Genomic DNA, 286902 nt, shown 5'->3' with positions numbered 1-286902 from the left:
GAAAATGCACAAATAGCACAATGAAAGACCACACAGAGATACCTGCAGGAAGCTGTTTGTGACGTACAGATAAACAAACAAAATTCATGTCGCAGTGAAGCGACAAGCATCACAGGACAGACATACAGATGACAGGGAAAAAGTATAAATGGAGAGATAGAGAGGAGAGGGAGAGAACTTGAGAGAATGGAGAGAGCAAAGGAAACGCTGAGAGAAAGCACAGAGAGGCAGGAAGCGAGACAGCAAGAAAGGCAATACCGAAGAGGTGTGTTGAGAGCCAGTGGTGAGAGGGTGGGGGGGCAAGTCTTCAGGACCCTGCATGGAGAGACAACAACAGCAACAATGGACTGAGAGAGGAGGGAAGGGGAGGAATGAGACAGGGTACATCCAGGCAGATGGGAAAAACGGGTCAGGAGAAGTACTGAAGAAGGTGGAGAGTGAGTACAGGGATGTTAGTACAGTGCAGTAAATACAAGGGCGGGTGAGGGGAGGTTACTGGCTGAGGGATATGACAGATCATGGGGTGAACTGAGGGAGTTAAAGGGAGAGAGGAGAGGGAAAGGAGTAATTTCACACCTCATTCCTTTTGATCCTCATGAAATAACATCAAGAGGCACTTGCAAAGTGGGCTGTTAATCGTGTCCGTGAAACATTACATACTGAAGCCTTACACTGAATGTGCCATTAAATTTGTATTCTGGCGCCAAATACTTCTCTCACATGTAAAAAATTACAATATGTATGCTTTACTTGAGCTGCATTACGCCTTGTAAAATTTGAACAAAAAACATCTTTTGCACAGAAGAAAATTGGATCTTGGGGGGAATATGGTGCAATACAGGTGGTGCCTATGGAAAGGTCCGAATCATCTAAAATAATTTACTGCTAGGATGTCTCCCAAGTGCATCGAAACCACGAGGCCAGTTATGAATATCATGCTGAAATAGTCCAAGCCCAGTCACTAATGCAGTATTTTAAATTAATATTGAGCTTTAAATTTTTTTTTTTTCCCAGTCATAAACAAAGACAGCTTTGGAGTGGGTTTAGCCAAACCATTATTCTACTTTGAACATATTCACCTGACCATGACTCACATGCTTAAACTTGGCCTAAGATGCAACTTGCTGCTCATTGCAGCTAGTGTGCTGCTGGGGGCATATTTTATATTGAAAGACTGTGTACTGTACTGTAAAAGCAACTACAGGGATACAGCAGTGCTGAGAAACTGAGGAAAACTGGAAAGAACTGAATTCAAACTTGAAATTTAAAAACACGGCTACCGTTACCTATTTTAGGTGGTATTTAGCAAGGAATAAACAAGTACTGGGGGTGTGCTGTTATGCAATCCAGATTGCATATAATGGGAAAATTCCTCCAAGGGTGTAATTACTACCTATAATATTTAGTATAAACTAGGGCCTCAACTTACAAACACAACTGGGACTGGAAGTCTGTCCATAACTCCATTTGTTTATAAATCCAATGACCAAATTCTTTAATAAAAGGTTAATATAAAAACTTATTGATTTACTCATAGGGCAGGTTCTGTAAAAATTGTAGATAAAGCTATAACGAATTAAACGTTCATTGTGAGGCTGTCATTCCTTCATGCCATTTTGCTCAACTGCTCATTCATTGCAGGATTGCTGTGTTTCAGAGCATATTCATATCGTATGTTAACTTGAAACATCATCATTAACATCTGGCCATATGCTGTTTATTATGCACAAAATCACAACATAGTAAGAGACATATCTCAATTTATTCACTGTCTTACTGTTACAGCAAGTCTTACAGCATATTTTTCCTTTAAAATGTATTAAATTAAAATTGTTAAAAATATATTGCTTTCTAAAATGCCGATTTAATGCCTACTGCGGACAGATTCATCCCATAATGCGCCAACGGTCATCTTTGTGCCAACTAATCACCAAAACTTACAGATAGGACACGAGTTGTAAATAAAGTGTAAGTGACGGGAATAAAGCAGATCCCACATTCATATTTTGTCTGCCTATCGCCTAGCATTTGAATGCAGAAACGCACATTGCATTCACACCGCAACATACATTTTGGAAAAAAGAAGCTTATGTTTATATTCCCCCCCAACTCAAACATTCATATCAGTGTATTTAAATATTTGCGCATATTTAAATTAATAATTTAAAGCACAATAATAGTCAAACAAGAATGTCAAAAAGAAATTGTATCAAATCACAAAACAGAGAAAACACTGGACTGATACACAACAGAGCAACATGTTAGTGTGTGCGGCAAGAAAGAAGGCTACATTTTACAGTTTTGACAGGCAGGGGCTGTCTATATAGGGCGTGCTGTTTGCTTAGTGGTGCAGTCACTCCACACGTGTGACTGGCGCTCTGGAAAAGGTTACGGCTACATACATGTATACAGTATGTATCATATAGACATATGTATAAATATTCAAAAAAGTTCTGAACAACTGCCAGCCAGAACACAGGTTCAAGACAGAGTACATCAGCATGAAAACCATATTACTTCAGTTAATCTAACCTGATGTTCAGTCCACCATGTTTCCAGTAACCGGCTATTCTTTGCACACTTTAACGTAGATCTCTGTGTTTTATGCACCATTTCAAACCCTTGATACCCCTCGAATTAAGGTTAATTGACAGTCATGTTTATACTGCTTTGTAACAGAGTTGACCTACAAACAGAATCACCTGGATTAAAGGTTTTGCACTTGCACGTAGTAAAACTGCCATTTCTGAAGGCTTTAATGCACTGGATACCCAATACCTAACTATTACCCCGCAACAAACAAAAAAATAAAACAACTTTTTGAAACTTCAAAAATATACAGCATTTTGACTTATTTCTAAATACTCCAACTGGGAAATATTGCCACTGATTTACCATAGCAATACTCAACAGCCATTCCAAATATATGCACTTGACAAACAGGCTTTCACCCATGAATTAAAGATATTAATTAAGATGATGTTAAACTTAAAACAGGAGAAACAAAGATCAGATTAGAGGACCATTAATCCACTAATTAAAGTAATTAGTGAATAACATGCATGTGGAAATGAGTGAGATTAGTCAGGATCTCAGTGGGAGCAGGTTGTAAACATCATCAGTTACCAACACTCGGTGAAATAGGCATTTCTGCAACTGTAGAGCCATCTTAGAAGATGTTCTGCACTTCGGGCACAGTCATGTGGGACAACACTTACGTCAGGCTGCAGGCGATTGGCCCGGCGCCCATAGCTGCTCATCTTCGAGGGCTGGACCGACTGGCGGAGGGGGATGGAGTGTGGCTTGTACTCCTTATCCACCTCCTCGCTGTCATATGGTCGCGGTTTATACTGTCGCACAGATGGAGAGAAGAGATTTTACACCCTGCATATGGCATGCTGATGAAAGAAGGTGGATAGTGGACGGTCTCAAAAATCATTCAAGTAGAGAGGGTGAAAAAGGACACTGGAGCTAAAAATCAGCAGGCAAAGAAGCCCGTCCCTGCAGCTATGCTAGTACCTCTGTCCATCCGTTCTTTTTCATTAACACATTATCCACCAAATAAAAGCTGCAGGATCACAAAACCATTGAATTTTCTATAACAGCTTATGTCTGAATTTTGTAAGAAAACAAGTCAAGATATACCAAGTTTAAACTTGAACAGAAATGAATAGAGAACTAAAAATCCTAAACAGGTACTTCAAGTTTCCATACATGATTTTCTGTATTACACAGAGCAAGCAGTGACCCTTTGGGAATTACATTAACGGCACTATATGAGCATTCTGAAAGAAGAGAGAGCCCATGCAAATTTCACAACCGAGAGAACTGGGCTCAGGCTTGAACCCAGAGCTGGAAACGTAATAAAGCTACCTGCGGACTGACAGTAAAATACATTATTTGTCAACATTCGACAGGGGGGGGGAAAAAAAAAAAAAAAAAAAAAAATTTTACTGGCAGGCTGGTGCCCGACTGGAACATCTCAAATGGGTAGACGATCCTCTCATAATGGGAGCGCAGCAGAGAGCCGATGTTCTTTCCGGGGGGATAGCCAAGCTTCTGGGCCACACGGGCCCATCGCCTCTCCTTACAGACTGTCTCAAACCCGCCCTCCTCTGACACCACCTACAGCACACAGAAAGGATCAATGCACAACTGTGCTGGACGACGACTACCGGCTAGGGTACAGTACGACCTCCATTAGTCTAGCAAAAAGAGAACTTGTTGTGACAAATGTTACAACAATACAAGATCAACATGTATAACAGCTATCCTTTCACAGAACACAGTCACATTTGTTTTACCTTAACTAAATTTATCTTGAGTTATGACCTAGCTTCTGTCAACAACTGACTTCATTATCAGTTATGAAAGCTAAACAACAAATGCAAAAATATGTTTGCTTCAGCGATCTAATATTCAGTTACAAATAATCAAAAACCAAAGTAACTTCATGGTATATCATTGTGAAATTGTTTCACACCACCTACAAAATTCATAATAAAGCACAAAATACATCCTCAGCCTGGGATGTGTACAAGTTCTGTTCCAAGTGTTTTTTTCCTGCACCTGCACCTGCACAATAACCACATACAAGTCATATGGCAAACAGATGCACTGAAATCAATTACTCTGGGACTTGCAGTTTGCATGATGCAAAACAACATGTAGAAACACACAACCAGGCAAAAACGACTGTATATTTATTACTGTATTCATAATGTGTTTTCACTGGCACTTTGGAGCTGTTTGTTTACTAATTCACCAATTTCACAAATTATTTTTTAAAAGAAGAGACCGTTTCCTGTTGTGAAATTTAGTTTACTACATAACATGCAATAATTGGATTCTGGGAGTTTTTCTGTATTTCTCCAGCAAGAAAGAAAGAAAGACAGACAGACAGACAGAGTCCTGGCACAGTGAAAAAACTAATGGCTTATGCTTTTGTTTTCCCTCCTCAATGGAATCAATTCACAATTGTCATTAATGTAGACTGACATAAGTAATAAGAGAAATGCTGACCTATTTGAAAATGCCCTTGACTATATGGTCAATGTTTAAAGTACTTATGATGAGTAAATGGAGGGAACATAAAAAGGTGGACTGCACACACTAGTAGCAGGAGGCAACAGGAAACAGGAAGACAGAAATAACTGTAAAGAAATGTGTACAGAAAATACTTTAAAAATACTTCAGAATCATAAACTATTTTAAGTAAAAGCATAAAAACATGTAAAACAGTTACACGTACACAAAAAGTACATAGTGGGGCCATCTGTACATCCCACTCCTTAATATCATGAGTGTACAGGGCACGGGAACACCACTAAGCTATGTTTGTCTGAGTGAAATACAGACTATTAATCGAAAACACAGTGCCAGAATATATATATATATATTATATATATATATATATATGGTGTGCTTGTGGAAGCACACCATATAATCAAAGTTATACACCTGAAACAGTAAAACTCTTACTAGATGACAACAGGTTTTGCACAACAGGTTTTCTGTGAATGGATATTAGGATGTTGAAAGTGTAAGGACCTTGGCCAAGCTGAAGAGGTCCACAATGCGCCTCTCAATGTTGGGAATCTTGAGGGAGGAGCCTTGGATCTCCCAGAACTTGGCAATGCGGTCCAGATAGTTCAACTTCACACGCGTTTCCGCCTAAGGAAGGAAAGGGCAGACATGGATATAGTGACACAAGACTGCTGCGAAAGACAATAAACATCAGCAGAAACTACACATTCAAACGACAGCAGGACCACAGGTTACTATTGTCTCTGCAGTGGTAAAATCCATACAAACAACTCCAAGCTGAAAGTTGTGTTAAACAATAATTTGGCTTATACTTTTAATTTTAATGCCCTGAATATGTTAAAAATCAACTCTAACAAGTGAAGTTAAACCTGCAGTGGAGAAAGGGTAGACTCCAGTATGGAGGACAGAAAAAAAAAAAAAAAAAAAAACAAAATACAGGACAAGAGCGGCTCACCTCCAGCTCATTGAGCCTCTGGATTCGAGGAGTGAAACGAAAGTTGTCCACTTCTACAGCAAATGGAGGCTGCCAGTCCTATATGGATTAGAAAAAAAAGACTTCCTTAATTCCTATGGGCCAAAAATAAAAAAATAAATCTTTACCACAACAAAACAATGTTAAAACAAGTTCACATATACTAAGGAAATGAAAAAAAAAAAAAAACTGCTAAATATTTAAAGCCACATTTTCAGCTGGCTTTTAGCTTCAAAACCTAAAAAAATACAATAAAACATACATTAAAACCTCTCACTTTATCACATTTAATGGTTTCAATTAATAGTAAGTACAGTCAGCACTGCTATAACATTTTACCAATGGAATTTGTTTAAAATGTGATAAAGAGGACAACAATTTACAGAATGCAAACATTTGGAAAAACACAAGAATTTACATTTGTGCAATGCATCTTTTACATTAGTATTTTGATCTACTATACTGCAGTTAACCCTGGCTGGCCACACTAATTACAGTGTACAAAAAAGCTTCTGATGGTCTTTGGGCTGGTAGACAGAAGTTGGATGTTATAATGCACTTTTAAAGAAGCAAAAAGAATAACCTGTGAGAAACAAACATTTTCATGTACTATAGAATTCCTTTGCATCAGATGTTTTCACTTTTTTATTTCAGTTGGTAATTCCTGCTGATTACATGCCCTAACGTTTCCGTTACGCAAATTGCCATAAAGCAATTTTCCTAGGAATCGATCCAGTTTCCAATCTATTTGTTTATCGGGCTTAAAAGCATGCTAAGGTACACGTAAATAACATTGACTGACAAGTGAAACATCTTCAGCTTTTAACTTTGTAAATATTAATAAATCATAAATGTACCAACTATTTGTTAAGGAAGCAAAACCTTGTAACAATAGAATTGTTTTCTTGTTTGTGTTCAAGGCTATCCTGCTAACAAACAAGCTCTTATTACCAGAGAAAGCTGAGCACTGGCCCTTGGATTGTGTTTTTACCTGTCTCTTTCCCTCACATGCTGCAACAGGTTTCTTTTACTTTTCAACTGATTTACCATTAGCTTACCCTCCTCCAAACCTGCTGAAAATGGTTGGATGAATACAAAAATCACTTGCTCAGTGTCTTACAGTATTTACACTCACCTACTGAGTGGGCTATTATGAAATAGTGAACATGCAGTGTTTACTAGGAAGCAACTGATACACTGGTACTTACTGCTGGAGGACGAATTTTACAGATGCCAGACTTCTCAGCGATGGGCCGTATTTTGGCAATGTAGCCCAGAGGATCAGCAAACTCCTCCCAGGACGGTTCAAAAACCGGACACTCGGGCGGTGGCACAAACTCCTCCCCGTCCATTACTGGGGCACAATGGGAGACAAAAACTGTTAACTTGTTCAACATTTTTGAGCAAGGCAATTACCACCCAACACCTTTAAAAAAAATTTAATTACACCAAAAAGAAAGTAACAATCTAACCAGGAGCATCAGAAAAATAAATCTGTGACCTGCGGCAATTAATTAGGCATTAAAGAAAAGATTTTATCACATTTATCAAGTTATGTCAATTCCCATTCAACAGCATCAACTTCTGGTTTTGCTCCTCTTAGACTGGAAAACAAGAACAGTTCAGTATTTCTATAAAAACAGCCCTGTCCACCTATCATATTATTTCCTATTACGGAAGGGGGGGAAAACACCAAGTATTCCAAGCACTCCAAGCACACCTGCATTCCTTAGTCTAAACATTTCACAATACTTAGATTTACACAGAATGCATAGTCAACACAAAGTTTAAAAACTAACAGAATTCATTTAAAAAGCACACACAAAGTTGTGAGTACAATGATTGCCCCATAGAGCACAGATAGCAACACTTTCTACAGCAACGCCATAAATTTTGCTCTATATAAAGAGCACCGAACTTAAATGTGCAGCACGCAGAATCCCAGCAGTGTATTATTTTAATTTAGTCAAACACCTACATTTACATTTATTCATTTAGCAGACACTTTCCTCCAAACTTGTGACTGCCAATGAACACTATGCAGTGTTACCAGCCCACACCTTATTCACTAAAGGTGACTAACACTGCCAGATACACTACTTACGAGGGGTCACTCATCCATACATCAGTGGAACACACTCTCCCTGTGTCACGCACACACTATGGGGGACCTAAACAGCATGTCTTTGGACTGTGGGAGGAAACCCAGGTGAACATGTGGAGAACATACAAACTCCACACAGACTGAGCGAAGATCAAACCCATGTCCTCTCATACCACCCAGGTGCTGCGAGACAGTAGCGCTACTTGCCGTGTCACTGTTCCGCCCACCTATTTACAACTTCCATCCAAATGATGACCCTCAATCAAGAGATTTTGGGGTGTGGCAGCAGAAACATCAGAAGCAATGGACTGTACTTTATAATCACGTGTCTGTATTCAAATCTCTCCTTCTGTTGATGTAATGCCCTCATTGCAAGCCACTTTGGAGAAAAGTATCTGCTAAAGAATAAATGTAGATAACAGGGATTGTGCAACTGGCCATTCCAGCTCACAAAGCATCAGCAATGGGGTGGGTTATCCTTCCGAAACTGGAGTTAAAACTTATCAGTACTGGTACCGTGGTGAGGGCTGTCACCATGTAATTTACATTTATTAATTTAGCTGATGCTTTTCTCCAAAGTGACTTACAATGTCAATGCTACCTACAACTGTTTACCTTTATACAGCTTGCTCATTTTTACTGGAGCAATTTAGGGTACCTTGCTCAAGGGTACTACAGCTGGAGGTGGGATTCAAACTTGTGACCTTTTTGGTCCAAACTAAGGCAGCAGGTCTAACCACTATGTTACCAGCTTGAGCTAGGCAATTACCGGCAAACAATAAATTACTTTCCTTTTGGTAAGAATCTATGAGACAGTTTGTGGTTAATATTTCACTCCTGCTGAAGTACCATAGGTAGTACATTTATATACACCCTGCAGAATAAACGTAGAATCATTAAAGCACTGGGACCTTAACATTTCAAGTCACTTTGGACAAGAGTGCCAGCTAAACAACAACAACGTATACACTGGCTTCTGAATGACAAGCAGTAAACTGCAGGCACAAATATCAACTGCAATAACAAACGCAGGAAATGAACCCAGAGTAAATGTTTAAAGGAGCAGGTCACGTGTGACAGTGTGACATACTACATGACGTCAACATGTTCAGCGAGAGCAGGGGGCCCCTCCGCTTATTGTGCCTTATTGTTATAGTTATCAACACAAAGTGGGCCGTCGTCCTTCCGACTGACACCAGCGCTCCGAACAGCTCAGCTGTTCCGCTCCCAGGCGCGAACAAACAGCCCGTGAGAGGCGCAGTCAGAGGTTTCGGGCCTCGATGACACGGACAGAGAGAGGAGTGTGTGTCACTCCCAGGCCAGAGCGAACACACACGTCCCGCTGAGACACGGCCATCATCACCTGGCTAAAACACAGCCGGCCAGCGCCGCTAATCCCCGCAGTACCCCGGATGCACAGCTGTTAGCACACTAACTTAGCTAACGCTCTGGCCTAACTGGCCACATTCGCTTAAAAATCCAACAAACATGGCAAACTTTAAAGTTTAGTTGTTTTAGTAGTGGTTTTGCCCACGTCGACGTCTGACACCGACTGTAACGGTGTTACGTATCAACGAGGCTGCTCTTTGTTAGTCGTCAAGCGGACATACGACGACGGCGAAGCGATGCTAGCGCACCTTCCAGCCGTCCGTCCCCACAGGCAGTGAACGCAGGCCTTCCCCCGAGCGGCACGGCCACACAGACTGTCTCTCTCGCTCTCTCTCTCTGAGACACAGACACACACGTCACGTATCATGACACCGTCACTTACCTCGCGGTAATCCAAGGGCGAGTGTCCAGTGCTCTTGCCCTGACAGGAAAAATAAATTCAGAGGTGTGCGACAGCCAGTCTCTCGGATAATCCGTGTTTACGAAGGCCGGCTTGTTGGCTCGGTAATCTCTGTCCTTCGCCAGCCACCAAGGCAAGAGCGATTTTGCGTGCGATAAAAAAATGTTAAGGCCGTTCCGGGAGCGGTTTCCCGTGTGCCGCCTTACAGCACAAGCGCGGGCCGGTGTCTTACGGGGGAAGGGAGCTACAGCTCGGGGCGGCTTCTCTCTGTGGGTGGCAGCAGATCTGCGGCCTGCCCCTCTTCTTCAGCCCATCGCATCGCTCCCGAGTCCCGGCCGGCGCTGGAGACACCGCGGACGACGTACGGTACGGTACGCGCGATTTGGTGTGATGCGAACTTATTTTTGTTTAAAATCCGCTGACATATGTTTTCTTCCCTTTTGCCCCGAAGCCCCAGACAGGAGACATCCCCCTCAGAGTGAGAGCCGTCGCCTATCCGGCTGGTTACTTCCACTTCACTGTGTTTTCCCACTCACTGTCCGTCACTTCTTCGCCCCCGAGGATGTACTTTCGACCACTTGTCACACAAAAGGTCAGAATCGTGCTTCCGTACGATTCCCTTCGCTCTGCGCAGACGTCCCGGGCAGGATTCGAGCCCCCTCGGCTGAGTGAGGAAGTCAGCAGTGTGGGCAGCCAGCGCCACTGTAGCCTGGATGAGCCGCCATCTTGCTTCGCCGCTGCCTCGCTGGGGGAGCTCAGGTGGCGCGGCGGGGCGCGCGCTCACGCACCCGCTCGCTCGCGCACTCTCTCACAAAGTACTTCTTATGGCCGCTTTCGCTACGCGGCGCCGCATTTTAGTGCCTCTACGGCGGACAAAACGGCACTTGTGTTGGGCTGTAGTCGGCGTGCTTTCTCACAGTACACACTCAGCTCGAATAAGTCGTTAAGTGTGTGTGGGGGACGTCATGCCGTCGACGTGTATACACAAAACACTCGAACACGTTTCCCGGTCTTCTGAGGACGACGATGTTTTGTGGTTTTGCTTCCACCTCCTCTTTCTTTGTGTGTGTGTTTTTTTTTAAATAATATAAACATGACTGGGCTACAGTCTCAAACATCTCTGCTCTTATTAAGCAAATCACTTGGAACACTTGTTCATGCCCGAGTATGGTTTTGTAAATAGTTTATTAATCATGTTTATTAAACTGACATTTACACACGCTGATAATTTCTCCATATTATATACCAACAAAGCGAGTGTCGCATAATGTGTCCGGCGCACCGAAGCACACGCTCAGGAGGCAGCGACCCGACGAAAAGAGCCCATGGAGCGAATGGAATCCAACACGGTCCTTTTCTGGCCTTGTCTCTCCAGGCTTGTGGGACACATGACATGGACGCGGCTTTGGCTTCCTCAACATGGACGCGTACGCCTACCGCGTCCAGACTTCACGCCTTCTCTTCGGAAGCACTCTAAGGCCCATCGGATGGTAACTTTGTGAAAGGGAACCTCTCCAGAAAAACTATGTCAGCATGAAGTTAGAGGTGGCATTTACTGTAATAGATAGACGTGATGAGGAAGTTGGGTTCTTTTCTTTTTGAGACCAAAGCATTTCCGGTGTCACTGTGTCATTATTACTTTTGCTCCTGATAAGGAATTTGCTCAGCAAACGTTGCGCAAGTGGGTAAAATGGTAAGTTACGTACGTCACCCCGCACGAGGTGGATGGTAAGTGGGTGAAAAAGCGACAAACGCATCGCAGAGAACTCCTGTTTCTGCGTTCGACCAGGAACAGATAACCGAGAAGATGGAAACCGGAGAAGTACAAACATGAGGTTCCCTCGATTCCCACGTTATCGCCTGTCCTCTGTGAGAAGCACAAGAGCCATCACAGAGTTTTTTTTCATCATCAGTCCCTGGAGACTATTTACTACCCTGGGTCATCTTGAAGAAGTCAGTGCTAGTACAGCCCGTTGGGAGGAGCAGACCAGATGAAGTACAGCTGAGGAATTAGATGTCTCCATTGTCGGTCATACACTGCATCGTACCATGTCGTGATGTTGACGCCGCCATTTAGAGCCTATTGCCATCTAAATTATCGTTGTATGAAAAATTTTGTACTATACTAGTGAATGGATTTGAACAACTTTATGACTTTTCTGTTCTCACATACCTTGAATAACCTGTCTTATAAAACATTTATTTGTGATTTACATAATCAGAATTACTCCTGTGCTACAAACACCTCTACCACACACGCTGGCTAAAAGCGCTTGTCCCAAGCAGGGTTGCAGCGAACCGGAGCCTAACCCGCCAATAAAGGGCGCAAGGCCGTTGCAAAGCATCCCAAGCAGGGCTCGAACCCCAGATCCACCAGAGAGCAGGACCTGGCCAAGCCCGCTGCGCCACCGCACCCCACACCGCTACCATTTATGTGATATTTCATTCACTGTATCATAGGTGTTCAGTGTAGCGATGAATATGTAAAAATGAATAAAACCATATTGGTATGAATTGCAAAGAAGAAATAAACAGTCTTTTTTTCACTGAAAGGACATTTTTATATCAGAAGCAATAAATATTCACATTTCATGTATCTGTATTTGTTCAACTTAAACTTTATATTTATACAAATAAAATTCCTTATAATTCTTGCATTTTAAATTATTAATAACTGTTCTAACACACACCCACACACACAATATTACAAATAAAATTCATTTCTCGATTCTTCCATCCACCCCACCTGACCCAAATAAAAACAAAAAAATACTAATGTCTTCTTGTCCCCCCTATACACACACACACACACACACACACACACACACAGTACCTGTATTATAGACAGGGTGAAGTCCATTCCATAGTCAATATTTAGAAGTAGTTTTATATAATATGTACATTCAGGTCAATAGAATTCATTCAGCAAGTAGAAATATTCATGCAACAGGGATAACAAAGAATATGACACTGGCAGTCCTCGCTAGAGTCAGTGTGGTAATAGCCAATCAACACACCTCAAAAAACACTAGTGTCCTTTGTGCCTTTCCTGTCTTTTTCTACAATTTTTTCTCCGTTATTCTCTTTGTCTATCATTTTCTCTTAGGCTTTTCTGAGATTCCTCTGTGTGTTCCCTGTAGTTTTTGTTTTTGCCCTTTGACTTTGAGCCCAGTTGGCTTTTTTTTTTTTACGTCGGAACTGCCATTCAGTCCGAAAAACACCCTTCCAAACAATCCCGAATGATGAGCGCCAAGTCAACAAGCCAAGAGAGTGCAAGTTCCGAATTATGGATTTACATTCCAGTATATTTCAGTAAACTCTGTTACAGAGCTGTGCATTCCAAAGCAGCAGAAATATTTTCAGAAGAGAACTGTCTAACACTATTGCCTTGACTACCTGACCTGACTCGTTTAGAGGATTTAATGCGGTACTTAAAAAAGAAACATAATCCAAGAACGACAGATCACTTAGCAGCCAGTCAGAATTGGTGTAGGAAGGCAGTCACTGAGGATTTGGGGAAATGAAACGGAGTCAAGGCAGACTGGGATCTGGGCAAAAGTTGTAGTTAAAAAAGCCACCGACAGCATTACTGTCTCTATGCACTAAACCACAAAACCTCACCTTGCAACACTATCCATTTCTTCACTCAAGAACTGAGATCCATTCATATCAAATGGGCTTTTATGGCAGATGTTGAATGCGATGTTCCTTTAAGTGGTTCTATGACACACAAAGGATTTACACCCTGCCTCTCACAGAATCACCTGCAGCTTTAAAAAAGTAAAAAAAGTGTAATTGTGTTAAAAAAATGAACAAATATCAACAGCTGTTCCAGCTATTTATAATCGTCATATCACATTTATCAATGTAACCACGACATTTCCCTGTTTAGCTACACAGAATCATTTTCTAACCAAAAATCAAAAAATTATAAAGTTCAGGTATCATACATTTAAAGCGATGTGCTTCTTTGTTAATTTAAATGATCAAGGACAATTATTTTTCAATGTTCCATATTAAGATTCTATCAATTTCACACTGAAATACCTGCAAACAGACAACACGTATCGAAGAAATATAATTTGCTGTGTAATTCTTTGACAAAAAACGAGGTATATTGTACAAGGTCAGCTAAAATGTATGTGTCTGCTCCCTGTGCATCTGTCTACCATAATAAATCCTGTCTTTCTGTCACCTACTGTTGACAGTTAACACAGTCAGACTGCAGCCCGTCCGTCCCGTACAGACCGCAGTCCTATGGCTAGGTAGCGCTGAGGCCATGCATCAAGAAGGACTCGAGAGAAAATTAAAAAGAAGGCTTCTAGGGGTGGGCTGTACAATATGTTTAATTCATGTGAATTAAACCGTCAACAACTCTTCTAGCTGTTGCAAATTACAAACTCTGCAAAGTGCTATTTTCTATACAAAGTCTACAATTCATTGTCCTTGGAGCATGGCTTAAGATGTGGCAAAGAGAAAATGCTGGTATGGCCCACTGTTTTATTAGTTATTAGGCCATAGAGTGTGTGGGCGCACGCATCCCTTAGTCCCATTATTCACACTGACTCCAGATCTTCGGATTACGGGGCGGACCTTTCATAGCCATTCTGAGTAGTGCGTAGCCTTGTTTCGGAATGAAATCAATTTTCGCAAAGAATGCTCATGTAAAAAAGAAAAAAAAATCCAGATTTTTTAATGCGATGAACGTTGGAGAGAAATCTTTTTATGACAGGGTACTCTTAAAGGCTGCATTAAACCTCCCTACCCTTCACCTCTCAACACAGCTCATTGTCCAGCCTTTTGCGCACAATCCCAATAATGGAGGTGCAGTCATTTCTGTTATCCTCTTCTGTCCAAACTATACGCTCTGTTTGATCTCTCCGACTGCAGTCTCTTTGTATTGCACATAAGTTTAATTCTTCCAGACAGACATTACCCTACAAGATGTGCTACCTCTTTGGGACAAGTGGCCTCCACAGTACTATTCAGCGTGACATGTCTGTGTGAAGGAAAGTATCGCGTTTGTAGATTAGTCCGAAGGAGTTAAGTAAAAAATAAATAAATAAATAAATACATACATACATACATAAATCAATGAGCTAAATGTGTACATTTCAGGCTTTTAATGTGTATCTACAGTGGCTTGCAGACTTTCCATAAGGGAACCAAGCAGCCCTTTCACTTCTGTTTCTGCTCCTTCTCCGGTATGTTAAAGGTGAGGAAGAGCAAACTCGAACCAGAGGAACCTACAGCAAGAAAGATCTCCTCGTTGCAACTGAAATCTGAAAATGAGGCACTTTCTCTTTTGGGTTAATATAACAAAGCAGTCCCTTGCTTTCTCCGTTTCCCCGTCCGCGGCTTTCCTACGCCGGTGCGACACTGCAGTCCGTTCCTCTGGCACCCTCACAGTCCACGGGAGCGCCCGGGCATCGGACGACATCCACACGATACTACAGGAACACGAACGTTCCCTACAGACGTTGAACTGCATCACCCTGCTGCCTCTCTGCCCCCTTCTCTGGCCTGTAGCTCCAAGCCACAGCGCCTAAAGAGTGCACATTAGTTCCAGTGTAAACCATCCAAACTGTATATACACCTGTGAGTTATGGGAGTAGCATTACTCTCGCCTGACAATTAGTGTTTACGTGTCAGCATATGTGCCTGCGTGTGTTTACCTCTCAGTGTAAATGGGGTGGGGGGGGTGCTCAACTCCTGTCCTCTGGCACTGCAGGTTTTAGAGAGTACATTTTAATTAGTGCCTGCCTAACCCCTGAAATACTGGCTGGGAGGACGTTCAATCTACTTGGCTACTTCAATATAGCAGTTAACGGCAAAAAACCAGAACGTTCTGCGTAGCCCTTGAGGACTGAAGTCGTACACCTCGGGATTCTGAGTGTGCGAGTGTGCATTAATATATGCCCCCTTCAATGTATGTAGTGTTTATGTGTGCCTGTGAAAGTGTGTGTAGCTCTGCGTGGGCGTGCACATCGGTGTATATTCCTGCACACGTTTGCTGATGAAAGCGTATGAATATATGTTCACCTGACCGTATATGTCAAGGTATGTTCCTGTGTGAGCCTGAAAGTGCATGTGCCTACGTGTGTTTGTGCACATTCAGTCAGCGAGCGTGTGAGAGTGCATGTTCCGGCACATGTTGATGCATGTCAGCACACGTGTGCCCTGTCAGGTCCTGCTCCACGGTCTACATGTGTGGGAAGCGAAGGTGGAAGTAGCAGAGGCGGAGGAAGCTGCGCTTCTTCCGGCCACTGGTGCCCCCCTGAGACGGCTGGGCCTGCTCCCACGTGACCCTATCCCCCTCATCTGCCCTTACCAGTGTCCCTCGGGCTGTGCCCATGTGTGACCCCCCCTGGGCCCGGTGGCCCAAGCCCCACATGCCCTTCAGACCACGGTGCTGATTCGGTTGATAGGTTTGGACTTGGAACTGCCCCCTGTGCCGGTGCCTGTGGCTCCTACTCCCGGACCCCCCGGTTGCCCACCCTGCTGAGGTTGACCCGGGTGCTGGGGGGGGTGAGGGGAGTGAGGCGTAAGAGGGGTAAGGGGGGAGGAAGGGGGGGGTAAAGGGGAGTGGGGGGGGGGAGGAGGGATAGAGGAGAGTGGAGGATACTGGGGCAGATACTGGGCGGCCTGGGGCAGGTGGCGGGCAGTGATGGAAGCGGTGGATGGTTGGGGGGGCGCGGCGAAGACGAAATGAGGCTGATGCGTGGGGAGCGAATTGGGGTGCGGGGTGGGGATGTGGCCGGGGTGGGTGTGGGAGTGAGAATGGGGGTGGGAGTGTGCCAGTGTTAGGGGGAGCTTGCCAGTGGCGCCTCCCCCCCTGGCAGAGTGTGTAGGCTGAGCGTGGTACAGGGTGTACTGGGGGAGGGGGGAATGTAGGGAGTGAGGAGAAAGGGGGGGAGGGCAGTTCATCCCCATGGCCATGTTGGCATAGCGGCCCTGCAAAGCATGCTGGGAGATCTGGGGCAGCTGAGATAACTGTTGCAGCTGGGCGTGGGAGGGTGCGGGCGGTGCACGCCTGGGAAGAGAACCTCGCTGTAGGGTTTGGTGCGTGGGGGGTGGCGCAGAAGATGGCTGGCTGGGAGGGGGCACGGTCTGGACGTTGTAGCGATGGTGGTGGTGGTACGGCGGAGGCGGCTGACCAGTGCCGGTGTGGCAGTACTGGGCGTGCAGGGCCTGGATCTTGGAAGGGCCCCCTCCCTCCGACTGACATAGCGAGGAAGGGGAGAGAGGTGGGGGCCCTCCGGTGGTAGGGGGGGGCACAGGGGCGGGGTAGGGTGGCCCCGGGGGGATAATGGGTCCCGGGGCCTTGGAGCGCTTGCTGCCGAATAGGGAGCCCAGGAAGGAGCCACTGCTGGCTCCCCCAGTCCCATTCCCCATCCCTCCTTTCTCGTTGCTGCTGGAGACTCCCCCACCCGCCCCCACGCTCACTGTCCCAGCAGCGTTGTGTTGTTGCCCCGGCCCACCCCCCACCCCCACTCCGGGGCTCAGGATGGGGTGGTGAGACCGGCAATCTTCTAGGCCATAGCAGCCGGACACCACGGTGGCCATGGGCAGGCGCTGGTGAGGCCGAGGGCTGCTAATGACGGACCCCTGCGGAGCGGACCAGCCATCCGGGTTGGGCAAGAAGGGGGCGACATGGCAAGAGAGAAGAGGAAACAGTTACTACGCTGGACCCCAAGCGCTGCATATGCTCCACAATCAGCAAGAGAACTTCAGCCTGGGGACAAAGTAACAACATATTGACTGCCAACAAAAGAAATCAACTCCAGCAATTTAGCAAAAAAATAAAATAACATTTTCAAATGCAAACAGACAATAAAACACAGTCCGTGCACCGCAATTAAAGTAGTTACGTGTAAATAACTACATGACAGTTACATGCATGTATGAGCAAGGTTAATATTGGTTTATTGATTTCATGTACTCCCTGTAGGAGTGAAGAAGCTGTACAGGTGTTTCACTGCCACCGAGTGCAGCTCCTTTCAGGGACGTCCATGTTATACATAAACACTCTGTCCTCTATTGGTCTCTTTTTCCGTGCCACCTGCACTCTGTGTCAACACGGTGTACAGCACACTCCACTAACCTCGCTCCTGTCCATCCGATGTTTCTTTTATCAACTCGTTAATATTTCCGGCAATTACATTCCTTACCATAAAGCAGTGTTTATTTGCTACAGGGTAACAGGCAGCTGCAGCCCATACTGGGCTTCATAAAATACAGCAAGTAAATTTTTTTTTAAATGATGTTTTATGAATGAACGCATTGGGAGCGTAATCAGCGAATGAAGCCGGCTGTGGAAAATCGGGGTAGCCACAGACAAGGTGCGACGCACCACAATCGGAAGACACACACGTGCAGTCAGTCCTCGGGGAGACATGCGGGGATAGGTAGCAAGGCAGACGGAGGGGTATTAGTGGTAAATGCAGGCAGGTCGCTATCCACCCACACTTACTTCAATGGTACTGTCGAGGGAACCCACGCTGTTTCTGCGACCACGTTTCCCTGTACCCAACCAGGAAGAGCTGGGTTAGGGAGCCTTAGCAATGTAGTACAATATAGTACAACTGCCTTAGCAATATAGTACATTTCACTCAGCTGGGAAAGTTGTCTCTAACTGAACCAGTTCTTTTCCACTTTAATGTTATTTAAGATGCTTCCTCAGCCATTATTATTTATATTTGCATAACCGGTAAAACCTGCAGTAACACGGACTGCTTATGACTGCATCATACTGTTTGTGTACAGTATGACGCAGGGGACAGCTGGTAGTGTAGTGGTGCCTTTTTCCTGCCTTTGGACCCCAAGGCTGCAGGTTTGACGCCCATCTATGGCTGTAGTACACTTGAGTAAGGTACCCTAAATTGCTCCACTAACATTATCCAGGTGTTTCAATGGGTAAAACAACTGTAAATTCCATAACATTGGAAGTCGATTTGGAGAAGAACGTCAGCTAAATGAGTAAATGTAATGTAAATGTGTAACACTGTAGTGTCAAATAATCAAAGTGTATCGTCAGCTTTAATAAAAATTCTCAGCAGATAATTCTCAGCAAAATTCAGTCACGGTCCATTGAGAACATGCATCCTTTTCACTATTTGATTTACAAAAAAAACATTAAAAATCGTTTTTTTTTTTTTTTATTTAAAATACATGTAAATGTATTTTTGTAAAAAACTGGAAAAAAGACCCTTGACAGACAGATGATTTGCAATTATGCTCTAATTCTCTGCATTTGAAGTAGCTCAGCTCAACCGAATAACCTATTTTTGCGATAAAAGTACCAACATTAACACATTAGTAAGGTTTTTGAAAATCTTTTCAATTTTTGCACGACTTGTTCTTTTTTTTCCCTAGAACAAAAGAATATGAGCCCACCGGGCCATTGAGTGACACAACAATAACAAAGTACGCCGAGACTCAGCATTGCCTTCCCTAAAGCGCTCTGTCTAGTTAGGCACACGGCTTTAGTAACAATGTGGACATAGTCTTTTTACTATATTTCAATATGTGAAAACGTTTGATTAAACCTTTAAGAAGCAGCTCAAAATTAACAAAGGAAAATGCAGAAAAGCACAGCAAAGCTCCTGGCGACAGGCTATTAGATTGCCATTGTTGCGATGCGGATTATGACTAGGAGATTGTTTTAATAAAATGATACAAGCCAATACAGAACTTTGAAAAGAACACAACGTGCGAATTAGCTTGCCGTACGCAGTCTCACAGGTGAACCAGCTATTCTTTTGCTGTCCAAATGTGAAACAGTGCTAGGGACATGATGGCTTCTAATTCCCCACTGCGAGCTCTCACACTTAGGGCAGCACTAACAGTAACATTACATTACCCTAAATTGCTCCAGTAAAAATTACCCAGCTATACAGATGGGTAAATTGTTGCGAGTTCCCTTGGAGAAAGTGTTGGATAAATGTAAATGAACACACACCTCTATCTGGCGTGTGCAGTTCTCTCCATCGACAGCAGATGGTGACGCATCATAAGTTGCAAAACATGTCCGAGAATGAGTGCGAGTCGCGCGTTATACAAACAGCTGTGTTTGCTGAGCTGACTATCTCATCTTCTCCTCAGCGCTTCCCTTATACATCTACTTCATTCTGCCTCCAAAAAAGGCTGAGTGAGCTTCACTTCCTCGCTTTATTTCAAGGCGTGACGTCACAGGAGGAATAGACATGCCCTCTTTGACTTCTGTTTTAAGTACAGGGTAAAGGCCATAAAAGCAGATAGGTTGAGGCTACAGAAGAACATTATCAAGTTATTCATTTTGCCAAAGATTTCATTCAAAGTCACATAAACAGTCAGTTTTTATAAGTTGGAATTTTGCTGAGACAATTTCAGCCCGGTTCCAATAAATCAGCAGAATGCTTTTATTCACTGTAACCACTGATCTTGAGTTTTGCACTTCAGTTGAAGGTGTCAGAGATGTGAAATTGTATTCAAATGTTCTGAAAGAGGAAGTACATTCCAATGTGTAACATTTACTGTAAATAAGGAGGCATAAACTGGATGGTTCAGAAACTGCAATGAGAATGGAGTGAATGCAGCTAATTCACTTACTGCTACCTTTGCAAGCAAATGGTCCGCAAGCATTAAAATACTGTAATATGGAGCAATATCATGATATGAGGCTTGGATAATTTCAGAGGCTGACGTTCCAATTAGTAGTTCCTGACACAAGCTTCCTTCCTCCAGATGTGCGCTATGTCTGTGGGAGCACTGCGGGTACTCGCTCATCAGGACCTTGGCATTAGCACAAACCGACGAGAAACCCAACAATGACCGCAACCGCCTTCCTCTCCTCCCCGTGAACACAGCCAGAGGAGGAGGACGGTATTTCAAATGGGACCATCTCACATTCTACAAGAGGTGAAAGAAGTTCCCCATATTCCCTCCTATATTCTGATTTCAATATCTGAAATCTTAATACAATTACTGTGAATGTGGGTGTGCTGCTCTCAGATGCTTTCATTTTGGAAATGTCAGTTCAAGTATATGAACCTGCCTCGTACCCTTCATACCAGGAAATGTATTATTCACCTCTTCTTTCCTGCATTTACTTCAGCGATTGGAAATAAATGCATTCAGATTTTTCTAGTTCCTCTGTCCGAACACACTAGTTCGTGTGTGTGTACAAGCTGCGTTCATTTAATATGTGTACTTTGGTGGCAAACCGCATGTGTTCCATACTGTACGTACAGTTTGCAGGCTCTGTGTATGCAGTCGGTGTTCTGTGCAGCACGTCATGTGAGCGAGGTACGTGATGCGTATGCTGCATGTGTGGGACCTACCTGTCTCGGAAAGGTCCCTCAGAGATGAGCTGAGTGCGGTGCGTTTGAGGCCCTCCCCAGCCGAGTAGCTGTCATCCAAGCTGGGCCTTCCCAGGCTGCCATTCACCACATCGCTCTTCATGGTGCCACTGCCGCTTCCGCCTCCTCCCACCACGGTGCTACTCAGCAGGCTGGGACGCATCACTCCCTTCTGCTTCTCCAGCTCGGCTGCAGAGCCATGGTGCAACGGAGACAGGCAAGTGTGAAGGACAAGGAAATGTGGAAGACGTGAGATGGGAAGATAGGGAGAAATAGAGACCATTTAGAGGAGAAGGAGAAGAAAAAAAAGAAAGGGACAATTCAAAATCAGCTGGATAAGAGGGCAAGAAATAATTTTGGGAACCATGTTACACAGAAGATGCTGGAGTAATAATAATAATAATAATAATAATAATAAGAAAGTGTATATATAAGAGAGGGGATTTAGACATATGTTCTCCTGTATCCAGTAGAGCTACTTACACTCCACCCTGTACTTCTCCATCTCCTGCACTTCAGCTATGCTCTCCCTCAGGTCGCTGGTGAAACGTGTACGGTCCTGTTGGCTGGGGGCTGTGAACACAATGAGAACCTTCCTCTCCCCTCCCAGGATGGCTGACGTGAGGCGGATGCCATGGGGGTAGTCTGCAGGGTGCAGAAACACCATCATGCACGCAGTCGTGCAAGTGCACATAAAAACCTTAAGCAATGTGGGTGGGACCTTCTGGTGATGGACCTCATCAGCTGTAAAAACAAACAACTCTTGCATCTAACCTGGGAAAAGGCCAGTTTCACAAATTATCTATTAAAAAATTAAATAAAACCAAGTAAGGGGTCATTATCACGATTAATTACAAGACTAAAACTAGGATCAGGCATGTCAGATTTATTTTTGCACTTTTTGCAGAGGAGAACAAAGAGAGGAAACACAAGTTCAAAAGGTGAAGTATTGGGTGAGGTAAACTTAGAGACACATAGCTCAGTTCTTACAGGAGTTCTGGAACATGTGGACCTGCATTTCCACCAGAGGAAAGGACTGCCTGAAGCTGTACGTCACTGAGGTCTTCTTCTTCTGGAAAATCTTTGTTACCTTGTGAGGGAGAGAAAGGGCTTGAAAAGACACGCTGATCGATTGTTCGGAGATCAGCAACATATTTGCCAGATTCCGCATGTGGCCAAATGCCATCCAAAGTGTGTAAAACTGGCTTTTTAAATTAAATATACCAAAATATTTTTAAAAATGTGAAACTGTATTCAAATGTGTTGAAATTATATTCATACATGTTACATTTACTGTAATATAACAAGGCATAAATAGGACTGATCCCCTGTAATAGAAAAATTATTCAAAAAGTAAGTAAAAGAGCTGTTTTTTTTTTTTTTTTTTGGGGGGGGGGGGGGGGGGGGGGGTTGGATTAAAGCACTGGAAATACAGCGACACCTCCAGTCTGTCATTAAATCTCAAGAAAAATGTCTGCACTCCCTTATGACCCAATGAACCTGCAGAAATTGGCTGTGAACAAATTATTTGACGTTTGACTCAACCTGGCTCTGCAAATCAATATTTTTGCTCAAGATGAAATTCTAGGAGAGGGCTACACTAGAAATGGTTTTGAAAGTGGTGCTCAGATTTTGACAGGGTTCAGGTATTCTGCCAAATTTTCCCCTGTTGATCAGGCAAAAAAAACTGACCAAAAAACCTCTCCTGTTTGGTTTTATTTGATCTGATCAAACAGTCAGAACGTGAGTCAGAACAGTGCCTGAATAAGTCATTTGAGCGCATTTTGTTTTCGGAAATTCATTACGGGTTTTATGCTTTGTTTGCCTCATCCTGTGGCTTGACTCAAAATCTTTAGACCTTTTTTCTTGTCTTTTAATTGCACCTTTCAGATTCTTAAATCTGGCGCAACTGGTCCAAACTAATTAGCTCTGTTCCCTTTAGACTCAAAGATCACAGGTTTGAATCCCACCTCTAGCTGTAGTACCCTTGAGCAAAGTACTTACCCTAAATTGCTGCAGTAAAATTACCCCGCTGGATAAATGAGTAAATACGTCTAAGTAGCTTTTGTAAGTTGCTTTGGAGAAAAGAATGAGCTAAGTTAACAAATAGAAACATTTTCTCTTTATGTAATGCATAAATTTTACTTTTGCTGAGATGTACATCGCTTTGGACAAAAGCGTCTGCTAAACGAATAAATGGAAATACAAATCATAACTTTAAGTATCCTCCAACATTTCCATTTTACAGTACATACACACACCAGCTGAAGCCGCCCCTCACAGCAAACTGAAGCCTAACTCAGCAACATAGGGCGTACGGCTGGAGGGGGAGGGGACACACCCAGGATGGGACAGTCCAGCACAAGGCACCCCAAGCAGGACTTGAACCCCAGACCCAGCAGCGTGCAGGACCCAGCCAAGCTCACTGCACCATCATGTCTCCATGCTTACAGGACATAATATTTCCTTAACTCATTCCCATTCAGAGGAGTATTCATGGTCCACACAGCCAAAATATAACACACTCCATACATCTGCACTGAACATCAGTATCTGTAGTACAAATCAGGGCAGTATATTAGTAGCTACAGATATAATTGATCAGTTATTAGTAGTAACTACCAGTCAAGATACATACAAAGATCTCCCAAGAATGGGAGTTATGAATGCGGATGGGAGGTGGGATCAGGTACTGGAGTTGTGAGTCTGTGTGCAAGTCCTCTGTGTGGAAGAATGGCTTTTCAAGCTCAGTGATAGGAGCACAGCTGTAATGTTGTGTGAAGAGGCTATGCTGTGGAAGAGAGCCTTACCACCAGCAGGTCGTTGAAGAGGAAGACCTCCCTCTGGTGCACACCGCTCCTCTGGGGTCGGTTGGGGTCGGGCACTTCATACAGCTGGCAGCAGCACACAAGCCTGCGGTGAGGCAGTGACAGCACCTGCACAGCAGAACGCAGGTCAGCACAGGTCAGCATAGGGCCTTAGTCCCGAGATCTGAGACATCAAAGTTTAGATTACTGAGTTTGTGGACCTGGGGGGGGAGGGGGGGGGGACACACACCCAGGACGGGACGCCAGTCCATCACAAGGCACCCCAAGCAGGACTTGAACCCCAGACCCACCGGAGAGTAGGCCCCGGTCCAACCCACTGCACCACCGCACCCTCCCACCAGAGGTACAACCTGGGATTTTATTCACATTACTCATAGAAGTAAGAATCAGCTGGGATGTCATGTTAAAAGGCATTTACACATTTAAATCTAATAAAGTAAAAAGCAACTCCAAGTTAGAGAAAACATGACAGCATTTAATGAAAAGGCCAAAGAAAAAAGTGATAGTCTTTATTTCTGCCCAACAGTAAAAGCGGTACCTTCTTCTTGGCTTTCACTACTCTTAAAATAGATCTGTAATTCGCTTAATGCAGTACTTAAGAGAGTGGACATCTTTGGAAGTTTTTCTTTTGGTTGACTGCTTTTATAATGAGATGAAATTGTGCATAATTTATTTTGGTATAAATGGTTTGGGTGCATTGCACTACTTATGCCTAGGCAAAAAAAAAAAAGTACAACTAGGAATTGGGAAATTATTCTTAATTTATCATTTCACAATCAAGAAAAAACTAAATGAAAAATGTCAGGCTTGCAAAATATATTTTGAAGAATATGAGTTTTATGTATAAAAACATAAACGTGATGTATAGTGCTGTTTGTACTTTCGACAAACAGGTCTGTGTGAACACTAAATGCAGTGGTGCTTGAAAGTATGCGAACCCTAGAGGGATGATCATTATTCTTATATAAGATATTAAAATAAACTTATAAAAGCTAAATGTTAAATCTTGCACTAATTCTGCTTTTCCACTGCACTCATGGAATTGGCAAACATGGAATTGGTCATTACACACCTATTATGTCACATGAGAAAGACTGCTTCTCATTAAATAACCATTTTCTGGTAAAACTAAGGCACACAAGGGATTCACATACTTTCATGCAGCACTGTATGTAGGGTGAATGTCTTCAGTGTCCTTTGAAACAGAGTAAAAAGTAATACCGTGACCACGAACTTGAACTGCTATTGTTCTGCTGACACAGTGAAAAAGCCAAACAAACCAGTGGCTGACGCATTCATCTACTACTATGGAAATGTAAGATGTCTAGTAATATAAAGAAACATTTCAAACTGAAAAACTGAAATATCTGGTGTTCTTTTTTCCTCATGATTTTTATCAAGCGTTAAAATGTTTTTCAGTATCTTAAAAGAATAAAGAAGTTCTTAACACAAGACATGGCACAGTCAATGTGTCTAGGGAACCTCACCGGTTTCTTGCCCACGATCATTCTCTCCACAGCCTGCACTTGGGATACGTGGTCATCGTTCGTTCTCAGTTCCCATTTCTGAATGCGCTGGTAGATCCCAACAAGAAGGTCCCTAGGGATGTCCTGACCGTTGTCCACTCCTAAAAAGTCAAGGGATGAGAAATGGGAATGGAGTTAGACATCACAGGCCGTAAACAATGAGTAACAAAAGAAGTATTATTAAATTCACAAACACTTTACTGCAGTTGTGTAACAATTCAATGACGACTTGGATGCATCAAGAACAAATACCTCCAAATTACGTTACAAAAAATCAATTTTGACTATACGTATAGTAGTCATAATTCTGCAGTAAATCCGAATCAGAATCAGAATGAGCTTTATTGCCAAGTATGTTCACACATACAAGGAATCTGACTTGGTCAAATCGATCATAAAATGAAGAATTTGTAAAGGAGAGTAAATAATTATAAATATTATTAGTAAACATTACTCTTTTTAGGGCACCATAGATTAAATTTAACATCTTTGTGTTCATTCTATGCTTAATAAATATTCTGACTGTAACTACCCACGGTGAGTTCCAGTTTTCATGTGACATTTGTTTGCCTTTCACGAGCAAAGATTGTTTTATTTGAAATATGGGTCCTGCTCTCCGGTGGGTCTGGGGTTCGAATCCTACTTGGGGTGCCTTGTGACGGACTGGCGTCCTGTCCTGGGTGTGTCCCCTCCCCCTCTAGCCCTATGCCTTATGTTGCCGGGTTTGGCTCTGGCTCCCTGTGACCCAGTATGGGACAAGTGGTTCAGAAAGTGTGTGTGAATGTGTGTGTGTGTGTGTGTGTGTGTGTGTGTGTGTGTGGGTTTAAACCAAACTCATACCTAGATTGTGAAAATAAGCAACAATGATGAACCACTGGAAAAGAAACTGGTGGCTATGAGGAAGCTGCTGAAATATGTGCCCTAGAACAACAGCGGAGTTGAACAAAGAAGCCGTGCTTCAATAATCGTGTATGTGTCTAAACCTTGTTTGTCGTGACATGCACTTCTGCTTACCGAGTTGTACATTTCTGAAGAAAACCAGCTGTATAAGTGTTAATGCTGGAATCTTGATATAAAAAATAATAAAAACTACAGAATATATGATGTAGAGAGTATATACTGTAAATCATAATTCTGAGAAACAGCCAACGCCACACAATAATTATGTTTCCTTAATTGGAGACAGAAGGATGATATACTTGACCTCGTAAGTTCTTAATAAAATCCTCAAGTTTCATCTTCCTTTCTGGCTTCACACTGGGACTGTACATGTCTGTGTTGAGGAGGATGATGGCAAAAGCCAAGATGAAGATTGTGTCTGGGTTCTGGAACTGACGGACTAACGCTGGGTTGCACACGCAGTACCTCTGGCTGAGGTTGACATAGCAGGGTGGGATAAGAAACACAGCACAAGAGATTATAAGGTTCATATATGAGTGACACAACTTCAGATGTATTTATTTCTGTTATCTATGGACAAACCCTTCTTAAAGTTATAACAAACCCACGTCTGAAGGATTTTTAACTTACAAACATGCAGATAAAGATCCTACTGGTAAGAACACAAATGCACACACACACACGCACGCAGGATACCTGAATGCCTCCACAAGTCTCTCCACTTTCTGAGCTTCCCCTTGTACTTTGATTTGGGCCTGGAATTTCCTCAGCGCATCATCCAGGTCCATTCCTGAGAAGTCCATCTCATCCAACACACAGCTGAGACACAGAAAATCAAAGTCACTTTGAGTTAACTTCCATGTTAAAAGCACAGTTATGGAGTTTGCTGGGTTTTTTTTCCACGTTAGCACACAACTGAGTTTCTTTAAATTCAGCCAGGTCAAAACCGTAACACAAAGGTAATATGAACAAAAATTAAAAGTTCTGATAAGAAAACATCAACTTGATCAAGGTCCCAAATTTTTTCCCCTAAACTCTTTCTGCCGCTCACTCACTCCAGCACGTCCCTGTTGAACTGCTTCTGCCTGTTTCCAAGGAATTCTCCAATCATCTGCCGACTGAGGCCTTTCCTCTCCAGGATGAAGCGAGCAATGCCCACCGGAGTGTCCGACACAAAGCTCCTCTCAATCAGGTACTGGATGCCCTTCTCCGGCTTCCTGGCAACACACAAGCAAGGTGAAAGTTACAGTTAACGGCTACATGTTTATTTACGAGCAGCTTTTCAGATTATTGTACACCCGGACCTTGCTTTACAAAAGTTTGGTTACAAATTTCTGAAGACGCAAACATTTGTCTTTTTATCTATGTAGTTTTCATCAAATTTTCTTCACTAGCCTACGTTCAGAAATTTTTTTGCCGAGAGAATGCAACATACGTTTCTGCAGCCAGCCACTAGTTGGCAGTAAAACACACCTGAACAGAACAGGAATATCAGACTGGATTAATTCAGTTTTCTTTGACAGCGTTCACGGCTCGTTGTCCCGGGTTTATATGGGTGTTGGCGGTAATGAAAAGATCAAGAATACTGCACGTTTAAGAGATAAATCACTGAATAGGAGTTCCATTTTTATTTTCATTCATCTTAAATTAGTTTTAATTTTAATGTAGCTTGAAATGAGTAAAAACGTTAAAAATCTTACACTGTATTTTTTATTTATTATAGCTATATCCAACATTTTTACATAATTACTTTAAATACTTAATATAACATTGGAAACATTCAGGAAATTTATCATTTACACCAACTAGGACTCCTAAAAGAAGGGAGCTGATAAGTCTGTCCTTCAGCACCATGTAACCTGCTGTTCCTCGTTTCCATAAGCAGTTAACTAAGCAGTTTCTGTTTTATCTTCTCTCCGATCCCCTCTCACACACTCTCCTAGCTCTCACTTGTTGAAGAGGTTGAGGCCAATGCGATACTGTCTTCTCTGCACCACGTCGTTGTTGAAGGCTGGGGAGTCCCAGCTATGGCGGCTCTCCCTCTGGTAGGTCTGCTTGCCCAAGGGGGGCAGTGGCTCTCGCAAGCTGTCTCGTGACGAAGAGCCGGAGCTGCAGTTGATAGTCTCGTTGGAGTTGGTGGTGGAGTTGAGCGAGTCATTGTCCCCGTCTGAGCAGCAGGGCTGTTCCAAGCTGCCAGTGGGCATAGGGGCAGAGGAAGATGAAGAGAGGGGTGTGGTGGGGGGCTGTTGGGGTGATGAAGATGAGGAGGGTGTGTCAGGATACTGGTGGTGGTGATGTGGGTGGTGGTGGTGGTGGTGATGGTGGTGGTGGATGTGGGGAACCTGGGAAGGCAGGGAGGAGGGGTGCGGCCGGCCAGGGGTGCGGGTCTGGCCCTGAGCTGCAGAAGCGGAACGGGCGTTCGGGTTGTGTTTGAGGGTGCCCTGGGGCGACCCGCCACCGGGCTCTTGCTCGTAGATGAGCTGTCGGCTGAGTGACCCCCTGTCAGAGCGGTCACTCATATCCACAGAACTGTCGCTAGGGGGCTCAATGGTGAGTAGGGGCAGGTGCGCCCCACGCAGTCTGTAATCCCGGCACTCTGTACAGGGTGTGCTGCGGCGGCTGGTGCTGCTGCCACCCCCCTCTGTATCTCGGCTGTCCTCACGGCCCCCTACGCCACCACCCATGCCCCAGTACTCGGTGTCGGTGCTGCTGGGGGCTCTGTCCAGCGAGAGTGGTGAGGAAGGCAGTCCATCATCCATGTAGAGGGTAACATCGCTGTAGGAGGTTGCTGTGCTGTCCTCATGCATGCTCAGGCCTCCTCCCCCACCTCGCTCTCGATCGCCCATTCCTCTCCGGGATGAGGGGTTGCTGCTGTTGCTCCACACGCACTCCACAAAATCATCCCCCTCGACTCCTCCCATGCCTTCTCCTTCTCTGCTGCCCTCCTGCGAGTCATCTCGCCCTGGACGACAAGTCAGGGCATCGTCAATGGAATCTGCCAGGGACTTCACCTGAAAAGCACACGGTTGGAGGGAAAAAAAAAAAAAAAACATTAAGTATGTGACATTTGCTACACACAGTATTGAAAGCCACATTACTACATAATGACACGAATGGAACTGCCTGAGCTGACCAGCGTTCTCTCCTTTCACCCACCAACAGTTCTTTCACCTGTTTGGAGAAGTTGTCCTCGAGGTGGGTGTACTGCCCCGTTCGGTCTCCCTGCAGACGGGGAGGAGAACCCGTGTCTCTCTCCGGCCTGCCGGCAGAAGAGAGAGGCTGCGCCTGGGGCTGTCGCTCATCAAAAGAGTACTGCATCCTCATGTTGGACAGGATGATGCGGCGCGTCATGCGGCTCTCGGAGGCAGAGCTGCGCAGGCGCTCAAAGTTCTTGTTCATACGGTACTGACGGAAAGCCGTCTGGATGGTCCGTGCCGCCCGGCGACTCAGGAAATATCCCCCATACTTTCTCTCCAACATCTCCACCTGAAGCGAGGTGGGGGGGGAGGCAAGAGGGGTTACTTACATTTAAATTACATATAACACGTGCGTGTAATATTATGAGGCATCGTCGTCAAGTTGCAGCCACAGCAAACTGTCATTAATGGGGCGGTTTTTTTATGTTATTGCATAACGGCTCAACGCACATCATGTCCAGTATCTAATGATCTACTTATTTGGGGTTTACCACTTGAAAACGGCTCCACGGAGATGTTGTTAACTGTTTCGCCTACATAACACGCACATTGTAACTTCCTTACTGTGACAAAAACTGCGAACTTTGAGAGGATCATGAGCGAAATGAGTAACGGTACAATAATAATAAGGGAAATCTAGTGATTATGTTCCTTATTCTCAGCAGATTTAACAAAACGCTCACATGGCATACTAACGAGGCACAGCTCTTCTGGTAACTGTAGTACTGCACTCGTCTTGCCGTGCTGCATGTCGCACCTCTCACCTCCAGGCCCTGTGCCGGTTCTGCAATGCTAGCCGGGGCATGAAGAGATTTTCTACAGCTGTAAGCAGCTAAAGACCCAGTGACTTGCATCAACGCACCTTCTTGTCTTGGAGATCGGTGGAGAGCTCATAGCTGTCAGAGAGGGCTTTGCACCTCTTGTTCTCCTCCTCCTCCTGCTTACGCAGCGCCAGGCTGGCGGGCTGGTGGCGCGTACGCTGCGCCCAGGCCAGGCTCACTGGGCTCGGAGGAGCGACGGGAGGCCCCCGGGAAACACCGCCGTCGCTGCAGCGCTCGGAGCCGCGCAGATAAGGGGTCTGGCTGCACGCGCTGTCCGAGAAGCTTCCCGAATCGGTGCGCTGCGGTTCCGCCTCCACGCTGAGCGTGCAGAAGGATGCAGAAAGAGAGAGAAAGGGAGAAGGAAGGGGGTTCGATTTGTTTCAAGAGACAACTCTGAACAGGCTTAACTGGGTTCAAGCAAACACCATGCAAGACGGCACGAAAACAAATAAGCGATGAGCGATGAGTTCGTGCGGGCAACCAGGGAGGAGCGGAATCTGCCTTTGCTGATGTCTCCCGTTTTATCTTTTGCTCACAGATCAGGCCTTCATGTAAACTTTACTATAGGTGCAGAAGCATGTGATTGCGTGTGCATGTATGCGCAGCGTAGAAGCGTCACCCGCTGCACCTTAAGCCAGATTCTGCCAATGAGCGGGCAAGCAGAAAATGTGCTTGGATGCGTTTCTTGAGCGGAACACGGAGACCGGCGAAACAGCGAAGAACGAGTAACCAGGGAAGAGAAAGACCGCTCTCGTGTTTTCGATATCGCGCTTGCCGAGCTCACGTTTTCGCCCAAATGTCACAGGTAGAATTTTGCACTTTATCTATTTATTGTGCCGTATGTTTTTCGTGAAGAAATTCAGCTCAAGTTCCTCGCCTGGTTACAGCTGCTGCGTTTGCGCTCAAAGGACCTGGGTTGGATACCTGCCTCCTGCAATAGTACCCCTGGGGAATGTACTTACCTCGAATTTGTTCCACTTAAAGTTACACCGCTGTACAAATGGGTGAATCATTGTAAGTAGCTTAACGCCGTAAGCGGCTTTGGAAAGAAACATCAGCCGAACGAACAAAATGTTGTTGATGGTACAGCAGCACGGCACCCAGCCGGGTGCGAACCAGAGACGTTCGGGTTTCAAATCCCGGTTTCCAGCCTGTTGTCCCTCAGCGTTCAACCCGTGCATCCGCTCAGTGCGAACTCACATGTAAAGGCTTGCTCTGCAGGGGAGCCCGCGCCTCCTGTGGAGCCACATGCCGCGGCGTGATGGGCGCTCACTCGCCCTGCCGCCTGCGCCGCAGACCCGCCGAGAGCCGCGCACGGAACGGGTCGCTGCCGGGGTGCGATTTGCACCGCGGAGCAGCGCACCGTCACTGCCCCTCTGCTCCCAAGTCGGTAGTTTCTATTACCCAGAGGATGATCTGCAACAGCATTCTTATGCTGCTTAGGAACTTGGAAAAAGTTAAAAACGTCTGTCTTGAAAATGTCAATATTTCACCGAAACCATTCAGGCCGAGGACAGTTGTCAAGGACACGAGAGCCGGAAGCCTGTTTGATATTTACACCGGTAACCTCCTGTTGAGAAGTCCAGTCTCTTAAGCACGATATCCAGATCAAGGCGTCGTCCTGCCAGACTCCCTGCCGCCCTTATTGGTTCGGAAAACGCAGCACGGACTCGTTTGGAGCGGATCCTTTCAGGCTACGGCTTGCCGTTCTCACCTGAATCACATGCCATTTACAACCTGGCACGAGTCAAAGTCCCAGATGGTGACAGACACCCAGGCGAGGAGAATTCCCATCTGTCGGTGGTGCGATTACCGTGCCGTAAAGTGTGGCAACCGCATTTACACAGTCTTGTCTTCCGCTCTGTCTCCCGGCACCGATGATCTACAGTCCTGGCACCGAGCACAACTCTGCCTCTTTATTTCTTCCTCTCACCGATACGCTGCGGAACAAATCTATTCAGAGCACGCAGCCAGTCACCATAAACAAAGCGATGACTGCGACTCTAGTTCGGACTGGAAAGACCGGGTTATACAGTAACTAACACGCCACGAACAGACTTTATCAGACTTTGAGACGCTCGCACGCTCCTGCATGCTGACTAAACAGCTGTCGCAGCAGAAGCTGAAATAAGCTGACACCCTTTTAAAAATCCTCTTCAAGCGCAGCTTACGATGAGCAAGAGAAACACATACTTGGGCTGAGAAACACATGCACCGACAGCCACGCGCAGACGGAGAAACGAAGCCCTTTGCAAGGAACAAAAGGCCTCTCTCTCAACCTCTTCATTAGGGGCGACGGCTCGGCAAGGTGAGGGGCTCTCCCAGGTAATCCAACGGGTCCTCCGGCAGACCGAGCTTGACCGCGCGTAGGGAAAGTCGACAAGTCGCAGTCGTCACGCGCTCAACTCACAATCAACACCCCGTCTCTCCGCCACTCCCTTCTTCTCCCCGCCCCCTGCTCCTTTGCTCTCTCTCCTGGGTCAGTAGCTGCGGAAACAGGAGCTGAGGCAGGAGCAGGATCACGTGCGTCGCTTTCTAAGCAGAAGACACGCCTTGGGCCAGCACCATGCACCTAACCAAACAGTCAAGGACCTGTAGACACACACGCATTTTCTGAACCGCTTGTCCCGTACGGGGTCGCGGGGAACCGGAGCCTACCCGGCAACTCAGGGCGTAAGGCCGGAGGGGGAAGGGGACACACCCAGGACGGGACGCTAGTCCGTCGCAAGGCACCCCAAGCGGGACTCGAACCCCAGACCCACCGGAGAACAGGACCCGGTCCAACCCACTGTGCCACCGCACCCCCTCTGCTCAAGGACCTGTAGTCAACGCTAAAAACGACATAGTTTTAGAAGCAGAACTGGAGATTCCCTGAGTAAGTAACTATATAAATTAATAGGGATCCCACTTGATGTAAAATCTCTGCCACGCCTTCACTAAATTATCTTTCACATCAATACAGCGTTGTACAGATGCCCTCACCGTAGAGCTACTGCACTCACACGTGCAGCGTAATGAAACCGCAGCAGTCAGAAAGAAAACGAAGCAAAACTTGGAATTATACGCGCGCGCAAGAGCAACGAGTAGCGGGCATTTGATTTTCTTTTCATTTAAAGCCAGTTCTCCGGCAGTCTCAAAACATCGTTGCGTATCGATTCCAGTTCTCCCTCTGCCCTTCCTCTCCCGCCCTCTGTTTTGCTGCCTAGTTTCCTGCGTTTGTGTAGAAGCAAGAGAGAATGGGGAGGAAGGAAGACAATGGAGCAGAGACGTGGAGGCAAACACGCCGGGGGGGGGGGGGGGGGGGGGGGGTTGTTACAGGCGATCCTGTTTAAAGCACTGACAACCGAAGCAAAAGGGCATTAAGCACCTTCACACTTTGACACTCTGAGATCAGCTGATGACAGCGAGAAAATGCCCTCGTTCTTGCTGGGAATCCAAGTCGGTAACGTTCCCTGAAACAACTCACGCTTGATATCGCATTTATTATTCTGTCGGCTGCTCTGTAAAACTGTGCGTTTATTAACAGAAGCTGTAATTTGCAGCGAGTGGTTTTCCTATCCGGCCACAAGGACAAATGATAAATGGGTACTCGGTGTATTTAATATTTCAGGGTGACTGACTGCACTTTATTACAATTATAGGAAACCGGAGTTTATTATAATTACAAAAAAAACCCCCAGAGTGTAAGACAAACGTGGGCCGAAACCACATCTGTTAACTACATCTGCTGGAAACACAAGTGTTCTCCTCACCATTTTAAGGTGATCTCCTTCTTTACAGGCATTGGGGTGATATCTTCTTTTTTTCTGTTGATCTTGTTCATTGAGAAGAATTGCCTTGCCTGGAGAGGCATGCGCATAGCTCTCAAACCACACGGGATGTTACGATCCCGTTGACTCGTCTAGCCGACACTTTTCTCCAAAGCGACTCACAACGTTACGATATTTACAGTCATTTACCATTTGTACAGCTGGGTCATGTCACTGGAGGAACTGAGGGCAGGTACCTTGCTCAAGGGTGCTCCAGCCAGAGGAAGGAATCCAATCTTAATATCTTTACCAAATCACAGTACATCCAGAACCATACAACCAGCTTAATAATTACCCTAAGATCCTAAAACGGTTGATGTTGAAATAAGAGACAGGTACTTACTGACAAAACTAATAGGCACAGCTGCTCAGTGACCAAACCCCAAGCACGTAGATATTTGTGGCTACAGAGAAACTTCTGACTGCGAATTCACAAAATGTCACATACAGTGGATTCTGGGCCTAGCACTCTTTTGCAATAATAACAGAGTATCCACAACTTGTTCCACATGTATTTATTTATCAGACACTTTTCTCCAAAGCGACTGCCAACGAACTCTATGTAGTGTTACTAGCCGACACACCTTATTCACCGTGGTGACTTACACTGCTAGATACACTACTTACACTGGGTCACTCATCCATACATCAGTGGAACACACACACTCTCTCTCTCTCTCTGTCATTCACACACTGTGGGGAACCTGAACAGCATGTCTTTGGAGGTGGGAGGAAACCAGAGCACCCAGCAGACTTACACTGCTTACACTGGGTCGCTCATCCATACATCAGTGGAACACACTCTCTCTGTCACTCACACACTATGGGGGACGGGAACAGCACGTCTTTGGGAGGAAACCAGAGACCCCAGAAGAAACCAACACAGGCACAGGGAGAACATGCAGGCTTTGTACAAACTGAGCAGGAATCAAACCCACATCCTCTTACACCACACAGGCGCTGTGAGACAGCAGCGCTACTCGCTGTGCCACCGCACCACTGCACGAGCAGTCATAATATCGAGATGAAGGCCTGCAGCATTTCTGTGTGTAACAATTTGGATTAGATCTCCCGGGAAACTATTTACCCTGATGTGCTGTATTGATGCTGAGGATTGCAAACAATGTGAGTACGAGTGCTTAACCGATGACACCGGTATTTAGACACCAAGGGCTGACACGACGATATCTGCTCATTGTTTCTCTGAATGAAAAGAAAACAATAGAGTAAGAAAATTAAGAGCCCTTGAAGACTCCTGCACAGTCACAGCTGAGCACCATAGTGAGTGTCCTTTTCAATTAACGCATTTCTTCAATGAATACATATGACATCACGCACTTCTGATCGATGCTTTGACTGAGCCATCAATTTGGCGCCTGGTGGTTCTGCGTACGAACTCCTTCCAGCCTTTCACCAAAGTGTGAAGAAAGCGAAGAAAAGGCAGAGCCACGATTCTTAATGTACGCAACGCAGGGAAATGAATCCGTTCGCGACTCTTCCGTGGAGACATGCGATGCCATGTTTGAAGAGGAAGAAGGTACATCACTATTGTTCTCAAGGACACTTCCTGCAAAACACACCAGTCCATAAACAAAGAGGGTGAAACGAGGCCAAGTTCGAGAGGCAGGGCCTAATGAAAGAGGCTCGCTGAGGAGATAGTGGGATGAATTAAAATTCACAGCTGGCATCTCTGAAAGCATGTGGTCGCAGCAGGATCGCAGCTAAAGGAAGGATCATGATGGTGGTTTAAAACTTTTCGAGGGAAATGGTGTATTGTTAACCGCACAGCTTGAGTGCATCAATTTTGAGGGTGTCAAGTTCTTTCTTTAGCAAAACAGAAGCAGCGGTTGTGCGGGCTGAAACTGCACGTTTAAGGAAACCGAAGGATGCAAGAGAAAAACGCTCAGAGAAATATCTGACTGTAGGCATAAACCTAGAAATCTTGAGCAGGTTTATAATGATAAATAAGGAAAAAAAACTAGGAGCGATAAACAATTACAGAGAGCCTTTAAATAAATTAATGCTCCTCACACGTGTTAATGTCATATTAGGTATGAAAATCCACTTTAAATATAGCACACCTTGATGACAAAACCCTTTAAGGACATTTTTGAAGCAAATAAAACTTAACCACTGTTACATGGAATCTCTCTACAATATTGTCAAATAGCCTTAGACATGGAAATACGAGAAAAATGATGCGTGAAAACAGGCTATTATTAGTACAGCACATTGGTTTCAACTTTGATATAGAACTTTCATATTCAGATTTCACTGCAGGTAATACATTGTGTATGAAAGGCTGCTTGCTTTGTCCATTAGTGTTATGAGATGACATCAACTGGTGTGTGATTGCACGCCTGATCTGCCCTCAGAAACTGCTCTTCTAGGGAGCGATCCCTTTCCTACCTTGGACTTCCGTGTGCAACGGTCCACACGAGTCACCCCACCGAGCGCTGCCATCGATCGCAGCAGAATGTGGCCTATAATTCACCACGAAAGTGGAGAAAGGCTGCACAGTGTGTGGCAATCCTTGCTGGAAGTGGCACTTCTCACTATGAGACCACCTGAGAAGACTGCTGCGACTGCCTGTGGTGCCTTGCCAAAGAGCTTGCTGGTCTTCGGTTGTTGTGACCCAACCACACACAGCCATGAAGCACATCAAGTTTATGTTTCTTCACTTAGCAGGTGTTTTCTCCCAAAGCGACTTCCAGTGAACTCTATGTAGTGTTACCAGCCCACACCTTATTCACCCAAGGTGACTTACACTGCTTGATACACTGCTTACACTGAGTCACTCATCCATACATCAGTGAAACACACTCTCTCTGTCACTCACACATTGTGGGTGACTGTAGAGTCACCAGTACACCTTAAGAGCATGCCTTTGGACTGTGGGAGGAAACCAGAGCACCCGGAGGAACCCACACAGACTTAGGGAGAACATGTGAACTCCACACAGACTAAGCGGGCAATCAAACCCATGTTCTCTCACACCACCCAGGCGCCGTGAGACAGCAGCACTCCTCACTGTGCCGCTGTGCCTCCTGTACATCTTGTCAAGAAGAGCAGCGGATGATACTGTGGTTAAGGACACACTGGTACGTTGAAGGTCACCAGTTCATGTCCTAGGAGGGGCTTTGCCGTAAGTCTTTTCGGAAAAGAATGATGCACCGAAGAATGCATCAAAATATGAAGAGTACAACAGTGGACGCTGCTGGATGGTGGCGGTACAGCACATTTCCAGCTGGATGAAACAGCTAAATGTACTGTACAGGTTGGCAGCACCACTGAACAGTGTGATCCCCACTTCTCAAATGTAATATAGTGATGGACCCACTATAAATCCCACTATAAATCTGCAAACACACTCAGCCAGAGAGCTGACTATGGACAGCGAAGAAATGAACAGTGAGAAATGTTTTCCACGGTACATCTCCTGCATCTGAGAAAATGGTTTATGCACATGAATTACAGCAGTGTAATTGCCATCTAAACAAAAGACTCATATCTGTTATTGGCTTTTCTGTGTAAACATCTTTAATAGTAGACTTGTAACATTTACAGAGGCTGTACTAAAGCTGAAAAGCATCTAGAGGACAGTAACCATATGATTTATTGACTACTTTATATCTGAATATACATTATTATGAAAATTAATCGATTGCTTGAAATACAGTTATTCATTTAGTAGTTGCTTTTCTCCAAAGCAACTTACAGCGTTAAGGTACTTACAATTACACACTTGGGTAATTTTATTGGAGAAAGCGAGGGCAAGTACCTTGTTAAAGGTATTGTTACAGCTGGAGATGGGATTTGAACCTTGGCTCCAAAGGCAGCAGCTCCAACCAGTACCGTGCCGCTACGGTCTTACACCGCACAAGGTACTGCAGTCAATGTCTGTGAATATCTCTGAATGCATGTCACATGTTTAAGATGCTTTTTGGTGAGGTGCAGATGAAAAAGTTGCGCACGACTCGGGCTCATGCCAGGAGGCTCGCTATCCTGAGGGGTGCTGACCGACGACTCCCCACGTGGATCACTTTCTGAAGACCCCGTCTGGACACTTGGACTTTGCTGTTCTTGATCTCACGTCATTCATTCTGCGCTCTGCCAGTTGTTTTAGCCTCAGCTACGATGCTGTAATTGTCACTTGGTGTTGGTCTCAGATATGAGCCCTCTCATTCGGGCGGGAAAGGTTTTTTTCTGTATCCCGAAACACAGAAACTCACTACTATGTGCTCAACTTCATTCTAAAACAAACTGTGCTCTTTTACAACCCACAGCAAACAGCCCTGAGTGTTCAGTCCCCTCAAACCCTTTCTAAGAGGCAGAGATGGTCCGCGTGATGTGTGTTGCGTGAATTATGGATACACACACACACACACCGACATGTTGTATTGATATGGGGTAACTATGCTGTGATCACCACTAACATAGTCATTAACAGCGAGATGAGATGACAAGTGAGATGTGTGGACTTAGTGCTCACAGATCCTGCACTTTAATGAATGTTGAACTTGAGAATTAATCGAAGAGCAGCAACGCAGTCAAAAACGAGATCGGTCGATGCATCATTTTTTTTTTCCCCCACCCAGGAAGACGTTTAAAAGAGAGCGAAATAAATGTTGCTCAGCCTCGGTTTCATTACTTAACAACCCCTAATGAGATGTTGCGAAGGAAGATGACAAACGCTGCCACGTTTTGAGTGTAAAACAACAAGGACAACAACAAGATTTCTGAGCATTTCAGCTGAATGCATGATTTGATTCGAGCCTTGAGAGATCATGAAGCCTTGAAGGCATAAGTGAGAAAGAGTGCATCACTCACCGGTACGGGAGCTTGTTGCGGAGAAGCGCCGTTCCTTCCGACGCGCAACTGACGCACCACATTAGGACAAGGACGAAGGACACAGTACGCGTACGGGACGTTCACATGGCACCCCTACGATCGGCGTGTGTGAATGAGGGCGCTTAGCAGTGGTGTCTCCGTCTGCGCGGGGAGGGGCGGGAAGGCTGGTTACCCCCATGCCGTGGGGTCCGAGGAGCGCCGCTCATCGTTTCACACCCCGCTCTGCTTCTCCAGCGGGCGTCCCGTTACTATTCCGTTCCTATTAGACCGTCCCGTTATAATAATGCCCGTTATTAGACTGTCCCATTATAATAAAGTCCCATTACTGTCCCATCATCACAAGGCCCTCCCCTGCTTATTTAACGTTCTAAAAACTTGCCATGTACTATTCGACATTGAGTAAATTTACCTGGATGGCTGCAACCGCCAGCTTGAACTTCTTGAGCTTGAACTTTCTGAACCGCTTGTCCCATACGGGGGCGCAGGGAGCCGGAGCCTAACCCAGCAACTCAGGGTGTAAGGCTGGAGGGGGAGGGGACGCACCCAGGACGGGACGCCAGTCCATCGCAAGGCACCCCAAGTGGGACTCGAACCCCAGACCTACTGGAGAGCAGGACCCGGTCCAACCCACTGCACCACCGCGCCCCCAACTTGAAATCACGCTTATCTATAAAAATAAACAATTCGAAACGAGTCTTAAAGAACTTTTGAAAAACTAGTCGAGACGAATTAGTCATACTTTACGAAAGTTAAACGAATAGGTGGCAGATTGATTGAAGGCAGGCGATGCGATGGGAATTGAACCAGCACTGTACTGTAACTGTGTACAAGTACAGTAAGTGTGTGCGGCGAAGCGCTGTCAGGCCACGGGGGACGAGCGCGCAGCAGGTCACTGCCGGTGGTCGCAGGCTGTCCTTCACTGTCACATTCACCGACAGATGTGTCCCCCCCTGCTCTGCCCTATATTCTCACATGTCATCCGACCATGGCAGGGAAACTGCCCCCTCTCGCGCCTCTCGTGCGATGGACCGTGACGCCGGGGCAGGGAAGCGCTGTCGCGCGGAGCACAGCAGAGCAAAGCAGAGCAGAGAATGCCTCCAAGACAACATTTTATAATTGATTATGTTGCATATGAGCTATCCTCTTGATGGCGCCTCTTTCCCAACAGCCATCATCATCTGTCCCCCCTTTTCCAGCCCTTCCTTCCTTCACTCCCAGACTTGGCGAGTTCCCACTTCCATCATCATATCTCTTTCACACATGGCAACTCTTTCCACCTCCCAATCCCCGTCTTTCACTAGTAACAAATCCAGCAGCTCCAGTGTCAGGGGAATGTCAACGTTCACTTTCGAGAAGGTCTTTTAACTAAGCAAGATAAAAGGTGCATGAGCTGTTTGGAATAATCACCTGACCTTCAACAACATTCGGGGAGGCGCTGGAAAACGTGGTATTACTTCGTCATGTCTTCTCCCTTAGACATCTGCCTGATGTTTTGTGTCGCCGCACTGAGACGGACACCACGTTTAGGTGCACTTTTACTCGCGTGGTACACGGCCTCAGGGGCTGATACCCCCCGATTTGCTCGTTGCTCGAGGCACGGTCACACACACTCCTTCTTGCACTGCATGTTTAAAACAATTTTACAGCCATGAGGCAAATACATCTTGTGTCATTTAATGTTTTCATGTTTCTTTATGAATCCAAAGTCAATGTTTGTCATTTATAGTTTTTCAAGGGCTTCCACCCTCACTAAACAATATAAAGACACCTTTGCTCCTTGCACTCCTCTGCGGCACGTGACAGTTAGAGATGCTCCTCTCCGAAAGCGCAAAGGTAACCATAAACGTCCGGACACACGAGAGCCGTACGGACTCCAGTCGCATAGTCCAGCCCATAGCACCCGGTGCACGCTGGGCCAAGGAACCTGCGCAGCGACAGCATCCGCAAGAGCGGAGAACGGGGAAGAGGTCCAAAGAAAACTGGGCTGAGGGAGCAGAGCCAATGCAGCTCATGAATAATGGAAACGTTGTCCTTTTTTTCCTTTCCGTGTTTGTTCAGACCTTTTTCACTAATCTATTATTTATTCTTCAACCACTGTTCCCCACTTCTTAGTTAGCTCCTCCATTTCTGTGTCTAGTTTTCCCCAGCTACACCAGGAACTTCTCTCCCCCCCCCCCCCCCCCCCCCGTAGTATTACTTCTGCCCCATCACTCTTTTCCTCTCCTCCTTTTCTTCTTCACTCAGGTAATTCATTTTGCTTCCAGTCTTTTCCACTCTTTCCATCTGCCATTCTCAAACTGAACTCTAAATGGTGCGAGAGACTGAAATAGAGAGATGCGGAAAGGAGGAGGGGACCGGGGGTTGCTTAGCAATGGTTGCCGAGAGACCGGTGTGGGTGGGGAGGCAGTTGCTGGAATCATGAGCTAGGTTGCCATGGCAACATAGGTTTTACATTGTCTCTGTGGATAGAGAGCAATGGCAGCACAAACACAGTGGGGTACAGCACAACACACACCCACCTCTTCACATTGTATTGTGCCGCTACTATTGCCCTTTAAGACACATAGTATGTATACCGTACTTGACATAACGTAGCGCACTGTATAATTCAGTTGTCACAACACAAAAGCTACCACAACATGCTGATGTTTTGCACTTTTTTTTACATTCCTGATCTGCACTGCTGTTAAGCTGTAACTTTTCATGCCGTCTTTCAGACAGGATCAGTAAAAAATATTTTAATGTCAATATAATGACTTGGAGCATATATACAAATTTTAATATCAGACTATTTAAGGAGGGACCTGGCACTGAGATCCAGTGGAAATAATTAATAGAGTAGTGAGGTTCCAAAGCTATTTCGCATCTTAAGACGCAACACTGAACTATACATTTCATAGTTATGATCTGATGTTACGATATGATGTTTGCTGTTCTCTCACCTTTGCCAAGTGAGGACTTAGAGATTTCACATTTTTGTTTCCTCCCTATGCTGTTAAAAGAACCTACAGGATTGCAAGTTGTGTTTGTAAACACAAAATTATCTTAAAAGGAAAAATTAATATTTCATATACTCTAGTCTACAAAAAGCACATTGTCAAAAAGCATTTTGTACACATTCAGCCCTTGTACAACAAACAACCGCTGCTAACAACTTATTACAATAAGTAATAACCTTTGTTCGGGACAAAAGACACATTATTCCATAAAACAGAATTTTTGCTAGATTAAGCTTTTATTTTACTTCCACCGTTCTGCTCTACATAGCATGTGAATCCCATGTTTCTTAGATTATAAAACCATGTAATGTACTATACTTACTATATACACCACCCAGTTGCACTGATAATGTCAACCAAATACAGATTCAGTACTATTATTATTATTATTTTTGATAAAGCATTTATCTGAAGCGTTTCTTCCAAGCAACATGCAGTGTTAAGCAACTTACAGTGATTTTCCCATTTATGGAGCAGGGTAATTTTTACTAGCTCGTGGGTGAGTACGGTGGTCAGTGGTACGGCAGCAGGAGCAGTGATGAAAAATCTGTTGACATCACTACACAGTCCCTCTAACAGTAAAGTGTCTGTATGCAATGCAGAGTGAAAGACATAGGCTGTGGTGTTGAGAGCTTTACTTCTTTATATCATACACATCCTTGAGCCAGATTACCACAACATCTTCATCCAGACAGCACAACGCATCACTCCGTATGCTTCGTGGATCGGATGTGGGTATTAATAAGGGGTTATTAACAAGCAGTTAAGATAATGATTAAATGAATGAAATCATTCAGACAAGTTAAAAGTAATCATTTTTAATATTGCTTATACCTCAGTGTTATCATTGTAATGCATAAAATTACATAATATTTTGATATTTTAATTAATTTTAGGTGTCACAGAGGAACACTTTCTCCAAAAGAAATGATGTCAGTTAAGCCCCTTGCATTGGAAATTTTATGGAATAAATTAATCTCGTTAGATGAGGAATGGGTGTATTTCATAAAATGTTCGCGTTGCAGTAGAGGATCCGGCAATGTAAGGGTTTAAAGACACTTCCCTCACAGAGTGAAACTGCATTTGCTGGTGCAATTTGTCTCTAGACTTACTAGAGAAAAACTTCTGAATTCAATGCTGCAATTCTCTGGCCAAAAATACAGCTCCATAACCTCAATACCACCTGCTGCTATACTAGATGATGCAGCTTCCTACCAATTACTGTGCTGCGTGACAAAAATAGCCCCCCTCCCAAAAGACATCCGTACATTTTCAAAAGGTAATAATTTCCAAAGCTTTGCCAGACTTCTAAGCCTATTTAGTGTTGCTGTGACCAGATAGCTGCGAAAAATTCCTTAACAAACTGCTTTACATAAACTAATGTTTCTGTGGAGTCTCTGGATTTCGTGTTTTCGTTTGCTTTCGTTAAACTGATGACGTGTGTATATTTTGTGCCAAAAGGGGTGGGCCTCAACCACACTGTGAATGGTTAGTGCTTAATGACATCAGTGATAAAATATAGTTTTCCAAGCTCATGTCATCATTTCTTTAGCCTCAATCTTTCCCCTATCACTTCTACCAGAGGCAAGGTGGACCAAAGCAAGTCAGATGACTATATAACTACAGGCAACATAAGCCACATTTGTTCGTATACACTTACAGTATATATGCTCCCATGGGTGCTGTAGTGATTATACAGAGTCAAAAAAATTAATTAAAATTATTAAAACAAATTATCTAGTTTTCCAAGAACTGGTCTTTGAACATCTAAGTTCAATTTTCACATCCAGACATAAAATGAGATGCATTTTTTTTTGTGCTTGTGTGAGTTTTCAAAATGTGTGCTATTAATTACTGCGTTGACTGAGATTATAACTCTCCAGTCACACACGTTACAAAAATAAGAAAAATCTTGCCACACATATCACAAAGTGAAAAAAAATTGTCATAGATTTTCACATACTTGCATGAGTTTGAATGCTCATGATTTGTTAAAGAAAAATGTAAATGAAGATTTCAAGGATTCCTGCATAAGAGCCAACAATCATCAGTTTTGGATGTTCTTACATAATATACTTGAAGATGTATTCAGTAAATGTTCAGTCACACTATACAAATTCACATCTGGAAAGTCATAAAATACGAGAAACTAAAACAAAGTCGGTTGACTGAAAGACTAAAAAAATACTTGCAAGACTAAAATTAATTTCTAAAGCCAATTCAATAATTGTTTTCTCCCATTTGGTTTGAAAACTGTAAACTGTACTTATTTTCCATGCAGCCACATGAAAGAATACTTGCAAGAAAGCGCAATTAAGCATTCAAAAAAATTTTGTAGTATTTAGTTTCAGGAGTTTATTCCCTGTGTATCTTATGTCCATTGAGCATAAATGTTCTTTAGTATAACTTTCAGCTGCCAACACAAACGTTAGAAAATAAAAAATTAATAGGTCTGCATGTATTGCATATGCAAACTGAGAGTATTTAAAGGAATTTATATGCCATTAACCTCTGGGTGGTTATGTGGTAAATTTACAGAGAAAAACACACGTAATGAAAGATGAAACATAAAGACAACACAACCTGAATGAGGCTGCTAGTTGAAGTGTGCAAGGAAGTGGTGTAAAGTCCATTTAATATCTCTTACTATACACGAATCAAGTGCTTATAACAACAACCGAGAGCTACGTGACATAATGACAGGTTTTCTGTTTCCCTTTTTAAAACACTAGTTGTGTTTTAAACAAACACCCTTCACAGTGTAGGTACTCGCACACGCGGAATCGAACAGAGCGAGCGCTCATATAGTCACTAAATAGAAGGGAGCAAAGCACAACGTAAACATAACCAGACTGCATTACTGGAATAAATAAGTATGTCGGCACGAGTACAACACTGACGTCAAATGTAGTGGGACAAGGAGCATGAATTCGGTCTTGGATCGCAGCCTTGGTGGGACACAAAAATCTCCCAGCATCACATGCTCAATGCAGAATTGAACAACAGTGTCCTGTGCTGATGTTTACGCCTGGATGCCTGAAGGTTGGAGAACACAAAGGCTATTAATTACAGATACCTGCGAGGTGGACTGTAGTTAATATAAGGATTCGTTTGGAACATTAATGACAGAGGCCTGAAGAATCCCGAACCATTTCCTGGGAGTCCTGTCTGCAGCGGTGAGGTCTGCGTACGGAGCAGCACGAATCATTTTTATGTTTAACTCATTAGTATATTGATCAAGGCACATTTACATTTATTTATTTAGCAGATGCTTTTCTTCAAAGCGACTTCAAATGAATTCTATGTAGTGTTATAAGCCCACACACCTTATTCACCGCGGTGACTTACACTGCTAGATACCCTGGGTCACTCATCCATACATCAGTGGAACACACACACTCTCTCTCTCTGTCACTCACACACTATGGGGGAACCTGAACAGCATGTCTTTGGAGTGTGGGAGGAAACCAGAGCACCTGGAAGACTTACACTGCTAGATACGCTACTTACACTGGGTCGCTCATCCGTCCATCAGTGGAACACACACACACACTCTCTCTGTCACTCACACACTATGGGTGAACCTGAACAGCATGTTTTTGGACTGTGGGAGGAAACCAGAGTACCCGGAAGAAACCCACACAGACACATGGAGAACATGCAAGCTCCCTATAGACTGAGAGGGAACCAAACCCATATCCTCTCACACCACCCAGGCTCTGTGAGACAGTAGCACTACTCGCTGTGCCACCGTGCTGCCCATGGATGTGCTCCCGTCAGCGGTGCTCACCTCACTCTGTCGGAACTCCATGCTGGAATAAAGCACCGACTCGGCGGTGCTGTCATTAAGAGAGTGTGCTGTACATTTTATTAATGTGGGGATGCCAGCAATGTTGAAGGCCTCATGTTTTTTTAACGACGCACCGCCACCGATTTCGGATGGAGCGGGAAAAAGGCATTGCTAGGGTCCCGGAGAGGGCTGCACATGGCTAGGAAGAGAGTTCCACTGAGAACTGGGAGAAGTGGGACGTACAGTGGGCGGTTAACTGGAAAAATTGAGGCAGGGAGTGATGGATAAAAGAAAAAGCCAAAGGGGAACGAGTGGACAGCAGATCCTGACTGCCTAAAGTCCAATGCTACCCCTCGCTCATTCATTATTGATCCCCTGTCAGTGCTTATTAAGTGGCTGAAGCACTAGGTGGTGGGATAGCGGGACGATCCGGCTGCAGCCCGGTCTCCGTGCGGTGAGCAGCATTGCTGGGAGTCAAAGCACAAGGGCTATTGATGGAAACCACTGATAGGACATTGATCTTCGCAAGGCTGGCAGGGACAAACACAAATCCATTCTAACCTTGGACTCTTCACCCATCTCTATGCCTCCCTCTTTCTCTATCTTCCCCTTAGTCTGACAATTACATTTGTAGACGCAACAAATATGGACAGAGCAGTATTTTACACGTAGCGCTTTCTTGCTTTACGCGAGTGTTCGGCGCACTCCTTGGGAGACGAACCGTCGGTGACCTTCACCGCTACGCCGCCGAAGGAAACGAGCGCACTCGAACGAGGTCAACGCAACGCAACGCCAACAACTCTCAAGGAACCGCTGGCACTTCGTCCCGATGCCGTATCAATTAATACTTTCTCGCACAGCGTTCATCATCCCCTTCCAGCCATAACTGCGTTCTCACGCCATCGTGCCAAAGCGTGTCAACATCAGTTATCGGAGACGCTGGGCTCGGCACACGTGGAACAGGCTTAAAATGGGAAGCGCGAAATGATTTCGTGCATCGTATTAACCTCAAGGTTTTCATGACAGAATTGGCAGGACAGAAATGCTTGGTACTATTCTTTAAAAATGGCAAGGATCTCTCTAGGAGTCTCCTTTCAGAAGCATGGCTACGCACTTTCACACTGTTATTACTGCACTTTACCTCCCTTTCTCTCCTTTGAAGCTGGTGTTATGTGCTCTATACACCTTATGGTTTCTGTCAGTGCGCTCTCCCTCGGTGGGGTTATTTCTACAGCTGAAAGCTTTCCTTGTTTCACGCTAACGGCTCAGTGGCGGTCGGCTCTCAGCGTCCCCGCACACTTCTTCTTGACATCCTTCACACCTTGTCCTCCGTCCACCACATCTGCGAAACGTTCCGGGGAAAAACACGAGCGTTAGGCTGTGTCTGCGACTTCTAACGTTCCACGAGTGACTTTCCAGTTGTTTTCCCTCTTCTTTTCTTGTCCTTTCCTCATCAACCCATTCGAGTGCCTCCATATTTCCTTCGTTCCCCTTTCTTTGTCTTGATCCGTACTGTACTATTTACCACAGCGCACTCTTTATCACACCTCGCCTCTCATCTGTTCTGTTGTCCCATCTTTACTGATAAATATTCACCACTTGTACACATTCGGGATCATTCCTAGTTATACTAATGTCACCTTTACAACCTGTCAACAACAATCATTTTTAAAGGTAACATTTTTTTTTTTAACAGTGAACCGATCAATACACCTTTTCTTTGTGCCCTTTCCATACAGCAAATTGTTCTGTTTCATTTCCTTCAGTTTCACTCTGTCTCTGGAGACACGGGACAAATAGGAATTTGATTTTACTTTCATATGTTCTCAGCGGACGCACACAGGCGTGCACACACACACACACACACACACACACACACACACACCTTCAGAACCGCTTGTCCCATACAGGGTCACGGGGAACCGGAGCCTACCCGGCAACACAGGGCGTAAGGCCGGAGGGGGAAGGGGACACACCCAGGACGGGACGCCAGGCCGTCGCAAGGCACCCCAAGCGGGACTCGAACCCCAGACCCACTGCAGAGCAGGACTGTGATCCAACCCACTGCGCCACCGCACCCCCTCCTGCAAACACACTCCGAACAATTTCCTCCAGCCAGTTTTCAGTAAATCATCCGAACGGTTCTTCACACCTTCTGCATTGGACCGAACCCCTGGCACCTGTCAAAAACACCTGGCGAATTCCATAAAGCTCTTATTAAATGAGCTCTGGCTCGATAACAGTTTATAAACATCATTTACTTACTCAGAGTGGAATAACACATCTAAATACCTTCAAAAAAAGAGAAAGGAAAAGAGAGGGAAAAAATGGGTTAAAATTGCTAGAATACAACTCAGTCGCTCAAGGAAGGATTCGCAAGTTGAGAAATGATGATAACTATTGAAAATGCACTGAGAGCAAGTAGTTGGAGCAAAAAAGATCTGCAGGGATGCTCGATTCCAGCGTGACAGCTGAGCGAAGCGGTGTAGGGAGAGAGCGAGGGACACAGCGGGCAGCACGCTAACCCCATGGCATCTGCGAACTGCCAGATATGCAGACCGGACAGCGTGCAGCAGAGCGGCACGATAAACAACTCTTTACGAAACACGAGCCGTCGGTGCGAGCAACCCGGCCGCGCTGCCCCGAGAAAGAGCAGGAAAGTCAGAAAAGGAGCAGGTCCTTACCGTGGCGTGATAAGAGAGTCAGATGAAGCAAAGACTTGATGAGGAACACACCTTCCTCTTTCTTTTTCTTTCTTTCCTTCCTTCCTTCACTCTCTCTCTCTCCCTCGCTCTGCATGACTGCATTCTTGACAGCATTTTTATACATCTGTACTGACTCAGTCAGGGCCGAAGCTTGAAGATCCCCTTGAGCGCAGATATGCAAAGAACAAAAAGTGCGTGTGTGTGTAAGCATTGCTAATTAGCTCTATGTGTGAATGAGTCAGCGATGATCCGTCGTATGATTTTTAAATAAACATATGTATGTCTCCAGGTACATGTGCAGTGAATGCAGTTTATGAACGACAATAAAAGTGATGCTATGGTAGAGCTAATCGTGACATTTCTGCTGCTGTAGAGGCTGTGCGTAGCGTTGCCCAACCGACACTACTTTCAGACAAATCAACTTATTCCTGGACCCAAAATGCAAGTCTTGGATTTATGGCAAAGCAAGTCATCCTTGCATGAGAGGTATTCAAATTTTAAAACAACAGCCAGCTACACAAAGGAGCAATCGCGAGGGGACGGTGGGGGAGGGATTGCTCGCGTATTTCAACAAGGCACAGCTGAGAGGAACAGATAGCAAAGGAAAAGAAAGAGACAAGCGTAAGACAGGCCCTTCATGCCAAAAGCTGAAGAAAAGCTCATGTCATGGTAATTAAAGCCCTCGAAAGGGAAACCGAAAAGGGAACTGAGCAACGCGTGTGGCCATATATAAGTATTTCCCCATTCTTGCTGCACCCTAATGGACGCAATATGTATCCTGCCACTCTATATATCTGTAGATGGACACTCGCTTGTCTTCCTTTTACAGTTTCCGGTGCTCAGCTCAGCCCTTGTTAGATGTTTGGAACATTTGCATTCATATTTATTCATTTAGCAGGTGCTTTTCTCCAAAGCAACTTCCACTGTATTATTAGGCTGACACCTTTGCACCTAAGGCAACCTACAATGGTACATACTCATATATACACCAGTGGAACACACCCTCTCTCTCTCTCTCTCTCTCTCACACACACACACACACACACACACACACACACACACACACACTACAGGCAATTTAGAGTCACCAGTTCACTGGAAAGCAAACACAGGGAGCAACGTGCCAACTATAAAGAGAGCCCATAAGTGACATATTATAGCCATTTAAGTACTATGAGAAAGGGAGGATATTAAAATAAAAATATAAAATTAGTTAAGATATACCAAGCAAGGGATTTCCCACAGAGACACTGCTAAGTGGAATTTGTGCTAAAGCATTAGTTAGTGGAAAAATGTAAAGTTCACCCGATGATGATTTTTAGCGGAAGCGGAAGCAAAAATCTCAGAAGCTTCGGATAAAAGTGTCTGCTAAGCAAATAAGAGTAAATGGCAATGGCGCTTAAAACATCCAGTAATTGACACACCCATGAGAAAAAGAATGTCATACGCTGCACGCAGAGTCACATTTGTCCTTTATTTCATCATCATTGCCAAAATAATATATACATATATTTTTACAGAATAATGTGTGCTTAGTGAAGTCTGCACACTGTAATGTGTACATATCTCCAGAATGAGTGAAATGTATACAGAGAGGAGAATTTTAAAAGCATGGACAAAAGGAAAGGACCAAGAAGTCCCTTAAAACAGCATATGAACTGGTGTTTCAGTCTCGCCGACCACGACAGTAGTTCATCACTAACACACACAGATTGTACTGCAGCTAAGGAAATGAGCCTCATGCAAGTCACATTCACACAGCATCACAACCAACAAGTTCTCCAGGTGAACGGTGAATTATCTACGAACATCCCGTCCATCGCTTTGGCTGCTTATATTAATCTGCTTAACGACCCTGTGGAAGTGGGGGAAAAAGAGAGTATTGGCACTGAGCTTCAATTTAAAACGTGTACTTGAGAAGCTCATAGTGGTGTTTGAACTGTCGAGTGCAACAGCAACACTTTTTGCTCGCGTCAGTCAAAAACCTTGGATAGAAACAAATATCGGCGGTTGCAATCAGGGTTAGCGCTTTGTCTGTTTCCTGGGAGAAAATTGTTTTCTCAAGGTCTCTGGGAGTTTCAGTTTATTCGTGAGAAATATGCTTTGCCAAAGTGTTTCACTAAAATTATTCTGGAAAAGGAGGAAGCTTCTAGACAAACAATGACACCATCTGTCTGTTTACTTGCACATTAGTTAGCTCTGCACGGGAAGGGGCGCTACAGCCACGTGTGTCGAGGAAGTTGACGACAGTTACGGCCTTATTCAGATGGCCAGTGGCTGTTCTTGTCCGTCACACATGCCGTCACTCGAAAAGCTCGGTACGGGACAGAACGCTATGTGCCAGAATTTACCTGGTTGGTCCAGAGTGCAGAAAACGTCAAAAAAACGTACACCAGGAAAAGCTCAGTGAGCACAGGACCTAAGGAGAAGCTGCGGGTGCCTTATTCAGACACAGTACATACCAGTCAAAGCACAAAACTCGAGGCAGCCAATACCAGCACCACTTTTTCCAGTTTTTCATTTAGGCGAGTAACTAAATTTAATACTGACGATGCATAAAAATGACAGAAGAAAATAAGTCTTTAGCAACTGAAAAGTTCCTAAATTTTTGGTGCGTATAATTGAGTTTAGTTACATGTATGAACATCCTCAAAATTACCTAAAATACTGACATTAATTTTAGCACAACTGACTCAAAGATATCGGCATAACACAATCTGAATCATCGCCGACATTCTTTTAATAATGATCAGAGTAACCTTCAGCTCTAGAAACTCTTTTCCACATCTTTTGTGGGCTACGTAGCAATCTGTGGCAATTCTATAGCAAGGCACTCCGTTAAATAGGATTTGATTGAATGATTGGTCCTCTTCATCCACACTGAGCCATTTAAATAAAAACCGTGTGCACTGCCACTGTTCTGTCTTTAGTGGAGAAATTCCAAAGCGTTGTACCTTCGACGATACTACAGCCATCCTCGACAGTCTCTGCACGGACACTCGCAAATATGACTGCGAAATCTGTGAAAGAGGACAAAAGCGCTCTTACCTTGCTTATGATCTGGCCATTAATTTTTACAACTGAAAGAGACAGTAGTAAAAAGTTCACAACACCAACTAGTGCACAGGTCTGTATTTTGCATAACTCATCAATTTATATTTCTCTGCAGATACACACACACACACACACACACATTTTCAGAACCGCTTGTCCCATACGGGGTCACGGGGAACCGGAGCCTACCCGGTAACACAGGGCGTAAGGCCAGAAGGGGAGGGGACACACCCAGGACGGGACGCCCGTCCGTCGCAAGGCACCCCAAGCGGGACTCGAACCCCAGACCCACTGGAGAGCAGGACCCGGTCCAACCCACTGCGCCACCGCGCCCCTCTCTGCAGATACATAAAGGGAAAAGTTGTTTTTCTCACATCTTTAAATTGGTATTGGCAACATTCAACAAATGCAATGTTTCAAACTGTATTTAGTCAGAAATGCATCAGTATAAATCAAGCTGCAGATTACTAATTGTTAATTGAACTATCGGACCACTTAAGGCAGGGGAATGGATGAGATTTTAAACCAGCAGAGACATGGTCAACGTTTTTCTTTTCGACAGGATGCAACTAAGAAAAGAGACCTCCGCACCAGTATGCAGATGTCCATCCACATCATTTTCAGCTCCTTAGAAATAAACTCTTACAGTTGCTACAAAACCTAATAATATTTAATGATTAAATGAATACAGGATCATGAACAACAGATTCAGAAAAAACTATAAAACAGTAGGGACATACTTGCTGATCATTAGTGAAATACATATCGTTCTAACATACTATATTTTTATCATACACATTTTAAATAATCACAAATGGTTACTTCTCACTTCAGACTCACTAAATTATGCACAAAAAATATTCAAATAGCACATTGTTAATCTAGTAACAAACTTAAAAAAGTACACAGAAATAGAAACAAACTTTTTTTAGTCTGAGTAACAAGAAACTTTTTAAAAAACAGGTTGCAGTGTAGTATTTGCAGTATATACTGAAAGAGAAGTCTTTGATTTTTTTTTGGAAAAACATTAGTACTAAAGTGTACGTGTTCCTAAATCATACCTCCTTCAACCTCTCAGTTTAGGCTATGCCCGTCATTTTGAGAAAAGGTTTGTGAAAAGGTTTCTGAGAAAAGGTCTGTGAACCTGTTGGAATATCTGGATTTCGGTAAGAACGGTTCTTTTATATAGCAGATGAGGTCAAGCCCACACATGAACCGACTGGAATAAATCGGTCTAATTTCCCTCTTTTCAAGATGCCACTATCCTAGAGGTTCACGTACTTTTTTCTTGATTGATAAAACATTTCATCAATACAGATATTGCAAGGTAAAATGTAAATGTTCAAACACCCTGTGTTTTGTTAAATAAGTGTCTTTATCTATTGTTACGACTTAGATTATGACCAGATCACATTTCAGAAGCAAAAATCCAGATGTTTCCAGATTGTTCAACAACTTTTTTTCTCACCGCTATACAGGAATCAAGACTGTGTCCCTATTTTGTGAGTTCTGCATTATTTGACAGAAGCACATCACAAACTTGTAGTTTTCCACTGTACGTCTCGGTGAGTCGTCTGCTAAGAAACAATTTAAGTTCAGCAATTCGATCGAATTTTCATTGCGTAAAAGTCAAGAAGAAGACAAGGAAAGGGAAGAGGTGAAAGGAAGGAGAGGAAAAAAACAATGAAACTCAGAGACGAGGTAAAACGAGAAGGCACCGGAACATGATATGTGAATTTCGAGGCTTCTTTCTGTAAAAATACGGAATGCAAGTACGCTGTCCGGATGGTTTCAAAATGCAAAAAAAAAAAAACAATTTGTTGCAAAGGGTAGTGTAGCATGCCGGGGCGGTCGGAAGGGGGGGGGGGGGGGGGGGGGGGGCAGAGCTGAGGATGGAACAACAGCAGCTGAACGTAATCAATGCCTCTATTTCTTCCCCCGGGGTGACCAGTGAGGGAGAGAAAGTGACTGAGGAGCAGACGCTGGAGACGACCCCGGGACGTGAGAGAAAGAAAGCACGACCCCGACCACAACCCCCCCCCGAGTATCTCCACGAGACACCAGTTCCCCGCACCCCGGTTTCCCCCTGCCCTTTCTGTCTGTTGTCCCTCCCACCAATAAACCCCCCCCCAGCAACCCTCGTGGCTGTGTCAGCCCCTTCCTCTTACAGGTAGTTACAGATTTTCTAAGTCTGTCTTACTTTTGTGAAAAATAGAAAAATGGTACTAAACACATCCCCCATAGCGTATCGGTAAATACACGCGTGAGCCACGGCTTGGAGCCCATCTCTGAAGAGGAGGCCCATGTTCCTTAGGGCGAGTGAGTGAGATGACTGGATTCTCTCCCACTAATAATTTCCTTTTGCACAGAGAAATAACCACAGGCTGCTGGAGCATTTATAGGGCTGCAGGTGAACGTGGACAAATGTAGCTCTTCCCCAAACATAGTAAGTCACCAAGTGAAGCTTACTACTGCCAGGTGGCTCACAGCATGCAAACTGGAGGAAGCGTGTTCCTGTTTTCACCCTTCTCAGGATGGTGTTCGGGGAGGGGGTCAGGAGAGCATTGGCATAACTTGCTATGATTGACTAAACCAGGGGGAAAGGATGAAGTATTAAGACAGAATTTAAGGTAATTTTAGTCTTTTCCCTGGGCAAAAATGCTGGTATGAGATAAATAATATTCTAATTATTGCCAGATTTCTTCAAACTGATATCCTAACTAGGAATACAAATTCCACAGTGATTATACATTTCTAGAAGAAATAGTTTTTGTTGCTACATAATTTTAAAATGTATGTTCACATCAGAATAAACAAAACATTTCATAATTTGCACTAACTACATAAAAACTACATGAAGAGGAATAACAGAGAGGGAAGAAAAAAAAACATATTTTCATTAGGTTCAAATAAATGGCGATGCCATGCTGTAAAAGAGGACGGTGAAGGACTAAACAGCTCAGGTAGAAGCGTAACGTGTGAACGAGAGACAGGTAGAGACAACGAAAGCCAAGCAGAGCAGAGCAGAAGCCGAGTTCTTCATTCTCTTTTTATCACTTCTGCTTCTACGTATTTCTCATTCTCTCTCTCCCAAATCCTCTTTGGCTACAGCTGCAGGTTTTCCAGGATTGTGTGAAACGCATTCATAGTTCAACTGAAAAAACAGTGGATAAAAAGTCCGTTTCAGCCCAGCATGAAACGTCTAACATGGGGAGTACTCTTTCAGGACTGGGCAAATATTTTGTTTTAATCATTTTGCCCATGGTCAGTAAGGTGTTTTCACATCCTATCTATGCCAATAATAAACTTCCCCTCTGCAGAACGATCAGTAGATGTGACTGAGACAAGCCAAAATCTTCCTTTGTATTTGAGGTAATCCCCACCCCTGCCAAAGCCACCAGGCTTCATTTAATAGTCTTTAGTCTTTTTCACTTCATATGAAATTCATTAATTCCAATCATCAACATTCTCCAGATGGTTTGAGGTTGGGTTTTATCTGCTGCCCAAAGTAATCCCCTTGAGGTAACTGGCTCATGTGTAGGGGTCGCAGTAACTTGGCAGGGCAAGGCCAATTTGTTTGCAGGTTACCTAGAAGAGGGACTATTGCACTCGGAGGCTGGGCAACAGAACTGATGGGTGATGTCATCGTCTTCCTCTTCTCTGAGAAAGATACAGGGATGGGTAGAGAGAAACAGAGAAAAAGTGTGAGACAGGAATACAGGATGGAAGAAGAGAAAGAGCGAGACAGAAAAAAGAGTGCTTTGAGCAGATGGCAGCGAATAAAAAAGGATAAAGTGGAAAACGGTCAATTGCTCAAGTGAGGGCAAGAACGTATTGCTGTGTTTACATTCATTATAATTTGAGGAGCACAACTTTCTTTTACAGAGTGGCAAAAGGATTCATTGGAAGGTCCTCACTATAAATTCTAAAGCTATACGTGCAGTTGAGAAAAGAGAGGTACTACAAGAGCAGAGTGCAATTTAGTCTGGCATTACGTCTACAAATGCAGTCAGACCATTGCATGAAGAACTTTCCACAGGTTCCAACAGTTACTTCACATGCAAGTAATACCATGTTAAGTCAGTTGCAGGGGCTGATGTGGGTGCGCATCCCAAATTTCTCTCAAATGTTCTATGCCACTTCCATCCAAAGGCTGAGAAAGCCGAATAAGCAAATGAATTATTGCTTCTCAAAAACATCTTCCTCGGTGCTTATTATCTCTGAGCCTGGTTCAGTGTATATATGTGCTAAAAAACATCAGGGTCCAGCAGAGAGAATATCCAGCCTACACCCTGTCAACCGATGTCAGTAAATCGGACCCAGACAAAAGGCGTGTGTGGGACGGACTAGTTTCCATCCGTGCACAGCTTGCGCTATATATGGAGCTCGTGTGTGCATGATCAATAATAAGATGACAAATGCATTTAAGGAATGACCCAGTCGACAACTGCGATTAAATAGGGGTTTGTGGATATGACCTATTTTTATTTAAATCTTTTTATTTTTGATTTTCTGTAGCTTGAAGTTAGCAGTAAAAAAAACCTTAAAGTATTCTTGCTGTATCCGAGATTTTAAACAAAAACTAACCAGCAAATAGATTTGAGCCTTCTCTGTATTTTGAACTTTTTATCAGTTGTGACTTTACGAGAAAATATGACTTTGGAGTTACGAACAAAAAAAAAAAATTACAGACTTTCGGTCCCAGGTGTTGTCACGCCCTCCACCTCAGCGCAATGAGGCGCAGCTGCAGCGCATCTGGGGACGAACATATAAGAGGAAAGCGCAGAACACGCACATTTGCGGAACCTTGTTCAGGCCTTGCTGCTCACTCGCGCTTCTTGTTATCGATCTCCTGACTTCCCTTATTCCTAGTTCCTGCTCCTCATCCTGCTCCTCGTCCTGCTCCTCGTCCTGCTCCTCGCCCACGCCTTCCTGGTTTACCACGACTCCTCGCCTGTCTACTGGATTACGACTCTTGGATTCTCACGTCGGATTTCGCTCGCACATCGGTGACCTTTTGCCTGTTTCACGACCACGTCTTTTGGATTGCCCCATGAGAAAGCTTCCTGTGCTCCGCACTTGGGTCCGACGCATCCGCTCCGGGGAACACCGTGACAGGTGTGTTCATAAGTTGAAGAGCAAGCATTTGGTGAGCACATCCCGAACCCTTGGGACAGCACTCTCAAATCTGCTCTGCAAGGCATATTTAATATAGATGTCTGCACTTAAACAGAGTGAGTTTTATAAATGTTAACTTGGACTTACCTTTACATGTACAGTCATATGTGCACAATTTCCAATAAAAGCCCCTTCTCAACTTTTTATAGTTATTTGTTGAGCTGACACTTTTCTCCAGAGCAACTTGCAATTACTTACCAATTAATACACCTGGGTAATTTTACTGGAGCAACTCATGGTAAACACCTTACTTAAGGGTACTACAGCTAGAGATGGGAATCAAACTTGTGACTTCCAGGTCCAAAGGCAGCAGCTCTGACCACCACACTACCAGCTGACCCTTCCCCCCCACTCCTGTATTGTCACACATCCTTGATGCAGCACTGCTGCTCAGCACCTCATTACCAAGGGACCTTCTGCCACTGGACCTTCAAACCAATGTTGAAGTGGGTTTGCATGGCAACTGCGCAAAGGCATCCTGCCAGAGAGGTTCCCTTGTGATCTTTCACAAGGATATGGGTGTTAGCAGCTCCTGTTCACCTCAGAACTCAGCCTATCCTCTATTGCTATTCTGCTTCACCGCCTACTTCCTGACTAATGTTCATGACTCACATTTCAGTGTATGCACTCCCACCCACAGGTGTCCATTTGTTAGGATGCACATTTTCCTAGGATAAAGTTTTTTTTTTTTTTTTCTCTCTCACATATTAGTAATTTTGCTAGTTTTATCACCGAAGCAATGTGTAAATAATTATACCCTGATATCTTGGAAAAGTACATTTAAGTGCTTTATATACAATGACCTCTGCGATATTGTTGCAGTCAACACTTATAATTTACATCCACAAATGCTGTTATTTTAATATAGTAAAACATTCAAATGTAGCTGGAGTACAGAGGAAAAACCATTTCACCCCCCCCCCCCCCCCCCCCCCCCGCAACATAGCTCAGGGCAGAATTGCACATTTCACACACTGTTAAGCCTCCTTCCAACCGATTCTATCCATTACTCTATATAAAAGCTGCAGGTTATGTATGATCAGTTTACTGCTTGGTACCATCTCTAGAGTAACATAAAGAAACACTTCTCCAAAGTGACATGATTGGAGTAATGATTACGAACTAGTACTTAGCTGATATCTTTATCCAAGGTGACTTACAGATACACATATACACTGCTGGCAATCTAGAGTCACCAGTTGATCTGAAACACATCAACAAGACAAGGAGAAAATCAACGCCTTTGAATTATGATGCTGGAAAAGAATGCTGTGCGTACTGTGGACTGCCCAGAAAAACAAATCGATCGGTAGTAGAGGTGATCAAGCCCAACTTTTCCCTGGAAGCTCAAATAACAAGGCTGCACAGTTCATACTTTGGATACATGCAAAAAGAGAAACATCATTAGAAACAGACACGGGAAACACGCTTGGCCAAGTCGAAGGACAGGACCATAGGTACGCCATGAGTCGTCATTGATTCAACAGCACTGAACAGCATTCTTATGAAGACATTCAGTATTACTGTGTAAGCTCACATTCATTGTAACATATCAAATAAGGTTTATGTGGTGACAGGGTTAGACATGGTTTTTTAGCTTTTACCTTTTGGTGCAAGCAGCAAAGCAATATAAGTCTTTTTCTCTCTCACACACACACACACACACACACACACACACACACACACACACACACACAGAAAAACGGTAGTTTAGAGTCACTAATTCACCTAAAACACATCTTTGGACCATAGGAGGAAACCATGTTAACTGTACAGTCAGTAAGAACTATGAAAGAGGTGAATGAGCACATATAGACAGCCTTAGACTATTACAGAGAAATTAATGAAGGGAAACTGCCTTATTATAGTAACCAGTGTTGTGCTGTGGTTATGCTGTGTTATGGTGAGTATGCACATTTTAATGGGATTTGGCAATATTTTACCATAGATGGCTGCCACTTCTGGGGCTCAGGGACACAATTAAAATGTTTACCTTTGAAACTAAGGATAATTGCATCTTCGAGTTATAAGAATTCGCTTCGTGAAGGTTTGCTCAGGAACGCACTTTTGCCGGAGGGTTGGTGTGATTTTGACAAAGTCAACTTGCAAATCACAGGCTGTTAAAAGCAGCCAATCTGAGAAACAGACTTGCCAGTTTCCACACTCAGCCCCCGCACCACTTACACAAACATACGTGTGGACACTGGGGTGCATGCACACACACATACATGCACAAGTTTTGCAGAATGAAAGACAGACATGAGCAGTGACCTTGTGAACTCATTTCTTCATACGCACCATAAACATCTTTCAGCCAAATTATGTAAACATCTCTGTCCAGGATGCACCCTACCCCTGAATAAACTCCAGGATGGGCCTTTGCAGGCCTGCTGTGCACAAACAGTTAATCATATTGAATGACTGGTTGAAAGTAAAAAACTTAAAAGACAAGCTAGAAATAATCGTTTTTGTTACAATTGTGTTGGTGTTATTGCTGTCACGCATAAAATTACTGTTTGCTTTGGAACTTTAGGTGGCATTTTGTATCCTGGAACATTTTTTTCTCAAAGAGAAATAAAAGAGAAATAACTGTAAACAGACCGACTTGTTAGAGGAATTTGCATAACGGGGTGATTTCACAGAACAAATTGAGCCCATTATGTGGGGTTATGTGGAGAATGGGTTTACTTACCATGGTGAAAGGCATTATTAATCTAAGTCTCCACTAGGAGTCAGACTTGACTCAAACGCTGTGTTTTAACAGCAACATACTGTGCTGGAATGAAAAATATTGTGTTGTAAACATGGTGTAGGATGTAAAACCATAATATTTGATTGCTGTGTGCGGAGCTTTCATCACTTTGGCAAAATGCCAACACAAAATACACTGGTGTTGCATTGTCGTTGTCAGCATGAATCATCCAGTGCTTTCAATGCTTATATGGCACATTGTGCACAGTTCAATAAAAATAATTGAATCCTTAATATGATTACTGACCCTTTTGTTCAGTGCTCTGCTGTTCCTACCAAGTCTGAGATTTGGGGAGGTGGCGGTTGGTGGTAACCTTGTGTCTTACCATACCCATTTATTTCTGCATATATAACAGATTAATAATGTGCAACTACACAAAGTCTAAACTGGGGGGGGCAACTAGTTAGTTTACTCGTTAGAACTGCTGCCTTTGGATCCAGAGGTCATAGGTTTTAATCCCACTTCCAGCTGTACTACCCTTGAGAAAGGCACTTACCCTAAAATGCTCCAGCAAAATCACCCAGCTGTATAAATAATTTAAATGATGTAAATGATTGCAAGTTGCTTAACACTAAGTCATTTTGGAAAAAAGCATCAGCTGTAAATGTAAAATAAACAGAGAGAGGAAGAGAAAAGGGCAAATTAGAACAGATAAGTAACATGTTAGAAGAGGGGAAACTGCATGTGAGGAAAAAAACTAAGAATTGTGCTTGTTAGAATGTGTAGGAAACTGGCTGCATGCATCTATTTAGAGAATGGGTGAGTGATCTCCTAAAATGAGTGTAAAAGTGTTCAAGAGGCACTGTGGGTGACTGTGCACTTGGGATTTAAATGACAGAAATAATGAATGCGCCTTTGGTTTGGGGAAACTGCATGTGTTCTCTGTGTGCACCGGCAGTCTGCTAAACAGAAGCATAATGGTGGCATTCAGATCGCACGAGTACTAAGGTTGTCTCACAGCTTTATGTACCTCTCAGTTACTGCAGCTTCACAGTGTGAATGACACTGAATATCAGACTGACTAATTTGTCGCTAGAATGGAAACATGATGCTCACATTAATTTAAAGATTCTAGGTTAAAATGACTGCATTTACTTTTTTAGCCGATGCTTTTCTGTATCGCAACTTACACTGATTTGCTCATTTGGAGCTGGGTAATTTTGGCTGAAGCAATTTAGGGTAAGCACCTTGCTCAGGGGTACAACATCTGAGATGAGATTCAAACCTGCAGTCTTCAGACGTGAAGGAAGCATTTCCAGCCACTATTGGACCTGCTAACTAACCAACACCAGTATGAACCAACAGGTGTCGTAGCTGCAGCTGCAGTGCCTGGCAAGTAGAGTAGGTGAAAAATAGCCATTAACCTGCATTGGAATTGAAACTGAATGGTTGGTACAGCAGCCAACTGAGAGCTGTTCTCACTACAAGATAAAGTAGCGAACAAAGTACCAGGGGTTGAAAGAGCATTTAGCGATCTGTTATGCGGGATTAGATTCAAGCTTTCTTCCTCCATTCTGCTTAAGTACAGTGAAAGGTCTAACTGTACAGCAGCAGGAGCCACTCCAGGTTGTGCCAGCATTAAAAAAAAATAAATAAGCAGGGATAAGCATCCCACCTAAGCAAGTCACATACAGAAGGTAAGTAAAGGCGGGGTGTTTCAGAAATTGTAGTGGCTACGGTATGAGTACTCAGAAAAGAGTCGGCGTACAATATAAATGGGTCTGATGAGTGAGAGAGTGAGACTGACATGCCCCAGGGATAGACGTGCTGGACAGGAAATGAAAGGGATTGCGAGGCTGGCACTCATCACATCCACAAACACCTGTTCAGCTAAGGCTCATGAAAGAGCCCTGCCCCCTCTCCTAACCTATGGAAAGTCAAAAGGAAAAATCTGCTTAATGTAAACGGGGGAAATTCTACGTGTTCCGAAGAGGAAAATCAGCGAAGACCAGCTGGGGCTCGGGAGTGCAGGAGAGACCGCTTCAGAAAGGGTGATAAATAGAGGAATTACGAAGAAAAGGTTGGCGTGCTCTGAGGATGAAGCACAATGCTGCTCCTGGTTTCAACACAAGGAGACAGAGAAAGACATGGAAGGGGAGAGAGTGGTGAGTCATGGGGCAAACGGTGGAGCACTGAAGGGTCTGGTGGAGGACTCTGGCCCTTACCTTGCCTGCTCCAAGTGCCTGGCAGAGAAGCGAGGTGGCTTGGGCAGAAGGAGCGTGGAGGGGCAGCAAAACTGATGGTGACTCGTGTGGCTGTTAGCGGTCAGACTGGTGTGAAGGGAGGAGGTAGCAGAAGCAGTACTTTTGGCGGTAGTACGATTGCAAGGATTGGCAAAGGTGGAATTAGTAGATAACCTGACACAGAGAGAGAAAGAGAGGTAGAGACAGAGACAGAGAGATAAAAATGAAAGTCAAGAGAAAAAGGACAAAAAGAAATGACAAAGACAGCCACAGATATAAATAAACTGTGAGAAACAGCAGCGGTGGCACATCTAAAGTACACGGAGCAGATAGAGTGTGAAATGAGGAAAAAGTGACACCTATAGGACAAAGAAAGTAGCGCACCAGGTTGCACCAGGAGAAAGAGCAGACACTGCAGCTCAGTCATTCAGAAGAAGCTTTTCCCAGCAATCACATACATAGCTTATATTCACTAAACTTATTATTTTCCTGCAAAGTATGTTTCTCAAGGGCACAGCAATAGGGACATGATCCTATAACCTTTTTCCATTTTCAGAAATGTTAGGGATCCGAGGGCTGCTGGTCCGAGCGCCACCCAAAATCTAACCGTGCAAACCTGAATTCATAACATCCACCGAAAGCCCTGCAGATGACAGTGTCTGCTCACAAACAGTGTAAAAAGGTAGAGACGGTGAAGGCCACTGCGGCACAGCAAGATCACGGTGCTTCAGCAAACCGTACGGGTCTTCCATGATGAGCGGTGCTGGTGAACGGTTACCACAGAGACCAACAGTGAGCTGACGACCCAAAATAAGGCACGGGAGAGGAAGTACTACAGTTCAAGGAGCATTATGGAGTAGCCTCCCACCTTTACACTGCGTTATGTAAGAGCACTCGAAACCACGCTATTATGTAAGACCGAAAAAAAGTCAAACATTCTTAAAAACTTTGGTTTGAGAACAGAATAGCCAGCAGAGTGCTTGTATATATGTATATCTATTTTGACCAATAATGTCATTTTTGCAGAACAAAATGATTTACACCTGCAGAATTTAACATATGAAACTATATGCATATTTTATCCTTTCTTTCTCGTTATTTCAATGCATACATTTGTCAACCAAAGAGGTTGTATAAATGTGACAGGCTTTTTAATTTTTTCAGCAGAAATTCAGAAGCAAATAATACAGAATGTAGAAAATAAACTGGCGCAGAACACGTGCTATTTTTGATGCTGTGGAACAAAGTGGGACAGAAGTGACCACTTAAGCAGGAAAGAAGCAAATGGATAGCAATTAAAATTGCTTATATATGCATGCTGATGGGTCAAAGTAGTAGCAGCAGTTGGTTGTCACTAATTTGTCTTGGCAGAGCCAGGTATTATTGAGCTGTAAATTGTGGTTCCTCTGGAACCACTCTCTGCCATGGAATCACTGCCCACCAGCTCATGACACATAGAAAAGTGGCAATAAGAAAAAGCAAGCAAAATAGAAAAGGTAATTTGCTAGCATCTTGGTCAGAATCCAGCCATCTGGCAACTGAGGAAGTGAGGAAAAGAAAACAAAAAACTCCCAGGACAAGGAATTGGGAGAAATATGATATCGTCTGCAGGTCCAAGTACCAGTGGCTGCCCACCCCTGCTAGATAGTCTAGTGTATTAGAGTGTGTCTCCATGGGGTGTTTGCATCGCAAACTAATTCCGTTCAATGCAGAAATAGAGGCCATAGCCCAAGAGTCTTCTGTCTCCAGCTATGGAGACATTTGCACACTCCTTGATTCCATTTACACAAAAAACAGCATTAATAACTGAACGTTTCATAGGCTCATATTTAAGTAGAATGGATGACTCCAATAAAATCCAGCTGTCCACAAAGATTTCGAGAGGGATAATCTCGATATCCTTGACTAAAAACATGAGAAAATGCAGATTCTCCAAACCATTACTGTTATAGCTTTTTAACGCTTTTAAATGCTCTTACAATCTTTAATGCTTGAACAATTTCCCCGGCACTAATGTATAACCACTTTGGATTTTCCCCCATTTCCATAAATGTACTTACGCATTACTGTATTCTGCCCTGAATAATAAATATATCTCATCCTGCAGCCTTCCTTTCTTAATGCTCTGAGCACATCAGCAAAGGCTGGCTCAATTCATGAACCAGAGAAACCACGATCACCAGTAACAAGTAGAGGCAACCAGCAGGATGCAAGCCATCACACACACACACACAGACTGGACACAAAACAAAAGCATTACAGGAGAGTATCACTCCGCAGCAGAACAGACCCTGCTATTGAAAATCAAAAAAGACATGGCATACAAAATGCTTGTGCATAAGAAACCACAGAGCATACACAGAGATGGAAACAGTGGGGAGGTGCAATGAGTACAAGAGACATTAAGGCAGAAGAGAGACAGAGAAAGATGATTAAAAAAAAGTAAAATGGCAAGATAAAAGGAGGCAGGCGGGCACTGGAACAGAGGTATGGGACAGTAAGTACAGTAGGGCCTTCCTGACAGAACCACTGGAGGACGATGAGAGGGATAACCACTAGAATGGGTGCAAATTCTGCTCTCAGAAGCACCAGCCTGGGATAACTGCAGTCCAAGTAAAGCCTGGTGGAGTGCTTTTTAGGAAAACGTGAAGGGCGTTCCTATGACGGGGAAGTTTTTCATTTTCATTTTGTTGCTCTTTTCATTTGAAATCAGTGTTTTAAACATAAACACAATTACAGTGAAACCCCTTAAGAATTATTAAACAAACATGACAATTTGATCCAGCCTGTCATTGACTTGATAGACCCTTTCACTAAAAAGCCTAAAGCCTCTTTTTACCATTGATAATTAACCAGTCACCTGATGACTTCTCAGTTTTTACATGTATTCATTTAGCAGATGCTTTTCTCCAAAGCGAAGTGCATCTCCTAGAAAATACAATGCGTGCATTACGTTATCAGAAAGAGAGACTTAAATGTCGAGTTTTTCAGTTTGTTATCTGTCTATCTCATCCAGACTGTCTTTCTAGTTCATTCGGCTTTGTTTTCTCACTCTTTTCCAGGCACATCACCACTCTTTTGTTAGCCATAAATTCTTGATAGAGGAACGAAGACATCATTCAACACGAAAAGCACCTGAAGACTGCGCCAACGATTTGTGGAGAAGCCCTCCACCCCATGTGAAAGTCCCACAGCATTGCCTTTGAATTTCACGTCCCTTAGTTTGTAACAGCCAGATCAAACTAAACAACGGTAGCTTTGTATATGTGAATCTTGATCCAGCAAGGAATAATAATTTTTTTTTTTTTTTTTAACATTTTCAATAAAAAAACATTAGTTAAAGAGGCCTTTGTACTTGGCCTGTGAAATATCAAGAAGATCCAAGGTTCAGAAGTTGCACGGAGAGTCGGCTGGGAAAATGAATCTCCCAGATTGTTTCAATGATGTTTCCGTGTGTCTCCAAGCCGTGGTCCTCACTCGTTCCTAGTGACATCAGGAGCACCTGCTGCCCGTAACCATCGCTTGCTGCCAGCGTGGGCGTCGAATGACACTGCCACTTCCCAGCATGCATCGGCCAGGCCCCTTCTCAGCCCTGAGTGCAGCAGCTGCTGGAATACTAATACTGTTAAGCATTTAGAATAAGGAAAATATTTCCGCTGGAGAATATGACAGATTTTAGCTGATGCACTCAGCCAGTTAGTCACTCAGTACTAAATCGGAAAGCATGCAAACAAGCTTTCTGTTGTTTTACATTCAACATTTATTCCATCTTAAGTGAATTAAAGACTGTACCTTTTGATTTTATGGCAACTTCAAGTTCTTCACATAGATAAGTACAGTTCTTGACACTAAGATTCACTCCTGAATTGCTGCCAGACTGAAGCACATTTCTGAGAATCACATCAGATAAAACTTTTCCAGCTCAACTAGCAATAATGTTCCATCTATTACATAATCAGGTTAAATAAACAATAGATTATTACACAAATGTCTGCCAGAACATCCACAATTGTTTTCCAAGAATGATTCAAGCTTTGTCCGAGCACAAGGTTAGGTTGAAATGTTGTATGGCTATAGTTAGAGCACAGTGTACTGTCAGACGTGTATTTTCTTTAAAGGATCTCTGGCTGTATATGACAGTTTTCAGCAGAAATTCATCATATAATACATGAAGTGCATATCTTCACCTTTGTCTAATTGTGACATAGGGTTTTGAATTTGTAGCTAGAGCATTACACCGAAAATCAACAGCAGTGGGACACAAACATACGGGCAAAGAGAGTGCACCAAAAACTTGCAAACACTCCCACATACAGCAGCAAGGGCCAAAGGTTAAAATATTACACTATATCACAGGTATGATAATGTAGGATTGTCTAATAAGTTCTAGACTTCTGTCATGCACATATTTACAGAACGAACTTCAGATGTAGACAAAAGCATAAGAATTCTTTTCTTTACCTACAGAAGAGTAATCAGCCTACATTCCATGACATCATCATCAAAAAATGGGTGGTGGTTGAAGAACAAAATAGATGGGCCAAATCAAACATTTTCTTAAGGCTTCATTCAATGGCAGCTAGTAGCACAGTAGCTAGAGCTCCTGCTTTTGGACCCAGAGGGTACGGGTTCAAATCCCTCTTTTAACTGTAGCACCCTTGAGCAAAGTACTTAACCTGAATTACACAAGTAAGAACTACCCAGCTGTATAAATGGGTACATAGCTGTAGGTAGTTTACCATCGCAAGTTACTTTGGAGAAAAGCATCAGCTGAAAGAATAAATACAAATGAATGCTTATCCATTTCTGCCAGCCAGCACCATTCGCATCAACCCCAAGTTCCCAGGATGGATTGTTTTTATGAGGTAATGGAAAGTTCTTGAGATAAGGTCACAGAGCTCCACTCACATCCAGTACGTGTATGGTGTGTTTGAGACTAAATGCCCCCAAGGCAAGGGATGACAGAAAGCCTGTATGCGGCAGAAAATGGCCACTTCCTCAGGACTGGTGATGCTGTTTATTCAGGGCCAGCATTCCTGCCCCATGCACTTGTCCACCAGAAAGAATTTCAGTACAAGCTGAGAGGTGTGCCCCTAACAAACACAGTAGTCTGTTTGCTCAAACAAAATCAGGTCTATTATTCAATGATCATTTTTACATTTTTAAAGCAATTTAAATCAAAGAATTAGTGTGTGATCTATTTCTGACTTATTCTGTATTTTCTCAACTCAAGATCTGTCCCCTGGGGCTTTTATATTGACATAAGCACAGTATTAGTCAATTAAAGCACATAAGGCAATGCTCATGGAGGGGTTTATGCCTGACAGTGGGAAAGGAAGACAAGATTACATGTGATTTATATGACAACCACTACATTTGACAATTAGCATTTGGTCAGCAATTCTCCAAAACATGGATCTGACGGCCCTTCAACTAGGTGGTAACTTGAAAAAGTGCAGACTCTGCTACAGCAAAATACATGGAGACCCCTGTACCTTGAGACACCCATGAGAAATCTTCGGCACCAATTGACAATGCCCTCCGCCCCGCTCTGACTATTGAACATCCGGGGCACCCGCCAAGCCTGATCCAAGCATCTAGCAGAGTCCAGAGACATAATCTCCCGGAGCACCATGTGTTTATTAGTTTTTCACCACATTCTGATGAGTTTAGAACGTAATTAATGTATTTCCAGAGTGCATTGAAATTTCTTTTTTCATTGTAAAACTAATGATAGATTAGCTGTGTTCAACCGGGGAAGAGCCAAGGATCCCTTTGCAGAGGTTGCTGCTGAAAAAAAATCCCCTCAGTACATCGTCCACACCATAGTGACATCATAACAGGAATTACCAATGGCTTTGAAAAGCCCAAATAGAGAGGTTTGCCTGTGAGGTGCAACCATGTAAAGGGATATTAGATATAAAAATAATTTTCAGTCATGAGTCCCCAAATTGGGGTGGAACAAACAAGTCAGCTTTTCATCATAACTGTCTTAATAGAAAGTAAATGAAAGAGCTATAATGCACAGGCAATAGAAATATCTCGAGAGGTTCACGCATTCATCCTGAATAGACCAACTACCACAAGGCTTGCAGCATCTCTGAATTCCTGCTTAAAATATAGTTTCAGGGGACAGAGAAAAAGACATAAGGACATGCTGACATTACAATGTGTGTTGCTATGGGCAACTGTAACAAATGCAGATAGCAGTTGCCACAGCAACAGAAGTGATAGCAGATTTTAAATAGATACACAAGTATTGTCTGCCAGGTTAAAAGTTCAGTTCGTATTTAGGGAGAAACACTGCATAATGCTTTTACATTTCAGCATCTGAACACCTTTGGTTATGTGTGGCTTTTACAAGTGCCCTAAACTTCCATTTCTCATTGAGCAATCACTGTCAAACATAATAGCTTATTTCCTTTTACCTGTGGTGTTATGACACCAACATCTAGAAAACTATAACACCATTGTAGCAATGAATAATGTCTTTCTGTATTTAAATCCACCCAGTAAAGGTAAATAACTCCCAAAATTAAGAATTGCACAGTATTTGCTATTTACTATTTACCACCCATTGCAGTTTTAGATGTCTGAGTGAGAAGACGGCAATCTACTATGCCATTAACTCAAAGCATCAGTTACATGTGTTAAATTTCTGAGCTTGACTGAAGATCTCCATGGTTTTAACCTTGGCTGGTTTTGGGCAGTGGGAGGAGAGGCTCGCTGAGAAAGAAGCACCCCTGGGTGAATGTGGGAGGTAAAAGGAGGCGGATGAGGCGGAACCGCTGGAGGGGAAGCGCTCCAGTTTCTACGGAAACCGCGTTCTCCTTGCTTAAGCCGGTGTTTGATTGCTGTCCTGTTACCCTATCACTTAGCTTGCTATCTCTACGAAAATCTGCACAAAACATCACATAGCACCAAATTATCACTGTCTGCTGACCTTCTGGAAAATTGTCTGTAAATTTCTCAGAATTGCCCTTCACAATGCTGGATAAAATGCTAGCGATACCTAGAATGGCAAGGTCACGTTAAACCACAGATCTTATATGTGAATAACAAGTGTAAGTAGCCTGTCCAAGTTAGGAAAGAACGCATGAATCGAATGAATATTTATTTCACTTCCAAGCCAGAGCAATGGTTTCATATCCACGACACATCCATTAACTTACATTTATTCATTCAGCAAGTGCTTTTCTCCTAAGCAAGGGAATACTTAAAGTGAATACCATGTAATATTGAGCTGTCACCTTTTCGTCCACAGTCACTTACAGTGTTAGATACGTCACCTGCATCAATCACTCACTTATAGACCAATGGAAATGAAACGCAAACACAGAATTTAGAGTCAACTATCCTCCTGAAACAGCTCTTTGGACAGTAGGAGGAAACCCATGTAAACTCTACACCGACTGGGAACAAAGCAGGTCCTCTCAGGTCCTCTCCAGGTACTATGGAGACAGAGCTATTTGCTGCGCCGTCGTGCCACGCGCTTCAGATTGGCCATTGGGCCTCGTTTTAGCAAATCACTAGGAAAAAGTAGGAAAATTGTAGTTATTGAGAATGCTCTGAATTTCTGATGAAATACAGCTTCTCTAAAGTTTAACATGTAAAGTCTATTCAAGTAATGCAGAGTACAAAGCTTAAAAAGCGTGGTTTACATTTAATAATAATGTTGGCATAAATATTTCAAAATATTACAAGACTTTTGACTTTATTATTGATTAATTTATCAAACACTTCTCATATAAGGTACTTGAAATGATTTCCGCATTTATGCAGCTTGGTAGTTTTTAATGGAGAAATTCCAAGTACCTCGATCAGGGATTTCGTAGCAAGAACAGAGAACCTTCGTTTGTAAAGCGAGAGCACAAATCACTACACTACCTTCCATCTATTTTCTAAAAAGGACAATAACTACTTTGCAGATAATTTTCACTTTACACCTTTATGTAGCTGGATGTTTTACTGGATGCAGTTTATGTTAACAAGCAATCATCAGTGCTATATTAGGATGGCAAAACTGTGGACGCTCAGGTCACTGCTTTTGAAATGAATACATTTTGATATTCGCTTACATAGGAACCAGTGTTTGGCTCCATGCGCAGCTGAGGATGGAAAGAAATCAGGCCTGAAAAAGGCCACCTGGACTTTGACAAAAAAATTAGCAGAGACAAATTAGTGGCTGTTTGGAAGCCCTGCTTAATGGGCATAAATTAAAGGTGGTCAGGCACCTCTGATGACAGTGCTTCACAGGAAATGCCCTCCAGCGCATACAGTTACGGGAAGAACCTCAGCACATGCTTCATTCGAAGAGGGAAATGTGTGGCAAAATTCTAATCGAATTTATGTAAAGAAAAAATGTAGTTCTGGCAAAAAGTCAACGTAAAGTATCAGCAGTCAGTAAAAATGTTAAATAGTACACTTTATGAGATGTATGGGACATGGGAGAACATGTCTTGCTTCTATCATTCAAACAAAGTTTAATATGCTAACCTGTTCCATCTACTGCAATTTATCTGCTGTGGTACCTAAATTATGCCCTGCAAATTTTTCATTCTAAATGGCAGTGCCACTGAGAATGATGTATGCTGCCGGAGGTGTGCGAGGGTGAAAATAAGAGTAGGTTAAGGAAGCTATTTCAGGAAGGTACACACCTTCCTTTAGAAATGTACAGTTTTTATTTCAAGTGCATCTGAAGGGAAGGACAAACTGAGGTCCAAAACATCCTATTAAAGGAGACTAAAGCCCCTCAGAGTGTGGTGGTGCAGCGGGTTTGGCAGGGTCCTGCTCTCTGGCGGGTCTGGGGTTCAGGTCCCACTTGGGGTGCTTTGTGGTGGACTTGTGTCCTGTCCTGGGTGTGTGTCCCCCCCCCCCGCCTTATGCCCTGTCCTGGGTGTGTGTGTGTCCCCCCCCCTCCAGCCTTACGCCCTGTGTTGCCGGGTTGGGCTCTGGTTTACTGCGACCCTGCTTGGGACAGGTGGTTTCAGACTCTATGTGTAAAACTTCTGACTGCACACGGCAAATCCAGTAGTGGGGTTTTGAGCTGTGTTCTCAGCACCACTTCATTACAGATGTCTTATTAGTTTTACATTTGTCTGTAGAAATCTGTGCAAGCATAATGACATATGTGCCACAGACAGAAATAATGTTGCTATTTTGACACAAGCAAGGTGTTGCACCAGTGACCTTTCATAATAATTAAATCCACAACACACATTTAGGAGCTACTCTAAAAGGAAAATGTCTTGCTGTGACACAAAATAAACATCCATTATTATCCCTTTCCCATTATGCCTTTCTTTAAATTCTCCCTCATTTCCCAAAATCCCCCCCAATGTTTGTTGTTAAAGCCAGGGTTGTGTCCTTTGTTGGAAGGATTTAGCAACATTATCTGTTTTAATTAAGATTCTTGTCAGCGCAGCAACAACACAGCATTGCTAAATGGAATCAGGATCATGCAGGCAGTTCAGTCCCAGGAAATAGCTGACATTTGGTGTTTCAAAAGTCCTTTTTCAGTTGAGCACTTACTCATACTCCCACTCTTTCGCTTAGGAACCCACACATACACTTGCTCGTTCATTCGCTCACTCTGACCATATTTCAGAGGGCTTTCCATGGGAAAAAAAAACAATCCCCAGGTACAGGCAGAGCAAAAGGAAAAGATGAAGAAGCGCAAGATCGGAACTGAGAAGAAGGATAGAAAAGGAGGAAAGAGAGAGAAATGGAGAGAGCGGCAATAAAAGGCAGAAAGGCAGAGTGAGCATGTGAGAGACACAAAAGCGAACTGAAGAGCTCCTCTGAGTCATATCTGCAGTGTGGGGGACAAAGCTAGTGCATGGGGGGAAACGGAGTGAGATGCCCCCTTCATCACCACCACATAGTGTAACATCAGGCGTTCTTCTAAATCGTGGAAAAGATTGGATGACTGGCATGTTTTAAAAGACATGTTGTTACTGTTGTTATTATCAGTAGTAGTTTTTTATGGATAATGCAGTGCCATTTTTTTCAAATATACTGTTTCACATCCTGAGCAAAAATAACACCCATGCTACTTTTCAAAGAATATTAATATTGTTTCCAGGAGGCAGGCATTATTCCTTCCTTCCTCGCTCACTCACTGTCATTAATCATTGTCCAAGTCATGGTTGTTGTGATCCAGAGGCTATCCTGGAACCACAGAGCACTAGGCTATTGAGGGTAAATCCATGGCAGGGTGCCAGTCCATCATAGCGCACAGATAATTCCTAAAAATAATTATTTGCTCCGCTTATTTGCTCTGCCCTGATCTCTGATGCCCATATTTAACGAGAGAACAACAGCACAGGATGTCAGTAGTTGTGGCAATGTTAACAGTGCAGTTGTTTACATAATTATGCAAACAAATTATTTCCTACTTGCAGCAGATTTACTAAAGTGACTAAATTGAACAGAATTGAACGGATATAATATTTTCCTTTTGTAAGAACAGTAGAGCATCCACAGCAACTACCTGGGTCACTGTTAATTAAAATGAATTTTTCTTGATTATTTTTTAGTTGTTTTCAAGAAATGTTACTTTCTTACATTATCAACATAATGCAATAATTCTTCGCAGTATGAATTACTAATTCTGCACAGTTGAGCCGTGTATGATTTAATGTCTATAAAAACAATGATAAGAGGTATAAAAAGAGAACAAATGTGACTTTCAGAAGCTTCATTCATTCATAAATTAAAAAGATAATTTCTCCATTGCTTCTACTAAAAAGAATTAAAAAGATAATTGAAATGACGGCATACAAAGCAATACAGATGCACAGAAGTTAACACTTATCACAGCATGTGAGTACCTGACAAAGCTGATAACTTTTCTCAGATAAGAGAAAATCACAGTCAGCAGACACATCGAAACGTAGGTGCAGCATTTTTATGAACAGTAATAATTGTTTCCACTCTTGGGATTAAATGCCAATAGTTTTAGAGAAAAGGAAGTAGCCATATTTTGGTTATTTTGAAGTCAATTAGATTAAATTTAATTTCAATGTTAACAAATGTAAGCGAAAAAAGCATTGCAGCAGTTGTGGTCACAAAAAACAAATCATAAGAGTCTTCACTAACAGGTACTTACAGTGCAATCTCATGTAGTCTCCTACTGGATAAACTGCTTTTACATACATTTTACTGTATACACTGACTGAAAGTGCTTGTCCCAAGCAGGACTGTGGAAAACTGGAGCCCAACCCAGCAACACAGGGTGCAAGGCCAAGGGAGGAGGGGACGCACCCAGGATGGGACACCAGTCCATTGCAAGGCACCCCAAGCAGGACTTGAACCCCAGGCCCGCCAGAGAGCAGAAGTCAGCCAAACCTGCTGCGCTACCGCCATTTCACTGTACTTAAGAGATTTGAATGTACCTTGAGATTGCTGTAAAGTACATTATACAGTAGTATGATCTGTTCCATTTAGAATCAAAAAAATATATGTTCAAATATTCTTTGAGCAAAATTACATACATTAATACTGTACACAAGAAGCAAAGATCATGCAAGTGATTATTAAAGTATTGTAGTGCGCATTACTGATGCATGCTGAAGGCAGTGTTGCATTCAAAATCAGTATCTTTCAAAATATTGAATAAAACTAAAAGCATAGATGTAAAACCACACTACACCAGTATTTTTCCAAGAAGGGCCTGCAGGTGGCACATGAATATGATTAATTTCGCAGAAGCCATGTTTACACTTATAATTAGTTTATTATCTCTGATGAAAGATCATTTAATGGCACAAACGTATGATGGCAAAGGTCCTCACAGGACTTGAAATGGTAATGTTTGGTGAGGACTCCGGGCCCTCAGTCACTGTGCTACCTGATGTTCTTCTTGATTAATCCACCCAGAAGACAGAAGGGAAATATAACTACAAACCATATTAATATTCTAAGAATCTTAACGGTGTTTCTCTTCAAACACTGGTAAGATCAAACATCATATTCAGAGCCCCCCCATTAGCGCAAATTCAGCGCCCATTTAACTGTTCATCGGGTTCTTCGTGTTGGAGTAAGGCTGATGATAGCTCTAAGGCACTGCCATTTAGCACACGCTGAATACTAACAATCTTTTTTTCACGTAATCAGTTATTCACAATTCTATACCATACTGGATGATGTGATAAAGCTCTTGTTGGCAATTTAAGTGAAATAAAAAAGTGCTGGGTCTCTAACTAAAGAGTGCTTTCTTAATGAAAGGGGGTGGTACCCAATAAGAATTGCTGCCTGCAGGTGAGTACCAGCCCAGTTCAGACACTGCTGTTGATTATAAACTCATTTCTGGCAGTATGCTTATGAATCGTAATATGCTAAATTCACACTTGACTAACAGCAAGGATAACGTGCCACATGCCAATGGCAATGATAAATGAATGTCATCAGTAAACCCATTATCTCTGGCAGAGGAAATTAGGAGTAAAATATTAGGAGAGAAATACAATACCTACTAAAATGGTTCCTGCTTTCACTCGTAGAATGCACTTACTTGTTCACTGTGTAATAGCATCTGAACATTGGAATGAAAAATTTTTCTTTTCTTTTATACAGCACACCCTTTTTGCTGCTACAGTACAAATGCTGGCAAGATCTCTGACAGCCTCCACATACTGACATTTTATTTGTGCTAAAAGAGAAATATGTTTATTAGAATTTCATAATTATTTTCACTTTCCCCCCCACTACATTTTTCTAAGGGGTGGGCACGGTGGCACGGCAGGCTCGGCCGAGTACCGCTGGGGGTCGAGTCCTGCTTGGGGTGCCTTGCAACAGCCTGGTGTCCTGTCCTGGGTACATCCCCTCCAGTCTTGCACCCTGCGTTGCCTGGTTAGGCTCTCGTTCGCCACGACCCCGCTCGGGAGAAGCGGTTTCATTCAGTGTGTGTGTGCGCATTTGTCTATGATATTGTTTGCACTTTGGTGTAATTACATTGTCCATCCATTGGCAACAACTGCTTGTCCCAAGCGGGGTCACGGGAAGCCGGAGCCTAACCCGGTAACACAGGGCGCAGGGCCAAGGGTGGAGGGGGCACGCCCTGGACGGGACGCCAGTCCACCATAAGGCATCCAAGCAGGGCTCGAACCTCAGACCTGCTACACAGCGAGCGCCAGCTGAACCCACCATGCCATCACGCCCCCCTAATTACATTGTATTTAATGTTAATGAATTGCACTGAAGGTGAATGTGTGAAGGTGAAAGGACAATTTGTGTTCTAAAGTAGTACCGTGGTGCAACCAGTGCAAAACCTGTTATTATACTGAACAATGGCTGAGAAGCTGGCTCGAGATTAAGTGCCATGCGGCTGAACTATTTCCTTATACAAAAGTTGCTATTTCAGAAAGGAGAGGTTTGTGATTAATCAGTACGAGACCCACACACACACACACACACACACACACACACACACACGTAGCATTTCACCTCAGGAGCCTCTCCAGGCCTGGTTTATTTTAAACACTAGCGCTGGAACTCCCAACTGCTCTACTGGAGGTTTCAGCACACCCCCCCCCCCCCCCCCCCCCCCATGGAAGTCTGAGCTATGAGAGCCTGCAGAGAGAATGACAGATACGGCAGGAGGGGAAGACAGACAGGCCTACGCCGGACTGAACGCACAGCAGTAATTAGCACCTCCAGGTGCAACAGTAATTAAACTTAGGTCAAACCAATTAATCTTGCATGCGCACACATACACAGAGGCCAGTCTTCTGAGATGATAGGATTAATCTGATCCCGAACTGTCGCACTTCATCCCCAGAGCACTGAACTGAGGGTATTCTTTATTCCACAGACTGTGAGAGTCAAGAAGTGTTCAGGCACAGAGGAAGCGATATGCTTTGCTTCGCTTCATACTGGGCTGACATATTTCTCAACGTAACACTTTTGCCCCGAGGTTTAGAATAATAGGATAAAATTCTTCAGGTGCCTATATAATTACAATGCGTGTTAGACACATTGTGTTGCACAAAGTGTGAATGCTTCAGTCGTACAAATCTTGAAAAAAACTTTACGCAGACAGAAATTGATGCAGCAGAGCAAAAAATTCGAAACACCACGATTACATAATGCATCTATTTTAGCAACCCTTAAAAGATTAATCCTACATTAACTTGGTTTGCAGCAGAGTAGCACTGGGGCTGCACTGAAGTTTGTGACCGCTGGCTTTTGTTCGGAGGAAGTGATGCAGAACAGGATGGTGTGCTGCAGTGCAGTGCGACACAGTCACGCTAGAGGCTGATGCAGTCTATCATAGCTGTGTGTGCATGGATTTAGTGCCGCATGGATGCCTTTTGTGAGTCCAGATGGAGAGGAAGGAGTGGACAGGGCCAGGGATGCAGCCTACACTCTTCCAAAAGGGCCAAAAGCGCCACATCAATCGTCATACACCCGGTGCGTGCTGAAAGAGGCCGGCTGTGTGGAACAAGAAACACAGGTGCGTCTGTAGGATGGGGGCGGAACAGAGGAAATGCGTCACATGGAAAAGGCCTGAATACAAATGCACAAGAGAGGATTTTCTTTATGGTTCACCAGCCAGCTGCCATCTCTCCCGCTGCCTGTATATGTGGCCATAGGCTTTACAGCAAGCATGAGAGGGAGGGAGGGACCAGCTGGTCCAAACAGAGGTCTAGGGAGAAGAGACTGTGCTAACTCACGTCTACTGAAGGAATATGCACTTTATGCAGCACGTCTTAGCAGATGCTTCTGCCTTAAAATAAAAAAAAAAACACCAAACTGTGGCTCAGGTGGTTAGAGTCCTCCCTCCTTTTCTCAGCTCGTGCGCTCACAACAAAATCAACACTGTTCTGTTGCAGAGGTCAGGACTAAAGTCAGCTATAGTCTCTTGACTGCAAGCAACTGAGAGGTCACAGTACTCTGTCAGGTGCCTTGTGAGTCACAGGCTGCCAGTGAGAGGACTCTGGTGCAATGCCAACAACTGCCCGGCAAGGTACACAGTGATTCATAGCGGAAAAAACAAGTGTGGAGCACAACAGGGTTGTAACTTAGAAGAGTGCGTGTCGATCTGATCCCTGTGTCATGATTTACATTTATTCATTTAGTAGATGCCTTTTCTCTGGACATCTCAGGAAACAATGCAAAAAGTGCATTACATCAATGACTTGCTGTTACAGTGGAATAAGTCAAACGGAGATGGATACTACTAATCTGAGGACCACCGAAACTGTACAAATATGGTTATGAACAGATGTTTAAAGCATGAGAAGATTCTCCTACTGTATTGTTAAAAGTCGATGAGTATGCATTTCAGAAATAAGATCAATGACTTCTTATTTAAGCACAATGATGCTGAATCTACTTTTGCTTTTGTGAGGTGGTAGAGGTGTTAATGATAAAGAGATGGGAAACAGAAAGAGAAAAACAAAAGCCTCAACAAGCTAGAAGGAAAGAAAAATGGAGGGACCCACACACTGATATGCCATCTGTCAGCATCTCAGAGAGAGAGAGAGAGAGAAAAGGAGCAACGTAGGAGGGATGCGGAGAGGAGCAGAAGGAAAAATGAAGAGAGAAGGACACATCTGAGGAAGCGATGGCTCTCAAGAGAGGAGAGATGAAGGGCTGTGCAGAGGCCACTGGATTAGGTAGCAGAGGGAGCAAGGCACAGGAACAGGAAGCCCAAGAAGAAGGATGAAAGTGACAGTACATCTGCTTGAAAATCAAGATCTCTGATGCGGTAAAACATTTCCAAATTAAGAATACATGAGGAAAACCATCAAAGAATGAAAGCAACTAGAAAAATGGTAAAGATGGGAAAAAAAATACTTGAAGCAATGAAAAAAAAAATCAATGACTGAATAAAAGACCAGACACAAAAACATTCTTAAAAAATTGAACAAAATAGGGCAAAGCTAATTCTAATATAAAATGTGACCATTACTCATGTATGACTTGTTTAATTGAAAAAAATCAACACCTCTGATCAACTTGAGCTTAACAAATACATTATCTAAAAAAATCTGACCAAAAGCTTCTAAGGGCAGACCTCTTGATATAAGGTTGGCCAATACCTTAAAGTATAGTGGTTAAAATCCAACTCTCATCACAGTTATAGAACCCTTGAGCAAGGGACCTAATCAGAGCTTCTTCAGTAAAAATATATTGGGGCTCTGTTATGGAGCTCTAAGTAACTTTGGTGAAAACAGTTTGATGTAATCAATAAAATTATAATAACTATTGTTAAATTTACTTCACAGTTTAAGAGCAGCACGGAGGATCGGTATCTAAAGCTTGTGCCTCACAGAGTTTGGCCATTCTTCCATATTTGTGTGGGTCCCTTAGACATTTGTGAAAGAAGGCAAAACCACTTTTGGAGTGGAGTCATCTTTGACTCTACGGAACATACCCCATCTGACATGGTTGAGTACCCTGATCTGTGACATCCGTACAGAGGAATTTCAGGTTAACAACCTTGTTTATGGAGCACAGTCATACCGATGGTTACAGCTACCACTCAAATCTCTGCTAGAGACCTGCACTCATAATCTGAAAATGCTGTAGTGTCACTGAGTGTCAAGACTTGTCACAGTGCACATCTGTTTCCCTTCCTTCCGCACAAGGGCTTAAAGTCAGATGTAATATTCTGTATATGGACCAATGGAAAGATGGAAACAGAATGATTTAAACCTAAAGTTCTTTGTAGTTTAGCAATACTGCAGGCAGGCCTTTGTTTGTTCTTGTCTTTGGGCATTGATGCCCACGTACAAGTTTCCATATGTATTTTTTATATCTTTCTATTTCAGGCATGATTATTTCCAGCAGAAAACAATTGATTTTTATTATAAAAGTTCCAAGTCACTGGACTGTTCCATTTTCATTTAAAGATGTGTTAGGTTTAAGTATAGATCAACAGCTGTGCTGTATCTGAGCTTAGAATAAATAGAATAATTGTTCATGCCTTTAGGGCACAGATTGCATTAATCAGTCCCAAGAAACTGTGTTTCGACTGTAATCAGAGTTTGTACTATGTAATATGTATAGGGAAGCAACACAGAATACAATTTTGTAAAGTGTCATTAGCAAACAACTTTGTCGACTTTAATGTATCATACAATTTTTTTTATTAGTTTGTAATAAAAATGCTATTTATCTCATTTTGATTTTGTGATGCTTATTGGTATGTTTATTCAGTGACACATCTGGCTTCTAACTCCTAGACCTCAGATACTTTGTTCACCAATTATATTGTCAGCCTTTTGAATTTGACCTGTATCTTATATAACATGAAAGAGCACATTTTATTGCGATGAAAAAAAACCGAAGAAGCTTTTAAAGACTACAGAGCAGCAGACTTCGGTAAATAATCACAAAGCCCAGCTTTTCCTTTAGTAGATAAATCCTATCTCGCAGTGTCAGAAAAAATGCTACTTGTACGAGAACCACAGGTTTCCAGATTTTAAGGTGGTAAAATACTGGGTTGCCTATCTACATTCATGTAATCAAAAATCAGCCACAGAGCTAAAAGCAAGCTGTACAAGTCTCACAGTGTGGCCTTCCTGTCTATTTCATACTCACAGCCAATTAAAGATGAGAAGCTGCAGCAGGTCTACATCAGTCTCTAATCTTTTCTCCTGCAGGGATATACCTTCTCTTCCACTTCAGGGATAGAGAATATGACCTAAACACAGAGACTGTACCAAAATATCTGCTGTATTTTTCAGTTTTACATTTTTTTTGCAGACTGTAATCCGTCCTTGGTTGTTTTGCATGTTTCCTTAACATACTGAAATGGGTGCGTTGACACTTTCTTCCTCACTTTAGAGATATGTACTCCAGCTACCTGAAAGCTGCCATGTGTTTTCCTTGCTATTACACTGATTGTTCTTATGAGATAAAAAAAAAAATACAATGACAAATCTTACACAGCCTAACTAATAACACACAGAAAGCTGTCCATGAAACATTTAAAACAGATGTTCAAGGGGTCAAACAAAATAACAGAAATGCCCAGCAATATATCAATATCAAGGACTTAATAATAAGGAGTAGCATCACCATTTACCTTCAGAACAGCAAAGAGTATCCCTAGTCCCAGAGAAACTGGGTTACAGAGCTATTGATTTAATTCTGTGGTCATTTTTTAGGCTGTACTTTTGTGGCATTTAGCAACTATCCTGTGAAATGTCCATCCAACCGTATCAGTGAGCTTCAACTTGCGACCAGTGTTCCTGTTTGCTGATGCAGCTTATCTATATTTGGCTTATGTTATCATTATTTTTGAAACTATTGCTCTTGACAACACTTTTTTTCCATGAGGTATTTCCTTTATTTTTCCAACCCCGTACATGTAGTCTTCCCCTGCTTTACAAAGGGAATGGATAAAAACCCTTTCTAAGGTGGATTCCCATAACTCCAAGACATAATTACCATTAATTTTAAAGACAAACAATTTTTTTTTGCATTCCTGAGCCCTAAAACTGACACTCATATGAGCTACAATATCCCCAAATACCATTAAAATGGGGACAGTCACTTTAATAGTTAACATGACACATCAAGACAGTTTCCCTATTAATTACTCTGTCATACTGTACAGCTGCATACCTTCACTTATTTACATTTATTCATTTAGCTGATGCATTTCCGCAACGCAGCGTATAGAGTTGAGGAACATACGATAATGCACTTGTTTAAACAGCTGCGTAATTTTTTTACTAACGAAATGCAGGCTAAGTGCCCTACTTAAGGGTATTACAATACAAGGTGAACCTGCAACCTTCAACATCCACCTCTGGCATGTCCCATATTGTTTATGTGGTGTTAGGGTTAAACAGTTATTGGCTTCAGCCAGTGCATATACATTATATACTGTACACTTAAAGTGAAGGCTTACTACAGGTGCCCCAATATAGTCCCATAGCCCAAAATGTGTTTCACATGAACTGGTGACTCTAAATAGGGCATAGTGTGTGAATGGGTGTGTCTGTGTTTCACTGTTCTGCTGCTAATACTATATATATAAAACCGAAAACTGTGCCTAACCATCACCACATAAACCTTATGGGATATGCTACAATAAACATGGACTTACACAAAAATTAATATAACATAAAACACATTTATAAAATATTATTTTAATTAATTATAAATTTAAAAAGGAAACCAAAACAGCAATAAACACAGAATTAACATACATATAAATTCCCCCCATATATATTCCGTGTGTCCCTGTGTATGCATGGGTGTGTGTGTGTGTTATTTAATGTATATATGGGTAGATGATAGTACGGAGTTGACAGAGGTGTATCTAGGATTATAAATCGCTTTGGATATAAGTGTCAGCTTGAGACAATTGAATCAAGTTGCATTGAAAGAAAGCATCTGTTAATGAGAAAAAGAAAATGTAAATGTCTCGTGCTGCTCAGCTGTCAGGAGGAGAAATGGCTCATAAGTCAAAACTGGGGTATTAAATGAAGCTAGTGCTAAAATTGAATTTGTGGAACTCCAAAATTCGTATCGTGGAAGATCACTGTATTTGATTCATATATATATATATATAAACACTGGCGCAGCAAGGTTCTACAGCAGATAATACTGGCACCTCGCAGTTTCTGGGCTGTGATTATAGATTTGGGTTCAAATGTGGCTCTGTCTGTGCAGAGGTTAGATGTTCTCCAGTTCTTTGCATTTGTTCCCCCCCAGTCAAAAGATGTAAGCGTAACGGTAAACCACTTTTTCACCCCACCCTACCTTGAAAATCACACTTTTGATTTTCAAAGTGAAAGTGGCTTTATTGTCATTTCAACCATATACAGCTGGTACAGTATACAGTGAAATGAAACAACGTTCCTCCAGGACCATAGTGCTACATAAAACAACACAAAGCTACCTACACAAAAGTCAATCACAAGTTGACTTTTATTCTATGGCTCCTACCCCCTTAGATAAACTTCATTACTTTCAGTACTTCCCAGACCCGCAGCTGCATAGACAGTGTTGCAGAAGTATAAATTTGCTTTTTAGTCTCCTATGAGCAACAGGAATGGAACTAATTTCAGTGACAGTTTCAGGACATACAGAAAACTATTCACTAACTCCAAGACAACCATACACATACAACCATGCTCACATATTACATGGCCAAAAATATGTGGATACTCCTTCTAATGACTGGGTTTGGTTATTTCAGAGATGGGGGGACACGGTGGCGCAATGGATTTAGTCAAGTCCCGCTCTGTGCGGCTCTAGGGTTTGAGTTCTGCTTGGGGTGCCCTACGATGGACTGGCGTCCCGTCCTGGGTGTGTCCCCTTCCGCCCCAGTCTTGTGCCCCGTGTTGCCGGATTAGGCTCCGGTTTGCCATGACCCTGCTTGGGACAAGTGGTTTCAGACTGTGTGTGTGTATTTCAGAGATGCCCCTTACTAACAGGTCCATAAAATCAAGAAAACAGCCATGTAATCACCTTCGACAAACATTTACTGTAGAATGGGATGTAGTAAAGAGCTCATTGACTTTCAGTGAGGCACTGTCATAGGATACCATTTCTCCAACAAATCAGTTCTTCAGATTTCTGCCTTGCTAGCTGTCCTGCTCAACCATTCTGTTATTGTGAAGTGGAAACATCTAGGAGCAACAACAATTCAACTGCAAATTTGTAGGCCACATAAGCTCACCAAATGGGACTGCTGAGCGCTGAAGCGTGTTGCACGTAGAATTCGTCTGTCCTTGGTTGCAAAACACATTGGTAAGTTTCAGACTGCCTCTGGAAGCAACATCGCCACAAGAACTGTTTGTCATGAGCTTCATGAACTGGGTTTCTACAGCCAAGCAGCTGCACACAAGCCTAAGATCAAAATGCACAATGCCAAGCATCGGCTGGAGTTGTGTAAAGCTTGCCACCATTGGACTCTGGAGCAGTGTAAACGCATTCTCTGCAGTAGAAAATCATGCTTCACCATCTGGCAGGGTGAAAGAATCTGGGTTTGGAGGGTACCAGGAAAATATTACCTGCCTCCATGCAAAATACCAACTGTAAGGTTTGGTGGTGGAGAAATAATGGTCTGGGGCTATTTTTCATGGTTTGGGCTAGGCCCCTTAATTCCATTGAAAGAAGACTTAATGCTACAGTATACAATGACATTTTAGAGAATTTTGTGCTTCTAACTTTGTGGCAATAGTTTAGGGAGGATATGTTTCTGTTCCAGTATTACAATCTTGCAGAGGACAAAGATATGCTTTACTCAGTCTGGTGTGGAAGAACTCGACTGGACTGCATAGAGCCCAGACCTGAACCCCATCAGTCACCTGGAACCACAGCAACAGTGGCAATGGGAGCTGTTCACCTGGATGAATTGAAACTGCAAGCCAGGCCCGAACACACAACATCAATGCCTGACCTTAATGATCCTCCTGTGTCTGAATGGTAACAAATCCCTGCAGCCAGAGGCTGTTACAGCAGCAAAGAGGGATGGGGCAACTCCATATTAACACTCATGGTTTTGAAATTAAACATTCAACAAGCACGTATGAATGTGGTGTGCGTATGTCCACATATTTTTGGCTACGAAGTATGTGCCATCACACAGACATGCTGTATGTTAATGCATATGTACTTATACACCTAGGTTCATCCTGTATACACACAAACTTTGGAAAAATGGACATGTGGTCCCATCCCCAGTTCCCGGTGCACCAGTGCAGCATAGGTCTGCAAGGTGTAACAGGATTCCTTCCTCCACTACCAGCCAACATCCTCTGCGTCGTTCCTCCCACATAGACTCCTACTCTCTCCCCTCTCCCCTCTCCTAGCACACGGCCCTTCTTTCTTCCCAACACAATTATGCAATTAATGTTACGCTTTGCCTGAATACCCTTTTTCACTCCTCTCCTTCCATTTCTCCCTCCCGCCCACTCGCGCTCTCTGGGCTGAATTCATTCTGTGTGCCTCTCACATGGCTCAGCTTTCAGCACACCTCCTCCCTTCTTGTGCTGCCTCTTTATCTCTACACCTCCCCCCAGCTTCTCCAGTATAGATGTGCAAACACATTGAACTCACTTGTAATCCACCCACAAACAATCTCCTTAATAAGTGAGCACAAATGACAATAATTTACAAAACACACATTAAAATTGTCAATCATGGGTGTCCCAATAGATCATCCCAATGTGTGCAAGATGCTTTTCACTTTGTCACATTTCTACCAGAAGACATCCCGACGTACACAACGTTTTTCTTCACCCATTACCTATCATCATGTTCCAATGGCATTCACCTCATGTGGGAAAGATGTTGTCTGGTCAATGCAAGTTATTTTAGTCAAATGCAGAAACAACCATCCCCCACATTAACCTTTACATTACTGTAGTGGATACTTTATTTTTAACCTGTTATTTGCCACCAGGGGGTGCGGTGGCGCAGTGGGTTGGACCACAGTCCTGCTGTCCGGTAGGTCTGGGGTTCAAGTCCCGCTTGGGGTACCTTGCGACGGACTGGCGTCCCGTCCTGGGTGTGTCCCCTCCCCCTCCGGCCTTACGCCCTGTGTTACCGGGTAGGCTCCGGTTCCCCGTGACCCCGTATGGGACAAGCGGTTCTGAAAATGTGTGTGTGTGCGTGTGTATTTGCCACCAGAATTTGTGCCAGCAGATGTATTTTAACTGCAGAAGACAAGGTATACACCTTTGCAGAAATACCAGGCCCATGGTAGCGCTTTACACTATGAACAGACGGTGCTGTCAGAATGTTTGCTGCAAGGGCAGGACATGCATAGTGGGTGTAACTGCTGCTGCCTTCCACTAAAAGGACCTGCAGTCGCATACCACTGCTTGACTACCCTTGAGCATGTTACTTACTCTCAACTGTGCCAGTAAAAACTACCCAGCTGTATTAATGGGTAAATCACTATAAAAAGCTTAGCAGTGTAACTTGTTTTGGAAAAAGAGTCGGCAAAATACTGTAAATGTTATTTATTAAATGTTGTGCTCAAACATTTAAGTTTCCCTGCAAGGTCTTCCGAAATCTTAATGACGTACTAAGGACCTCTCATCACACAGAAGTTATGATGAAGAGATTAAAAAAACTGAGGTAAAAATCCATCTGTGACTGACCCTCCTTACCTTATATATAGAATTAGAGATACTCTAATATTTAATCAGTTCTAATACAGTTTCGCACTCCAGATCGCATGATCTTAAATTTCTAACATTTTCAGTTTCTAGAGAATAACCATAGCTACATTGTAAATATGATACTTCAACAAAATGATACCATAACTAATAAAACAAAGCATTTACTAGCTTTATAGTTCCAGTATTTCTGAAGTGTCAGTATTAGAACTAAGTGGAAAACTACAAGAGAAAGGGGAAAAACAAACAGGGGGTGCAGTGAGAAACAATACATAAAATTACTTCTGCCTTTTCCATCACCCACACATATGGAATAACCCCCATACCACACACACTGTAACATCCCACTGCAACAAAAACATTACGGTCAGTGAATTTTCCGGTATATTAAGTACAGTAAATTGTGAGTAACAGTCCTATTAACTCTCAGACAGAATGAAAATGACATACTAAGTTAGTAACAAAGACTGGAGAACCAGTGCTTTGTACTTTCAGTATGTACTATATACCTCCAATGCTGAGATGGCTACAATAAATGATTTGCCTTTAGTTTGTCAACTACAGCTCTCACACTAAAGACCTAATACAGCCTACACACCAGAAGGTTCTACAGCTCCATCAAAACCTACACCTTCTAGAACCTGAAAATCAAAAGCAACAAACTGTCAGTGAAACATAGAATGCATGAGTAACATAAGACCAATATTAACACATACGACAGACGTGTACAGTACATTAAGTACACAGGAAAACAAAACTGGAGAGCTGGTAGGTCCAGTCCTGCTCAATTTACTATTAAGTGTATGTATACCAGGTGGCACAATGAGTACTGCTGCTGTCTCACAGCACCTGCGTGGTGCGAAAGGATGTGGGTTTCATCCCTGCTCAGCCTGTGTTGAGTTTGCATGTTCTCCCCATGGGGTGCTCTGGTTTCCTCCCACAATCCACAGACATGCTGTACAGGCTCCCCCATAGTGTGTGAGTGACAGAGAGAGTGTGTTCCACTGTTATATGGATGAGTGACCCATTGTAAGTAGTGTATCTAGCAATGTAACTCACCTTGGTGAATAAGGTATGTGGGCTGATAACACTACATAGAGTTAGTTCATTGGCAGTTGCTTTAGAGAATAGTGTCTGCTAAATAAATAAATGTATATGTGTCTGCATGTAAACAGACACATCCACACACAGAATATGTCAGTCAAAATTCCATGCAGTCTGAAGGACAGCTTAATTTTATCCTCCCTCAGTTACAATTATGAAAGTCTACACAAAAACAGCCATTTTTGCAAAACTGTAGAGGTCTGCGCAATACAGAGGCACTACAGTTATGTCAGCTTAGGCATCTAAGCTTTAAGCAGTGTCTTCAGCAAGTGTCATAAACTTAAGCATGGGCAACATCTAGAAATATTCTTCCTATTTCATTAGAATAAAGCTCAAAAGATGAAAAACAGGTCAGTTGAAATTCAATTTTCTCCAGGCTAAAAGTATAGAGAGAGTTTAATTATATCAGCAGAGTTACCTGGGTCAAGTCACATGAATTAAAATAGACAAGCTAGAGCTACACAGATTAAACCACCAATATAACAAAATATCCAAAAATGCAAAGTGCTTAATTTGTGGAGTTTGGTCATTAAAAGCAAATCTACAAGCTGTTTTGGCACCAATATGTATAAGCCCACAACTGTAAATACTTCCATTGTGCTCACAAGCATGTATGTTGTGACTGTCACACACAAGTGCATCAGGCGGCTGCTGACAGAGATCTGGCCCAGCATTTAAAATAAGCAAATCAAAAGTCTGGGCATGTAAATAAACTAATTTTAAGGTGCTCAAGCTCGGAACTGCTCACATGTACTGGTCATGGAACAGCTTCTGTATCAAAAATTTACACCTGAAAGTAAATATTCAATCCTGCTTCAAGATGAGCTGTTACGGCCAAATTCCACCTGTAGCTCAGACAGGTACCACTAATCATGTATTTTATACTGGATAACTTGTGGCCCAAAGGAAATTTGGTGACAATTTATCATTTATGACTCTCTAACTGCAATTTTTTTCACCCAAAAAGGTTAAAATAAACACCTCCAAGGAATTATACGTGCAACAACCTGTACCACGTGACCTTTTCACTACAGCAAATTTGGGAACAGAGCAATCTATAGCAGACAATAGGCATAGAGGGTAACAAATTATAACCCTATGCCTATGAAACAGAGGATGTACATCAGTCCACCTCAGCATCAGAGTAGCTGTCTATTCCAATTTCCCTCAAACCATTAATAAGGCTTATCAGTGGTATGCAGCTACGAGGACTACGTTCGCACCTCATGCATCGGTCATTTAAGCACTGCATACGCAACCAAGCGGCTTCATCACTGAGTATCACGCAGAATACCAAAACAAGGGATATGGGGAAAACTCACTGCCTTTGGAGAGTATTGGCGTGGCTGGCACTGCAGCGGTCCACACGGTCCTGTCTGTCCCTTTCCACTGGAGCAGAACCGCACGACAGCCCACGGGTCAGCCTGGCATGGCCACGCCTTTCCCGTGCTGGCAGCGGAGGAGGAGTGGGGTTAGTGTTGGTGCCTCCGCCACCACCGGTCCCGCTGCCATTGCCGCTGTTGCTGTGGGAGTTGACCTGGCAAGCAGGATCTGAGGCTGTTGGGTTCTGATGGGCAGGAGCGGCTGACTCTGTTGTGCGGGGATGGCGGAGATCATTGTTCTGGCTCACGCGATCCAGTCGGAGGTCCTTGTTCTCCTGGCTCACGCGGTCCAGCTGGACCTCCAGCTCCTCTATGCGCCTCCTCTGGGTTTCTAGGAGTTTCTGCTGGCTCTCAATAATGTTGTTGAGCTCTAGCAGGTACTCAACAGCCCGATTGGGGCTCTCTGGGGTGCCTTGGCCCGCTTCCATGGTCAAGGCCTCAGTTCCAGGTCAACATAAGCATGAGCCAGGATTGCCCGGCCCTTGATTTTCTGGTCCCCCCCCCCCACTGAGAAGTGGGGGGGAGAAGAATTGTGCAGTAAAGGCCTGAAGGATTGGGTAGTCTTTTCTCTACATTTAATCTCAAACTGAATTTTATAGGAGAAGTGAATTTTCAGGATGAATGTGACTTTTCAAGTTACAATCCAAAGCATAATTATTGAACAAACATTACAATAAAGTGAAGGAAATATTCTTGTGAGGTACAGGGAATGTTTTATTCAATCCACCAAAGTCAGATCCAAGTAAGTAGTCCAGATATGGAATTAGAGTAGGGAGGAGGTCTTCACTGGCAACAGTCTATCAGTTCTGCATCCTCAGATGAAAGGAAATGAAAAGCACTCAGAAGAAGTATAAACAAGAGGTGGGTGGTTTGGAGGGATATCATTAACATCCAGCCAGCCAAGAAGTCGTACAACAGGAGAGAGAAACAGGCAAGGTTGACAGAGAACTGTTTATTACCCCTCCATCCCCTGATCTTCTGCTCCCCAAAAAATGATCTTGCAACTGCAGATCTTTAATCATGCTTTCTTTCCCAACTCCTCCATAATCCTCAAATGCCTGAAACAGAGAAATGAAACACAGAAATTACCAGTGATTACAGGTCTGTACCTTCTATCAAATTTGCTTTGGAGAAAAGCGTCTGCTAAGCGAATAAATGTAAATGTAAACTCTTGAACCACAATGTTGTTATCAGTCCTGGTTTACATTTATTTATTTAGCAGACACTTTCTCAAAAGCAACTTCCAATGAACTCCATGTAGCGTTATCAGCCCACACCCCTTATTCACCGCGGTGACTTACACGGCTTACGACGGGTCACTCATCCGTACATGAGTGGAACACACTCTCTCTGTGTCACTCACACACCACGAGTGAGCCTGAACAGCATGTTTTTGGACTGTGTGTGGGAGGAAACCAGAGCACCTGGAGGAAACCCACAGAGACACAGGGAGAACATGCAAACTCCACGCAGACTGAGACTGTTGGGATCAAACCCACATCGGATCCTCTCGCACCACCCAGGCATTGTGTGTAAGACAGCAGCGCTACTCGCTGTGCCACCAAGTTTAGTGGTGTACAAAATTAGTAAGAATAACTCATTGGAAAGGAGGGCACCAGGCTGACAGCAAAAAGATGCACTTTACAAATATATGGAATAAGAATAGATTACGGTGGGTAAATACGTCAGTTTTTCCCCAAAAGGAAACGGTTAAGATTTCAAAAAGAGTTTTCTTCTTTCTTCTTGTCCATTTCACTTCAGTCGTTTTTAATTATTATGGAGTACTTCAATTGAAACTATTATCTGTCCCACAAAAAGGGTTTCTTTCATCCCAAAAGACAATGTGGTGGATGAGAGAAAATCAATGACATGTGTTTGAGGAAAAACGGCGACACGAAATCCAGAGGAAAGACAGCTGCTGGGACTTAAATCTTGGGAGTTGAAGATATTCTTCGCCCCACCTCCCCACGATTTACTTCTATTGTGCACTGACTGTCTCCCCCTCTCTAAACTCTAGGGAAGGGAAAAGAAAACACATGACGACGCACGAGAACAGGAAAACTCACAGTCGTCGTGTTAGTTGCTTTTTGTTTTTCTGCTCTCCGCCACGTTGCGGTGTTGGCTTCAGGTGGAACTTGCGTCTCCTCGGTCCGCCCCCCTCCCTCTGTCGGTCGGTGAGGCGCTTCGTCGGGTCTCAGCCCTTGCGATGTGACGCGAAGCTCCCGCGTTCACAAGTTCCTCACCAATATTTACCTTTTATTCTGCCACGGACATTGCGAGTCGTGGCGAGATGTAAAGACTGATCCCACTCGCTCCGTGAAACGCGTAGAAGTGGCGCGCGCCCGCGGCATAGTCCCCTCCCTCGTGGCACGCGCTCCGGCGACGTGCGTTTCTGAGGGGAAAAAACATATATTCTACATATATTCAAAAATCCTTGCAGTAGTTTTCAGCTCGGGTCAGTTGTGCATATTGCTTGTAAGCGGCGGTCTCGCGACTTTCACTTTCTCTCAGCGCAGAATGAGAATTCTGAATTGCCTCGTTTTCCGTTGATTCAATTAAAAAAAAAAAAAGACGCCTCAGGCTGAAGCTCAGGCTCCTCGCGAGTCCCGCTGCGGGTCCACGCGCTACGGTGCGCGGTGAGAGACGGGAGCGCTGGTGCGAAGTCCGCCGACTCGCCGCCAGAAAAAAACCGCAAAAGCATCAATAAAAAATTTGAATGAATAAAAACCTCTTCATATAGACAGAGTCTGAGACACGATGGTCCATTTCGAAGCGTGCTGTGTTACATTCCGAAAGACGATTCATCGTGTTATTGTGAGAGATGTAATCATGGCTCGCTCAGTCTACTCAGCGGCGCACACTGGTGTATTATATAATAATGAAAGCCGTTTTATTACATTCTACAGGCCTTTCTTTAGCATATTTCAATCCAAAGAACGAGCCACACGCTTTTATTCAGATCACAGATCAGATGTTGCTTCTCTTTCCAAACTGTCGAGGTCAAACCCACGCGTTTTATTTTTTCACTCGTTTGGCCGGAGAAGCCAGAGCGCGTTCACTTTTCTCGTCGGTCCAGCTGCCACCGCTGCACCTGCTGGTCCCTCGCGCGCATCGCTCGCGCTGTCCCTCGCGCCGCCGTTCCGCTCCGCCGTGGAACCCGCGCGAGAGGAGGCTGCGGAGCGGATGTGCTCGCGGGACACTGTTGTTTCCTCCTTTCTTTTTCGGAGGATTCGCGCGTTTTCCTGCTCTTCACTTCTCCGACACTTACTTGGTGCGGACTGTAAAGCGGTTGATGCGTTACCCTGTCATTTTGCCCCCAGCGAACCACTTGTGGTGCCTGCTTGCAAGTGGTGTACTAGAATGGCGGCCATGATTTGCGCTCTCTCTCTCTCGCTCTCTCTCTCCCCTTCTCCTTCTAACTCCCCTCTCTCTCTCTCTCTCTCCCCTCCTCCTTCTAACTCCCCTCTCTCTCTCTCTCTCTCTCTCTCTCTCTCTCTCTCTCTCTCTCTCTCTCTCCATCACCCCTTCCCCCCTCTCCATTCCTCATTTATTCCTCTCTCTCCAAGTCCTTCTCCATTTGCCATTTCTCCATCTCTCTCCACCATCCATCTCCGTTTCTCTCTCTGGCTCGGGTTCTCTCTGCGCACCCCTCTCCCTCCCTCATGTAAAAAAAGTGTGAAAGAGTGTTGGATGATCCGTGGCGCATTATTGACATAGCCGAGTAAACACAGGAATACCCCGTTGCCATTTATCCTTCTTCCTCTCACACGCACAACACGGCATCGGTGCCGCGGCACCCTTGGGCAGTGTTATATTCCCACGGACAACCGGATTGATGTGAACTCGAAGTAGAAGTGCGGTACGAGCACAGGCATGGTGTCTCGCACACACGAGCCTGTCGGAACAGATGTGGCGGGCAGCAGGTGAGTGCCGGCACCGCGCAGGAGCGGGTTGTGACACTGCACGGCGTGGGCGGTTGTGAGAGCTGCAATACCACAATCACACTTGAACACTGCAATTTCATTGTAATGTGCACCTCCAAGCACGGTGAACTCTTTACTACATTTACATTTCTTCAAAGCGCACACGCACACTGAAACCGGTCGTCTCGAGCGGGGTCGCAGCAAACCGGAGCCTGACCCGACAACGCGGGCCGTAAGGCTGGAGAGGGAGGGGACACACCCAGGACGGGATGCCAGTCCATCGCAAGGCACCCCAAGTAGGACTCGAACACCAGACCCACCGGCGAGCAGGACCCTGCAAAACCCACCACACCCCGTTCTTCAAAGCAGCATACAGCTTTTGGGTATACCTTTCCTCATTTAGCTAACACTTCCCCCCCCCAAAGCAACTTACAGTGTTAATTTTCTTACAGTTATGCATCCATTTATATAGCCGGGTAGTTTTCCAGGAGCAACTGAGGGTCAGTGCTTTGCTCAAGGGTACCATTACTGGAGGTGGGATTCAAACCTGCACTCTGCGGGTTCAAAGGCAGCAGCTATAACCACTACACTACCAGCTGCTCCAAAAAGCAAAGCTACAAAAGTTCTGTTTGGAATCTGACTGCTGTCAATGCACGAGATTCAGAAATGAAGTTAAACAGAAGTTAAATAAGTAAGGATCTGTCAGGAAAGGTGTAAGTAGATCCTGGCGACTATGCGGATGTCACCTATAGTGAGACTGAGAGTTAAATGTCGAAAGGAAATGAAATGTCGAAGCTATGGAGCGATGGTAAATTATCGGCACTGATAATTCCCTCAGATGGACTGCACTGTGGAACACAACGTCTTCTTCAAAATCCCCGAGCGCGCTTTACTCAGCACAGTGTACCTGTTCTGTGCCAAATGCATGGCTACGGATTCCAAATGACCAGCTTATGGCGAGGAAGCGTTTACAGATCCGCTCAACCTTGCCTCTGTGATGTCTCTCTTTATCTCTTTTGTGCTTCTAGAAGGCATCAGAACATTCTAGAAAGAATCAGATCCTACAAGGCACTGGAATTTGCCAAAATTTGTCCAGATTTGCAAATGTCTAAAATCTGGCCAAAATTTGCTAGTTTCAAGAATGTGGAATATTTTCCTAAAAACTGACAGGTAGTAGAAACTAATACCAAAAGTATGATTGATCAAATAAAACTGAACGGAAAAAAAATGCAAAAGAAAATCAACATAAAATTTCTGTTGCATGGTGCTATATTTATATGATCAGTGTTTAAACCCTGGTGCAATGCTGTCATGGTGTAGTCCAGTCCGGTCCACCTCCTTTCCCCTTTCTGTCATTTCACTCTTTATTTTTTCCGGACTCTTGTTCAACAGCATCGGTATTACCGCTGTAGTCCCACGAGCGGTGGTAATTTTCCTGTGGCACGTTCCAGGCTCCCCCGTGTTCCTCCACTCTTTCGCTCCCCCACTGATGTTTCATTGCTGCTCTGTCGACTCTATTTATCCCAACCCTACTCCACTCTTCACTCACATCGCGCAGAGCGACGTACCTGAGAAGGGAGGGTGGGAATGGGATGAACCACCACGACGCCCAACACCTCTTCAGCATCCCCGAGTCCTTTCTGGTGCCGCAAGGTCACAGAACAGGATTCTTCCACAGTACCACTGTGGCCTAGTCTTACCGCAGTGAATAGGTGCTCTTTTATGTCTTTTATCTTTACAGAGTCATCGAACAGGGTAAGAGCGCGAGAATTTCTTTTACATTACAGTGAATAAGCATCATCATTTGGAGCCCGTGGCAGAAAAGGTTTACCCGCTGCGATCTTCATTCTTCACTCTTTCCTAATCGCTCACATTCACTTAAGTGCCTCTAACGGAGGCTCCCTTCGCTCATGAGCACGGATGCCGTGTGTTAGTTACACGACCGCGCCGAAAGCCGTCGCACCGAAAATGAGACGAAGACGAGCGCAACGTGTAGCATCGGCATCGGTCAGAAGAGAAGCGCGCGACCGCCCTTGAACAGAACCCCCTGCACGCAGACCGTGTTCACTGAGCTGCCGATGGGACTTTTTCCTACATGTATGACACCATTATTAAACGACACCGAGCCTGTCTGGTTGCACACGACTGCGAGCGGAGAAAAATTCAGATTGATACACCGTTTCCCCAGGAGAGGCAGAGAGCGCGATGAAAAGTCGCGGGCCGCCCACACGGCGGCCTTCATTATTCATGTGTTACAAAACTACGCGCTCACCTCCGCTTTCTCCGGCTCTCCCTCTCTTCCCGTCTCTCCCGATTCGAATTCGCATTCGGAGGCGCTCTGTCGGCTCTGTGCTTATGCGCGTTGTGTGTTTATGCGCATATTTATTTACATATTTATGCTTCCGTGCAAATAAACGCCCTACAAATTTCTGCTACCCTAAACACAGCTGAAATGAGCGTGGGAAGGAAATTGTCTCATAAAACAGTGGGTAGATTATGAATGACAAGGTAGCGATGCTGACGCCCTTTAAAAAAATGTAAAATGTAAAAGAAGAAGAAGAAGAAGACACCCTCATGCTGATAATATCTGAAGAGTAGCCTGAAGACAGAGCGAATCTGTGCGTCGCCGGCTGCGTATCCATCAGGCTGCGATATGCGTCAGGCTGGCAGTTTGGCAGCGTTCTTGTCACCCTGGCGGTTTGTGAGTTCTCTTTCTTTGTCAGGGGTGCGAAAAGAGTGCGGGAATAGTAATTTTTTGAACGAGCGTTCCAGATACGAAGGTGCGGTATTGCGATCGGAAGACTGGGAAACGCCTCCCTTTCCCTCGTGCGTCTTGCTGAACACAAATCCAAGACAGAAGTTTTCTCTGACTGTAAAGAACAAGGGCAGGATAACATTACTTGAGGTCTTTTTTTTAAATTTTCACTGACGCCTTCTCGTTCTTACAGTATCGATGATTGGGAGACAGCTGCGCCGAGTCTCGGTATGAAGTAGGAGACTGAGTGGGGTCCCTTGGTATAGTGTGAGTCCAGACGCACACACACTTTCAGAACCGCTTGTCCCATACGGGGTCACGGGGAACCGGAGCCTAACCCGGCAACTTAGGGCGTAAGGCTGGAGGGGGAAGGGGACACACCTAGGATGGGACACCAGTCCGCCGCAAGGCACCCCAAGCGGGACTCGAACCCCAGACCCACCGGAGAGTAGGACTGTGGTCCAACCCACTGCGCCACCGCACCCCCAGAGTCCAGGCATTTCTTGCTATTTCTGCAGCATCGCTAGGAGTCACATGGAACAGCGATGGATCATCTGGTCCGTGCCCCAAACCCCCCGCGAGTCTTCATTTGAGACGTTTCAATCCCAACAGTCTTTATACTGCATGCATTGACTGAATGCTTAGATTTAATTATGTAATAAACTGTACCGCCTGACCACTTCAGAGGATCTTATTGAACGGGCATGTCAATTAAATCAAAAGGTGCCTTGGAAGGAGGTCCGTTTGCGAGTTAAAATCTGAAAGTCTGAAATATTGGTAAATGACTTCTCCAGGCTGGTGTTTACAGAAGAGTCTCTGCAGCTGAGTTCTGATCTATGTGCTGATACATCTTCCCAAATGCCAGCGAAGCTTCTTGCGTTCTGTAACGTGTGCGGCTGAATAATTTAAGAAACGGCAGCATCTAAAGGTTCCGCTCTTGATCATCTTTTGCAGCGCAGTCTGGACCACAGGTCCGTATCTCGGCTCGGAGGCGGGAGCCTGGGCGGCAGCCGCTTAAGAGATCGCCCAGTCGTGGACCGCTGTCACTTTCGATCGTTGACTGTCGCACGTTGAAATACGTTCAAACTCAATCTGATTATGCAGTATCTGAATTGTATAAGAGATTCTCCAAAGCAACTGTTGAAAAGTCGCCTGGCCTGAACCGAGGCTGCCGGGCCTGGGGCGTCTGCGCTCTGACACGAGGATGCTGATTAAGGCATCATGGGCAGGGATGTGGATATAATGACTACAGCGCCACGGACCTGCGGGACAGCTTTCTCTGCGATGCTCTGCACTGTCTTCTCATCATCTTCCTCTAGGCTTTGCTCATTGCTGTTGTAAAGGGTAGAAGGTGTCAATTAAAATGCATCGCTTAGCGGCACAAGGAGATCCGCACTTGTTACTTCGTGTAAATCTCGGATGTCTGTAATCGTTCATGGGAGACGTTTACATTTATCTGACACTTTTCTCCGTAGCAACTTACAGTCTTAAGCCACCAACAGTTATTTAACTATTTATACATGCAGCTGGGTCATTTTACTCGAGCAATTTAGGGTAAGTACCTTGCTCAAGGGTACTACAGCCAGACGGGAGATTTGAACCTGTGACTTGTAGGGCCGCGGGAAACATCTCGAATCGCTACACTAATAAGCGGACAGGCTAAATTCGGGGAAGAGAATTCTCCGTCGACCCGTGAAACATCCGCATGTGCCGATGGCGCTAGCACCGAGATCAGGGTTCCGCAGTCGGCGCCGGTTCAGGAGCGCACGGTCTGCTCCGCGCTGACGCGAGCTCTTGAGGGCTCAGCTGTGAGAGGCGGTCAGGAGCGCGGGCTCCGCGGAAGCTGTGAGCCAGGTGAGCGACGCCTGCTGTGCGGATGCTCTTCGCCGGAGGGCATCGGCAGGAGTTGTGCTGCAGTGTACGTGTGAGTGGGAGGAGACTGTGGGCCCGGAGAGGCATCTGCCTCTCATCTGCCGCTCAGCTGTTCTGTCTGCGGTTCTCTGCCGCATGACCCCGTCACGGGCACGGGGCCGCCGGGACCTGCCTCCGCTCGACCGTCGCAGACCTCGGCGGTCCTGTCCGCCACTTGTTAGAACCCACAACACGGTCTTTTCAAACGTACGTTTAAAGCCGTTTTCACACCGCAGGTCAGGAGTCCAAGATGATGCGTCAGTGGAATTTATGTGCCGGGGAACTTCGGCTCGCGTTTCGGCACGGTGAGCCCGCCGCCTCGACTGCGCATTTCTCGGCACCGCGCTTCCCTGCCGCCTGCGCAGTGCGGACTTGCCATGGCAACCGCAGAAATCGCTTCACTTGGTTGCAGCTCCTGAAAGGTCACTTCAGCTGCTGCTGCTGCTGCTGCTGAATTTTTCTTAGCTTTTTCCCCATTGCAGTCTTTGTACCTTTTTGTCTTTTGGCTGTTTCAGAAAAACCCTTGGTGAAATGTGCTACGTTGGCAGCGGTTATTTGCCTGTTTCTTGCTCAAGCTACAACACACACACACACACACACACACACACACACACACACACACACACACACACACACACACACACACAGAGTGTGAAACCGCTTGACCTGAGCAGGATCACGGTGAGCGGGAGCCTAACCTGGCAACAGAGGGCACAGGGCTGGAGGGGGAGGGGCCACACCCAGGACGGGACGCCAGTCCATCGCAAGGCACCCCAAGCGGGACTCGAACCCCAGACCCACTGGAGAGCAGGACCCGGTCAAACCTGCTGCAGCACCACACCCCCCCTGTCAAACCACCCTTCTCTTTCTCTTCATCTTTAGTGTATATTTTACATCCGCTTACCCTGTGGTGGACCGACGCTGTCCAGGGTGTACCCAGCGCCACCCAGACGTGAACAAGGAGGAACCAGCAGTTAGTTAATTAGTTACTTAGTGAGCGAGTCAGTATTTCATCAGCTTACAATGACCTTATCGAGAGTGACGGTAGTATGCAAGGTGGAAGAAACAGACATGAAACATTTTCTACGTTGTTAAGAACCTGGAATTTGGTTCTGCGATATTCAGCAGTTCTTCTCTTTCTTAAACACTAAAAGCGCACGGCGAAATGCAGCATAAACCATGGCGACATACAGCGAATACTGGTGAGTAAAACGTGGCAGTGACAGTATTTCTGTCCCCCCTCCCTTCCCTCGCTCTCTCTCGTCGCTGTATTTCCGCGCCAAGGGGAAGATCCTTGCGAGGTCCCTCCTCGCTGACCTCCCTAAAAGTCTGGAGTTTTCCATCTCACTGGGTAGCGCCTTTATCCAGGACACCGCACAAAGCCTGAAATCCATTTATAAAGTCTTTTTTTTTTGCATCCTTTGCTAGAGAAAGCACTCACCTTCGTTCAGACACCGCCAGTGTCTCCTCTCTACGCGTCTCTGTAGAAACGGTCACTGTAGCCGCAGGCCCCCCCCCCTCCCCCTTCCCCCCAGCGTGGGGTCGAGGACGTGTCAGCCGTGCAGCTGCACATGGTCTTCCAAAATGTTACAGGCACTCCCATGCCTCTTATTACCATTCATTCCGCACCCACCCCCAGCCCTGCTGGCTCCACCTGCTGCTCTTATGGATGTCATTTAGGAGGCCCTGAAGAAGCCATTATGTAGCCATTTCACCGCGGTACATCCCACTCACCGGCAACACCGCTGCTCTCTCCGCAAATGGATTTTCGTTTCATGCTCTTCGTGAATCAGAAGGTCTGCTAATTACTGCACTTGCCTGCCTCTTACCTATAACATGTATTTGCTAAATTTGTACGATTTGGGTGCTTCGCATAACATCTTACGTAACGTGCTGGTAATTTTCTGCAGGACAACTTTCTTTTTTAAGTTTTTATCTTTCTCGGGGACGGGGAAGTATTTGTAGAAATTATGTAAGGTTCCGGTAGCACAGCGGTGCAGCGGGTAGCTCTGCCGCCTCGCGGCATCTGGGCTGCTACAGGGTGCGGGTTTGAATCCGGCTTGGTCTGTGTGGACTGTGCGTGTCGTCCCCGTGTCGGTGTGGGTTTCCTGCGGATGCTCTGGTTTCCGCTCACGCTCCAAAGAGATGCAGTTCAGGTGTGCTGGCGGTGCTAAATTGCCCGTGGCGTGTGGCCGGGTGCGTATGGCTACCCTGTGACGGACTGAAATCCTACCTAGGGTGTACCCTCGTCGCAGCCTTATGCCCAGTGATTAGGGATAGGTTCTGAGACCCTGAGCAGGACGAACGGTCAACAAAAGCAAGACCTCAACCCCTGCACGTGATATCGACTAGAAACGTGTTTGTTACTTGGTTTGTTCTTAAGCTGAAATGCTCACTCACTCATCCACTTTCACTGACCGCTCGTCCTCGTCGAGCTGTTCGGAGCTCGGCTAGGAGGGGTACGCCCTGGACAGGGTGCCGGTCCGTCATGGGGTAAATTGGAATAATAGTTATTTAGAGTAATAATAACAATAAAATAGTCCCAGAACACAAAAAACACAAGCAACATCTGCATTTTTTTCTCCCATTGTTCATCTTTGTTATTTGGCACCATTCCTCTGAAATACTGTGTCACGTCAGCAAACACGAATCAGCGCAGAGGAACATGCTGCAATGATATGAAACGCACAGTGACAGCGGCAGTGGTTTGGCAGGAATTTCTGGGACTGTTTACAAACATCATCTGCAGCGATCATCTGTAGTGCGGCAATTGAAACGAGGGACCGAAAACCGCAGCTCAGCGCTCGGAATTGGCGACACCTCCGGATTCGTTCGCATCTCTGAAAATCCTCCTGCTGAAAGCTCGCGAGACGTACAGTACGCAGGCTGATTGTTACTACAGTACTGAAACAAACTGGAATATTGTGCTTCTTTCAAGATCTGCAGGTAGAACCCATAGGCTGTATTTTACGTTTTAGAGAGAGTAACTCTTTGGGGATTTAAGTCTTCTGGATTAGACCGTGTCGTATAGGACGTTGGTTCCAATGTTTCGCTTCCCCTGTTGGAAGCATCTTCGGGGAGCCGCCGCATCTCATAAAAGATGGAGGTGAACTGGAGTGTTTGACGAGGGTGGGTGTATTTATGGGTGGGATCGGGGTCGGAGCAGGTGGTCCCACTGCTGTGTTTTCTACTTGCGCTCTATCTTTCATGGAAGCTCAGTTCAACGAGACAACCTGTAACACGAAAGATACATTTTTACATTGATCTGACACTTTTCTCCAAAGCAACTTACAGTTTTAAGCTACATACAATTATTTACCCATTTATACACACACATTTTTAGAACCGCTTGTCCCATACGGGGTCGCGGGAAACCGGAGCCTACCCGGTAACACAGGGCGTAAGGCCAGACGGGGAGGGGACACACCCAGGACAGGACGCCAGTCCATTGCAAGGTACCCCAAGCAGGACTCAAACCCCAGATCCACCGGACAGCAGGACTGTGGTCCAACCCACTGCACCACCGCACCCCCTACCCAGTTATACATTTGGGTAATTTTTATTGGAGCAATTTTAGGGTAAGTGCCTTGCTCAAGGGTACTATAGCTAGAGGCGGGGATCAAACCTGCAACCTTTGGGTCGAAAGGCACCAGTACTAACCACTCCACTAAACTGCACTAATAAGAAACTACATACCCGTCTGATTGAGTGCCTTTGCTGTGGCGTTCCTCTTTCTCTTACGTGACTCATTGCCTACATGTCCCCTCCATATGTCCGAGTGTGATAAAAGTCAGTAGTAAAAGTAAAATTATGTCTTCTAACGAACTGCTCCGGAATATCCTGTGTTCGTGCTGTCCAGGAACCAAAATGTCACAGAAATTTGGATTTCCACATTGACACACAGTGGCTCTTGAAAGTATGTGAACCCTAAGGGGATGGTCATTAGTCCTGTGCGAAATATTAAAATAACCTGAAGAAGTCTAAGTGTTAATTCTTAAAACAGACTTAGAAATGAATAAATGACTATGATTTACACCCCGGATTTTACCTGCTTGGTGTAACCGGGCTTCGCTTATTTTCACACCTGCACTACTACCATGTTTTTATTACACACATGATTTTCTGTAGAGCAACATATGGAATTGGTCATTACACACCTATTATGTCGCATGAGAAACACTGATTCTCATTAAATAACCATTTTGCGGTAAAACTAAGTCATGTTTGCCCGCCGGTTTTTTCCGGATGACACAGTGAGAGAAGAGACATGGAAACATGGGAGTATTGAGCAGAGGAGAAAAAGTGTGTGTGTGTATGTGGGGGGGGGTCCAAATGGGAGAGGAGGAGATAAAGGGAGAGTGAGTCACTGGGACACACAACGCTCTCCAGCTCTTGTGCCAGTGCCCACACACTGCCTTTCCCTGAGCTCCCCGGGAGAGAGTGGAGCACGAGGACGAGGACGAGGAGAAGGGAAACACGGAGGCTCAGAAGGAAGGACCTGCGGATGGGAAGGAGTGGAAAAGTGTGCGGAGATGGGAGGTCCTCTGTAACCTGGGACCCCTACTCTGCCCCTCCTCTCCCTGCCTTTGTCGCCGGCCCAGTCAAATAGTCAAGAGCCTCTTGTTCCGAGGATAACCTGTCGCCATGGCAGCTGCTCGCGTTCCTTATTCGCTCCAGCTTTTCGCGTCTAATGATCTCCACAGGGTTGTTCCGTAGCAGCCCAAAAACCAAACGAGATCGACGCGCTCGGTCTGCGACGAATCAACCAATGACAACTTTGAAATGAAGAAGTAAAACGTGATGCGCGGCAAAGCGACACCTTTCGATACGCGCTGCGTCACGGCCGACGAGATGAGGTTTAAAAACGAAACTGAAAAAAATGTGCAGAAAAAAATAGATGCGAGTGTGTGTGTGTGTGTGTGTGTGTGTGTGTGTGGGGGGGGGGGGGGGTGGCAGTGCCAGTATCACAAGAGGACAAGAGGAATACCCCCCTTCACTCACCGCTGTCGGCCCCTCCAGCCACGCGCTCCCACGAAAGCGACTTGAGAAACGAAGGAGCAGCCGGGAAGGATGTGGCACCGCTGCTGTCGGGCAACCGCGCTTTCTACAAACGAATCTCCCACATGCACGGCCGACGAAGGGCGGGATGAACCACCCACCGGCACAGCTTCCGCAGTCCCTTACTACACTTTGTCACATCCGAAAACACATCTCTCCGCTGAAATCGCCCAGCTTTGCTCATTTCAAACCTTCCCGTTACTCTGGCATTCGGTACATTTTATCGTGACAACCCATGTGCGTTTCCCTGGGTTTCATCGCTCCTTTCTATAATCTCTCACCCAGGCTGTGAAAATCTTCTTGCAACATATGTAAACGTCATTTCAGAATTTTACTGGCCGTTCGACCTTTTAGACTTGGTCTTTTTTTGTTTGTCCAAGCAGCATTTTGTGCTTCGAATGTTTTCCTGAATAACGGTGTCTCCCAGGAGATTTAATAACAACAATAATCTCTTTATTAATGTTCTAGAACACATGGCGGCGTGAGTCAGCATGCATTCATTCAGGCCCATGACTGGCAGGGAAAGTATATAGAAGTAATTTACTAAAGAGGCTGGAACAAGGTTATCGGCGAGATTTCTGCATTGTCGGAGGTGCGTTTATGGACACGGAGGGAACCGGCGCATGTCCGGTACAACATGCGGTAGCCCTGTACGCTTCTCTGCCGCCTACCTTACCTTTTGTTAGCTGTTGCTGAGAAGTGTAGCCGGTAAAAGAAAGAATGGAAAATAAAAATATTCAAGTATGAGGAACGTGTTTTATAGTGTCAAAGTATCCCTCGGTACAGAACCTTCCGGCAATAAACAGGTGCTGTGCACAACACGTTCTTCTACGTGTCAAGCCTACAAGAAAGAAATACTTTTCACTCTTTTTATATCGACACAGACACACATTTTATATCAACATAGACACCTTTCCCACGCACAAAAGGTCCAAAATCAAAAGCACAAAAGTTTTCGGTTCTGGATCCAATGTGGTGGAATGACCTCCCCCTCTCACTCACAACTGCTGAATCCTTCTCTACATCTAAGAAGAGTCTCAAGACTCACCTTTTTTGAACTCACTTCTCCCCTCATCTCATAAGTGCACGATAAATGTGTAAATGATTGTTTAATAATTTTGATTAGAAACTGTTGAATAATATATAAACTTTTATGCAGCTGCTCGTATGATACACTGGTTCATATGGAGGAATGTGACAAATCGACTGGACTCTACAATCATGTCTGCATCCAAATCTCTCCCTCTGTTGATGCGCTGCACTCTTCGTATTGTTCGTTGAGATGCACGTTTGGAGAAAAGCCTCTGCTAAATTAATAAATGTACATGTAAATTACGGAGTAATTCCTATTAGGGAAGCACATGGGCATGGAGTGACAGCGCCAGTGTGTTCGCACAGATGACGGATGGACTACCGTCCAAAGCACGGTCACGAACGAGGTCCCGTTTCGGTCCAGGCCATACGGAACAAGTGCCGAACGACATGCGGAATTTGTCAAGAATTCCCTAAAAGGTCTTCTCACGTACTGTGGCTCCCCCTGCTGCAGGGGAAGTACCACAAGCTGCTCAAATTCCACAGCAACATACGGTACTCTGGGCCATCCGGTACTGCCGCAGCGCCGGTTCTGCCTTAAGTGCCGCTTTGAAATGTGGCAAAGCGCCGTAATATAGGTAACTCGCTCCGATGGAATTCAGAGCGTGCGGGAAGTATATCGAATCGGGAAAGCGCTGGAACAAATCCCAGCGTTGGAGGTAAAAATGCCGCAATAAAAAGGAGACGAAACACAGAAGAGTCCAGTTATACAGCAGGGTTCGAGATGAAGCAGAATGTGAGCATGCGCTGATGTGACTGCGTTCCCGTGTTCTGAAATCAGTACTCGGAGGCTATGGGGTGCGTTGGGGTCAAAAGACACATAAACGCAAGCAAAATCACATCCGTCTTATTTTAAAGGAGTTTTATTTCAGTACAGGATCTTCATTTATCGTAGTTCATTTTCAAAATTCTCTTTTGCATCCAGAAACAGAACAGTGTGTTAGTTTAAAAAAAAAAAAAAAAAACTGTACACCTGCTTTTTATAGTTTTTCTCTATGTACATGTACAAATGGGCCACCGACGTGAGCGTCACTTCGGCGGTGCGGCCACCGCGCAGTTGGACTCCGGCGGACGGACATCCCGACTCGAGCCAGAGACGTGATCTTAGCTCAGCTTGGCAACAAGGAGCTCGTGCCGCTCTGTCCTCAGACTATTTGCGGGGAGGGGACACCCCCAGTCCAGCTGGGGCAGCTTCAGCTTCTGAAATCGCACAGCGCTGGATTTCAAGGAACCGCGCAGAACCGGAGCACATCACAGCAGCAAGCCGTCTCTCGAGTTACTACATCGCTTACCGCTTTTTACACGTTTAAACAGCCCGATATTTCAAAGGAATTCAGGTCAAACACGAAGGTACAATAGCATCGCCCCAGCACTCGAACCTTTAGGTGAGCTGTTTACAAGAATAATGTCTACAGTGCATAATATTGAGTGAAACCTTGTACCGTATGGAGGGTTTCTGCTAGACACATTGAGAGTGGGAATCGGTACAATGTTATTTGCATTAGAAAAGAGTTCTCAAGACACAATCCAATACACAAGAGACAAGCAGTAAGACAAATGCAGCCATTCGGATATATAAATTAAAACGCGTACAGTATATTGCATTCCAAACATGTCACGATTATTTTTTATTGACTGGTCCCGAGGACTCGAAATCAAAGCGTCGCTGGCTTGACCGCTATGTCCAGTCCATACGGATGACTCTTCGTTGGATATCTCCTCAACTGTTACAGCGGTATGTTTGGGAAAACACTTTACGTTCACGTGGAGAAAAAAAAAAAAAAAAAAAAAATCGAAATAAAAGCACAGGAAAATGAAGCCTGGCATTTTCAGACATTGAATCCGTTGAATCGTGGACCTTTTCACACAGCGAATGACCGTGAGAGCAGTTTGACACGTGGCTGCGAAAACCTGGCTTTACACCATACGGCAGGACGGCGTTAACGGTTGCGTTCGGCGACGACTAAGGCGTCAAGAACCCGGAGAGCGTTTGCATCGGTTTCGAGAGGCCGACGTAGAACCCATTAGACCGGGAGTCGCCGAGGCCCCCTGGAGATCACGCCACACACACAGAGGTGAAGGTCTGCAGCGAGACGGCAGACGGCGTAGAGCAAATCGGCTCCGGCTCGGCTTAATGACGTACGCGGAGAACGGATGCTGAGGAAACCTTTAGCGGAGCCCTGCCGAGAGAGCACGAGAAACACGTACGGGACACGTGGCCCGGAGCAGGGACAGAACGTGGTAGCGTACCTGCTCTAGGGCTGTCACTCGTAGCGAAACGCTCGTCTGCCGTCTTGCATATAGACCCGCACGTGCTGCAGGACGACATCAGAGAATCCATCGGGAAACAGATATGACGTTATATCGCAAAGGCTGCGCCCTCCAGCCGGCCCATAATGCCCATTTTCGGCGAGAAAGAGCGCGGCCTTCGCACGGGGCCGCATCAGGCCGTGCCATTCCGGTGCGTCCAGCAGCGAGGTTTCTTTCGGTGCTTTTACACACATTCGCAGCGCCGAGCTTTCAGCTACAAAGCACGTTATGTAGCTTTTCTCGAAGATCTGGGGACTTTGCCACGTAGCGCTCGACAGGCGGACCCTCGACATCACCGTCGCCGCGTCACTGGTACGGAACCGGTCTCCGAAGCCCAGAACGGAGATATTCTCGATCCCCGCGAGAAAGCTGGAGGCTCAGAGTAAGAGAGGGCAGGAGCATTTTCTCGCCGTTCATCGATCGGCAATCGACAGGTGACACGTTGAGGATTCGGTGCGATTATCATCACCGCGCAGCCTCTCGGGGACAAGCCTGTCATCCCAGCTATGCGTACGAAGGGTACGAACACATTCATTCCGGTATACAAAATAATAAAAAAAGTCACGTGAAGAACGGGAAACTTTTCCATGCCTGATTTCGGAAATGCTACGTCACACATTCGCGGAAACAAGACTGCGATCGTGCCACACGGAGCATTTCAAGCTGCATTACAACCACCTTCCAGAAACTGTTCAAGTAGATGTTTCTCGGGCTCCAGCCTGGCCACACCTCATCAATAAGACTGACAGCTACAGGTGGACGTACCTTGTTAAGGCAATAAGAAGCACCAGGTGCAGCCAATCAGAGCCAAACCCTAGGGGGTTCGTATTATTTTATCTGAGACAGCATGGGTTACGGATCATACGAAGGATAGGAGCCTCGGAAATCGTCCCGTGGCCGTTCCTTGCCTCGTCACACTCCAGAGCTGGTGTAACCCCAGCATGGGACCGTGTGTGAGGTACAGCAGTCTCTCCCATAACTGGCCAGTGTGATCCACGTTCTAGCAGATGAAAGAGTTGTACAAGTAGAACTGCTAGTGTAGTGGTTAGAGCCGCTGCCTTTGGACCCAAAGGATGTAGGTTCAAATTCCACTCCCAACTATAGTACCCTTGAATGAGGTATTTAAATTGCTCTTGTAAAACCATCCAGCTCTATAAATGGGTCAACAGCTGTAAGTTGCTTTGGAGAGAAGTGTCAGCTAGATGAATGTAATTTGGGAAGATGAGCTCAAGAATTGAATGCAGGGTGCTCGGACAAACAGGAAAGACATAAAAATAAAATTTCGAGCTGTACTTTACCGCACTGTTGTACTTTTGTAATGTAACAAACTATGCGAGCGGGGCATGTTGTATAGATGATACCAGGCCAGGGGGTATCAGTTAAGTAACTGACTGATTCGTGAGGCTGTCCAGCTTTCCTCACCCACTAAGAGCTCTGGAGGGGAGTTCACTGGTTCGGTCAGGGCACTTGAACCAGATAGTTCACCGCCCAGCTGGAACAAAAGCCGGCTGGACTTCTCCTCCTGGAGCATAGCTGAATTCCACAGCATTAGACATTTCAAATTTGTTTTATCAGTTTTTACTACATTTGCACTTTTAGTGGCACTATTATATATCTATCTATATATATATATATGGCACAGCAGGTTTGGCCAGGTCCGGCTCTCCGGTGGGTCTAGGGTTCGAGTCCTGCTTGGGATGCCCTGTGATGGACTGGCGTCCCGTCCTCGGTGTGTCCCCTCCCCCTCCAGCCCTGCGCCCTGTGTTGCCGGGTTAGGCTCCGGTTCGCCGCGACCCCGCTCGGGACAAGCGGTTTCAGACAAAGTGTGTGTGTATAGTAATATATATAATTTCTTCTATGTTTGGAGGGATGTGCTGTACATCATAACTTTGGTTAAAAACTCAGAAAAGGAGACAGCTCCTAGTTTTCAGGCTCAGTCAGTACTATGAGCAATATCACATACGTAAGTTTAAATGTTGAACAAAACGTTAAATTACTGCTAAATGTTTTTGCATGTACTGTATGTAGGAGTCATTTTTATCAAAGTGCACATTGCAATACAGTGTTATTACACTGCCAGCATTCGTTTCACCCACAGGTAATGTTTTAACCCTTTGGCACAGCACATGGCTGGACACCCCAGACACCGAAATGATGCAACTTGATGTTTTACGACGCCGTGTGTCCTAATTTCCTTGAATTACAGTTATTTTGCCGTTAACACTTTTATCTGAAGCATCTTAGTTTTATCCATTTCTAGAGCTGGATATTTTACTGGTGCAAATGAGGTGAAGTACAGGCTTCCCTCAAACTCCAAACGCTCCTTCGGAATTACGGGAAAATGTCATCTACACTTTCAAATTTGCATAATGAGCTATCAACTCATGCTTATGAGAAACAGACGCTTCCGTTCGAAACGAGCCCGTGTGACACTGAGCACCGTGCAAAGCATGCAGCCCCCCCACCACACGAGCGACACAGCGGCTCCCGTGCGTTCGCTTTCAAACAACATGGGAATCACCAAACCACCTGAAACACACGTCTTTGGACCATGGGAGGAAACCAGAGCACTCTGACGAAAGGTACATGAACACGGAGATCATGGAAACCCTACACAGAGTGAGCCTGGAGCTGCGGGGCACCAGGTGCATCACTATGCCACCCCAGAAGAGAAAAAAACAACACATCAAAGCATTAGTAAAATAAATGATGAGAGATGGTGGACAGATGAAGAGGAGCTGGGATTGCCGGGATTGCTCTTCTTCCAACATTTCGTAGTTCTTCTCAATAATGAGATACACACACACACACCTCTTCCGTCTTTTTATCCTCCTCAAAACTCACTACTTGCACCCAAAAGAAAGACCACGTAAGGTCTGCTGCACCCAATCCATACTGCAGACATACAGTATAAATGTATATACATGCACCGAAGACAAGGCATAGCAGTAAGTTATAAAGGGATAAAATCATAAAAGACAAACAATACAGTGAATAATATAGCGAAGAATAATGAAAGAATAATTAACTCACTCGCTTGTTAACCATTTGTTCTCGTCGGGGTCGCGGCGGTCCGGAACCTATCCTGAAATGGCTGGGCTACGAGAGCTACACCCTGGACAGGATGCCAGTCCATCGCAGAGAATAATTAATTAAGTAAATCTATGGGTTTGACCAGGTCATGCTCTCCGGTGGGTCTGGGGTTCGAGTCCCACTTGGGGTGCTTTGTGACAGACTGGCGTCCCGTCCTGGGTGTGTCCCCTCCCCCTCCGGCCTTACGCCCTGTGTTGCCCGGTTAAGCTCTGGTTCACTGCGACCCCGCATGGGACAAGGGGTTTCAGACAGTGTGTGTGTGTGTGTGTGTGTGTGTTTCAGTGCTCTGCTGCTGACACCATACATAAAACCAAAAAAGTGTCTCACTGTCACCACACAGACCTTTTGGGAGATGCAACATCAAACTGGTGCTTATACAAAAATGAATAAAACGACACTAAACCTGTTTATAAAAATATACTATAATTCATTATAAATACTAAAAGAAACTGTAAAAAAAAAAAAAAAACACCAATAGACAGGGAATAAATATACATTTTTAAAAAATCTCCTCGTGTTCCTCTGGGTCGTCTCCCATAATCTAAAGACGTGCGTTTCGGGCGAATCGGGGAATCCGAGTTGCCCCCAGTGTGCGAGCGTGTGTGACAATCTATTACGCTGCTGTACCGCATAAGTGTCAATGACGGTACCATTTACTGTTGTACATAATGCATAGCAAGTGGCCTTGAACAAAAGGTACTGGCTAAATACTACATACTAATCATTGTACATTGCTTCGGAGGAAAGTGTCTCCTAAATGAAAACGTACCAAACTCGGTTCTGGTAAATGTGTAGAAGTAAGCCGCTTCCGTTCCGCCTCTGCATACTTCCCGTACTAAGGGCAAAACGAAATCATTAACGCTGAAAATGCAGTCACTCGGCCGGAAAGCAGAGCAGCTGGGCTCTCGTGAGTCGCAGGAGTCCGTTCGACGGACCCTCGCTCTAGGGTCGTGTTTCTTTACGTGATTTTCCGTGCCGATCTTGAAAATCACCGCACTTCCGAACGTAAAGACTGAACTAAGCGAGGTGAACGCCTTGCCGGATGGGGACGGCCATTATTCCTTTCCACATCGTTATAAATGCGATCGTAAAGCTGTAATATAGTATTTCACTGTAATCGCAGAGGACTAGTCTAGCCACAAGCGATGAATCAATTTTATGATAATCATCGGTAACTCTTGTAAACAGTGGATTACAGTACAAAGTATCATCTGCAGTGATTTATAGAAATTAGCAAGCATTTCGAATGTCACGTTTAATAAAAAGTGATGTTAATCTTTTACTGCTGAGTTTGCCCTGCTGGAGACGGGTTCCCCTTCTGAAGTCTGCGGAAGGTGAGAGTGTCGCCGGCTGGTTTCGTCCGATCCTCACCGAGCCCCCCGCCTTCAGAGCCCTAATTCCTTTTCACGCGGTTGACTATGACCCAGCGCTCAGGAAGAGAGGGACTCGGGGGGGCTCTCCTCCTCATCAGGACTCCGCTGCCTGGAGGAGAGATCCCCGAAACGCCGGCCTACGAGGTGTCGGCTTCCGACTCCGACCCCGTGAGCTCCGACTCCGAACCCACGAGAAAAGAGAAGGCGGTTCTCCGGGGCGCGGCCTCCCTTGCAGGGTGGAGAAAGGGATCCTCTCTCTCCGGTGATCCCGTGCGTCGCTCCGGCATCGGGATCCTTGGTTTGGGGATGGGCAGGGCGACGGCTGATTCCTCCTCACTCCGTCCCGCTTTCTCCTCCTTCTCAGTCCTACTCTCCCCACCCCTGCCCTTCCTCGGCCCCTTCTTCCGTACTTCTTCTCTGTGATCGAGGCCCCTCTTCCTCAGTTCGCTGCGCGTTAAGCTCTGAGCGCCTCTCCGAGCCCCGCCGGTTTCCGCGGCCCTCGACCTCCCAGCCCGAGAGAGAGCGCCCTTCCTTCCGCCTTCCTGTACCCCCAGCTCAGCGTCGGCCCTCGAACGTCCATTTCTCTCCGAGCTCCCCCCCTTTCTCCTCCTTCCCCTCCGAGTTTTCCCCCTTTCGTCCACCTCTGACCTCCAAGCCTTCCGGTGGACGGTGTCAGAATCACCTACTGCAGCCACACCCGACTTCTTGGGGTGCGGCGTGGAGGAGGGGGAGGCTGCTCTGAGATCATTGCCTAGAAAAGGAGGGAACGAAGGTAAAATCGCAAACCAGAGTACATCAGTAAGGACTTACGTCCAGCATCTATTCCACAGAGCAGGGGGTTAAACTGTATGCGTACATGAGGACAGCAGCGAGGCAGAGCCGCGAAGGCAGCGCTCTTACTAAAAGTCAGAAATTCGGCGGTAGAGCAGCAGCACACAAGAGCAAAAAGAAAAAAGACTAGGAATAACACATTCGAAAGGACCGTTGCTTAACGGTCTCGTCTTTCGAACGTGTCCTTGAAAAATGCCCCTGCCGTCAAATACTTAACCATATACCTTTAACTTGATTTATTATTATTTTTTAAATCAGGATACTTTCAAAACACGGAGGATACATGTGAATCGCTGCGTCTTAATTCCAAAGGACAGACCGTGCAGAAATTACAGATACGTTTTACTGCATTACTGCATTTATTAGCATAGTGAACAATTTAATGGGAGGAGGAAATGTAGAGGAACCAAAAAATGACGAACTAACAGGAATGGCTACCAACCGCATATTCTCTGTCCGCCCGATGACATAGAAACAGGGCTCGCCTAGTTTGGAGTTGGTCATACAGAGAGACAAACTGGACAGCTCCACTGAGAGTCAGAGAGAGGAGGAGGAGGAGGGACGGACGACACGGGGGGGGGGAGAAAGGCCACCCGAACGGGAGAAGAGCAAGACATTTAAAAACGTTGTTAGTGCACTGGCTGAATGTCTGAGCACCACAGCAACAGGAATCCAGAAGAACCAAAAGAGAAGGAAACTCGAGCGAAGAAGAGGAATGAGAAAATGCAGTTTTTTAAATGCTCGACATAACAAGCCGACTCCCTCCCCGCCCCCCCGGTCCCCGAGCCCCTCTCACTTCGCGCCCTCACCGTAGTCAGGCACGTATCCGTTCCCCTTTTTGAGAACCAGGTGGATTCTGGGACCCCCTCTGCGGATCTGCTCCACGGCCTGACCGTGGGTCATTCCCGCGGTGCTGTCTCCGTTGATCTCTACCAGCTGGTCGCTCACCTGCAAGGCACAGCAGCCGCGGCCTTCAGGTACAGTCCGCGCCTCCACACGTACGCATGCGCGGGCCACTTCCGCGGAAGGATCCCGGCGTAACAACCGCGCCGGCACGTCTTCAAGAACCGAAGTGACGAGAGATCCGCTACTCGAATGCGCGAAGCGCTCTTACGCCGAGATGCTCTGACTTTTAATTCTGATATTTTTAATAGGGGCCATAGAACACGCGCAGCCATCGATGGGTCCGGCGGCACCACGGGAACCGCGATACACATCGATCCACGAACGACCCGCGAAAACCACTCGGGCCAGCTGGTAGCGCAGCGCTTAGAGCTGCTGCCTTCAGACCCAAAGGTTGCAGATCCGATTCCCACCTCCAGCTGTAGGACCCTTGAGCAAAGCACTTACTCTGAATCGCTCCAATAAATCACCCAGCTGTACAAATGGGTAAATAGTTGTAAGTCGCTTCGGAGAAAAACATCGGCGAAATGAATAAATGTAATCTGGGAAGAAGAGCCGAAGAACTGAATGTCAATTGCCCAGACGCACGGTAAACGTAGATCTCGACATGTGATTTTTATATACGTCACCTTCTGATCCATATCGGTTTTGAGTGAGATGCAGAAAATTTAGTGATTGGTAATTTTTTAAGTGACGACTGGACGGACGAACATGTTGATCGCATCCAGAGTTTTCATAATACTTTCTTTGTAGGAGGGAACGGGCCAGATCCGGACAGACTCCTCTAGCGTAAAAGGAAGCTGTTCTCAAGTACCAACATTCTTGTCATGTTTCGAATGAGATTTAGTCTCACCTGAATCTTGTGGCTGCGTGAAGCAGGCCCCCCCTCCATGAGACCCAGTACATACAGGCCCATGTTGTACTCGCTGCCCCCCCGCAGGCTGAAGCCAAAGCCCGTCGGACCCCGTTCCAGATCCACACTGTAGTACCTGGAGTCCTGGTGAGAGGGGGAGAGGGAGGGAAGGAAGGGGTGAAAATTCTGAAGGAATCAACACATATAGTAGATTTTTAAAAAAAAAAAAAATAAAGTGTGGACCAACACAGAACAACGCACCACGTTTCTCCGCGATTTCTAATCGCCGACCTCACCTTGGGTCGAGACCTGTAACTCTTCCTGGTTCTGTAACTGGGGTCATACTCTGTGGACTCCGAGAGGCTCGAGGTGTCTGAGAGAGAGGAGGTGCTTAGGGTCAGTGAAGGTCACAGTGGGGGGGGGGGTGGTCCCATTCAAGTGCTTATTTATTTATTTATTTATTTCTACAGAGCCACAGAGAAGCACTGTGTGTGTGTGTGTGTGTGGGAGGGTGGGCTGCCGTGGCAGAGCATCGTGGAACACCATGTTACCACGGGAACAAACAAGCATCAGGGAAGAATAGCAGTTGGTCTTCGGACCCGCGCCGGCAGCGGCGTCTGACGAAACGAAAGCCTTTATGTCTACGAGTGCGCGGTAAACATCCCAAGGCGGTGGGGATACACCGCGCTGGGGACAAAATGCGGACGAGCAGAAAAGCGTCCAGTGCCTCCAAAGCGTCTTGCGGGGGAACGGCGAGCGAGCGGATACGCGGGTCTACCTACTGGAGCCGTTTCGGGGGACAACGGTGAGGCGCAGGGTATTTCCGGCACGGCGCAGGATCTGCGCGAGCTCGCGATGAGGCAAGGCCACCACGGAGCGCCCCTCCACAGCCTCCAGCCGGTCGCCCGGGCGGATCTGGCCACCGCGCGCCGCGGGACTGCCCCTCCGTACCGTCACGAAGCAGTGGGGCAGCAGGGAGGAGGCTGTTGGGACACAAGCGGAGGGAGAGAAGCCTTGGTGTGACAAACCGAATCCATCCTGCGGTGAAAGGACTTGCAGCGATGCTTGAAAGTGTGCGAAGCCCTTGTGCCCCTTAGTTTTACCGCAAAATGGGTATTTAATGAGAATCGGTGTTTCTCATGTGGCATAATAGGTGTGTAATGACCGATTCCATATGTTGCTTTACAGGAAATCATGTGTGGAGTAGAAACACACAAGTAGTGCAGGTGTAAAAATAAGCGAAGTCCAAGTTGCCTTGGTCACACCAGGTAGGTACGTAAAATCAGGGGTGTAAATCACGGTCATTTGTTCGTTTATAAGTTTAAGATTTACCATTTAAATTTTAGGGTTCGCACACTATAGGGATGGTCATTACTCATATAAAATACTAAAGCAACGTTAAATCACTGTACTTACGCTGAGAATCAGTTTGAAGGCAATAAGAAAAGTTCCTTCAATACTTTCCCATCAGTTACCCACAACGACAGCGTCTTAAGCCAGCAAGACGAGGCCCTTTCCCAGGGGCCGCGCAGGACAGACGGAGAAAAGAGGCGGTCGACAGCGAGCCTCAACGAACACCGTCTCACGAGCCGCCCGTCTCGAGCAAATAAGCTTCCGGCATCTCGGCCGATTAAGTCTTCGTTTGTCCCCCTGTGATCGGAAGCCCCGTTTCTGCATTCTGTAATCCACTGCACACTTACAGCCTTATCTGGGTTACAGCAGTCTTAGTGTGAGCGTACCGTCTAACGGAGGCTTCCCGTTGTCACCCATCATGCACGTAAAGGGAACAAACAATACTTAATCCATCCTTTGCCTTCCCGGAAAATTATCTCGTCACAATGCGCGACATTAAGCGGTCGCGTACGTAAGGAGACGCCGTTTTCCGAGGCCGAGGTCAAACAGGAAATCCGGCCACCTCGAATACCGCGGTTTCGCGTGTCCTCGAAAGCTGAGCGATGTTCGCAAGGAGCAGGAAAGCCGTCTTCCGCCCTTGTGTCACTCCATACCCGCGAATGTCAATATCAGCCATCTGCACGTGAAATATAGTTAATCCACGAGCAGTTTCTGGATACAGGACAGCGCACATATATGAGACTTGAACAGAGAGGCGGAAGGACCGTCCGCACCGCAAGGAGGTTTTCTGCTCCGCTGGACGTGACATTAGCGAGCGATGAGAAGGCACGTGACCGACCGACGGGGAAATGAAATCAAAGTAAAGATTAAAAAGTACTTAAGGACGTTGAGAAAAGGCGGCGTAATCGCAAGATCAAATCAACGCCAAATCCCTCGGACCCCTGGGAGGCTTTTTTTGGAACGATAAGAAGGATGCGGCCAATAAACGCTGGGGTAACGGCCAGAAGGAGGGAAACGAAAGAACGTATCAGGAGGAGAGCGGAGGGAGGAGAAGTAATGACACGGGCTTTTGGTACCTTGCCAAGGAGAACACGTCTGGTCCGTAACATCATCTGCGGTCCAGTGCTCCCGCGGTACCAAAACGCACTTGTACGGTCACATCTGAGCTGAGGATTAAGTCCAGAGAGATCGGAGCTCTCCTCGACAGCTCTCCCCCTTCAGGGGCTGAAGACGCTCGCAACGTCCTTCGCAGCTTGCCCACCCCTCGATGTCCGGCAGACCTGTTCCGAAGGGGCGCCGCGCACCTGGTGCAAGGGATTATGGGGAAAAGCTTCTCATCCAAGAGCTCTCTGTGTCATGGGAGGTGCGTGGGTGGGACGGAGACTGCAGGACTCCGTGTGCAATCGGTGCGCGTGGGCGGGCGAATTTCTTCGCCTCTCCGCGTGTCAGCGTTTTTGTTTTCATAAGTACATACTAGAAAATGTGACTCGGCCGACCTTTTCGGCTTAGCCATTTCCTAAAACAAGGTGAAAAGCGGCGAGCGTTACCACGCTTTGGATGCACTCAGCACCCAACACCCATACTACTTAAATCCTCGTATGAAAGTTAAATATTATGCAGCTATAGCAATAAACTGAACAGAAGACGGTCCAGTTACACCTTGTTTCTGTTCTTCGCTGGTCCACAAGGTCGGTCCGCTCCATCTCCTCGTCACATAAGCGCACGCACACACACAGGCTGAAAACGCTCGTCCCGAATGGGGTCGCGGTGAGCCGGAGCCTAACCCGGCAACACAGGGCGCGAGGCCGGAGGGGGAGGGGACGCACCCAGGATGGGACGCCAGTCCATCGCAAGGCACCCCAAGCGGGACTCGAACCCCAGACCCCCCAGAGAGCGGGCACAGGCCAAATCCGCCGCGCTACCACACCCCCTCCTCGCATAAGTTATGATGTAATATTTTGCAAACGGCTAATACATGATTTTGCAAGTTAAACACAATACAGGTGGTCCCTGACTTACGATGGGGTTACATTCCGCGAAACCCATCATGAGTCAAAAATGCATTAAATACACCTAACCTACCAAACATCATAGCCTGGCATACGTGCGATGGCCATTACGGGGTTGCCGCCTTCATGCTGGGCAATTATCTCGAGTTTCTCCTCGGGACTAACTGCCCTCCTCTTCTTCTTCCCACCAGTAGCAGGAGACACAGATGAGCGTTTCTGTGACAAGTACGGATGCATAAAACAACCACATGACAGACTGGGAGATGCGGATCGCTGCCGCTGCTCAGCATCGCGAGAGAGTATCCCTCCGCGTGTCGCTCGCCCGGGAAAACATCGAAATTCAAATTCGAAATACGGTTTCTGCCGAACGTCTCTCACAAGCTCACCACCGTAAAGTCGAAAAATCGTAAGTCGAACCATGGGAAATCGGGGAGCATCCGGACGGGCCTTCGGGTTTTTTTTCGGGAGGAAAGCCGACTGCTTATGGAGCACTTGAGTACGGCAAGCCTTTAAGAAACTTGCACATGTACGACTTCGTTTCATGCCATCTCTTCTCATGTTTTCAAACAACCGATCTGCCTCCCCCCCCCACTGTTCCCTGAAATGGAAGCTGTTGTTTGTTCGTGTTGCCAGGAGGGTTACGTAACACATAACAAAGAGCGTGCGTGAACAATGCCCACACACTTAATCAATACTCACAAGACCCGGGGGCCGGATAAATCACGACGAAGAGAAACGAGCTCACGGAACGGCAGGCGTTCGCAACCGGTAATCATGAGAGGAACGTCCCGGCTTTTCGGATACTAAATAATGAAAGCGATACGGCGAACGAGCAGTCTGTTTCGCTTTGTCGGAGATCCTTTTCATCTCCGAAAACACTCATTATTTCGAACAAAAGCGTGAAGGAAAACTGCCCATAACGTGTTATTACAATAGATGGAGGTGGAAGAGTTACAAACAGGGAAATGAAGGCCAATTAAAAAAAAGTACAATATCTAAATGATGAAAAAATACAAAGGACTCAACTGAAAATACCAACGGTTTGCGGCGGGAACTGGCAGGGCCAACGACGTTCACCGTGACATTGACTGACGTGCCAAAAGCAGCGGAAAGGCAGTATCCCCGACATAGGAACAATTTCCTGTACGTATTCGACGGCCTCGGTCACCAATTCCCCCGGAGGAGGAGGACGGCACAGTGGCGCAGCAGGTAACGCTGTTGTCTCACAGTGCCTGGGCCATGGGAGGGGACGTGGGTTTGATCCCCGCTGAGTCCGTGCAGAGTTTGGGTAGGACTGAAAATGTGCATTTCAAGCGATTCGGTGACAAATTTGCCCGCCGCGTGTGCGTGAGAGAGCGCGGGCAGATAGGTGAGCGACTCACTATAGGTATCCCTACTTCTCTCCTTACAACAATTCTGTGAGCTTCAAAGGTCATCTGGTGGCTGCTTGTAGAATGCAGCTTTCCGGTCAAACGCACACACACCATGGCTATCCATAGAGGCGCACTATTTACATGGTTGAACATAGTGCTTAAGCAGCAGTCAGCCAAATTCATTTAATTTTTCCACATTTGCCAATTAACCTGATTTTTTTTTTTTTTTATTTCAATCACAACGTTACACTCACACACACACATTGACTGAAACCGCTGGTACCGAGCAGGGCGGCAGCGAGCCGGAGCCTAACCCGGAAACGCAGGGCGCAAGGCCGGAGGGGGAGGGAACACACCCTGGACGGCACGCCAGTCCATCACAGGGCACCGCAAGCGGGACTCGAACCCCAGACCCACCGGAGAGCGAAACCCAGCCAAAACCGCTGTGCCACTGCACCCCCCACAATGTCATGCTGTATTTCATAAACGGAACTTGGATTTTGTTTTCAGATAACAGTTTTCTTGCTCATGTTTCGTTTTAGCCATATGCAGGTAGTTTTGGAAGTAACACACATTTATGTTCTGATCCTTTCCCTGCCTTGAAGTAGGCAGTTATGAAACAGAGCATCATGCAACAGGATATTTGCATTACTTCAATTAGCTAACAGTTTTCTCCAAAGTGACTTATTTACCCCAGTTATACAGCTGTGGAATTGTCCCAGAGCAATTTAGGGAAAACACCTTATTCAAGGGTACTACAGATGGAAGCGGGATTCAAACCTGTGACCTCCGGGTCTAAAGACAGCCACTCCAACCACTGCGCAACCAGTTGTACCCAACCTAGGTTTCAGCATCAGGTGTGAATCATGCTCAGTCTATGTGCATGCGTTTTGCATGCTTTCATAGGTTTCCTCAAGGTGCTCTGGTTTCTTCTCACAGTCCAAAGATACGTATTTTAGGTGAACTGGTGACCCTAAATTGCTTTTGGTGAGTGAATGTGTGCAGTGTGGCCATCCAGTGTGCACCCCTAGCAACAAGCAAACCCCACCCATGAATAAATGAAGGGACTGGTTTTAAAATACATTATGATTCAGCGGTAAATGTGAGAAATCAAGTGACGAACAGACTTCCGGTCTCTATCGTTTTGAGTCGAGGACCAAGTGTACGTGGCACAGAATTGATATTTTTTATAATCAAAACACGTACGTGATGGCTATTACATTGGCAAATATGATGAAGGAACACGTCTGGCGTGAACTCCCACACCACCCATTGTGACAGTTGCCCTGGAGATACGGGTGATGAACAAGAGGCAGGTGACCGCCTGCGAACCCCCTCTCCACGGACGCAGAGTCACAGCTCGCACCGTAGAGACGGCCATCTACATAAAGCGGCAGAGCCTACGGGCCTTGGGTTTTCAGGTCAACTCGCTGTAGCACAGCACTAATCTGCGAAGAGCCCAGCATGTACCGTGTGGCACAGCTTCACACACACACACACACACACACACACACTCATTCCGTATTGAAGCGCAGACCAATCCGACGCTGGTGTACAGAAGATACGCAGCCCTGCTTGGAAGTGTGTGACCCCTACAGGGACGTGCCGCTCGGTCCTGCCTCGGCGACGCCGCGCTCTGTCGGCGTCGACAATAAACGCGTTCAAACCGGAGCAAATGGACCGAACGAAGCCGTTTCTCCGAAGCTGAGATATTTCGTTTCTGCTTAATTTGCAGGGTTTTACACTTTGATCACTGCTGTAATTTAGCACCTAAATGTGGTGTAGATTCCACCTCTATTTATAACCAAATGCTCCCAGTCATTTTCTGACGATGTGTGTGAACCCTATAGGGATGGTCACTATTTCTGTATAAAATGTTAACGTAATCTCAGTAAGTCGAAACTTAAATCTTGCACATATAAAATGAAAAAAATGATTATGACTGACACACTAGATTCCACCTACTTGGTTTAAATAACAGCAGTTTGGGGATCAATTACTTTTGCCCCCATATTACCATGTTTCTACTACACACATGATTTCCTCAAAAGCAACATATGAGATCGGTCGTTACACACCTGTTATGTCACATGAGAAACCCTGATTCTCATTAAATAACCACGTCATGGTGAAACTAAGGGACACCAGGGGTTCACATACTTTGAAGCACCACCGTACATGTTTCATGACACTTTGACCGACCCTAGCCACTGGAAGGTGACGCCCGAGTGCGAACGTGCGGCGGCAATAACTATTATAACTCTCACTCAGCCTAGAATGTACAGAAATACATGAGACTCAACATACAGATCACTGGGTTATTCTATGCCAACACAGGTACCGCAGTATCACTTAGTAATGAAAGAGAGGATTTAGATGTAAAATTAAGAAGTTTTTTTTTAATTCAGTACAAACAGGAATAAAATTACAACTGATACGACTCAATATACTTCCATCCCTATGCCAGATAATACGAGTGTGTCGCTGCCGCTGTCAGTGCAGGAGCAGTAGGACAAGTCCTGATGCACACGCTCTAGTGACACTTAAGAGTAACGGCTGTGTGAAGCACTGCTGTCCTCAACTGGGCTGAGAGGACTGGACTACGACCCGACTCAGCTGATCATCTTAAACTCCTCACACAACAGTACAGGTGGTGAAGCTTCCGGATGCGCTGATATATTACGTAATCTATAACATCTATGATTATATAAGTAGGTACGGATGAAGACGCCTGCAGAGCACCTGGCTACACCGCAGCCCCCGACAGCGACTGCCACCCCTGTCGGTTCCACTAGAGGGACCCGGTAGGAAACCCCATCTGGTTATTTCTACCAAGCGCAATGTCGTCTCCGTTGCTATGGGAACGGTGAGCGGCTCCCCACGGATGGCAGCACGTCCAGCCTCGGGGTGCCGCGCGAGGCTACACCATCCTCAACAGGATAATCCCACTCAAAGTCTTCATAAGCGCAGAAACGACAAAGCAACGCGCAGACCAGGAGAGCAACGACAGTCCCCCCGTGGACCGAAATCTCGCTGCGCTTCAGTACAGTTCGGCTGCCTACGGAATCCTCGACTCCCCCCGTCCGCGATGGGCGCGACGAGGACCGGCACCTGCGGGAAGCAGCAGCAGCACTTTTACAGCCAAACCCACACACATCTCAGAGAAGTGAATTCTGCTGGGCACACATCAAGCAAACTGGAGGGAAAGCGTCACAGATGCATTGTGGGAATTTTCACCCTGCATTACAATAAGTAGCACTGCGGTACCGGAAGGCTATGGGTTCTTTAGTGGCCCCAAGCGAAGGCTGGGATGGACGCTGACACCTCGGCCAGAGAGAGCTCCTGGAACTCCTTAGCGAAAGGACCGAGTCGCCAAAAGGTCTGACGTCGTTTCCGAAGCGCCGAGCGAAGACGCGAATCTTGGCCCAATCTGATTCTCAACATGGTTGCCAAATTTTTTAATAGTTCAGCAAAAACAAGGTGACTCATCATTTGGAAAAACCAGCACGTTGATGACAGAGCCAGTGGTAAAGCAGGCATGCACGGGGAGAGCATCTACACTCACTCGACGTACACTTGTTCGTACCTCGTCGACTCCTCTGTACAAGGTGACGTGAAAAGACAGGAATATTGAAAATCATTCACCTATTTATGCAATGGAGCAATAAAACACAAACACACATCAAGCTCAGTTTAGATTCCCCATTTCACGGGACTCGCATCCCATTGGCCTGTGGGAGGAAACCAGAGCACATGGAGCAAGCGAAAACTGCACACGGACTGAGCCAGATTTGAACCCGCATCCGAACCCACAGCCCAGAAACAGCACGACGGCGCCAGAACACGTCCACACGTTCTAAAAATTGTGAAGCAGAATTGTGAGAAGGGAACCGCCGAATGATTTCTTAGAACCGCCTTCCGCGAAGCAATATAAGTTATCATCAACGTCTGTCCGATCTCAGAAAAGCAAACTAAGACCGGTCTGACCCGAATACCTGGTTTTACACGAACACAAGGGACCATTCTGATGAAATCCCTCAAAGTGTTCAACCGAACGTGACCGTCCACCTACGAGGCTCCGAGTGTCGTCTATACCCTCCTCTCCAAAACTCAAAAGCTCTGCATTCATCCAACGGTCAAACTCATCCTTGTGAGTTACCAAACTCCACTTCTTCCCCAAAATAAATCTTGTTTCTGACTCGTTATATAAAGTGATATAAAGCAATAAAACTAAGCTCATCTATCACGAATTTACACTCACTTGTTCTTCGGAAGTTACATTAAGCAGAGCGCACGTTACATTATAGCTCAGTATCGGTATATTTATTAACTGCGGGCAACATTAGACCCAATACATGTAATATTTTTCTTCAACTTGGGTTTCTGCCAAAGTATTTGTGTGGGTCTTGAACACAACCAGGTTAAGAAGCACTTTTACTGTCACTACCCTCTGCACGGACAGACAGCATCAGTGCTGTTCTCAAAAGTCCTTAGTCGTGATCATGAAATGATGTCAAGAGCAGTCGCCAGTACAGCTATGTAATAAAATCAAAATGAAAAATCGCACAGTCGTGTGGTCTGGAACGCAACGGAAAGGAGATTCAGAAACAGACGGAGTCCGTAAGAAGAAAATTTCATTTCCGAACAACTAACGATCGCGTGTATTGAATAAGCTGTCCGAGAGTTGATCCCATCACGAGTGACGCAATCGATATTTCTGGACGTCGGGAAGCGACGCACCTTTACGAAAGCTTAACTGGGCAAGAGGTTACCAGATTGACACTCGTAAGGGATCGGCAGTATTATATTACTATTTTTATTTTTAGCATTATATTACCTCGCCTAGTGTAAAAAGGGTGTAAAAAATAAAGAAAAAAGTACAAACACAACTTATCTGTGTCAAAGTGAAAAAGAGCTCTTGCTCATGGGTCTCACCAGCCTGAGGTTTGAGCTCCATCACAGCGACCGACGTTTTCACACACACACACACACACACACGGCCGCACTCAAACTTCCATACACAATTATTACCTTAATGATATGCAAAGACAAACGCACAAACTCGCAAACACAAGTACCTAAACACCCAAGAGCCATCCATCCTACACTCAACGCCGCTGCAGTGCTGTCCTACAGCAGCGCTCTACCAGCCTAAATCTACCACCAGCGGCAAGTACCACGGTGCTACGGCATGTCTACGAAAGGCAGATAAAGAGAAACATAATTACGTTTCGAGTCCTTCATAGTTTTCAAAGCAGATTGCAGCCGCTCCAACATTGCTCCGTGAATGTGAGTGCGTCCGGACGAGATACGGTCGCAAATCCCAAACAGACCCACTTTCGTGAAAGGGTAGAGCCCAAAAGGCAAGAAACTACATGGGGGGGGAAAAACAGACGCAAAACATTTCTTTTTTGGGTCACGGCTGAGGTTAACGTATTACAGTGAGTGTATGTACATTGAGGAATCGAGGATTGCGGGAGCAACAGACAGAAAGAGGGAGCAAACGGGTGGGAGAGAGAGAGAGAGAGAGAGAGAGAGAGAGAGAGAGAGAGAGAGAGAGAGAGAGTGTGTGTGTGTGTGTGTGTGTGTGTGTGTGTGTGTGTGTGTGTTTTAATCTGCAGACTAAATGAATCCTTTTCCTGCTTGGGAGGAGGGATCCTGCATAGAGACCCAAGGATGGACTGTGGTACCCAGGCTGGGAGAGGTGATGGACATCGGTGGAGGCTGGGAGACGATGAAGATGAAAGAAGGACATGAGTGCTGCTACCAGAGTAGTCAGAGCTGCTAGCTTTAGCTTAGACCCAGAGGTTACAGGTTCAAATCCCAGCCACAATACCCTTGAGCAAGGCACTTACCCTGAATTGCTCCAGTATAAATTACCCACCTGTGTAAATGGATAAATAATTAGCTTAACACTATAAGTCACTTTACATGTATTCACTTAGCAGAGGCTTTTCTCCAAAGCGACGTACATCTCAGAGAAAATACAATTTGTGCATTACATTAGGAGAAAGAGAGACATAGTTGCAGACATGTGATTCTTCAGTAAACTTTGTTTCTTTCCACTTTATGCACCGATGTTCATCGCACAAGTAGGTGCAGAAAACTCAGGACAGACGAATCCTGATCCCCTTCCTACATTTTTTTATAAGGTACACAAACATTCACATACAATACAGGAGGTGCAGCTGTGTAAAGGTTTATCTGGGCATGATCATAAAGCTACGGTGCATGAACAGTTACACCATATATGAGCTGGAGAGATCTTGGGCGAATTGAGTCTGGAAAAGGTGAATTTTCAGACCCTTCTTGAATGTAGACAGAGTTTCAGCAGTTCTGAGCGAGAGGGGAAGGTCACTGCATCACAACGGAGCCAGAACCGAGAACCTCCGTGTTTTACTTTGAAAAAAAAAAAAAGTAAATGTAAATGTGTGCTTTCTTTCCAGAGTGTTAGGGTGAGACCTGGAGAGGACACAAAGACATGGCCAGAAGTATGTTTAATTAGGGCAGAAGGGGAACAAGGAGCAGGGGCACATTTTCCCAAGAGCTCTCTGCAGATCTTGTCTTAAACTGGTGATTTCTAAGTGTTTTGCAAACACCATTAACTGGGTTGCAATAATAAGAAGAAGCCTGTCTCAGGTTCAACGCTGCAGTGGCTCTAACAGGACAGTCTCACCCTGAGATACATCCATTTGAGTTATGAAAATTTTACTTTGGGGAGGGGACTCATTTAATGCCCCTAATTTGTCTTACAAGGCATTTCTTCCTATTTAGGAGAACCATATATGGATTTCAGCATGTAGCCCCCCCTCCCTAGTAAAAACGCAGTAAAAGGATTCAGCAGTAACTGACTAGCGGTAACATTCAACTCAGTTATCTTAATGCTTCATATTTTCAAAGGTCTTACTTCCACCTCAAATTTTATCAATTATGAAAACTCATTTAAACTATCGATTCCACTCTTGAACTTAACTACTGTTCTTATTTTAACATCCTGCCAGTTTCTAGAAAACGTCTCACAAATCTTTCCAGCTTCAATGCAATAAATCGATTAAATGCTGACGAGCAGAGACCATGGGCAGCCGTCCCAATGTTCGAGATTTTTTCCGACGATAGATTTGTCATATTGATGCCCTCCTGGAAGTTCACAGAAAACGTTTAGGGGTGACACTTTATGCGAAACGCCGATTTTGAACGGGACGTGTGCCTGTTTTTCGGCACATTTAAATCTTTCCAGATTACAGCGCGACTTATAATGTACAACTTGCAACCACCATGTTTCTAAAGTCTCGAATCTTTTAATGGCAATTAAAAATGTGTAGAAACATTCCAACATTACAGCCAGTCAAAGCTGTCCAGCTTATCGTGCCAAATTAGGCAAAAAGGAGGAAAAATCTAAATGCTCAGTCATAAACGTATGAATACTCTATTCACCATTTCGAAATAAGCTATGAAGCCCCAAAAAAGCAACAATATTTCACACTCTCAAAGCAGTTCGTTCTGTTGCCAATCGATACAATCTGTCACGCCCCCCTCGGCGCAGCGGGGATCACCTGCGGCGGATCAAGGGACGGGGGCATAAAAGGGAGGTTCGGAGCACTCAGACGCGGAACCTTGTTCAGCCTTGTTCATCGCTCTTCGTGTGCTCACAGACCTACCTACCTACCTACCTACCTACCTACCTACCTACCTACCTTTCCTGTTCTACCCGTCCTCAACCCTGTTCTCCCATCTCCTCTCCCTCCCTTCTCTCGACTCCACGATTTCCACGATCTCCTGCTTGTCTCACGGATTATTATTGTCCCCCTGGTTACGTTTGTTCATCGGCGACCCTTGGCTTGTTTCGTGACCACGTTTCTCGGATTCCCCCATTAAACTCCGACGCTCCGCGCTCGGGTCTGACGGCTCCTTCCGGTGCGACACCGCGACACAATCGAAACCGCCGTAATCCGCCGGAACAAGCGAATGCCACGCAGGTGCCGGGAAAAAGTCTTCAAAATACTTCTATAACCACTCACTGCGTTCGGTACAGATTAATCGGCAGCACCCGTGCGCGAGCACACGATCGCCGCGAACCGAAGACATATTCAGGACTTCATAGAGCTGCACGTCCTGTGAAGGAATCTCGCTCATCCCTTCCTAAAATGTTATAAGGAAAAAAAAAAAAAAAAGAGGATCGCAGACATGTGAAACCCTTTACCGCGCTGATGCACAGAAACTTGTGCGGAAGCAAATATTGCAAGTAAGCAGACTGGGCGGACGAGACGCTGCAACGGAATTCTGGGAGCTGTATCTGGGAGAGTAATATTCCGGTTAGATGCACTGCGGCAGCTCGACTGCTTTCTAAATGTGAGCGTCGACTTATTTATAGTACTAAGAAATCAAACGGTGCGTATGCATCGTACCGCGTTACGGAGGCACGTTTCCACCAGCGGTTACCCTGCTTTAACATCCCCGGCGGAGAGACCGCGAGACACTGGAAGCAGAGACGAGTAACAGGACTGGTGACCCCAAACAGAAAGAAGCGAGACCCTTACAGGCCTCGGATGCCCTCGCAATAAGGTATGTTACCGAGCGCACGGGAACCTCGGTAATGCGCGGTCAGACTCCCAGAGCCGCGCCCACGCACACTCAAAGCACACAAGGATATATTAAACCCCAAACCATATTTCGGTGCACGCTGCTGTTGCGCCACAATTTAAAAAGAAGCAGCTCGGCGCAATAAGCCGCTGCCCGAGGCAGGAAAGACAAACACCTCATATTGGAATTCAATAATGTATAAGAGGTAAAGTGGCAGCGATCTCGGCGTGGTTGACCTTCTCCGGAGCGGCACGCGTGGCGCCCACGGGTATACGGCGGCAGGCTGTCTCACGGCAGCCGCTCACCTCTGCTTCTCTCCACGTCCTTCGACGCGATCACAAAGCCAAAGCCCTCTCCCGGCCTCCTCTTGAGCTCTACCTCGAAAGCCCGGGACAGGTGGGGGTTTCTCGCCTCCTCTTGGCCCCTGGCTGCAGCTCCCCTGTCGTCCGGGACACCCTCGTCCTCCATGCCCTGCCAGTCTCTGGGCTCCAGGGTAAGCGTGATGGGTATGGAGTCCAGGAAGCTGGTGCTCTGAACCAGAGTGGGCTTGTCCAGGGTTTGAGATGAGGCTTTGAGGGAGGTCTTAGGGGGTCCAAATGCATCCGACTGCGCGGCTGCGACCGGAGCCGGGTGGTGGAGAGATGGATGCGTTCTTTTAGCGGCATTTGGAGAAACTGGAGACCGTAAGCCTGAAAAGAGAACGTTTTTAGCGAGGAAAAACAACAGTTTAAAAAACGCCCATTACGTGCTCCATGTGAACAGCATTTAGAAAAGACTTGTCATATACATCATTATCATTATTACTACTATTAATTATTGTTGTTGCTATTTCTGCCTGTTTAGCAGGCCTACGGGGATATTCCGCAAAAATTCACAAAAAATAAATCACGTGAAAGAAAAAGGAAGAGCAGCAGCACTCCACGGCGCTCGGCCGTGTCCGGTCTAGTTTTTAAAATGAAATAAAGCTGAATGCATGCCGGCGGTGCGCGCTTCAACTAGTCGGAAAGATACTTACTGCCCCTGTAAACCAGTAAGACCACTTCTCCTTGTTTCGTGTGTTCCTGCAGCACTCTCTGCACCTGAATCGACAACACGTCGCTTAGGCCTAGAGTCTAAACAAGCACAGAACTCGAGATCGTCTGCTCCCGGGGCGCGGGCGTCTCGCGCTCCGTTAAGCCACGGCGAGGTGATGAACGGTACGTTACGGCCGAAGGCCGTACAAATAATGTGACTTATAGCACGAGATACGGATAACTATTAGAGGAGAGGTGAACCGAGCCCGATGCGTGTCGAGGAGGCGGGACCTCCGCTATAAGGCCCTCCCCCCTTGAATCCTTACCGCAAACTTTGGGTAGAAGTCTGACTTACCATTCTCAGTAGGAAACTCGGTGCTCGCTCACCTCCTGCACCCTGCTTGTCCCTACGTCTCACCTGTGCGAAGCTGAGACTCTGCACATCGGCTCCGTTGATCTTGATGATGGCGTCTCCCGGCTGAAGGAAGGGGCACTGCCTTCGGTCCCAGACCCGCTTGACCACCGCCAATCTGCCCCCCTGGCCACCGGCCGTCACACTGAAGCCCATGCCGCCTACGGCTTCGCTTCTGCCCAGGGCGACGGGCACCAGCTCCCCTCCAGCCATGCCGATGGCTCCAGCGGCCACGCCTGGCGAGGGGTCGCTGCCGGGGCTGGTGCTGTCGCTGGTGCTGGCGGGGCAGCCGTTGAAGCCGCAGCGCGGGCTCTCTGAGGGGCGGGGACCCAGGAGGGAGGCCTGGGGTTCGACGGTGCGTAGGCGGGCGCCCCTGGGTGAAAGCGAGCCCCCCTTCTCCCGCAGGGGCTGCGAGAGCCTGGAGACGGGTAGGGTCGAGGCGGACGGTCCGGGGGGCTGCTGACGCTGAGGAGGGGGCGCAGGGAGGGAATTGTTGTTGTGGTTACGGACCAGGGAGACTCTGTGCGGAGAAAGCATGGCACAGCATAACGGTGAATAAGAGTAAAACACCGCAGAAAGCATCACGGGTGCAGCCGGACACAGCATCACCAACAACCCCGTCTCTGAGATGTGGCTACGGATGTTCCTCGAGCACCCGCTGAATTCTCCAACTGCTACGAAGGCCTAAGTAGCTGACAAAAGTCTGACAGAAGGCACCGTGAGTAGGCGCTGGAGTAAAGCGGTTTACGTGCAAAAGGGTGGCATCGGAAGATGCGAGCGGGATACCTGTGTGAGCTGACTTGAGGCACCCCCTCGCCATCACTCTGACTGGTGGAGGAGCGGTCGGGCGGAGGCGGAGGGGGGATGCCCTTCAGCGAAGGGGGCCGGCGGACAGGGAGCCCCGCGTCGCTGCGGGAGTGGGAGGAGGATGGGCCGTGGGGGGCGACGGAGAGACCGGGGGCGTTGCCGTTAGCGTCCAGCGTCACGCCTGCCTGCAGGCCGAGGAACGGCGCGTCCGCGTGAGGCCGGACGCCGCCGTGATTGAGTTTGTGCGCCTGCTGACGGAGCGCCCGGGGCTGGGATGTGGCGGGGGGGCTCGGCGGGTCCGGCGCAGCAGACGAGGTGGGCCGGGGCTGTTTGGGGCAGCCGTCCGGGTTGTACAGCATGGGGTATCCCCTCCGAAGAACCACGTCCACGCTCTGCCCCGCGGGGACAGACTTGAGGATCTCCACAACCTCCTTGTGAGACACGCCCAGGACGCAGGTGTCACCGATGTACACCAGGATGTCCGCTAAGAACACGGAGAAATGGGAGGAAACGGTCATCTTTTATCGAGTAACAGGGCGAGACACCGGTGTGGCATGAGGACGAAAGCTCCCATGGTCCCCTTCTCAAAACGTAAAACGCTGAACTAAAATACCGCCCGCGGGATTTACATCAGACGCCAATATGAGTTATAATAATACCAACATTTACATTTACACGTATTCATTTAGCGGACGCTTTTCTGCGAAGTGACGTACGTCTCCGAGCGACACAAAGAGTGCAGTACGTCAACAGGAGGAGGGCTACGGACGCAGATACGTGACGCTCGACTATAGTCCAGTTTATTAAAAATACTATTATCAGAGATAAGGGCAAAGCAAAGCTGCAAGAGGAGAACGCTAAAGAACACGTGAATGAGTGAGTAGGGTCAAGCATACGAGTCCAGCTGAAGAGGGAACCCGTCACTGTACGACAAATCTGGATTTCTTCATACTCCCCCAGAGGCCTTTCCTAGGCAAACCAGTCACGTGACACCATCTGCCACCTCCTCCACAGTCTCCGCACCCCCCACCTTCGTCGTCCTGCACTCCTTACCGCTTGCAGTCCTGCCTTTCGCTAGACTCGTCTCAACACACACCCTACCGCATCCATCCTGCAACCTCACACCTTCACATTACCCAGACTGTTCCCCACTCCCGCATCCCAAGAGGAACTTGCTATCCCAAGCCCTGGCTCTTCCCAGCCTGCGGCACCGAGCAATGCCCCGTAAACCTCCCGGATAATTCGGTCTGCCAAACCGACAAAATAAATAGGTGCGTATTTGTACGCTTGCACGCGTCCCAGAGCGCGTGCGTCTTTGTGAGTGCGGCGATCACCGGATTATGCTGCAGCGCACGGACCCGTCAGGATTTGCTAGAGATTGAGATATTCTCTCTGTAGAGATCTCAGAATCGCAGCCTTAATCCTGTGGAAAGAGGGGGAGCGAGAGACTGGGGAGGGGGTCGGAACGGGAGCAGAGCCGCTGTTATCCTAAGCCATGTAAATCCTTGCTAATGGGCAGTCGGAATGCACGTGCGGCATCCCTTCTGGGCGGAACTCCCGAAGACGATGGACTCGGACCAGCCCTTGACACAGGAAGAGGCGGCTGCAGTTGACCCCGGTCTCCCCCCACTTCGGTTTCGGCAGTTTGCACGCCGCTCAGGATGAACAGGTGGAGACAGGTAAAACACCAAAGTGTACCTTTGCTGAAGCAGAGAAGGTGGAGATTGTTGCTGAACAAGGACACGTGGATTAAAAAGTGGAGGAGCACGGTGGGAAGCCCCAGTACTCTGAGACTACTTTGATTGACAGTTCGCCATTATGTATGTTGGAACTGAGTACAACAGTGTACTGGCCCATTGACACCTTTACAACATCATGTTTCACAATATGTTCACCTTAATTCATTTACCTGACGCTCTTCTCCAAGGTGGCCTACAATGTTACCGTACCTACACTTACTTACACATTTGCAGAGCTGGGTAATTTTACTGCAGCAATTAAGGGTAAGTACCTTACTCAAGGGTACTGCAGCTGGAGGTGGGATTCGAACCTGCAACTTTCGGGTCCAAAGGCAGCAGCGCCAACCACTACGCAACCAGTTTCCCCCCCATGTTCTGCATATTTCGCAGTAAGCTATTCAATAAACCAGGCACAACTACATGATTGTAAAAAGTACGTTTGGGGTTCCGTGCAAATTCACGTTCGACTCTGGATATTTCCGAAGACGGTTCTTGAAAGCAAACCGATCGACCCGCTTAGCCGTAAACTGCGGATCAATACGTAGAACGAGAAAGACATAGACAACCGATCTATTTGAAATCATGCAACTCACACATGAGCTTCTTGAATCTTTTTTTGGACATCACAAAATTAACACAGCAGCTGAGGGGAGGACGGAGAGCCTGCAGGACACTGAGCGGTATTACGGTACACTGGCCGAGCGATCGTGCCGTTCGCTGCGGTTACGGAAGCCGTCAACTGCACCGACTTTCAGTCGAAAGACAGATGACATCTGGTTCAATTTAAATTCCTAGTGTGTCTGAAACGCAGTATTTAGTTGTACTTTCATCCAGATCTGTGACATTACAGTTACTGGCACCTGCAAATCTGTAACATTTGGTTATTTTGAGGGAAAAACACATTTCAGACCTTGCAACACAGTAAAACGGGCTTTATTTATCATGTGAGGATACTACAGACATTTCCAAATGAGGCCAAGTTGTGCGTTCAAACCAGAACACAGCCAGGGCTTTCGAGAGCAAGGAGCAGGGAGTCGGGAGCGGGGCAGAGGGTCACGCAACGGCACCTTCTACATCTCTCTTCCGATCCCCCGCTTAACCCAGAAAGGCGTTCGCCGCTTGCATGACGCATTTATTTTGCATCTGTCTGGATCCTCGGCATCTGGCCCCATTCCTACAAATGCCTGTGACCAGCGGAAACCCGCATACTGTCCTCTCGACTGTCCCTCAACGTGCATCCCTGCTTTATACACCCATCTTCAGCGTTCGGTTAAACAGCATAATGTAACAAAAATTGTATTATGTCGATTTTTTTGCATTTTACATTCAGTTTTGTTAGATTCATCACACTTTCGGTGTTGGTTCGTACTATCTGTCAGTTTTCAGAAAAATATTCCACATTCTCTACATTAGCAAAATCCGGCAAATTTTGGCACCAGGTTCCAAGCACCAAATATTTCAGTACCTTTTGGGATGTGATACTTTCTAGAATGTTTTAGTACTTTCTATAATGTCCTAATGTCTTCTAGAATCTTTGTTATTGACTTATACATGTAGAATAGAACATACAGAATATTGTAACAACCCGCGTTACTCTGTGTTTAAGCGGGAAAATGTTTATTGTAAATAGTTGCATTCTGGGTAAAATGTGATTTAGGTGTTCAACCACTAGGGCGACTTATGGGGAAAATAATGGGGTAACTGTGGTTGCCAATCTAAGAGGAGAAACCTGCAGGTACTAAGCAGAGGGGGACAGCTAGTTTGAGATGCAGGTTCTAGAAGAAAGAAGGCCCTTAGACTAAGAGCATTATTTCCCTCTATGCCAGTGTTCTAATAAAATATTTGTTGTGAATGCTGTTTATGTATCCTCCTTTGCTCTGTCCAAACCTAGAGTGCTGTGCCACAATATCTGTGTAATTTTTTGGTTAATAAATGGTATACCCTGCTCGAGACAAGGGGTTTCAGACAATGTGTGTGGTGTTGGTACAGTGTTCCTTATATATGGGAATGCAAATTCTCATAAAATCATGAAAAATGTCCTAAAAACAGTGAAAGCAAAATATTATAGCTAAAACAGACACTCTGGATCTTGTGGTATTTTTGTAATCAATAAACTATAGTTTTTAATCAATGCAGAAATCGACATAACTAAGAACTTTTGTTGCGTTGTGGTGTCTTCCCAAATGAGTCCTGCCATGAACTGCGCTCTCTCCACGGTATTTGCCACCTTGGCTTTGGATCATCATCACTACCCTAAAACGACAGCTAAACGGCAGAAGTAGAAGGAGAACTTCCCCACCCCGTTTCCAATTACCTGTGTTAAGTGCCGGGGGCCCCCCCGGCGTCACGCTGTACACCTGCAGGAACTCTCTGGGCCGACTCCCTCCTACAATGTTGAAGCCAAAGCCCCGCGGTCCCTTGGAGAGGCGCGTGTGGATGGAGTAGCCCTTCAGCTCACCGGGCTGGTCTGTAAACACTGGCACTGGAATTGGGCAAGATGACATTATCAAATAATTTTGCAAGACATTTACATTTAGCTGAAACTTTTCTCCAAAGCAGCTTACGATTATTTACCCATTTATACACCTGGGTAATTCTGCTGGAGCAATTCAGGCTAAGTACCTTGGACAAGGGTACTGCAGCTGTAGGTTAGATTCAAACCTGCAACCAGTGGGTCAAAAGGCAGGAGATCTAACCGCTGCACTACAAGCAGTTACAATGAGACGAGACACAATGTGAGAGACACAAACGCAACAGCGAGGCACTATTCATATGTAGATGCAGCACTACAGTCCCTATGTACATCACATGGCCCATGCTGATCATAGCTCATACTTCCGCACTTCTCCTAGACTCACATATGATAGAGGCCACAGGAGAGATCACAGGCATTACCGTTCCTCTAAATTCCAGGCTGTCGTCATAAATACACGAATGTGACAATCCCGTATAGAGACGACCACTATTTTAAGGTACAAATTTAATGACGCTGCCCCCGATCTTCCCGAATTACAAAGGATTTGGATTATTTACAGTGAAAACCACCCCGAAAAACCCAAGGCTGATCTCATTCTTTTGGAAATTCACTCTTCAAATTAAGAGGCAAAGCTGGGCCATGACACAGGATTGCGGAGCGTTACGTGACACCGACGTCCCTCGCTGGGGAACGGTCGGGACGTGGTTAGCGTGCGGCACTCATAGTGTGATACCAGCACAAAAGCGGAGGAGTGTGTCAGACAGGGATTTCAGATCCGGCTCCTGCTGATTCCTCCGTTTTTGCTCCAGCTCACTTCATATTTAATTTAACCATTTTCTTTGAGCGATTAGGACATTAAATGAACCAAACCACTAAAACCCTGTTAAACTGAATGCGCTGGCTGAAAAGTTTTCTGTTTTTTTTTTTTTTTTTTTTTAAAATCACATTCAAATTTAAATGATCAGGAAACAGATGCAGGCACAGCTGTCTTAATATTACACGGCCTCAACCTGGCTCTTACTGGAATAAAAGAAGTATAGTTTTTAGGTTTTGATTAATTAATTTGTTACTACTTCATAATGATTATATTACCATTTTGTACAGCTTGCACTTTACTGTTGCACTACATACTGTTTTAATTTATTTATTTAATATACTTTTTATTCTTTTATTCTTCCAACTGTATGTATAATTGTACATTCTTATATTTTTTATCTTTTTTTTTTTTTTTTATCTTGTATTTTTCCACTTGTTTTATATGTTTTTTTTTATATATATTGCAAGTATTTATCTGACTTGTGTTCTGCTGCTGTAACATAATAATTTCCCTTGTGGGATCAATAAAGTATATCTATCTATCTATCTAAGACATAATCTGAAGGGATACACGATCACTTATCAGTCAAAATATTTAACATTAATGTAAGATTTTTTTTAAAAATGCAGAAAAAAATCTTTAAAACACTGAAATACTTCAAAGCTGACATAAATAACAGTGATTCCTGTTAGCTTAGTGTGATTATACTGTTTGCAATTGAACCAAAAAAAATGGGTTAATCAATCAATCAATCAATCAATCGCTCAGAGTGAAGGGAAAAAAACAGCCCTAACCGGATGCCGGGAACAGGGTTCGGCACCCCAAGAAAAAACAAAAAAAGGAGGGAGAGAGACAGAGGGAAAGAAAAACCGATGAGCAAGGAGGAGAGCTTTTTGTGCATTGAATGGGAAAAACGTGTTTCAGAGCAGAATGTTATGAGCACGTAGACATGAGAACGTGGCACAAAAAACTATACGCGTGAGCAGCGACGAGCGGAAGCGTTACAAACGGACACGGCGGGACCCGTCTCACTCACACTCGTTGTTGCTGACAGTCTCTCTGCTCTGGGCCCGCGGGTCCAGCCAGCTGGTGCTCTTCGAGCTGTGGCTGGAAAACAGAGACAGACGTCCTCTGGCCATCTGATGCTCGCACGTGTGACAATCGGGAGCCCTGGCTTTCCTTGCGACCCGGGTACCTTGTTTAATAGCAAGGCGGCGGGGATTTGAACCCGGAAGCCCGTGGTAAGCGAGCGTGACAAGCTGCCGCTCGAGGACAGTCGCGCAAACTCACAGACGCAAACACGGACACGCACAGAAAAGGGTATATCGGGAACGTTGCCAAGCTCAACACCTGAGAGGGCCTTATAAAAGAGTGCTGCGACAAAACCAAGAGGATATTACAGTATGGCTTCGCGTATTAAGCCAACTGTACCGTTTCTCATGGTCATTCTCTCTATAGAAAATATTAAAATAAAATGTAAATCTACAGGAACTTATCAAATAAAGACTATGATTTATGCACCTGATTCTACTTACCTACTTGGTTTAAGTAATAGCAATTTGGGGGGGGGGGGGGGGTTCACTTACTTTTGCACCCCAGGTCATTATTTCTGTATAAAATGTTAACGTGATCCCAGTAAGTCGAAATGTTAAATCTTGCACTTATAAAATGAAAAAATGATTATGACTCACACACTAAGTCCTACCTACTTGGTTTAAATAATTGCAATTTGGGGTTCACTTACTTTTGCCCCCATATTACCGTGTTTTTACTACACACATGACTTCCTCTAAAGCAACATATGGAATCGGTCATTACACACCTATTATGTCACAGGAGAAACAGTGATTCTCGTTAAATAAGCATTTCGTGGTAAAACTAAGGGACACCGGGGGTTCACGTACTTTCAAGCAGCATTTTACGTATACAGTATATTACTGTGAAGTCAAACTGCTCTCAGAAAACACTATTAAAATGTATGGTGAATCTAATATTCATCTTTGTCTCGATGCAGACCTTAGGGCAAATACTAACAAATATGGTACAAATTAAAACCAAAGTCACGTTTCAAAATTCTCGTAGTGAATAAATAACGAGAAACAACTTTTTTCTGGTTTTTTTCCCCTCCGTTGGACAAAAAGTGACACTAACACAACAATGTCAGAGGAACCCAGTGTCAGCAGCACTGCATCCGACATATATATTTTTTACAAAATAACTAGTTTTGTTCTGTTAAATAATTGAGAATGAGCTCCGCACGAAGTGTCACTTTCAAGCATCTCTGGAGGGTAAAACAAAACCCAATGTAGAGGTTCTACCCGTCACTTTACAAAACAGATTTCCAGCGCACCCCCCCGTCCCCCAGTTTGAACAACTGTGCTTCACACCGAACGCCTTCGGGTTCGGTTCCATTACCACCATACACCCCCCGTAGCCCCTGACAGCGTCGCTAACGTCTATCCCTCCGCACGGCGTTCGGCCTCACTTGATGTAATACGGCTCCCCGGCATCGCTGAACGCCAGCTCCCAGTTTTCCGGAAGCCCCGTCCGTCCTCCGCTCGAGCCGCCCCCATTCTCCAAGGTACTGCCGTCTCCCCCGCTGGAGTCCCGGGACTGGCTGGGTGAGAGAGTGGGAGGGGGGGCGCTGCTGGCCCCGACCGAGCCCGCTGAGCACGGAGGGAAAGAGCACCGGTCACGGATGAGAAGCACCGATTTCAGGGACCGAGCACGATATACAAATGCCGCACGTCATTATCGCACACGTTCCGTACAACGATTCGGTACCGAGCGCTACTCAAGTCTCAGTACCCGACAGCCCAGAATCCTCCTCGCTGTTTTCTCCCTCCTCTGCCGCCTTCTCCAGGTTGCTGAGGGACTTGCTGCGGGTCCGAAAGTTCCTCAGCAGGTTGCGGTGCTCCTGGTAAGTGATGGGCGGGCTGTCGGGGCCGATGTGGACCGGCCTGGGGGTACCGTAGTAATTTCCTATAGGGAACACGCAGTAAAGAGTTTCAGGCTGCATGGAAAGACCAAATCCCACATATGAGTATCTGTTGCATGAGATCAAGTGGACAGCAGTGATTATTCACATACAGTGGTGCTTCGAAGTACGTGAACCCCTTGCGTCCCTTACTTTTACCACAAAACGGTTATTTAATGAGGACCAGTGATTCTCGTGTGACGTAATAGGTGTGTAATGACCAATTCCATATGTTACTTTAGAGGAAATCATGTGTGTAGTAAAAAAAGAGTAAAGAAGGTGCCAAATAAGTGAAGCCCAAGTTGCACTGATTGAACCAAGTAAGTAAAATCAGGTGTGTAAATCAGTCATTTATTCATGTTAGAAATTACATTTAGATTTTAGAAGTTTATTTTACTATTTTATAAGAGTAATGATGAGTAATGGCATTCTTTTTATATGTTTGTTTTAAAGATTTCGATTTTAGAAGTGTATGTTAACATTTTATACAGAAATAATGACCATCCCTATAGGGTTCACGCACATCGTCAGAAAATGACTGGGAGCATTTGGTTATAAATAGAGGTGGAATCTACACCACATTTAGGTGCTAAATTACAGCAGTGATCAAAGTGTCACGAAAGCAAAGTGTAGAACCCTGCAAATTAAGCAGAAACGAAATATCTCAGCTTCGGAGAAACGGCTTCGTTCGGTCCATTTGCTCCGGTTTGAACGCGTTTATTGTCGACGCCGTCAGAGCGCGGCGCCGCCGGGGCAGGACCGAGCGGCACGTCCGTTGCCACGTCCGACTTTAAGGAAGAGCGTGCGAATCGTGCACGGTGCCACCGCCTCTCATGCGGGCGCTACGACCGACGCTTTTCCCAAAGTGACGAAGAGCTCAGCGAAAACAGAGCTTCGGAATTCCACCGAGAGACGGAGGGACACGGATGCAGGTACACAGCACTACCGTGGGCCTTTCGGGCCGTGTGACGTAGCGGACGGCTGCTGAGAGACAAAGTCGGGCGTGAGAGAGGAGCATCCGCGTAGAGGAGGCCGGAGGACCTTCGAACGGCTCGGCCACGTGACCGCATTTGGAGTTTCACCAGGAAGCAGCGAACAGGCACAGAGACTGCCAGAGAGGCTTGGACCGCAGGAAGGACAGACGGACAGAAGAGGGGGAAGGGGACGCGAAGCCGACGCGATGACACTGCTACGTTCGGCTCCCCCTGCTGCTTCCCGGGCAGAAGTGCATCCTCCGCACCGCCGCTTCTATAACTGTCCGTCGTTGCCGAAGAAAGTCCTCACCTTTGAACTTGCCACTCTCCAGCAGAGCTCCAGACTCCTCCAGGGAGAAGAACTCCTCGATGGAGACAAAGTTGTAGTCCACTCCGGAGATCTCCCCATCCCTTGGCAGCCTGGTGGTGCCTGCAGGGGAAGCCAGATGGGACGCAGTCAAGGTCTGGACGGTGAGCGGATGTGGCGGGCTGATCGACAGCCCGCCGAGACGTGCTCGCAGCGCTCGGCTGAGCCCCATCCTGCGCCAACCTCACACGCTGCGGCTCAATTGTCCTGAACGGGGTCGCGGCGAACCGGAGCCTAACCCGGCAACACGGGGCGCAAGGCTGGGATGGAAGGGACACGCCCAGGACGGGACGCCAGTCCATCGCAAGGCACCCCAAGCGGGACTCGAACCCCAGACTCGCCACGCAGCGGGTACCGGCCGAACCCACCACGCCCCCCCCAGCTCAATTCAGTAGAGGCTTAATAACAAATCATGCCTTCACGTTAATGAGTGAATGTTACCTTTCATTCCTCCAAGTATTTTAAAAACTACTCTAGATACAAAGTTTTAAACTCACACTGTTCATTATTCTGTAAATGACACTAATACTAAACGCCTGTCTGGGTATCTGTGCGCATCACAAGTCATTAAAAACCAGATAAGCACTGTAAAGGCAAGTAAAAATTCACATTCCACCACAGAATCAGGATGCAATAAAAGCCAAACGAAAAAAATGAGCCCGCAGTCTTAGATTTAACACAAATCCGAAATACTTTTTTTGGGTGTAGTCGCACGTTGATCCTCCGATACCCGAAAAGCGGATCTGTACTTTACCTCCGGGGCCTCGTCGTCTCATTCCTGCCAGATTAAGCCATGCTGACTAATTAAAGTCTGATAGGAAATCTCCTAATTCATTCTGATGTTATTCAGCCTTTCACTGAGGACTGGATGGAGAAGTCTCGAGGCAGAGCTTTATTAAACACCCATCCCTGATCTGGCGCATAAATGGGATGTCAGTAGGAGAACATCGACACACTCAGAGAGCCACTCCCTGGAACAGTGCCTCTTGCTTCAGGCACAGCTAAATAAGGATACTGTACTTATTAACACCAATCTGTTATACGGAGCTGCTTGAAAGTACGGGAACCCAGTAGAGATGGCCATTATTCTCGATCCATTAAAATAAACATATAAATGAATAAATTACTGTGATTTACACCCCTGATTCTACTTAGCTACTTGGTTTAACCAGTACGAATTTGGCTTCACCTATTTCTGCACCTTCCCTACTTTCTCTGCTACGCACACGATTTCCTTTAAAGCAACGTATGGAACTGGTCATTACACACCTATTACGTTACGGGAGAAACACTGATTCTCATTAAATAACCGTTTCGCGGGAAAAGCGAGGGACACGACGGGCTTCACGCACTTCCAAGAACAGGACTTGCTTTGGTTGCAATCTGTGATCACTGATGGAACGAACTGTGACGTGTTTAAAGAAGATCAGACCAACGGAAAGACTGCGGAATATCTTTGCGGGGGGTCTGGCATTGACCAGAGGGACTCGGGCAGGCCGGGGTATCTTGGCTTGTCACTAAATCTGCGCTATGGAGCTCTGACACGATTACAGGATACGTTGCTCCCTCGGTCGGCGTCGGCTCTCCCGTGCGTCACCGGTGATGCAAGACGACATTTTTTCCCCTCTTTCTTTCCACGCACTTCTTTTTCAGTTACTTGTGACCTCAGCAGAGGGACAGTGCTGTGATACACTGAAACACAGGCTTTTACCCTGGAACAACAGGCTCGCACCTCCTTACTTTTCCCGTGGGGTCTAGGAAAGGCTGGCAATGCTGCGTAATCATTTCAGCGCGACTTCTGCAACCGCAGGGGTGAGTATCACGTAGGCTTGTAAATTGGGTTTCCACTTCTGTGTTATTACAGTCACCTGTCCAGGTGGAGGAGCAGGAGGAGCAGGAGCAGGAGTCTCTGTGTGGCCCATTAGGTTGGAGATTTGCCACTCTGTTTGCTGTGCCAGCAGCGGGACACTCGGCGATGCCGTAACTGCACTAATTGTAGAAAATGTGGTCTATGGACTGGTGATATACTGACCACCATGTTATTCCCTTCATGTATTTGGGGGAAAATCATGAATTCTTCATCTTCTTCAGAGCCTGGAATTTAAATATGTCTAAAATCGATACATATAGAGATTTGTATTACCTTTCCAAAAAATCTTAAATATTTAAAATATAGGGGGGCGTGGTGGCGCAGCGGGTTGGACCGGGTCCTGCTCTCCAGTGGGTCTGGGGTTTGAGTCCTGCTTGGGGTGCCTTGCAATGGACTGGCGTCCCGTCCTGGGTGTGTCCTCTCCCCCTCCGGCCTCACGCCCTGTGTTGCCTGGTTAGGCTCCGGCTCCCCGTGACCCCGAATGGGACAAAGCACTTTAGACAGTGTGTGTGTGTATTTAAAATATGTCCTTTGACTCAGACTTCTCTGGGTTGACTTTACTCAGACAGTTCTAAATGTTTGACTGAATTTCAGCCACAGTGAGGAGACTGGGGAAATACCTGGACCTTGAGTTCTGTCCAGCGTAGAAGATGATGAGGGGGGCAGGAGGGGCTCTGGGTTCTCTCCATTCCTACAGTCACCCTCCTGGTTTAACCCGAACAAACTCCTGCTCAGGCTTTGCAAGTGGCTGTAAGTCTATATTTATGTTCATTTCCCCCTTTAAATTTCCTGTATAGTTTTATAGCAAATCACAGGACAGATGATGAAGCAGCGCTTACAGCTGCTGCCTTTGGAGCCTGGGGTCACGGGTTCGAATCCCACCTCCGGCTGTACTACCGTTGAGCAAGGTACTTAGCCTAAAATTGCTCCAGTAAAAATTACCCAGCTGCATAAATGGGTGAATAATTAGAAACAGCATAACGCTCAAGACACTTTAGAGAAAAGTTGAATTAATAAACGTAAACGTCATGCTCCCACCCTCCTTCTCACAACCCTATGACATAAATGGCTGTGTGTTTTACCCCTGTGGAGAGCCTTGCGATGTCCTGTACGAAGAAGCCCTGTAAAAACACCGGGCAGGGTGGACGACTGCGTGCTTATTGCCAAGCTCCTGGGCAAAAGCGCAAAAGCACGAGACTTATACTGGAGTAAAACAGATCTTGCTCTTTCTACGAACCTCATGCTTCGCAGCGGCCCGTGGTGTATTCATACTTTACTTCCACATGACCTAGTTTAGGGTAAAGTGGAGAGATTAGTCCGAGGCACCGAAGCAGACTGTACACCCAATTGGACAAGGGCCACATCCGCGGCGCTGAAAGCGAAGGCGGCGAACACATGTGAGCGGTACGTGAATGCCCTGGCACAGCACCAGGTGTCACTGTTCTACTCCACACTGCAGCGTGTAACTACGAGATAAGGCTCATGGGGAAAAAAGCGTGAGAGAGGATGGCAGGCAGGGCAGAAAAGCAACGTGACAGTTTCAGAGACCCTTATAATTCCCACGATGTACCGCTATGCAAAAGAAAATCTGTGCACGTGCACTTGAACCGACACAATGGGCATAAAAGATTAAAAAAAAAAAAAAAAGTCAATCGTGTTCGCAGATGATGCTGACGCTTTCCGCTGCTTGTCGTGTGCAGCCCGACTGCAGTTCACATCTTTACGTTTAAGCGCAATCAAAGCAACGGCAAAGGCGCGGCAAAGTCGCGCGTCGCGGAACTTCCGCCACCTGCGCGCGGCATAATGGAGCCATTGACGGGCTATTCTGAGAAAACGTCGGAGAAAGAGACGAAGGAAACGGCAGACGGAGTGAGAGAGCGGAGGAGAGAAGAAGAAGGATCGCCTGCTATTCTCAATAAATACACCAGCGTGACATTCGACGCAGTTACCATGGAAATGGGGCCAGTGCGCTTCTCCTGCCTCTCTCGCCAAACCTTTGACTTCTGGTGTGATGCATGTGATGATGACTTGGGGGGCGTGACTTCTTTCGCACTCTTACGCGCACGTTGCCGGTGAAATAAAATTAACATAGACCACCGCGTGTCACGGAGCACCAAAAAAAGGGCGTGAACATGCTGTGGGTGTCTTTCTGGCAGGTAAGGCCTGTTAGGGCCAAAACCAGGTGTCCGTCCTGCGGGTCGAGCCTTTCCGGAGACAGATGTCCCTGCAGAATCTCTGCCCGGAGGCAGGTGGCTGTCAGCGCACATGGATCCTCCTTCCTACGACAGCTACGTATCTATGTGCTCCAGAGGTGGAAACGGGCGGCAGATGGCAGGACTCACAGGGAACGGCCCGCAGGTACAGGTTCTCCCGGATCACTTGCTGCAGCTGGCTGTCCACGGAGCCTGGCGTGAAGCACTTACTTAGGTACAGCCTCAGGTCCTTACACAGTGTGGAGCCTGCAGAAGGGAAAGGGGGGTGGCAGCAGGAAAGAGAGACAAGATGGCGAGAGCAGGGAAGCCATATCGGTGAGCGTGTCAAGCATTGAAGACGGAGAAAGAACGGGGGACACGGAGGGCGGACAACAGAAAGGAGCACGAGAGAGGGACCGTTGAAGAGAAGGTGCGTTGAGGATGCAGGAGAAGACCAGTGGGTGGTAAAGCGTGCCAACAGGTGAGGGTAAATGAAGGTGAGGAGGACAGAAGAAGAGATACAGTGACGCCGTGTTAGACGTTTTTGACGAGAGGTTATGGATTTTTGCATACGGAGCCAGGTAAAATGCAAAACCGATAGTCGAGGTGCAAACGATTCTGTTCAAGTCAAAAATTCACATAATCCTGCATGGTGAAATGAGTAAAGGGTTTTAAAAAAAAAAAAAAAACCCTAATTGTGTTGTGCCTTAATAAATGTTCTGCTCGAATGAGCTCTTAAGGTCAGAATGAATATCTGTATGAAAGACATGCAGAGGGATGGAAGAGCAATCATACAGAAGAGGCAACGACAGATGCTCTTTAATTCTGGTTCAAACGAGCGAAGTGACAAAGTTTCCGGCGGGTGGCTGGCGGTTGGGGGTAAAGGCAACCCAAGGAAACACAAATGGGAACTAAGTGCCCAGTGGCCTTAGATATATCTGCAGTTATAATAAGAGTTGACCCATAAGAGCAAAACAAGCCCACAAATCCACAGCATACGAGCCCACGGCTCGCCACGACCGCCCACCGAGTGCCCACAGCCACACCCTCCCACTGCAAAATGCTGGGCCTAGCAGTACAACAGCCCAGCGGCGATGCTGAGCAAAGAGTTTACTTTGATGAAGGGTCACATCCGTGTGACCTCTGACCCGTCCCTCTCCATCAAGGCCCCAGCGACAGCTCATTCCCCTTCATCAAAGGGCCTCGTGCAATTACTCCGGCAGGCAGGTGAGCGCTTCGACCGGTTATTAAATCCGAGCCTGTCAGAAATCCCGTAAAACCCGGACTTAGCCCATCGAAGACAAAAACAAAGGCATGAGGTTGAACTTCTCACAGCAGCAGCAGCACCAAGTCAGTGTAAAGTAGTTACCGCCGCTCGGCTGTACCTACTGAATCTAACAATGTGACTCCTCCTTTCAGCTGAACCCTCCTCTCCTAGACAGTGTTACAAAGTGGAGAAACCACCTTTGGGTTCACTAATATCATTCATTTGCATATCACTATTATAATAGGTATGGTGCTGCTTGAAAGTATGTGAACCCTATAGAGATGGACCTCATTCTTGTATACAATATTAACTTATAAAGTCTAAATGGTAAATCTTGCACTTATAAAATGAATGACTATGATTTACACCCTTGATTCTACTTACCTACCTGGTATAACCAATGTAACTTGGGCTTCACTTATTTTCACACTTGCACTACTTGTGTGTTTCTACCACACACATGATTTCCTCTAAAGCAACATATGGACTCGGTCATTACACACCTATTATGTCACATGAGAAACACTGATTCTCATTAAAGAACCACTTTGTGGTAAAACTAAGAGGCACAAGGGCTTCACACACTTTCAAGCATCACTGTATCAAACAGTAGCTCAAACACCATACAATCCTACCCCTGTATGTCACCTTGGACAAAGGCATTAGCTTAATAAAGAGTGATACTATACACAACTGCTGGAGGGTTGGAAGGTTATTACTAACTCAGCCAACTGCTACAATAACGATCCACTGAACTAATGTTTAACCGGAACATTTCAGATCAAATTGGGCAACAAGGATGTTGCAAGTAGGGCTTTTCTTAGGAATTAAACTCGAAAGCTTGACAATAAAATGCGGTATTACCCACGACACTACTTGCAGCCCAGAGAGCTGCGTAATTAAAGTGGGTGAAATTTACTAGAGTACAACGTATGCAGAGATTGCGGAGGTCGCATGAGGTGCTGTTAGGGGGACGCCGGTGCGAGGCACAGCAGGCCTTCTCCACCTTTAAACAAGGCTCAAGTCTCCAGAGTGGCAGGAAACTCCCCACAGCAACAGAATCGGTGTCCAGGCTTTGGTCACTACAGCCATCAATCTGAGTTTGGAGGCCACAGGGAGATACAACAGGATGACATATTGTTGAGTTCAGGCCCAGTGCAAGCACATTCATCTCCCTCTCTCTCTAAATACCCACACACCCGTAGAGCGACACGCACACACACACACACACACACACACACACACACACACGAGCCCCATCCCCGTTCGTGTCTTATTTTATTTCTGTCAGCCAGAAGGCTCACCCCTCCGCAGCTGGATGCATCATATTTATCAACATCCTGGCACAGTATAGACTCAATGATCCGTTTAACCGGACAAAAGGTTTAACTAAGCAAAGCGATCAATAGGTCGTTTTAAATTTGTCTACCGCCTCCCTTCAAAATCGCTAATCCAATGAGCTTGGAACGGAAGGAACAACCATAATTTCAATCAATTCCAAAAGCATAGCTGAATACCTCAGCTGAGCATTACTTACTCCTACTGAGCCTTATCAAACGAGCGGCAATGGAATTGAACCTAGGACCTGTCTGCACGGAAGCGGAAGAGGCTGACAGATCCAAGCTTGGACCGTGGACCGTGGCAGTAGTGATTACCTACACAGACTCTGCACTAATACATGTGGAAACATTAAAGTGTCCTTTTCTGTAATGTGCAGTACGACAGCTCAGCAGAGTATTTCAGCAGGGTACAAAACCATTCTGTAAAAAAAAAATCACAGTTTCCTTACTCCATAGTATTCCACTGCATAACAAATGACAATAATGTAATAAATCAACATTATAAACATCAATATGAAACAAATAAATAATATGAAATCATCACAATACGGTATTGTTGCACTGGTGTTATGCTATTTTATACTATCTACATGAGAGTGAGAGAGAGAGAGAGAAAGGGGTACCTGGTGAGACAGTTTTGATGCGGATGGGGTGGGGGCAGGAGTTAAGGACCCCCCTTACATCACCCAGCGTCATCCCCAAAACAGGTGTGCCTCCTATCTCAAGGATGATGTCACCCACAGTGGCTCCGCCCCCAGGGGCCGCAGTGACGAAAGGGAACTCTCCGTAGTCAGCTCCGCCGCCGATGGACACCCCCAGCTCCCCCGAGGCGCCCCCCAGGGGGACGAAGCTCTCTTGCACCTTTGAGCGCCAGTGCAGCTTCTTCACCGCAACCTTAGACATGGTAATTGAGCTAGGAAGGGGAAGAGGACGGGGACAGAAGATGAGAGAATGTGTCAATAATTGAATTATTAACCATTGCACCAGGGCAAAAATGACTCAGTAGAAAAAAACTCCAGTTCATCAAAGATGTATCTGATGCATTTAACCATGTAAAGCTTACAGCAAAGAACATTTAAAAGAAAAAAAAACACTAAAAAAGACAAGAAACCGACATATCAGTACATGCATTTCTTCACGGCGTGTTAAGCCTTCGCAACAGAAACTGTACCAAATTACGGCAGCTCTCTTCCGGACCAAAAGAGTAAATCAACAGATGTCAGCACACTAGGGTGTTCAATCTAGTGACTTAAATATGAAGTGACAGAGATAATTAAAAATTCATGGATGCAGCCTGTTGAAAACACAAAATTGTTTTCTGTTTTGTCTAGTCAGGACATTACATAAGTCTTATTTACATAACTGCATCTATTTGTAGAGCGTCTTTCATGTGAATGAATTAACTGTCAGATACTATTATCTTAAAAATCTTAATACCATTAAGTCTGTTTGCTAGTCTAACTCAGAAAATATGTATCAAGATGACATTAAGTCTTAAAGCTTTGTTTTCTGCTGAAGACTTTAGGAATCTTCTACATATTCATTTGACGTCTCCACTGTACAATAATATTGACTAAAACTGATCCTTTTTCTGAAACAAGCCAACCACTCAACCTTGCGAGACCCAAGGCACCTTGAAGAAAGCCGGTCTGTCCAAACAAAGAGTTGAACGCCCTTCCGTCCGCTTTCCTGCGTAGCACAGCTCGGCTGAACCGCCCTCTCACCTTTCCGCAGAGTCAGGTGTTCATCTGTGTTTGCATAACAGAAATGCAGGCTGCACCAAAATAAGAAAATGTGCAGGGCAGCAGCAGAAATGACATAATGTCACTGAGGTGAAACTGCCTCTCCATGGCTGCTCAGCTCAATGTCTCCTTCCCAATATGTCCAATAGGTCCCAATACGTCCCAATGCATCCATTGGGTCCCAAAACATCCAAAAGGTCCTAAAACATCCAATAGGTCAAGATACGCTCCAATGCATCCATTGGGTCCCAAAACATCCAAAAGCTCTTAAAACATCCAATAGGTCCCAATATACCCCAATGCATCCATTGGGTTCCAAAACATCCAAAAGGTCCTAAAACATCCAATAGGTCCCAATACGCCCCAATCCATCACCAAGTCCCACGCAGCCAGCAGCCTCTCTCTCTCATGCTCACTGGTGTGACAAAGAACACCCAACGAGAGCCAAAGTTGCATGCGACGTGAGATGGAAAGCAAAAGAAATACGAAACTAAAGGTAAACAATACAGAGGCTGACAAGGGGTGGACAAAATTTCCATCGAGCAATAGGGTATTAGCTTGGATCGGGACAGACCGAACAATTTGAGCACAGACCCACACAAATGGACTGGACCAGTTAACAGCTCTTCAGGAAAGATGAGCTGAAGCTCAACATTTCTCTTATTTTTAATTGCCAGGCTTTTGCAAAACTGGACAGTTCAAAATCAGCAGTGGAACATGGAAGGTGAATTTATTTAAAACTCACAACAAAGGTGAGACACTAGGGTCATTATTTAAGGGAGCATCAATTCAAACACTCATATAACTTAAGTGCACTTCACTGATATAAAGTCAGACACACAACCAAATGTGTTCCGAATGTCACGCAGCTTTGTGATTCCTAGAAACAGACCCAGGGACTGTCTGCGGGGGCCGGAGCTCTACCCATCGATCACGCCACACAAGTGAGCCTCTGGAAAGCTGTGGCAGTAATTGATCAAACTTTATCATTTACTGTCTCTTGAATCCATGCTGTAGTCTTTCAAAATTACACACACACACACACACACACACACACACACACACACACGTCTACAACCACTTGTCCTCAGTGGGGTCGTGGCGAGCCAGAGCCCAACCAGACAACACAGGGTGCAGGGCTTGAGGGGAAGGAGACACACCCAGGACGGGACGCCAGTCCATAGCAAGGCACCCCAAGCGGGACTTGAACCCCAAATCCAGCAGAGAGTGGGACCGTGCCCCCTTTCCAAAATTACAGCAAAAACAAAAAAAATTAATGGAAAAAACAGCATAAATATGCCTTCAGGGTGTGGACACAGCTTGTCCATCCACGCTGTTCCCTATGTGAAAAGGTCACGACTTCTTGCATGGACCCGATGTGGACGCCTGTGCTTCTGTCTTTGGCTGTTTATGTACAGGGTCTTTCAGTATACACACACACACACACACACACACACACACACACACACACACAGAAAAAAAAAGCCTCGACAGATGCAGCGTTGAAATGAACTCTCTGAGGAGTTGATTAAACTCAGGCAACTCTGCAGTGTCAGAAGGAGAGCTCAGCAGGCCGGCGGCTGGCAATGTCGCCCCAGTGCGTGGGTGTTCCTGCGGCCCGGGCCACCGGGTCCTGACAGTAATGGAGCACAGCAGTCAGACGAGTGCAGAAGGTGCCGAGATTAATTTGGTAAGAGAAAGAATGTGAGAGCAAAAGAGAAGAAAAATAAAGAGAGGGAATATGAGGAAAGCGGGGAGGGATGTACACAGAATGTAGATGAAGAAGTACACACCACACAACCATTACGAAAGCAAGGCAATTTTCTTTGTACTTAACATCTCATAATGTGCAAATAATAATTTTAAAAATACAATCAAAAAAGTGGGAGGACTAAAGCAAAATATATACAGTATATACACTCACCGGCCACTTTATTAAGTACATCTATTCAACAGCTCACTAACGCAAATATCTAATCAGCCAATTAAATGGCAGCATCTCAATGCATTTAGGCATGTAGACATGGTCACGATGTTCTGCTGAAGTTCAAACTGAGCATCAGAATGGGGGAGAAAGGTGATTTAAGTGACTTTGAACGTGGCATGGTAGTTGGTGCCAGACGGGCTGGTCTGAGTATTTCAGAAACTGCTGATTTACTGGGATTTTCATGCACAACCATCTCTAGGGTTTACAGAGAATGGTCAGAAAAAGAGAAAATATCCAGTGAGCGGCGAAAATGCCTTGTTGATGCCAGAGGTCAGAGGAGAATGGCCAAACTGGTTCAAGCTGATAGAAAGGCAACAGTAACTCAAATAACCACTCGTTACAACCGAGGTATGCAGGAGAGCATCTCCGAACGCACATCATGTTGAACCTTGAAGCAGATGGGCTACAGCAGCAGATGACCACACCAGGTGCCACCCCTGTCAGCTAAGAACAGGAAACTGAGGCTACAATTCACACGGGCTCACCAAAATTGGACAATAGAAGATGGGAAAAATGTTGCCTGGTCTGATGAGTCTTGATTTCTGCTGCAACATTCAGATGGTAGGGTCAGAATTTGGCGTAAACATCATGAAAGCATAGATCCATCCTGCCATGTATCAACGGTTCAGGCTGGTGGTGGTGGTGGTGTAATGGTGTGGGGTGTATTTTCTTGGCACACTTTGGGCCCCTTAGTACCAACTGAGCATCGTTGAAACACCACAGCCTACCTGAGTATTGTTGCTGACCATGTCCATCCCTTTATGACCACAGTGTACCCATCTTCTGATAGATACTTCCAGCAGGATAATACGCCATGTCACAAAGCTCAAATCATCTCAAACTGGTTTCCTGAATATGACAATGAGTTCACTGTACTCAAACGGCCTCCACAGTCACCAGATCTCAATTCAATAGAGCACCTTTGGGATGTGGTGGAAGAGGAGATTTGCATCATGGATGTGCAGCCGACAAATCTGCAGCAATTGCGTGATGCTGTCATGTCAATATGGACCAAAATCTCCGAGTAATGTTTCCAGCACCTTGTTGAATCTATGCCACGAAGAATTAAGGCAGTTCTGAAGGCAAAAGGAGGTCCAACCCAGTATTAGAACAGTGTACCTAATAAAGTGGCCGGTGTGTGTGTGTGTGTGTGTGTGTGTGTGTGTGTGTGTGTGTGTGTGTGTGTGTGTGTGTGTGTGTGTGTACACTTAAATGCAGACTGAGTGCAGATTTTCTTTTTTACAACTTTCTTAATTATGAAACAGCTTTCAGCAATTTGGTCTTTGGACATACAAAGAACACAAATAAGCAGGCAGTTGGTATTTAGGGTTAGAACTACTGGCTTTGGACCCAAAGGTTGCAGGTTTCAATCCCACCTCCAGTTTTAGTACCCTTGAGTGAAGTACTTATCCCTAAACTGCTCCAGTAAAATTACCCAGCTATGGGTAAATAATTGTAAGAAGCTTAACATTGTTCATTCTGGAGAAATGCATCAGATAGATGTCGAAGATTTAAAGGAAATATTTTTTCAGCCTAACCGCCCGTGTGGTTTTCCTCTCCGGACCCCTGAGTTGCGCACTGTAGTGAGATGGTAGAGTTCTGCTACAGAGGAAGAGATAAGCTGGAAATGGACCTGCCCAGAAGCTCCAGCAGGCTGATTAACCAGCCAGAGAAGATACCCACAGCAATTGCTTCCGGCCAAATGAGTGGTCAAACAGTCAATTATCCCCCCTGTGGTCCCACAAATGAGAGAGGAGGCCTGCTGGCTGCTGAGGTGAAGGTGGCAGTGCTCCAAAACACCTGAGCTCAGCCAAGCCATCGCAGCTTTGCCCTTGCAGGGGTTAGGTTCGAGTTTCCTTGGGGCTGCGTTTGGCAGGAATCCAGAGGCAAGCAAATTCCTTCAAACCCCAGAGCAACCACAGTGACCGCACGTGTTTTATTTACCTGTCACAGCGCCAGACCGGTTAAGCAAAAGAAGCAAAAAGCCAGCACGTGTCGGCAGCGTCCGTTCCGTCACACCACGTCTCTGAGGGAGCGGCTCGCCAACGTGCAGGGGGTGCTGCAGGTCAGGACGCACGATCCACCACACACCTGCACTGAGCTGATCTTACATTTATTCATTTTGCTGAAACTTTTCTCCAAAAAGACTTACAACATTAAGTTACCTGCAATTATTTACCCATTTATACACCTGGGTAATTTTACTCCAGCAATTCCGGGTAAGTACCTTGCTCAAGGGTGGGATTCAAACCTGTGACCTTTGTGTACCAAGGCAGCAGCTCTAACCACTATACTCCCAGCTCATCCCACTTGCTGTCTCCGTCATCCCGTCATACTGCGACACAGTCTGAGGCTGAATCACACCTTTCCAAGTCAGGAGTGTTTGCCCTCACACATACACACCAGCAAGTTAATTCAAATTCAGCTTGTTTTTACTGAAACTCACTCACACAAACAACAGTGGCTGAAGCTGCTTGTCCCGAATCGGGTCGCGGTGAGTCGGAGCCTAACCCGGCAACACAGGGCGCAAGGCTGGATGGGAGGGGACACACCCAGGATGGGACGCCAATCCATCACAAGGCACCCCAAGCAGGACTCGAACCCCAGACCCACCAGAGAGCAGGCACAGGCCAAACTCGCTGCGCCCCCGCGCCCCCCCGCTGAAAGTGACTCATCAAGATATGTTTCACCTCCCCATTAAGGATATATGTCTAAAGTGTGATCTTACTACAGAGGGCATAAAATGCTCTGCGAGGAACAACAGTCCAGCACCTCGTTTCCTTAACGAGCAGAAACCGGTAGCGTAGCAGTTAGGGCTGCTGCCTGAATCCGAACGCTGTAGGTTCGAATCCCACTTCCAGCTGTAGTGCCCTTGAGAAAGAAACCTGCCTTAAAATTGCTCCAGTAAAATTACCCAGCTGTATAAATGGGCAAATAATTGTAAAAGTAGCTGAACGTCGTAAGTCACTTTGGAGGAAAGAGTCAGCTAAATGAATACACGTCAGGAGGAGTTACTCAAAGGTCAAGTAACAGCCGCTGCCCACTTAGAAACAACTCAAGCGTTCAGATTTGCTGTGTGACATAGAGCAACAGCCGTACTCCTAAAGCCCGGGAACGGTCCCTCTTTTTAATGGGATGAATCACAATGACGTTCGGTAAGGATTCACTCAGCGGAAGCTGGATCTCTGGGTAGAAACAAAGAGCAGAAACGCTACTCTAAGGGTCACACCCAAGCAGAAGTACCCTATGGAAAGTGCTGACCTCTATCTTGGAAAAAGCTGACCGCTATATATCCATGTCCCTGTTCTTCCTGTCTCCGAATGTATCGCTGTTCCGCTGTACCTGCTTTCCTATGACATTTTATATAGGATATCACACACTCACACTGATGCTGTTACTGCCTCCTTTTATTTATGTATTATTTCCTTTGCACATCGTTTCTAAAGGTCATTTTGTTTTGCTGTAGTTAACAGCCGTACTTAAATCAATCTCAGCGTTTTGTAACTCTTATAACAACAACAGATACACATGCTTGCACAGTAATTAAATCCACAACAATAAGTGTGCTTCTTGCATACTTTAATGCTTAACACTTAAATTATGAATTTAAGACTTGCAGAAACTGAAAAATGTGTCCAAAAAAATACATCTGTTACTGCTCCCAGTTAAGGAGCTAAAATGAACACTTGTCAAAAAGCAAAGGCGTGAAATTAACCCCTTCGCCACATACCCAGGAGCACCAATGAACAGTCAGCAAATAAAATTAAACACTTAATAATTTATTTCACGAAGACGGGGTCAAGGGAAAGTACTAGGTATACTGTCAATGCCGGAGAGCACTGTACATTTTACTGTTTGTTAAAAGAGCACTATTCATTGCTGTTTATTATTATTTATTTAGCTCAGATGATTTTCAGTACTATATTTTGTCCTATGCTACTTATACAGTCATTATAACCATTATAGTACTGCTGCCCCAAGTTTCAGCAATAATGTTCTTCTGATTTCTCACCCTCACACTTAAACACAATTATTACCTTCAGTTAGAACAAAGCTAACTATACTTTGTAAGAATCTGAACTTTTCAGCTAGAGAGATGATCAGTTCTGCTAAAGGTTCGATAAAGCAAGATCAATTCCACCTTGAATGGATGGAAAAAAACACTGAGCTCCGCCAGCAACGACAAACCTCTAAGAGCTACCAAAGTGGTTCAATTAAGATTATATTTAATCAAATCCCACAGTCTAGGGCCCCTATGGGAATTAAGGTCTCGATACATGGCGGTCCTTCATAAGCAGGAATACGCGGTGATGAAATATCAGCGTAGCTCATCTAAATAAACTGGCTCATTAATGAAACCGCTTCACGAAGCGGAGTCCGAATGTGATCACCGCATATTTAGCATCACGGTGCCTTGGAGCCACGTTTCCTCATATGTGTGATAAAACCAAAAGTCTTTTTGATAGTGACCCCATACACAACCTTTCTAGGGGGAACACAGCCAGCGGTTCCAAAGTGACTCTGTGCCGATTCCTATTAATAACCGGAGGGGTCCTTGAGTAAGACATACTGTCAGGGGCATTAAACATCCGACTGCTGTGGCTGTCAAACAAACTGACAGCCGAGGACATTGTCTGTGTCTGTTTTTGATTCTACAGCGCCCTTGTGTAACAATTCCTTAAAGCTTATTATCAGACTGATGCAACTTTCTAAGATGTTGAGTGAGAAATCGTCTTTTGGGCACGTGTCTATGCTTCAGCTCATAAGAAGCAGTTCAATTTTACAGCGCTGTAGGGGTGTTTAATATTTTAATGTACATCCCAAGACGAGGCAGTGATATTTTATGTAAAAACTAAATAATGCCAATCACAAGAACAACCGCACGGAAAAATATAACGGATTATAATGTCAATACTGTATTTAACAGCTCGGTCAAAATGAGCCTCGAACGATTTGTTGAACTTTGAGCGTAAGTTAAACCCCGGATCCCCGAAACATCTCCTCAGATTCACTTAGGCCTGGAACTTATTTCCCCATCTAATATTACATTCCCCGCTCCTCCCCGAGATGGTATGGAGGTCAGCCAACACGGGACTAAAATAAACACTTTTGTTAACCTTGCAAAATAACGAACGTTGAAGGAATGAACGAGAGCGCCGGCTTCTCAGCCCCCTCACAAACGATCCGGGTTTAAAACCAAAAGAAAACAGTTCCGTTCATCCACCTGCTTCCTTTAAAGGTCTACACAGGACGCCCGACCTAGGGAGCATTAAATCCGAGCGACACTCGCTCATTTGAAATCTAGGCCAGGGCAGCGCTGCCATAGCAGGGTACAGCAGGGGCAGATTTAAAAACAAAAGATTAACTGTTTGTAAGATGGAAAAAAAAAAAACACACACGCAAACACACACATCCTATGCTGGTCACTTGGTCTCTGGAGAGAATCAGCATCAATCTACAGTACGCAACTGAAAATCTATTCATGTGTCTACTGATCTATAGGCTGGTGGGTTATCTGTTTCTTGAATATTAAGCTGTCTCTATTAATAAATGCCCTGAACTACACACTATTATTGATATTATTATTATTCTATTATTACTACTACTCCTCCGTTTACCCGGAGCTTTCATGCAAAGCGACTCGAAATTTTATCAATTTAATCAGTATCAATTTTATCAATCAGCACAATTCAGTTAAAAATATCTCCCTCAATTCTGTTATACCGTTGCCTCTTATCGAGTTAAACCAAGAGTCTTCGTGATTCAGTTATGCTACCGGCTGCCTGGTAAACAGAGCACTTATGAACACAAGACTTGGACTGTACTGATATTTATAACAAGGCAAACTAAAGCTCAGGGATTCTTTTCAAAGATCTCTACATATGGACATTTCATTTTAGCATTAAACAGGACTCCAGTCATTGGGATCCAACTTTACTCTTAAACTTACACAAATTTATGCTATGAGACACCGAACAGATTTTTACAGAAATACTTAAAAGTGCCTGTAAAGGCTATTTCTTAGCGGGAACAACTGAAGTGCTCTAATCCAGCCAGTAATTCCTTTAAAAAGAGGTTCAAAACCAAGATGTGTGTGTGATGTGCAGATGATGGATGGAGCAACCCAGCAGCGCACAGGAGAGGAGGGTGTCAAACTAAAAACAAAGTGAAATGAAGAAGGATGGGAAACGAAGAGAGGAAAATCTGGCCCGGGGATGAGGGGTATGATACAGCATGGGGGGGGGGTCACAGTGCAGTAACCTGAGTGGGAGCATGAGAGTGTGTGTTGGGTTGTGCTGATTCAGGCAGGAGGAGTGAAGGTGACTCTTCTCATCTGGCCACTCAGGGCACCACCTGATATTGATCCCAAGTTTCCGAGTCCAAAGCTCTCAGAGCATCTCGCCGCGGTCCCCACATAACCACTTTGCAATATTTGCATCTATATTAAAATGGCTATTTTTCAAAACTTTTTTTCCCAAATGTACATTTAACACTGGTCCCCAGGCCATGACCAACCAGCGATGCAGGATGCACAAAGTCTAAAAATAGCCCTCGATTAGAACCACACCCAAAAACATGAGCACTGCGCATAAGCAGGAGCAAAACAGCGAACGCAGAGCACAGTTCCAGATGCATCACGTGCGTTCCACGAGAAGATCACAACCTTCACCTTGCTGCACGGGAACACACTAGTCAACCTGGTCCAGTTAACAATGTGTTACTCCAAGTAGCTGGGCTGTAAGGACCGTATTCAACTGGTAAAGGATGGGCGTACCAGTAAGTATCACCCCTGCCTGCACCGATTCATTTGCAGCGTTCTGCATATCGAAAGGCTGCATGATCAATGTACGCATCGCAGGTATACAGTTCGGAGATCTAAAGGAGGTAAACGGATAGCAGCGTGTGCAGGTGGGCACAGAAAAACAGCAAAAGCACCTGCTGAAGCGGCGGGTCTCTCGCACTTAATTAATGATTCATAGCAGCACTATAACCTTGACTGCTGTGGCGGCCCAGAGCAAAGCACAGTGTGAGACGAGGGTCAGCACATGTGTCCTTTCAAAATGAGCTCACTGTCACAGAGCAGGACACACACACACACACACACACACACATTGCACTTTCAATTGCTTAAAACACTGAAAACCGCCCACCATAAACCTTGTACAACCCATACATATACATACAAAGTCAATTTTAAACAAAAATCAAATTGAGAAATGATAATAAAGACCAAGATAATTACTTGACATGATGAGAAAGTATATATTAGATTGTTTAAATGAAACATCCTCCCCCTTGTTTATTTAACGCCGACATTAAACTGACTGAGGGCATTTAATTAGTTACTTTTGTTTCTCTTCATTCCGGAATGATATGATATATATTATATATAGGGCACTTACGACCTCGGAGACACATCGCAGGGAAAATATCATGTATCGAGCATTGATTGAACAAACACCGCAATCACTGGGCATCGCGGCGTGAACTACTGCACAATTACCTGTTAAAGAAAGAAAGAAAGAAAGAAAGAAAGAAAGAAAGAAAGAAACTTGCAGGTTTCCATCTACAGCTTCCACTGTTTCATACCTGTATCTGAAAGAGGAATTAATTATTATAATAAGAGCTTTCAATCACTGCGCTCAAGTGAGCAGCATCCACCCATTCCCTGCCCGCACACGCTTGATATTTGCGGAAAATACTGACCTGCACTGGCGCTGACACACACACATTCTTTTCAGGCAGTTTATGCGCTCCAGAAACAGCCGTTTCAACACGTCTATATACATTGACCCGAGCGGCGCCGCGCGCGTGACCCCGACGGTCACCCACCCACTGTAAATTATGTCACGGAAAACGGCTTATCAAAGTATGGAAAACACTTCTTTGAATGCGCTGCGCGAGCGCTCCGCTTCCTCGAACACACACGACGCGTAAAGTGCTGTCAGGTGCTGGGAGACGTCTGCGGTCCGGAGGCGGACGGCGACGCGCGCGCGGCTCAGTTCATTCGGAGTCTGTGGAGCGGGAGACGAGATGATGAGAAGAGCGAGCGGACGGGCGCGCGCCTGCGCGCGCGCGCGAGGATGCTGCGCGGCGGAGCGCGAGACTCGTGATGATGAGCATCTTGAGAGAGAGAAAAAAGGGGCGGGGGGGGGTCAGTACATCTGACATCTGACAGCAAGGCTGCTGTTCGTTTGGAGAGCGTCAAAATACAGCACATGTGCAGCAGCAGCAGGGTCCCGCAAAGGAATATACAGCCCATCATGTTAGTATTTGCATCGTGTCCTATTATTTATTATAGACTGGCTCGCTACACACGAACGACGTGCACGCAAAACTATATATTATGTGCGCGTACGGTATAGATATAATATATATATACACACACACAGACATACTCATCATAATAATCATGTATTTCATTTATCGTGATGCGTGTGCCCCCCCTGCAGTGCAGAAGAAGTGGAAAGTAGAAATATTTCAAAGAGAAATGGAACAAATGTAGAGAAGCGGGGGGTCTTACCCTCATAGTTCCAGTTTCCTTTTTATCTTAGGCTTCCCCCTTGCTCATCTCCTCTTTTGCAATTCGACATCGACGCGCTGGGGCACCGCTGCTCCTCCGCTGGAGCCACTATAATAGCGGCTATTGTTGCGGCTATGGCAGCCCGCCGCTGTGAAGACCGCCTGCCGACTCCCGGTTCGAGAGGAGGCGGGAGCCGCGGGGCTGCTGGCCGCGCCTGGCGCACCTGAACACGGCGCGGGTCACACGGGTACCTGGCAGCGCAGCGCCGTGGCCACGGACGGACCCAGCGCAGCGAGCGGCTGTGGGGAATCAGCGCTAAGAGCGGGGCTACGGGGGACGGGGGGGGGGGGCTACGGAGGAATGGAAATAAAAAGAAAAAGAAGGAGAACCGCCCCCAGACTAAACGGATTGGACACTACTTAGGTAGTAGTGTGTTTGGTGCGCCGTGCACTGCCTGTGTGTGCGTGTGCGAATTGTTGCTACACTTGGCCAAATTCGCAGTCGTGTGGGAGGGTGCGGGACCGCGGGCGCCGCAAACGAACCCATCCCATGTGCGCCGCGGGCACTTAGTGGCGCCGTTACGCGCTGCCGCTCGTTCGTTGCTGCTTCTCTCGGACGCGGTTACACTGACAGCGGTGGCGGGGAGCGTCCCGGAGCCCGAGGTCACGGTTACCCACGTGTGTGTATGTGTGTGTGTGTGTGTGTGTGTGTGGGTCCTGTTTCACACGCCGCACCATTATTTCACCGCAGAGTCGAGGCTGCTCACACACAGACAGCATAACAGCCGGGTTTACCGTCGCCTTTCCTCCTTGTGTCCTTGAGTGTGAGCGTGAACACTATTTGGGCTGTTTTCCCACTTCCACTTTCATTCAAAGCGCTGGCACTTTGGCTCAAGGGCGGCACCCGCCACATTCCCATACGCTATAATTTAATCACACCATTCCTGCGCCATGCAACATGTCTCTGCCGTTCTATCGAAGTTCATAGCTTTGCTGGAGACGTGCTTCCAACTCTTTGGATCGCGCATAAATATGTTGAACTGAAGGAGTCTCAAACACACTGTCTGAAACCCGCTTGTCCAAGCGGGGTCGCGGTGAGCCGGACCCTAACCTGGCAACACAGGGCACAGGGCTGGAGGAGGAGGGGACGCACCCAGGACGGGACGCCAGTCCATCGCAAGGCACCCCAAGCGGGACTCGAACCCCAGACCTGCCAGAGAGCAGGCACAGGCCAAATCCGCTGCGCCCCCGACGTTATTGTCGTTATCGGGATTTCATGGGACGCTCCAAGGGTGGTGTTTAGACGAACGTTCCATTTCCCAGGTCCGATAGCCCGTGGCCTCCCCTGGTGCATCAGGTACTCATTTCAATGTGTTCTGAATGCAAAAGGGTTGTAGGTCTGGAGAACTGGCCTTCCCTAAACAGAGTAGGCCCACAGCTGTGTCTCACACACCTTCAGTGATCTTCTCCGAGCTTTCGTTCTGCCGCTGATGGGTCACTTGACGTTGATCACCTTATTAGACACTACAGTAAACAAAATGTAATACTTCAAACTGCGAAGGCGCATGGGAAGAAGCGATACTGTGAGAATGTAAGAAACTGAGCACTGTTCCTCATCCTTACTATATTTCAGTATCTTTCCACAATGCAACGAAGAAATGGGAAGATCAGTAATCAGAAAGAGATACATGTGTGTGCGTAACTGTGAAAAATCTGAAAGGGAAGAGTGCTGTATGTGGTTACAATGATCCAGATACTATATAATTAAGTCATTCTTGAAATCATACATGATATTATATCTGCCTATTCGATTTCATTGTTATAACACCTTTTCCTGAAAGTGTATTCCACTACTGTGCTATGCTAGACGTAAAAATGTGCTCGTAGAATCCAACTCAATTTGCATAACTTGCTTCATGTCAATCTCTAATACTACGTATTTTCCGTATTATGCTGAGGACGGTATTTCTCATGTGACCTTAAATGACCCATAACAATCCCCTGTGTTTGAAGCACTGGACTCTGGGAAATGAGTCATCTTGTACTTTGCTGACTGTAAACATCGAAGTGAGCACGGATTCACAAGAACTACAAGGTCCAGAAGTCTTTGCCACCGGAAATGTGTTGCGAAGAAGCGCGACGTTGGTTTTAAACATGGCGTCGCAGTCAGGGGAAAAGCCGAGTGAAGACGCTGAACATTTGAAAATAAATGCTAGCAATGGCGAAGAAGGAGAAGAAAGAAAAGTCGGACCCATTTCTTTTGGTTTTAAGGCAGTATCTAAGTTTAAGGGGTCTAGCACGAATCGTAAAGACTCCGAAAAAGAACTGGACTATTTAACAGGCGTTGAAGGGAAGGAATTGAAAAGGTATGTGATCAGTGTTACTTATTTAATTATTAGTTAGCTGGTTTGAAGACCTTATCTTATATTTACTTTGCAGCTCATGAATAATAATCGAGATAAACTTTTAAACGGTTGTTCTCAACATCTCTGAAGACATAATGACTGCAGTCCAGAGATTTGGTCATATTTTTGGAATTTTTTTAAGACTAACCTTCAGTTCTTAGCTAAGTGAGTAGTTAGTATGTGCTTTTAGCATACAAATTCATACATTCCCATGTGGGCAAACGCTCAGAGTCTTTTTCATTAGACGTTATGTCCTAGCTGCACTGTTAATATTACATTACATTTTTATTTAGCAGACACTTTTCTCCAAAGCGACTTCCAGTGAACTCTATGTAGTGTTGTCAGCCCACACACCTCATTTACCGCAGTGACTTACACTGCTAGATACACTACTTACAATGCCATTGTCAATGGGTCACTCATCTATACATCACTGTCAGTGGAACACACTCTCTCTGTCACTCACACACACTGGGGGGGGGGGAACCTGAACAGCATGTCTTTGGACTGTGTGTGGGAGGAAACCAGAGCACCCAGAGGAAACCCACGCAGACACGGGGAGAACATGCAGACTCCACGCAGACTGAATGGGGATCGAACCCACGTCCTCTCACAGCAGCGCTACTCGCTGTGCCACCCATCTCTATTAAAGTCTCTAAGTGAACTAGAACTCTTCCTCTATTTTCCACGACCTGCTTTACTGAATTGTCTCCCTTTACAGTGAAGTGTTGCTGCACAGGTGCAGTCAGTGCGGAGATGCTGTGGCACTTGAAGGTCACCTGTACTCTAGCTGCTGTCAGTATGGTACTTTCCTCTGTGGTAAAGCAGGGTGTGTAGGGTCCAGCTGACTTCACTCACTGGACAGTAATACTTGTGTACTGGACATTTCTACACTGAAGTAGTGTACAAACATGGGACAGCTGCTAGTTAGAGCTGGTCCCTTTTGACCCAGAGATTGCAGGTTTGAATCTTACCCCCAGCTGTAGTACCCTTGAGCAAGGTACTTACCCTAAATTGCTCCAGTAAAATTACCCAGATGTATAAATGGGTAGATTAATGTTGTAAGTCACTGGAGAAAAGTGTCAGCTAAATGAATAAATATAAACATTCAGTCTCCCACATTGTCTACAGCAAATTCAGCAGTCATTGCTGACCTGTCTAAATTATTTAAAGGATCTGCAGAAATAAGTTGTGAAAATACAGTTTGGGTCACTTGTAGTTTCTACTTCTTTGAAAAGTGAGTCTCAGTGACATTTTGGGGTAGTGGTTGGCAGCTGTGCAGTATGATGCCAGCTTACTCGTAGCGTTAACAGGATCTCACCTTTCAGGAATTAAAGCGGTATGTTTGATCATTTTGAGATGTATGACTTGTGCTGGAATCTTTGGTTATTTAAATTTCTCTGTCTCTCAAAGACTGCAGTGCAGCTGGGAAGGGTTGCTTTTCAAGAACAAAGCTGAAGGTTGATTTCTGTGCTATGTTCACAATAGAATTTCTTAAAGGCAGTTATATTTATAGTCCAGCTTTATGTATTACCTTGAGTGCTTTTGGTGCCGCACTGATTTTTGTTCACACAATGTTAGGAATACTACAGCAAACATTGGTATTCATTACATACTTTTAATCTGTGCTAGGACTTGGGGTTGCAGGGTTTCTAGCTGTCACAGCATCAAATATTGTATGGCTTCTTATTACCAGTTTGCTAGCCTTAGGTCTAATTCACCCTTCTGTGACTTCTTCCTTTTTGTAGCACGAAGCCAGTAGAGAAGCCCAAAGAGCTGATTATTCCCCTAATCACAAAGAATCACTGGTACCAGAAAGAAAATGTTGCTAAGGTGCCTAGAGGAGCTGAAGCTTCAAGCTTACCTGAAAGTCAGGACTCTGTGGAATCACAAGCTGTCAAAGAGCTCATTGAAGGTTGGTGTCCTTATTACATATACATTTGTTCATTCAGCAGGTGATTTTCTCCGAAGCATTGTACAGCGGTTAAAGTAGTTGCTCACTAACTTTGTCCATGGTGATTTACATTAGCAATTACACTACACAAAACTTCATACATCCATTCACCAATTTACGAAAACATAGTATACTGCAGGTACTAAACACATTGTGTAATGTACAAATTTCCCACTTAAATGCAGTAGTAATGTCTGAATCTAACTTCAGAGACCAGATTGTTTGACAGTCCCATTGAAAGTTAATCTAGTGATTTTTCTATCTTGTTTTCTTCCTCTTAAGTATACAACTGAGAATTTACTGTTGTTTCTCTTCTAAGAGAAGACTTAATAGCGTTCATACTTGCTGGTAACTTTTTAGAAAATTAGGCCTACAGCAAATCATTTGCAGCGCTTGTGAGCTGATGTACACCCTCCTACTTCCCTGTTTCAGAGTCTCAGAAGCAGCTGGAAAAGTGGCAGAATGGCTCCCAGGTGGATCTGAACCTCACCATTCCTCTGCTGATGCAGAATCAGGTGCCTCAGGGTTTTGAGGACGGAGACCACGTGAAGGTCGATCTGCGACCAGAGTCGGTAAGTTTTCAGTCTCACAAATGAGGCACTTAAAGGCTCAAGCATTTTGCCTGTTTGGTTTTTGCCTCATTCTTTCTGGTTTACAGCTAAGGACTGAACAGACTAGTTTTAGAATTAGAGGGACACGGGAAACATTGTTAAAACAGCCATAGTTGTGAGAATCTGGCTGTAGGCCATCTAGACCAGTCTGACTGCCTGAAACCTGAGTATGAGCAAGGAACTGCTGACCAACACTTCTCAACCAGTCAAACCAAAATAATATGAATTGTGGAAAACAAACCCTTTGTGTATGTAGAAGCAGGGAAGGGAAAAGTACATTTTTAAGAGAAAGCATATTTGGCAGTTTCATACACATGTGTTTGGTTGTCTGTATGTACCATAAAAAATGACAGGCATTTGTTTATTATTCTTTGAAACAACTGGATGCGGCAAGATAATTTCCATAAATGTTTAGTATTGGGATTGACTCCTGATCTACAATGAGCTGGCATCCAGTCCAGAGTATAACCTGCCTTTCAGCATAAGCTTCATGGGATACCTTCTGGAAGACTAACCCTTACGGGTTAAGCAGTTACTTTAAATGAGATGGATGGATGGTATTTTCAGACTCTGTGTGCGGTCTCATAGAAGAACGTTGCTAATAGAGACTGATAGGACAACACCGTGCTAATATCTGAACTGCTCTGTCGGCATATTCTGTGGCTCAGCCTGCTCCGTCTCCCTGTGGATTGCAGAAAAACAGCCTCGGTCCTCCCACTCTCCGTGCTGTCAACTTACATATTTATCACACAGCATCACCATGGAGCAGTGATGTGGCGTTTATGGTTTGTGTTTTGGTTAGTGGAGGTTCAAATTGACTGTATTAATTTTTGGAGTGTGAAAAGAGAAGATACTCTATTACTTCCAAAACCTGCTTTAACTTGGTACAGAAGTAGCTTCCTTTTCATCTGTTGCTTTAATAAAGGGAACCAAGTAGTGTAGTTGTTGAAGTGTACAATTTATAATTTGAAAATTGAAGGACAATGAATGTCCCAAGAGGAGCCTTGCGGTCATACAGTTAAGCATGGTGTTGGGCCTGAATTGCTCCAGTAAAATATCCTGCATTACAAATTGATCACATTTTGCAGATGGCTAATGGCTGTTTGCTTGGCTAAGCACTTCAGTATTAGCAGTACCTACAGTGCATTCAGAAATAGACAAAACCTCTACTGTGCAATTCTAAGGCATGCTTGAGATGCTTGGCTTGCTGTCAGTCCACAGAAGCAGACTATGAGAGGGTTCCGGTGGAGGCCTATGGCTTGGCCATGCTGAAGGGTATGGGCTGGAAGGAGGGAGAGGGAATCGGCAGAACCTTCAAAAAGTGAGTGTTGATGGCGACTATAGCAGCCTCATTACGTGCTGATGTAACGTTTCGCTGAATTGCTGTTGTTAATTATTTGATCTTTCACGTTTCATTATATCTTTTAGGCATTCATTTCCTGCGTAGTTATTTCATATATGCAACCAAATCATAGGCAGCGATTAGCATTTTAAAAAAGCAGCAGAAAGGCATTCGTCATGCAGTAAGTTAAAGGAAGTAAATTACTTTTTGTCTGTTGTCCATTTAAAGCTAACATGTAGAAGTCTCCAGTGCTTCCAAGCTGTAGTCTCTGTGTGACCGCAGCTGACTTCCTGTTGTACTGTACTCCCTCTACAGAGATGTAAAGCCCATAGAGCATCAGCTTCGGCCCAAAGGTCTTGGTCTGGGAGCGAACCGTTCTGCACTGAAAGACCTGGAGCCCAGTGGCCCCCGGCGCCCCCCCAAGCCTGGAGAGGAACGAGCCGAGGAAGAATTGGTTCTGGGTCCGGGTGGATGTGTTCTGCTGGAGACTGGAGCTCACAAAGATCATTACGGGAAGGTGAGCTCCCCTTTGTAGCATAGTTTGTATCCTGAAAAGGCAGCTAAGTTGTCCAGACAGGTATGGGGATGCTGCTGGGACAACGTGAGTTCTATGGGTTGTATACTTTTCTGTTCCCAGTCCTGGGCCTAAAGGGACATTTTCTGAACTGGAGCACTTTGCAACCAAGATTAGTAACACCAGCCTGCTCAGAACCCATCTGGGGATCCATCTACTGCAGACCGTGTGGTCATTCTTCAGTGTTGTGAAATCATAGGAACAGAGAAATTGTGTTTACTGTGATGTCTCTTCATCTCCTGTCATTTACATTGTGCCACAGATAGAAGGGGTCGACCCAGACAATGCTCGAGTCATGGTGAAGCTAGCGATTGGCGGGAAGACCGTAACGGTCAGCCAGTACGGTGTGCGGTTGGTCAGTCGCAAAGAGTATGAGAAAAACGCCAAAGACCTCAGTAAGTTGGCTGGATTAGTTCATCTTAAATTTTTTGTACAATCTAAGGCTGCTTATCTAACAGGATCCAGTAATCTCTGAGAGATAAATATTCACTTAGCAATTAATAGAGAGGTGTCTATCGTACGGTTTGCACACAGGCCGCTACAGCAAAGCCCATCAAGACAGAGAGAGAGAGAAGGAGAGACAGAAGGACAAACAGAGACAAGAGGAGAAGAATAGAGGCAGCGAGGGGGACAGGGTTCAAACTGACAGAGAGAGGGAGCGTGGCAGAAACAAGGAGAAGGACCAACGCAAGAGGAAACACCCAGAACCTGATTATGAAAGGTAGGGAAAAGATTTCCAGTCATGTTAGTCAAGGAAAAGTATATGAAAATTATTGGCAATAATGGTTTTATTCTTTCTTTACCCAAATAAATTCCTAACATTCTTTAACACAGGTCCTATTCCTTTTGCTTCCAAGTAACTGTTTTCTCACATTCTCGCTCTGCCCTATACCTTTGACCCTCCGTCCTCAGACAGAAGCCCCCTCCGTTGAAGGAGTCCCGCCAGCCTTCTGCCCCCTCCTGGCTACAGAGAGACCTCAGGGTTCGCTTCATTGACAAGACCTTCAAGGGCGGGAAGTACTACAACTCAAAGGTATTTTCATACTTGCGCACGCAAACTGTGAAATAGCAGGTGTACTTCCATTTTCATTAATGGAAATGGCTTTCAGGAGCTTCTAGTTCAGATAAGATAGAAAAAGGAGGCAGTGAATGGCATAGTACTTAGAACCAGCTACTTAGAATAACCATGGTTTGATTCTCCACTCTGGCAGTAGTACCCATGGTTAAAGTATTTACCCTAAATTGCTCCAGTAAAAATTAACTTGCTGTATAAATGTAAATCGTTGTAAGTAGCTAAGTATACAAAATGTTATATACGTAGCTTTGGAGAAATGCCATGAGCTAAATGAACACGTAAATAAAAATGTTACTTATTGCCTTGGTTTTATCCGACCAGTTAGGTTTGTGGGTGTAGGTTTACGCTCGGCAAACTGATTTCCCAATTACGCTCGCATATGCCAGGGTGTAAAAACTCTAGCACAAGCCCACTCACATAATATACAACACTAAAAATAGTATGAAGCACTTTACTGACTGAACCTTGGTGTCTTTTTAAAGAACAGCAGCAGCAACACATCACTTGTTTAAAATTAACAATCATTAGCTTCAGTTTCATATCTTTGTGCAGATTCTTCATTAAGTTTAAAGGTGTTTGAATTCTGAAGAAATCCCACACAGGTACATGTACACTTGCACAGCCACTTAGGAAATAACTTGGGACGAATTGTGGATACATTCTGCCACATTGAGAGCCACATATCTGCAGCAAGTGAGGGTATGAGTGTCACTTTTTCTCTCCCAGCACAGAAGAGTAGTTAACACTGAAAGAGAGGGTACAGTCTGTTTGTTTCTATGCACAACCCTTGTGGGAATAAAGGAAGCTTTGGCTGTGAACTGACACAGCTTGCTTTGTATTTATGCAGATGACCGTGGAGGATGTGCTGACACCAGATACCTGTGTGTGTCGCACAGATGACGGCAGACTGCTTGACGGTGAGTACTTGACCCTATGTGTGGGCAGTAGTCATCTCACTCTGCATTCACTTAAAAATACCCACACATTTGAACAGTCCCACAGATGACAGGTGTGTGTTTGTCATTTTACATGTAGATGTGAAGCAGACAATGCTGGAGACAATGGTGCCCAAAAGTGAGAATGACCTAATCATGGTAGTGCTGGGTGAACACCGAGGTCAGGTCAGTACAATCCCCAGAATCTTTTATTTTCAAATTGTATTAATTAATACAACGTTATGCAGCAGCTTCCATAACCTTGTTTTGTTTATACAACTTTAAATTCTGGCTAGTACCTTTCTTAAGGCAGCCTTGTGCTTGCTAGTCAGGGTATGTAAGCACCATGCTATTTGTTGTTACTACTTGCAAGGAAATTGTCCTTTATTGCCTCTGTCCTGGTAGCTTGGGCGGATCTTACAACGGGACAAGCAGAGGTGCCGAGCCATGGTGCAGCTGGACAGACATGAGGATAAGGTCTTCACCTTGGATTATGACTCAATCTGCCATTATGTGGGCGGGACCTACACGTGACCACCTGCTGGTTCATTCTTGTGAGATGGGACAGATGACTGTTGTGAAGACACTGCAGTTTCATTCTTCCTCTCTCCCAGCTGGCACTCTGGATGGTGCCACTGTCCTCTGTTTTAGGCCCTTTAAATAGGCCCAAATATGGGCACATGTACCCTCTGTGCCAACCATATATAGTTGTCCTCCCCTCCCCCCAATGGGGCCATACAGAGTGGCAAATTAAGAAATGAACCTATCAGTTTCTATTTTCCCAGTGCAAAATAAAAGGGATTACTGTTGTAGTAGTAGGAAGTGGTAAGAGCACTTTTGTCAAAGTTTGACCCTGAGCTGTGGTATCCCAGTGTGACTTGCCTCTCAAGGTGAGCTTGAGAAGTTGTAGAGCATATTTGCAAGTTTGAGTGGGTTAGTGATATTTAGTTTCCTTGATCGTACAAACTCAGAAGAAGCAAGCCTCCTAAAAATATTTTCAAAATGTCTTTCAGGAAAAAAAAAATTGGTCTTAGATTGTCCCATACCGGAATTACACACTGGATTGGTAATGCAAGAAATGGGATACTAAGATGCTTTTTTTTTTTTTTTAAATTTTAAATTGTAATTGTCCATTTTGTATGTTTGTCCATGTGGTAATATCCCCTACAACAGGGATTGTATCTTTTTGCAATAAAACTGATCAAGATCAAAACTCATTTACTATGCAATTGTAGAACTGAGTGCTCCTTTCTGCAAGGATTACAGGAAAAAAGTTCTAATATTTTGAACTGCAAGGTGTTTGTCTTTTTCCCCCCCCTCAATCATCAGCAACCTGGTACTGGAAAATCGATATTGATTCTTGAAGCAAAGTTAGATGTTGTGCTCTTGGTCAGTTTCAACATCTTCATTTTAATAAAACACTGCGGAATGACAAAGTTCAGCTAGTTTAAAGCAAACAGAACCACTGGTAAACAAGATCAATTTAAAAATGGTCATACTGAAATGACATTTTTGCCCCCAAGTGCCAATTCCTACTTGAATAGGCTTGTTTGTGGTGTATGTATAAGTTAGCATTAAAAACACACACGGTATCAGACTCTTCCAAGAATAAATCAACATTGTATGGTTTCATCAGTAGGTCTGACACCCAAACCTCAGAATGAACCACCAATGAACATGCATCACCCCAAAGGTCTGTTTTTAATCTAAGGTTCATTTACTCTGGGATATTTAGGTAAATTAAAGAAATCTACATCAGATTGGCTTTTCTCCAGACATTTACCATTGCTATCCTGTTAACATAAAATATGGCAAAGGTATTGAAGCTGTCATACAAAAGTTCAGTTTTGCTGTTTTTTTTTTTTTCCCGGCCTCCCTGAAACTAGGATGTGTGTCAGTCCAGGGACATTTCAGTGTCAGGTGTAGATACCATAAACGCGGTCTCTTCACTCCTTCATTTTGGTAAGCTCCGCATTTGCCCTCAGTACAGCCCCAGGGCTGGGGTACGGCCGCTGCTGGAAAAGGGGTCCTGCTGCTGTGGTGTCGGCACCTGTTTTGGCCTCATTCCTCTTGGGCAGCCCAGTTGACCATGTTCCCCTGAAAGACATGGCCAGGGAGTGAAGTGCTCAAACACGAAACAACATATCTGGAAGTCACCTATGTTGTTACTGCATGCCACTGTCTCCAAACTCTGTGCACAATCCACACTTAATAGGGTTAATTTTTTTCAGTGAAATCACCATATGGGAAATTCACTTTTTAAAGAAAATAACCTGTTCTGCAGAAAGGAAGTCACCAAAAATTAAAATACACAAATTAAGGTTTTTGTATAACGACACCACCACTATATTTTTTAATATTTGTAAGAATTATTTGTCGCTACTCCTTTGGTTTTGTATCATCAACTGTTCACTCATCAGTAATAACAGCTTGTGAAATGAAGGGTCACAGAGGTCCACAGCCTACCCTGAATGAAAGATTTTTATGGCAATACGAAATGAAGTTCACTGCCTATGTTTTTACTCCAAAAACCATTCATACTCTGTCATAAGTGCTGTACAGCATTATTAATGAATGACTGACATTAGACAATCCTCATTTGATTCCAAGTTTACAATTTATTTCTCTATGGACTCCAAGTACCCAGGTTGAAATCCCACTCCTGCTGCAACACCCTTGATCAAAGTAGTTACCTCGAATTGCTACAGTAAAAGTATAAATGGATAAATTGTTCTAAGTAGCTTAACACCAAGTCCCTTTAGAGGAAAGAGTTAAATGAATTTATAATAGTACTGAATCAGTTCAGCCATGAGTTATATCTATGTTAATCAAAGGTTGTGATCAGTTGAGGCTGTTAATGTGATATGCAATAGAAGGTATATGTGTATTTGGTTTTACTGTTCACATACTTTACAGAGTAAAAGACAAAGGCAGTGAATAAACTACCTGCTGTGAAAGTAAAATGACTGCTTAACTGGACAACAGTGTTATTGTAGTGACAAGTAAACCCACTTTGTGGGGGAAAAAAAGGGTGTACTTGTTCCCCATTATTAAGTCTCCTAATATCCAGCTTTTGATGTTTCTAGTCACATGTTACGTATTACAAAGTGAAAAATGGAACAGTGGGATGGAAATGGTTACCTGGGAGCATCTGAGTAAGCACTTGGATCCATTGGGTCCATCTCCTCATCCTTTCGCTCTCTCCCTGGTAACAAGAGGTAGAGAGAGAAAAAAAGAATGATCATTAACTACTGTGTATATACTAAGATACAGGATGAGTTATACTATGAACAGGTTGACTTCACATTTTGCAACTGTGGCCAAAAATCTTTCACTGGTAGGCTACACCTGCCTGGATCAAAGATGGCAAACCCCAATCCCTGAGAGCCAAGTGTGCTGCTTAACGCTGCAATTCATTAAAAAGTTTAATATAAGGCATCAATCAACCATACCAACAAATTCCATATGTTGCTTTAGAGGAAATCGTGTGTAGCAGAAACACGAAAGTAGTGCAGGTGTAAAAATAAATTTAAGAAGTTTAAAATGTTTAGATTTTATAAGTTTATTTTAAATTTTTACAAGAATAATGACCATTCCTCTAGGGTTCAGATACTTTCAAGCAGTACTGTACAACTGGTACTGCAGGTGTAATTCAGTTGCTAACAGAAAGGCAACTAAAAACTGCTCTGGATCTGCCATAACTCTAACATCATCACAGTACTTACCTCGCTTATTCTTGGTGTAGGGGGCACTCTCTTCTCTGCGCTGTAGTCGCTTCTCCCTGATCTCCTCTCTGTCTCGCTCTCTTTCCGGCTTCTCAAACTGCCTCTCCCCCCATTCCTCTCCCATCTCTGCTGCAAGGAATAAGAACAGGAAAGCAGAAAAAGTGCTTTTGGTTAGAATCCCACAGTGAAAGAAATGGTTACTATATTTTTGGTAAACCACTACCTCTCGAAAAAGCCATCAAATAGCCAATTTGACTGTGGCTAACTGTGTTTCAATTGTGCCGAAAACATTGCAGTCACCAACTCTAGACCAAGAAAGCACATAACCAAACTGTAATCCTGAATGGTCAAATGCTGCAAGCCATAGAACATGGTATTTGTGTTAGAAACAAACCTGCTTTCATTAACCTTGATGCAGTAGTGCATTCGATATATAACGCAATTAAAACAACTGTAAACTGAGCGATTTCAGGAATAGGTGTAATTGTGTTCAATATTTTTATCTCTGCCTTGTAAAATGCAAAAATCATAAGATTTCAGTTAATCAACATTTACTTCATCTTCCATTATTCTTATGTTTGACAAATTTAAATTATTCAAGAACAACATTAACAGCAACTGACTGCCATAAAAAGGAACATTAATTTTATTAGCACAAATCCTCAACAGATTCCTTCTGAAACAACAGATAATTACAGCGAGTACTGGAGTAACATTTGGTTTAATGTGCTTTCAAGCATCCAATTTATTTAAGATCTTAATCAAATATGCAAAATAAGTTCAAATATAAAACCGGCACACACAGCTAGTCATGAGGACTAGGATTCAGAACTACTATTATAAACACTACATGGGTTTACTAATTATGTTGCAACGGACTTGGAGCTAATTCTGGTTTGAAAGTATTGCTGGCATCATGGACAAAAGCAGGAGTGAATGTTAAAAATGCCATTTTGTGATACTTATCAAACACTGATACTACAGTCCAAAAACACAACTATTCCTTCAATTAAATTCCTTCAGGGTCTTCAATTTTGGTGATGACTTCTGTACACCCTAAACTAGTATCTAGAATGATACCTCTTAGTCTCTTGGCTGCCTTGGTAATAACAGCACTGGGATCATTTGGAGAGAGCCAGCACACCAGGTCACTTTCCACATTCCAGTAATAGGGAAGACCACTGCAGGGAGAACAAAGAACAAACCCCAAACCATGTTACTTCATGTTTAAAAACTACATCAAAGAACAAAAGACCATATGAGTGGCTAGAAATAACCAGAATAACAAAAGAACAAAAGCATCTGCTAGATGAATAAATGTAAATGAAAAAGAACTAAAATACATAAAAGCAGAAAACTGTTTTTATTATATAATTTCAATGTCTTAGTACAGTGTATTCAAACTTTCATGTGAAATATTCAGTTCAATTTATAAGACAAACAAATAAGACAGTTGACTATATACTAGAGTACTACATCACCAATGCAGTTATTAAAGTTGTAAGTAAGCCTACTGGCCATGGAGGAAAGGAACAAAAAAACTCCCAAGCGAAAGTCAAGGAAGAAAAGAAAACCTCCGGAGGTCCAAGTGCCAGCGACTGTCTATATAAATCTATAATTCTACATTAAAAAACACATTTTATGTCAATTACAACTAATAACATTGTAGATGAGTGTTAACTTGAAAAAAAAGCAACTTACAGGTTTACGCATACAATTATTTACCAACTGATACAGAAAGGTCACTTTTACCGTATCAGTTTAGGGTTATTTGCTCCCTGCTCAGGACTTCTGCAGGGGCTGGTTGAATTCGAACGTGGGACCTTCAAGTGCAAGGCTGCAGCTCTAACTGCTATACTATTTGTTGCTGCTACACAGCACTTCTAACAGCATAGTGCCCCTGTGCTTTACAGAGTGAAAGACACAGGCAGTGATCTATGTCATAACCATCTTTGAATCAAAACATCTCTGCCCAGCTTCTACCTTGTCTCACACCGTATTTTTGCAGCCAGCCTCCGGACCACCACAAACCTGCATTTGACAAGCACTTGTTCATATTAAGTGAATGAAATATGCAATGTAATGAGTGAAATGTGTAACGAAGACAAGCTAGAAATATCTTTTAATACCTGGTATTTTCGTAAATTTTATTAGGTATATTTTCCATCTTGGACCTGCTCCCCCCCCATGACAAATAATGAGAACGTGACACCCTCAAAAGAGAAATGTGCAAAACAGGGTGATCTCACAGAACGCATGAACTCATTATGTGAAACATTGGTGTAATTTGTCATGTTTTTATGTGTATTGAATATATCAGTGCTCAGTAATGTTCTAATACAGTATTAAGACAAGCCATAACAGATTTTACTAGACTGTAGAGTAAAGACAAAGGGTAATACACACAGGCAGATGTGTCAGTGAGGGTGAAAAACTCAAGCAAGAGGGGGAGCGACATGGTTTCTGGCAAACGACAAATAACCTACAAGGTGGCAGCAAACACACCCAATATCTTACCAGACAGGATCGAACACCTTGTACCAGTTTGGTGGCAAATTCTCAGATCTGGTGGCTTCATAGTCCACATTGTTGTCATCATAGTCTTCAGCAATAATCTCCTCTTCAGCTTCTAGGAAAGTAAAGGAAAAAGTCGCAGTGGGAACATGGAAAAGGCACGTCGTAGAGGCTGGTCACCTCAGCTCAATGGGGCCACAACTCACCCTGTTCTGAGTGCTTTAGGATTCCTCTCTTGGCCAAACGGGCCAGCAGGGCTGGAGGCAGGGGCATCTTCTCCAAGACTGAAAAAACTACCTGTAATATTCAATTAAATTCATTTTTATAGAGCACTCTTGTCACACAGTGAGTGACACACACAGCTTGGGTGCAGAATAGGTGGAAACAAACACAGCTTCTTAGCATCCACTCCTCTTCTTATTTTTCAAAGATTTTGGGGTTTGGGCAACAAATTTCAACTTATTTTGCTCCCTTAGAGAAAATCTATCTGAGGTAATCTGCCGTGAATCAGGAGAAATGAATACTGCCCGCCCCAGTTGCACACGACATTATCACACAATTATTTCTCGATATTTACTATTTTAATTAAAATTCACAGCTACACACACAACCCACGTTATAATGCATGTGAAACAAGACATTTGAAACAGTAGGCTCAAGCAGCTACTTAACATGGGTTTACGCACAACAAATGAGGCAGAAAGAGCAGCTGAAAGAAACACTCGCAACTCCAAACTCGTCGTCGTTGGTCGGAAGATCGATGTAACCACTGACTGAGGAAAACTATGCCAATGCGCCACCCGCCGTACTTACCAAGTCAAGGGAAAACTGCTCGGAAGGGAAAAAAAAATCCAAAAAGCAGCCCTTTAGTAGTTTTTATTTTTTTCCAAATCAAAATTAGCAAAAATATACCGTTACATTTTTACAGCTGCAGCGCAATTACACTTCTTTCCCGTAGGAGCATTCAAGTCGACTTTTGATGACGCTATTAGAAACAGCGGCGATCCTTCCGTTTTGATTTGCTCCGAACGTGACGGGTCGTGTGCGCAGTCTCTGTTGGCTCTACTTCCGTCTCATGCGAAATACGACATACGCCTGACGTCAGCAATCAACAATGGAAGAATACGTCCGTGAGCCTTGGTAAAGTAACTCACAATTTTAGTGTCTTTGGAGTGTGTCGGCAGTTCTTTTTGTTACACATAGACTGTAATGTAGGAGTGCCGAGCATTTCTGGACACGGTGCTTTTTATTACCAGAGAGTCTATTTAAATTTCATATCCTCTTCGTTCGGCCCTGCACTGCAGTTGAGTTTTTGACGTATTCTCTCTCTGTGTCAGTGTTTGCATCGATCATGTCCTTGTACCTGTTGGGGACAACCTCAAAAAGTGACAGTGACACGTAAATACATTTACAGAAGATATGAAAACAGCTAAAATACCTGCTTCATAAAATATGAAGGATAGGGTACTGTATGACTATGAAACCATTTAATTCAGTCGTAGGTGCATGCACGCAGGGCTGCCACTAACTAAGACTTAGTCTAAGTAAGCAAATAATTTGGTATTTATACTGCAACAAATGATGCTGTTATAGAATTGCCACGTTGTCTTAAACTTATTTTAGCACAGGATCCCCTTGTATTGTCACATGCGAATAAATACTCCTGTGTTTACTTTTTGATCCCATTTCCCCTGTCCTCATGCTCTTCTCCACATGATTTTGCCTCCCTCTGTCTTCCTCCTCCTGTACAGCCCATGGCGAATAGTAGATGACTGTGGGGGTGCATTTACCATGGGAGCCATAGGAGGGGGTGTTTTCCAGGCTGTGAAAGGCTTCCGGAATGCACCTGTGGTGAGTTGCTGCCTCTCTGCCTCCCCTTTTACACAGGAGCTGAGTATCTTGGACTGATGCTATTTGCTGTCCGTCTTTGTACAGGGAGTGCGGCATCGGCTGAGAGGCAGTGCCAATGCTATAAGAATACGAGCTCCACAGATTGGAGGTGAGTAGTATAGTGAATTCTTTCTGAGCTTCTGATGTACTTTAACAGATCCTATGAGTTCACTTGTTTGGCTTTGTAAGATTAGGGTGGTTTACAACTTTGAAGCAGGTTTAACCTTCTCTATTTTCCCTTTGAAAGGTAGTTTTGCAGTGTGGGGCGGGCTGTTCTCCACTATAGATTGTGGGCTAGTCCGTCTGCGGGGTAAAGAAGACCCGTGGAACTCCATCACCAGTGGAGCCATGACTGGGGCAGTATTGGCAGCACGAAGTGAGTCAGGGCTTTGCACCTCCCCTTTGTGCTGCTCTTATTTTCACTGTTTCAGAAATATTCATTTTTTTTTAAAGTGCAAAAGATAAAAGTAAGTATATCAGAACACCACAAAGTATATCTAAATTCTAAGTGTTAAAAACAGTGATTTGTTATTTTTGTTGCTGTTTCCAAGGCCTCTAAGATCACAAGGCTACTAATTTTAAACTCAAGCGAACACAATACTACCTGATTTTCCAAAAAGGTCATTACGCTCACCCCCCCCAATATTTAGTCTCTCAGTAGCCAGTTTTCCACATATCCAGTCTGCTATTTTTAATACCACCTATCATTAATCACTTTAGATTTTCATTCATCCAATCCAGGCCAGGCCAGCAATACTTGGTCTATTGTGATAAACTCAGACTACATTTGAAAGTTGTACTAAGCAGCTGTGTGAGAGAGACTGGGAGACACACTACACTGTGAGACTGGTACCAGCGCTCTCAGTTTAAGTCTGGCTTGCATATGCAGTTGCAGCACGTAGGAGCATGGCCACGCTGGGATTATCAGCCGCAGAGGGCGTTGTGGTGCGGTCAGGTGCTGTAATGCTCTTTAATTAGACAATTGGAAGACTAGAGCATTTGAACTGCAGAGCTGGATTGAAGCAAATACTGCCCAGTGCTCCTGGTTTATGGTTTGTCTATAGGTGTGTTCCACCGTTTATTTTATATACTCCTTCAGTCTGATCTGTACCGTCTCACTTCTGATCACTTTTTTAACCATGCGCTGTTGCGATGCCATGGAAAAGTAAAAGTTAAAACTGTCACCCTCTGCCTCAATCTCTGCCACCATCCCCGCCTCACGCTTTTTCGCCTAACGCCGCCACCTTTTCCTTCCTTAAGCCAATCAAGTCAAGAGTCAAGAGAGGCTTTATTGTCATTTCAACCATATACAACAGTACACAAAGTTTATGAAATATGGTGTTTATAATCATGTTATTAAATAATGCTCTTTGTCTTTTAACCTGTTACACAACTATTTACTTTATTCAGGGATCATTTAGGGTGATTTTGTGGTGAACTGGAGATGGGGTTGGAATGAATTTTAATTTATGAAATAAGTATTTTCACTATCCGGTTTTTCAATATTCAGTCAGTTTTTGGGAACAGAATAGGACTGGTTAACAAGGGATAAATGTATTTAGTCTGAGTCATAGTACTTTTAACCAACCAAACATTAACTGAAGCAGTTCCACCATGGTGTGGATGATTCTGTAACCTATATGAGGGGTTCATCTTTACTGGATGTAAAAGAATGCAAAAGCGTTATTATAGGCATCGCTCTGCAGCCATATCAAACTTTTTAAACCCAGCACTGAATCTGCTGTGGTGTTGCTGTCATATTTTCAGGTGGACCCTTGGCTATGGTGGGTTCAGCGATGGTTGGTGGGGTTCTCCTGGCTCTTATTGAAGGTGTTGGGATCCTGCTGACCAGATACACTGCACAGCAGTTCCAGAACCGTAAGTGTGGATAAGAAAATTCAATTTGGAGGTTGCTGGTTTTAGAGGTCTTACAGTCTCACAGTTATTGCCTCCATAAGAGAGAGTTTTTGAACGAACCACAGCAGTAATTCTTTTTGTGCTCATCATAGCCTTGGGTAATGGATTGGCGAACTGCTGATGCTTGACAGCAAGGATAAGGAATATAAAGCATTCTGTGAGTTTCTACACAGGAATAATTAGTCTTGTATCCTGGGCCCAGCAAATCCTTTGGTGGAGGACCCAAGTCAGCTTCCCCCAAAAGATGCAAACCACAGCCACCGTGGGTTTGGACAGTACCAATAGAGGTGTGGAACCCAGCATCATCTCAGCCAGGAAACATCGAAAAGGAGGTGATTATGATCCACCTGAGCCTTCAGAGACATGCTGATGTATGAAGAGAACCCCAAAAATGTCAGAACTGTGTTTTCTGGACCGCTTTTTTGACGTAAAATTGTAAAGTTGAATGGGTGTTTTTTTTTCCACCGGCAGATTGCAATTCATTTTTACCTTTGTATTTCTGAGACTCTGTATATATACAAATATATATTAGTATTTTGAATTTGTTTCTTTAAAATACACATTACAAACTGATCGCTGGTTTTCAGAGAATACATTTTTAATCTTGAATATTCAGTGTGGAGTTAACACAAATTCAGCTGTGAAGCTTCGACGGACCGAGCATTTGTTTTGCGGGGATATTTACGAACTTGACCCACGTTCACGTAACAGAATCATGACTTGAAAACCTGTTCACACTCAGGAAGAAAATCACAATGGAGGAAAATACTTTCAGATCATAATGAAGCTGTTGTTCTGGAAACGGACACACTACCAAATTGAAAGTGGTGTTCCTGTTTTCTGTCACCTTAGAGGAGGAAACATGAGGGTAATTTGTGAATGCAACAGTTATGTGAAGCAACTTGGGTGATCAAAGCAGTCAAGCTGCATCTAGCAATTTAGCAGTATTTTCCAGTTTTTTGCTTCTTAATCTGCTCCTCCATTGCAGTTCTCATTTCCATCCTGCTCTGTATCTCCTCTAGACCTACCTGTATTCTCTGCTTTGAGGTCTTGTCCCTCATATCACTTCTACTTCTATATCTATATCTGTCTCATTCTTTCTCTTTTTGTGACTTCTTCAAATAGATAATAGCATTTTGCTTTTCAGAACAGTATCAGCAAAAGCATTTAAGGGATAGCAAATTTGACTTATTTATTTTACAGAACACTTTCTGAAATAAAGTATTTAATTTGTTTTAATGGTGTGACCAGTGCTGTTGTGTTGTGGTGTTACAGTTCAGTTCGTTATACAGTAGCACACACTACTTATGTGATTTGGCCCCTACATATCAAGGTCTGACAAAAATGGTTATGCTTATGCATTGTCAGATTTCAATTATGTACGGTGTATAGGGAGCGTTTTCTAGTGCTAACAGTGTAAGTTTTTCTTTCCCAATAACAGCATCTTCTGTTTTTGAAATATCTGAAATGCTTTTTTGATAATAGTTTGGTAATTGTTCTCATAGTTGTGGAGTGTATCCTCAAATACAGGTTTCACTTTATCAAAAAGACTGTGAATGGCGGATCCGGTGGCTGAATGGAGACTTGTTTAATGGTGCAGGTTAACAGAATTCCAAGTACAAAGACATTCGCTGCCATCTGTTTCCGGAGTAAATCTACTTCTGGGCAATCTGGATCTCTGCAGTTTTACTGTCATAAAACATTCTCATGTTCTAAATGTGTTTTGTTGTCGTGCCAGAGCTGTGTTGGATAGAATAAATTTGCTACATTGCAGTAACAAAAGTAGTTATGAGACTACTAGAATGGGACCCCAAATCGTATTTTCTTAATGTAACTCTCCATGAGGAAAACACTGTTAGTTAGGCTCTGTTCACAAGCAAACCTCTTAAAATTTTTATTCAAGAAATTGAAAACCAGTGCTTGTCAGTATCTGGAGGGATGAGAAAAAGGATGATACAGTTAAAATGCCCTGTAACTCCAGGATTAGTTGAGAAGTAGTAGTAGTAGTAATATACAGCATGCTAGTTATTTGCAGAATTATCAGTAAATATATTGAGCAACTGGATTAGATGTTAATCTTGCAGGACCCAAGTGGAAAAAAGTTCTCTCAGAAAATATTTACAGTATTTTGATTTTCTGTAGATCATTAAAACATTTTAACGCTTAAGTTTTTGCAGTTGTCAGAAGTAATTACTAAATACATTGTGATATAAAATATGTTCTCTTTCAGAATTAGACACACACCTTGTGCTTAGTTTCTCTAACCCCATAATACTTAAAACTACATTCTACTTTATCTGCAAGTGCAAATAAAGTGTTTTAGCGGGTGAAGGGAAAAGATCTTACATCAGTGTGACTCAGATTTTATGAGCTTCTGTCAACTTGTCTAACTAGAAAGTTTTATGTGTGTGACTGGGTGTAATCTGCTCATCTTGTTCATCTAGGAACCACCTGCACACCAAAACCACACACAAGCTGGGACAGAGACTGAGGGTCAGTGCTAACATGTCACCAACTGGGACAGGGTCAGGGGGTTGTTATGAGCAGAAGTCATAAAGAGATGCAGTACTGATACAACACTGGCTGACTTGGGGGTAGACGCTGATACCTTGGAGCCTAGGATTGACAAGATGATGCAAATTGCACATGGATCCCTTCCTTCTCATTCCTCCAAAACTCTTAACAGGCATTCTTCTTCCAAAGGGTGCTAGTACATCTGTTAACAGAGCATGTGAGAACTGTAGTGCAGTACTTCATCAGTAGCCTACTGCATCTCAAGATGTTTTGTGTTTATAATGATAAAGGTCACATAGGAGACAAATTTAATCTTAGAATATTTGCACAACTAGTCACGGATTTGATTATTTCGCTAATAACTTGTCTGCTTCATGTTCGATAGCAGAAACTGTTGCGTAAACTACAGATTTAAAACCAATCCAAAAAATCCAATGAGTGAAAAATGAAAATCATGAAAAGTACCCTAATGTCAGTAATGTTATGCAATGCATGCCATCCAACAGTTTGCTCGGGGTGCACTGCCCTTACATTATAAGTGGGTGGGCTCTGGAGCCACTCTCCTCTTCTAGAATATTCTGTTTGTGAAAACAGGTGTGTGGAAGTGCATGGGGGTGCTGAGAGGACCGAGGTCATGTATACTGCTGGTAAGTGTTCTGTACCTGATGTTTTTACCACAACATTAGTATATTTCACAAGAGGACAATTCAGATTTAATTCCTGTGTAGCACCCTCTCCATTACCATCTTCTGTCCCACTATGCATTACGCTCCTGTGATCCATGCTCTCGGCTGCAGTTGCACATCTGGTTCTGCCTTCTTCAACTAATTTGGCTCCAGTTCATTAAAAGCCCACATCCCATTGACTCTTCTGCAGAACATTATCTCATATGTATGCAAGTCAATGCACAAGGTTCATTGAGCATGTTTATGTATATGGGCACAGAATATTTACGCATTACATTTACATCTATGGGCTAGCTGATAGTGTAGTGGTTAGCGTTGCTCCTTTTGGATCCAAAGGTTGTAGGTTTGAATCCCACTTTCAGCTGTAGTACCCTTGAGCAAGGTACTTACTCTAGATTGCCCAGAAAAATTACCTAGCTGTATAAATGGGTAGATAATCATTGGAAATAGCTTAACGTAAGTACACGGTAGAAGTCAGTGCCCCAGACACGTTTCAGGTGAAATTGAGGACTCACAGCCCTTACTTCGAGGATAGGCTCCAGAACTCTGCAGCCCTGCACTGGTCACTGCTGACAATTAATGCATTTCATAACCTATGTTATATACATAAAGCCATTATGCTATGATGTAAGGCACTCATTGTATTTTTCTCTGAGGTGTACGTTGTTTTGGAGAAAAGCACCTTCTAAATGAATAAATGTAAATATTTACGTAGCTGACACTTTTCTCTAAAGCAACTTGCCTTGGAGTTGGAGTACAAAAATACAAATTATACAAAAACAGTGTGATAATAGTTTTTTAAGTAATTCGTCTATGTGGCTTTAATTGATAGAGTTCAATTTTATCTCGCTCCGATTCGTAGAATTTAAAAATACAGTGTATCCTTCAGCTACACCAAAACTTATAATAAGTAGAAATCGCCCGCCACTTCTGACTTCTTTCAATGCCACAGTGACTTGTGGGAAAGCAGGTATTCCCTCCCTTTTTGCGTTGCATTCTGGGAATTGTAGTCATGTCTCACTCTCCAACGATGGCAGATGTGCAGCCTCCACCTCTCCGGTCCCTGGATGATTTTATTTTAGGGTCGGCACGGTTTGCTGTGCCAGATATCCGGAATTTTGAGCGATTGAACAACCGGATCATCAACAACCTGCTTTATTACCAGTCCAACTATTTCCTGTCGGTGATTATTTTCCTCGCTGTAGTCGGGTAAGGGCGCCGTTCCGTTCGGAGCGCTGTTCTTGTGTCCCAGTCAGTGCGGACCCATAGAAGCAGAAGGGCTGTGTCTCCATCATCCATCCATCGTACCTCCTCTCCAACGTTACTGTTCGTTTTAGCTCTCAGATCAGCTCGTGGCATGTGTGTGCTTCGCCAGTGTCCATTCACTCACATATAATATTTATTTTGGATCATAACGTGCTGTTAGAAACAAGACGTCACGTTCCTGAGCTGTATTTGATCCCCCGGGATTCGGGAAGCGGCGACGGACGTGTCCCCAGGCAGAGTATTGCGTTACCCCCCTCAGTGCGGTGTCCCTCTCCCTCCCTCCCTCGTATGTGTGATTGAATCCCCCCCCTCAGAATCGGACAATTAAATACTACTATAGAATGGAGGTGTGGCTCGGCGGTAGCAGGGATACACTGTAGCATAAGTAAGTTACATCAGTCGCAACATTAAGAAATTGTGTTGTATCTATTTGTAAGTAGCGTATCTAGCAGTGTAACTGGTGAATAAGTGTGTGGTGTGTGGTCTCACACTACATACTCTGTTGGAAGTGCTTTGGAGAAAAGAGTCTGATAAATCACGGACATAAATGTAAATGTATTGGAAATTATTTCATCGGATCAATGAATATGTTGACATCAGTCACCAAGAGCTGCTGACTCAGCGGGGACTGCTGACATGCCGATCTGGGCTGTTACTGTAGTTACTGAGCACTGTGCTGTGTTTACTGCTCGCGTGGTCTGATTGACAAATGCTTACATACATCGATACTTTATTGATCTGTGGGGGACATTCGTTTGCCTACAGCGGCCGATACGGAGACATACAGACACGACCCAAAGGTGTACACAGACAATACAAATAGCTGCAATATAAGTGAAATAAATGAAGTTAAATATAAATTAGCAGGGACGGTATACCGTTGGGGGCCCGGTGGTGCAGCGGGTTTGACCGGGGTTCCGGTCCCGCTTGGGGTGCCTTGCAATGGAGTGGCGTCCCGTCCTGGGTGTGTTCCCTCCTCCACCAGCCTTATGCCCTGTGTTGCCGGGTTAGGCTCTGGTTCGCCGCAACCCTGCTTGGGACAAGCGGTATCAGACAATGTGTGTGTGTGTGTGTGTGTGTGTGTGTGAGTATACCATTAGCTGGAATTAACAACACCTGAAAAACTGTCCCAACTTGAGCAGAGGTGAGGTGGGCCTCATTGGGAGGAAGAGTCATAGTATTTCCTGATGGCTGGTGGCAGAAAAGACGCTCCGTAGCACTTCCTGGTCCACCGTGGCTGAACGAGCCAGTCGCCAAAAGCGCTCCAGGGTGGTTCTCTGTGAAGGGGATGGGCAGAATTGGTCATGATGGCCTCCAATTTTGCCACCATCCTCCTCTCTCCCTCCACCTCTAGGGGCTCCATTGTCAGTGCTGTGATGGAACTGAAATAAATCTGCTTTCCCGGGTGGCTGCAGCAAGTGCACTGACCACAGCAGACTGGTAGAACATCTCCAGCAGCTTCCTGCACAAATCGAAGGACCTGAGCCTCCTTAGAAGTACACTCTACGCTGACCTTTCTTCCGCAGCGCTGCGGCGTTGTCCGGCCAGCCCGCTCATGTTCTCCACATATCTCCTGCTTTTTTTAAAAAATTTCTCTTCAAATGTAGCCTTAATTTAAAACGCGTGGACATTTTCCGTCTCCTTCCAGGTATGTCCAGCCCATGCAGCTGTTCCTTGGTGCCACAGTGGTGACGCTCGCCTTCCTGGGCTTTGTGTGGGCAGCGGAGAATCAGGCCAGCGTCAGACGCTTCCGCCGTACCCACCCGTCCCTCTCCCTCACCGCCATCCTCGGGGCGAGCTACCTGTTCCTCACTGTGCTTGGTGGCGTCGCAGTGTTCCTCTTCGGGATCGCCTTCCCCATACTGCGTAAGCACTCCCTACATCGCCACACTCTCTTCTTTTCTTCGCCATCTCCCATCAGGCCGCACCGTATTGGTTTTATGATTAATTTAATGGGGTTTAACCAGTCCTTACATCTGATAACTTAGCTGGCACTACCTGATGTACATCATCTGTTCTCAGGTAGTGCCAGCTAAATTATGCATACTAAGTTAATACATTATCTATTATGTACAAGATTTATTTTTCCTGCCCGTGTGCTTTGACTGGGGAGTGGACCGAATGAATGAACAATGTAAAGGAAACCGAACTGTCCGCTGTCTGTCTTTATCCTCTTCTTCCAGTGGTCTTGATCCATGCCTCGGTGCGGCTGCGTAGCCTGAAGAATAAGCTGGAGAACAAGCTGGAGAGCATTGGGCTCAAGAGAACACCCATGGGGCTCCTTCTGGAGGCGCTGGGACAGGAGCAGGAGGCAGGGTCGTAGGGGAGAGGGAGCATATGGGAGGTTCGACCAAGGTGGAAGGAATTTGGTGACCGGTTACAATGAATGGTCTCAGTGTCCAGTTATATAGGCCAGTTTTAAAGACTTCATATGTATGATGCCTATGACATTGGGCAGGAGTTTAGGCACTAAGTATTTTCAAATAGTTATTCTCCAGTGTTGAAAACTTAATTTCTGCAGAAATGTCGGTTAGATAATGTCATAAGTAATCATTCTTTTGTATACAGGGCTTAGTACACACTCCTTGTAAAGCATGTTTTGCACTTATCTGTGGTAAATAGTTCAACTTGCTCTGGAAAATACAAGAAAACAGGTTTTTTTTTCGTAAAGTGATTTCCGAGGCAACTGAAATAATATCTGAGTATTGTGATATGTACGTAACGTAAGCAGAACTGGCTTTTGTTGGCCTGGGGTGGGATCCTTTATGGTGTTTTCTAGAGCCGGTTTTGTCAGATGTGGTGCTGGAGGCCCAGCGCTTGGGCCGGATGTGGTTCCGGCAAATCTTTGTTTAAGGCCTCGGTGAGATGTTATATATCAAAATATTCATAGAAATGCTAAATCCGCTGAAATCTGAAAGCAACAGATTGTTTTCAGCTTAAACATAATTAGCAAACATTTTCTGGTTTCAGCTGGTAGCGTAGTGGTTGGAGCTGCTACCTTTGGATCCAAATGTCCGAGGTTTGAATCCCACCTCCAGCTGTAGTAGCCTTGAGCAAGGTACTTACCCTAAATTGCTCCAGTACCTAAATCATTGTAGGTAGATGCAAGTCGCTGTGGAAAAAAGCATCCGATAAATGTAAAAGTTGTGTAAATTTGGAAAATTAGGCTGCCATTTAATTATAACTATATTTTATTGGCAATTATGAATTGATAAAATTCACATGAAAACAAAAAACACTTATTTTTTAAATTCTTTTTTTTTTTTTCTTTTACTGCAGACATTCTTCCAAAACAACACAAAGACTGACAGGAACGTTTTATCAAGTCGTAGTAAGATTGATGAGAAGAACACAGTCAAGAGCCGTAATAGGGTGAATAGTGGGTCCCAAGGACCTGGATTAAAAATGAGTGCGTAGTCATACGTAAAATATGTTAATGCAGACAGTGGTAAAGCAGATTTATAGACTAACCATTCATTAAAAGCAAAATGAAGAAAGAGGCTGCAGGATCTGTCATACATGCATATTTGACAGCTGAAATAAAAAGAAAAGAGGAATTAATATGTCTGTCAGATTCATGCTGTGGCTATTAGTCCTTAATGGATACCTGAATATGAAGAATGTTTATCTTTCCTGTCGTTATTTAATGCTTGGATGCTGTGTCATACATAGGAAACATCAACATCTCATCTCTTTAAAATATTCATCGCATCGCAAACAATTTTTTCAGAAACATTCCTCTTGACTCTGAAAGATAAAGATGTCAGAAACTGAGTTACAAATGTTCACCTTATGTGATATTTTACATTTTGTAACCTTAGAATAAATACTGAGTAAAGTTATCTGTGTTCTTTGGACCAAATAAATAGTTTTGATGGTTGTCTGCACAGTAATGTGTCACCAAAAAGGAAGGATATCATAACTACTCCCATTTTCAGCTGTTTGGTTAATTTTGTGTTAGATATACTTGTTCCAGGCATATAAAATTTAAAATAAAATAATAAAGTCTTTGCTGTTTGATGAAGGCTTACTCAGTCAGAGTAACGTAAGTATACCCTGTTTTCAAATCAGATTTATCCAAGTTGCGTTGGCTGTGATTACATTCGGAGAAAGAGGGTAAAAATAATATTGTACAGCTACTGTACTTAGAATGAAGGATTGGTTGTGGATGATTTACAATCGCTTTCATAGTACAATTTTCAGCCTTTTTCTCATTGGAAAAAATCTTCTTTGCATCAAGCTTTCGAGTCTTTATGTCTTCGGATTTGTGTGCCTTTTATACTGTGCCAATTTTAAGTTTGGTTCATGAATATGTGCCGATGTTTTGCGAGCCGTATTGGTGTTCATCGATCCAATGAATAAAGTGCCAGCTCTGCAGAACTCCTGCGTAGTCCCTGTGTGTCTCGAGTGTCCCGTGTGAGAAGGTTTCCCCCGGGAGTGCAAACTCTGCCGACGTCGGTGCAGCTGCCGGGGCGAGCGCGGACCTCCCTGGGCCACTTCGGGACCGGCGCTACAGCCAAGAGTCCTCCAGTACGACAAGGGCTCTCCACGTGTCTTATTTTTGTTCGATGGCGTAACTGTCGTGCTCACTCGCTTGGGTTTCTGTCAGTTTGTATGTTCTAGAAGAACCAGATCTCTGTGACATGGAGAGTAAATTAAAACACATTTTACTTAGGCTGGGGGGGAGGGGACACACCCAGGGCGGGACGCCAGTCCGTCGCAAGGGACCCCAAGCGGGACTGGAACCCCAGACCCACCGGAGAGCAGGACCCCTAAATTAGAGACATTCTCCTGCAGTTGTATTTGCGAGTCTGTAGTGTTATAGATATTTCCAAGAGTTAACAGAGCTCATAGATATGTGTATATAGATAGAGCACTACATTGTCTTTTGAAACATATTAAACATGTTAAAGTAAATAAAGTCATCTGTTACCTCTGGCTTCCTGCACTTACTGTATAAATTTATACTTATTCGTTTAAGACGCTTTTCTCCAAAACGATGTACATCCCGTAGAAAATACAATGTGTACATTACATTAGGAGAAAGAGACACTTAGATGCAGACGCGTGACTCTAAAGTGCACTTAGTTTGTTACTTTCGAACCATATGAACCAATGTACATAACACGAGTAGCTGCATAAAACTTGACTGGAATATCCACGTTTCCTGATCACCTTCCTAGTAATAATATATGTGTGTATGTTATATGTATATGTACATTTATGTTACATTACAGGAGTAGCTGCATGAAGGTTTATACAATGTTTAATAGGTATGATCTCAAAGTTATAGTGCATGAACATTTACGTATTACATGAACTTATAAGATCATGGGCAAAGTGAGTCCAGAAGAGGTGAGTTTTAAGACCCTTTTTAACAGGGATTCAGCAGTTCTGAGTGAGAGGGGGGAGGTCCTTCGTGCTTTTGCACCTTTTGTGCATGGGACCACCAAGTGGGCAGAGGTGGAGGAGCGTAGCAGTCTGGCTGGGGTGTAGCGGATGGTTGGGTCTAGTAGGTATCTGGGAGCAGTTCTATTGATGCTTTTGTAGGACGTAACCAGAGTCTTGCATTTGAATACACACATATATCAGTAGCTGTCCCTTTATGATGTTATATTTGCAATAATCAAACAAGTTTTGTGCAATTTCATCTTGATGCTGGATGGATTTAAGATATAGCCTGCCCCCACACACCCTCCCCACCTTGCAGGTGGTCATCCTTGTTAAGCAACTCGGTTTGTCTCTTAATCCCAGGCTAATGTCTAATTAGTGCTGAGACAGGCAATGGAAGGGAGGACATTAGAGACTCTGTGTCTGAACATTTCTAAATGCTTTACTTCTGTTTGGCACCTCCGATGAAATGAGTGTTGCTGTGATTTTGTTGAAATTATCGTGCTTGGTTGTTCCGTAATTGTGATTTCAACAGGTCATGCAGGAAACTTGAAGCTAAAAACTTTATCTGGACGACAAGGAGAGACATGAAAACCACGTGAAGTTATTTTCTTTTCTAAATAGTTGTGTCGAGGAGATGTCTCATGCTGCAAACTTTCTTAATGAAATCTATTTCGGAAGTTAATTTCGGAGAGAAACGTTACAGAATAACGTGACTCGCGAACGAGCTGCGGTGCAGAAGGACATGAGTACAGAAAGTAAGTATCTTTATCATTATCATAAATGTAAAAACCGTATATACACGTATATATAGTTTTATTAAAAAAATATTTAAAATGATGACATATATATACCTGACTGAATGCAGCCAGCTGCAATTATCAGGAAAATTTAAGAGATCTGCTTCAAATCCCATTGCAAGGCTTGGAAAGTTACTGAAGGACTTTGCTAAGTGCACAATTCAGCTTTTCTAAGATTGGAATATGATTACCCCCTATGTATTGTGTTTATACTGAATTTGTAAACTGCGTCTCTTCCTTTTATTATTATTATTATTATTATTATTATTATTGTTGTTGTTGTTGTTGTTGTTGGTGATGTTGATGTTATGGTTGTTGTAATATACACAAAATTGTAACAAAACAGATCAAACTATCCCTGTGCATAGCTACAACTTAAGAAAAGAGCCTTTTCATGACACTATAGACTTAGAGTTAAGAATTCAGTTTTGTTACACTCTCAGCAGTGTCTCTTTCCTCTCTTTAAAGTGATGCACTGAAATAGATTCTACGTTTCGGGAGCTAATAAATGCTCTGTAATATAGTGACCCACACTAAAATACTTCAGAGCTCTTATGATCCGCACTTTTATTTGTTGATTTTTACGTGACGGATACACTTTTCCGCCATAGCTCCCGTTCCTTTTGCACTTCAGCCACACACACACATAGAGTAGGATGTATGTTGCTCGCTCGCCTAGTGAGAGATGCGCTCTTCTGCATTGTCTGCCCACGGCTCCCTGTCCACAGGTACTAAGTGAGAAAGGCGAGAGCCAGAATCCCAGAGCTCCTCTGCTGCTCCGCTGCTTCTTACACAAAGAAGTAGGTCACAGCTGTCTCCTTCATTTCCCTCCTCGACTTCACCGTCCCGTCTTTCCCGCGTTTCCTCGTGCGATCTGCGGCACGGCATCCCCGCTTTCCCTCCTCTTTCTTACCCCTTGGGCCGCTTGCTTTTCGCCGTCGCTCCGCTCAAGGTCTCCTTTGCGGTCAGTTCCCGTACCGCGCTGCTTCCGCCGTGGCCAGGCCGCACCTGTGCGGCGTGAATTGCTGCCGCTCTGCTCCGGAGATCTCTTTCTAATCGTTGCACCGCTCTAATCGCTCAAGTGTGAATGATAATCCAACTCATCAAATGTACTTTTCGTGGATGGTTCGAATTCATGTATAGACCGCCTATGACACACTGCAGCCATTCTCATCTAACGTATTAAAAAACAAGGACATTTATATTCCATTTTTTATGTTACAGTCCACATAACGTTACTATATAGCTTTTCGTCTTATTCATCTTATTCATCTGTGTTGTTTATTTACGGGGGGCGCGGTGGCGCAGTGGGTTGGACCGGGTCCTGCTCTCCGGTGGGTCTGGGGTTCAAGTCCCGCTTGGGGTGCCTTGCGATGGACTGGCGTCCTGTCCTGGGTGTGTCCCCTCCCCCTCCGGTCTCACGCCCTGAGTTGCTGGGTTGGGCTCCGGTTCCCCACGACCCTATGTGGGACAAGTGGTTCAGAAAGTGTGTGTGTTGTAAATTGTATGATGCTGCAGCCTGGTGGAATTTCCCTCTGAGATTAATAAAGTTTCATTCATTCATTAAATGATTCATTTGCAGTTCAATTACAGCAGCATGCATACAATTACAAAAGGACGAAAAAATAAAATCCTAACATCTTTATTGTATGTTGCATGAAGAGTTTAAAGAGAATACACATCGGCCTCTACTTTGCGTATGATCTAATATGGGCCTAGAATTGGAAGAGAATGTTATAGCAGGAGGGGTGCAGTGGCGCAGTGGGTTGGACCACAGTCCTGTTTTCCGGTGGGTCTGGGGTTCGAGTCCCGCTTGGGGTGCCTTGCGACAGACTGGTGTCCTGTCCTGGGTGTGTCCCCTCCCCCTCTGGCCTTATGTCCTGTGTTGCCGGGTAGGCTCCCGTGACCCTGTATGGGACAAGCGGTTCTGAAAATGTGTGTGTGTGTTACAGCAGGAGTTACAAAATTCATCTTTTTTACAAATTCAAATATAGGGACACAAATGTAAAATCTTTGGACTTCTCGGAACACAGTGAGGTATAAACGTTGAAAAATCTCCCCGTGTCTTTTGAAACGCTGCTCTCGGTCAGGTGGCAGCGAGGTACGGCCTGCCCCCTGGTCCACCCCCTGGCCGTTCGCCATGGAGATGAACGGGAATGCGGGGGCGAACCGGTCAGACACCCTCAACTCTTCCAGCTCCACATCCACGCAAAGGAAGAAACGAGAACACGCCAAGAAGCCGGTGCAGTCCACGACAACGGTGATCCGCGCCCCGCGCGCTCTCTTCTGCCTCCGCCTCGGCAACCCCATCCGCATGGCCGCCATCGCCATCGTGGAGTGGAAGTATCCTGCCCTCTTCCCTGGCTTCACCCCCACATGCCGTCCCAACTGTCCGATGACCGATTCGCTTATGTTTTCTCATCTCCAAATTACAAATACCTTTAAATCCTTATTACAAGATTTTATACATAGGGCAAATGTGTAAATGTCTTAGGTGACTACAATTTCTGTGAGTAGCACGGTTAAAACTATTTTTAGAGATGCGTTCCGCGTAATTTATTTTGCCACCAAATGCTGATTCATGTCATTTAGCTAAATTTGCATGCTTTATGAAAGAGTAAAATTCATTCGTTCGGGGATCAAACGGGAACCGAGGGGTTGCTGTCACAAATGCGGTTACGCCGACGTCAGGCGGGTAACTCGGACGTGGTTTGTAGGATTGTGCGAAACTCGAAGACGTACTATTTTCGAGTTGTGTTGTATGCATTGTTTTAAAGGTGTGTTTCCTGTGGTGTGCATCCTTTTTGAGTGGGGCTTTTACCCTGAACCTCATTTCTCAGGCCGTTTGACATTTTCATCCTGCTGGCCATTTTCGCCAACTGTGTGGCTCTTGGTGTGGCCAAACCTTTCCCAGAGGATGACTCTAATGCCTCAAACCATGCCCTGGTGAGTAACGTGTGGGATGGCAAAAAAGTGTGTAAGTTGTCTTTTCAGCCTTGAGTACACACACACACACACACACACACACATTGGCTGAAACCGCTTGTCCAGAGCAAGGTTTCGGCAAGCCAGAGCCTAACCAGGGAGCACAGGGCGTAAAGCTGATGGGGGAGGGGACGCACCCAGGACGGGACGCCAGTCCATCGCAAGGCACCCCAAGCGGGACTCGAACCCCAGACCTGCCAGGGAGCAGGACCCGGCCAAGCAGCCTTGAGTAGCTGCATTTAAAACTTCGTAACATTTCAATTTCCAAAATTCATAACTATTCAGAGTAATGTCATCTGCATGAAACTATAATGAATTAAAATGTACGTTTAACCAAGTAGTAATAGTATTACACAGGGCTAGCGTGCGAAAGTTCTTGTGAGATAAGAACTAAAACTCGGAGCCATCGGTCCGTGTTTCACCTGCTTAAATGTATTTTTTCTCAGTTAGCACTGGTTTCCCAGGCAAAAACAAAACTTTTCAGTAACTTGCAGATTGTGTTCAATACAACAGCAAATATATATTTGTCTAAACATGCTTAGATTAGTATTGCTGTCCTGGTCCGTAGGTTATTTTTATTTCTAGTCGGTGAAATGTAATACGAATTGCGATGTGTTTTTTAATGAATTCAAACAAAATAAAATAAAAATAGCGTTTCCATTAATACAAAAAACACAAGATTTAAGACGTCCTCAATTCCAAACCAGCATACAACAAACTATAATTGCTATACAAACTAACTGCTCAAAAAGGATCGAGAGAGAGAGTTGGGATAGGAGCTCCTGACTGGTAATGGATGAGAGAAAGTGAAATAAGAAAGTTGGAGAATGATGTTGTTCGAGCCCCCGCCCTCCCCATGCTGCCCGTTTGAGCAGTACAGCTGGTAAGAGGGTGTCCTCGGTGCTCCTGGGCCGGAAGGCACTCATGGGAGCCCTTTATTGGATTGTACTGGAGAAAACTGTGGTCTGTGTGGTCTGATGATGTGCTGTAAATCCCATGTGGCTCCCGACCTGGAGATTATTACGTCAACATCACAGGTTGGAGGAAGCTAAATACTTGTTAAATAGTATTTTACAAACAGCTCAACAGAGGGGGGGTTTTGAAGCACTACAAATTTTTAGAGTAAATACGTTACAAAAAGTGCCTTGTTGGGCAGTTTTTCTTATATAGTGCATTTGAAAGAGTACAGACAGGCCTGTATGGTTCGCCACTGTAAAGCAATCGAATTTGCTATAAATGTCCCCGTTTAACAATTAGAACAATTAAAGGAAACATACTAAGAGTAAATAAACAGATAAAACAACGGTGAAGTAAATCATGAAAAGGAAAATAGAGAAAGAGTCTAGAATAAGGGAGCACACAAATGTGTTTGACTATGTGGGTTTTAAGTGCGAATTTAAAGGTTTCCAGAGCTGTTCCAGTATTCCGGACTTGGCCTGCAATTATTTCTTTACCAGTGCTTAAAAGACTAAATTTTTGAATGTTTGGTGAAGAAAAAAATGTTTGACCCTTTCTCTGATTTACATTTAATTACGTTTGCATTTATTAATTTAGCAGACGCGTTTCTCCAAAACGACGTACGTCTCGGCCAAAATTTTCAGGGCTGAATTACACTTATTAGCTGCGGGAATCCTGTACGTGCCGTTTCCCGCTGCCGGATCTCACATTATTTAGAAAACTGCACGTACGAGTTTTGAAATCATTTGGCAACACCGGTAGTAAGTCTACAGAATTGTGTTGTCTAAGCACACGGTGTCTAAGCTACTTTACGCTGAGCTGCTTTAATTCCCGTGTTATTAAAATTGCTGTGAAACAAGGCTGCCTAATCCCGCCGTTTTCTTCTTTCCTCATTCACAGGAACGAGTGGAATATGTGTTTATGATCATATTCACCATTGAAACGTTCATGAAAATCTTGGCCTATGGGCTGGTGATGCATCCCAGTGCCTACATACGCAGTGGCTGGAACTTGCTGGACTTCGTCATTGTCGTTGTTGGGTAAACACCCCTGCTGTGTGTCGTCCCCCCCCTCGTACCTCTTTGTTCTCCTCAGCGGAAGCGTGCTGCCTCCTAATTCCTGGTGTTGTGTTCTGGCATTGCAGCTTTTTCTTTTACACGTCACCCCATCTCCCTTATTCTTGTCCTGCGCTACCTTCGCAAATCAATAACCCTCCAGAAGCTCAACTGCACACGCAATCTTGTAAAATAACCTCATCGTAGAAAGTCTTTCACTTTACTGTGGTCTGTTCAAAAACTACCGCTTTCTAGTCACTTTAGTAATTTCTTTCTGCCCGCCGAAATTTTACAACACTGAATACGGTGCGGCGGTGTAAAACTGCTTTTTCTGCTCTTGTTTCAAAAGCATTGGCAACGTCACCACTAAGTGGATGGTAAAATTTTAAAAGTGTCTATTAAGAATACGGATCGGTTTCTGCACTCTTAACTTTGATGGTTTTCCAGCAGTTTCCTGATTATAAAAATTAATTTTAAACGTGCATGTGGCGCTGACTAGCCCCCTGAATCTCTACTGCCCACATTACACGTAAAAGATGTACTGTACGGAACCCACGTGACCCCGCTGACCCTTGACTGCGATGTGTCCTGGTGCAGGCTGTTCAGTGTGGTGCTGGAGGGCACATCCCACAAGCCTGGTGAAGCCCACCACATGGCAGGGAAGCCCGGAGGACTGGATGTGAAGGCGCTGCGGGCTTTCAGGGTGCTGAGACCCCTGAGGCTGGTGTCAGGTGTCCCCAGTGAGTGCATCTGAGTCTATGCCTGATGTGCACTGTGGTTTACCGTATCTATGTGCACTCTGCTGGAAATAGGTGGTCTTCATTATATGTGTCGTACTTGTGTCTTGCCGGAAGCCTTCTCTTGGTCATTATGTTAATTTGCTGCCGTTGCCTCATTTCTTGCATAAGGTTTCAAATCAAGAAAATTACAGGTAATCCTTCCATAGCCAGACTAAAGGTGTGACCAGTCATTGACTGGTTATTCAAATATATGATATCTATGACTTTTTTTAACATGGTTTTCTGATACATGCAAGGAGATGCATAACAGACAGCGGCATCGTGCCACACTATCATTTTTGACAGATTGTGTTTCATTTTGCCCGGTATCCCTCCACTAGAGAGAAAAATTACATATGATCATATAGAAAGAGACGACAATGGTTCAAAGAATTTCCAGTTCATTCCATTCTGCAGTCCAAATAATATATATTATGTATTGAGGGTTGGGTGATTTTTGAAAAAAAAATCAGTTCATCATATGGTTTGTTACATGATTTTGAATCTCCGTTCCACTAAACACATTTTTTCCATTTGTTATTCTGGAAAATATAAGGTGAGGAGCCTACTTTGCCATCTGCTTAGTTCTGCTATGAAGTTGTTTGACTTTTATTACTTTTTCTGTTTAATGAGTTTAAATGCAATCTGAACATGCAAGAATGCACCATTAACTGCGATGTATTTTTGCAGGTCTTCAGATTGTGTTGAACTCCATCATGAAAGCCATGGTTCCACTGCTCCACATTTCCCTGCTGGTTTTATTTGTCATTATCATTTATGCCATCATTGGTCTGGAGCTCTTCATTGGCAGAATGCACAAGACCTGTTTTTACCCTAGTACCGGTCAGTACATCCCTATACAACTCCTAATCTTAATTTTAATCTGAAGTCTGTGAAACCCTTAGAGGTCCATTGATTACCTTAAGGTGGTCTGTGAAGCACAAGCTTTTCTTTAAAATAACGCTGTCTGACTAAATAAAAGCTAAAAAAGAAATAAAAACACAGGTTTCCCTCACATTCCAAAGGGTTCCTTTTGGGAGAATTATAACTTACAACAAATGTAATATGTACCCTAAAATTTGCACAAGCTATAAACATTCACACTTCACAAGCAATTTAAGACAATTCAAATTTCGAAGTTTAATTTAAAATTCTTTTAACGCAGGTAATACTTCACCAGTAGCTCAGCAGAAAGGAGCTTTGAGCATCTGCCCATCACTAATTGTAAATTAGATTAATTAAATGAATTAAATAATTACTTAGGTTAACATCGAATTACCTAGATGACTACCTATTAGGTAATCTAATAATAATAGTATTTATTTTATATACTTTAGTACATTTAAAATCAGCCTCTCAAAGCCTGTTACAGCCCTTTACAGTAAAGAAAAATATATGGGTTACAACAGTAAAGGGATACAATACATAACAATATACTGTATGTCAGCATTAGAAAAATTATAGCAACTATAGAATAATAAGGCATCCATTATTAGTAACAATGACATAATGACATAATTGTATGAAAATAATCACGTTCAGTGACCTAAATCAAATGCAATATTTTCTCCAAATTAGTTTTCATCAGATTCCTGATACCATCTGCAGCCCAGAACCATAAGAATAAGAACCAGTCCTTTAGGTAGACTGACCACTGCATTTTAAGAGTTTTTACTTGGTCTCAGACTGCTGAAAATATACATTATATTTTTCTTTGCTTTTTTTAACCAGAAAAAAATTCCACAATTTTAATGTTCTTCACAGATTTAGGTGTTATCCTACAAAATGTCATTTCAAAGAGCAGTCAAGTGCTTGTACAGTATTTAAGATGATAATGGAACACACAGAGGTACGGAGAAAGTGTCTCAGGGGCTCCTTTCTTCTTTCTTTTTATTGTTCAGAGCTGGTAGTGGACGACGATCCAGTACCTTGTGCATTTGCGGGAAATGGGCGTCAGTGTGCAAATGGGACGGAGTGCAGGGGTGGATGGGAAGGCCCCAATGGTGGCATCACCAACTTTGATAATTTCTTCTTCGCCATGCTGACTGTATTCCAGTGTATCACTATGGAGGGCTGGACTGACGTGCTCTACTGGGTAACTCAATGGACCTATTCTTCCTGCCAAGCGTCCTGGATTTCTCACCTTTCTGTATCTATATACGAGCTTCTCATTTATGTTCAGAAGTGCTTAAATGCATCCCATTTCCTTCTTTCTGACTGAGCATTTAAACACAGTATTTAACCGTTTTCATCACAAATAAAGTCAGTCTTATATCTATAGAAAACCAGTACACAATGCAGCCCTCCAGGGCCAGAGAGGAAGACCTAGAAGAATGATATGATGGAACCTCAGCTCTCTGTCTGTCCTTCTGCAGATGAACGATGCCATTGGTTTTGAGCTACCCTGGGTTTACTTCGTCAGCCTGGTTATCTTTGGCTCCTTCTTTGTCCTAAACCTTGTGCTGGGTGTACTGAGCGGGTGAGTTTTGCAAAGCAAGCCTTCTTCAGCCGTGTGTGCGAGAGCGGTTGGGTAACAGCTCTCTGTGCTGCGTCTCTACACACAGAGAGTTCTCTAAGGAGAGGGAGAAGGCGGTGGCACGTGGAGACCTACAGAGGGCCAATGAAAAGCAGCAGATGGAAGAAGACATGATAGGATACATGGACTGGCTGGAACAGGCAGAAGACATAGATGAGGATGACGAAGAAGCCAAAAAAAGTGAGCAAACACTTTGGGTTGCTGATAGATGATTTGAAAACACATATTAATTTGAATGCAGTGTAACCTTAACACTGTAAGTCGCTTTGGAGAAAAGCGTCAGCTAAACTGAATAAACGTAAAATGAATAAATGAAATACAATCAGGTCATTCATCCTGCAAATAAAACAACCATGTCTTGTGTTCTCAAGAGCGAAGAAGAAGGAGACGAGTCTTTCTGCGACAGATCGGCGCCATGGAGCAAGGTATCGATGCTCACATGTACATATCTGTTCAAAACAGGGCAGCAGGGAAGGTCCTTAGGGACCAAAATCTGCAACTCAAAGTCTGGCAATGCAGGTCGTTGAAGGAGCACCTCTGATCATCAGTTTCTCTGAGAGAATATCCTGCCGTCTAAGCAGACAATCTATAAATACATGTCACTTCGAAAAAAAAGTGTTGACCAAGCAATAAAATAATGATGCTATACTGAAAAGACTACTTTTACCGATGTTCTTCACCTCATGGTAGGCGATAGCTGTAAATAGGGGTAAATCCCCCCAGTAATAACACTGCATATCTTCTGTCGAAATCTGTGTTTGGAACCCTACGTTCTGTCTTCATCAGACAGTGACTCCGACTCAGAGGACTTCGAGAACCTCGACCTTGATGATGATGGCTGCTGTGCTTCATGCTGGTAACAAACAGCCCAAAGTAAACCGCTACACTGAGACGTAACATTACGCGTTCATTTCCGAACTGTACAGTGCATCTTACACTTATTTTGCAGAAAAATGTGTTTGTGCAGTCTGGTAAAACTTTCTGTTGTGTTTGAATGATCATTAACAATATATCTTTTTGTGTTTATGAATGTTCTTTTCTCAGCGCCCGCCTCATGGCCAATAGTCTCTGGTAAGTATGTCAGCGACTACATGCCAATATACTGTAAGGTACTGTATTATAGTCAAACTTAAAAAAGTAGACATGGAAGCTGGTTAGAAGTGAAGTATGAGTATAATGGTAAGAGCTGCTGCCTGTGGACCCAGAACTCAGGTTCGAATCCCACTATAATACCCTTGAGGAAGGTACTTAAATTGCTGAACGGTATAAATGCTTAAATAATTGTTAATATTGTAAGTTGTTTTGGAGAAAAGTGTCAACTAAATGAATAAATGTTGTATGATAATATACAAAATAACAATGACACTCATATGATAATTGCATTTATATTTAAATTTGGTACTTGTTTTAAAATGAGATTTCACAGTTTTTATCCGGAAGGTTGCTATGACAGGAAGGCGCAGATGTATTCTAACACTTTTTTTCTCGCTGCGATCCTGGGCCGTTCATTTAAAAGTGATGAACTCTGCAAATGGAACCACTCGTTTCGCAAGAAGTGTCGATCTGCTGTCAAGTCGGTTGCTTTCTACTGGTTGGTGCTGCTACTCGTCTTTCTCAACACTGCTGCCAGTGCATCTGAGCACTATAATCAGCCTGAGTGGCTCACAAGGGTTCAGCGTGAGTGGCCATATAATACACCTTCTGATCAGTCCTGTTCTACCTGTTTCCTGGGATTTCCACCTTCCTTTCCGCTTGATTCCTTCTTCACTCCATCTCGTCTCTTGACTCCTACTCGTTGTCCCCTCCACCCTTTGCCCGTGCTCTTCAACAGCATGTTGAGTAACTTCTCATTCACTTCCAGTTGTGTGCTGATGTTTTGGTGTTTCTTCTTTACCCATCTCCGCTGTCTCCCTCGCGCTCCAGAAATTGCTAACAGGGTTCTACTGACACTGTTCACAATGGAGATGCTCCTGAAGATGTACAGCCTGGGACTACAGGTGTATTTCATGGCCTTCTTCAACCGCTTCGACTGCTTTGTGGTGTGCGGGGGCATCGTGGAGACAATCCTGGTAGAAATGGATATCATGCCTCCGCTGGGCATTGCCGTTCTGCGCTGTGTCCGGCTGCTCAGGATCTTCAAGGTCACACGGTAGTGCAAGATATTTACAGCATATTATATTATATTATATTGTAGCTACTGACGAGATGAGCATGAACAGATATATGTTTCATTAAAAACAACTTACTGCTGAACTTCATTTCTGATTGATATGAGCTACAAACAAGATTTATGTGATATTTTTCTCCGGGAACGTGCTACTGATTTCCTTGCAAATTATGGCTGCTCTGTTACTTATAGATGTTCGGTGACCTCCCTGCACACAGTGATGTTAGTGCTTCTCTGACTTTCTGTCTTAAGCCACTGGAATGCCTTGTCTAACCTGGTGGCTTCCTTGATCAACTCCATGAAGGCCATCGCATCCCTGCTGTTGCTGCTTTTCCTATATCTCATCATCTTCGCCCTGTTGGGCATGCAGCTCTTTGGTGGCAAGTTCAACTTTGATGAGACGCAGACCAAGCGGAGCACCTTTGACTCCTTCCCAGCAGCCTTGCTTACCTGTTTCCAGGTGACAACGTCGATCCATTCTTGTACATTCTAACCTGCATGCTTTCATTGAATTAAATCAGCTGACACCTAACTGTGTAACATTAACTCGATTGTTTAAAAGATGCGGTTTGTCTGGAATTCTTTTGAACTGAATCTATATCTATAAATAAGATAGAGCAGGCAGATTGCATTCTGTAGATTATGTAAATACAAAGCACTGTTTCCTAGTACACCTTCTCTCTGATTTCCTGCCTTCCTTCTCCTCAAGTTGAATTGTTTTATCCGTTTTGTTCTCCCCGCCTGTGTATAGATCCTGACAGGTGAGGACTGGAATTCTGTGATGTATGATGGAATCATGGCATACGGAGGTCCGAACTTCCCCGGCATGATTGTCTGCATATACTTTGTGATCCTCTTTGTCTGCGGAAACTGTATCCTCTCAGTCATTGTGAAGTCATCATCATTCTCTATGCCAATGAAATGTAGAACTTGAGCTCTGATTCCAAGGGTGCAGGTCCATGGAGAAGACTGTCTGCTATATTACTACTCAGTGCTATACAATCAACGACTTGATTAAGCTACTGTGCAATTGTCTGAATTTTTGTTTGCGAAAAAGGCAACCTGGGTTTGTTAATGAAAATATCATGTTTCATGCACTGATGCTTTCAACCATCTTTTTCTGTCCCGGTCTCCCTAGTTCTTTCTTGCTTTCTCTGTGTGTTCCTTAATTTTCGCAGATATCCTACTAAACGTCTTCTTGGCTATTGCTGTGGACAACTTGGCCACTGGTGAAGCTGAGAGCAAAAAGAAAGAGTAAGACAAAGAAACAAGGGTGTGATTGACATGACAATGTATTTGAGTGAAGGTACGGCTGGTTGTGTAGTGGTTACATTTGTTGCCTTTGGACCCACATGTTGCAGTTTCAAATCCCACCTCCAGCTGTAGTACCCTTGAGCAAGGTACTTACCCTGAATTGCTCCAGTAAATAATTGCTCAGTTTTATAAATGGGTAAATAATTATAGGTAGTTTAATGTAAATTCCTCTGGAGTAAAGTGTTAGATAAATGAATAAATGTCAATGTAATGAGTGAGAAAGACCAAAAAAGACCGAAAGTTGCCTTTGTTGAAGAAGCGAAAGGGAAAACGTGATTAAGGGAAGACAGTTTGCTGTAGACACCCAGATCATTGCATGTTTTTGCAGAGAGAAGAAAGAGGAGGAGGAAGAAGAAGAAGAAGATGAGACAGAAAAAGTAAGTCCAGAACTGTTTTTAGAATTATTAATTACGAGCTTGATACATTACATGTATCCTACAGCTTGTGGCACCAGGTAGCAGCTATTGTACTATCAACGTTCTGCTGAGCAGAAGAGATTTGCTAGATAGACACTCTATTAGAGAGATATTAATTGTTTGTTGGGTACACTCGTTTTTACCTCAATCTGAGCAGATCGAGAACGAGGAAGATGAGGAGCAACAGGAGGGTGAGGAACAAGGTGAGGTGACAGTGTAGACTTCGGCAGTCATTCTAAAGGCGGTGGAGGGAAAGACTCCTGTTGACTCTTTTCCTCTCCATCCACCCAAGAAGAAACAGGGAAGCAGTCAAACATAGCTACCTTTGCACCTCCCATTGAAAAAATAGTCCCTATCCCTGAGGGGTCCTCGTTCTTCTGCCTCAGCAAGCACAATGGGTGAGCCAAAATGGTGTCGATCCATTCCTGATCACCTGCTGCTTAGCAACACGCCCGAGTCACTGTCCCACTCTGGAAACATCTTCAGGTCAGTCTGATTGTCTCCCACACTGAGACGTATCTTTGTTCTGTGCCCTTCCCGCACCCCAGGTTCCGGAAAGGTTGCCACAAGCTGATCCACCATCCCCTCTACACCAACCTCATCTTGGTCTTCATCATTCTCAGCAGCATTTCTCTGGCTGCTGAGGATCCGATCAGAGCGCACTCCTTCAGGAACACTGTGAGACCCAAACAGCCACAAGGCTCCGACCTTCGCTTGTGTTTATACACTCTGAGTCCAGCGCTATGCTGTGTCATCATGTGTTCACCTGTCGCGCTGCGTAATCAGTCCGAAACACTCCGAGCCTTTACCAATTTGATGGAACACTCAACTCTGACAAAGTGACTGTAGCCATGCCAGTTGTGAGGAATACACAGTACTGCTCACTTGTTGTGTGCTGTGATGGGCTGTCAGTTCTGTTCATCTCCACTTTCCTCTAAAGGTCCTGGGTTATGCTGACTATGCTTTCACTTCAATCTTCACCGTGGAAATTATACTTAAGGTAAAAACGACACATTCATTCTAAATTGTTGACAGGTCCTGCAGTCTGGTGCTGCGTTGCGGAACCACTTGTTCTCCTCAAGTTCTCTTGTAGCTCTTCTTGTGTCTACATGTCATGGTGTCTAATTGCCATTCCATGGACTGACTCTGTGATCATGTTTTGTGGTTTTGTCTTGGCTAGATGACTGTGTATGGCGCATTTCTGCATGAAGGCTCCTTCTGCAGGAATTGGTTCAACCTCCTTGACTTGCTGGTTGTGAGCGTCTCTCTGATCTCCTTCTTCCTGCAGTGAGTGTACCATCCAACACTGCACTGTGAAAAAGATGCACAAACCTCACCATGTGAAACTACAGGGACTTGAAAGTTCTGATGTGTAATGTGTCAGTGGAAGAGTGAAAATTACATGTATTTCATGTACCACGTCATATAAAAGAATTTTATTGTACTGCAGGAAAGTGAGGTATAACCTAACAGTAGCAGAATAAAAATGACATTAGATAATGACATCAGAATGTTCAGTAGACATTATTGTGTACTCAATAACTCCAGCTGCTTAAAAAATAAAAATTTAAATAAGTTTAATAACCATAACCTGGTTTTCTTATAAGTTTGCTCTGGGTTTCATCATTCGCTCAAAACGTTATCAATGGGATGAACATTTTAAATATACAAATGAATGCAAGTGAATAGTATGATATTAATATAATACCAATAATAAATAATACGTTATAATATAAATATTATATGTATTGTGTATTATGCAAAATTATAATTGAAATATTAAATGTATCTCAAAAACAAAACTACTAGGAAGGTGATCAGGAATCGTTGATATTCTGGTAAAGTTTTACGCAGCTACTTGTGTGATGAACATCAGTGTATATGGTGAAGGAAATAAACTAACACACGTCTGCAACTATGTCTCTTTCTCCTAATGTAATGAACACATTGTGTTTTCTATGAGATGTACGTCGCTTCGGAGAAACGCGTCTGCTAAATTAATGAACGTAAAATGTAATATAAGATGAATATAAATACGTATTAAATATTGTGACCTCTTATGGGAAAAAACTGAGATGTATAATGTCTGTGTTGCTTATCGTGGAATAAGATTTGTGTGGAATTTTGAGTTTTGTTTTTTTTTTGTATTTTATTAATTCATTATTTTAATTTTTATACACGGTTTTGTAGCAGAAATTAATTTCCACAATAATGTTCACTGTAAATTTGAACAGAAGGAAAGACAATGGATTAGTGTAAGTACTGCATGAAATGAAAACAACAGTCTTACCCTGAAGAGGCTCCTCTCTCTAAAATTGGCTTTCCATCCTTTCTCTTGAAGCTCAAGTGCCATCTCCGTTGTGAAGATCCTCCGAGTGCTCCGAGTGCTCAGGCCTCTTCGAGCCATTAACAGAGCCAAGGGACTTAAGGCAAGGATAATAATGTGTGTGTGTTTAGATTTTGATTGATCTACATTGACTTTTATTAACAGCAGAATTTCCAGGGTTTTCCTGACCACAGCCTGACCTACTGTGTGTCCCTCCATCCCTGTTTCCTGGCAGAATGTTGTCCAGTGTGTGTTTGTGGCCATCAGGACCATTGGGAACATCCTTATCGTCACCACACTGCTGCTCTTCATGTTCGCCTGTATTGGAGTGCAGCTCTTCAAGGTATCTCAGCCCTTCTCTTTTATGTTGGGACATCAGATAAGCATGTTTGTGCATTTTGTTCAGGGACTGAAAAGACTTTGATAATGATGGCTTGAATAAGCTGTCAATAAGCATTCCTGGGAGAATGTAGGACTGGATTCAAGTGTCTCACTCAATTTATTTTTCTGGCATATTCCCGCCCGTGCATTTGCTCCAGCTGAGTGGAGCGTGAATGATAAGGAGAATCAGCAGATGAGCTCAAATGTCCTTGCTTTCTAACTGAAAACATCTCGATTTTTGTGTTCTAGGGTAAATTCTACGCTTGCACTGATGAAGCAAAGCACACCCCGGAGGAGTGCAAGTAAGACATCCTGCACCCTTTCATTGTCTTCTACCCTTACCATCTTTACTCTATCTTTACTCTCTCATGAATGAGTTAAATTGTCTTTATTTTAAATTCTGTTGTATTGCGACATGCAATATCTGTCCAAAGATTAATACCCCTAGTTAGGTGCAATGCTTCTTTGATATTACGACAATTTTTCACCAACCATGTGACATTTTGGTGGCTCTGACCTTGTGACCGTGGTACGGGCCGACATGTCTCCTAGGGGTACTTTTGTCGTGTACAAGGACGGTGATGTGAACCATCCCATGATGAGAGAGAGAAACTGGTACAACAATGATTTCAACTTTGACAACGTGCCAATGGGCATGATGGCTCTCTTCACTGTGTCTACCTTTGAAGGCTGGCCTGCGTAAGTGTTTACCCTTTGCCAAAGTGTGTGTCACCCAGTTTGTGTCTGTTTGCCTCACGGTGTTGTAAAAATGTACCTGGTCCTACCTCTAGGAAGTCTTAATCATTTCCTGTATCTTCTCAAATACTCTCTTCAGTCTTCTATACAAAGCTATCGATGCTAATGGTGAGAATAAAGGCCCCATCTACAACTACCGTGTGGAGATATCCATCTTCTTCATCATCTACATCATCATCATTGCTTTTTTTATGATGAACATCTTTGTTGGTTTTGTCATCATCACCTTCCGTGAGCAGGGTGAGGCAGAGTATAAGAACTGTGAGCTGGACAAAAACCAGGTTAGTGCTGAAATATGCATATGCCAGGGGTACATATGCATATGCGTACACCCAGCATATAGCTACCTATAACCTCCCTTCACCACTAGCTCTAGCACAAAAAGTTGAGTATGCAAAACTTTACCTTTACTATCTGTACATGATGATTTGAATTTATACACTATAGTTTTTAAATTTCAATTAAAAGTATTTAATTTACCTGTTTATGGAAATATTATGCCAATAATGGCATGATAAGGATCTTAATAATTGGTCTAATTAGTTTTACTCAGACTTAGAGATTTTTTTTTTCCCCTTTTCTGGTTTCTCTTTGTATGTCACTGTATGCTGTATATATTTCCCGCAATACTAACTTCCCATAAAAATACAGTGATGTTTAAAACTTCAGGATAAGTTCAACTTCAGCACAGGGAGCACACCGATTCCATCCATTTTGGAAGTTCATTGATACCAGCTTCAGGGATACGGTAGATGTTCAGGTGATACACTAGTAGGTGAAGGGTTGGCTAGCAGCAGCGGACAGGTCAGGACATCCAGGTATGTTTAAAGCATGGTATATCACCATGGCCACATGCTATGAATTTTCTGGCTCCCTCTGGTTTATGAAGTCTTCATATCAACAGTCAAGCCTTGTGAGAAGAATAGGCTGTTACCCCTGTAATTGGACTGGTTTACTACGACACTTAAGCAGCATTGTCTTCAAACTTTCTTGACTTAAAAAACCCTTCTTTGGAAGTGCTGACACGTTGGTAATTGGTATTTAGTTAATCATACATGTAAATCTGTATATTAAAATAAATTTCATTTTGCGAGAATTTGTACACATTAGAACATATGTGTGGAAAAGTGAAAATGATTTCCTATTCTTCAATGACCCTGGTGAAAAATTAAAAATTGTGTAAAAAACTGTACTGAATAGACAAAATCTCATAATTTATAAAAACAAAAGATGCAAACCATTCTTCCGTTCTCCTTCCCTCTTACTCAGAGGCAGTGTGTATATTATGCGTTGAAGGCCACCCCACTGAAACTCTATATTCCCAAGAACCCAACGCAGCTGAAGTTCTGGAACATCATCAACTCCACGGCGTTTGAATATATCATGTTTGTCCTGATCCTGCTCAACACAGTCACTTTAGCTGTGCAGGTACCCAGCATCTTCAAGGCTGAACACACCCTTCAGAGTAAATACACATGGTTAAATTCGAAACTTGTGTGTTGAATCATCCTACATTTACATCTACATTTATTCATTTAGCAGAGGCTTTTCCCAAAAGTGATGTACATCTCAGAGAACAATACAAAGAGTGTAGTACATCAACAGAGAGAGAGATTTGGATGCAGACATATGATCTAGAGTACGTCAATTTGTCACATTTCACCATGTGAACCAGTGTACATCACACGAGTAGGTGCATAAAAGTTGACCCAATATTCAACAATTTCTTATCAAAAAATTAGTAAACACATACATATTTATCTTTCACTTATGAAATCAGGGGAGAAGGGAGATGGAAAGAGAAGAGCCTTGAGACCTTTCTTAAATGTAGAGAAGGATTCAGCAGTTCTGAGTGAGAGGGGGAAGTCATTCTACCACATTGGATCCAGAACCAAAACCCTTTGTGCTTTTGATTTTGGACCTTTCATGCATGGGACCACCAATCTGGCAGAGGTGGAGGAGCGTAGCAGTCTGGTTGGGAGTAGTGAGTGATCAGGTCCTGTAGATATCGGGGAGCAGATTTTTTGATGACTTAGACATGAAAAAGCGAAAGGAGCTTTCCAGCACAGGCAGTGCAGTGTTAATGTGTCTTTGTGTTGTCCTCAGCATTATGAACAGTCAAAGTTCTTCAGCTCTGTCATGGACATTCTCAACATGATCTTCACATGTCTGTTCACTGTGGAGATGATCCTCAAACTCCTGGCCCTGCGACTGAGGGTAAGGGCCCCCACTGCTCATCTGCCAATCCTGCATGTTCTCCCTCCGTTTCTCTGACATGACAAGATCTCCATCAGTAACTGTTGCACAGGTTGTTGTAACTATGAGGATGTTCTTTATACTGTGTTATGCAGTCTAAAATTTAGTTTGCGTCAAGATGAAAAAAGAAAACTCTTCCCGAAGCCTGCAATAGCCACACAAATGTTACATTTACATGTATTAATTTAGCAGATGCGTTTCTCCAAAGCAACATACATCTCATAGAAAATACGATGTGTTCATTACATTAGAAGAAAGAGACATAGTTGCAGACGTGTGACTCTTAAGTACAGTTAGTTTCTTTCATGCACCGACGTTCATCACACAAGTAGCTGCTTTAAACTCAGAATATCACCAATTCCTAATCACCTTCCTAGTATTTTTTTTGATTGTTGATGTTTTTTGTGTTGATGTCACTATTTGCATTTTTATACACAGTACAGTACCAAAATGATGTTTTATTATTCATAAAATGCCCTTTATTTTGGGGAAATGTATTAAGTAAAGCTTTAACCCTTCAAATTTGATGGTTAATTTTATTTAGCTGATGCTTTTCTCCAAAGCAACTTACAATGTTAAGATCACAGTTATTACATGCTTACAATTATTCACCCATTTATACAGCTGGGTAATTTTACTGGAGCAATTTAGGGTAAGTACCTTGCTCAAGGGTACTACAGCCAGAGGTGGGGATCAAACCTGCAACCTTTGGGTCCAAAGGCACTAGTGCTAACCACTAAGCTACCAGCTGTCCCAGTTTAATTAATTAATTAAATTTATTATTATTTAGTATTAATAAATTAATGTAGTTTAATTTGTTTCATCATTTAACGTATCCAGTATTATTTGAATTGCTGGCAGAAATAGTTGTACAGATTATTTAATGAAAATTAAAAAAAAAAACTGTTTTTAAGACATTGAATCCATAAACTGTCAATTATTTTTGCATGTTTTGTGTTCCTGCGTATCAGTAAAGCGGTATGTGGGTGTGTGTGTGTGTTTGCAGCACTACTTCATGGATGCCTGGAATTCCTTCGATGCTCTTATTGTGGTGGGCAGTGTTCTGGACATCGTGGTCACAGAACTTAGTGTGAGTGTCCAACTTCCTATACATGTGTCACACTGTCTTGAAGAGCATGTGATTGACAGTATTTGTTCCAAAGAGGAACATTATCGCCATACGGACAAATCTAAGCAAAAAGCGAAGCGTGGCCCGGTTTTATGCTGATAATTGAAAAATTCAGTATTGCTTTGACTGCTGTTCTGTTAATGCTAATTAATGTTATAACAGAAGTACAATATTATTTTAAAATAAGGATTACTTCAGAACTGAATTTCTCGACTATAACAGTTACATTATTTAGCTTAAAATTTTTTTTGATGCTGATTTAACATTTATGAATTCATTCATTTAGCATGTGTGGCTATTACAATGAAAAAAAAAAAGATTTTTAAAAAACCCATGTGGTTGTTTCCCATGACTGCTGTCTGCTATGTGTTGTCACCGCTGTCATGGCACCATTTTCACCGCTTGACTGGAGCTTCTGTGATTTGTTCTGTACATCATCCCTGTCTCATTGCTGGAATGTTCCTTGGACCCCTGTAGACTGGACACTCCACAGAGGTAACGGAACATACTTTTTCTCATTGTTTTACCCATCAGTCTTCGCTTAATCCCACACTAACCCTAACCCTGCAACTCTTGTTTGCTCTACTTGAAGGGTTCTGAGGAAAGCTCTAGAGTCTCCATCACTTTCTTTCGCCTCTTCCGAGTGATGCGACTAGTCAAGCTGCTCAACAAAGGGGAAGGCATTCGTACCCTCCTTTGGACCTTTGTCAAGTCACTCCAGGTTTGTGGTGACTTTACAGATTTTTTTTTTCCTAGTCATTTTCAACAGCGCAAAACATTTTTCATGATGTGGCTGAAGAAACACAGTTGAAGGGTACCTCAAACTTTACAGCAAAGAATACCACATACACGTCCCAGTACTGCAGTGTTTTTGACCACGTCTTCGCCCGACCTGACTGTCTCACTTTTGTGTCCCTCAAGGCTCTACCGTATGTAGGCCTCCTCATTGCCATGATCTTCTTCATCTACGCCGTAATCGGAATGCAGGTGGGTCTGTGCCTATGCTGCTTCCGATTTGAGTAACGGAGAGATTGGATGTGACTCATCCTCTGAGCCCCGATGTTTCGCTGCATGCAGACGTTTGGGAAGATCGCCATGCAGGACAACAGCAGCATCAACAGAAACAACAACTTCCAGACCTTCCCCCAGGCTGTCCTGCTGCTCTTCAGGTGGGGGGGACAGGGAGTGAAATTCACTTGTACGGCAGTACTTCTTCCCAAAACATTCCTTGATCTAAGTCACTTTCCATTCCGCACTCACCAGTTGCACACGTGTAGAGACATTTAAGGGCATTATCTCAACTGAGACATAAAACCAAAAGAAATTGCATGAGAAATCAAACTCCTTCACCGCTGTAACACGATTGCCACCTATGGCACCTCTTGTGGGCTCACTGAATCCTGGCCCAGTTCTGATGGGGATCTTGGCGAGTATGTCCTGATCACTTGGCACTTTGCAGGTGTGCCACAGGTGAGGCTTGGCAGGAGATCATGCTGGCCGCCATGCCGGGGAAACTGTGTGACCCAGAGTCCGACTACGAGCCCGAAGAGGAGTACACTTGTGGAAGCAACCTTGCAATAGTCTACTTCATCAGCTTCTTCATGCTCTGTGCTTTTCTGGTGAGAGAGCAGAACTATCACTGGAGCAGAGTGTGTGGTCAGAGAGAAATGAACCTTTACATACACATCTGAAATGTTTAAATATGACATGTTGCACAATAATATAAATTATAAGTAATATGTTTTTCTGCCACCCTCAGATCATCAACCTCTTTATTGCTGTCATCATGGACAACTTTGACTATCTCACTCGCGACTGGTCCATTCTCGGTCCCCATCATTTGGACGAGTTCAAAAGACTGTGGTCTGAGTATGATCCCGAGGCCAGGTCTGCTCTTCTTCTTCTCTTCTTCAGCGTGCTTTTCGATGTACATACGGCAATTACAGTTAACTGTTGTCTGTGTGAGGGGGCATGGTGGCGCAGTGGGTTGGACCGGGTCCTGCTGTCTGGTCGGTCTGGGGTTCGAGTCCCGCTTGGGGTGCCTTGCGATGGACTGGCGTCCCGTCCTGGGTGTGTCCCCTCCCCCTCCAGCCTTACGCCCTGAGTTGCTGGGCCAGGCTCTGGTTCCCCGTGACCCCGTATGGGACAAGCGGTTTGGAACGTGTGTGTGTTGTCTGTGTGATATATGCCCCGTGGTTAACTGTACATGTAACTTTAATTTGTACATCTCTTCATTAGCAGTATGAGGAAGGCTGTTTCGTCTCTGACATTAATGTCTAACCACATTTATCAGACACTTCCAATGAATTCTGTGTAGAATTATCAGCCCACACACCTTATTCACCAAGGTGAATTACGCTGCTGGATACACTACTTACAACAGGTCACTCATCCATACACCCGTAAAATACACTTTCAATCTACCTGAACAACATGTCTTTGGACTGTGGGATGAAATAAGAGCACTTGGCAGAACCCATACAGACATAGGGAGAACATGCAAACTCCATACAGACTGATCAGGGATCGAACTCACATCCTCTCACACCACCCATGTGCTGTGAGACAGAAATGTTACTCGCTGTGCCATCTGTTAGCATTACATCTCAGTCCATTCTGGAAGGATTCTCTGAGTATGTGTTGTACTTGTGCAGAACCCCGCTGTCCTGTTTTGTTGCAGTGGTCGGATAAAACACCTGGAATTGGTGACTTTGCTGCGTAGGATCCAGCCTCCTCTGGGCTTCGGCAAGCTGTGCCCTCATCGTGTAGCCTGCAAGGTATTGTGTGTATGAGTGGTCATGCACTTCTGTACCCCTTGCTGTGTATTTTCACACTCCCTCTGTCACACTTGTATGACAGTGTGCTTTAGAAGAACTTCATGATGAAGCAAACTGAAATGAACCTGATTCATATGTACTTTCACACTGATCTCAGCTTTGTAACCTTTGCACATAAAGGCGGAGAGCGAAAAACAATCAAGGTTCACAATCAGTTCTGAGATGAACAACTTTTAATTTTTTAAGACTCATGGAGTCATATTCATCTAAATATCTTATGGCAAAGCTCTAGCAATGTCGTCAGACTGTCAGAAAGTACCTCTTACAACTTCGCCCTCTTCATCTGTGGTGTTGACGTCTTTGGCTTTGTTTAAACTTGATAGCCCTTCAATACAATCCATTTACAATTCTTTACTAGAATTTTCAGATTTAAACTCTTTTTAAGCTGAAATTTATTTATTGATCTCAAGAAAACAACTTTACTCAAGACCATGGGCCATATTGAAAACACCAATCGATGACTTTGTTTTAACTCTACGGACTCTGATCGTTCTTTCATCTTCGGTTATATTTATACTGCCTGATAAATACGTGAACATTGATAGTTTTTTTTTCATTTTACTCCAACCTTAGTATGTGGTTTAGTGTCCTAAACTAGGTGACGCCAGTTTCTAAATTAGTCCTTCGATCTGCGTCTTCACTTGGCCTCATAGTCGCCCATGAGGCACACATTGTTTGCCGTTGCCAGCTTCTTTTCACATCCGCTGTGTCATGACTACTTACCTACATAGTTTCTTTGCTGTCTGAACCCTTCTATCCCTTATAATCCTATTATGAACCTCACCCTCGATCTCACTTTGAATCTTCTGTCCTCCTACATTCTCTGTGGCCATGGCAGAGACTGGTGGCCATGAACATGCCACTGAGCGGTGATGGCACAGTGAGCTTCAACGCCACTCTGTTCGCCCTGGTCAGGACAGCTTTGAAGATTCGCACAGATGGTCAGTCCTTCCGGGAAGATAAAACGTTGTTACATAGATCCTTGTTTTGAAGCCAAATTCAGGAAGTTATTGTTAGAAATATTTCTCACAAGAATAAATGGATGGCAAAATTTTCCGTTGTGTTTACTTCTTGCACTATTTCCATGTCACTGTTTCAACGTGGTTAATCTGTATGTTTTCATACTTGTGCATTTGCACTCGTACCACCTGTACTTCTGTCCCGCCAGGTGACCCAGAAGTAGATAATGAGGAGCTAAGGATCATCATTAAAAAGATATGGAAGCGCACGAAGGCCAAAATTCTAGATGACGTGCTTCCACCGAGAGAGGGGAGTGGTAAGTGACCCATCGCACTCTTTCTTAATAGAAGGTGGTGTCCGAAATAAGCCTGCTCAATACTGGTGTGTTTTCTTTCACAGAGAGTGAGATTACAGTAGGGAAATTCTACGCCAGTTTCCTGATTCAGGATTACTTCAGGAAGTACCGCAAAAGGAAGAAGAACCGGAAGAAGAAGAAGGATAAGTCCTCTGCTCTGCAGGTAAAGTGGGTTCATGATTGAAACACATAGAATCTGTGTTTTAGCCGCGTTTCGACAGATTCCTGAATGTTCCTGCAGGCTGGACTGCGAACCCTACAAGATCTGGGACCAGAGATGCGGTTGGCTATGTCATGCGACCTGGAGGGGGAAGAGGAGGAAATGGAGGGGTATGGAGAAGAGATGGGAGAAGATGAGGAATTCTACAGGGTCAGTGTTGGAACTATGCAGACGTGTTTCCAAATACTCTCCTCAGTACTCCACTGTGGTACCTCCCTGACACCTACACCTTGAATTCTGCACTCAGGTCCAGCAAGTGCTCTCTTGCCAGTTGAACTTGCTGCTACCTTGCCAATGGAACTGTTTTCGATAACTATATCTGTGGCTTTTCCCAACTGCTGATTCCCACAGAGTGACAGTGTATATGAGCAGAACGATGAACCTCCTCCAGATGAGCTTTACCCCGAGTCTCCTGCCATGGCCAGCACCCCTTTGCCACCCATGGAAGAAGAACTAGAAGAGGTCATAGTCAATGAGGAAATGGTGGACATACCTGTGGAAGAGCCAGAGGAGCAAGAGCTTGTGGAGGATCCTGTGCCACCTTCTCCACCAGTTTGCCATGAACCCCTGGTCCAGAACAAGGTTGTGGAGGAGCAGCCCAAGCCCACGATCACCAGGTGCGCTTGGGCTACTCCTCCATGAGAGTTAGAAGAAATGCAGGAGTGTTTCACCATGCTCAACTGAGGAGAAATAGTCTGCCTTGGAGACCCTCATAGTGGCGGCCCCGTTCCAAGCTAACTCAGAAAGCAGTTCAGATGTAAAACGTATCATGATGGCTCAGTCTCTGTGGAGTTTGTATGTTCTCCCCATGTTTGCATGAAATTGTGCGCTCCTCTTTCCTCCCACACTCCGAAGAAGTGTTTGAGGGTGACTGGGGAATCTAAGTGTATGTGTGTCTGAGTGAGTGATTGTGTGTTACATTGCTCTGCTGTATAGATCCTAGGGAGTTTAGTGTAATGTATCTAGCATCACCTTCGACAAAGGCACCTGCTGTATACTACTTAGCAGTCATTGTATGTTGAGTTGGACAAAGCCATCTGCTAAATGAATAATGAAAACTATGTGGTACAGGAGGGGGGGCACAGTGGCGCAGTGGGTTGGACTGGGGCGGACCAGGTCCTGCTCTCCGGTGGGTCTGGGGTTCGAGTCCCGCTTAGGGTGCCTTGCGATGGACTGATGTCCCGTCCTGGGTGTGTCCCCTCCCCCTCCAGCCTTACGCACTGTGTTGCCGGGTTTGGCTCCGGCTCCCCACTACCCCGTATGGGACAAGCGGTTCAGACAGCGTGTGTGTGTGTGTGTGTGTGTGTGTGTGTGTGTGTGTGTGTGTGTGTGTGTTACAGTCATTAAATTCTAAGACTGGCCAATAGGCAACTCCACCACATCCCTTTCACTTATGGCTTGCAGCCACAGCAGCGCCACACAGCTGCCAGTGTCAACTTAGTGACTGTCCCACATATGTAAAAAATACACAGATTAATTATGAAACTATAACTACGCAGGTGAAATGTGCACGTATGTGACTATGTTCCAGGAGAACAACTCAAGCATGTGCGACAGCAGAAACTGTGTTCATCCAAGTCATACACTGTGTTCCTGTTTTTTGCTTTTCCCTCTCAGCCTTGTTTCCTTCTTCTTCTTGCTCTTGTCCTCCCCCCCCTTCCTTCACATTGTGTATTGGTGCTCATCTCTGTTCCTCCCTCTACCTGAAATCTGTGTGTGACAGGAGAGAAGCCACCAATGGGTACGTCCCTGTGACCCGGTGGGAAGGCGCCACGGAACCCGCAGAGGAGAACTGCTCAGGGGAGCAGGGATACTACAGCAGGGAGGAGGACACGGAGAGCACTGCCTCGCGAGACAGGTGTGCACACGCACGTCCATGTGCACCCCACACCCGCACACACACACACACACACACACACACACACACACAAAACCTGTGCACAAAACAGCTATTAACACATAATTTTTTTTTTTTTTTACAGTTTTACTCTTTTAAAAAGCTAAGTAAAATCAGACACATCCCCACAAGAGCTGCTCTTGTCGGCTTCCTGCATTAAAGGAAACATGGACAGACACACACTTTCGGAAAGCTAGAGTGAGAAAGACATATTAAAGCAGTGTGATGTAATCATTTTATTATGTCACTCAGATTTCATTTTTGTTGTTTATACCTTTTTTTAACTCTGAATGCAGCATATCTGGGGGTGCGGTGGCGCAGTGGGTTGGACCACAGTCCTGCTCTCCGGTGGGTCTGGGGTTCGAGTCCCGCTTGGGGTGCCTTGCGGCGGACTGGCGTCCCGTCCTGGGTGTGTCCCCTCCCCCTCCGGCCTTACGCCCTGAGTTGCCGGGTTAGGCTCCGGTTCCCCGTGACCCCGTATGGGACAAGCGGTTCTGAAAATGTGTGTGTGTGTGTGTGTGTGCAGCATATCTGCTTGTCCCCTAATTTTCTGTGTGTGTAAACCTCTGGTTTTTTTTATTGTCTCCCACAGGGCTTGGTACCCTGAAGCCCCCCCGGTTTATCCTGGACATCGAGAACACATCTATGACACCCAACCCCCAAGCCACAGATCTTATAGTCCCCAGTACAGCAGCGGTCATGTCGAGGCTCCACGGACCGGTCGGCGACGTCTGCTCCCTCCAACGCCGACCGGTGCGCATTCGCCGCCTTCCTCCCAGCATCCGTGCTCTTCTGTTCTGGCGCTCATCTTCTCGCCATCCTCCTGTCGCCGTTGGCTCTAGAGGCTCATTTTCCTGCTTCTCCCCATTGCCTCGCTCTCACTCTTTTTCAGCTATTGAGACTTTTCTTTTCCAGGGCGCCGGCCTACATTTAACATTCAGCCTCTGAGGAGAAAGAACAACAACGAGGACGTCACCATTCCTGGCACCTACCGCCAAAACTCTCCGCCCTGCCGAAAACGCACACAGGTACCAGACATAGGAAACAGATTTACAATACTATACGGTGATGCTTCAAAGTATGTGAACCATAAGGGTGTGCTCAGTATTCTTGTGTAAAACATTACAATTAACTTATAAAATCTAAACTGTAAATATTAAAATAAACTTAGAAAATGAATAAATGACTATGATTTACACCCCTGATTCTACTTACCTACTTGATGTAACCAATGTAACTTGGGATTCATGTGTTTTTACACCTGCACTACTTGTGTGTTTCTACCACACACATGATTTCCTCTAATGCAACATATGGAATCGGTCATTACACACCTATTATTTCGCATGAGAAACACTGATTCTCATTAAATATCCATTTTGTGGTAAAACTAAGGGATGCAAGGGGTTCACATACTTTAAAGCAGTGCTGTATGCACTGGTAATACTGATAAATGGAAAGCAAATTTCTAAATAGCACATACGCAAGTAGCAGAAAACCAGGCGATACAAGGAAGCAATGCAGCTTATTCCTGCAAATGAATGACATTTATTCATTTACCTGACACTTTTCTCCAAAGCAACTTACGATGACAAGTTATCTACAATAATTTATCCATTTATACAGTTGGGTAAATTTATTAGAGCAATTTATGGTAAGTACCTTACTCAAGGGTACCACAGCCAGAGATGGGATTGAAACCTGCAACCTTTGGGTGCCAAGGCACCAGCTCAAACTACTACGCTACCAGCTGTCTTTGACAGTGACAACATGTGCTCTCAATTACAGACCAGCTGAGAAATGACCAAATATCCATCGCTCTCTCAATTAGATGTACAGCGGCCAAGATCCATACGGAAGCAGCGTTTCCTCCATGGGTTCTTCCTCATCATGGGCCAACGCGGCACCTCGGCGTGGCCGCCTGCTCTACGCCCCTCTCATCCTCGTGCAGGATGAAGGGCAGAAGACCACCAGCGTGAGCATGTGGGGGGACGAAGGCACAGGTAGTGCCAGCCTTCCCGCCTCCGCCCGGCCTGGTTGGTACACGGACACTCCGGAAAACCAGCCCAACAGCAGGGCTTATGCTAGCCTCAGGGTTCCCTCCCAGATCAACTCCCAGTACCTGGACAAGAAGGGCAGTGCGGACAGCCTTGTGGAGTCGGTAAGAGACTCTTCTGCTCTAACTCTTGTAGACTCAACGTAGCTGCACATACAAGCAGTATGTGTCTGTATGCAGGGTCTGCAGGAAGGGATGCTGGTCTGTTTTCTCATCTGCCGGTATGCTCTGATGTGCCACCACCACAGGTCCTGATCTCAGAAGGGCTGGGACTCTATGCGAAGGATCCCAAGTTTGTAGACTTTGCGAAGCGCGAGATCGCCAGTGCTTGCAACATGACAATCGATGAGATGGAGAGAGCAGCCAATGAACTGTTGAGCCGAGGGAGCGGTGGTCGGATGCTGAGCCCTGCCGACATGGCCTTCCTGTACAGCGACGAGGAGCCCATGAGGAGCCGAATGGAGGAGGACCTCGCTGATGAGATGAACTGTGTCTGAGCCCCTTTCTCTCTGTTTCTTATATGTACCTCTGTATATTTAACCATTTTTTACTGAAATGCATATGCAGAGCATATTTACTCTGCAGCATTCCACATTGCACCTATCCTTGTATTTCTCTGTCTTCGAGTGTATTGTTTCCTGTGTGCTGATTGGTGTTTGCAGTCTGGCACGATACGATACACACACACACACACACTGTGCACATTGAATCTGTGTGTGTGTGTGTGTGTGTGTGTGTGTGTGTGTGTGTAGGATTTTGTTTTGGCCATAAATGATCAAATTAGCTTGCTAGTTTTTTATTTTACTGGAACAGAATTAAAAGAAGTATTGGTTTAACAGAACGGACGTATGGACAATAGACAACATATCGTATTGTTGAACTGCCGTCATGCAGTAGACTTTGAAATACTCCTCAAGAATATGAACTTACACGATGATAGAGGAAAAAAATGTTGTCATCGAGAGGATTAGACAGTGTTTGAATAAAGAATTTGAAATTATTCACATCTGCAGAGGTTTTTGCGTTTTCACCAAGGTTGGCTCTAGTCACGAAAACAGATTACAGACCGTTTTGAAAATTATTCTTCATATTGGAATTTTGTTTAGTTCTATAACACTGAAATATATGCAAACTATTAAAATTTTTCAAACAGACACTTGGAAAGTTATTGAGGTTTTTTTTTTTGGTCATTTAAATTAAGTTGTAGTACATATATTAAGCGATGTATAATTTTGTCAGACCATTGAACTTTAAAGAACTTTACAAAACTTTAAGCAAAATACTGCTCGACAGCCTGGAGGTGAGGTGAGAATATAAGACGGAGAATTTCCAAAGGGAAATGACCTGCAGGGACAGTTTTTTTTTTTCAATTTTTTTATTTCCGGTTGTTTACTTATTGATTGATTTTGGGTGGGGGGCTTGTTTTGTTTGTTTTTTCAAAGACAGGTCTTATAGGTGCTGTACTGTGATAAAATATTGTTCAAGTTATTTTTGAAAAGTGATGTATAACACCATAATTTCATATACCCTGACTTTTTAAAATGGAATACAAACGGATTGCTTTCTTAGGTACACCAACTCTTTTACACACAGCTCACCCCTCACCGGTCCGCACACACTGAGCCATGTGACTGATCAGTCATGTTTAGGGAGCAGATAGGGTTCATAGGCCCAGTTACAATTTAAGTAAATGTAAAAAATGGCATATATTATCTAAGCAAATTTGAATGTGGCATGATTGATGGTACTAAACATAAGTATACAGTCATTCATTTTCCAAAAACCGTTTGTCCTACTGTGGCAACAGGGCTTACCAATCATCCTTTTCTCCAACAAATTTCCAAATCTTCCTCGGAGATCCTATTGCCGTTTGATCTGTAGGGCCTCCGTCCAGTTGGGCATATCCCATAAGCCCCCCCATAGACAGTGGCAGGTTTCCCATCCTCTTTAGCTGCCTGAAGCATTTCGGCTGGTCGCTCTTAATCCAGACTCGTAGCAGCTCTACCTCAAGAGCTTCCCTGATCACTAAGCTCATCATCCTGTCCTAGTACGTCAGCTCAGGAGCCAGAAAAGCCTCATTTCCACTGCTTGTAACAGGAATTTTGCTGTTCTGGTAACTACACAAAGCTTGTGACCGTAAGAAAGGACTAAGAATATATTTTTTTCTGGTCTTATTTGAATTCAACGGGTCTTATTTGTCTTTGAACTAAATTAGTCCGTGAGTGAATCCTGTTTTATGAAGCATACAAACTAAAACTAACAGCATTTTGCATGATCTTTACCTGAAAATAGTAAGTTAAAAGTTTTTCACTGAAACTGCTAGTTGAAAGCTGCCAGTGAACAACTACAAGGATACTGCAAGTCAATAACCAGCTTTGTGTGTTTTCTATCCAGAATATCAGTCTAAATTGATGCCCAGCCATTGCTTAATAGCTGCATACACATATTCACACACTAAGAGCGGTGTAGGCAGAGGGTGCAGTGATGCAGTGGGTTGGACCAGGTCCTGCTCTTTGGTGGGTCTGGGGTTCGAGTCCTGCTTGGGGTGCCCTGTGATGGACTGGTGTCCCCTCCAGCTTTTTGCCCTCTGTTGCCGGGTTAGGCCCTGTGTGAAAAAAGTGGTTCAGACAAGGGCAGTGTAGAGTCACAAATTACCCTGAAAGATGTGTGTTTTGACTGTGGGAGGAAACCAGAGCACCTCAAAGAAACCCGGGTTCACCTTTATGTGTGTTGCATACCAGGAACCTGTAGCTGCATAGAGTATGCCAAATTCTGTTTTGCCAGCATATTTTGTGTTCTGGTTATTACTATATCATAATTTCAAAGTTTAATCAACAAGTTCAGATAGAGCATCGTGCAGTTTTGATCAGTTTTCAAGCTTTATATTTTCCTGGACCACTTCAAAGGAGATGGGGTGTGGTGGCACAGCAGGTTTGGCCAGGGCCTGCTTTGTGGTGGGTCTGGGGTTTGAGCCCTGTTTGGGATGCCTTGCGGTGGGTTGGCGTTCTCTCCTAGGTGTGTCCCTTCCTTCTCCAGCCTTGCGCCCTATGTTTCCTGGTTAGGCTCCGGCTTGCCGTGACCCCACTTGAAGCAAGCAGTTGTAGACGTTGTGTGTGTGTGTGTGTGTGTGTGTGTGTACATTTCACAGGAAGTTTCTAAAAAGTAATACATTAGTAAGAGCACTCTGAGGACTAGCTGCCCCAGTGGCATCTTCCCTTGCTGTTTTAAATCAGACAAGACCTGTCACTGAAAATAAAGAGTATTGTTAGTTGTGTGATGAAACAGTACACAGAATTACAGTGTCTGTTGTGATGTGACACTCAGACTTCAAATCCCAGAGGCCTATAACTACAAGTAATAAAGACCAATTCTCTTTGAAATAGATATTGCTCATGTAATTTGTTTTATTTAATTTGAACAGTCTGAGTACATCCGAAGTATATTTAATCAACAAGTTTAGTGTTAGTGGGTCGGATATTTAGGGAGTAGTGAACAGTAATATGGGTCTTTAAATTGGTAAAATAGATTTGTTTTTTATTTCCTATGAAGTGACCAAAATTAACGTTCCAACAAGAACTTACAACAGTTAAGAGACCATGTGTTTTGAGCTCATATATTGCAGAGCTGCATAAGAGATCCTTTTCCAGCTAATTCCTGGGATACGTGTTTTCGTTTTGATAAAAAAATAGTTCTTTGGTCCCTTTCAATGCAGATCCCTACAGACTGTAAATAAATCTCATGCCTACCTATGAGAATTTAAAACAGTCCTGAGGCAGGCAACATTTTGCCGGCCCGACTGCAGTTTTTTTAGTGGATTACCGGGCTGTAGGGCCCGTAGAATAAAGCTAGAATAAAGCTGCTTCGTTATTGGCTGAGCGGCCCGTGTCGTCATTTTCTGGTTTCCAGCGCCTATGAGGGTCGCGCAGCTTGCCTATCGAGACGGCGTTCCACTCCCCCGTCATCCACGGGGTTTAAGTCCCCTAAACGAGCTTGTGACGTATTAACGCCGTTCCATTCTCCTTCCTGTGCTCCCTCCGTGCGCTGTTCCGGATGTAAGACCCTCCTCCCTCCTCTCTGCTGATCCTCTTATCTCGGAGCAGGCGGCTACGATGGATATTGTAAACCAGGTAGGGAAAATAATTTCGGATCCTGGTTGTTACAGTAGACGAATAACAATGTTTGTGTGTCGACTCTGAGTAATTCTTGATGAGGTGGGAGCCTTCAAGGGATGGCAGCAGCATGCAGACAAGAAATTCTGAACGTGTCTAGTCTACTAGTAGATGTGCGAAATGCAGAGATGATGGTGGTCAGTGAGATGATGCTTGGTGGTGTGCGGGCACTGTTCACTTGACTTGTCGGAAATAACAGGACAACAAAACATACTGCGTGGTAGTAGTAATAATAATAATAATAATAATAACAATAATAATAGTGGAATTGAGATTATTCATAATTACTGACTGGCTCATCAAGGGCATGAAAATGACGAATGTATATATCATGCGCAAGCTAAAGGACAGTAGGTGCGTTGTTTTAAATTTCTGTTTTTCCCACTAGTTCTTTAGTCAGTGTTCCCGATGTGAATTATATATTTACTAGCTGTTACTGTTCTTAAAAACGCCACAAAACACCATGTCAGTGCAGTATTGACATGTGCAGAGACGAAAGAGACAGAGAACCCCACCACGACTCGGTTTGTTATGCATTTGAAGGAATATTATAATAAGTGCTGGGGTTTTTGCGGGGACCCAGCACGGCAGACGCGCGAATCATCATGTGCCGGGAGCGCGCAGCGGCGCGTCACCCCGCGTCCCGGTGTGGGAAAGGTGCGCTGCTCGCGTCGCGGCGGGCGGCGGCGAGACGAGAGGCGAGAACGCGTTTTTAATAAGCGCTCCGCTCCGAGAAGTACGCAGATAAGGCTTAAGATGTATTGTATGTGTGCAGCCAGGGGAAAAGGGAGATAAGCAGCTTTGAGTTTGCGTAAATCTCTGAGAAATAAATGCGTCCCCCCCTCCCTCCCCGCGGCACAGCGTTCCAGTCCTCACCACCGAAGTAAAATAAAAATAAATAAAAATGAAAATAACGTGTGCTCGAGATAAGCATGCCGCCGTTACAGATGCATGTGGAACTGATGCTCGAGAAAGGGATTATTATATAATAATTGTGAGAGATGCTCATACTGTGCGACAGGACGAGGAGACGGAGGGAGGGAGGGAGGAAGGGAAAGCGCGCGCACCGCCGCTTAGATTTCTGCGCACATTTTTAATTTGGAGACTCCAAGTTGGGGGTGTCGAGAGCGACAAACTGTTCAAGGCTATACTGTACCAGCCGAAAACGACACGGAAGTCCACGGAACGATAATACAGTGACGACGAAACACGCGGCGCGTGCCGTATGACGGCGACCTCTGTGACCTACAGCTACTACTTGTCCTCACTGGCGCTCGACTGGTGTTCAATCACTGCTGTTCACTGGTGTTCACCGGTACCTGAGCGCTTGACATGGCTTCTGTGTGAAGAAGGGCGCAAGAACAGGCTGCCATAGAACACACACACACACACACACACACAGTTAAAGGACATTGGGTGATGAATCACAGCCTACGACTGGCCCATTCCAAAACCAGTGTCATGAAGACGAGGTGTTTAAAGCAAGGTGTCAAAGTTCAGGGCAGCGATGGCTTTGTAAGGCCATGCCCCCCCAACACACACACGCACGCACACACCCCCTTCCCAGTTAGAATGACTGGCCAAAGCGAGCTGTAATGATGGGGGCCCTTCGGCCAAAGACTGGACACCCCTGCTGTAAGAAGTCAGTCAGGCTGACGGACAGCCGAGCACATGGTCGGGGACCTGAGTACCGTGCGAGCGCCATGAAGCCTGGGAGCCTTCGTTTCTCTTTCTCCGTGCAGCTCAAGTACATGTGATGACGTGCTGTTGTGTCTGTGTTCTAATCATCTATGTGCAGTGTAAATGTATGGTAATATGTGGTAATGATCGATTTGCCTGTTGACAGCTGGTCGCCACCGGGCAGTTCACCGTCATCAAACAGCCGTTGGGTTTTATAAAGATCCTGCAATGGGTAAGTCGTCCCCATGCCGGCGACCCGTGTCTTCGTGAAGAATTTTATCCAAAAGTGTGGCTTCTTGCTGTGTAGCACATATACAGGGCAATCCCGTATAAATGTCACACTTATCTGCCTTTGGGTACAAGTGTGCTTGTTAACACCGTGTGGCTGTGTGTCCTTCGCCAGTACATGTTGAGGTCACTGCCTTATTAAGGCCTTGGTGTTTGGAGCATGGGGAGTGCAGTGGCGTGGTGGGATTGACCGAGTCCTGCTCCAGGGTGGTTCTGGGGTTCAAGTCCTGATTGGGGTGCCTTGTAACAGACTGGTGTCCCCTCCCCCTCCAGCCTTGTGCCCTGTGTTGCTGGGTTAGGCTTTGGCTCACTGCAACCCCCACTCGGGATGAGCGGTTTCAGCCTGTGTGTGTCTGTATGTGTGGGGGGAGCAGGTTACCCTAGCAGTATGCACTCATACATGGCTCTCTTGTCTCTCTGGGCATATTGGGCACTGGTGCATCCTTAGCCAACCTTTTAGAGGTTTAACCCTCAAGAATTAATGACTAGCAGGTCATAGACTACATTTTTTTTTTTTTTTCATTTTTTGGGGCTGAGGGGACTCACCTTTATTGCCACCGTTATTATCTGTTATTGCTCTTGATAAAATCACATTGCCTGTAATTGTACTGTAAAAAAGTGCAAGTAATTTATTCAACATTATTATGTACTGTAATATTGTTTTCTCTCATTGCTCTCTGGGAATGCAGCCTTGTTTACATATCACCTCTTTGTTAGTTTAATGTATACTTCTGTTAGTGGAAATATAAAGACATCCAAAAGAATGGAAATGTTGGCCTCTCAGGTGGCCCCCGGGACGAAACTCAGAGAACGATGCGATGTATGAAACGGAATCCCATTCTGCGTCGACCTCTAGTCCTGAAGGTCAAGTCAGCCTTTTGCTTCCGTTGAGCTGAGTGTATTTAGAGTAGCTGGTCTGCATTGTGGTACAGTAAATTTCCTGTGACAGGCAGCAAGTCAGCAGAACAGGTACCAGTGAAACGTATTTTTTACCACATAAATTTACATTTCATTGTTTCATGGACATTTCTGCATGGACATGTAGATGCACCCGTTAAGTAAGTTGTTTTGATTTTCCAGCTCTTAAAATGTATTTTTTGTCATACACAGACATTTACACTGTACATCTCGACTAAATGCACTTTACAATGGATGACAATATGTACTCTGTACTGGATTGGATTAGCTACCAGATTAGACTGCTGAGTGAAGCCAAATTTGGTGCTGGAGGAAGAAACAGATTAGACAACTCAGGCTTGACGACACAGCCCATGTGGTTTATATATGAACAAGTAGTAGAGAGCATATTTGTTCAGAAAATGTGCGTGAGTGACAGTGAGAGTGTGTTCCTCTGATGTATGGATGAGTGACCCAGTGTAAGTAGTGTATTTAGCAGTGTAAGTCTCTGGGTGCTCTGGTTTCCTCCCACACTCCAAAGACATGCTAGTCAGGTTCACCTGTTGTGTACCAGTGACAGAGAGAGTGTGTTCCACTGATGTATGGATGAGTGACCCAGTGTAATTAGTGTATCTAGCAGTGTAAGTCACCGCGGTGAATAAGGTGTGTCGGCTAGTAACACTACATAGAGTTCATTGGAAGTGGCTTTGGAGAAAAGTGTCGGCTGAATAAATAAATGTAAATAAATGTAAATGTACTGCTGATCCATAGTACAGTTATAGAATTGTGACAAAAGAGCTTTTTGTTTCTCTCGTGTCATGTACCTGAGTATGACCATCGAGAGGTTTTAGATTTCGAAGGAGCCACCGAGATACACGAAATACCGGAGAATATTCCAGCCTTCTGGAAGTATCGTGTTTTCTAAAGAAGAAGCTGGACTTTTTATCGTCTGTGCCACATGTCAGTCGTGTACCACTCATACAATAGCCATCAGCTGAAGTTATCTCACTCGTAGAGTAACTATCACCACATTACCGCACATGTACAGTAGATGAAAGGTGGCCTTACTACACTCGTGTAACTATTGGGTAACTGCACACATGCTGTAGTTAACACCCAATGTTATCACACTCATAGAGTAACGTGGTTGGTTAACTATGGTAACTAACTGTATGCATTCAGTAACCAACAAGTAACCTTACCATACTTGTACAGCAACTGCAAGGTAACACTGCCACACATCCAGTAGTGAAAATATTCTACTCGATGACCACAATTACCCCAAAAGTACATCCTCAAATAAAATCAAAGCGTGTAAGGGGAATGAATGAGAAAACCGAGGTTGTTTTAATCAACTTTTTTTCAAATGACAAATATTTTTAATGTTCTGTGTTATAACTAAATACTTGGTATGCGATGCTGCCGTGGATCACGGTGGCTTGTTCGGTAGAAGCAAAGTAGAAAATTTTAAAGCAAATGCAGTAGTGTTTTTTTTTTCCTCCTTCTGTCCATTCTAGAGCCTTATTATGCAGCGATATTTATATGGTAAATTGAGGGAATAGAGAAGTGATCCTCACCTGACCATCTGGTCACAGTTGTTTGTTTCTGACTTAGTTGGACATGGTATACAAAGGAGGAGGTGTGAAGCGGGGGGGGGGGGGGTGGGAACGCATCGACACCCTGACACATGAAGATGTCATTTGTAAAAATGTTTAAATATATATAAATATGCTTAAAGATTGAAAACTTACAACATTTGCTCCCTTGACCCACACACACACACACACACAAAGCAAACAAGTTGCTCTGTGATTTCAAATATCTGTGTATATCGAATTATGAAATCCTGGATTCGCGTAACCCTGGCATCAGCATCGCGCACGACCGTCAACATCACTCGATTCATTATGGAAGAAGCAGAGCGAATTTGGCCGTTCCCTCGAAAATGAGTTGCGTTTTACCCGCCGATCGCCGCTCACGTTTGCCTAAGCAGCTCTGTCAAAACTTCCGTGTGTCGATTCGAAATATTCGTAAAACTATAACGGGCAAAAATAAACGGAAAGCTGGATTTCCCCTTCAGATAATTTTCTCGTTCGGCAAATTCCAGTTTTCCCTCAAAAGGTTGTTCAGTGTTCTCCAGTCACTGATCTTTTAATACAGCTCTGCCCTTTGGCAAGAAGGCTTCAGAAATGCTGGTAATCCGGAGAGCAGCTCAGTACAAACTCCATGTGTTCCTTCCCAGAGTTTTAACTCATTTTTGCTGTTTCAGAAAACCTGCTTGTGAATTTCTTTAATTAATTCTCTTTTTTTTTTCCCCCCACTTCCACACAAAAACACTATTCACCGCAATGCTGTCCCAGCTAATTTCCCAGTCATAACCTTTACCAATAACAAAGCTCTCTCGCCCTGCGTTTCCACACGAAAAAGCGACTGTGAAAAGTTTTACTACGTTTTACTCTTTCGTTTTGTCTCTTTTGCCTGTTCTGCAGGTAGCTGCAGTGCCTTGTCCTGATTTGCGTGATGACACTTTGGTGTGCTATAAATAATTGCGCAGGTCTGTTCTGTGGGGCCCCTTTATTGACGCACTTAATCACACTGTTCCATAATAAATAACTAGACAGCATTCGGCGCTCGATAGGTACAACGGGACAAGTAATCGAAAACAATTGCTTTAATCCTCCCGCCTACGGTACAGTACGACATTGATTTTATGTTGACGGGGCAAAAACAGTCGCGCAAACGGTGCAGAACACTTCTCAGCTCATGCATATTTCTGCCAGGGTATAAATTCACTCCATAGACAAAGTTGGCATCATCCTGTACCATGTTTTTCTTCGGGGCGAACGTTCCTTCTTCCTCTCAACAGCCACATCACTCGAGAATTTCATTAGTGAGCTGCTAATTGTACTGCCGGCGACTCGGACTTGTGTACATTGGCCCATGGCGTTACAGCATGGTATGGAAACTTGACCGTCCAAGCAAAATCGAAACTTGCACGACTAGTACATACCGCTCTAAAAATTATAGGGCGGGAAGAGAAACGACCCATGCAGGAGCTGTACGAGGGATCTATTTTAAAACAGGCTGAAAAAAATTGCTGCTGATAGCACACATATTTTACTTGAGAATTTTAACATGTTACCCTCGGGGAGACGATTTAGGATTCTCATGTGTAAATCAAATCGTTCGAAAAATTCTTTTGTGCCAACTGCGCTTAAATTATTGAATAGAGAATTCCAAAACTGAGATTTTAGATTGGTATACAATAGTTTTTTAATATATTTTGATTGTTGCTTTATTTCTTATTTTATTCCATGTTACGTATTGTTTTATGCGAGTTCAATGTTGTGCATTGGCCGTGTCATGGTTGTCCAAGACAAATTTCCCAGAAATGGGGCGATAAAGTATATTCTATTCTATTCTATTCTATTCTATTCTAATCTAATTAATAAGCCTCTCCCATGGTGTGTGATGGGTCTCGCCGTTATGTAAGAGCAATAGAGCGCCGGCGCTCTTGACCTCTTCGCTTCACACCGTGTTGAAGCACGCCATGTGGATTAGAGTTAGATTTCCCCTCCACAACTTAACACGACCAGTGATTTTAGGCCCAGATGTTGGTGACTGCAGAGGTGGAAAGCGAAGCGCTGTGCCGACGCACGTCCGACGTTCACTCGTCAGAAGGTTTGTTCAAAGGTCGCTCGTGTGGGTCTTTTTCTAGTAAATTATTAATCAGTGTAACAACACTGTCCGGGGTGACAATGGTGGGAAAAAGTATGGATGTGCACGTGAGGCAGATGAATGACTCATGCTGCAGTTTTGCATTCCTGCAGACACCTCTCCGGCATGCTGACGTTGTGACACATGTTGACGTATAGCATGAGGAGTCCTTAGCTGCACGTTCCACGGTTTGTCCAGCTCAGCATTCGTCAGTTTGGCCCATTTTTTCACCCCGCCCCCTGCTCTCCAGTGGTCTCAGCCCCCGATACTTTCCGATCTTTGTTCCTTCTGCCTGATCTACTTCGGGATCACTGTTGGCGTCGGAGGTCGTCCAAGATTTCCTATCGTTTCACTCCACCTGCTGGTTACAGCAGAGCTTAAATGTCAACTGGCCATACCTGCAGGTGTCCATCAGGAAACAATTAAAATACTTTCTATAAAATTTGCACACCTTGTTCCCCATGAGCACCGGAGTTGTGCACCCATGCTACGAAAGCTCTGCTTGTGTCCTATTTTCAGTTCACCGTGTTGTGAGGTCACAGTTATGCATGAGTACCGCACCGCTGTGATGTCCTTGCTACATTAAAACAGTACAATATTAGGAATATTGTTTTAATACATTGCTTTCTGGGAGTGAATGTTCAATGAAAACTCACATGTACTCTCAATATTCAAATCCATCCGTTGAGTTTCAAGAACTACTAGTCCCGAGTAGGGTGGCGGTGAACGGGAGCCTATCCCAGAAGCACTGGCTGCGCTGGCTGCGCCGGCTGCACGGCTGGGAGGCTGCTACACCCCGGACGGGATGCCAGTCCACTGCAAGGTGTCAATGTTCAAGTAATGAATGAAATAGCATTTGCATATTTTTTGCACTTATATTTTTATATGTCACTTTCACTGTATGATCTACCCTCTTTCTTAAATGTAATCATAGGGACATAAAATATTTTTTTGTGAAGAACCTTTGCTTCCATTTTTATTTTTGTCAATAAATTACGCAACATACTGTCTTATTTCCCAAGTAGCTCTGAGTCATGTCAGCCAACAGTTATGGGGCTGTGCAGAAATAATATGAAAATATAACATAACTACCACTGTTCCTTCTCGGTTACTTGTGCACACAATGGGATGTATGAGTTTATTTGTGATCTGTATCTGCCACTTGATTTTCCAGAAGTGAGAGATGTACCGCTGTTCCGCTTGGCATGACAGTGTGTGACCTGCAGTGTACAAAAAGAGCAATTGAACTGGCACTGAAGGTGGACCAGAAAAAAAAAAACAAACTAGGTAAAACAGATGCCTATGTATGTCGACCTTTGCAGAAGCAGAGTGCGAGGAAAACGTAATTAATCCTAATAATTTTCTTCTGTTCTTAACTTGGTTTCTGTTGGCTGACATGATGCCGTTCAGTGTAAAAAGCCAAATTCGACAGTAGGGCTGATCTGCCCTAATGGTCTGATAATACGGGTGCGCAGCTGCAGTTTTCATGGTATTTTACCTCACAGGATGTGTCTTGATATGCTGAAAACATACGTAACGACCAACTGACATTAGGCCAAGAGGTCATTCTGTATCCACTGAGATATAAAATCACAGTATTCTCTTGTGTTGCGTGCTGGGCTGTACTGTCTAACTCACCGAATACCACATTTACATTCACCTTACATTTACATTTATTCATTTAGCACGGCAGCTTCAACACGTCTTCAGAGTGAGCGTTTCGGAATTGTCCTGGCTTGCAGGACAACCTTGCAGGACATCATTTTGTTTTTAATGAATTTCCCAGCGCAGGGAAGTCTGAAAGCGTCCCGCAGTTTTTATTTCCACAATAATAGAATGCCATGGCTTCAGAGAAAGTCATCAGTAAAACTCATGACTTCCTAGTGTGACCAGTAGTAGATGGTAGTGTAGTGATCAGAGCTGCTGCCTTTAGACCACAAGGTTGCGGGTTTGAATCTCATCTGTAGCCATAATACCGTTGTGTGAGATTCTTACCTCATTTTACTCAAGTAAAGTTACCTGACTGTATAAATGGGTAAGTAATTGTAGGTATCACACAGTTTTAAGTCCCTTTTGAGGAAAGCAACAGCTGAATGGCTTCGTGTAAATGTGCTACTAGAGATATTCTGACGAGGCTTAGCTGAGTCACTGTAATGTACTGTGCATACTTTGTTTCTGAAGGTTGTTTGTACCACCAGTGCGGTCATTTGCCAGTGGAGTCCAATCCCCTCAGTTTGGGAAATGAGGCTTTTGCGGGCACCGGTAGACCAGTCACACTAGACAGGGAACGATACCTGAGAGCAACGCAACATCCCTCTCACCGTGGAAACTATGACGCGAACCGCCCCCTCCCTCCAAAACACACACCGATACACATTTCCCACAGATAATGTTGCCATAGTAACGGGTCTGCTCTGAAGGGCGCAGGCTAGCATCTGCCTATGTTGCCCTGTCTCTCTCTCCTTCTTCTGCTTCCCTCTCCCTTCCGCATCATCATTCGAGGGGTTATGAGCATCGTTCCGTGGCCCCGTGCGGCCCTGCTCAACACTGCCGTTTTGCACGACCCTTCTTGCCCGGCTCTTTGTTTTTCGTTCTCCGACACTCACCTTTGCCCCCTCGTTCCTCCATTCTCACCAACTTCTAATAACCCCTCTATTTGCAGACTCTATTTGCATTTGCTGCTTTTCACTGAGTATTGGATCTTGTTTTCACCGGAACCGGTAGAGTGGTAGCTGTCAGCCATGAGCACGAGAAGACGAGAAAATATCGATATTACCTGGCACTTTTTTCCACATTTTAAACGTTTCAGTTCTTTTTAACCGTGCCTCAGTACAGACAACTTAGCACTTAAAAGAGCAGACCCTTCCTGAATAACTGGTAGTGTAGTGGTTTGAGCTGCTGCCTTTGTATGTGTAGGCTGCTGGTTCAAATCCCTCCTCCAGTAAATGTACCTTGCTGTGTCAGTAGGTAAATAATTATGAGTAGCTTTGGATAAAAGCCTCTGCTAGATGAATAAATGTGACTATAATTTCTGTGCAGGGTGTTCTTATTCTTTCCTTGTTCCACGTACAAGTACAGCCTTCAGATGTGTTTCTCGTCCCTCACGTTGTCCTCAGCAAGACTGTCTCCATGTGCCAGGTATTCATTAGCACCTCTCCTTGTCTGCCTGCCCTAATTCATATGTACAGAACTCAGTCGGTGTTACAACAAGCCGCAGTGTGCGCGTGCGTTAATGTGCGTTGGACAATGTTGCGAATACTGATGGAAGCAGAATAAAGTTCGGAAGCGGTTTTGCTCAGAGAGTGGCTTGGGCTGTGCTGAGCAGGGTGAGGTATTAGGCCGCTGAGCCTCTGAGTCATTTCGATGGTTTGCGGCCTGTGCCGTGGCTCCAAGACCAGCTGCGTGTCCTCCTCGGCTCTGGATCCAACGGCGATCCAAATTACTGGGAGCACCTGGTCTCGTTATTGTATTAAACATGAGAAAATTTAACGGAGGTAAAGCAACCATGAGTACTTTGCTCCAAAACCTTCACCGTCGACATCATTCATTCACGACAGTATAACATGACAGCTCGGAATAAAGCAGAATCCCTAAACTACAGCAACGTACGGGTTCTTTCTGGGGCGTTCTGTCAGTATGGGAGCCCTGCATCATGCAAACCGCAGAGGTTCTTGTGGCGCAGTCAGTAGCGCAGTCTTGCACTCTGAAGGTCCTGGGTTTGAATGCCCTAGAGCGAGGTACTTTGCACAGATTGATAAAGCAGAAATACCATGCTCTATAAATGGCTGCATCATTGTAGAGTTGCCCTGGACAGAAGTGTCTTTGAAATCAGCAGTCATAGTAGTAAATCAGTGCTGTGTTCACTACAGGGTTCTTCTCTTTGTCGTTTACTGAGGCTCACAAGGTACGAGAGGAGCCGTTCTGGTCGGAGCCGAGCACTCCGTAGCGGAGACGTCCTGTTTCGGGCCTCGCGTGCGCCCTATTGCAGGCTTTTGTCTGCACAATACAGCGAGTGGCACAGTGCGACAGATGGTGGAGCACCTCAGTCAGATTAATAGCCAGATTTTCCTTTCAATCCCATCTTTCCTGCAGGGAGGCGGAGGGGGATGGGAGGACAAAAATAGACGGACCGTTTTTTTTTTTTTGCATGTGAGCAAGCAGGCATGTGCTGTTTTTCTGTGTGCTTTACTGCATTTGGCAAGTTGACGGAAAAATAGAGTGGGGTGAAAGAACATGGATAGTTGTCTGCAATAAAGCACAGGCTTATTCAGCAATATAGATTGTTAAATGTATTTAAAATAAAAGAGCAGTTGAAATGCCTTTAAAGTGTTTCAGGCACATTGTTTCTACTTTAGGTAATAAAAAACAAATGCATTTAAAATAAAAGAGCAATTCAAATTACATGACATAGAGACAAAACAATGGCATAGACAGCTAATGTGTACAGAAGGGGAAAAAGCACTGACCAAGGGCAGAACTGGTAATATTCTGTGGCTTATAAATTGTGAGAGCGTTACAGTAAAGTTATCTTTTTCATTATAACCAAAACAGTGCAAATGCTTTACAAAAGGATCATCAGAAGCTAAATCACTAATATATGGATGAGTGACCCATTGTAAGCAGTGTAAGTCTTCCAGGTGCTCTGGTTTCCTCCCACACACAGTCCAAAGACATGCTGTTCAGGTTCCCCCATAGTGTGTGAGTGGCAGAGAGAGAGAGAGAGTGTGTGTGTTCCACTGATGTATGATGAGTGACCCAGTGTATCTAGCAATGTAAGTTACCTTGGTGAATAAGGGGTGTGGGCTGATAACACTAGATACAGTTCATTGGAAGTCACTTTGGAGAAAACACACATCATCTGAAACCACTTGTCCCATATGGAGTCACGGTGTGCCGGAGCCTAACTCGGCAACACAGGGCGAAAGGCTGAAGGGGGAGGGGACACATCCAGGATGGGATGCCAGTCTATCGCAAGGCACCTCAACTGGGACTCGAACCCCAGACCCAGTAGAAAGCAGGACCCAGTCCAACCCACTGCGTCACCATGCCCCCAGAAATACTTTAAAGAAAAGGGTCTGCTAAATCAGTAAATTTAAGTGTAAATCTGTCAGTGTGGAGCGTGTGCATAGAGTATCCGGCAAACTGTGTCTAGTGTAGGTGGAGAGTTCATAACTGAGTGTACAACCCAGAAATGGCACTTGGAAAGGATGTTTTTGTTTCTTTCAGAGAAGCATACCGAACCCCTCACTCTCTTTGTCTTCAGGTTTTTTCCATCTTTGCGTTCGCAACATGCGGCAGCTACTCCGGCATGTTCAAGATGAGCGTGGAGTGTAAAAACAGGACCGAGAGCGACCTGAACATCGAGGTGGAGTTTGAGTACCCGTTCAGGTCAGTTCTGCCGCACGACGTCGGTCATTCGTGCTCCTCCGCATTCTGCGCACGCCGCACGTGCCTCAGTGCCAGATTACGGTCAAAGGGAGAACCCCGGTAGCCATTATAATTCACGCTCTGCCGTTTGCCTGTGGAGGTGTTCCTCTGTGTGTGTGTGTGTGTGAGTCATGCTGCAGTTGCGCATTCTCTGGAGACTTCAGTGCTCTTGATCAAGGAGTGTTGTGACGGATGGTGGAAAGTAGCAAAGTGCTCCATCGGTGGCTTTATAAGAGCTCATTTATCAGTCCTACATTAGGAACACTGACTGAATTCTGATGATTCAGGCAGTCGCACGAACCTTTTCCTGCGCACCTACATAGCCACACACTCACATTTATTCATTTAGCGGACATTTTTCTCCAAAGTGACTTCCATGAACTCTATGTAGTGTTATCAGCCCACACCCCTTATTCACCAAGGTAACTTACATTGCTAGATACACTGGGTCACTCATCCATACATCAGTGGAACACACTCTCTCTGTCACTCACACACACTCTGGGTGAACCTGAACAGCATGTCTTTGGACTGTGTGTGGGAGGAAACCAGAGCACCCGGAGGCAACCCACGCAGACACGAGGAGAACATGCAGACTCTACACAGACTGAGCAGGGGTCGAACCCATGTCCTCTCGCACCCCCCAGGCACCGTGAGACAGCAGCGCTACTCGCTGTTCCCCCATGCCGCCCATTTACTGTTACGCTGTTATAAATATATTATTTTTATATCATTATGCTATATATTTGTATTCATATTATGCTGATTTTAATATTGTGTTTGCCAATTATATTAGCAAAATTCTTTACAGTCTGTACAAGATGAAAAATTGAGTCTTTTCTCTAAGGGTGAATTGAAATTGACCCTAATGATGGTTGCTCATTTGCTGCCTAGTTTGCTAGGTGGTTATTAACTTGGCGGCACTGCAGTGCACTCCTTTCCCTCTGTGTTCGCCTCCAGGCTCCACCAAGTCTACTTTGATGCTCCCACCTGCAAGGGAGGCAAACCAGAGCGCCTCTTCCTCGTAGGTGACTACTCCTCCTCCGCGGAGTTTTTCGTCACCATCGGCGTGTTCTCCTTCCTCTACTCAATGGCGGCCCTCGCCGTCTACCTCTTCTTCCTGGAGAGGTACCGCGAGAACAACAAGGGCGCCCAGATCGTAAGTGTCTCTTCTCGCCCGAACGTTCTCACGGAGCTAGAAAGACCGTCGCTCCCGCATCATTTCACGTGATTCCGGCTTCGTTCGCGAGAGGACGTCTTTCATGACGGAACTGCTATAGCTTCCGCTTTCGCCCTGTCCTATTTGAACACATGGGACAGGTTAGTGGACCCTTTCAGATTCTACTCCATGGTCAAGAGCGCAACAGTAGTTCCTTTGCGTGAGCCTTAAAAATAATTCTTTAATAATGGTAGTTCTTTAGAGCTGGCCTTCAAAATTTCGCTCGCAAACGTGATGTCCGGACGTGACACGAACGCTGACGCGTTCTCGGATGCGGAGTGTACGTGCGAGCGCGCGGGGTAAATCGGGAAACGGAGGCCAGGGGTGACGTGGTGAACGTGGCACACGGATACACGCTCTGTGTTCATGCTGTAAGTGAGACAGGGTTACGTGGACAGGGCTAACACTCAGGGGTGTGACGTAGACTGGGCTGGAAACCCGGGACCTGGGCAGGATCACGAAGGACTGGCGCGGACAGGACAGGAGTTCAGGACTTTAGGACTTTAACTGCAACACGCTGGGAAATTAACTGGGGAAACAGGGCAGCGAACAGGGAACGTGAATCGCAAGGTTATCGCAGTAAGGAGCCGGTCGAGAACCCACAAACCGGTGGCATGACTTAAACCCCGTTGATAGGGCTGGGAACTGGTCATGTGGTCGGTTGAGACAGGCTGCGTTGGCGCATTTGCGTGGATCTCAAGCGGGGCCTCTGGCGGACATTGCGGGATCTCACCCGCTGGGGTCATGAAAACAAGACACCCGGTTCCTCACGTGACGTGATCTTGGGAGCTTGTTAGTCGCGGTTGGACGTGCGACGCCTCATGTACTGCATCCCCCCCGCAGGACTTTGGCGTGACCTGCGTTTTCACGTTCATGTGGCTAGTCAGCGCTGCAGCCTGGGCCAAGGGCCTCTCCGACGTGAAGACGGCCACTGACCCGGAACGCATCATCTCGCTGATCTCCGCCTGCAACCACGAGGAGAACCGCTGTCGTGAGGTCCACGACCCTGTCGTGTCTGGATTGAACACATCTGTGGTGAGTCTGACGCTCTTCGTCACGATGACGCCCAGCCTGCCCTCGGGCCCTGTGCTGCCGTTGGCTGCCTTGGAGACGGCGTGGACACCTTAGCTCGTCTTATGGCACAGAGGAACGAGGACAGAAATCTCCATTATCGTTAAACTCTATGATTAAATGAATCTGTGTTCGTGTAAATGGATTTCATGGATCGTCATCTTAGCCTTAGTTGTTTCGGCGAGACAACGTGACTCACACAGCCAGCGGCTGGACTTCACCCCTATATACAGAGACCCTTTAACGATTTAAGAGGTTAAAACACCTTGCTTAAGGCCTCTCTTCGGACCTCAACGCAGCACTTCGACCGCATGAGTCCACCTCCTTAACCACCGTCCTATGGATCACCGCCCACTTCCGACTTGTGTCCTTTAGGCGCCGTGTCCCTCCCTTCCCTCCTGTAGGCATGTGACTCTGTTGCCTTCTGCAGGCATTCGGATTCCTCAACTTGATCCTGTGGGGCGGCAACCTGTGGTTCGTGTTCAAGGAGACCGGGTGGCTGGCCGCCTTCACGGGGTACCCCCCGCCTTCCCAGGAGAAACAGCCCGCCCCCGAGTCCTTTGCCCAGGGAGGGTACGGTCAGGACTACGGCCAGCAGGACCCTTACGCTGGCACTCAGGGGGGCTACCAGCCCGACTATGGCCAGCAAGGGAGCGGATACGAGGGCGGATACTCCCAGGGGGGGCCCACCTCCTATTCCAATCAGATGTGAGACAAGCGGACGGGCGGTGGCCGAAGGCTGGTGAGTTCACGCAAGATGAACGCTGGAGGACAGTAGGGACAGATACTTCTCAAACATACATTAGAAAGTACTGATAAAAAACGCTGCTCTCAATTTAAACCTAGTTTTCCACACATCTGCATGTGTCTGGACTTAAGATGCGCCGCGAGACCTCGACGTCTCCGTTGATTAAATGTCCGCATTCGCCCTTACGCTAGCACTCCTGCGCACGTGTGTGCGAGAGCGGACCGTAGAGCCCGCTTCGGTCAGCGTTGCCCATACGCTCTTGGTGCGCCGGTGATGAAGTGCTGTTTGTTCTCCTTGCCTTTCGTGTCTTTTGTTCAGTCCCTCCTCTCCCCACAGAAAGAGGCTGACAGCGACGGCGAGGGGTGTAGTGGCCGACCCAAACCCACAACTCCACACTCCTCTGTTTCTCTGCTTGTGTGTCTTTCTGTTGACAAAATAAAGAGGGAGAGGGGGATAGATGGAGACGGGGCGGGGGGGGTGAAGAAAAAGGGGCTCCAAGTTTTGGTGTGCTGTTTATTATTGTGGTGTATTCAGCAGAAAAGAGTTTCACGGTGATTAAATGAAAAAAACTTGAATACGGTACCAAAACAGGAAAACGGTTCTATAAATAATCCATTTTAAAAAGAATAATATTAATAATAGTAATATTAAACTTGGGAGAATGTATTTGTGCTGTGTAAATATCAGTATGAGCAAATATATAAATATATAAATATATTCAAGCGATGTTGTGTATGAAATGGCTGTACTATTCCGTTATATCTGAGATCATAGTTATTATAATAAGTCGGCCCATTTGTAGTAGATTTCAGGGGTTTTATTTCATCTCTTGATCCACCTGTTGTTTCTCCTTCTTCCTTCTTGGATGAGGTTCCTAGAATGGAGGAGTGGATGTTTTATTTGTTTTATTTTATATATATATTTTTTTTTTTTTTTTTTGGGGTGAGTTTTAAGGTGCAGAGGGGGAGAGAGCAGAAAATGGGGTGAGCAAAGGGAGGAGCTGCACGAAAAGGCGCGTAAGGAGATGCGAGCGATGTTTTCGAAGTGGCGGCAGTGGGGTACGGAGGAGAGCAAAGACACCACGTCACGGGGAGCGCGAGGATGGTTCCGTCTCGTCTTCATCGGTTAATCGATCAATTAGCTGTTGTAAAAAAGCAAAAAAAAAAAAAAAAGAAAAAAACTCATGCGTGCTTGGAGTTACTGTTTCTGTGCATCACAGAAAACCTGAAATGCGAAAAGAAAAAGAGCAAATAATAAATTTAAGTAACAAGCGAAAGATAGTTTAAGTTTCTTGTTCTCGATTAACAAGCGTAGGGATATTTGGTGTTTCCTTATATTATGCTTGTTTTGCTGGCGGTGGCACATTATTTGTGTTTTTAAGATGACGTTATTTGAACTTTTGAAGGAATAATCCAATTCTGTTTGATGGATCTTACTATTTTGCGTTGACATCACACTGACATTCGCATAGTTATCACCAGTGCTCTTTGGTGTGTCTTGTACAGGGATTGTAACTGATGTAATCGAGGCATCACATACTCACAATAGTGATAAATTTGCGCATAAATGCTATTATCTTTACGACTGGCCTTTTATTCACCCGGCAGGATAGCAGTTATTGCATAAAGGCCGTAATGTTATAGGCAAAATCATGCATAATTTTCCTAACGCAGTTCTCCAGATTTGGATTTTGTAAAATGATCCAAAATGAGAAAGACCAAAGTTGTGAATGAACATGAAAATAGTTACGCGCAGTTACTATGGCGACGCTTACGCACTGTATGTACAGTAAGAATCGAGAAGAAGATGCGTAGAATCACTAGCCGTGACAGTATAAAACACATTGTCATGTTAAGATTGCGGTGTGCCGTCACGGCGCGGTATAGATGCCGGAGTCCAGCCGCAGTCAGGTATCATTTTCAATATGCAAATATTCCAAATGTCTGAGAATACTTTAAGAAAATATTTTTATTATTATTTTTGGTATTAACACATATATTACATCTATAGCCTTAAGTAATTCATAAGGAGCGCTGGGGTAGGCTCCAGACTCTCAGTCTGAAAGGGTTCTTAGCATTTTACAATCGAGGTTTTCCCTTAGGGATAAGAATCAGGTTGTCCGGGTGCATCTCTTTCTCTCTTTCTCTCCCTTTGTGTGTGGATGTACGTGTGCGTGTGTGTGTGTGTGTGTGTGTGTGTATCCTCTCTCTCTTTCTCTCTCTCTCTCTCTCTTTGTATCTCTCCCCCTAATAAGTATATGCATAATTAGTCTGTTGTTAGTGGTGGATGATGTCTTGTGATTCTCTCAACGCCTTTGGGTAGTGATGTGTTTATTGCGTACCATGTATTCGTAGTATTAATGATGATTAAAACCATGTCAGACCCCCCCCCCCCAGAATTCTGTTGTGTTCTTACTCTATGGAATTCATGTGCAACTAAATTCAATAAACTTGAAATAATTAAGGCTTTGTCTCTTATTATGTTCATGGAATTTAGCTCAGGAAGCAGCGTTTGTGTTGTTTGTTTGTTTGCGTGTTACGCGTGCAGCTGTCATCTGCTTGTCAGCTGTGTCGTGCGAGCATTGCAGCCCCCTGACGGTCGAACCGCAGACAAGCGTGTACGTCAGCGGTGGACTCAGCGTCTCCCAACTCAGAGTCCCCGCATGCAAGTGCACCGCTCATCTTGCGATGGGTGTCCCGTACTGCGTTTACCCCATCGCAAACTGTTTTGAACGACGCTGCTTTTTTACTTGCTGCATGACTTTGTTTTCCGCGCTGTCCTGCGTTCAGGGCTCTCCGGAAACACACGGGAGGGGGAGCGTTTCCAAAAAAAAAAAAAATTCGATTGTTGAGTAGGGGCATGCGGAGAAGATCCAGAAAATCATGCGTCATATAGCAGGTGTTCTGCCGTTTTGGGCCGTCACCTTATAAACTGAATGTTTCTGGTTTCAATCTCCGCTGTAGTACCCTTGATCAAAGTACTTACCATGAATTGATACAGTAAGAAGACCATCCTCTATAAATGGGTAAATCATTCTGAAGTAGGTAACACAACCATCCAATTTCAATAACTGCTTGTCCCGAGCAGGGTCACGGTTAGTCGGAGCCTATCAGGTGTAAGGCTAAAAGGAGGCCCGTCAGTCCATCGCAGAGCCGCATCTAGGTACCCGGGCTCACAGCTGGGCAAAGATGCCAAAGCAATTGCAGGGTAAGTACCTTACCTAAGGGCACCATAAGCAGAGGCAGGGATCAAACCAGCAACCTTCAGAGCTAAAGGGAGCTGCTCCAACCACAACACCACCAGCCACCCTATATACAATGTAATAGAAATTTAAATTATTTTGTCAGTTGTTTGCATTTTCCATTTGCTTTTGTTCAATCAATCATACTTTTGCCGTTAGTTTGTATAATATGTCGATCTTCAGAAAAAATTCCACATTGTCGAAATGAACAAATTTTGGCAAATTGTAGCACCGGGTTCCAATCACCAAATATTCCAGTACCTTTTAGGATCTGATGTTTTCTGCAACGTTCTGGTGCCTTCTAGAATCTTCCAATGGCTGTAAAGTACCAAACTAAAACTGACACTCTAAAAGAACTAGTGGTATTTTTGTCATCAGTAAACTTGAACCAATCATAATCAATGTAAAAATCGATATAACTGAAAACTAAGAAAAACTGTTGCATTGTGTTATCTGGCACTGTCTGTCGCTTTGGCCGCAGGCATCTGGTAAATAAAGGTAAAAAACAATCAGATGCTCTTTATTTTAAAGTACGACTATTGCAATGTTTTACCTGGATGAGAAATAAACATATTGCTTGTTAAAAGGGTAACTGGTAGAGTAGTGGATAGAACTGCTGTGTTCGGACCCAAAGGCCACAGGTTTAAATCCTATCTACACCTGTAGTACTCCTGCACTAAGTACTTACCCTAAACTGCTCCAGTAGAATTACCCCGATGTCCAAATGCACATGTAATTCCAGGTAGCTTAACCTTGTAAGTGACTTTGAAGAAAAGGATCAGGTCACGAACAAGTGTAAGAATTATTTCAGGGCTCATGTGGTTTTTATGTCATACCACAGGATGGCGGCATGTTGTTAAGAACCCTGAGCATGTGTCTTTAAGTCTTCTGAGAAACCCAAGAAAACCAAACGTGCAAGAGGTCTGTATTTACTGTGCATTATTTCAACTAAAGATGGTTAAAACCAGGGGTGGCGAAGGGGAATTTGAGATAAGAGAAATGCAAAGTGCTGAACAGTTTTGTTTGCCTGAGTGCCTCTCAGTGTGAGTCACATCACTCGCCGTACCGCTGCATGTTCATGGGTAAGAGCTGAAGGGTACACATGGTACCTTCCAACACAACAGTTTATTGTCATAAACAACACAAAGCAACGTTCAGATCCCCACAGGGTCCCGGTGCCCTGGGTTTGGATAGGTCGAAGAAGGACGAGCAGGCAGCGTTTATTTCGAACGTTTATTATGACATCGGCATAGAGGAAAATAATGCTCTTGGTCCAAGGACCCTATTTCTTCAAGGATTTATGCTGCAAGCCAACCTACTTAACATCTCTGGACTCTCTTTATTCCCACCAGCACACACAGTCACCCCATTATATTCCCCGTAAGTCCCCCCAATGGTTGAAAACTTTATTTCCAATTTACCCATAATCCAACTATTTACAATACACCTGTTTCCCGCCAAAACTCTCGATAACGCGGGTCCTTACAATATTAATGAGCAAAAGCAAAAGTGAACAAACAGCAAGCAGTCAGTGCTCAAGGGGATTCGAATGTGTAGCAAAATACACAGTATTTCTGCGCTTGAGTTACTGCCAGAGAGCGAGCGCTTTTAGAAAAGCAGCGCTGCCGGGAAACTTCGGCCTGTTTCCCGCAAGAGGAAAGAAGAGCTCGTGTTTGCAGATGGCGCACAGTGAACCATGACCGGGTGACATGAGTGTTTTCCCATGTTTTCTGTGAGTCACGAAGTGTCAAAAAGGGCACCCACTGATTCATTTTTATGTAAAATATCCTTTCTCTTACTCACTTTCTCCACTTCGCTTACAAGTGATTGTATTCAGACAACAGTGACACACTTGTTGCAGAAAACATATGCAGTGAAGGAAAACGGCAAGTGAAGCAGAGAAATTGTTTCAAAGGGTAATGAAAGCGGCACACGACCCCCCTTTATACAATATGTATAATACATAAACTAATGGAAAACAAGTCAACCGAATGGATGCGTTTCGTTAAATTGGTACAAATACACCGTGGTGCTTTAAGTGTGTGAGACGTGTGCTATCTTGTGAGAATCAGTGTTTCTCATGTGACGTAACAGGTGTGTAATGACCAGTTCCATATGTTACTTTAGAGGAAATTGTGCGTGTAGTAGAAACACACAAGTAGTGAAGATTTAAGCGGAGCTCAAGTTGCACTGGTTACACCAAGTAGGTAAGTAGAATCGGGTGTGTAAATTGTCATTGTTTATTCATTTTATAAGTTTATTTCGATATTTTACTCAACAATAATGACCATCTCTACAGGTTCACACACTTTCAAGCAGCACTGTATATTTATTAGACAGTAGAGGAGCGCATGGTCATATATGTAATCAATTCCCAGTACACACACACACATTCTTTCTCTCTCTCTCTCTCTCTCTCTCTCTCTCTTTCTCTCTCTCTCCTGTTTTTGTCTCTCAGTGTCAACACCCTTTAAAATGAGCTAAAACCGTGCCTTCTGTAAGTTGCAGCGAAGGGAAAGACAACGTCTGGAGGAAACATCAACACTTGTGGTTGAAACTGCAATTTTGCTGGTTGGCCTGACTTCTTTTTTTTTTTTTTTTTTAACCATTTTCTCCATTTTCATGTCTCCTGAAATATCGCACTTCTTTCTTTTCAGTTAAAAAGAAAAAAAAAAAAAAAAAGCATAGCAAATTTGAAATTGAAAGAGAACATGGCAGATACCAGAGACACCGGTCTGGCTACAACCTGCTTGGAGAGGTGTAAGAATTATGTGAAGACCAGAAAGGGAACTATTCTGGCTGCTGAAATTGTAAGTTACTCTTTTTATTCTTTTTGGTTGTACTCTGAGGGTCGCAGGTATTAGAACTCTTACTGTTAAGGTTTTCATTCCTCTTTTTTTCTTATTGTTTCTCCAGTAAACATGTGGGATTTAACAGCAAACTAAAGCTTCCAGTGGAAGAGTTTAACACACAGCTGACAGACAGGCAAAACATGACTGGGAAATAACTAGACATATAGACACCTAAGAGACACGCGGTTGTGCTTGAAAGTATGTGAACCTAACAGAAGTGGTCATTATTCTTATTTAAAGTATTAAAATAAACTTATAAAACTTAAATCTTAAACTTTGAAGATGAATGAATGATTATGATTTACACCCCTGATCCTTCTAACCTACTTGGTTTAATCAAGGCAACTTGAGCTTCACTTATTTCTACATTTGCATTTACATTTATTCATTTAGCAGATGCTTTACTCCAATGCGACGTAGATCTCAGAGAAAAGTTTTATACCTGCACTACTTGTGTGTTTCTACAACACGCATGATTTCCTCTAAACGGCATACGGAATTGATCATTACACACCTATTATGTCACATGAGAAGCACTGATTCTCATTAAATATCCATTTTGTGCTAAAATTAAGGCAAACAAGGGATTTACATACTTTCGGGCGCCACTCTATCATCATACCGCAGCTATATCTGCTTTAAGCTGAGCTTTGTGTGTAAGTATTTACGTTTGCTAAACCGCCAACGGAATGTGATTTTATCTTGCTCTTGTGTGATGCTATCATGGGAAGAATCGTGCGGAATGATACACACCGGGATGGGCCTGTACGCCAAGCGTGGGCACCCGTCAGTCCTAATGGTCTGGTTACAGTGACACGCTTATAAAGGGACCAGAACAGCGAGTGGAACTGAACAGAAATTTAATAGAGGCCAAACCAGTGTAAAAATGCGGGATCTGGGAAATAACCCTGTTTCCGAGCTTCGTCAGCCCCGCGAGTGTGAGAAGCCCACGCCGCTGTTTCACTTCAATGGGCGAAGTGTGAAACGTGTCATATTCATGTACTTCCCAAACCATCGATGACACTGTGAACGAAAAGTAATTGTAACCGTGGACATTTACTAGTTGGGGTTATAACTCAAGAAACGAGACTGTAAAACATCGGCTCAACAGGTCGTGCATTTAAATGTGACTGCAGAAGGTTGCCGGTTTGAATCCCACCTCCTGCTGTGTAGTACCCTTGAGTAAGGTACTTACTCTGATTGCTCCAGTAAAGTTACCCAGCTGTATAAATGGGTGAATAATTGTAGGTACATTAACATTGTCAGTCGCTTTGGAGGAAAGTGTCACCTAATAAATAGTGGTAAAACACATATTTCTCCTCCCTCGTAATTTACTGCAGTCATACCGCTTAGATGGATGAGTGACTGTAAACCTGAACGTGTGAAAGAGTGTATATGTGTACTGTAACAGTGAACCGGTGTCACATCCAGGGTGTACCATACAGTTCCCTGAAATGTGGGAAGAACAAGCAAACTCCAGAAAGGTGCAAGTGAAGCCAAACTATGAGATAACAGGGTACTAAAAATAAAAGTTCAGATCTTCACCAACACCAGTTATTACATAAATATCTTTTACCATCGTTGGATTTACTGCATTTGTCACACTCCCAAAGACGAAATGTTCACCCACATGGACCTCTGCGATCTAATTTCTGACTGGTAACTCTGTGAGATTGTGTATCGGTGCGTATGCTGGTCAGTCTGTGCGTATGTGGGTGTGTGGGTTGATGCGCTTGAGCGTTTTTCTGTCTGTGGGTGGGTGTTTGTGAATAAGCGAGTGTGTGTGTTACCATGCGTCTGTCCCTCGCTTGCGGTGTCAGTGAGTTTCGGAAGGTTTTGGCTCTAATTTTAATTTGCGAATTATGTTCTCACGGCAAAATTCCAATACAAACACCTCTTGCAAGAAGTGAGAAAACAATAGATAAAATATAAATTTAGCAAATACAAATTAGAAGAATTTAAACAGCCGCGACACAAACTACTTGTACAGCTACGTTTTGATGAAGTTCTTTCATGTTGCGTATGGTGCGGCATATTTAATTCAGCGGGTGAAAGAACAGCTGATGCTCTGCAGACTTTGCCGTTGAGTCACTCTTGAGGTCTGTACTGACCTGTCATTAGGACTCAGGAGCAGAAGTGGGAGTGCAGCTGCTCTGGAGAACTCCGTACAGTGTTGCTTCAAAGCATGTGAACCCCTTCTGTCCCTTAGTTTCTCTAATTTAGTAAACGGTTATTTAAAATAATCGCAACAGGTCATAATAGGTGCGTAAAGACCAATCCCATGTGTGTAGTAAAAACATGGTAGTAGTGCAGGTGCAGAAATAAGTGAAGCACAAGCTGCATTGGTTAAACCAAGTAGATAAGTAGAATCGGGGTGTAAATCACGCTCATTTATTTTCTAAATTTAAGATTTAACATTTAGATTTTCTAAGTTTATTTTAATACTTTAAACAAGGATAATGACCATCCCTACAGTGTTCACATACTTTCAAGCACCACTGTAGCTGCTGCAGCTGCTGTGATTTCTTGCAGTTTGCTGCATTCTGCATGTGACAGCATGAGCCGAGCTGGAGGGGGGGTCTCACAGCAACGGCACCCCCACAGGACAATGGTCCGTTGTGTGGGCTTTCAGCCCGGCCGGTACACAGTGGCAGCTTGTGCCAGTCCCTGCAGAGCATAAAGAGCTGCCACACGGCTCTGTGAGCTCAAGCCCTTGCCTCATGCCTCTCCCTGCCCACGGGGCGGCCCACACACCCTTTCTCACTTGGCTTTGTGTCTCCATGCACACCTCTCAGTCAGCTGTGCTGGAGAACGCATCTCGGTGCTTAGCCGACACGCTCAGCTGCGGCGACGCACACTTTCACCAATTAATACAACTCTTACCTGGTTCAAGCCATGTTTTTACTGTAAGGCGAGGCAACAGGGCCACACTTGGGAACATGCGGCAGCGACTTTCAGCTCCAAACCACCTTTTCACTCTGCTTTGGCTATGACATTTGTAGCTGAAGTCGCTTTCAGCTCGCTGCCATATATGGCTCATGACCCGAATGGCACCATATGAGGAGACCTATTGAGATAATGTGCACAATGTGTAAGAAACACAAGTGTGGACGTGATGCGTCAAATAAATTTCACTTATTGAAAATTAGCGTGGCACAATCTTCGTGTTTTTCGGTGGCTGTAGAATCAGTGGAACCTTCTGAAAGCGCAGCTTGCTTCTCCTGCTGACTCCATGTGGTTGATGGTGCAGATAGGAGTCTGGGTCAGAATTGTTGAGCAAACCGTGAGGAAGAGCCACAGGATACAACAGTCATAGTATTTTGGGTTTAGGGTGAAAGTTTTTTTTTTTTTTTTAATACTGAACAGCACTGTAGTTATCATGAAGAGATAAGGACCGTGGTGCTAAATCACAATTTGAAACCAAAACTCCACTGGAACCTGTATTACAGCTTCTGTTGAAAATACACACACACACTTTCAGAACCACTTGTCCCATACGGGGGTCGCAGGGAACCGGAGCCTACCCGGTAACACAGGGCGTAAGGCCAGAGGGGGAGGGGACACACCCAGGACGGGACACCAGTCCGCCGCAAGGCACCCCAAGCGGGGCTCGAACCCCAGACCCACCGGAGAGCAGGACTGCAGCCCAACCTACTGTGCCACTGCGCCACTGCGCCTCCCCTGTTGAAAATATAAAGAATGAATCACTGCTCTTCTCTTTCTGTTTTGTATTGGTCCCAAATAGTTGATAAGCCTGGTGATCCTTATCTGCTACGCGGCATCACTTTATGGCGGCTATTCAGCGGTGGCCATCTGTGAGATGGTGCTGGCCATCTTTATCTTCGTCATCTTCATGATGGAAATGGACAAGCAGTTCCAAGCTGTCAACTGGCCGTGGGCAGTAAGTATTCAAATCCTGCACATGCACGCACTTGCATACGTGTGTGCCCACACATATAGAAGCAGGTGGGAGTGTAGTGGTTGGAGTTGTTGCCTTTGGATCCAGTGGTTATAGGTTCAGATTTCACCTCCAGCAGCAGTACCATGAGTGAGGTACTTACTCAAATTAATCCTGTGGAGTTACCCAGTTCTATAAAAGAGTAAACAGTTAAAGTGTCGGATGAATGAATGCGTGCAGCCTCCACCCACATTAATGTCATTATGTTTTTTCTCACAATAGGACTTCTTCCGGGCAGCGATTGGTGCAGCGCTCTACCTCATCACCTCCATCATCTGCGTAGCAGGTGGTGCTGGGGACGGTGCCCGGATTGCAGGCGGGGTAAGAAGTGCACTTTATTAGAACTCTGTCTCCGTCTGACATTTGTTTCTCCCTGTGTCTGCCACTCTCCAAATGTGTTACCGAGGCATACAGAACTTGAGCTTACACTCTACTTGATGTGACACGCGTGCCCGATTTATGGCCTTGGCAAGGAAACACGGGAAACGCAGCGGTAGAAAATAAATCAGGAGGACCTACAAGTACCTACAGTATGGAGGTGTTCCAGTTAAAGACAATATACTTTTTTTGAGTAATGTTTTTTGTGCATTCGGACGTAGGTACGTGCGCTCCTTCACACTGAGAAGCAGGAAAGGAAGTTGGTGCCTTGTCACCGGTTACACCACCTTTTCCAGTTCTACCACATTACTTAGTGTCATTCTACAGAATTAGTGAATTAGTGACCTACACACCTTACCACGATAGAAAGTGCGTTACTACAAGGACGAAGTCGCATTCCACACCTCAACAGCCTTTCTCATTGTCTCTTCTTTAACGACTATTTCATTTGTGGAACCGAAAACAAGGCAATATAGCGCCCTTTAGTGGACTTTACTGAATCTGGTGCGCAGTTATTGTACAGGACTGACTGTGTCACACGCTGATCGTCTCGCTTTCACTCGATACTCTGTTTTCAGTGTATTAAAATAAAGGGATTTTAATGATGACATTTGCTGCAATGAGTATCAGTGTTACGTTTACAGGAGTCTTTTTTTTTTTTAACCTTTTGTTGTCGTGTGTTCCCCAGGTGTTTGGCATACTGGCAGGGATCTTGTTTTCTTACGACGCCTACCTCACCTTTATGGCTATTAAACACCCTGAAGGTGAGAATGTCCGCAGGCCTCCAGAGTCAGTCGTTCGCTCTGCGCTCCGCATGCGGCACCATTCCGTCACACCTCTCACTTAACTGCCACCATAGCACGAAATCACTCTTAATTAATTATCTCTTCTTCTTTTGGTTCTTGAAACATTGCTTTGCTGTATTAATATGCTATTAACTACTGTCACATATCAGTGCAACTGATTAATCCCAAGTACCACCATGACATTAGAACTTTGCATACATTTAGCTGATGCTTTTCTCCAAGGCGACTTACAATGATCTACTCAGCTGGGTATTTTTACTGGAGAAATTTAGGGTAAGTACCTTGCTCAAGGACATTACAGCAGGAGATGGGATTCTAACCTGCAACCTTTTGACTAAAGGCAGTTGCATTAACCACTGCACTAACCTACAGCTGGCAACATGTGGATTTCAAAGCAGAATACTACACTGCCACTGCCACTTACATGTCCATTGTGTTAAATCTGATCGGTATGTTTTTATTATAACTGGATATATATGACACGGAGGGTGCCGTGGCGCAGCGGGTTTGGCCGGGGCCTGCTCTCTGGTGGGTCTGGGGTTCAAGTCCCGCTTGGGGTGCCCTCTGACGGCCTGGCAACCCGTCCTGGGTGTGTCCCCTCTCCCTCTGGCCTTGTGCCCTGTGTTGCCGGGTTGGGCTCCGGTTCTCCGCGACCCCACTTGGGAACAGCGGCTTCAGCCTGTGTTTGTGTGTGTGTGTGTGTGTGTGTGTGTGTGTGTGTGTGTGTGTGTTTGTGTGTGTGACACAGATCGATACTGTACTTTGCAAGCGCCGGTGAGCGGCCTGGCTTCCAATTCATCCATTAGCCACCAGGGGGCTCCCTTGTCTCCGTCTCCGGCAGCGCTCCCGCCTCGGGCTGTGGGCGGGGACGAGGGGCGGGGCTTTGCGGAGCCTCCAGCTGCAGCTCGCGCGCCGAACTCGGGCTGTGCGCTAGGCTAATGGAACGGTGTCTGTACATCACCAGCACGTAGAGCAAATAAGATGTACCTCGATTTACTCGGATTCACCTGTCTTTGTGTCTCACTTTATGGGAAAGGACTCACTTTATGGAAAGTCACATGTGGTTATGGAGGAACGTCGCGTGCGCAGGTGATCTGGAGGGGATGATTTACACACACTGTGACTGTCCCTAATCCTAATGTTCCCGTTTACAGGTAACTGAAATAAACGGTAAAGGAGGGAAAGAGACAGGGAAGGACAAAGAGGGACGAGCAGCAGGCCGACAGCTGGAGGACACGAGGAGCTCACGAGGACACGTGGCACTAATGACAGCTCACACCTAGGATGACAAACATCATGACTGAATATCATCATATGCCAAAAAAAAAACCTCCTCTAATGTATTATGGAAAAATAGACTCTTCACCCAGCTCCCTCATTACTTCACTTTACTGCGCTACTGGGTATCTGTACCCTGTCATTGTACCCCATAACTGTGCTATGTCTCACATGTAATGTAAAGAAAGTACAGTACTGTACTGTGTTGTTAAAGCAGTAAGCATACTTTGCAGTGACTTCTTGCTGTTCTTTTTCATCATCCATGGGTAATCCTGACATATACTTGTCATGTGGAATATATTTCAGAAGTTTTTGTTGATGAACTTTTCAGTGGAATTATTTATGTGCAGTAATCTCCAGGAATCAATACAGTAACCGAATGCCTCATTCAGGTATTTCCATTAACCCCGGTAAAATATCACTTAAGAGAAAATAAAACTAATGAGTTAATCGATATTCCAGTTTATCAAACCAGCAATTAATATTGTACTATTTGGTGGAACCGGGTGCTTTAACTATTATCTTTGCAGACATGTAACATTTTTTATATTTTACAAGGGAAAGGACAAATACTAATATAATAAGTGTGACTGATTTGTAGGTTTATAATGTTGGCAATATGTGATTAACGGAAATGTGTGTGTAGTTACACAGAGGAAATTGGACATTTTTATCGTTGTACAATAAAAGCCAATTATGACTAATGTGTGTTTATGTACATCTTTTTTGGGAAGTACTGTACACATTATCAGTTGTTTAAAGGCAAATCATCATGAGCGTTCTCACAAGATGCTGGAACATCTTGTCTTTAGCACCAGCAGCATTAAAAATAAATAAATAAAAAAATAAATACACCCACCACGCAACTTACGAACATGATTGGGGATCGGAGTCTGTTCGCAGCTCCCTTTGTCCGTAACCCGAAGGACGTTTTGACTACAGCACTAACTTACAGTGCGACCGCGTCACCAAGTTTGCTGACGACTCCACAGCTGTGGGTCTCATAAGCAAAATGATGATGAAGCAGCATCCAGAGAGGAAGTGAACCAACTGGTGAACTGGTGCAAAACCAATGACCATAATCCCTAAACAGAGGAAAAACAAAGGAGATCATTGTGGAGATCATTGTCGAGTTCAGAAAGGCTCATGCTGCCACCCCCCCCCGCCACTTACCATCAACGGAACCACCAGGGAGAGAGTGAGCAGGTCGAAAGTTCCTAGGAGCACACATTGATGAGGACCTCACCTCCTGCTCACACACACCAGGCCTCACCCAAAGAGCAAGGTCTCTGATCGCAAGTCCCTACAGCGGACAGTGAACATTGTGGGAAGGATCATCGGTGCCCCTCTGCCCAACACACAGGACATGTATCATATCTACCACAAACAGTATGTACCACACAGAAAGCGCTCAGCATCACATGTGACCCCAGGCGCCCAGACCTCCTCCATCTCCAGACCGTGGAACAGCTTCTTCCCTCAGGCTGTGAGAACCCGCAACAGCTGGAACCCTGCACACAGCACACGCTACACTATACACAAGAGAAAAGACTGCACATGTCACCATGAAGCAAAATAATACATGTTACCACATATGTGAATCCTCTGTGCCTTGGGGTCATCCCCCCCCCCCCCAAGAAAAAACATACTCAAATTGTGAAATGACCATGTCACACGCTGTCCCCCTGCTCAGGTACTTCTTTAGCTCATGCTACTGTCTCACTCTGGTGTCCTCATTGTCTCCAGTGTTACAGGCAGTGTAAATTACATGTCCTACAGTATTCTTTTCTGTACTATATACTGTATACGTTACAATATTGTGGCCACACTGTGTGCTGTATGATCTGCACTCGTCTGTTTGTCACACTCTGCGTCTTCTGTGTGGCACGAAAGAAGAGGAACAGAGTTTCGTTCTCCTCTGTGTGTAAATCACCTATAGGTGCAATAACAACAAAGTTCACTTTGACTTTGAATCAGAATCAGAAGGAGCTTTATTGCCAAGTATGTTCACACATACAAGGAAGTTGTCTTGCTTGGTGACAGAAACTTCCACAGCACAGACAGAATGACAGTGACAAGATTATACAGATGAGATGAGAAGATAGAATATGTGAATAAAGGATAAAAATATAGAAAATACATAAAAAATATAAAGTACACAATACAAAAATAGTCACTAGACATTACAGCAGGTATGTTGACCAGTGAAAGTGGCACAATCATCCCTCCACTTACTGGTTGTGTGCGCGCGCGCGCTCTCTCTCTCTCTCTCTCTCTCTCTCTCTCTGTGTGTGTGTGTGCGTGTGTTTCCCCGTCCTCAGGACACACTCTGTCATCCTGAAGCGGGTTCCCGCGGCTGCGGACGCCGGCCGTGTTGAGCGCGCGCTTCTGCTCGTTCAGGAGTCCCCGTGATCGCGCCGTGTCTCCGCGTGTTGAACGGCCCGCGCGCGGCTCCTCCGTTATGTTCGCGCGCCGTTCCAAAAAGCGACGCTGCCCACCTGCAGTAAGTGGTCTCGCGCTCGCGAGTGTAGTGATGTGTGCGCGCGGGCGGCCCTCCTTCCGCGGCGGCTGTGCTGCCCGTACCTGTACGATATGCTGTACTTGTTTCTGTACTAATTCAGTTGTTAAACTTTGATTTTATTATTGATTAAATGTTTAAGAGTTTCTGACAGAATTAAACTCTCTTATGAATGAAGAGCTTTACCATTGCGAACTGGGAACAATGTGTGATGCTGCATTTGCCAAATTTTTACCCCACACACAGTGACAGTACCTCATTTTGTTCCAGTATTTCAACACACACTGAGATGAATGTTAGGTTTTCGTGACGTGGGTCGCGACGTGGTCTTTACCTTTTGTCTGTGTGTGGAGTGTGAAAGTTCCCAGTCAGTGAGGCCGGTCTGCGTCACACTATACACACTTCTCACCAGGCAAAACTAATGAATAACACGGTATGTTCACAGCACTTGCGCCGGTCTTGTACCGCTAAGACATCATGGCTCCTTTAGTTTAAACCTGAATAAAAGTATTACATTGAGTGCCTTGTGTGAGGTGGTGTCATACCTCTAACAGGCGCTGGTATAGCAGTTACAGCTACTGCCTTGGACCCCATGGCTACAGGTTCAATTCCTACCTCCACTTGTGGTACCCTTGAACAAGGTACTTGCCCTAAGTTACTCCAGTAAAAAGTGCCCAGCTGGACAAACAGGTAAAAGTTGCTTAACTTCGTAAGTCTTTTTGGAGAAAAATGTCTGCTAAATGAATAAATGGAAGTGTATAATGTCAGTGGACTGGACCCAGGTGTAACCCAGTGCTTGTACCCTAGTACGTGACAGACACTGTCCGCTCCCTTCATGTTTTCAAACCCAAAGTCAGTTTCAACGTGAATAGCTTATTTAGCTTTGTTAAACTGCGTTCTGGTAGCCCAATGCGACTTTTTTCAGTAAAATAAACCCGGCTCGAAGATTCCTCTTGGTATGAAAAAGGCCTCTTAATAAGTCGCCACTGAGTTATAGGTTCTGCTAGTTTAAAAACTCACTTGGTTATATCTTGGAAAGTGTAACCGCTGAAGGAAACGTAACTCTCCATTGTCCATATGCTAGTGTTTAAATCTAGAACCGAGTAACAATTAGAACATAAACTCCAAACACTGTCTCTCTCTATTTTGACACTAAATATTCCTGGGACCTTTTATACGCAATTGAAGTGCCACCTCATAATTTAAGAATTCTGTCGAAAATCAACTGTATTTTAGTGAGCCTGTTGCTGCTGTTTACCTACTTTTTCCTGGCTACATTTTGTCTAGGGTCATAAGGGCCACCTTGTTTTTTTGGTTTCGGACAAATGTTTTTGGAGAACGCACCCCCTACACTTCCTGTTTGACAAGGACCAGATGGGGCCACATCTCCCAGCATGCAGTGCGGCTTGGGGGGGCACGGGCCTGTGACCTCCGGATCCTCAGGGTCAATGTTTAAACGTGTGGAAAGCAAGCTGCTCTACTAATCGCCTCACGCTGCCTACGAATGGATTATGCGATTGGAACACAATCATGACCCAGAGAACCTAAAATACACTTCTTTTTTTTTACAACTGGCACCTTGTTTTCATATCATCATCTCAGTTCGAACAATATGAGTTTCATCCAGTTGCACACAGCACTTTTTACACCTTATTAATTTCTGTTTAGCTGGGGTCTTTATCCAAAGACTACTTAAAATGTTAAACACACTACAGTAAAGTACAGTGTTGCTTGAAAGTCTGTGATCCCCCTGTGTCCCTTATCTTTTGCATGGAGTGGTTATTTAATGAAAATACACACACACACACATTTTCAGAACCGCTTGTCCCATACGGGGTCACGGGGAACCGGCGCCCAACCCGGCAACACAGGGCGTAAGGCTGGAGGGGGAGGGGACACACCCAGGACGGGACGCCAGTCCGTCGCGAGGCACCCCAAGCGGGACTCGAACCCCAGACCCACCAGAGAGCAGGACTGTGGTCCAACCCACTGCGCCACTGCACCCCCCTTAATGAAAATAAGTGTTTATAATATAATAGGGTGGACATAATATTTGTTTAATGACCAATTCCATATGCTACTTTAGAGGAAATCGTGTGTAGTAAAAACATTGTAGTAGTGCAGGTGCGGAAATAAATGAAGCCCAAGTTATACTGGTTAAACCAAGTAGGTAAGTAGAATCAGGTGTGCAAATCATAGTCATTTATTTATTTTTTATGTTTACTTTAATATTTTATCCAAGAATAATGACCATCCCCATAGGGTTCACATACTTTCATGCAGCACTGTACAAACCATTATCTTCTGAGCCACACAGCAGAACAGTGTGACACACAGTAACACATTCACACACTGTAGGCTATTCAGAGTCATCGGTTTGCTTGAAACACTTTTTTTTGCGCTACGGAGGGGGTACAGTTGGATCACCCAGAGAAGAACATGCAAACTCCATACAGACCGAGCTGAAATGGAACCCACTTCGAAACACACAGCCCAGGATGTGTGAGCCACCAGTGCTATGCACCACATCACTGTGTTTCAGTACGCTGTGGCTTCCAGGCGCTGTGAATATGTGAGTTAGTTATTTATCACGCCTTTGGATGGAAGCACCCACTAAATTAATAAATGCAAATATACAGTATAATTAAATGTTTATGTGGTGTCTCCTTGTCCCCAGCTCGCCGAGTTTCCCAGATAACCCATGTTTGGATTTTCCTGTTTTACAGGGGAGAACCTATCTGAGCAGTTGGTGGTGTAGTGATTAGAGCTGCTGCTTTTGGACCTGAAAGTTGCAAGTTTGAATCCCACCTTCAGCTGTAGTACCCAGATGTATAAATGGGTAAATCACTGTAATTGTCTTGGTGAAATGGCAGGGTGCTGCCTTTAATGGCCCTCGGAGAAGTTCTCAGCACCTAGTTGCCTGGCCAAGAATTAGGAGAACCAATCCTGCTTATCCTCTACTTAGCACTGATGCAGGGCCTGCGGCTTTAGGCTGTAAGGCTCTCGTAATGAGATGAGGGAGCAGTCGTTTAAGGATGATGTTCAGGTCTCTTCTAACCACAGAGCTTTATTGTGTAAATTCCCTTTATGATTGAAAATTGTTAGTATTGTGTTATATCGTACATTAGCGTACTATAATAATATAATATAATATTACACTGTAGTGGTATAACACCTCTTTTCATATGATATCATGTCATCATTTAGTTTCTAGGTATTTGTAATATGGAGGTGTGCCGGTGGGGTTGGTTTGACCGGGTCCTTCTCTCCGGTGGCTCTGGAGTTCAAGTCCCGCTTGGGGTGCCTTGCAATGGACTGGTGTCCTGTCCTGGGTGTGTCCCCTCCCCCTCCAGCCTTGCACCTTGTGTTGCTGGGTTAGGTTCCGGTTTGCTGTGACCCTGCTTGGGACAAGTGGTTTCAGACAGCGTGTGAAATTAAACAAAGGGGTGTTTTAAATAAATGTAGGCTGTGATCCCAGTACTCCATGTTGATGGAAGCTGATGATTGCATTCTGTGGTGGACAAGACCTGCCTATACAAACCAGGGCATCAACATATTTGCATCTAGTAAGGAATAAATAGCTGTTTAACTTGATTTAAAAGTCATTTTTTAATCTAGAATGCCCAGGAGCGGTGGGCAGCCGCAGGCACTTGAACCCCCAGAGGTTTTTTTTTCCTTGACTTTCAGTTGGAAGTTTTTTGTTCCTTCCCTCCATCACCAGTAGCCTTACTTATAGCTTCAATAACTGCATTGATAATTTATTTCTCTAGTATATAGTCAACTGTCTTATTTGTTTATTTGTCTTATCCTCTTTTTTTCCAGCGCTTTGTGTCACTGTGTGAGAAGAGTGCTCTATAAAAAGAGAAGAGCTCTGTAAAAATAAATTCAGTTGAAATATTGTGTTGCAATGTGTATCATTCATATACAGCTGCTTGGAGGAAATGTGTCTGAGAACGTGCTCAGAGTACCAATTTTTTCACACGCTGAAGGGCTTAGGACCAAAGGAGATGCCAAGCATTCGAACCGAGGTCCTAGGGACGGCGGACGTTTGCTGTGCTGACGGTTGCTTGTGTTTCAGCAGGACAGGAAGAAGAAGCAGGCCTGCAGAGAGCCCTGTAACCGCTGCGGAGACCAGTGCCCCGGGTTCCGGATGCACAGCTGGAGGTGGGTACCGCACCAGTCCGGTTAATAGCGTTGCTGCACTCACAAATTTTGTGCAGTGTACGGCACTGGTCTTCTATCATCAGAGTACTTAAGATCAATTTATCATATCAGTATAATGAGCAAATCTTATCAAAGTTCAAGTTGATAAGTTTCCCACCTCACTGGAACAAGTCACATAATAAAAATAATCCATTAAGCATTAATTGTGTATTTTGTGTTCAGGGGAATAGTTCTTATTGCCATTGCTTTGGGCGTCCTTTACCAGCTGAAAAATTAATATTTGTGACCTTAATTTGCCGATGGGGTTTACAGTCGAAAGCAGGAACTTTTCTGGACGCCGTAACTTAACTTCAGGCAGGAACACATCTCTCTATCCATGTACTATTTCTACATGCTTATATGTAGCAGCTGGAAAAAAGAGATGAGATTTGCATTAACATTGCATTTTGAAATAATAACAATTATTAAAAATGACAAATGGGAGGCCTAAATTACTGCCTTGATGAAATATACACTTTTAATGGGCTAAAAAGTTCTGCTTGGATTTTGGAGGATTTAGACAGATGTGGCTTGTATGTTTGTGGCATTATGTCATTTCGCCAAGTCTTTTTTTTGCAGTTGTGCTTTTCACATGAAAACATGTTGTCACAGCAGAATACCAGTTTTTTTCAGTTTCCTACATTAAGAACAAATAAATGTAACTGAGCTTAAAAAAATTACACAACGCACAGCAGCATGTCCAGATTAAGTGAACTGGTAAATCCCGGTAAATGTGTGCATTGAGTAATATGACTGAAGGTAGATTTATGCGTGTTCTTTATCAGATTGGGGGGACATTACTGTAAATTTACTGAGCTCAGGAACAAAAGGACACAACTGTGTGGTGTACCAGTGTGTGAGACTCTGGGAGTGAAAGACGGACAGACAGAGAGAGAGGTAATTAGGGCAAGGATGTGGGGATGACATGCAACTAGTTGATGTAACTTACAGTGTTAAGACATTGACGACGATTTACCTGTTTATACAGTTGGGTAATTTTACTGGAGTAATTCAGGGTAAGGGCACAAGAGTACTAAATGAGCAGGTTGGATTCAAACCTGCAACCTTTGGGACCAAAGGGAGTAGGTCTAACTCCTATTGTACCAGCTGTCCTCTATCGATGCTTCGGATGATATTTGGAGCTACTGCAAAACAGGAGCAAATGTAGACTCATGTGAGGACATGTGATCCCTACTGGAAAAGAACGAGTTTGTTGGCGCGATGCCGAGACCAATTCGACCTGAACTGCCGTCAGCAGTAGTGGGCGTCTGCTCCGAACGACGGTTTCCCCGTGAACGGCAGGGCTTAGTGACGTTCATCTGTCAGCGCTATTTTAAAGGCTGCGTTTTACTGCTGCGTGTCGCAAGTCAGTGGCACAGGCTTCAAATACAAGATGGGATTTATTAGAGTCTGCGGAAAGCCGCTTTCTGTCCATCTGCGCGCTCACGCGGGGAACTTGGTCACAGTCACGCAGCTCATGCGGTACGGTGCCCTACCAGGGGTCCTTATGGCTCTTGGGAAGAACGTCCACCTGAATGAGAGCTGATCGGGAGCAGAGTAAATAAGAGAGAGCAAAGAATGGCTGAGAGGATGGGTTTTGGTTCCTTCGGCCTGAGAAAGAGCAGCGGTGTGTTTACTTCAGTTGACCATGTTCATACCGAGCCTGGCCTCCACCGTTCAGAAATCTGAAGTCATATAGTATCTCGTGTATAATCAATGCAGTGTAGATGTATAGAGCTCAGCTATAAGACACATGTGACAAACTGTGCATCCAGATTGTGTGAAAGAAGAAATGCAATGTGACTTATGTGTTTTCATTCATTACAAGGAAGGAGCCGTATGTGAAGTTCAGTGCTCATTAACCGCTTGTCCGACTCAGGGTCGCCGTGGTCTGGAGCCTATCCCAGAAGCACAGGCTGCAAGGCTAGATACAGTACAGCCCGGACAGGACGCCAGTCCATCGCAGTCAGTGCTTTGCTTGTTAGGTGCTTTTATTTTGGTCTGGTTATGGCCTACAAATATATCAATAGAACTGCACCAAGCTATGTACAAAACTTGATCAACCACTACACCCCAGCTAGACCCCTTCGCTCGTCTACTTCTGCTCACTTGGTGGTCCCGTGCCTGAAAAGTAAAGCACGGAGGTTCTCGATTCTGGCTCTGTTGTGATGCAGTGACCTTCCCCTCTCGCTCAGAACTGCTGAAACTCTGTCTACATTCAAGAAGGGTCTGAAAATTCACCTTTTCCAGACTCAATTTGCCCAAGATCTCTCCAGCTCATATATGGTGTAACTGTTCATGCACCGTAGCTTTATGATCATGCCCAGATAACCCTTTACACAGCTGCACCTCCTGTATTGTATGTGAATGTTTGTGTACCTTATAAAAAAATGTAGGAAGGTGATCAGGATTCGTCTGTCCTGAGTTTTCTGCACCTACTTGTGCGATGAACATCGGTGCATAAAGTGGAAAGAAACAAAGTTTACTGAAGAATCACACGTCTGCAACTATGTCTCTCTTTCTCCTAATGTAATGCACAAATTGTATTTTCTCTGAGATGTACATCGCTTTGGAGAAAAGCCTCTGCTAAATGAATACATGTAAATGTAAATTTTAAATTCCAGCGTTGACCAGGTGTTGATTTGCCAGTCAGCCAGGTGATCACCACTCTTGGTGGTGAGAGTGGTGATGGGACTTGACTGTCCTGACTTGTGCTCATAGTCTCCACTGATTTCCTTTAGTAAATGGAGAAAACAGATATTTACAAGACTTAACTGAGCAGTTTTTACTGTAGGTGTCAAATTTATTTCTGCATTAGCGATACATACACAATTCTGTTGGTTCTGTGTAAACAGTTTTATGTTGACATTACTGTGTTTTCTTCCCGATCCCACTTGCGCGCCTTGGTACTGATGTAGGAAGATATGTGTGCACTGCAAGTGTCTGCGGGAAGAGCACGCACTCCGCTCCATGACAGACCAGCTGGAGAAGATGATGTCCAAGCTGGTATCTGACTTCCAGAGCCACTCCATTTCCGATGACGACTCGGGCTGCGCCTCAGAGGAGTACGCCTGGGTGCCACCTGGGCTCAAGCCAGAGCAGGTCAGGGCTCACTTGGATATGGGGGATGGATGGGGTAGAGGATGGGAGTCAGTGGTCAAGGAATCAAAACCCCACGAGCGGCAGTCTTAAGACCTGCAGCGCTCCAATTCGGCTCGAAATGAGGGTTAACCAAACATCTGGGCTCTTGTGTCCTGCTCAGTATAGACTTTTGCTCTTGAATCAAAACGCTTAAGTTTAGCTGACACTTTTTTCCCCAAAGTGACTTACAAGATTAAGGTACCTACGGTTATTTACTCATTTATACTGCTGGGCAGTTTTACTAGAGCAATTTAGGGTAAGTACCTTGGTCAAGGGTACTACAGCTGAAGGTGGGATTTGAACCTGTAACCTTTGGGTCTAAAGGCAGTAGCCAAAAGCACATAGAGAGTAAGCAATGCTAGATGTGTCTCTTTTGTGCTGTGTGTTGTCTCGGTGCTGAGTGTTTGGGTTGGTTTCTCCAGGTGTACCAGTACTTCAGCTGTATTCCCGAGGACAGAGTGCCCTACGTCAACAGCCCCGGAGAGAGACATCGAATCAAACAGCTCCTGCACCAGCTACCGGCACATGACAGCGAGGTGCGGCTCTCTTTCACGCATATTCCCTGCTGACCGTCACAGCTACCCTGTGTGTGTGAGGAGGCATCAAGTATGCGTGTTATAATAAATTTTTAGATGACTTAGTTTACCTGCCGGTCATTTCCATTGACCTGCCCCCCCATCCCAGTAGTCGAACCCAGTGCTAATATCACCAGGTGTGTTTCTCAGCCTCAGTACTGTAACTCTCTGAATGAAGATGAGAGGAGGGAGCTCCGACTGTTCAGCCAACAGAGGAAGCGGGAGAACCTGGGCAGAGGCAATGTGCGACTTTTCCCTGTCACCGTCGCGGGAGCCGTGTGTCAACAGGTGCAAGATGGAGGGGGGCGCAAAAGACCAGTGTCGAACTGCTTACAGGGATTACTGATGAGCTTAGAAGAGGTGATGTCCAGCTGTTGAATTAAAAGTTCAGATTAAATTCCCTAACTGTCTAATTTCGATCCTCTGTATCTCCATATTGGTGGGGTGGGGTCGCGTCAACAAACTCGTTCTTTTTCAGTAGGGATCACATGTCCTCGCATGGTCTACAGTTCACTGTTTTATCCTGCTTTACAGTAGCTCCAAATATCTTTCAAAGCATCAGTAGAGGACAGCTGGTACAATAGGAGTTATACCTACTGCCTTTGGTCCTGAAGGTTGCAGGTTTGAATCCCACCTGCTTGTTTAATACTCTTGAGCAAGGCCCTTACCCTGAATTACTCCAGTAAAATTACCCAGCTGTATAAACACATAAATCATTGTCAGTGTCTTAACACAGTAAGTTATATCAACTAGTTGCATGTCATCCCCACATCCTGGCCTTAATTATCTCTCTTTCTTGTGCCCTCAGTGCAGCAGGCAGATCCGCGGGGGCGACATTGCTGTGTTCGCCAGCAGAGCTGGGCTGGGGGCCTGTTGGCACCCACAGTGCTTCCAGTGCTCACAGTGCCATGAGCTGCTTGTGGACCTCATCTACTTCTACCAGGATGGCAAGGTGTACTGCGGCCGACACCACGCTGAGAAGATCAAGCCCCGCTGCCAGGCTTGTGACGAGGTGGGATCTTTGTCCTTGTCTTTTTTCCCCCCCTTCTCTGCACTTACTGTTTATTAAAAATAAAAGAAGACAACAACAAGACAAGAAAGTGAATTTTCAGAACTGGAAAAATTAGTACTTTAAAGACGGAGGAGAACTGCTTCGTTGAGCACTTGACGGGCTGCTCGTGCTTGTCTGCAGATCATCCTTGCGGACGAGTGCACGGAGGCGGAGGGACGCCACTGGCACATGCACCACTTCTGCTGCTTCGAGTGCGAAACGGCGCTGGGTGGCCAACGCTACATCATGAAGGAGAGCCGGCCCTACTGCTGCGCCTGCTACGAGTCGCTGTATTCCGAGCGCTGCGACACCTGTGGGGAGGTCATAGGTACTCTGTCCTGACAGACTGAAGGACAGGATCGGTGCTGCTCTACCTCGATGAACTCAAGTGCAGAGTTCACATTTCAAAAGAAACATAGAGTTCGTGGTTCGCTGTGTATTAAAAGATGCACCACTCCTCTGATCACTGCTGGCTTTCCTGCACATCTGTGCGGGAGAGTAAATTTACAGGATGTACCACACCTTTGAGGAATCCAGGAAAGCCTCAAGAATGGTGCACAACCCCATCTGTAGTGCAGAGTTAGAGATCACTTTAAAGGCATAAAAAATTTTATGCTGAAACAACTTAAGCCTGTGCTGATTTTGTGTACCTCTCCCCTCCTCAACCCCGTAGGAATAGACCAGGGTCTTATGACCTACGAAGGGCAACACTGGCATGCCACCGAGGCCTGCTTCTGCTGCACCCGCTGCCGACTTCCCCTGCTGGGGCGGCCATTCCTTCCTCGAGGGGGTCTGATCTTCTGTTCGCGCCCCTGCTCCCTGGGTGAGGACCCGTGCAGCTCGGATTCCTGTGACTCGGTGCTGCAGCGCAAACGCAGAGCTCCGGCCCACCGGCGCCAACAGCAGCGTGCTACCAAACATGGGCACGTCGACAAGGCCGGGTCCGTGGAAAAGGGCTGCCGTGACCCGCATAGTGAGGACAAAGGTACAGATGTAGAAAAGCATGCACCAGAAGGAAAAGGGAAGGTTGTTGGACATTGCAGTAGGCAGAGAGTGTTGTAAAATTAGCACCATTCGCAAACGGTAGATTGGACAGCGTCCTCTAGTGCTGAACGAGTGCACTGGCGCTCTCATCAGCCCGTTTGCTTTGCCCCGTTCGCCCTGTTTGCCATTTCCCTCTACTCCTGCTCGGAACCGATTCCTCCACAACGACGTCGCCTTCACCAAAGGAAGGCCATGCACTAAATGGACTTGTCACTTTCCCCTGCCAGAGTCCCTGGTCCCAGAGAGACACCCAAGAAATGGACGGAGGACTTCTGTGACCGCTGAGCGGTCCATCAGCAGCGCCCATGCAAGCATTGGCTCAAAGGATCTTCCAGTCAGATGCTTCAGATTCCTACCAAAGTGCACCTCGAGAGGCACCTCAACTGCCAACGAGGGCGCTGGCCGAGAGGAGCTTGGGCCTCCAGGTAGATGCTTCAAAGTCATTTTTATTGCCTTTTATATCTATTAAAATAAAGAGGTTCAAAATGCAAAAATTTAAAAACCTGCTAAAACTGCTAAGAAAATTTGCAGAAAATGTCATATGTGGGTTAACGATCTTGTGTACACATTAAGCTTACTTTTTAAAGTAGCTGTGTGTTATTTTACCTATTTTAATTATTTTAAAAATAATTATTATATTGTCCGCCTATCCCTGTTCCAGCGTTAGACCCCATGCCCAATCCGGAGAGGGACAGCTACCCCAAGGAGGCTACACAGAGCCCTCCAGCTGTGTCGGAGGAGCCCCGAGACTTTCTCCTGAGGACTTACCTACAGAAAGATAGGCAGTCAGAGTCACGGGTTCCAGACACAGCCCTCCAGGCTGGGCGCAGTGGCACCGCCAGGGTCACCTTCCGCGAACCAATTAGCTGCAGCTACCTGGTGGAGGAGAGAGAAGAGGAGGAAGAGGAGGAAGAAGAAAGGCAGAAGGAGGGTCCCAAGGGAAGGTCTGGAAAGCAGCTCCGATTCCAGAGGCAGGCGCTACCTCTCTACGTGGCCCCTCGAAGGGATTTACTGGGTAAGACTGACTACGCAGTCAAACAGGTCAAGTAAAACACACGTGGTGACCCGCATCGTGCGATCAAGTCGTCAGATACAGATACTGTCATTAAAGTTATTAAACTGTCAACCTGAAACTCTTCCTTCTATAGAGGTGTCATGGCACAGCGGGTAGAGCTGGTGCCCCTCTCCTGAGCTCTTGGTTTGGATGTGGGTTTCAATCAGGCTCAGTATTTGTGCAATTTTCTGGTTTTCTATGTATGACTTTAAATTGTCTGCAGTGTGTATGTATGAGTGAACCAGTGTGAACGACTGTGCTGCGGTGGACAGGTTTCTTTTCCCGGGTGCACCCTACCCCCCACCCTATGCTTTGGACCACAAGGACCCTGCATTGCATTACGCCTTACTGACAATGGAAAGTGGGGTGCGGCGGTGCAGCGGGTTTGGCCAGGTCCCACTTTCTGGTGGGTCTGGGGTTTGAGTCCTGCTTGGGGTGCCTTGTGACAGACCAGCGTCTTGTCCTGGGTGTGTCCCCTCCTCCTCCAGCCTTATGCTCTGTGTGTTGCCGGGTTAGGCTCCGGCTTGCTGCGACCCCGCTTGAGACAAGCGGTTTCAGACAGTGTGGGTGTGGATTGTTCTTCCTTAATTTTAGAACTCCTCTTGTTTGACTCATTTCATCACCTGCTGTTTAATAGCTGATCTTTCGCTGGTCCATCCCTATTCCCTGTGTCCTTCTCCATGGTAGATGGGCTGCACCATCAGCACAGTTTCCCACGAAGAGCTGGGGCCCAGAGCCAAGGTCAGATAGTCTCCAACTCCCCTTTCCACCTGGGGACTGAGAGGCGTTTCCGCCAGCGTCGACCAGACCGACCCCGGCTGGACACGCTCAAGCGGCAAGGACATCGAGGAAAGGATCTGTCCACCACCCCTGAGCCACCGCCGCTTACTCTCCTCCCTGGTTTCTTCAAGCACGAAGACTCCTGCTCCACTTGCTCCTCCTCATCAGAGTCTGAGGAGGAGGGCTACTTCTTGGGCCAGCCTATCCCTGTGCCCCCACAGCTGCGCCCACCCCCCTCACTAGGTGGACAGATGGAGGGATGGAGAGATAGAGAGCGCGAGTGTGACCAGCAGAACAGCTGGAGAAGGAGGAGGACTTACAGCATCGGTGGACATGACAAGACCTGCAACATCTCCTGAGTCAAACTGCTTCTGTTTTTATGTCTGCAGCATCGCTGTGGGTTGATATGTGTGTTTACCTTACCAACACACCCTCTGATGTAAAAGGAGTATCTAGTGATGAGCAGATGCTCAAATTGACAGCAAGATCATAACATGTGATTGAAGAAAGTGTCTCCACTCCATGACGGGGGCTGGGTTGGTGCTGCAGGAGCTTTCCAGGTGAAATGAGCACTAAAAGAGCTGTCAAAGACACACAGTAACAAAGCAGTTCTGTGAAAGGCCTAGTAGTGGCTACTAGTGAAAGTCTGAGCAGTGAAAGTGAGGGCAGTAGTGAAATTAGTTATGTAGGTCTAAAAGCTGTCCTTAGGTCTAGTGTTGCATGTTTATATTTATGCTTATTTTACACAGCACCGTGGTCCTGCGAGACACGACATTTCGTCCCACTGTATGTCCACACATGTAGTGGAATGACAATAAAGCTTGACTTGACTGACTTGAAAGCATAACGGTAGAATGTGTATATTTGCAGTGCTTTGTAGGAACATAGACTGCAGAACTGTAACTGTACACCTTTATTAATACAGATGATGCTTTTTTTTCCCCCAAAGCAATTTACAGTGTTGAACTGCTCATGGTTATTTACCCATTTACACTGCTGGGTAATTTTACTGGAACACAATAATGTAAGTATGTTGCTCAAGGGTACTGTAACTAAGAATTGAACCTGCAACCCACAGGGCTAAAGGCAACAGCTCTAACTACTACACTACCAGCTGCCCTTGGTTCCTGCACTATGTTTGCATTAGTTGAGACAAACAATTCTTGTTGCATTAGAAAGAGCACTTCCCTTTCTCCAAAGCACTTTACCCATTTATAGAGCAGAGGAATTTTATTGATACAATGTCAGGGTGAGTACCTTATTCAAAGGTACTACAGCTGGCAGTGGGATTCAAACCTGTACCCCTTGGGGCTTGAGCCAATAGCCCTAACCATTACACTACCTGCTGTCCCTTTTTTAACCCTCCACTGACATTGTAAACCGAAAGTGACAGTTGGCCACACAACTTCTGAGCTTCAGCAGTTGCTTCTTTGGGTCAAATGTGCATCAAAAGTATCAAAAATTCAAAATTCTAAGAGGCAAAAGATACTGCGCATCTCTTATGTTCATAAACCTTCTTCCATGACTGGTGTTGTCACTGATGCATTTCATTTGTAATACTGGAAAAATGCATGGCGTCATCCATCATATGAAATAATTCAAATTTTCGTTTTGTTAGATGTCTTCTCATTTTCTTATTTTCTTTTTTAAAAATGCATCTGCTTTATTGTTGTTCCTTTGCTCTTAGCCTTATGTCTGTTAAAATACGTTGTGCATGTGTTTACGTTTAATGTCAAAGTTAGGCACCAAACGCAAGAAATTAAAAGGAAACAATATTTGGTGTTGGGGTGTTGTGTTCTGCACTGTTGTCTGGGTATGTGCACACATTTACTGTACTATTGAAGAAAAAGCCAAGTGTGCTAAATTGTGACTTACAGACCTTTCTTTTTTTTTTTTGAAAAGTCATTTTCTGCCCAGGAATGGAACAAATACAAATCCCACTGAAGTGCTGCCACCACTCTGCTCAGCCTGCATTGCCTCCATGGCTCCAGCAGAGGACATGCATGCAAAGTAAACGGGATGGCTTCGGGTGCAATGCTTGAGCATGGCGTTTGCCCCTTGGCAGCATAATGGTTATATTCATAACTTATTTTGCTAAATTACCTCATTTTTGATGGGGAACAACTGGCATAGTGATTCGTGCCGCTGCAGGTTTGAATCCTACCTCCAGCTGTAGTACCCTTGAGCAAGGTACTTACCCTCAGTTGCTCCAGTAAGATTACCTGGCTGTATAAACGGGTAAATAATTGTAACCTTAACATTGTAAGTCACTTTGGAGAAAAATATCATATAAATGTACATTTATCAGTCTCTATAATCAGCGTATAGATGTATGATACCACATGAAACTTAAAAGCCACTTCTTTTCTTGAAGGGCTTGAGTTCTTATTCACAGCAGATCCTAAATGACAACATGTAAAGAAAATTACGGATACAGAATCATACCGATTTAGTGATTATTTCATTAAATCAACTGGAACTGAATTTCAAAATGAACTGGAGCCCCAGTGGAGTCTCATATCTGGACACACTGGAACTGAAACATATAGCTCCAGTGTTTTTTGAACGCACATTTTAACCCTGCTCTTAGACAAAAAAAAAGACTTCACCATAGTATGTTTACAAACAATGAAATTCACTAAGATCCAAATTCATAAAACCAGCTCTCAGAGGCCTGGACACTCTAAACGAGCATGAAAATACGTAAAAAGGTCCTTAAAAGCCATTCTTTTTTTTCCCAGCTGCCGATAATGAAATTCCCCACACATTCGGCGCACGCAGTCTCCACACACTCGCTACTGGATGCAATCTTTTCCAGTTACATTGAGCTATTTTCGAACCAGTGCTCAGGGAGCAAAAACTAAGGGTCTTGCGGTCGATTTGTGTAGGATGTTGATTATGATGATGCCACATGCTCTGTATCTCTCTGAAGTCTCTGTCTCTTGGAAGATGTAGTAACACGGAGAAGATGTAGATAGTTTACTCTGAAGGGACACGTCTTGGAGACACGTCTGTCCCGGAAGGCGATAAAGCCTGAAGGTCAGCCAAGCTGGTGGGTGGCGTGTGGGACATCGCTGGACAAATACATAGAGTATTACGCTTTAGGGATTTTGAAGAATGCTCTTTCTCCAGATAGTAAGCCTCCTTTCCCTTTTAAGCACAGACAAGGCGCATTATCTCAATAAAGAACTCACATCTCAAGAAAGATCCACATCCTCTAACAAGCTCATGGGACGAAACCCACTCAACGCTGAAGAGCACATTTGATCTTTACACGTTTCCTGTGATCTATAAAAGGAAATTTGTAAAAGAGAAATATATCTTTCTCAGTCCAGGATCAAAATACAGGTTGGGTTGTTCTAGCGCCAGTCCCTTCTCTATTTCAGGACAAATTAATTGAGGACCCTGAGAATACGAACTAACAGGGCCGTTAACACACGTTTGTGTCACGAAATCACACGTTTGTCTTTCTTCGGTCATTTGATTTTTATGAAAGCCATGGAAAAAGTTCAGAGTTTTATGCACCTACTCATGCGATGAATATCAGTGCATATAGTGGAAACTACTTAAGCATCATACATCTGCAACTATGTCTCTCTTTCTTCTAATGTAATGCACAAATTGTATTTCTCTGAGATGTACATCTGAACCGCTTGTCCCAAGAATCAGAATCAGAATCAGAATCAGAATCAGAATCAGAACGAGCTTTATTGCCAAGTATGTTCGCACATACAAGGAATTTGTCTTGGTGACAGGAACTACCACAGCACAGACAGAATGACAGTGACAAGACAGGTGAGAATATAGAGTATGTGAGCAAGGGATAAAAAATATTTAAAAATATAAAGTACCCAATATACAAAAATAGTCAGTAGATACAAATGCAAGGGAGTGTGAGTAAGAGACATGATGTGATAAATAGTTATAAATATAAATATAAATAGCATTATGTATTGCACTGGTTTACTCTCTAGGGGAGAGATTTAGGTGTTCACGAGGTAGATGGCCTGAGGAAAGAAAGTTTTCTTATGCCTGGCTGTCCTGGTGCTCAGTGCTCTGTAGCGCCGGCCAGATGGCAAAGGTTCGAAGAGGAAGTGGCCTGGATGTGAGGGGTGTAGAATGATTTTGCTAGAAGGGTCACGGCAAGCTGGAGCCTAACCCAGCAACACAGGGCGTAAGGCTGGAGGGGGAGGGGACACACCCAGGACGGGACGCCAGTCCATCACAAGGCACCCCAAGTGTGACTCAAACCCCAGACCGACTAGAGAGCAGGACCCAGTCCAACCCACTGCGCCACCTGTAGAAATGTAAATGTAAATGTAAAAATAGAAAAAAAGTTAAAAGATTTTTTTAGAAATATGTTACTCATCATGAGTCAAAATAACCACGGTGGAATTGAGCCTAATGTATACAGCTAATCAGACTTTAATATTCAGCTCTTCTGTGTCAAGCTGTTTGACGTGACAACCACAGTAAACTGAAGAAGATGTTTGGTATAAGGACACATGTGTCATTAGTGTCATTTGCTAAATGAACTAATTGGATAAAACAATGATCTTTGAGATGAAATGTGAAAATGTCAGAGTTTAGGAGCCAGTTTATCGGCACAGAAAATGAATCGCTTTTTATCGGTCGAATTCGTAACTGTTGCGAAAGTGCGCGTCTCGGATATTTAAAACGCAAAAAATTTGTTCGGTCAAGCAAAAAGACTAAAGTCGACAATATTTTCATCAGTCGTTAAGGGGGGGGAGAGAACAGAGGCAGTTAGGAATAAGCAGGTGAAGCTGACTGCAGCAGTCTGATGGTCTGTATGAAGTGGCAGTAGCTATTTACTACACACCGAGAGTAAAGGCGGTGAGCGTTTCTTTAACCAAAAAAAGAAAGGGAAGGGAAGGAGAAGTGGAGATGGGAGGAGTGGAGGATGGCGCCATGGGGCACACGCCAATGGGCCTTCGAGTGGCCTGAACCTGTCCTGTGGTTACTAATCTCGCCCCGGCATTCGTGACCATTTCCCCGATTCGGAGCCAGAAAGTCCTGCTCAGCAGCATGCAGTGACCAAAATGAGAACCCCGGCCCACGTGCCGAGTAGGGTCCCTTCTTCCGCGAGCGGCCGGTCTCTCTCTCTTTTCTCGAGTCTTTTTTTCTCTTTAGGTCCGGAAAACCATAAGACCCGTGTTGCATAACGGGGCTCCGAGCGTAGCGTGAACGGCAGGGCGATGTGGTCAACCCTGAAAGTGCGAGAGAGAGTAAACCCAGCGGCCAACCTCCAGTCTTTGCAGGGCGATGGAGCGCCGCTAACGAACATAAGGAAATAAAAAGAAAATTTAGGCTGCTATTAGCTTTACATTACTACTCTGAACTATTCTGCAATATTTAGCCTTTCAGTGTTTTCATGCATGGTGAAGGACCGCTCTTGTCTTGGAATCCCTTCAGCAGCTGCTGTTTGGTACCAGGTGTCTACTTCCTCGTCTTGCTGGGTCTTGGACGTTGAGGACAGTTAGCATGCGGACAGTAAAAATAGTGTGGGAGAGGACCTGTCCAGCAGGGGGTCTTTCTGGACTGCTCTTTGCGTGAGCGTGGCGACCGAAAGCGGATGCGTGTTGCCCGCCGGGTGGGAGGCGTTGTTGAGTCGGATCATTTGCACGAGCTGTCAGCTACGCAGATGGGGGAGCGTGCTTTCGTGTACTGTCAGCCGCTGTCATATGGGGCGGGAGAAGGGAAACATGCTACACACACAGCTCAACTCACGCTCCAGGTCACTGAACCAGTTGCTTCAGGCGTCAGTGAGTTTCAATCCCTGGACCGACATGTCAATTCTCATTCTATCAAGTTGACACTTCTAAGATTTATAGGTACGCGTGATTGATTACCTTTATCGATGTATCGATTAATTCAGGAACAAGACATGACTGATGCAATAAAATGGTACATGTTGCTTTTTTCAGCAATAATGGGACTGTTTTGGTTGGTGCTTGGGTTTGAGGGGCATGATGGCGCAGCAGGTTTGGCCTGTGTCTGCTCACTGGTGGGTCTGGGGTTCATGTCCCGCTTAGGGTGCCTTGTGATGGACTGGCGTCCCGTCCTGGGTGCGTCCCCTCTGGCCTTGTGCCTTGTGTTGCTGGGTTAGGCTCCAGCTCGCCGCAACCCCACCCGGGGCAAGTGGTTTCAGACAGTGTGTGTTTGTCTTGGGTATTAATTTGCAATTTTTTTCAGCTTGTATCTCCGAAAGTTCTCGCTTTGAAGTGAAGAAAATATGTCATATGTCCACTTGTTAGTCACATTTTATTGGAAGGGAGCCAAGGTGTTTTTCTTTGCCTGGAAAAGGAGTCGGGGATCGAGGGTGAGGTGTCTGCGCTGAGATGCCCATAAAAACGTTTTACCCATCCCTGAGTATCTCCCCGCCTTTTAGTTTTGTTCAAAAAGGTACTTTAACAAAGGCCCACAGTCCGGCTGGTGTTACGGCCTTCCCGCACGACACAGGTAGACTGATGGGACTCTGTGTGTGAGCAATCTTTCACCGACAGATTGAGATTCAATCAGATGGAAACATGTCCCATGGAGCTCGGCTAAGACACTTCACATTGGACCTTATACGTCGGTGCTCTGCTTTCTGCTCGTTATTGAACAAACTGCCTGGATCAATAAGTTTGCATTCAATAACTGTCTTGCCCCTCTTGACCCTTGCCGGTATCTTTATTTCTCAGGGCTTCTCAGGGATAGCATCCTGTGTGAAATTCTACCAGAGACATTGGACTGTCTCAATGTCCACCCGTAAGCAGGAACTGCGATCTTCCCCTGAAACTTCTCCTGCTCCCAGTACAATCACTGGTTCAGTTGTGCGACATGTGAGCCAAGAACTCTGTTCCTAAACGGCGAGATCTCAGACATTCAGCATCACAGACCGTTGCGCACAAAGGAGCAACGTGAGAAGTGCAAAAAGGCACAAGGCCTGACCTTTAGACGCACGTCTGTCGCATGCTCGGTGGAGGATCACAGTTGGTCCGAGAGTACAAAGAACCCACAGACCGCTGAACCCTCGGTAAAGGTGTGCGATGAGCCGAGTCACGCCGATGGAGGGCCTATTCAAATTCGAGCAATCGAAACGAGTGTGCCGTTTTAGGTAAACTTTTTCGATGCACTGCCGGATTTGCATTACGGGTGTTCCCAAAACAACTAGGCTCATGTTGGTGGGTCTGTCATCCAGCCTCGCACAAAGCCGATGTTATAGCCGCGTCAGCGTGATGACAATGCCCCTTCAGAGAAGCTCCGACCACAATCTCTGAAATGGCGACGAGAATTTAAATGCCATTTACAAACCCAAACAACGACTGGCTGTGCAACTGAAACCAAGTCATTTGTATAGGAAATTAACTGCAGCTGCTTACATTTGTATTACAGGACCGTTTTACACTCTGTGTGTCTCACATGACATCTGCTGTGGCCATAGTAAGAGGGACTATGCCAGGGTGCAAGATGCACTCGATGTACCATGTCAGAGTAAGATCTGTACATTTGTTGCTGATGGGGGAAACATGAGAGAAGCAGTGCTGCCATGTACTTCGAAAATGTTTCACATTTAGACTTGGTTTACTTTAAAACCTTGTAGACAGCAAGAGCTGAACCATGATTATTCATCCATCCATTCCATTTAGTAACCGATTGTCCTGAGCAGGGTCGCGATGACCTGGAGCCTATCCTGGAAGCATTGGGCGCAAGGCTGTGGGGGGGGGGAGGGGTACACCATGGACAGGACACCAATTTATCGCAGGGTAGCCACACACACAGACACACACACACACTACAGGCAATTAAGCACCACTGAACATGATTGTACTCTGCGATAAATAATGTGTTCACATGTATGTTTAGCACCACAGTCAATTCATGTCTGTATAGTAGTGTGTGGTAAATTACATTATTTCCTGTGCATTCATGTTCACTTCTGTCAAAGAATTCACATGAACTGTAGTGTAGAGCATTTTTAAAATTACTTACCTAAATAAAAGGGTCAGCTAATACTACGCGGTAACCATTAAACATCCCTTTGGAGAAAAGCCTCTGCTAGAAGAATAAATGTAAATGTGTATGTCATCTGATTTTATGTACATTCTGTCTTTTTATGGAACTTGTGCAATACTGTGATGCAACAAAAATATATACATTGTATGATCACCTTTATTGTGATTATTGCTATTGTATAATCACATTTATTTCCCTCTTTCACATGTGGATATTGTTTGTACAAAATAACAAAACCAGACATTAAATAATTGTAATACTTAAAAATATATAATTGCAGTTACAGTACTTGACATGTTATAAAGTATATTCCAAAAAAAAAAAATTGTCTGAAGTCTGTTTATGCATTTTTGCCAGTTATTTGCCATGCATTCTATTAAGCAGACACAATATGAATAATCAGGTGGGTGTAATTATTCCTAATTGCTGAGATTTGGAGAAAACCCAGTCCAAATAACAACACCTGTCAGTTTTCTGAAGTGAAGAGGGGGACATAACTCCATTTTTTTTTAGAGACATTTTTTGGGACATATCTAGGGGTTTGGGTTGTATTTTAAAACAACACCAGTCAAGTGTTATGATACATTTCATTCAATCATTTGTTGTCAATAGCATTACTTTCAAAATGCAACATATGTGCTTACAGGTGGTGACAGACAATTACAGTGGAAAGTAAAAGATTGTATCTGCTTACCCAAAATTTCACTCACAACATGCTACTGGTCTGTACCTCTGAGTGATGTCTCAAAACCTTAGTTTCTATATTTTGTCACCCGACAGCGACTGCCAGCAACTGTTAAAATGGTCTTTTCTGGCATTTTCTGGCATTAAAATGGCATTTTCTGAGCATTCGGGAATGTCCCGTAATTAGAACATAGCAGGAGTTCTCGATTTCCAAGTGTCCCCATTGATCCCCATCCATGCTGCACCAGTCCCACCGGGTTCATCGTGTCACACCAGCGTGGGCACAGCTCCAGAGTCCGGCCGGTGGGAGTACGGCACCACTGCGGGGACGTGCAGCATGGGCGAAGGAGAAAACATATGGGAAGGGTTGTTGTATGAGGGCAGAGATCCCGGGCTCACGGAATACGAGCCTGTGTGCTCATCTGAGGTAGCTCCCTGGGGCATGAGGCCATAAGGCTCAGCTCCACAAGTCCTCTTCACCTTCTTGCTCTTGTTAGACACTTTCCGGTTCCGTGTTTGGATGCCATCTTTCTTCATTGTCAGTGGTCTGTTCACCTGAGGGAGAAGACTCGCGTGTCAACGTCACGTCTATCATGCAAACAGCTTGCTGTGATATCAACGGTACGTGTGTGTGATACCTGGAAATCTGAAGTCTGTTAACATCACCGAAGCAGTACCAACATGCCTAGGCCTATACCCTGACGACGGCTACAGCTATCTGGGTGTGTAGTGCCAAGGAACTCAGTGTTTACATGAATGAAAGCAATAAAATAACATGTAGACGGTTCCAAATCACTGCACTCACATTGTGCAATTTGAAATAGAGGCCACAGGCGTTGCACACAGGCTCCCCGTTGGCGTTGCGTCTCCACAGCGTGGTGGTTCCCGTGTGACAGTTGGCACACTGTGTGCCAGCCCGCTTGCTGACGATCTGAGAAAAACGGAGAGAAATGTAGAGCGCTGCTGTGCCGTATTTAAGAGAAGGCAAAGGGTGTGCTTTACATTTGAAACTACGAAAACTGGTTGCCTTTTCACGTTTCTTTCACCTAAGTTTGTATCTAACTGTGTTGTTGAAAACATGCAATTTCTTTCAGCTGAAAAAGCCAGGTATATCCCTGGCAGATCCTCCTCCTCCTATTTCCGTGTGGCTGCAGGGTGGTGGAAAGTACCAGTCTCTTTTTGGGCCGGATGAGGGGTCGGTTCTGGCCATTCATCTTGTGGTAGAGACCACAGGCGTTGCAGAGGTAGTGGCCTGTCCCATCCCGACGCCACAGGGGCGTAGCGGTAGCCCCACAGTTCACGCACTCTCGAGCTTCTGTCTCACACACACATTCAGAGTATTCTGTTGAACATGAGCATCCGAGCAACTGAGAAAGAAGCTGAGATATTAATAGCATCGCAGAGAATCCACTCATAACAAAGGTCCTCCTCACTGCTAAATGTACTTGTCAGTGTGGTCTAAATCACTGACACTGTATGATTTTGTTTGCTGTGCTCTAGAGTTTACACATGTTTTGAACATCTTTTACACTTGGCCTTGGGCCTGTGTACCACAATGCATCTTTATGTACAAGTACATATTTAAGATACAATTATGTGAAATGTAGGACAAGATACAGTTAAGGAAAATCTTCTTACCAGGTGGGGAAAGTCTCATCTTGTTCCGCCAGTTTGGGGAGTATGGTGAGGAGCTCATCCAACCCCCTGACATGGGGTAAAGTGAAGCCACACTATAATCCTGCTGGGATGCCATATAAGAGCTCTGGGGCCCAAGTATCTGGGAGTGGGTATGGGGAGAGTGTGTGTATACGCTCCCGGCTGTTGAAGCCAGGTTGAGAAAATCATCACCACCTACATCCTGTGGACTTGACCGTTCGGCTTTCAGGGCTTCCGGAAGGTGGGAGCTCTCCTTTATGTCTTGACCAAAGGGCACAAGCGCATCTCTAGTGGGTGCAAATGAGGAGGTGGGGTTCATCGCGCTGTACGATGAGTGGTGGGCGTGCAGAGGGGTCTTGGCAAAGGGACTGCCGGTCCAAGTAGTGGACGGTGAGTTATAAGGTGCACCCAGGGAAGCACCTCCAGATGCATCCAGCCATTGGATGTTGTTGAGAAAGGAGGAGGATGAGTAGAGCTGATGAACTGAAGGGAAGAGAAGCGTTGACTTTACCTGAGCTGTTCTCATAGTGAACAGCAACCTTTCTTTGGACAGCCACACAGCTTTAAAACCATTTCACTGTTTCTGGAAGGTCACAGATTCCATTTAAATCACTGAAAGTCAAGAGATTTTCCTCTTTCCATAGAAAGAAGAAGCACACTACAGCAGACAAAAGTTACATCGAACACCCACACGGCTTCATAATGTAATCTTTGTTCTGAGCAATACTTTGCTTAAGCCACACTTTAAAATCCATTCTCTCAATGGGAAATATTAAAAATCTAATAAAAATTTGCAACATGCTAATAAAAATCTCTTCATCGAAGGGACAGAACACTGACAACCATCTCAAGCTCACTTGATAGCTGAACACAGAGCACGTGTAGGGTGTGCGATGGCAGTTGAATGTGGGAAGATCGTCATTCTTAAGATGATTTATCATCTCTTCTTACAGTCGTGAGCGAGATGTCCGACTGCGTGGTGGGCTACCGACACTGACCTGGGCTGTGCCTGTAGGTTGATGCGGAACGACACTGGCTGGGAGAGAAGTAGGGCATAGAGCCACCAAAGTCGGAGTCGGTGCTGGAGTACAGGGAGTCCCCATCCTCCACTGGAGGCAGCAAGCCCTGGGAGGGGTCTGAGAAGTTCGTCAGAGCATCGGGTCCCATGAGGACTGGAGGCACCCAGCGAGGCTGCTCTAAGGAGTCCTCCATCAGGGTGGAAAAAGGAACCAGACAGCAGGCCAGAAAGGGGACAAATCGGGCCAGGAAGTGTTCCGTTGTGTCCACAGTCCCTACCGGAGGACATTGAGGAAATTTAACACCATAATACCATACCGGTAAAATTTACTACCAGATAAAGATCACTGCTGACATTTTGCCAAAAAACTTCTTAGGTGACTTCAGTAAGACCAGCTTATTGTCACCACTACTGCAAGGACTGTTAAAATTCAGGTTCTTCAAGTTAATTCACAGGATGTTTCCAGGACACCTCAGCTGGGAAAAAGTCTTTCCAGGTACATTGGCTCATTTATTCTGGGAATGCGATAAGGATAAGTTCACTGGACAGGAGAACATGCAGCGATCCATGAAACCTTTAACAAAAAAATGGATTTCTCCCCAACTACCCTCTTGTTAAACCATAATCCAAATGTCTTTTCTTGATGGTGTTAAGGTACACAGACTATCTATTCTGACATATTTGGTAAAGAAACATATTTTAATGTTGCAGTCGACACCTGAAGTTCCCGCTGTAAAAACATGGGTGAAGAGTTTAAATTTCTCCCACTCAAAAAATTGCCATTTGATTTGCATGACAACTCCAAAGAATTCTAGAACATGTGGACACCCTTCTGGAAGTTGTTAGAAAGTGCTGCATGATCATATCTGTGATGAACTGTAACCTTCTGTAGACATATCTGCATTTTCTCAGTGTATTGTCTATCTGCATGCTGTTTTCACCCTGTGCTATGCATAAAACCAATAAAAAAATAAATAAAGCTCTGGTTTGTGGTTTCATTGAAGTTAAACCTGTATGAGTGTTTCCATGGCAGACTTCAACTCAACCACAAATCCCAAAGATTGCAAGTATGTTCCATAGTCACTATAAGCCACTATAAAGTGGTAACTGATCAATGTATGGATATTTTGTAGAATATTAAAGTTTGTAACACTGACTCATGATTGGAAGTGAGTTAGAAGGGAGAAATGAACAAGGAAGAACAGGTTCAGAGAGGGGGAGTAAAGGGACACAATTTGCATGGGATATCAGGGAAACGTAGACGGCTGCTATGTCACAGTAGTGCACGAATTACATGAAGAATTTTGAGACTAGGTGTATCTAACTTAAAACTCTCCTTTAAAGTCTTTTTTGACATTGAAATTTTCACACACCCGAAAGAAAAGCCTTTACATAGACTTTTCACATGCACGAAACAAGTATGACACAAAGACACCTCGATAACTCACAATGACCTCCAAAAACAGGTTACAGGAGGAAAGAAAATTTATTACAACGGACATTCCTGATTGAAGAGAGTTACATTAATTCGATTTCAACTTGTATGGTTCGGAAAAGGTACTCGACTCCCTTGAACAAAGAAGGAGTTTTCTAAGCCCTTTTAAATTTAAGATCAAATATAATCTGAACTCTAAAATGAATCAATTTATTATTCCTTTATCACAAATTTTACTTGACAAACAGCTCAGCAGCAAGAGTAATTACAATAATCAAAATGAGTACTGCTAATTTGGTAGTGTTAAAACAACAACAACAATCATCAGCATCTTTATTTTATATAATGCATTTAAAAGAAGCTTCTAAAAGCTCTTAAAAGAAAGGATATATTGGTTACAACACTAAATAGAGTTCTAAATTCATATAGAGAAAGAGGGAAGGGGCAGAAAAAGGGATCATGCAAATGTCTTATGTACAAGCATGAAGGATTATGTAAAATATGTAGGTTTCAAGCTTTCATTTAAAAGTGTCCAGAGGGGTTCTAAAATTGTGGACTCAGCAGGAGTTTGATTTTCTTCATGTTAAAACGTTACGGCAGATCATTTTGTTTGCTTGGTGAAGTAAAACGGTCAATTTTTTTGGTTCGGAGAAGCAGTACATATTTTCCCATTTAAGTTAATGGTAATGAAGAATTCTTTTCACTGGAATTTACATCTTCGGTAATTTATTACATTGTTTTTGTTATTAAAATGTACTGTATTGGTGCAGTACTTAGACCTTCTTGACAAAGTAACGTGAAAACTACTGATACAGTTCAATGATACCATTATAAAACTGCAGTAGCATAGTTACTGCTCTGGTTCCCTAAACTTATCATCTTTCATGAGATAAACCACATATTTCCCACACGGAATTCACACACAAATGTTTCGCAATTAAAACCTTAAGTTCAAAAAACTTTTTTTTTTTAATTACACAGGAATACATTTCTGCATGAGTAGCGTTCCAAGTGCAATAATAAAATGAAAATCTTTCTAATTTTTTAAATTACTGCTTAGACTGTGGCATCCATAAATGCACTAATTGTTATGTCTTTTGAAGCAGCGGAGGTCAAGTGATTTTGTGGTCAAGAGAAAGTCAGGAGGAAGACTGTGTTGGAGAAAGAACAGTGGGCTGCATCGTTATACTAAAATTAGCAATGCAGATAAGAATTAGGGAACCCAGCCAATCATTTCTATGACCCTTCTTAGAGAAATATCTCTTATGAGAATCAGCACAAGAGAATTAGCCCTTCCTCAAGATCCCACTGATACCACCATTACATAGTATACGAACCATTATGCTATTGCCACAAATCTATAACACTAGCGTTAGCAGTCCGGTAAAATGCGTACAATCTGTTGATTGATGGACTGATTCATCTACAAAATCACATTGCTGTAGGCCAGTGTTGCGTTTCAGCTGAAATCATTATAGACTGTATTTTGCTCAGGTCTGCTTACTGACGGATTTTGCTTGACACAGATGATTATGATTAGAAACTTTTAAAAACAGCAATTCCCTACTGAATATACAATCTTCCCTAGCATAAGGAATACTCATATTAAAAGAGTTCCCACTTACATATAAATGCATATATAGTTTGTACTCTAAAATTCGCATTACAGAATGTATCAAAAATTTTACGTCATGTCGATTTTTTTGTGTTTTCCATTCAGTTTTGTTAAATGAATTTTGCTGTTAGTTTCTACTGTATGCCAGTTTTTAGAACATTATTCCACATTCTTGAAACTAAATTTTGGCGAATGTTGCCACCAGGTTCCAAGCACTGAATATTCCAGTACCTTTAAGGATCTGATGCTTTCTACAATGTTTCGGTACTTTCCAGAATTTTCTGGTGCCTTCTAGAATCTTCCAATTGCTGTAAAGCACCAAACTAAAACCGACCCCCCAGAAGAACTAATGGTATTTTTGTAATCGGTAAACTGTAATTAATCATTATAAATGCAAATTGCAGAACTTTGAAAAATTTGGTTGTGTTGTGAACTCACACTTTTGAGAAACACCTTATGAGAACAAAAGCTTTTTACTTTGCTAATAGCGTAAAATCCGGGTGCCTTAACAAAGAGGGTGTGTTTGTCTTGGCATGATGCTGAGATGTTCTGGGAGATCTTCAAAACATAGCAGTTACACTTATGGGTAAGTATATGACGCATCCAAAGCAAGTTAAATGTTAGTTTATACTGTAAGCTAGTTAACCAACTCTTTACCCACTTATACAGCCGGGTGATTTCTTACAGGATCAATTGAGATCAAGTACCATGCTCAAGAGTATTACGGAGGGCGCAGAGATTCAAAGTTGGAACGGCACTGCCCATGACACTACCTCCTGCCACGTAGGAGCCTCCCTCTTCCCTTGTTGGTTTAGCATTGAACAAGATCATATCATGTTTTCTGCACTCAGTGACGGTTTCACTCCGAACCAGGTCACCTAACACTTATAGACTCTGCATTTGACTACTGTGGTTAGATAGGCTTCAGGTGTAAGTGCCCATGAGTAATACCTTTCAGGTAGTTATTGAAAAAGCATTGAGCTGTTTAGATAAGTGACATGTCGTAGAGTCTGCAGGACTCCGATTTTCCTTCACTATTTATTTGTTTGCTGCAGTACACATAGAAAGCGCATTTCAGACACTACGGTAATATGGTGCAGTATAGATGGTTGGTGAATGAACTGAACCACCTGTATTGGTGCAAACAAAAACGGCCAGAAACTGCCCTGTAACATATTTACCGTAAGTAGGCCTACATGGCATTTTGAGCTAACTGCAAGGCATTTGTGTATAAAATTTGTGACGATCGCGATGCTTTGTATAGTCCTTGTATAACCTTCAGATGAACTTATTCATCTTACACAGAGTAATGATCACAGACATTGTGACCAAGTGTTTCCTGTGCATCAACAGTGGGCATTATCAAGACATGGTAATAGTGGTATGTAGTGTTCCAGCTTTTACTGCAGAAACAGTCATAAAAATGTCTATTCTAAATCAAATGGTAGCAACAGACTTAATACAAACTTTCTAATTATAATCCTAATTATGATAATACCTTCACTTAAACAGCACAGGTTAGTGATCATTGCTTTGCTCACACACATTACTCACCATAGACTGGCAATCTTAACAAATTAATAATTATCAGATTAATTTAATTAAATCCACTTAAGTTTTTTTCTGAAATCGGCTAAGGACAGAAATCAATTTTTTCCAGAGGTTTGACTATCATTTACAGCAAACTAGTGATCACAGTTTTCCAATCTCCTATATGACCTAGATACATGAAGTAAAGCATTTAAAGACCAGTAAATCTAAACTAGAAATGAGCATGAAAATCAACTTCTTGCCTCCTTTGACAATAGCAGACAACCTTAGAATTTTCTTAGAACGGCTTTCAAAGATCATCTTTTATTAGGAAATTTTAACTTTTTCACAGAATACAGAAGATACCTTTAAGAAATTTTAAACTATATGATGCCACTAGTCTAATGTGCCAAATATTCCAGATTTGAACTATACTCTTTTTTACTCTAAGTCAAAAGTGTCACCTGTCCGCTAACTTTTAAGAAATTTAAAAGACCTTCATTTATGTGCAGAGGAATAAATGGACCACTAAAATTACCAGCTTATTTGACATGTGGTCTGTGTTTAGAACAACTGGAATTTGTTTTATTGTGCAGTTTAAAAAAATAATTTAAAAAAAGACAGGCATATTCAGTGACTGGAAAATGTCTACCTACTTAACTGTTGGGTCCTCTTGAGATGTGTTTCTGTCCCTTTCTGTCAGGTCTATAGTGCTGGATTGAGGCCAGCGGCAGGAAGAGGGCCCACACTCTGCTGAGGAGTCAGTGGGGGCCAGGTTCCATGTGGAGGGATCTTGAGCACACTGCCTGGCAGCTCTCACTACCTCTGAATGAGAGTGAGATTAGGAGGAAGGCAGGGGTAGGACTGAGCTGCGGGGTGGAGGCAACTTTGAAAGAGATGCTGTACTTTTTACTGTAGCCTGAAAGACACACCCCTGGTCTTGTGTGGTGGTTTGGGTTTAGGATGGGTTAGGGTTACCAGTGTCAGTAGCAAAGAATTCCTATTACATGTAACAAAGATCATTCACCTGTTGATTTCACTATTCTTTATACAATAAATGACAAATTATTTTAAAATTATATTACATTTACATTTATTAATTTATCAGATTCTTTTCTCCAGAGAGACATACATCTCATAGAAAATACAATGTGTTCATTACATTATCAGGAAGAGAGACTTAGATGCAGATGTGTGACTCTGAAGTACATTAAGTTTGTTACTTTCCACCATATAAACCAGTGTACATCACATGAGTAGCTGCATAAGACCCATATAATGTTAAGACCCATAATATCAAACAATTTAATTCTAACATGAATGACCTTGTCCCAGATACAGACTCTGGAATTAGAGAAAAATGTTCATGATAATTCTGCAGACTTGACAAATAAACGTATTCATGCGGAAACTTACGTACGCCAAAAGTTAAAACAATGACACGGGGTCTTGGTGGACAACACACTGGATAGTGGCTTGAGGGAGTCGACACTGTAGATTGTGCTCAATGTGGACCTTTAGTTTAGAACTGCCAGTAAGTAGGTACTGGCTCAATCTCTTCTTTGATTTAAAACGAGAAATAATTTGTCTTCAAATCCATTCATGGAGAGCCAACAAACTTTAGTGGAAAGTGAACTCATCATTCATGCCGTCATTGTGTTGATATAATAAAACATTCGGGGGAGGGAAGTATTATAAAAGACCATATGAATGAAGGAGGAGCTTTTCATTGCGCCGTTGTTTCAGAAATCGAACTGAAAAACAGGAATGCAAATAGAGCTAAAACGCAAGCCAGATAGGACTCCTCGTTGTCAGAAAAAATTTGATAGTCAAAGCACCCTACCTCTCTTTCCCCCTTTGTTCATTTACAGTTTTCAGGGAAATTAGGATGTTTCGCTAGATGGGTGGATGGTAAGGTCAGGAGCCGGGGGGGCTGCATGGATGAGATCTACTAGCCACAGAAGCTGTTGTGGATCTCATCCAGAAAGATGCTGCAGGCTTTTCAAGTCCTGAAATCCTTGTAGAGATAAGTCAAAATTACAAACTGTAAACGGCTGACTAAATTGACAGCATGATGATTTACATATTTAAAACTGAAACTTTGACTTTCCATTGCAAAGGTCAATGGCAGTAGTAGAAAAGCATATTTACAGCAGTTAGGTAATTCTTTCACTTGGCTGGTTTTGCTTTGTTCCACAGAAAGTCTAATAACGTTGGAATCTGCAGCAGCAACTTTAGCTTTTGTGGTATGATTGAGCAGTTCAGCATTTGGAAAACTATACTCAGAGCACGAGCTGCAGTGGCACAGTTGTACTTATCGAAATGGTACTACTATTGTTGCTGCCATAACTACTACTATCACTACTAATACTCACACGCATTCTCTGAAGCCGCTTGTCCCAAGTAAACCGGAGCCTAACCCGGCAACACAGGGCGCAAGGCTGGAGGGGGAGGGGACACACCCAGGACGGGATGCCAGGCCGTTGCAAGGCACCCCAAGCAGGACTTGAACCCCAGACTTGCCAGACAGCAGGACTCAGTGAAACCTGCTGTGCCACCATGCCCCCTCAACTACTAATCCTAATAATAATAATAATAATAAAGTGGAGGAGCACTGCCATGCAACTGCCTCTGCACCTCAACTCTTTGCATGCAGATTTGAATCCAGCTTAGTGCGCATGGAGTTTGCATGTTCTCCCTGTTTTTAAGTGGCTTTACTCTGGGTGCTCCAGTTTCCTCCCACAGTCCAAAGACACGTGTTTCCAGTAAATTTTTGACTAGAAATTGCCTGAAGTAAGTGAATGTGTTTGTGTGTGGCTACCTGGTGATGGTTTGGCATCCCATCCAGAATACACCCTACTGAGCTCTATGGCCTGTCCTTCAAGCTCAGGCTCAAAATCTACCGTGACATAGACTTGGACAAGGAGTCAATGACAGCAACTGAGGGAGTGAAGTCTATTGAACATATGCGTTTATGATGATACCTGAGTGTTTTCACAAAGCAAAGCAGAGGTCATCTCTCACCCAGAGAGGAAAGGATGGCAGAGAAAGATAAACAGCAAGAAGAATAAGAGGAGACGGAATGAGTAAGAGTGGATATGGTGGAAACACGGCTGGAAAGAACTGAGGAGAAGAAAAGGGAGTGCAGAAAACAGAGGCGGATGGAGGAAAAAGTAAAGAAAGGGACTGTTGGCTAAAGAAGAGAGAAAATGGAGCACAGAAAAGAGCACATGGTTGTGGCTTGTTGACTGCAGGATTCTGATAAGGCCCTATCAAGATGTGCAAAGTGAGTGTGGGAATGTTTCACCAAATGGACACAGAGCAGAAGAGAGCGAAACATGCCAGTGCCTACGCTTACACACGCAAAAGCGTGTATGCACACAAAGACACACAATCAGAAGAGTGAAAGCAACAGGTCATGGAATCCACCCTGAGTTCACTTCGAATTCCAGTGGGAGTGAAAAAGCAATAGGGGATTACAGGTGAATCTTTATTGTGGGTACACAAGGGAGCAGGCAAGATTTGTGTTTGGGGACAGGAGTGGGTCAGTCGATGCACAAACGTAGGTCTTGGGGAGAATCCAATGTCGTAGTCGAGGAGGCGACACAAGTGTCAGGAGCCGTGGATGTCAGGAGCGGGGCCGAAGGATTGAGGAGGACGAGGGACTTGGAAGGACGGGTATGTTGCCGTGGGTTCATTTGAGAGAGGTGGAGACAGGTTTCTCAAACGAGATCCCCCAACCAGGATGTGCAGGTGCAGCTTCTTTGTAACCTGCTGCTCTGATTTTCGGCAGGTTTGGGGTGACGTCATGGGTGCGACAGCCTGACTGAAAAGAAGGAAGTTTTTGTCCTACCTCGGACTCACGCGCCCCAATCACGAGCTGACAAACTGCTGTAGATGTGTAATGTTTTGATGCGCATCGCAAAGCAGCTCCTGTTTATTACTGCAAATCATTGTATGTACAATAACTTGAAGTTTTTTATAGAATAGGCTTTACAGGGGGTAGTTTGTAACTACGGGTTTTCCGTAAGTCGGACGCTTCTAACCTGGGGACTGTCTGTACTGCACCAGAGTAACCCTTCTATGGCTTTGGGCCAAACCACCTAGGTTCTGTAGATTTGGAATCGTTTAAGTTTTCAACAGACCAGTTCCAGAGAAACAAGTTTACATGAAGAAACACGACTCTCTTAATGCTACATTTTCCATGACATTTCATAATCCTGATGATGGAATTCTGATCTAATTTTGCTAGACACCATCTGCAGCCCTCTGGTCCTCCTTATGCTCCTTTTTTGTACACTGTCAGACCCTATTCTTGAAAGGGGGGGGGGGGGGGGGGAAAGGCACGTATTACTGTGAAAACTGGGTTTATTACATAGATCCAGTGATAAAATGGGTTAAAATAAAGTAAGAAGACGAAAAACTAATACGGCAAGACTCATGAAACCATGAAAAATACCATGCCGATTTATTCCTCTTACAGTAAAATAAAGGAGAACAAACACACACACGGTGGCTGAAGCTGCTTGTCCCAAGCAGGGTTGCGGCGAACCAGAGCCTAACTGGGCAACACGGGGCACAAAGCTGGAGGGGGAGGGGACACACCCAGGACAGGATGCCCACCCCAAGCAGGACTCAAACCCCACACCCATCAGAGAGCAGGACCTAGCCAAACACATTGCGTCACCACGCTCCCCCTTAAGAACAAACAACACCAAAATGAACAAATTAAAAAATGCACTAGAAATTCTTTTTGAGCCCTGCGGAAATAGATACAGATTTCTGGGTGTGTTGTAGATCAAAACCATACATTTAAGGTCATAGATGATGACTATGGATTAAGCGAACAGTGTACTGGCACAGTGAGAGTGACACCCGATTTGTTCGCAAAGTGTAAGGTTATCTACTTAAACACTTGTTCAAACCTCCATGCCTCAGATGTTTCGCATTTTAACCTACACCGCCCTTTCGTGTTCCACCTCGACGTGCGCTGAACAATAACCAGACTCTAAATTGTTTCATACGGAAAAACATCTGTACGTCTCTGGTGCATATCTTTGTGTGGTTCTGCAACAACACTGGCTATGTCGTTCGGGGCTTTCGGACAGCAGAGGTGAATTCTACAAAGGAAAGCATATGTTTCATAAGCGCCAAAAGAGAATCCGCTTTTCACCACTAAACCACTGTCCCCACAGGTACCATGCTGCATTAGGCTTTGGCCTCCAAGTATCTGTGCACGGCGTGTACACGCTAAAATGGCTAGCGTAACATTAGCTGAAGAGTGAAATAAATTCTCCCCATTAAAGAAAGGATTGAAGTCTGAGGTAAAAAATCACCACGTTATGCTGACAAGGCCCGCAGACCTACACTGCACGCTTGTACGTACGCTCACGCGTGCATAAACGCACCATTCCTCTGCCTTTTTTTCAGTTGGAGAGTTCTTTTTTCTTTTGAAATGTACAGTTAAAACTGTTTATGTCCCCACACCCCTAACAATCAGAAGGAGGCTGGCACACCCTCGTGGGCCTCCACCGTTTCCAGGAGAGATTAACTCTTCCATGGCTGTCAGACAAAGAAAATACAAGACACCCTTCATCCACCCCCCATCCCCAAGTTACTGAGCACACCCCAGAAGTGACAAGATATTTATCTGAGCAGGGATCCTGCCTTCCTGTGGAAGACTTATCTGCGCTACGAAGATGGTCCCATTTCATGACTCAGGTTCCAGCTCCAGCGGTGATATCGCTGCCGAGCAATTGAGTCTGGACACTCACTGTTGCTCGTCGTATTGGTGTGAGTCTTGGCGTGGCAGGTTTCGCAAGCATCCGCTTTGAGGCTCATAGATTACCTTTGCAATGGGAAAATATGACGATTCGGCTGTTTCTTTCGGAAGGCATCGGTAGATGCTACTGCTCTGTTTAAGCCCTCTTAATTCTGCAAGCTGGGAACGCTGAGATTTTGTCATACGATCTCGTTGGTCAAACTGAATGCATGGCTCACATGTGGGCTTCGTGAAATACAATGGCTCAACACTAGTGGTGGTATGTTTTCAAAGCCTAAGGGAACACGGAATACAGCGTCAAAACCCAAGTCTTTCTTACTTTTCTTCAGTGGCTTCAGAGAAACAGTCATTACGTGTCCGGCTGCGACGTCAGTTCTTAAAACGGGACCATGTTTAATAAATACAGACACATTTAATTTACTTATTTAGCAGATGCTTTTCTCCAAAGCAACTTCCAATGAACTCTATGTAGTGTTATCAGCCCGCACACCTTATTCACCGTGGTGACTTACACTGCTAGATACACTACTTATATTGGGTCACTCATCCATATATCAGTGGAACACACTCTCTCTGTCACTCGCACACTATGTGGGAACCTGAACAGCATGTCTTTAGACTTCTGCACCCTACAAAAATTACTTAAAATGCCGGTGATGTACAGTATTTGATGAAACTCCTAAATGCAAATGGAAATAGCTCAAGGATGAATGTAAATAAAGGTATTAGAGCAAGTAACCTTGAGCATCTAAAAAAAAAAACACAATAATGCCATCTAGTGTTTGGAATATTAATAGAGGTACTTTGGTCTGTTATGTGCATGAACTTACTGTGAAATATGCATTAAAGTTTGTGTGTCAGAGTTTCCATGTAATGTGGGAAACCCGTTTATTATGCATCCACAGACATGATTCTCATTAAGTGCTTGTCCTTGTCAGGCACACGGTGGTTTGCGGCATATTTCAGAATCCCTGGAGCCTAGAGTAGGAAGGGTACACACCTGGACAGAACACCAGTCCATTGCAGAGTACCACACACATACACTTAGGCAGGCAATTTAGAGTCACCAATTAACCTAAAACATGTCCTTGCATTGTGGGAGGAAACCAGAGCATCCAGATGAAACCCACAAAGGCACAGGGAGAACATAAAGATAAAGGAGCTGCAGATGAATAGCAGCATATTGCTCTTGATCTGGGCTGGGTTCTTAATTTGGGCTTTCTTATTTACACTATGTCATTAACCCTCTCAGGGCCAAATTAATGCTAGCAGCAGGAAAAATCTGTAACAGATGATGCTAATTTGCATCTGCCTGGAGAGGGATAATACAGCTGCCAGTGGACTCAGTGTGCAGGCCTGTGCATGAGGCATCCTGGCTCACCAGAAGAAGGGACTATTTGCAATCTGCTCACTGGAAATTAAAGATTCCACAGCTCTGCACTCCACCCACAGAGCTGTCTGATATATACACCAATTATTGTACATTTATTAGCATATTCTTTACTACAGAGCAACACACGACTCTGAGTAAATAAGTGTACTGTGCATACAGATGCAGACACAAAATTGTCATAGCAGAGTGAGTTTATCCAAAACTGCAGTTTTGTTTTTTCCAGAGCACATTGCATGAGTAGCTACAAAGAATTAATGACAAGACCTCAGTCTGCTCCATGCCACATTCAACTGAAACTGAGTAAGGACCCAACTCTCAGTTAAGTTTGTGAGTAGGGGAGCAACTATAGAGCTTAGTTACACAAACATACCACAGTAAACTGCATTACACAAATGTGTCAACTACATAAATAATTTCAGTTTTAGAGTTAGTCATACATTTTACTAATAATTGATCTTTCCTGTTAGTGTCTTGATTGATGTGACATCAGCCTATATGATTTATACTTGCTATACCATTAGGGGGAAAATATCCCATTATATGTAGCACTTTTTGGTCCATATTAGTACAAGTATGGTGGAACAGTAGTAAACAGCAGGGACAGGAACAGGGCAAGAAAAGTAAGGACACTATATGGAGACTACATTTTTTAATCTTTTAGGAGGATGCTTTTTGCCAGCTTTAATTATTGTAATTTTGGGAAACCTCAGACTGATCTAAACTGAAAGCACACCACCAGTTAACATTTTCGCCAACTTTCCTTGATGAAAACTACACTTGTCTGGGATGAGGAATCTGTGTGAAACAGTCGGATTAGTCACATCTGCTAACAGCTGATGTTTACACACCTCCACTCACCGAGATAAAACTGTTAAACATTAAATACCAGGAGAGACTTAATGGAGGAAACACTAAAGGCCAGGATAGAGAAATAGACAATTACTATCATATTTAGCTGAAATTTATCCAAGAGAAGTTAGCTAAATCATTGGTAAAATTAATTTTTTACATTTATTAATGTAGATTCTTTTCTTCAAAAATGATGTACATTTTTGAGAACAATACAAAAAGTGAAGTAATTAGTGCATTTACAGCAGGGTATTCTTGTAGTATCAATTCAAAGGAACATCAGCAAGAGCGGGATTCGAACCAGAGACTTTCACATGGTACTGTGACACTCCTAAACCAACAACCGCCATCCTCTTAAATTGAACTGTATGATGACTCCAAGATGACGGTAATCAATTTAAACCAAAAAAATTATCATTTTCAGGGAACTTATAACCAATTGACTAAACCAGGTAAAACCGGTTTCACCCAAAATTATACAGGCCAACAAATCCCTTCAATGTGTCATCAGCTTGAGGTAATTGTCCAGAAACCTTGATATGGAGGTGTTGTCTGGACCCTTATTCAAATAATATTTCTTTCAGAAAAGCAGACGTTAAGAAATTATTTGGTGCCTTCAGCAAACGACATGGTTTTTTATAAACAGGTAGTTTTACATGACAGATTTAGACTTTGGGGTTTAAGAAAAAAAAAAAAAAAAAAAAAAAAACCCTGTTTAGGTGCTCATAATATACAATCACAATGCAGGCATAAAAACTTTATTCTAAAATACGTAAGAAAACTTTTACATAAAAACATTTGTTTAAAATCGTTGCGTTCCCCAGAGAGGAAAATAATTACTTGTTCACTCAATATTTCAGCGGCATTGAATCAAGTTAAAGTTTCAGAGGGCGGCGGATTCAAAGTTTGTTCTGGCCGTGACTCCACAACAGTCCAGTTCATCATGAAAAAATGTAAAGCAATTTTCGACACCCGTGCCTTTCGTAAATAACCTTCCCCTAACATTTCGCCCTTATCGTGGCTTCCAACCTCTAATTTCTATGTACACAGCTGAAAAGCAGGTAAAGCTAGTAGAGGTAAGATAAGGGAACGGCGCGCGCGCCTGCGCTAAGGGCGGGAGCGCGGCCCGGCTCAACTCAAACTGCACACGCTGGGATAAGAATCCGCTGTTTTTTGAGACGGTGACGGGAAAGCCTGATCTGGAGACTCTTCTTTCTCCACACGAAGCCGTGAGGGGTGGCGACCGGCGCCAGGAAATTCGCTGAAGTGAAGCCCTTTACACGAAGGCACCGCGGGCAGCAGCCATGTCGGAGTGGAACAAGAAACAGCTTAAAGTCGTCCTTCTCGGCAACTCCGGGTGAGTCTCCGTGCGCGGGGTCCTGTTCCGCTCCACCGCGCATGCGTAATAGCGAAGTACAGCGCTCTATTTTATTACCTGACCTGACACGCATACCCTGGCACCTATTTATTCACTTTTTCAAAAGTTTACAGTCCGATTTATCGAACCTACCGGAACATCCAGAAATCTTTTCTTTTTAGAGTGCATTATCGTGGGAGAAAATACCCTGGAAAGTTTTGTGACAGAACCATTAAAAATGTTCAGTTTCGAACAGGTTCTATAGCGCAGCTGGACAAGAGGACGCGCTGCGCGGTGTTCTTTGGTTCCTGACCCGTCCGGATGAGTGTTTCGCAGTCGGCACCTACCGCTCTCAGTCCAGTCCAGTCCAGTCCACTCCAGTCCAGTTCAGTTCAATTCCGTGTCCGTTATTGGCACAGCAGATTGTATACACGTGTATTGCCAAAACAGTGGTTAAACAGTTTTCTGAACTCTATTACATTTTTTCATTTAGCAGACACTTTTCTCCAACGGGACTTACATCTCATAAATACAGTTTGTGCAGAGACATAGCTGCAGATAATGTGTGACTCTTAAGACTTAAGTACAGTTGGTTTCCTTCACCAAATGATGTTCGTCATACGATTAGCTGCATAAAACTTTACCGGAATATCTTGGATTCCTAATCACCTTCCTAGTAGTTTTTTTTTTTTTTTTTTTTTTTTCCAGATGCATATAAACATTTACGTTACATTGCAGAAGTAGCTGTGTAAAGGATTGATGCGAGCATGATCATGAACATTTATACCTTTTCATGAATTTGAGATTATGGGCAAAGGGAGTCTGGAAGAGACCCTTTTTCAATGTGGACAGAGAATCAGCAGTTCTGAGTGACAGGGGAGGTCGTTCCACCACAACGGAACCAGAACTGAGAACTTCCGCGCTTTTACCTTTCATACGTGGGACTACCGAGCGGGCAAATGTGGAAAAGCATAGAGGTTTGGTTGGGCTATAGCGGATGACCAAGTCTTGTAGATATCTAGGAGCAGTACTATTGATGTTTTTGTAGGCCATAACCAGGGTCTTGAATTTGATCCGGGCAGCTATAGGAAGCCAGCGCAGAGAAACGAGTAGAGGGGATACGTGGGAACCCTTGGCAAGTCAAACACAACTTGTGCAGCAGCATTCTGTTTCAGCTGTAGAGGTTTGATGGCAGTAGCGGGAAGGCTACACGAGAGAGTTGCAGTGGTCCAGACGGGATGTCACCGTGGCCTGGACAAGTAGTTGGGCGGACTCAGTTGTGAGGTAAGGATGGATCCTGGAGATATTATGCAGGATGTACCTACAGGTCCGGGTTGTGGCTTTGATGTGCTGAAAGAAAGACAGACTTGAGTGGATCATTACTCTCAGACTCTTAGCTGAGGAGGTAGGTAAAATGAGTGAGTATTCTGTAATGAAAAGCACTGTCTGTTTAGGGACAGATAACACTGCGCTTTACTTTGGGGTTTTGTTGTTACGGTCAAATGGGTCTGATATGTCATTTTTTGCGTATTAATCTTTTGTTGTCGTCGGATTTTTTTGAGTTTGGGTTTCAGTGTTCTGAGTGAAATTTTTGTTAGTTCTGTTAGACTGGGTCAGTCTGCTGAGCCTGAGGCCCAGTTGGCGGAGGGGACCTTTTCTCCATGATTTCTCCTGGGTTTTAGGCCTTCAGGGTGATGAGGTTTGGGGGTCACTTGTTTTCATGCGATTCCAAAATTTTAGGGCTTTTTTTTTGGCGCTCGATAAATAAGTTCTGCCCTATTTCAGCATGGTGCGCAGTTAGTTGCTTTTCTCCGCACGCTTGTATAGAATTATCTTGCAGAATTTCTTTTAATGTCCCGACTGCCATGCAAAGAATTGGGTTCCGTAAAGGAGTAAAACACTTTTATGCTCCTAACGAGTATTTTGAATTGAACCGAGTTTTAAAATCACAAAAAGCCCTTGCTTTTTTTCAGTTCATTCAGATTTGCAGTAGAATTGATTTTAAACCCTAGGTCTGTGTACTTTAATTTTTATTCATGCCTACTGTGAAATTATTCTGTTCCCTGACATCTTGGTCTATTCTGGAATATATAATATTTTTGTTTTCCATGGGTTGACAGTCACAGTCCACCATCTGTATTCATGTAGCAAGTCCTGGTTCTGCTCTAGACTCTCTTACACGTTTACATTTCTTCATTCATCTGACACTTTTCTCCAAAGCAACTTACAATGTTAATGTACCTACATTTATTTACCCATTTATACAGCTGGGTAATTTTAGTGGAGCAATTTGGGGTAAGTACCTTGCTCAAGGGTACTAGAGCCAGAGGTAGGATTCAAACCTGCAACCTTTGGGTCCAAAGGCAGCAGTTCTGACCCCAGTGCTACTAACTGTCCCCTAGTAGTTTTGTCAATACAGAATATTGACTCCTCAGTTACACATTTTGAAGTACACATAAATAGATGATTGGTACCTTTGACCGCGTATGAAAAATGTCATGTGACTGAATTCACACACTCACACACACACATTTTCAGAACCGCTTGTCCCATACGGGGTCGCGGGGAACCGGAGCCAACCCGGTAACACAGGGTGTAAGGCCAGAGGGGGAGGGGACACACCCAGGACGGGACGCCAGTCCGTCGCAAGGCACCCCAAGCGGGACTCGAACCCCAGACCCACCGGAGAGCAGGACTGTGGTCCAACCCACTGCGCCACCGCACCCCCGTGACTGAATTCATATCATACCTTTTAAAAACAGTTGTGTATGAAATTCTGCGGTTTCCTTTCTTTGAATTATTGTGTTACTCATACAGGTCTTGTGAACTGTGATCTGATCATCGTATTTCCATAGTGTTGAAATGGTTGTCAGTAGAGCTTCTACTGCCTGTGATTGCACTGTGTTTACTGACAGGGTGGGGAAGTCTTCCTTCATGAACCAGTTTGTTAATCATCGCTTCACCAGCATGTACCGGGCTACCATTGGCGCTGACTTCTCAACCAAGGAGATCACGGTGGACAGCACACTTGTCATCCTGCAGGTAAGGCACAAGTGGCAGTATATCTTAGCTCTGTTGTGACTGACAGGGGCCAGACTCCGAACTAAAAACAATGATCCAGTTAAAAACATGGACACAAACC

The 286902-nt window shown here is 44.7% G+C and overlaps 13 protein-coding genes across 31 annotated transcripts in view; 8 read left to right on the top strand and 5 right to left on the bottom strand.

Moving 5' to 3' along the window:
* kdm5c (lysine demethylase 5C) overlaps window positions 1–10965 on the bottom strand; it is a 21477-nt gene extending 10512 nt beyond the window's left edge. The window contains exons 1-7 of one of the 3 annotated variants that reach the window (XM_018725660.2): window positions 9895–10965; window positions 7228–7373; window positions 6002–6079; window positions 5551–5673; window positions 3955–4125; window positions 3219–3350; window positions 259–315 (exon numbers count right to left, since the gene is read on the bottom strand). In XM_018725660.2, the coding sequence (XP_018581176.2) occupies window positions 259–315; window positions 3219–3350; window positions 3955–4125; window positions 5551–5673; window positions 6002–6079; window positions 7228–7371 (705 nt within the window). In that variant the 5' untranslated portion in view covers window positions 7372–7373; window positions 9895–10965. The remainder of the gene's footprint in view (window positions 1–258; window positions 316–3218; window positions 3351–3954; window positions 4126–5550; window positions 5674–6001; window positions 6080–7227; window positions 7374–9894) is intronic. The other 2 variants (XM_018725661.2, XM_018725662.2) reach the window with 2 other exon arrangements.
* A 1611-nt stretch (window positions 10966–12576) lies between these two features.
* iqsec2b (IQ motif and Sec7 domain ArfGEF 2b) lies at window positions 12577–90846 on the bottom strand. Of its 6 annotated transcripts, XM_029247741.1 has the most exons (17): window positions 90437–90846; window positions 89493–89818; window positions 87367–88484; window positions 61827–62018; window positions 30565–30841; window positions 29677–29991; window positions 28456–29516; window positions 27561–27722; window positions 27202–27324; window positions 26810–26976; window positions 25567–25706; window positions 24062–24187; window positions 22242–22341; window positions 21735–21896; window positions 21234–21440; window positions 18386–18435; window positions 12577–17520 (listed from the first exon to the last, which is right to left on the bottom strand). In XM_029247741.1, exons 3-17 carry the CDS (start codon window positions 87852–87854, stop codon window positions 16312–16314), a joined length of 4779 nt encoding a protein of 1592 aa, XP_029103574.1. In that variant the 5' UTR covers window positions 87855–88484; window positions 89493–89818; window positions 90437–90846; the 3' UTR covers window positions 12577–16311. The 6 variants fall into 6 exon arrangements, with proteins under 6 accessions (XP_029103574.1, XP_029103573.1, XP_029103575.1 ...); XM_029247740.1 differs by lacking the exon at window positions 90437–90846 and having other exon boundaries at window positions 89493–90364; XM_029247742.1 differs by lacking the exons at window positions 61827–62018; window positions 90437–90846 and having other exon boundaries at window positions 12578–17520; window positions 89493–90364.
* Window positions 90847–108082: 17236 nt separating this feature from the next.
* On the bottom strand, window positions 108083–155629 carry magixb (MAGI family member, X-linked b). Of its 6 annotated transcripts, none has more exons than XM_029247933.1 (17): window positions 155348–155629; window positions 143718–144007; window positions 140638–140754; window positions 136369–136488; window positions 134916–135089; window positions 134593–134773; window positions 133144–133214; window positions 131129–131296; window positions 127055–127559; window positions 126275–126788; window positions 125859–125922; window positions 125149–125532; window positions 112311–112511; window positions 111825–111901; window positions 111529–111672; window positions 110582–110720; window positions 108083–109692 (listed from the first exon to the last, which is right to left on the bottom strand). In XM_029247933.1, the coding sequence occupies exons 2-17, from the start codon at window positions 143995–143997 to the stop codon at window positions 109079–109081; spliced, it is 3753 nt and encodes a 1250-aa protein (XP_029103766.1). In that variant the 5' UTR covers window positions 143998–144007; window positions 155348–155629; the 3' UTR covers window positions 108083–109078. The 6 variants fall into 6 exon arrangements, with proteins under 6 accessions (XP_029103766.1, XP_029103765.1, XP_029103768.1 ...); XM_029247936.1 differs by having other exon boundaries at window positions 109611–110302; XM_029247935.1 differs by lacking the exons at window positions 143718–144007; window positions 155348–155629 and adding an exon at window positions 110199–110302 and having other exon boundaries at window positions 109560–109692; window positions 140638–141079.
* A 351-nt stretch (window positions 155630–155980) lies between these two features.
* gpkow (G patch domain and KOW motifs) lies at window positions 155981–164801 on the top strand. The gene is made up of 12 exons (XM_018725240.2): window positions 155981–156009; window positions 157360–157712; window positions 159500–159666; window positions 160138–160277; window positions 161531–161637; window positions 161974–162175; window positions 162495–162627; window positions 162767–162953; window positions 163145–163265; window positions 164155–164224; window positions 164343–164428; window positions 164648–164801. The coding sequence occupies exons 2-12, from the start codon at window positions 157501–157503 to the stop codon at window positions 164774–164776; spliced, it is 1554 nt and encodes a 517-aa protein (XP_018580756.2). The 5' UTR covers window positions 155981–156009; window positions 157360–157500; the 3' UTR covers window positions 164777–164801.
* Window positions 164802–164887: 86 nt separating this feature from the next.
* Window positions 164888–171461, bottom strand: pqbp1 (polyglutamine binding protein 1). 2 transcript variants are annotated; one of them, XM_018725241.2, is made up of 7 exons: window positions 171295–171461; window positions 170688–170778; window positions 170485–170596; window positions 169048–169148; window positions 167968–168096; window positions 167384–167447; window positions 164888–166339 (listed from the first exon to the last, which is right to left on the bottom strand). In XM_018725241.2, exons 2-7 carry the CDS (start codon window positions 170752–170754, stop codon window positions 166189–166191), a joined length of 624 nt encoding a protein of 207 aa, XP_018580757.1. In that variant the 5' UTR covers window positions 170755–170778; window positions 171295–171461; the 3' UTR covers window positions 164888–166188. The 2 variants fall into 2 exon arrangements, with proteins under 2 accessions (XP_018580757.1, XP_018580758.1); XM_018725242.2 differs by having other exon boundaries at window positions 167968–168093.
* Window positions 171462–171566: 105 nt separating this feature from the next.
* timm17b (translocase of inner mitochondrial membrane 17 homolog B (yeast)) lies at window positions 171567–175604 on the top strand. The gene is made up of 6 exons (XM_018725468.2): window positions 171567–171621; window positions 172233–172332; window positions 172417–172480; window positions 172619–172747; window positions 174139–174249; window positions 174491–175604. The coding sequence occupies exons 1-6, from the start codon at window positions 171596–171598 to the stop codon at window positions 174571–174573; spliced, it is 513 nt and encodes a 170-aa protein (XP_018580984.1). The 5' UTR covers window positions 171567–171595; the 3' UTR covers window positions 174574–175604.
* A 2904-nt stretch (window positions 175605–178508) lies between these two features.
* On the top strand, window positions 178509–183134 carry praf2 (PRA1 domain family, member 2). The gene is made up of 3 exons (XM_018725451.2): window positions 178509–178697; window positions 180403–180620; window positions 180938–183134. The coding sequence occupies exons 1-3, from the start codon at window positions 178519–178521 to the stop codon at window positions 181075–181077; spliced, it is 537 nt and encodes a 178-aa protein (XP_018580967.1). The 5' UTR covers window positions 178509–178518; the 3' UTR covers window positions 181078–183134.
* A 3951-nt stretch (window positions 183135–187085) lies between these two features.
* LOC108918279 (voltage-dependent L-type calcium channel subunit alpha-1D-like) lies at window positions 187086–212840 on the top strand. Its single transcript, XM_029247958.1, has 47 exons — window positions 187086–187288; window positions 187786–187891; window positions 189788–189927; window positions 190540–190682; window positions 191412–191564; window positions 192623–192816; window positions 193097–193200; window positions 193286–193437; window positions 193629–193682; window positions 194044–194113; window positions 194302–194328; window positions 194774–194934; window positions 195181–195406; window positions 195677–195884; window positions 196176–196296; window positions 196603–196678; window positions 197067–197115; window positions 197312–197357; window positions 197447–197552; window positions 197703–197832; window positions 198095–198154; window positions 198335–198441; window positions 199496–199583; window positions 199716–199823; window positions 200111–200163; window positions 200414–200560; window positions 200697–200898; window positions 201887–202045; window positions 202724–202834; window positions 203880–203963; window positions 204480–204497; window positions 204595–204723; window positions 204924–204989; window positions 205080–205171; window positions 205462–205621; window positions 205762–205889; window positions 206683–206779; window positions 207678–207780; window positions 208008–208115; window positions 208199–208317; window positions 208396–208524; window positions 208726–208991; window positions 210098–210232; window positions 210864–211024; window positions 211187–211299; window positions 212103–212432; window positions 212576–212840. The coding sequence occupies exons 1-47, from the start codon at window positions 187086–187088 to the stop codon at window positions 212822–212824; spliced, it is 5991 nt and encodes a 1996-aa protein (XP_029103791.1). The 3' UTR covers window positions 212825–212840.
* Window positions 212841–216292: 3452 nt separating this feature from the next.
* Window positions 216293–234006, top strand: LOC108918596 (synaptophysin-like). 3 transcript variants are annotated; one of them, XM_018726045.2, is made up of 7 exons: window positions 216293–216454; window positions 218343–218408; window positions 228342–228466; window positions 229466–229664; window positions 230568–230759; window positions 231226–231537; window positions 232498–234006. In XM_018726045.2, the coding sequence occupies exons 1-6, from the start codon at window positions 216437–216439 to the stop codon at window positions 231505–231507; spliced, it is 882 nt and encodes a 293-aa protein (XP_018581561.1). In that variant the 5' UTR covers window positions 216293–216436; the 3' UTR covers window positions 231508–231537; window positions 232498–234006. The 3 variants fall into 3 exon arrangements, with proteins under 3 accessions (XP_018581561.1, XP_018581559.1, XP_018581558.1); XM_018726043.2 differs by having other exon boundaries at window positions 232491–234006; XM_018726042.2 differs by lacking the exon at window positions 232498–234006 and adding an exon at window positions 231880–232011 and having other exon boundaries at window positions 216297–216454.
* Window positions 234007–236957: 2951 nt separating this feature from the next.
* Window positions 236958–244701, top strand: LOC108918241 (proteolipid protein 2-like). 2 transcript variants are annotated; one of them, XM_018725362.2, is made up of 7 exons: window positions 236958–236991; window positions 237243–237355; window positions 237442–237594; window positions 241382–241537; window positions 241817–241915; window positions 242661–242736; window positions 243933–244701. In XM_018725362.2, the coding sequence occupies exons 3-7, from the start codon at window positions 237496–237498 to the stop codon at window positions 243938–243940; spliced, it is 438 nt and encodes a 145-aa protein (XP_018580878.1). In that variant the 5' UTR covers window positions 236958–236991; window positions 237243–237355; window positions 237442–237495; the 3' UTR covers window positions 243941–244701. The 2 variants fall into 2 exon arrangements, with proteins under 2 accessions (XP_018580878.1, XP_029103515.1); XM_029247682.1 differs by having other exon boundaries at window positions 237243–237594.
* Window positions 244702–250673: 5972 nt separating this feature from the next.
* Window positions 250674–258781, top strand: LOC108918278 (prickle planar cell polarity protein 3-like). Its single transcript, XM_018725400.2, has 10 exons — window positions 250674–250738; window positions 253696–253879; window positions 254341–254454; window positions 254644–254781; window positions 255302–255505; window positions 255686–255872; window positions 256218–256529; window positions 256816–257013; window positions 257250–257603; window positions 258330–258781. The coding sequence occupies exons 1-10, from the start codon at window positions 250725–250727 to the stop codon at window positions 258779–258781; spliced, it is 2157 nt and encodes a 718-aa protein (XP_018580916.2). The 5' UTR covers window positions 250674–250724.
* Window positions 258782–267339: 8558 nt separating this feature from the next.
* Window positions 267340–275138, bottom strand: gata1a (GATA binding protein 1a). Of its 2 annotated transcripts, none has more exons than XM_018725532.2 (6): window positions 275036–275138; window positions 269780–270073; window positions 268764–269264; window positions 268295–268467; window positions 267931–268056; window positions 267340–267680 (listed from the first exon to the last, which is right to left on the bottom strand). In XM_018725532.2, exons 2-6 carry the CDS (start codon window positions 269991–269993, stop codon window positions 267393–267395), a joined length of 1302 nt encoding a protein of 433 aa, XP_018581048.1. In that variant the 5' UTR covers window positions 269994–270073; window positions 275036–275138; the 3' UTR covers window positions 267340–267392. The 2 variants fall into 2 exon arrangements, with proteins under 2 accessions (XP_018581048.1, XP_018581049.1); XM_018725533.2 differs by having other exon boundaries at window positions 268295–268440.
* An 8101-nt stretch (window positions 275139–283239) lies between these two features.
* The window catches only part of LOC108918373 (ras-related protein rab7), a 5258-nt gene continuing 1595 nt past the window's right edge, over window positions 283240–286902 (top strand). Inside the window, exons 1-2 of one of the 2 annotated variants that reach the window (XM_018725521.1) lie at window positions 283240–283760; window positions 286727–286802. In XM_018725521.1, the coding sequence (XP_018581037.1) occupies window positions 283708–283760; window positions 286727–286802 (129 nt within the window). In that variant the 5' untranslated portion in view covers window positions 283240–283707. Of the gene's footprint in view, window positions 283761–286675; window positions 286803–286902 lie in introns of both variants that reach the window. The other variant, XM_018725520.1, reaches the window with a different exon arrangement.

Source organism: Scleropages formosus, chromosome 22 (assembly GCF_900964775.1).
Source record: "Scleropages formosus chromosome 22, fSclFor1.1, whole genome shotgun sequence".
Classification (NCBI taxonomy): domain Eukaryota; kingdom Metazoa; phylum Chordata; class Actinopteri; order Osteoglossiformes; family Osteoglossidae; genus Scleropages; species Scleropages formosus.
Note: the sequence above shows the minus strand (reverse complement) of the source record. Positions and strands in the feature narration are given on the sequence as shown.

Excerpts from the sequence above, each read along its gene's own strand:
- iqsec2b (XM_029247741.1), bottom strand. The coding sequence starts at position 87,854 with ATGGAAGCGGGCCAAGGCACCCCAGAGAGCCCCAATCGGGCTGTTGAG. Across the intron at positions 25,707-26,809 it reads TTTTATTAAGAACTTACGAG|GAGTGGACAACGGTCAGGAC; the intron begins GTCAAGTATATC and ends TTGACTTTTTAG. Across the intron at positions 22,342-24,061 it reads TCTTCAACGACCTGCTGGTG|GTAACAAAGATTTTCCAGAA; the intron begins GTAAGGCTCTCT and ends CTCCCTCACAAG.
- timm17b (XM_018725468.2), top strand. The coding sequence starts at position 171,596 with ATGGAAGAATACGTCCGTGAGCCTTG. Across the intron at positions 171,622-172,232 it reads GAATACGTCCGTGAGCCTTG|CCCATGGCGAATAGTAGATG; the intron begins GTAAAGTAACTC and ends CCTCCTGTACAG. Across the intron at positions 172,748-174,138 it reads GGCAGTATTGGCAGCACGAA|GTGGACCCTTGGCTATGGTG; the intron begins GTGAGTCAGGGC and ends TCATATTTTCAG.
- praf2 (XM_018725451.2), top strand. The coding sequence starts at position 178,519 with ATGGCAGATGTGCAGCCTCCACCTCTCCGGTCCCTGGATGATTTTATT. Across the intron at positions 178,698-180,402 it reads ATTTTCCTCGCTGTAGTCGG|GTATGTCCAGCCCATGCAGC; the intron begins GTAAGGGCGCCG and ends GTCTCCTTCCAG. Across the intron at positions 180,621-180,937 it reads GATCGCCTTCCCCATACTGC|TGGTCTTGATCCATGCCTCG; the intron begins GTAAGCACTCCC and ends CTCTTCTTCCAG.
- LOC108918279 (XM_029247958.1), top strand. The coding sequence starts at position 187,086 with ATGGAGATGAACGGGAATGCGGGGGCGAACCGGTCAGACACCCTCAAC. Across the intron at positions 197,358-197,446 it reads ACAGGAGGGTGAGGAACAAG|AAGAAACAGGGAAGCAGTCA; the intron begins GTGAGGTGACAG and ends CATCCACCCAAG. Across the intron at positions 207,781-208,007 it reads TTTGAAGATTCGCACAGATG|GTGACCCAGAAGTAGATAAT; the intron begins GTCAGTCCTTCC and ends CTGTCCCGCCAG.
- gpkow (XM_018725240.2), top strand. The coding sequence starts at position 157,501 with ATGGCGTCGCAGTCAGGGGAAAAGCCGAGTGAAGACGCTGAACATTTG. Across the intron at positions 159,667-160,137 it reads TGTCAAAGAGCTCATTGAAG|AGTCTCAGAAGCAGCTGGAA; the intron begins GTTGGTGTCCTT and ends TCCCTGTTTCAG. Across the intron at positions 162,954-163,144 it reads CCAGAACCTGATTATGAAAG|ACAGAAGCCCCCTCCGTTGA; the intron begins GTAGGGAAAAGA and ends CTCCGTCCTCAG.
- LOC108918596 (XM_018726045.2), top strand. Across the intron at positions 229,665-230,567 it reads ACAACAAGGGCGCCCAGATC|GACTTTGGCGTGACCTGCGT; the intron begins GTAAGTGTCTCT and ends TCCCCCCCGCAG. Across the intron at positions 230,760-231,225 it reads CTGGATTGAACACATCTGTG|GCATTCGGATTCCTCAACTT; the intron begins GTGAGTCTGACG and ends TGCCTTCTGCAG.
- LOC108918278 (XM_018725400.2), top strand. Across the intron at positions 257,014-257,249 it reads AGAGGAGCTTGGGCCTCCAG|CGTTAGACCCCATGCCCAAT; the intron begins GTAGATGCTTCA and ends TCCCTGTTCCAG. Across the intron at positions 257,604-258,329 it reads CCCTCGAAGGGATTTACTGG|ATGGGCTGCACCATCAGCAC; the intron begins GTAAGACTGACT and ends TCTCCATGGTAG.
- magixb (XM_029247932.1), bottom strand. The coding sequence starts at position 141,058 with ATGCAAAAATCCATAACCTCTCGTCAAAAACGTCTAACACGGCGTCAC. Across the intron at positions 136,489-140,637 it reads GTACCTGCGGGCCGTTCCCT|GCACCACCAGGCTGCCAAGG; the intron begins GTGAGTCCTGCC and ends CTTCCCCTGCAG. Across the intron at positions 133,215-134,592 it reads GGGGAGCCGTATTACATCAA|CCACAGCTCGAAGAGCACCA; the intron begins GTGAGGCCGAAC and ends TCTGTTTTCCAG.
- pqbp1 (XM_018725241.2), bottom strand. The coding sequence starts at position 170,754 with ATGCCCCTGCCTCCAGCCCTGCTGGCCCGTTTGGCCAAGAGAGGAATC. Across the intron at positions 170,597-170,687 it reads CCTAAAGCACTCAGAACAGG|AAGCTGAAGAGGAGATTATT; the intron begins GTGAGTTGTGGC and ends TTACTTTCCTAG. Across the intron at positions 167,448-167,967 it reads CTACACCAAGAATAAGCGAG|GGAGAGAGCGAAAGGATGAG; the intron begins GTAAGTACTGTG and ends TCTTGTTACCAG.
- gata1a (XM_018725532.2), bottom strand. The coding sequence starts at position 269,993 with ATGGAGGACTCCTTAGAGCAGCCTCGCTGGGTGCCTCCAGTCCTCATG. Across the intron at positions 269,265-269,779 it reads AACCTACAGGCACAGCCCAG|TTCATCAGCTCTACTCATCC; the intron begins GTCAGTGTCGGT and ends TCTTCCCTTCAG. Across the intron at positions 267,681-267,930 it reads TCTATTTCAAATTGCACAAT|GTGAACAGACCACTGACAAT; the intron begins GTGAGTGCAGTG and ends CTTCTCCCTCAG.
- LOC108918241 (XM_018725362.2), top strand. The coding sequence starts at position 237,496 with ATGGCAGATACCAGAGACACCGGTCTGGCTACAACCTGCTTGGAGAGG. Across the intron at positions 237,595-241,381 it reads CTATTCTGGCTGCTGAAATT|TTGATAAGCCTGGTGATCCT; the intron begins GTAAGTTACTCT and ends GGTCCCAAATAG. Across the intron at positions 241,916-242,660 it reads GTGCCCGGATTGCAGGCGGG|GTGTTTGGCATACTGGCAGG; the intron begins GTAAGAAGTGCA and ends TGTGTTCCCCAG.